General features: G+C 44.9%; 4 protein-coding genes across 19 annotated transcripts; 1 reads left to right on the top strand and 3 right to left on the bottom strand.

Annotated features, from left to right (window-relative positions):
- Positions 1-1,402: 1,402 nt before the first annotated feature.
- LOC126078370 (UDP-glucuronosyltransferase 1A10-like) lies at positions 1,403-2,380 on the bottom strand. Its single transcript, XM_049888855.1, has one exon. It carries the CDS (start codon positions 2,378-2,380, stop codon positions 1,403-1,405), a length of 978 nt encoding a protein of 325 aa, XP_049744812.1.
- A 24,546-nt stretch (positions 2,381-26,926) lies between these two features.
- Positions 26,927-27,850, bottom strand: LOC126078484 (UDP-glucuronosyltransferase 1A10-like). Its single transcript, XM_049889032.1, has one exon. The coding sequence runs from the start codon at positions 27,848-27,850 to the stop codon at positions 26,927-26,929; it is 924 nt and encodes a 307-aa protein (XP_049744989.1).
- A 12,140-nt stretch (positions 27,851-39,990) lies between these two features.
- USP40 (ubiquitin specific peptidase 40) lies at positions 39,991-125,235 on the top strand. 12 transcript variants are annotated; one of them, XM_049888483.1, is made up of 33 exons: positions 39,991-40,091; positions 40,373-40,665; positions 41,194-41,411; positions 44,155-44,222; positions 45,502-45,615; positions 46,717-46,881; positions 48,599-48,745; positions 52,084-52,227; positions 55,035-55,163; positions 60,047-60,142; positions 62,074-62,181; positions 69,036-69,336; positions 72,020-72,101; positions 73,777-73,948; positions 77,653-77,737; positions 78,674-78,744; positions 81,464-81,786; positions 83,449-83,572; positions 84,741-84,798; positions 91,576-91,629; positions 92,427-92,515; positions 93,766-93,852; positions 99,437-99,473; positions 101,770-101,834; positions 103,756-103,830; positions 105,561-105,687; positions 105,974-106,068; positions 107,337-107,455; positions 107,814-107,879; positions 114,871-115,081; positions 115,310-115,405; positions 119,500-119,594; positions 120,768-123,296. In XM_049888483.1, the coding sequence occupies exons 3-33, from the start codon at positions 41,213-41,215 to the stop codon at positions 120,877-120,879; spliced, it is 3,714 nt and encodes a 1,237-aa protein (XP_049744440.1). In that variant the 5' UTR covers positions 39,991-40,091; positions 40,373-40,665; positions 41,194-41,212; the 3' UTR covers positions 120,880-123,296. The 12 variants fall into 12 exon arrangements, with proteins under 12 accessions (XP_049744440.1, XP_049744439.1, XP_049744438.1 ...); XM_049888482.1 differs by lacking the exon at positions 40,373-40,665 and having other exon boundaries at positions 120,768-120,917; positions 121,752-123,295; XM_049888481.1 differs by lacking the exon at positions 40,373-40,665 and having other exon boundaries at positions 120,768-120,917; positions 121,383-123,295.
- A 762-nt stretch (positions 125,236-125,997) lies between these two features.
- On the bottom strand, positions 125,998-256,454 carry DGKD (diacylglycerol kinase delta). Of its 5 annotated transcripts, XM_049888476.1 has the most exons (30): positions 256,292-256,454; positions 210,972-211,082; positions 209,110-209,190; positions 170,161-170,265; positions 169,729-169,861; positions 168,742-168,848; positions 168,295-168,420; positions 167,644-167,746; positions 166,582-166,744; positions 163,791-163,899; positions 153,200-153,339; positions 152,004-152,088; positions 151,414-151,508; positions 151,214-151,313; positions 150,856-151,129; positions 150,420-150,581; positions 149,589-149,717; positions 148,489-148,585; positions 145,982-146,092; positions 143,768-143,864; positions 143,410-143,517; positions 142,288-142,401; positions 140,977-141,111; positions 139,910-140,061; positions 138,264-138,375; positions 138,098-138,190; positions 137,211-137,330; positions 130,516-130,633; positions 129,474-129,604; positions 125,998-128,150 (listed from the first exon to the last, which is right to left on the bottom strand). In XM_049888476.1, the coding sequence occupies exons 1-30, from the start codon at positions 256,445-256,447 to the stop codon at positions 128,067-128,069; spliced, it is 3,651 nt and encodes a 1,216-aa protein (XP_049744433.1). In that variant the 5' UTR covers positions 256,448-256,454; the 3' UTR covers positions 125,998-128,066. The 5 variants fall into 5 exon arrangements, with proteins under 5 accessions (XP_049744433.1, XP_049744434.1, XP_049744432.1 ...); XM_049888477.1 differs by lacking the exon at positions 129,474-129,604; XM_049888475.1 differs by lacking the exon at positions 125,998-128,150 and having other exon boundaries at positions 128,159-129,604.
- Positions 256,455-263,046: the final 6,592 nt, after the last annotated feature.

Below are 263,046 nucleotides of genomic sequence, written 5' to 3'. Positions count from 1 at the left end.
ACCTTTCAAACTGAATCTCTGACTACTCTGGGTAATCCTGCCATGGACAGTAGCAGTCACTTATACTAATTCATCTCTATTCACTGGTGACACAATGCCTTCTCTCAGGGTGAGCAGAGTATTACTGTCTATCTAACATTTTTGTTTTACAAGACCAAATTACGTAGTAGAGCACCTTGGCTCTCGAACTAAGAATGGTTTTTACATTCTTAGAGAACGGTTTTTAAAAAAGTGAAAACAAAACAAAGTGTGAGCGACTCAGACCTCATAAGGCCGGCAAAGCCTAAAATATTTTTATCTGGCCCTTTACAAAAAGAGTTTGCGGATCCCGGATACAGCACGCTGAATTTACGTAAACAAAATAACATGTTCTTTGCTACAAAAACACATAAAAACATTCTTAGCGTCGGTATGAGGGGAAGTATATAATTATTTTTATTCCAAAAAAAATGTCCTCATGAATATGGGGACATTATACAAGTCTAGGAAACCCTGGTGGTGTAGCGGTTAAGTGCTACAGCTGCTAACCAAGAGGTCAGCAGTTCGAATCCACCAGGCGTTCCTTGGAAACTATGGGGCATTCCACTCTGTCCTATAGGGTCGCTATGAGTCGGAATCAACTCGACAGCGTGGGTTTTAGTGGGTTTTATACAAGTCTGTACATTCTACAGGACAACAAATACCGTAATTGTCATTTTGAAGTTTGCACTCACTCATAAGAAATAAATACATGCATTATTAATATTTTATATCTATATAATATTTTATATATAACTCATTGCCGTCAATTCCAACTCATAGCGACCCTATAGGAGAGAGTAGAACTGCCCCACAGGGTTTCCAGGGAGCACCTGGTGGACTTGAACTGCCAACCTTCTGCCTAGCAGCCAAACTCTTAACCACTAAGCCACCAGGATTTCTATTACATATACATATAGTTGTTATTGTTGTTAGTTGTCTATCAATTTTGGCTGGTTGGATAAACTACACGGCACCCAAAGTAAAGACTTTTACGCAGTGATTGAAAAGAACATGCTAGATGTGTATGTTTTGACTTCTAAGATGTTTGCAATTTATTGGCAAATAAAAAATGCCAGGTAAAAAACAATATTCCAGCCTGTTTCCAGATCTTATTTTAATAAAATGAGTATGAAATTACCTTCTATATATGCATGTATATAGGAAATAATTTCATAAAAATAATTTCAGAGCACTTTCCTATGGAGGTGGCATAGGATTAGCAAAAGGCGCATTTCATCTCTTACTGTGTTTTTTAGTAGTTTTCAAAGTAAACTATTAGAAAATGTAGCCTGGAGAGTCATCAATTATATACACACACATAAAAGGGGGCCACTTTATGAAATCTGTTAACCCACAATTAAATGAATTGGCATAAAAGAAGTCATTCAACCAAAAAGAAATTACAAACGTGACAAACAAATGGCAAATTCCGGTGCAGTAAGGAGTCATTCATTTTAAACCCAAAGCCAGGTGATCTTAATGAGCTAAAGAAGAGGTAACTTACCTCTGGCAATGGCTTTCCCCGGTTGCAGTTGATGCCTCCAATGAAGACCATGTTGGGCATCACAGGTTTCGGATAGTCAAAAACAAAGTCAGTTCTTAACAACCAAATGGACGTATGGCTGTAGAGGTCATAAGACGTGACTGGCGTTTGGAGAATCTCAGAGGCAATTTCTAAGCCACTTTTGAACATATAGTGGCAAAATAAACGTTCCTCCAAATGCAAGATTTGGTTCCGTACTCTCTCTCTTAAGGTCATAGTATCTGACAACCCTGATACACCCCTGGGAACATAAGAAATAGGACTGGGACACTGTGTGCCTTCTTCAAGGTAGTGACAAAATGGTCCCCTGGTGAAGGCCACCGATGGGAGTGAAAAATATTTGGCAATAATTAAGCCACACAGATCAAAAGGATCCGTAAGCACCGCATCAAAAGAACTCTCTTTTAGGTACGTCACTAATTTTGTGTCGTTAAATAAACTCCTACAATGTGATAAAAATAATTCAAAGAAAGTGCCCGTTGGACTCATTATTAGAGATAATATAGTCAAGTCCCGAGTTTCCCAACAATAATTGGAAAAAGCCATGAACTCACGATCCTGATCTTCCAGGGTGTAAGAAGTTGAATAAGTCTTTACTGTGAAGTTGAGTGATTTTCCCAGTTGCCAGCTCACCTCCGGCATGACTACGACCACCTCGTGCCCTCTGTGAATGAGTTTCTCCACAACGGCTCGCATGGTGAACCAGTGGCTCCCATCCATGGGCACAACCAGCAGCTTGCCTGCCTCAGCAAAGCCAGGTGTCAACACGAGACACACACACAGAGGAAGGAAGCCAGTCAAACTTGTAGGCGCCATCGGGAAACTGCAGCCCAGAGCAACTCGCAGCTTGGATTCTAAGCTCCTGTGATACAGTCTGTGTGAGAAGTCCAGGCACAAAACCTGGCCCAAGAGAGGGTGTGTATTTGCACGCATGAGGAAACGTGCCCTCACTGCCAATGATTTACTCATGAGGACAATAATGAATAATTATATTTGTTGAGGTAACGTCTGTATGTTTCTCAAACAAGAGTAGCCTTCAATCTTTGGCTTGGGCAGGGATCATGCCTGGTACCATCAATGTGAGTTTAGAAACAAAACTATTAAGCAACCCTTTTAAGCCCTGAAGACTCACAAAAATAAAAAGTAAAGTTGAATAAAGCTCATATTTTGAAATTTGTCCCAAAACAAAATTTGAATTTTAACCTCAGACTACCAAAAGCTCTTTGCTCAGAAGGGAATCAGCTTCCCAGGTTCCAGGTAAAAGTTGGAAGTGCCTTATCACTGACCTGGCATTGTTGTTTACAAGTGCTCCTAGAAGGCATAGGCATTGCTGCTTATCTTCTTCCATTTCCAGCAAGAAATTACAAACCAAAAATGTTGGCAGTTCGAATCCACCAGGTGCTCCATGGAAACCCTATGGGACAGTTCTACTCTGTCTTCTAGGATTGCTATGAGTCAAAATCCACTCAATGGTAGCGGGTTTGGTTTTGGGGTTTTAAGGCCTCTGAAATTCTGAAATAAGTTTGACAACCTCACTTCCATGAGCCATTCCAGGAATTTAGTGAAATGTGACTATCATGTGTTTAAATCATTTTCCCTAGATATGACTTTGTGGTGGGTGGCCACCTGCCCAATCCCTGCCAGAAGCCCACTACTGAGACACCTCTCTTCTCTGTGCTTCCATTCGCCTGTTTAGGCTTCTGCTCTAGGACCTGCCCCAACGGGCCTGGTGCTGTCGTTCAGGAACCCTGTGTCTGTGTCCCGCACTCTACAGAGCACTCCTTGAGCTCAAGGGCTGTCTTCTTCAAGCTTGCACCCTTCTCCCACAGTCCCAGTGCTACCCTCATACAGAGAAACCCACAAGAAATGATGGCTGTGTTGGGCTGAATTACGCCATCGGGTGTTCTGCATGCTTCATGGGTGAGGCCAATGTGTGTATTGCTAAGTGGTGTCTGTCCACTAAGACCCTGAGGAACATTTAGCGAGGAACTCTGGATCCAACCTGGGAACCTAATGCTTATTAAGAGTCTAAGCTTCATCTTGGGCAGTCAAACGGTTACTAGACATTTGACAAACGTGCAATGGCAATATTGATTTGTTAACTATTAGGGGAAACTAAGTGCAGGGATATTGGAATTCTCTGGACTATTTTTCCAACTTTTACTTTGCTGTCATTCTAAAACTATTATGAAATCAGAAGTTTATTAAACAGCAATTCCACTCCTAGGTATATGTCCCAAAGATTGAAAGCAGGGTCTCAAACAGATACTTGTACACCAATGTTCATTGCAATATTGTTCACAATAGCTCAAAGGTGGACTCAACCCAAGTGTTCAACAGATAAAGGGATAAACAAAATGGGGTATATATTGAAAATGAAATATTATTCAGCCCTAAAGAGAAATGAAGTTCTGATACATGCCACATCATGAATGAACCTTGAAAATATAATGCTAAGTGAAATAAGTCAGGCAAAAAAGGACAAACATTGTATGCTCACACTTGTATGAGATGATTCTAGAATGGGCAAAGGCATAGACACGAGAGTCTATTGGTGGTTGCCAGGGACTGGAGATTGGCGGGAGGGGAGGATGGGGAGTTATTGTTTGAGGGATTCTGGATTTCTGTTTGGGGTGATGAAAAAATTTGGAAATGGATGGTGGTGATGGTTGTACATGACGGTGCATATAATTGATGTCACTGAATCGTATACTTAAAAATGGTTAAAATGGCAAATTTTGTTATATATATTTTACTACAATAAAATTTTTTAAGCTCATTAAAAAAAAAAAAAAGACAAGCCACAGACTGGGAGAAAATGTTTGCAAAGTATATATCATATAAAGGATTTGTCTCCAAAAATATATAAAGAACTCTCAAAAACTAAGACGGTGAAAACAAAAGATGCAATATAAAAAAATGGGCAAAGATTTGAACGGTCACTTCACCAAAGAAGATATACAGATGGCAAACAGAGCCATGAAAAGTTGTTCAACATCATTAGTCATTTGGGAAATAAAAATTAAAACCACCATTTAAATTACACACTTATTAGCTCAACTTCAAAGGAGCGACCACCCCACGTGTTGTGAGCATGCAGAAGAGCTGAGCCACTCACACACTGGCACTGGTACTGCACAATGATGAGTTGTGCTTTGGGATGTTGTTTGGCAGGGTTTTGAAAATGTAAGCATACACCTACCATGTAACCCAACCGTTCCACTATTGTTGTTACGTGCCATCAAGTTGATAGTGACCCCATGTGACAGAGTAGAAATGCCCCGTAGGGTTTTTTAGGCTATTATCTTTATGGAAGCAGGTTGCCAGGCCTTTCTCCTGTGTAGCTTCTGGGTGGGTTTGAAAAGCCAACTTTCCTGTTAGCAGCTGAGCACTTAACCACTGCACCACCAGGGTTCCCAACATTTCCACTAGTAGGTATTTATCCAAGAGGAAAGAAACCATACTTCCATACAAAGACCTGTGTGGGAGTATTCATAGCACTTTCATTTGCAACATAAAAAACTGGAAAAAGTCCAAGTGTCTATTAACAAATGGTGGTAAATCTGTGCAATGGAATACTTGTCAGCAATGAAAAGGAATGAACTCTTTAACATGTACACCAGGGATGAATGTCAAAATACTGTTGCTGAAAATAAGCCAGACAAAAAACATGTACATAATGTAAAATTCCCTCACGTGTCAGTTTGTTGTACTGTGGGGACTTGTGTGTTGCTGTGATGCTGGAAGCTATGCCACCGGTATTCGGATACTAGCAGGGTCACCCAAGGAGGACAGGTTTCAGCTGAGCTTCCAGACCAAGACAGACTAGGAAGCAGGACCTGGGAGTCTACTTCTGAGAAGCATTAGCCAGTGAAAACCTTAGGAATAGCAGCGGAACATTGTCTGATATAGTGCTGGAAGATGAGCCCCCCAGGTTGGAAGGCACTCAAAAGATGACTGGGGAAGAGCTGCCTCCTCAAAGTAGAGTCAACCTTAATGACGTGGATGCAGTCAAGCTTTCGGAACCTTCATTTGCTGACGTGGCATGACTCAAAATGAGAAGAAACAGCTGCAAACATCCATTAATAATCGGAACCTGGAATGTACAAAGTATGAATCTAAGAAAATTGGAAATCGTCAAAAATGAAATGGAATGCATAAACATCAATATCCTAGGCATTAGTGAGCTGAAATGGACTGGTATTGGCCATTTTGAATCAGACAATCATATAGTCTACTATGCTGGGAATGACAACTTGAAGAGGAATCGTGTTACATTCGTTGTCAAAAAGAATGTTTCAAGATCTATCCTGAAGTACAATGCTGTCAGTGATAGGATAACATCCATACGCCTATAAGGAAGACCAGTTAATATGACTATTATTCAAATATGCACACCAACCACTAGGGCCAAAGATGAAGAAATAGATTTTAATCAGCTGCTGCAGTCTGAAAATGATCGAACATGCAATCAACAAGCATTGATAATTACTGGTGATTGGAATGCGAAAGTTGGAAACAAAGAAGAAGGAAAATATGGCTTTGGTGATAGAAACAATGCCGAAGATCGAATGATAGAATTTTGCAAGACCAACGACTTCTTCCTTGCAAATACCTTCTTTCACCAACATAAACGGCAACTATACACTTGGACCTCGTCAGATGGAACACACAGAAATCAAATTGACTACATCTGTGGAAAGAGACTATGGAAAAGCTCAATATCATCAGTCAGAACAAGGCCAGAGGCTGGCTGTGGAACAGACCATCAATTGCTCATATGCAAGTTCAAGCTGAAACTGAAGAGAATCAGAGCAAGTCCACAAGAGCCAAAATATGACCTTGAGTATATCCCACCTGAATTTAGAGACCATCTGAAGAATAGATTTGACGCATTGAACACTAGTGACCAAAGACCAAACGAGTAGTGGAATGACATCAAGGACATCATCCATGAAGAAAGCAAGAGGTCACTGAAAAGACAGGAAAGAAAGAAAAGACCAAGATGGATGTCAGAGGAGACTCTGAAACTTGCTCTTGAGCGTCGAGCAGCTAAAGCAAAAGGAAGAATTGATGAAGTAAAAGAACTGAACAGAAGATTTCAAAGGGCAGCTCGAGAAGACAAAGTAAAGTATTATAATGACATGTGCAAAGAGCTGGAGATGGAAAACCAAAAGGGAAGAACACGCTTGGCATTTCTCAAGCTGAAAGAACTGAAGAAAAATTCAAGCCTTGAGTTGCAATAGTGAAGGATTCCATAGGGAAAATATTAAATGACACAGGAAGCATCAAAAGAAGATGGAAGGAATACACAGAGTCATCATACCAAAAAGAATTAGTCAATGTTCAACCATTTCAAGAGGTGGCATATGATCAGGAACCGATGATACTGAAGGAAGAAGTCCAAGCTGCTCTGAAGGCATTGGCGGAAAACAAGGCTCCAGGAATTGATGGAATACCAATTGAGATGTTTCAACAAACAGATGAGGCACTGGAGGTGCTCACTCGTCCTTGCCAAGAAATATGGAAGACAGCTTCCTGGTCAACTGACTGGAAGAGATCCATATTTATGCCTATTCCCCAGAAAGGTGATCCAACCGAATGTGGAAATTATAGAATAATATCATTAATATCACACGCAAGGAAAATTTGGTGAAGATCATTCAAAAACAGCTACAGCAGTACATCGATAGGGAACTGCCAGAAATTCAGGCATGTTTCAAAAGAGAACGTGGAACCAGGGATATCACTGCTGATGTCAGATGGATTCTGGCTGAAAGCAGAGAATAACAGAAGGATGTTTACCTGTGTTTTATTGACTATGCAAAGACATTCGACTGTGTGGATCATAACAAACTATGGATAACACTGTGAAGAATGGGAATTCCAGAACACTTAACTGTGCTTATGAGAAACCTTTACATAGATCAAGAGACAGTTGTTCGGACAGAACAAGGGGATGCTGATTGCTTTAAAGCCAGGAAAGGTGTGCATCAGGGTTGTATTCTTTCACCATACCTATTTAATCTGTATGCTGAACAAATAATCTGAGAAGCTGGACTATATGAAGAAGAACGGGGCATCAGGATTGGAGGAAGACTCATTAACGACCTGCGTTATGCAGATGACACAACCTTGCTTGCTGAAAGTGAAGAGGACTTGAACCACTTACTAATGAAGATCAAAGACCACAGCCTTCAGTATGGATTGCACCTCAACATAAAGAATACAAAAATCCTCATGATAAATGGAGAAAAGATTGGAGTTGTCAAGGATTTCATTTTACGTGGATCCACAATCAACAGCCATGGAAGCAGCAGTCAAGAAATCAAAAGACGCGTTGCATTGGGCAAATCTGCTGCAAAGGACCTCTTCAAAGTGTTGAAGAGCAAAGATGTCACCCTGAGGACTAAGGTGTGCCTGATCCAAATGATGGTATTTTCAATCACATCATATGCATGTGAAAGCTGGACAATGAATAAGGAAGACTGAAGAAGAGTTGATGCCTTTGAATTGTGGTGTTGGTGAAGAATATTGAATATACCATGGACTGCCAAAAGAACAAACAAATCTGTCTTGGAGGAGGTGCGACCAGAATGCTCCTTAGAGGCAAGGATGGCAAGACTGTGTCTTACATACTTTGGACATGTTGCCAGGAGGGATCGGTTCCTGGAGAAGGACATCATGCTTGGCAGAGTACAGAGTCAGTGGAAAAGAGGAAGACCCTCAACAAGGTGGATTGACACAGTGGCTGCAACAATGAGGTGAAGCATAACAACGATTGTAAGGATGGCGCAGGACTGGGCAGTGTTTCGTTCTGTTGTGCATAGGATCGCTATGAGTCAGAACCGACTCGACAGCACCTAATAACAAACAACAACAACAATGTAAAATTGTATTTATGTACAATTGTAGAAAATGCAAACTAATGTATAAGGACAGAAAGCTGCGGAGAGAGGGTAGGGCTTGATGTGGGGAGGGGGACATGGGTGGGAGGGGCTGGGAGACAGGGATTACAAAGGGCATGAGGAAACTTTAGGGGGTTATCTTTATCTTGGTTTTGATGGTGGTTTCCCTGGTGTTTACATATGTCACAACTTATCAGATTGTACACTTCACATATGCTGACTTGATTGTATGCCATTTATATTAGTAGTAGGGATGGTATGACTCAAAATGAGAAGGAGCTACAAACATCCATTAATAATTGGAAAGTGTAATGTATGAAGTATGAATCTAGGAAAAGTAGAAGTTGTCAAAAATGAATTGGAATGCATAAACATTGATATTCTAGGCATTAGTGGGCTGAAATGGACTGATATTGGCCATTTCAAATTGTATAATCATATGCTTTACTATGCCTGGGATGACAATGTGAAGAGGAATAGCATTGCATTCATCATCAAAAAGAACCTTTCAAAATGTATCCTGAAGTATGGTGCTCTTGATGATAAGATAATATTCATACACCTACAAGGAAGACAAGTTAATGCAACTATTATTCAAATTTACACACCAACCATGGAGGCCAAAGATGAAGAAATTGAACATTTTTACTAACTTCTGAAGTCTGAAATTGATCAAACATACAATCAGGATGCATTGATAATTACTGGTGATTGGAAGGCAAGAGTTGGAAACAAAGAAGAAGGGTTGATAGTTGGAAAATATGGCCTTGATGATACAAATGATGCAGACATTGCATGACAGAATTTTGCAAGACCAACTTCTTCATTCCAAATACCTTTTTTCACCAACATAAACAGTGACTATGCACATGGACCTTTGCCAGATGGAATACGCAGGAATCAAATTGACTACATCTGTGGAAAGAGACTATGGAAAAGCTCAATATCATCAGGGCCGACTATTGAACAGACCATCAAAGACTCATATGTAAGTTCAAGCTGAAACTGAAGAATATTAGAACAAGTCAATGAGAGTCAAAGTATGACATTGGGTATATCCTACCTGAATTTAGAGACCTTCTCAAGAAAAGACTGGACAGGACACATTGAGCACTAATGACTGAAGACCAGATGAATTGTGGAATGACATCAAGGATATCATACACGAAGAAAGCAAGAGGTCATTAAAAAGACAGGAAAGAAAGAAAAGACCTAACTGGGTGTCAGAGGAGACTCAGAAAGTTGCTCTTGAACATCAAGTAGCTAAAGCAAAAGGAAGAAATGATGAAGTACAAGAACTGAACAGAAGATTTAAAAGGCGGCTTGAGAAGACAAAGTAAAGTATTGTAATGACGTGTGCAAAGAACTGGAGAGAGAAAATCAAAAGGGAAGAACATTTCTCAAGCTGAAAGAACTGAAGAAAAAAGTTGAGCCTCGAGTTCCAATACTGAAGGGTTCTACAGGGAAAATATTAAATGATGCAGAAAGCATCAAAACAAGATGGAAGGGCTGTACAGAGTCACTGTACCAAAAAGAATAGGTCGATGTTCAACCATTCCAGGAGGTAACATATTATCAGGAATGGATGGTACTGAAGAAAGAAGTCCAAGCTGCACTGAAGGCATTGGTAAAAAAACAAGGCTCCAGGAGTTGATGGAATACCAAATGAGAGGTTTCAACAAACGGATGCAGTGCTGGAAGTACTCTCTTGTCTATGCCAAGAAATTTAGAAGACAGTTACCTGGCCAATCGACAGGAAGAGATTCATATTTATGCCTATTCCAAAGAAAGGTGATCCACCGAATGTGGAAATTATCAAGCAATATCATTAATACCACACACAAGCAAAATTTTGCGGAAGATCATTCAAAAGCAGCTGTAGCAATATATCACCAGGTAATTGCCAAGAATTCAAGCCGGATTTAGATGAGGACCCAGAACCAGGGAGCTGATGTCAAATGGATCCTGGCTAAAAACAGAGAATACCAGAAAGATATTTACGTGTGTTTTATTGACTATGCAAAGGCAATAGACTGTGTGGATCATAACAAACTGTAGGTAGCATTGCAAAGAACAGGAATTCCGGAACACTTAATTGTGCTCGTGAGGAAGCTGTACATAGATCAAGAGGCAGTCATTGGAACACAGCAAGGGGATACTGAGTGGTTTTAAGACAGAAAAGGTGTGCATCACGGTTGTATCCTTCCAACATACCTATTCAATCTGTATGCTGAGCAAATAATCTGCAAAGCTGGACTCTGTGAAAAAGAACGCTACATCAGGATTGCAGGAAGACCCATTAACATCCTGCGATATACAGATGACACAACCTTGCTTGCTGAAAGTGAAGAGGACTTGAAACACTGCTGAAGATCAAAGACCACAGCCTTCAGAATGGATTACACCTCAACAAAAAGAAAACAAAAATCCTCACAACTGGATAAATAAGTAACAGTACGATAAATGAAGAAAAGATTGAAGCTGTCAAAGATTTCATTTTACTTGGACCCACAATCAATACCCATGAAAGCAGCAGTCAAGAAATCAAAAGACACATTGCATTGGGCAAATCTGCTGCAACAGCCTAAAGCCAAAACCAGTTGCCATCAGGTCAATTCCAACTCACAGTGACCCTATAAGACAAAGTAGAACTGCCCCACACCGTTTCCAAGGAGGGCCTGGTGGATTTGAACTGCTGACCTTTTGGTTAGCAGCCATAGCTCTTAACCACTACGTCATCACAGTTTCCTCTGCTGCAAAAGACCTCTTTAAAGTGTTAAAAAGCAAAGATGTCACCTTGAAGACTAAGGTGCACCTGACCCAAGCCATGATATTTTCAGTCACCTCATGTGCATGCAGAAGCTAGAGGATGAATAAGACCAAAGAGAAACTGATGACTTTGAATTGACGTGTTGGCAAAGAATACTGAATATACCATGGGCTGCCAAAAGGAACAAACAAGTCTGTCTTGGAAGAAGTACAAACAGAATGCTCCTTGGAAGCAAGGATGGTGAGGCTTCGTCTCACAAACTTTGGACATGTTATCGTAAGGGATCAGTCCTTTGACAAGGACATGATGCTTGGTAGAGGATCAGCGAAAAAAAGGAACACCCTTAAAAAGATGGATTGACACAGTGGCTGCAACAATGGTCTCCAGCATGACAATGATAATGAGGATGGCACAGGACCAAGCAGTGTTTCATTCTCTTGTACATTGGGTCGCTATGAGTCAGAAATGACATGACAGCACCTAACAACAATAACAAAGAAGAGCTGCCCTAAGTACCACAAACTGGGTCGCTTCTAAGGACAGCAATTTATTGTCCCACAGCTCTGCAGTCAAGAATTCTGAAATCAGGGTGTCAGCCATGTTGATTCCTTCTGAGGCTTTAAAGGAGAATCTGTTCCATCCCTCTCTCCCAGCTTCTGGTGGTGGTCTTTGTACATCCTTGGCTTGAAGATGCATCACTCAGATCTCTGCCTCCATCGTTACATATCATCTTCCCTCTGAGTGCATGTCTATGTCTCTTCTCTTTTATAAGAATACTGCTCATACACGATTAGGACTCACCCCTTTGAATCATGATGTTCACAACGAAAGTTGAATATACAATGGACTGCCAAAAGAATGAACAAATCTGTCTTCAAAGAAGTATAGCCAGAATGCTCCTCAGAAGCAAGGATGGTGAGACTTCATCTTACATACTTCGGACATGTTATTAGGAGGAACCAGGCCCTGAAAAGAACGTAATGCTTGGTAGAATAGAGAGGGTCAGCGAAAAAAAGAAACACCCTTAACAAGATGGATTGGCCCAGTGGCCACAACAACAGGGTCAAGCATAACAACAATCATGAGGGTGGCACATGACCAGTTAGTGTTTCATTCTGTTGTACATAGGGTCACTGTGAGTAAGAACCAACGACGACAACTCCAGTATGTGTTCATATTAACTTGATTACATCTTCAAAGGCCCTATTTCCAAGCAAGGTCACATTCACAGTACTAGAGGTTAAGACTGCAACATATCTTTTGGGGGAATACAATCAATCCATAATACCAATTTACCCATTAAAACTGTTAAACATTAGTTAACTAGTTAATATTAGTACAAGTTCTACAATTTTATTCTAGTCTCTCAAAACACGGTTTTGTCACAGCTGTGTGAAAATTGCATACATGGGTTGCAGAGACTGGCTGAAGGTGAGTAGGTGGTTGAAGACAGCAGCTTTCAATCTACCCGGGCCAAGACCCAGAGTCGCACTTCTCATGCAACATCACAGCTCAGTCCACAAACATGCACCTAAGCATCGGAAACAAATGCTTCACAAAACAACCTTTGTCCTTACTGTAGTCACATTTTCATTCCGATTCAATTTTATTCTCTTTCTTTTTAATTTTCCTCTCTCCTTTTTAATGCTGATTACACCTTTCTTAGAAGCAAGGATGGCAAGACTAAATCTCACATACTTTGGATATGTTATCAGGAGGGACCAGTCCCTGGAGAAGGACATCATGCCTGGTAAAGTAGAGGGTCAGGAAAAAAGAGGAAGACCCTCAATGAGACGGATCAACACAGTGGCTGCAACAATGGGCTCAAACATAGCAAGGATCATGAGGATGGCGCAGAAACGGGCAGTGTTTCGTTCTGTTGTACATAGGGTCGCTATTACTCGGAATGCACTAGACAGCAACCGACAACAACAACAATACACAACCCTGTATACATTTCATAACCTACTAAATAAGACATGATCTTCAGTTTGAAAAAATTCTGGGTTTAAACCGTACAAAGATAACGAAACAAATTAAAAAATGCCAAGCCAAACTGCAATTTTGGCAGGACAGGGTCCTGGTTTTTTAACTGAGGCCTATCATTTAACAGAAATCCCAGAATACTTGCAAAAGTAGCCACATGTCTCAAAAGAGATGAACCTGTGTGAGTTTCCTAGGACTGTCATTGCAAAGAACCACAAACTGGGTATATTAAGTTAACAAAAGTTTATTCTGTCACAGTTGTGGAGAGTAGAACCTGGAATCAAAGTGTTGGCAGGGTCATAGTCTCTCTGAAGACTCTAAGGAAGAAACTTTCCTTGCTCATGGTCTTTGGTGTTCCTTGACTTACAGATGCACCACTCCAAACTCTCCCCCTCCCCCATCTATACATGCCATTCTCCCTGTGTGTCTGTCCCTTCTCCTCTTCTGTCTCCTGTCTCTTCTTATAAAGACACCGATCATGTTGGATTAGGGCCCACCTTATGAGGCCACCTAATTGACAGACTTGAATTATGGTGTGGGAGAAGAATATTGAATATACCATGAACTGCCAGAAGAACAAACAAATCTGTCTTGGAAGAAGTACAGCCAGAATTCTCCTCAGAAACCAGGATGGTGAGACTTCATCTCACATACTTTGGACATGTCGTCAGGAAGGACCAGTCCCTGGAGAAGGACATGATGCTTATTAAAGTAGAGGGTCAGCAAAAAGATGAAGACCCTCAACAAGATGGATTGACACAGTGGCTGTGACAGATATACGGATAGATATATACATATATCTGTCTTTTGCCTTGAATCTTTGGGAAAACAGCTTGAGAGGTTTTTCTCCTGAGCCCTGAGGAGTTAGCTTTGCCTTAGTTTTCTACCCCAGAGATTTTGTTGCTTTCGTGGATGTTGATCCATATATCCTGGTAAGCTGTAAACAACTTGATGGCTTGATGCTTTTGTCAGCAGCTGGGCTGCAGCCTGCCCTGTGATTGCTCAATATACTCTGCAAATGAAGTGACTATAGCCTGCTATGCAAATGAAGTGCATGTTGTCTACTGAGAGGGGATTGGTCAGTTTGTGGCCTTGGTAGGAGGTCCATGCCTTGAAATTGACAAGAGTCTGTTCATATATGCAACCAATGCCGCTGAGGTTTCAGAAGGAAGCAAAAAGCAGGAAAGGTGAAAAGCAAAAGAGAAGAAATAGAGAGAAGAAGCAGAGAGAGAAGAAGCAAAGAATCTCCTAAAAGACTGTAACATGGGTCAAGGTCTATGACACTGAAGACAGCAAGAGGCCCAGAAAGGGCCCTGGGGCAGAGTCAGTGGTGAAGACAGAAACCTCCTGCTAGGAAAGCAGCTAATAGACAGCTGAACAAAGCTGCTACACTGGCTGTGAGCTGGGTCAGTTAGCAGTGGAGAGGCTGGCAGCAGGGAGGTCAAAGGCAGAGAGGCCTGCATGTCTGACACGGGGGATGCAGAACCAAGAGGCCTGTGCTGAGGAGGCTGAGAGGAGCCTGCACATCTGAGAGGGAGTGTACATGGCAGAGAGAAGCACCTGCTTGCTTGCACGGCCAAGAGAAGCTGAGAAAGCTGTCCTGCACTGAAGAAGGGGGGGATGTGCTCTCCTCCTCGGGGAAGCCTTCGGACCTCGCCTACATGCTTCCTGATCCTGGTCCCCAGTTGCAGCCTGTTGATCCTGATTCCGAGCTGTCCCCAGTCCTTCCTTAATAAACCATTTAACTGTAAGTATGGTATGTGAGTTCTGTGTGGACACTGCAACAAATTATTGAACCCAGCAAAGAAGTAGAGTGCTTTGGTAAGGGTGGCTGATGTCAGAATTGGTAAAAATGTTGGAGAGTGGAGATATGTCTGACCTCCACCTCACAGAGATCAGCTTTGGGCTCATTCTGGTTCTTATCCCTAAGATACGGAAAATCACATTGGTCGTATATTTTTATATATCTTTATAGACAGAACCAAACTTGCATAAAACTCTATATGATTCACCATATTTTATAGCTATAAAATGATTATATGTATATCTGAACCACCCTGGGCCTGACCCCAGGATACAGTGAGCAGCACTGAACTCTGAGCCAGTTCAGGAAGTCGCAGGCCCCACCCTTGGGTGGAGGGTGAGCTATCATTCAATAACTGGGAGCTGCTTGGAGGCATAAATGAGAGAGCGATAAAGGGGGTTAGAGCCCTTTGACTGGGCTCAGTCTCACAGAGTCCTGAAACGTCCTTCTCCTTGTCGTCAAAAGACTCACAGCTTGGTCTTGCCAGAAGCAAAACTCCAGGCCTGATTTCGACAGGCCAAAAGCAGCAGTCACCCTGATTTTCAGGAATACTGCTCTTTCACTTTCCTGTCACATGATGGCTAGAAAGTCTCATGTTAAACAACATCTGCGGAGTATCTGTTATGTCCTGAGGACTGGGCTAGACACTGTGGACCAGGAAGGATGGAGACTCATCAGGGAGACAGAGAGGCAGATGACCCAGTGTGGGGGAAGGTAGCAATGAGGTGACCCTCTGCCAGCTGTTCTAGAATTTCCGAGGAGTGACAGGGCAGAAATGCGACCCACCTGCTTCACTGCCGCTACCGAAAACCACGGACAGCAGGTGCCTCTGGGCAACCTCGCGCTGAATCCCCTCTTCCGGCCTGAGTCTGTGGACAGCGACACTCCAAGTTCATGAAAGTTCAATGGGGACATTCTGCAAAGTCTTGGGCTTCCTTTGGATTCCTCTACTCTCCCCAGAGGGAGGCAGGTGGCAAGTGGCTAATGTGCTTGGCTGCTAAACAAAAATTTCGTGGTTCAAACTCACCAGCCTCGCTGCAGAGCGAAGATGTGGCAGTCTGCTTCTGTAGAGATTACAGCTTTGGGAACCCTATGGGCAGTTCTACTCTGTTCTATAGTATCACTAGGAGTCAGAAATGTGTCGACAGCAGTGGGTACTCTCCCCAGCCCTGGCGTCCCTGCACGGCACAGTTAACATGCTTGGCTGCTCACCAAAAGGTTAGAGATCTGAGTCCACCCAGAAGTACTTCAGATGAAATGTCTGGTGATCTACTTCCCAAAGGTCACAACCATTGAAAGCCTCGTGGAGCCCAGTTCTACTCCGACACACATGGGGTCGACTGCACAGCGCTTGGTTACGGCTTTCCTCCCAGGCCCCACGCTCCGTCTGCCGCCACCATGAAAACGTTTAGCTCCCGCTTCTCCCCAGGGGTGCTCTAGGGCCCAACATGGAGATGCATTCCCAGCCCCAGCCCCACCCTCTTATAAGCACCCAGATTACCCTGCCCCCAGTGCACCTGCTTTCACTGATGGGAGGCCGCTTGCAGAGGGAGCATAGGAGCCAAAACGCTAGCAGCAAAACGCAACATTTGTCCTTTGCTTAGAAAGTAAAAGCCAGTTGCTATCGAGTCAACCCCCAGCTTGATAACCGTTTGCACTATCCAGGTACTCCATTAGAAAAGCACTTTGCAACTTATCATTAACTTTATATGGAAAGGGAAGAAGCCCTGAATAAGTAAAGCACCATTGAAGAAAAAAACAAAGTAGGAGGACTCACACTACCTGACTTCAGAACCTTCTGTAAAGCTATGGTAGTCAAAAGAGCCTGGTACCCGTACAACGACAAATGCATTGACCAACAGAACAGAATTGACAACCCAGATGTGAATCCATTCACCTATGCTTACCTGATCTTTAGCAAGGGCTCCAAGTCCATCAAATGGGCAAAAGACAGTATTTTTTAAAAAACGGTGCTGGCAAAACTGGATGTCCATCTGCAAAAACATGAAACAGGACCCATACCTCACACCATATACAAAAACTAATTCAAAATGGATCGAAGACCTAAATGTAAAGCAAAAACAATGAGATTCATACAAGAAAAAATAGGATCAATGCTAGAGCCCCTAATACACAGCATTAACAGTATACAAACTGCAACCCACAACTCTCAAGCTCCAGAGAATAAGCTAGATAACTGGGATCTTCTAAAAATTAAAAACTTATGCTCATCAAAAGACTTCACCAAAAGAGTAAAAAGAGAACCTTCTGACCAGGAAGAAAAATTTGGCTCTTACAAGTAAGACAAAAGTCTAACCTCTAAAATATGCAAGAAAAACCAATGCCTCTACAACAGAAAGACAAATAACCCAATTAAAAAATGAGCAAAGGTAACGAACTTCTCCAAAGAAGACGTTCAAGCGCCCAACAGACACATGAGGAAACGGTCACAATCTCTAGCCATTAGAGAAATGCAAATCAAAACCACAACGAGATACCATCTCACCCTGGCATTACTGGCACGAACCAATAAAACAGGAAATAACAAATGATGTAGAGGCTGCGGGGAGATCGGAACTCTTATGTACTGCTGGTGGGAATGCAAAATGATAGAACCATTTTGGAAAATGATATGGCGCTTCTTAGAAAGCTAGAAATAGAAATACCATATGATCCAGCAATCTCACTCCTGGGAATATATCCTAGAGACTTAAGAGTTATCACACAAATAGACACGTGCACACCGATGTTCATTGCAGCATCGTTCACAATAGCAAAAAGATGGAAACAACCTAGATGCCCACCAACAGATGAATGGATAAACAAACTGTGGTACGTACATACACACAATAGAGTAGTATGCAACGATAAAGAATAACAATGAATCTGTGAAGCAGCTCTTTACATGGATAAGTCTGGAGGACATTGTGCTGACTGAAATAAGTCAATCAGAAAAGGACAAATATTGCATGAGACCACTACTGTAAAAACTCATGAAAAGGTTTACATACAAAAAGAAACGATCTTTGATGTTTAAGAGGGAGAGTGCGGTGGGGATGGAAAAACACTTAATAGGCAATAGATAAGTGAAAACTTTGGTGAAGGGTAAGACAGTACACAATACCGGGGAAGCCAGCACAACCTGTACAAGGCAAGGTCATGGTGGCTCCATAGACACATCCAAACTCCCTGAGGGACCGAATTGCTGAGCTGAGGACTGTGGGGACCATGGTCTCGGGGAATATCTAGCTCAATTGGCATAACATAGTTTATAAAGAATGTGTTCTACATTCTACTTTGCTGAGGAGCAGCTGGGGTCTTAAAACACTGTGAGTGCCCATCTAGGATACTCCACTGGCCTCACCCCTTCAGGAGCAAGGAAGAATGAAGAAAACTAAAGATACAACGGCAAGATTAGTCCAAAGAACTAATGGACCACACCTACCACGTCCTCCACCAGACCGAGTCCAGTACAAGCAGATGGCCCCTGGCTACCACCACTGACTGCTCTGACAGGGATCACAATAGAGGGTCCCATATAGAGCTGGAGAAAAATGTAGAACAAAATTCTAACTCAAAAAGAAAGACCAGACTTGCTGGCATGACAGAGACTGGAGAAACTCTGAGAGTATGGCCCCCAGATACCCTTTCAGCTCAGTAATAAGGTCACTCCTGAGGTTCACCCTTCAGCCAAAGATTGAACAGGCCCATGGAACAAAACATGACCAAAGGGGCACATCAGCCCTGGGGCAGAAGGGAACAGGAAAGCTGGTAATAGGAAACCCAGGGTTGAGAAGGGAGAGTATTGACATGTGGGGTTATTAACCAATGCCGTAGAACAATGTGTGTACTACCTGTTTCATGACAAACTAGTTTGTTCTGTAAACCTTCATCTAAAGTACAATTAAAAAAAAAGAAAAGTACTTTTCTTCAAAATGAATGCAGACATAAACCATGGACACGTGTTGCTGGAAGACGTAGGCATTGCTTTTTGTCTTGTTCCATTTCCAGCAGGAAATTAGAAACCTAAAAGATCAGCAATTCAAATCCACAAAGCACTCCTTGGAAGCCCTTTGGGGCAATTCTACTTTGTCCCCTAAGGTTGCTATAATTCATAATCCACTCAAAGGCAGTGGGTTCGGTTTTGTGGCCTCTGAAATTTTGAAATAATATTGACAACCCCACCTCCATGGGCCATTACAGGAATTTGGTGGAAGGCGACTATCATCTATTTAAATCACTTCCCATAGATATGACCTTGTGGTGGGTGGCCTCCTGTCCAATCAGTGCCAGAAGCCCACTACTGAGACTCCTCTCCTCTCTGTCCTTCTATTGCCTCTTTAGACCTCTGCTTTAGGACTTGCCTTGATGACTTGGTGCCATCCTTCAGGAGTCGCTGTGTCTGCGTCCTGTGCTCTACAGAGTACTCCTTGAGGTCAAGGGCCATCTTCTTCAAGCTTGCGCCCTTCTCCCATAGTTCCTGTGCTGCACTCACACAAAGAAACCCACAGGACAGGCTAGTTGGGTTGGGCTGATTCCATCACTGGGTATTCTGAATGCTTCACGGGTGAGGCCAGTGTGTGTATTGGTAAGTGGTGCATGTCCACTAAGACCCTGAGGAACATTTAGTGAGGAACTCTGGATCCAACCTGGGGACCTAATCCTTAATAACGGTCTAAGACAGCTTCATGGTGGGCAGTCAAACAGTTACTAGATATTTGACAAAGGTCCAATGGCAGTACTGATTCATCAGTAGTGACAAATGTGCCACAGTAATTTGTTAAGTGTTGGGGAAAACTAAGTGCAGGCATACAGAAATTCTCTGGGCTAGTTTTCCAACTTTGGCTTTGCTGTAATTCTAAAACTATTATAAAATAAAAAGTTTCTTAAACAGCAATTCCACTCCTAGGTATATATCCCAAAGACTCGAAAGCGGGGTCTCGAACAAATACTTGTACACCAATGTTCATTGCAATATTGTTCACAGTAGCTCAAAGGTGGAAATAGCCCAAGTATCCATCAACAGATAAACAAAATGATGTATATGTGTAAAATGGAATATTATTCAGCCCTAAAGAGAAATGAAGTTCTGATACATGCTACAATATGAATGAGCCTTGAAAATACTATGCTAAGTGAAATAAGTCAGACACAAAAGGACAAATATTATATGATCCCACTTGTATGAGGTGACTAGAATGGGCAAAGGCATGACACAAGAGTCTTTGGTGGTTGCCAGGGACTGGGGATTGGCAGGAGGGGAGGATGGGGAGCTTGTAGAATTCTGAATTTCTGTTTGGGGTGATGAATAATGTTTGGAAATGGTTGGTGGTGATAGTTGTACAAGATGGTGAATATAATTGATGTCACTGAATTGTATACTCAAAAATGGTTAAAATGGCAAATTTTGTTACATGTATTTTACCGCAATAAAATTTTTTTAAGTTTATTTTTTTAAAAAAGGGACAAGCCACAGACTGGGAGAAAATGTTTGCAACGTATATACCATATAAAGCATTTGTCTCCAAAATACATAAAGAACTCTCAAAAGCCAAGAAGGAGAAAATGAAAGACTAATATAAAGAAATGGGCAAAGATTTGAACAGTCAGTTCACCAAAGAACATATACACATGGCAAACAGACCCATGAAAAGATGCTCAACATCGTTAGTCATTTGGGAAATAAAAATGAAAACCACCTTTTAAATTAAACACTTATTAGCTAAAATTCAAGGAGTGACCACCCCATGTGTTGGAGAGCGTGTAGAAGAGCTGAGCCGCTCACACACTGGCGCTGGGACTGTACGTCAGTTGCACTTTGGGATATTGTTTGGCAGTTTCTTGAAAATGTAAGCGTACACCTACCATATAACCCAACCGTTCCACTATTGTTAGGTGCCGTCGAGTTGAGTTCGACTCCTAGTGACCTCATATGACAGAATAGAACTGCCCATAGGGTTTTCTAGGCTATAATTTTTATGAAAGCAGATCACCAGGCCTTTCTCCCATGTAGCTGCTGGGTGGGTTTGAACCGCCAGCCTTCCCTTTAGCAGCTGAGCACTTAACCACTGCACCGCCAGGGCTCCTAAACATTCTACTAGTAGGTATTTATCCAAGAGGAAGGAAAGCATGCTTCCATACAAAGACCTGTGTATGAGTGTTCATAGCACTTTTATGTGTAATATAAAATACTGGAAAAAGCCCAAGGGTCTATCCATGAAGGTGGTATATCCATACAATGGAATACTTGTCAGCAATAAGAAGGAATGAACTATTTAACATGTATACCAGGAACGAATCTCAAAATACTGTTGCTGAATAAATAAGCCAGATAAAAAAGATGTACATAATGGAAAATTGCATTTCTATACAAGTGTAGAAAATGCTAATTAATGTATAGTGACAGAAAGCTGGGGAGGGCGTGGGGGGTGATGTGGGGAACGGGACACGGCTGGGAGACAGGGATTACATAGAACATGAGGAAACCTTGGGGGGTGATCATTATCTTGATTGTGACGGTGGTTTTACTGGTGTTTGCATCTGTCACAACATATGGAACTGTACACTTCACATATGTGCTCTTTATTGTTTGCCATTTGTTTTAGTGCCCTAGGGCGGCTGTAACTGTATCACACACCGGTTGACTTAGAAGAACGGAAATTTATGGTCCCACAGCTGTGCAGGCTAGAAGTCTGAAATCAGGGTGTCGGCCATGTTGATTCCTTCTGAAGCTCTGAGGGAGAATCTGTTCCAACCCTCTCTTCCAGCTTCTGGTGACGGCAGGGGTCCTTGTACATCCTTGGCTTGTAGATGTATCACTCCAGTCTCCGACTCCATTGTCACATATCGTCTTCCCTCTGTGTGTATGTCTGTGTCTCTTCTCTTTTTATGAGAATACCTCTCATATAGGATTCGGGCTCACCCTTTTGAATTGTGGTGTCGGTGAAGAATATTGAATATAATCAATATTCCAGAAGGATGAACAAATCTGTCTTGGAAGACGTACAGCCAGAATGCTCCTTAGAAGCAAGGTTGGTGAGAATTCATCCCACGTTCTTTGGTCTTGTTGTCAGGAGGGACCAGTCCCTGGAGAAGGACATCATGCTTGGCAGAGTAGAGGGTCAGTGAAAAAGAGGAGGACCCTCAATGAGATGGATTGACACAGTGGCTGCAACAATGGGCTCAAGCATAACCGCAATCATGAGGATGGCGCAAGACTGGGCAGTGTTTCATTCTGTTGTACATAGGATCACTGTGAGTCAGAACTGACCCCACAGCACGTAACAACAACTCCGATAAGGTGTCATATTAGCTTTGCTTGATTATATCTTCAAAGACCCTATTTTCAAGCAAGGTCACATTTACGGGGACTTGAGGTTAACACTACAACATATTTTTCTGGGGGATACAATCAATCTATAATATCAATTTACCCATTAACACTGTTAAACATTAGTTAACTAATTAATATTAGCACAAGTTCTACTATTTTATTCTAGTCTTCCAAAACATGGTTTTGTTGTGGCTGTGTGAAAACTGCATAAATGGGTTGCAGACATTGGCTGAAAGCACATAGGTGGTTAAAGACGGCAGCTTTCAATGCATCTGGGCCAGGACCCACAGTAACACTTCTCATATAAACTCACAACTCAGTACACAAATATGGGTCTATGCACCTAAAACAAATGTTTCACAAAACAACCTTTGTACTAACTACAGTGATATTTTCTATCCAATCCAATTCTATTCTATTTCTTTTTTTTTTTTTTTTCTCATTTTTAATGCTGATTACAGCTCCAGAACAGATTCTGTAACCCACTAAACACCAACCGCCTAAGGAATGACAGGGCAGGAATGGGAACCACCTGCCGCACCGCCACTACCTAGAACTGCAGACAGCAGGTGCCTCTGGGCAGCCTCCTGCTCGATCCCTTCTTCTGTCCTAAGTTGTAAAAAGCGAAGTGCCAAGTTCATGCAAGCCTGATAGCGACATTCTGCAAAGCCTCGGCTTCCTTTGGCTTCCTCTACTCTCCCCAGGGGAAACCCAGGTGGCAAAGTGGTTAAAGTGCTTGGCTGCTAACCGAAAGTTTGGTGGTTTGAACTCACCAGCTGCTCCTCAGGAAAAAGGTGCGGCAGTCTGCTCCTGTAAAGACTACAGTCTTGGGAATCCTAGGGGCAGTTCCACTCTGTCCTTTAGGTCACTAGGAGTCAGAATTGACTCTATAAAAAAAATAAAAGACTCTACAGCAATGGCTAATCTCCCCACCCCAGCATCCCTGAGTGGCACAAACAGTTAACAGCTCACCACAAGGCTGGAGATTTGAGTCCACCTAGAAGGACCTCAGAAGAAAAGCCTGGCAATCTACTTCCAAAGGTCAGAGTCATTTAAAGCCCCGTGAAGCACAATTCTACTCTGACACACATGGAATCACCATGAGTCAGGATAGGCTGCAAGGCAATTGGTTATTGGTTACCTCCCAGCCCCACATACTCCATGCGCAACCACGCTGAAAACATGTAACTCTCACTCCTCCCCACATTTATGCAGGTCCACATATGCCCTAGGGCCCAGCATGGAGCTGGCATTCCCAGCTCCAGCCCCACCATCTTACAAGGCACCCCAGATTACCCTGCCCCCAATGCACCTGCTTTCACTGATGGGAGGCTGCTTGTAGGGGGAGCATAGGAACAAAAACCCTAGCAGCAAAATATGAGATCTGGACTTTGCTTAAAAAGTAAAAACCAGTTGCTATCGAGCCAACCCCAAACACAATAACCATTTACACCATCTGGGGATTCTGTTGAAAAAGTACTCTGCTTCATTCAATAAAGTCCAGCACCCAATCCTGTTAAAAACTCTCAGTAAAACAGGAATAGAAGGGAAATTCCTCAACATAATAAAGGACACCGATGCAAAACCAACAGCCAACATCATTCTCAACCGAGAGAGGCTGAAAACATTCCCCCTGAGAACAGGAATAAAACAAGAATACCCTTTATCACCACTCTTATTTAACATTGTGCTGGAAGTCTTAGCTAGAGTAATAAGGCAAGAAAAACAAATAAAGTTCATCTAAATTGGTAAAGAAGAAGTAAAACTATCCCTATTCGTGAATGCTATGATAGTACACATAGAGAACCCGAAAGACTCCACAAGAAAACTACCGGAACTAACAGAAAGATTCAGCAAAGTAGCAGGATATAAGATAAATGAATAAAAATCAGTTGGATTCTTATACACCAATAAAGAGAACTACTAAAAGGAAATCAGAAAAGCGATACCATTTATAATAGCCCTTAAAAAAATAAGACACTTAGGAATAAATCTAACCAGGGACATAAAAGGCCTATACAAAAAAAAAAAACTCTACTCCAAGAAACCAAAAGAGACCCACATAAATGGAAAACATACTATGCTCATGGATAGGTGTACTCAACATTGTGAAAATGTCAATTCTACCCAAAGCAATCTACAAGTACAAAGCAATCACAATCCAAATACCAAAAGCATTCTTTAACAAGATGGAAAAACTAATCTTTAACTTTACATGGAAAGTAAAGAGGCCCCAGATAAGTAAAGCACTACTGAAAAGAAGAACAAAGTAGGAGGACTCACACTACCCGACCTCAGAACCTGCTATACAGCTACAGTAGACAAAGCAGCCTGGTACTGGTACAACAACAGACCACTGACCAATGGAACAGAATTGAGAACCCAAGTGTAAATCCATCCACCTAAGGTCACCTGATCTTCAACAAGGGCCCAAAGTCCACTAAATGGGAAAAAGACAGTCTTTTTAATAAACGATGCTGGCACAATTGGAAGTCCATCCGCAAAAAAAATGAAACAGGACCCATACCTCACACCACACACAAAAACTAATTCGAAATGGATCAAAGACCTAAATATAAAACCAAAAACTATTAAGATCATAGAAGAAAAAATAAGGCCAATGCTAGCGGCCCTAATACATATCATGAATATTATATAAACCATAACTAACAATGTACAAATACAGAAGATAAGCTAGATAACTGAGATGTTCTAAAAATTAAACATTTATGCTCATCAAAAGACTTCACCAAAAGAATAAAAAGAGAACCCATAGACTGAGAAAAAAAAAAAAATTGGCTATGACAAATCTGACAAAGATCTAATCTCTAAAATCTGCAGGAAAACTCAACACCTCTACAACAAAAAGACAAACAATCCAATTAAGAAATAGGCAAAGGATATGAAAAGACACTTCACTAAAGAAGACATTCAGGTGGCTAACAGGCACATGAGGAAATGCTCGAAATCACTAGCCTTTAATTTTTTTTTTTTTTTAGAGAAATGCAAATCAAAACTACATGGAAATACCATCTCACCCCAACATTACTGGCACAAATCAAAAAAAAAACAGGAAATAACAAATGTGGGAGAGGCTTCAGGGAGATTAGAACTCTTATGCAGTGCTGGTGGGAATGCAAAGTGGTACAACCATTTTGGAAAACGATATGGTGCATTCTTAAAAAGCTAAAAGTAGAATACCATATAAGCCAGCAATTCTACTCCTAGGAACATATCCTAGAGAAATAAGAGCCGTCAGAGGAATAGGCAGATGCACATCCATGTTCATTACAGCATTATTCACAATAGCAAAAAGATGGAAACAACCTAAGTGCCCAACAACAGATGAATGAATTATAGTACATACAATGGAATACTACACAACGATAAAGAACAATGATGAATTTATGAAGCATCTCACAACATGAACGTATCTGGAGAGCATTATGCTGAGTGAAATAAGTCTGTCACAAAGGGACAAGCACTGTATGATACCACTATTCTAAAAACTCATGAAAGGTTTACACGCAGAAAGAAACGATCTTGGATGGTTGTGAGGAAGAGGAGAGGTGGGGAAGAAAAAAACACTAACTAGACAATAGGTAAGTGGTAACTTTGGTGAAGGCTAAGACAGTACACAATACTGGGGATGTCAGCACATCTTGACCAAGGCAAAATCACAGAAGCTTCACAGACACAAACTCCCTGAGGGACCGAGTTACTGGGCTGAGGGCTGGGGGACCACAGTCTCTGAAGGACATCTAACTCAATTGGCATAACATAGCTTATAAAGAAAGTGTTCTACATCCTGCTTTGGTGAGTAGTGTCTGGAGTCTTGAAAGCTTGTGAGCGACCACCTAAGATCTCCACTCATCCCACCCATCTGGAGCAAGACAGAATGAAGAAAACCAAAGACATGAAGAAAAAAAAAAAGAAAGATTAGTCCAAAGGGCTAATGGACCACTACTACAACAGCCTCCACCAGACTGAGTCCAGCACAACTAAAAGGTGGCCAGCTACCACCACTGACAGCTCTGACAGGGATCACAATAAAGGGTCCCCGACAGAGCTGGAGAAAAATGTAGAACAAAGTTCAAAGTCATAAAAAAAAAAAAAAGACCAGACTTACTGATCTGTCAGAGACTGGAGAAACCCCAGGAGTATGGCTCCTCAGACATCTTTTTAACTCAATACTGAAGTCACTCCTGAGGTTTACCCTTTGGACAGGCCCATAAAACAAACAAAATACACGTAACTCAACCACGTATACTAGATGTAACTGCCTTCTGATCCATGGGCAAGGATGAGAAGGCAGGAGAGGGCAAGAAGGCTGGTCAAATGGAAGTGGGGAACCCAAGGTCCAGAAGGGGAGGGTGTTGACACATCACGGGGTTGGCAGCCAATGTCACAAAATGTGTATTAATTTTTCAATGAGAAAATAATTTGTTCTGTAAACTTTCATCTAAAGCACAATCAATCAATAAATAACTCTTTAAAAAAAAAAAGTCATTAAACCAGAAAGAAATTACAAATGTGAAGAATATAAATGACAAATCCTGGTTCAGTCAGGAGTGGTTTTTTCACACCCAAAGCCAGGTGATCTTAATCTGCTAAAGAAGGCGTAACTTACCTCTGGCAATGGCTTTCCCTGGTTGCAGTTGATGCCTCCAATAAAGATCATGTTGGGCATCACAGGTTTGGGATACTCCAAAACAAAGTCAGTTCGTAACAACCAAATTGAAGGATGGCTGTAGAGTTCGTAAGCCATGACGGGGATTTGGAGAATCTTGGAGGCAATTTCTAAACCACTTTTGACCAAAATGCCACAAAATAAACGCTCCTGCAAATGGAAGACTTGATTCCATACTCTCTCTCTGAAGGTCATGGTGTCTGAGAACCCTAAGAGACCTCTGGGAACATAAGAAATGGGACTGGGACACTGTGTGCCTTCTTCGAGATAATGACAAAATGGTCCCCTGGTGAAGACCACAGATGGGAGTGAAAAATATTTGGCGATAATTAAGCCACACAGATCAAAAGGATCTGTAAACACCGCATCAAAAGAACTCTCTCTTATGTACTCCACTAATTTCGTGTCGTTAAACAAACTTCTACAATGTGAAAAAAAGTATTCAAGGAACGTGCTGGTTGGACCCGTTAATAGAGAAAATAAATCTAAGTCCGAAGTTTCCCAGTGACGGCTGGCAAAAACCATGAACTCACGATTCAGATCCTCCAGGGTATAAGAAGTGGAATAAGACTTTACTGTGAGGTTGAGTGATTTTTCCAGTTGCCAGCTCACCTCCGGCATGACTAAGACCAGCTCGTGCCCTCTGTGAATGAGTTTCTCCACAACGGCTCGCATGGTGAACCAGTGGCTCCCATCCATGGGGACAACCAGCAGCTTGCCTGCCTCAGCAAAGCCAGGTGTCAACAGGAGACACACACACAGAGGAAGGAAGCCAGTCAAACTTGTAGGCACCATCGGGAAACTGCAGCCCAGAGCAACTAGCAGCTTGGATTCTAAGCTCCTGTGACAGTCTGTGTGAGAAGTCCAGATACGAAACCTGCCCCAAGAGAGGGTATGTGTTCCTTCACACATCAAGAAACGTGTCCTCATTGCCAGTGATTTACTCATGAGGACAGTAATGAATTATTGTATTTGGTGAGATAACATCTGTATGTTTCTCAAACAGGAATAGCTTTTGATCTTTGCCTTGGGGAGGGATCGTGCTTGTTACTAGCAATGTGAGTTTACAAACAAAATTATTAAGCAAACCTTTTAAACCCTGAAGACTCACAAAATAAAAAGTAAAGTTAATAAAGCTCACATTTTGGGATTTTTCCCAAAGCAAAATTTGGATTTTATCCTCAGACTACCAAAAGGTCTTTGCTCAGAAGGGAATCAGCTTCCCATATTTCAGGGAAAGACCTCAAGTCCCTTACCACTGACCTGGAATTGTTGCTTACAAGTGTTCCTGGAAGGTGTATGTTTTGCTGCTTCTGTTATTCCATTTCCACCAGAAAATTAGAAGCTTCTGAGGCCTATGTACTGCTGAAATGAGATTGACAACCCCACCTCCAGGGGCCATGCCAGGGATTTGGTGGAATATGACTGTCATCTACTTAAATCACTTTCTCTAGATATGACCTCATGGTGGGTGACCACTTGCCCAGTCTGTGCCAGAAGCCCACTACTGAGATGCCTCTCCTCTCTGTGCTTCCATTGACCTGTTTAAACCTCTGCTTTAGGACTTGCCCCATCGTCCTTCAGGAATTGATGTGTCTGCGTCCTGCACTCTACAGAGCACTCCCTGAGGTCAAGGGCTGTCCTCTTCATGCTTGCACGCTTCTCCCAAAATTTCTGGGCTGTATTCGCACAGAGAAACCCACAAAAAATGCTGGTTTCATTAGACTGAATTATGACATCGGGTATTCTGGATGCTTCACGGGTGAGGCCAGTGTGTGTATTGGTAAGTGGTGCATGTCCACTAAGACCCTGAGGAACATTTAATGAGGAACTCTGGAACCCAACCTGGGGACCTGATCCTTAATAAGGGTCTAAGACAGCTTCATGGTGGGCAGTCAAACAGTTACTAGATATTTGACAAAGGTCCAATGGCAATATTGATTCATCAGTAGTGACAAATGTGCCACAGTAATTTGTTAAGTGTTGGGCAAAACTAAGTGCAGGGATACAGAAATTCTCTGGGCTAGTTTTCCAACTTTGGCTTTGCTGTAATTCTAAAACTATTATAAAATAAAAAGTTTCTTAAACAGCAATTCAGCTCCTAGGTATATATCCAAAGATTTGAAAGCAGGGTCTCAAACAAATACTTGTACACCAATGTTCACTGCAATATTGTTCACAGTAGCTCAAAGGTGGAAATAGCCCAAGTATCCATCAACAGATAAACAGATAAATGAAATGGGATATATATGTAAAATGGAATATTACTCAACCATAAAACAACATGAATGAACTTTGAAAATACTATGCTAAGTGAAATAAGTGAGACATTAAAGGACAAATATTATATGTTCCCACTTGTATGAGATGACTAGAATAGGCAAATGCATTGACACAAGGGTATATTGGTGGCTGCCAGGGACTGGGGATTTGTGGGGGGGGAGGATAGGGAGTTATTGCTTGTGGGATTCTGGATTTCTGTTTGGGGTGATGAAAAACTTTTGGAAATGGATGGCAGTGACAATTGTGCAAAACAAATATAATTGAAGTCTCTGAATGAATACTTAAAAATGATTAAAATGGTAACTTTTGTTATATATATTTTATCACAATAAAATTTTAAGTTTATTGAAAAAAAAAAAAGGGAGAGCCACAGACTGGGAGAAAATGTTTACAAAGTATGTATCATATAAAGGGTTTATCTCCAAAATGCATAAAGAACTCTCAAAAACCAGGAAGGTGAAAATAAAAGACTCAATATAAAGAAATAGGCAAAGATTTGAACAGTCACTTCACCAAAGAAGATATACAGATGGCAAGCAGGCCCATAAAAAGATGCTCAACATCATTAGTCATTAGGGAAATGCAAATTAATACCACAATTTAAATTATACACTTAGCCCCGACGTGTCTGTCAGTTTGTCGTAGTGTGGGGGCTTGTGTGTTGCTGTGATGCTGGAAGCTATGTCACCGGTATTCACATACCAGCAGGGTCACCCATGGAGGACATGTTTCAGCTGAGCTTCCAGACTAAGGCAGACTAGGAAGAAGGACCCGGCCGTCTACTTCTGAGAAGAATTAGCCAGTGAAAACCTTAGGAATAGCAGCGGAACATTGTCTGATATAGTGCTGGAAGATGAGCCCCCCAGGTTGGAAGGCACTCAAAAGATGACTGGGGAAGAGCTGCCTCCTCAAAGTAGAGTCAACCTTAATGACGTGGATGCAGTCAAGCTTTCGGAACCTTCATTTGCTGATGTGGCAAGACTCAAAATGAGAAGAAACAGCTGCAAACATCCATTAATGATCGGAACCTGGAATGTACAAAGTATGAATCTAGGAAAATTAGAAATCATCAAAAATGAATGGCATGCATGAACATCGATATCCTAGACATTAGCAAGCTCAAATGGACTGGTATTGGCCATTTTGAATCAGACAATCATATAGTCTACTATGCTGGGAATGACAACTTGAAGAGGAATGGTGTTGCATTCATTGTCAAAAAGAACATTTCAAGATCTATCCTGAAGTACAATGCTGTCAGTGATAGGATAACATCCATACGCCTATAAGGAAGACCAGTTAATACAACTATTATTCAAATATGCGCACCAACCACTAGGGCCAAAGATGAAGAAATAGAAGATTTTAATCAGCTGCTGCAGTCTGAAATTGATCGAACATGCAATCAACATGCATTGATAATTACTGGTGATTTTAATGAAAAAGTTGGAAACAAAGAAGAAGGAAAATATGGCTTTGGTGATAGAAACAATGCTGGAGATCGAATCATAGAATTTTGTAAGACCAGCGACGTCTTCCTTGCAAATACCTTCTTTCACAAACATAAACGGTGACTATACACATGGGCCTCTCCAGATGGAGGGCACAGAAATAAAATTGACTATATCTGTGGAAAGAGATGATGGAAAAGCTCAATATCACCAGTTAGAACGAGGCCAGGGGCTGACTGAGGAACAGACCATCAATTGCTCATGTGCAAGTTCAAGATGAAATTGAAGAAAATCAGAGCAAGTCCATGAGAGCCACAATATGATCTTGAGTATATCCCACCTGAATTTAGAGACCATCTGAAGAATAGATTTGATGCATTGAACACTAGTGACCGAAGACCAGATGAGTTGTGGAATGACATCAAGGACATCATACATGAAGAAAGCAAGAGGTCATTTAAAAGACAGGAAAGAAAGAAAAGACCAAGATGGATGTCAGAGGAGACTCTGAAACTTACTCTTGAGCATCGAGCAGCTAAAGCAAAAGGAAGAAATGATGAAGTAAAAGAACCGAACAGAAGATTTCAAAGGGCAGCTCGAGACGACAAAGTAAAGTATTATATTGAAACGTGCAAAGAGCTGGAAATGGAAAACCAAAAGGGAAGAACATGCTCAGTGTTTCACAAGCTGAAAGAACTGAAGAAAAAATTCAAGCCTTGAGTTGCAATAGTGAAGGATTCTATGGGGAAAATATTAAACGACACAGGGAGCAACAGAAGAAGATGGAAGGAATACACAGAGTCATCATACCAAAAAGAATTAGTTGATGTTCAACCATTTCAAGAAGTAGCATATGATTGGGAACTGATGGTACTGAAGGAAGAAGTCCAAGCTGCTCTGAAGGCATTGGTGAAAAACAAGTCTCCAGGCATTGATGGAATATCAACTGAGGTGTTTCAACAAGCGGATGCAGCGCTGGAGGAGCTTACTCGTCTATGCCAAGAAATATGGAAGACAGCTTCCTGGTCAACTGACTGGAAGAGATCCATATTTATGCCTATTCCCAAGAAAGGTGGTCCAACCGAATGTGGAAATTATAGAATAATATTAATATCACACGCAAGGAAAATTTTGCTGAAGATCATTCAAAAATGGCTGCAGCAGTATATCGACAGGGAACTGCCAGAAATTCAGGCATGTTTCAGAAGAGGACGTGAAACCAGGGATATCATTGCTGATGTCAGATGGATCCTGGCTGAAAGCAAAGAATAACAGAAGGATGTTTACCTGTGTTTTATTGACTATGCAAAGGCATTCAACTGTGTGGATCATAACAAATTATGGATAACGTTGCGAAGAATGGGAATTCCAGAACACTTAATTGTGCTCATGAAGAACCTTTACATGGATCAAGAGGCAGTTGTTCAGACAGAACAAGGGGATACTGATTGGTTTAAAGTCAGGAAAGGTGTGCGTCAGGGTTGTATTCTTTCACCACACCTATTCAATCTGTATCCTGAGCAAACAATTTGAGAAGCTGGACTATATGAAGAAGAACGGGGCATCAGGATTGGAGGAAGACTCATTAACAACCTGCGTTATGCAGATGACTCAACCTTGCTTGCTGAAAGTGAAGAGGACTTGAAGCACTCACTAATGAAGATCAAAGACCACAGCCTTCAGTATGGATTGCACCTCAACATAAAGAAAACAAAAATTCTCACAACTGGACCAACAAGCAACATCATAATAAATGGAGAAAAGATTGAAGTTGGCAAGGATTTCATTTTCCTTGGATCCACAATCAACAGCCATGGAAGCAGCAGTCAAGAAATCAAAAGGCACATTGCATTGGGTAAATCTGCTGCAAAGGACCTCTTTAAAGTGTTGAGGAGCAAAGATATCACCTTGAAGACTAAGGTGCACCTGACCCAAGCCATGGTATTTTCAGTCGCATCGTATGCATGTGAAAGCTGGACAATGAATAAGGAAGACCGAAGAAGAATTGATGCCTTTGAATTGTGGTGTTAGCAAAGAATATTGGATATACCATGGACTGCCAGAGGAACGAATAAATCTGCCCAGAAAGAAGTACAACCAGAATGCTCCCTAGACGCAAGGATGGCAAGACTGTGTCTTACATACTTTGAACATGTTGTCAGGAGGGATCAGTCTCTGGAAAAGAACATCATGCTTGGCAAAGTACAGGGTCAGCAGAAAAGAGGAAGACCCTCAACAAGGTGGATTGACACAGTGGCTGCAACAATGGGCTCAAGCATAACAATGATTGTGAGGATGGCGCAGGACCGGGCAGTGTTTCATTCTGTTGTGCATAGGATCGCTATGAGTCGGAGCCGACTCGATGGCACCTAACAACAACAACAACAAAATTAACAAGACTGACCACACCAAGTGTTGGTTAGCATGGAAAAGAGTTGGGCCTCTCACACACTGGCACTGGGACTCTTCTTAATAAGGTAAGCATGTTGTTGTTGTTGTAGTTGTTGTTGTTGTTAGGTGCCGTTGAGTCGGTTCCTACTCATAACGATTAAACACTGCCTGGTCCTGTGCCATTCTTACAAACACTGTTATGCTTGAACCCATTGTTGCAGCCGCTGTTTCAATCCACCTCATTGAGGGTCTTCCCCTTTTCCGCTGACCCTGTACTCTGCCAAGCATGATGTCCTTCTCCAGGGACTGATCCCTCCTGACAACATGTTCAAAGTATGTAAGACGCAGTCTCACCATCCTTACTTCTAAGGAGCATTCTGATCGTACTTATTCCAAGACAGATTTGTTGCAATGTGTGTTTTGATTTCTTGACTGCTGCTTCCATGGCTGTTGATTGTGGATCCAAGGAAAATGAAATCCTTGCCAACTTCAATCTTCTCTCCATTTATTATGATGTTGCTCATTGGTCCAGTTGTGAGAATTTTTGTTTTCTTTATGTTGAGGTGCAATCCATACTGAAGGCTGTGGTCTTTGATCCTCATTAGTGAGTGCTTCAAGTCCTCTTCACTTTCAGCAAGCAAGGTTGAGTCATCTGCATAACGCAGGTTGTTAATGAGTCTTCCTCCAATCCTGATGCCCTGTTCTTCTTCATATAGTCCAGCTTCTCAAATTGTTTGCTCAGCATACAGATTGAATAGGTATGGTGAAAGAGTACAGTGCTGACTCACACGTTTCCTGACTTTAAACCACTCAGTATCCCCTTGTTCTGCCCGAATGACTGCCTCTTGTTCTATGTACAGGTTCCTCATGAGCATGATTAAATATTCTGGAATATTATCCAGAACGTTATCCATAATTTGTTATGATCCACACAGTTGAATGCCTTTGCATAGTCAATAAAACACAGGTAAACATCCTTCCAGTATTCACTACTTTTAGCAAGAATCCATCTACCATCAGCAATAATATCCCTGGTTCTTCTGAATCTGGCCTGAATTTCTGGCAGTTCCCTGTGGATATATTGCTGCAGCTGCTTTTAAATGATCTTCAGCAAAGTTTTGCTTGCAAGCGATATTGATATCGTTGGATAATTTCCAAATTCAGTTGGATTGCCTTTCTTGGGAATAGGTGTAAATATGGATCTCTTCCAGTCAGTTGGCCAGGAAGCTGTGTTCCATATTTCTTGGCATAGACGAGTGAACACTTCCAGTGCTGCATCTATTTGTTGAAACATCTGAACTGATATTCTGTCAATTCCTGGAGCCTTGTTTTTCACCAGTGCCTTCAGTGCAGCTTGGATTTCTTCCTTCAGTACCATCGGTTCCTGATTATATGCTACCTCTTGAAATGGTTGAAGGTCAACTAATTCTTTTTGTTATGATGGCTCTGTGTATCCCTTCCATCTTCTTTTGAAACTTTCTGCGTCATTTAATGTTTTCCCCATAGAATGCTTCACTGTTGCAACAGCCTTGAATTTTTTCTTCAGTTCTTTCAGCTTGTGAAACACCGAATATGTTCTTCCCTTTTGGTTTTCTATCTCCAGCTCTTTTTACATGTCAATATAATACTTTACTTTGTCTTCTCGAGCTGCCCTTTGAAATCTTCTGTTCAGTTCTTTTACTTCATCATTTCTTCCTTTTGCTTTAGCTGTTTGATGTTTGAGAGCAAGTTTCAGAGTCTCCTCTGACATCCATATTGGTCTTTTCTTTCTTTCCCATCTTTTCAATGACCTTTTGTTTTCTTCATGTATGATGTCCTTGATGTCATTCCACAACTCATCTGGTCTTCGGTCACTAGTGTTCAATGCATCAAATCTATTCTTCAGATGGTCTCTAAATTCAGGTGGGATATACTCAAGGTCATATTGTGGCTCTCGTGGACTTGCTCTGATTTTCTTCAATTTCATCTTGAACTTGCACATGAGCAATTGATGGTCTGTTCCACAGTCAGCCCCTGGCCTTGTTCTAACTGATGATACTGAGCTTTTCCATCATCTCTTTCCATAGATGCGTATAGTTGCCAATTATGTTGGTGAAAAAGGTATTTGCAATGAAGACGTCGTTGGTCTTGCAAAATTCTATCAGTTATCCCCAGCATTGTTTCTATCACCAAAGCTATATTTTCTAAGTACTGATCCTTCTTCGTTTCCACCTTTTGCATTAAAATCACCAGTAATTATCAATGCACCTTGATTGCATGTTCAATGAATTTCAGAATGCAGCAGCTGATTAAAACTTCAGTTTCTTCATCTTTGCCCTTAGCAGTTGGTGCATAAACTTGAATAATAGTCATACTAACTGGTCTTCCTTGTAGGTGTATGGATATTATCCTATCACTGACAGCATTGTACTTCAGGATAGATCTTGAAATGTTCTTTTTGACAATGAATACAACACCATTCCTCTTCAAGTTGTCATTCCCAGCATAGTGGACTATATGATTGTCCAGTTGAAAGTGACCAATACCAGTCCATTTGAGCTCGCTAATGCCTAGGATATCAATGTTCATGCATGCCATTTCATTTTTGATGATTTTTAATTTTCCTAGATTCATACTTTGTACATTCCAGGTTCCAATTATTAATGAATGTTTGCAGCTGTTTCTTCTCATTTTGAGTTGTGCCACATCAGCAAATGAAGGTTCCAAAAGCTTTACTCCATCCACATCATTAAGGTCGACTCTACTTTGAGGAAGCACCTCTTCCCCAGTCGTCTTTTGAGTGCCTCACAATCTGGGGAGCTCATCTTCCAGCACTATATCAGACAATGTTCCACTGCTATTCATAAGGTTTTCACTGGCTAATTCTTTTCAGAAGTAGACTGCCAGGTCCTTCTTCCCAGTGTGTCTTAGTCTGGAAGCTCAGCTGAAACCTGCCCTCCATGGGTGACCCAGCTAGTATCTGAATACCAGTGCATAGCTTCTAGCATCACAGCAACACCCAAGCCCCCACAGTACAGCGAACTGACAGACAAGTGGGGGAAGTATACATCCACTTTATAACCCTACCATTTCACTGTTGTTATTAGATGCCGTTGAGTTGATTTTGACTCATAGTGAGCCTGTGTGATGGAGTATGCCCCAGAGGGTTTTCTAGGCTATAATCTTTACTGGAACAGATTCTCAGGTCTTTTCTCCCTTGGAGCCACTGGGTGGGTTTGAACCACTCACTGACCATTCAGTTAACATTAGAGAACTCAACCATTGCACGACCAGAGCTTCTTACACCATGTATGCATATAATAAAGCATTTGTTACAGGGGTTTGACCTTACACCATCATGGGAGTCATTTGAACACTCAATAGGGGTTTATGTCTCATGCAGAAGCTTAGTCAAAGACCACAGGGAGGGCCTTCAGGAAGGGAACATGGATGTAAAGTGGAGGAGCAGGGGCAAGCTGGAACCCACAAGTATGAGCTGGGCCCCATGAGGACAGTGTTCTCACTGCCTCTACCCTTGACAAGTATGTGACCTGCAGGAGAAGGTGGCACCCTTCCTTGTGGAACTAAACACGCACCTGTGCCAGGTGTGTCAGAGACTGAAGGAGGATCCAGGGGGATGTGGAGGAGTTGCAGACCCAGCAGCTGCTTCATGCCAATGAGTTGAGACAGAAGATAGGCAACAACATGCGTGGGCTAGGAAAGAGCCTAACCTGCACTCATGCGCATAAAAAAACAAGAATAGTTCCACCCTCCTAAGTTCGAGCAAAAAAAAAAAAAAAAAAAAAAAACTCTAGCTACCCACCCTTACCAGGAACATACAGGGAAAGGAATTGTGGGAAATGAAATGTAACCTAGCCCAGGTGACACATCACAAAGCAACCACACAGCCATCATCAGGTCCTGTCCTATCTCCAACACAGGTCAGAAATCTGCCCCTTCTCTGTACTTCCACCAACACCACGCCATCCCTAATCTTTTGCCTTGACTCCAGGAATAGACTCTGTCTTGGTTATCTGGTGCTGCTAAAACAGAAATACCACAAGTGGATGGCTGTAACAAAGACAAATTTATTTCTTCACAGTAAAGTAGGCCAAAAGTCCGAATTCAGGGCATCACCTCCAGGGGAAGGCTTTTTCTCTCTGTTGGCCTTCTTATCAATCTTCCCCGACTAAGAGCTTCTCCTTGTAGGGACCTGGGTCCAAAGGACATGCTCTGCTCCTGGTGCTTCTTTCTTGGTGGCATGAGGTCCCCAACTGTCTGCTTGCTTCCCTTTCTTTTTGTCTCTTGTAAGATAAAAGGTGGTGCAGGCCGAACCCCAGGAAAACTCCCTTTATATTGGATCAGGGATCTGACCTTAGTAAGGGTGTTACAATCCCACCCTAATCCTCTTTAACATAAAATTACAATCACAAAATGGAGGACAACCACACAATACTGGGAATCAAGGCCTAATGAAGTTGACACGTATTTTGGGGGAACATACTTCAATCCATGACAGCCTCCTAACAGGTTTTTCTGCTTTCATTCTTTCCCTGCACACACAAGCCAGAGGGATCTTTTTCCAAACTAAATCTCCATCCTGTCTCTTGCTTAACACCATGGGATGACTTCCCATTGACTTAAGAAGTACAGTATCCTAACTCCTCACTTTGGCCAAAAGGCCCTGCTTGATTCCAGCTCCCACCCAGCTCTTCTACCTTTTTCCCATTCGCTCCCTCCACTCCAGCCACACTGGCCTCCTCCTTTTTCCAATTTCTTTCCACCTTGGAATCTTTGTAGTTGCTGTTCCCTCTGCCAAGAATGTTCTTTCCATGGCTCTCCATGTGCCTTCTCATTCGTTAGTTCTCTAAGTCTATGCTGAGGGCAATGTTACAAACAGTTCCCTCCACATCCTTGACATTTACTCAGTCCCATTCTTCTAGGATTTCCCTTGAATTGCTTTTGACTATTTTCTATCCAGCTTTTTTGTTAGTTTCCCGCACCAGAGGGTAAGCTTCATGTAGGGGCCTTGTCCATCACATTCAATATTATACGTCTCGCACCTAGGCCTATGCCTATCACTTAGTAGATGCTTACTAATATTTGTTTAATCAGTGAATGGATGAATGAATGAAAAAATAAAAAGCAATGTGTCCCTCCTCCCCAGGGGACTGCTAGCACCTCTGCTGGATGATTGTTTGATCTGGCTCTTGTTTCGGTATTGCTCTTCCACAAAGCTGGTTCTGCATCACCCACTGATCTGACCTGCTTCTCGAGATCCTTGTCACGACCACCCCTTGCATGAACCAGGGCCCCTACGCTCACTTCAGAGACATCACTGTCTCCATGACAACTGGCTCGTTTTTAACATAGAGGCTTTACTTCCTTTATTTCTTTTGTCTAGCTCTTTCTTTTCTCGATTATTGGTTGAAATTCTGTGCAAATCTTCAAGAGCAACTATTCTTGACTCTGCAAATACGGCTACTGTAAATGCCCAAAAGGATTCGCTACACTTCCTTCTGTTATAGAGAAGGTGCCACGAGTGGGAGCTGACTAGATGGCAACTAACAAGAAATTCCGACTCATAGCGACCCCATGTGTTTCAGAGTAGAACTTCTCCACAGCACTCTCTTGGCTGTAATCTTAACAGAGGCAGGTCGTTCAGCCTCTCTTCCACAGTACCTTTGGGTGGGTTCAAATGTTACCGCACGTCTTGGGTTTGATCCGCCTACGGCAAAGCCAATACTGAGACAGGAGGAGCAAGAGGGCTTTATTGAATACCGGTATTCAAGAGACAGAGGGGGTTAAATTTCTCCCAAATTCTGTCTACCCTAAAGAGTTGATTGGAGGGTTTTATATGGGGAAGATCAGGGTTATCTAATGTTTTGAGCACATAGTCCACAGATGGCCTTATACGTCACAAAACAACTACAAAAAAACTCTTTATTGAACTACAGATATGCATATCAGGCATCCAGACTCTAATCTGATATTTGTAACAGGCTGAAAAACTCATGTAAGAATTTCTCAGCTAGTGGAACTGTTTTGCCAAGTCCACTGTGGCTGAGATAGGGAGCAAAAAGGAACGTTGCAGATTAAAAATGCCAGAGAGCCTTTCTGTTGGTTTGCAGGCTGAAGGCCATTTCTCAAGAGAAAAAAAAAAAGAAGAAGAAAGACCAAGGCCACGGGAGCTGAGATAGCTCCGCGCCCCCTTGGAAGAGTCCGGTGCAGCTGGTGCAATGAAAAAATGTTTAGAGATTACCTAGAGCATCCTTATGGCGTTAGTCATGTCAAGCTCTCAATCTCTTATTTTGAGTAGGGGAAAACATGTTGTAAGGTATTAGGGTATTTATTCTGGGTTGGGTAAGAGTGGAACGCGCTGCTCAGCTATATTTTGAACAGAGCCTGCACCATTTTCCAAGGACTAGAGATTAATCACACCCTATTCAGCTATACTAAAACAAATGAGAGAATATATTCTCTCTAATATTAAAACACTGATGAAAATGCATTTTCACTACTTCACAAACAGCCAACCTTCAGGTTAGCAGTCGAGTGCAAACCGTTTGTGCCACCCAGGGACCTTAATTTGGGAATCAGCCACGGTAAAGACAAGGATTGCAGTATGGATTGAAGACAGCAATCAATACAAACTTTGTAATGTGAATGAATGAGTGCCCGGCTGGCCAAGGTGGGAACAACCACCCGCCCTCACGCCTAAACTCTGGGGCAAAAGAACTGCATTGCCCATAAGACGCCGCGAGACGGGCAGGCGCACCCGCGGGGCATCCTGGGAGACGTAGTCCGCGCGTTCCAAACGTAGCTATCGCGAGGCCGCGGGGGACCCACCGTCGCCAATATGGTGGCCCCCGGTTGAGGCGTGTCTGTTTGCGTCGAGCTTTGGCTGGGGCGGGGGTCTGGGCTCTAGGCTTGTAAGTGGGGCTGGCGGCCGGGGACCCCGGGAGGGACGTGGGAGGCGTTGGGATCGTGTTGGCGGCACGGCTTGAGGAGGGCGAGGGGAGGAGCGGCTCGGGGCGTGGGTTCCGCGGTCCCGGACCGCGGCGGCCTGGGCCTCTTTTCCTCCCTGCACCCGTGGTGGCCCTGAGGGCTGGAGGACCCCCGGCCTCGGCCCTGGACTGGGGAGACACGATCCCGACCGCGGACTCGAGGCCAGACTTCCGCATTCCATTTTCCTATGCTTTTTTTCTCTGAGGAACGGATTGAAAAGGAAAATCACTGCATTCCTGTCAGTCAGGAGGCAGCCGTGAAAGCACTGTCACTTAGGAGCCGTGCTAGCCGCTTTGCATCCCTTACCTGCGAGTGACCCTCTGCCACATCCGTTGTGAGATCTTGAGCAGGTCATCTCGGCCCCCGGGGCTGATCCTTGGCTCACTGGGTACAGCTCGGAGGGCCTTTAGCGTGATCCTGTTACGGGCAGGGTCTTCCCAGGGACCCTCCTCCCGGCTCTCCAACTTTGAGGCTACATGCTAAACTGCTGTAAAGAAGGTTAATTTGATTTATATAATTCATTGCGGTGTCATATCTGGTACAAGGTCCTGAGGGGTGTTGGAGGCAGAGATTTTAGCGATTGATGGTCCCAAGGCATCTGTCAACTCAGATCTAGGATTGGCTTTGCCACCCCATTAGTGGATTAGGTACAGTGATGGGTTTTCTTTGTCTTTTCATTCACTATGCCCTTTTAAAAATAACTTTAATTTATTGTGGGGCAAACCTTATACAGTATGTGGCTTTCCTTCATCGCGACATTTAACTGCAAAAATAACCCTTCGGGGTAGGTGGTAGCCCATTTTACAAGAAAACAGGTTTTGTAACTTGCCTGAAGCCACACAGGTAGGTAGGAGCTTGGCATGGGTGAAAAAAATCCAGGTCTTGGTACCTCCAAAGCCCAAATGAGTGCATGTACTCTCTAAGGAAGAACTTAAGATAGAGAACTTCTAAGTGTACAGCAGGGAGATTTGGGTTTTTTTTTTTTTTTTTAATAAAACATTTCTGTACATGTCTTATTTTTTTAAGGGTAGTATTTAGTTTCACAATGTTTGGGGACCTATTTGAAGAGGATTCTCCCAGTGTGTCAAATAATCAGTATGAAAAAGGGAAGAAGTTAAAGACTAAAGCTTTGGAGCCACCAGCCCCTAGAGAATTCACCAATTTAAGCGGAATCAGAAATCAGGGTGGCACCTGTTACCTCAATTCTCTTCTTCAGACTCTTCATTTCACACCTGAATTCAGAGGTATGGTTTGTTACATGCATTTGATTAGTAATACCTACGGCTGTCTCTACATGTAATTATGCGAAATCACAAATAGACAAAGTATCTTAAAGGCCTATTCCACAGTATGTGTTCATTACAAAGGTAAGACAAACCTTCAGTAATTCTTTTACACAGAAATACGAAGCTTAAATGATCTTAAATATGTTCTGTGCGATAGCACAAATGTTTAGTAACAAAAGCAAAAAAGGCAATATATTTCTTTTAGAATTCTCAATTCAAAATTCAGCATAAAGACACATTTGCCATGAGTGTCAGCCTTCATTGTTACACAATTTGTGTTTAAATTTTTTTTTAATTTGAGAAGTTTTAAATGTCAAGTCTTAAACGTTCTCCAAAGTAACAAAAGCTTAAGGCAGAGTTACCCAAACACTTGGGGCAAAAGGTGTCACATTAGTATTTATACAAGTCCACAGTTGTGTATCTGCAATTCTGAGATACAGAAACCTCTGACATCCTGATGTGATCTGAACTTGTTTGGCCTCAGAACTTGGCCTGATGTGAGGCTTTGTACATCAGGCTGAATATTCATGCATTTCTTACAGGAATATTAATCTGCTTGATGAATAAATACTGTCTGTCCCAGACCATGGAACAGGGTTAATAGACATAGGCCTTTCCTCATATTACCTTTCTAGGGTCTGGAAATTGTGAATTCGAAAGCCCCTAGGATTATAACATCAGGGCTTGTGTGCAAGGAACAGAAACCTACTCAGATCACCTCAATTAAAAAAGGAGTTTATTGTAAGAATATAGGAGACTCTCCCAGAAACCAACCACAGGAAGCAAGCCTAGCCTCACTGGACCCTTGACTTCTTATCCCTGCTTCCCTCTACATGTTCGTCCCATTCCCATACCTGCAAACTGCAGTCATAGCCTCTGCCCCCAGTTTCTGTATGAGCATTACTTTGCTGTCACATGGGCCTGACTACACGACCTTAGCTCAGCTCTCCATAGGCTCTCTGTATGCAGAGGAGAGACAACCTGTCCTATATCTGATTTGCCACATTCCAATTCCCACCACTAATGCATTTACCAAATCCTCGTGATGTCGTTCATTGCCTCTAAGCTCTGAAAGACCTTCTGCCTCCAGAGATTTAGTACATGTTTTCCATTACCCCCTCCCAGGCCAGTCTAATGGATTGGACTGCATGTGGGATTCAAGAAAAGTGCCCTTGTCCTTGCCTCCGTCTCCACGAAAATATCTCCCTGATGTCAATAATTCCACCGTTAGTCATTTCGGGATTGCTAAGGAGATTCCTAGGAGGGATAAAAGTTTCCCAGGCCTTAATACAGGTGAAATTAAAGGGCAACTTGAAGTAGAAAAGTAGCCTTAAAAAGAGACTGAAGATGGGAGAGAGTTTCCTGTGCCTTGGTAACAACTGGGGAGGAGGGGGCCAGGGCATGGAGAGTTGTCACTAAGCAAGGACCAGACAATGCCCCGTACCATCCTCTCCCGCAAAGGGGCCTGCCAGCCTTAGCATGGAGTTTGGCATCTTAGTGTGGACTGGGGCTTAGCATGAATCCCAGTGTGAGTGGAGATTTCATCTGGAAGGGGTATGGACAGGCCGAGAACAGGAGGGAAATGATTGTGGAGCCTGGAGCAGGGCTGAGTTGAGTTCCTGTATACTCCTTCCCGGCACAAGGCTGCTGAGGGTGGTGGGAGGCGATCGTGAAAGTCCTTGGTGTGCTGTTTGTGGTTTTTATGCTTTAACATCTAGGCTCACTTTCTCCCAGTTGGAGCCCTCAGAGGAACGTGACATATGTTAATAGTGACTCCCAAGAGTAGTGGTTATGGATGGGGGAACAATACGTGTTCCATCCCTTGTCTCCCTGGAATACATCAGAGTTTCCCAGTAGGAGTTCCTATCTAGGTTTGGAACAGACATTCCAAAAGATTCAGACATGTCTCCCGGGGTGGGGTACCTAGACCTTGGCTTAAAAACAAATTCAGCAGACTAACATGGACTGCCGTCTTCTTCGTTTTCCAGGTAAGGTCACCCTCAACATAGGAAAGGTGTTTTAACACCACGAGAGGGAAGGGTACCATCCCCGACAAAAAGGTCAGAAAGAACTATTGGCAGCCTTACACGTGGTGTGTAAATGCCCATGACAGAGGAGGGCAACCCTGCATTTTCCTTACATTCCTCATGTGGGTTTTGGAACCCACTGCCATAAAAAAAAATAGCAGTGAAAAACCAGAGAAATCTCTGAAATGTTGTTAGTGCGCCACTTTATTTTCTTAGAGTCAGTGGTGAAAAATAATGTTACAAGACATAAAATAATACCATCCATGAGTAATGTGCACCCTTGAACAATCAACTATGTGAGACCAAATGGTCAGCATTCACCCAAAAGCAAAGGTGAGACGCCAAGAAGAGGAAGGGAAGCCGTATCAATGGAAACAGAGCAAGCAGTGGAAATAATGAGGATGCCGACACATTGTGGGAATTGGAACCAATGTCATGGAACAACTTATATAAAAATTACTTAATGGAAACCTAATTTGCTTTGTAAACTTTCACCTAAAACAATAAAATATTTTTTAAAAAAGCAAAATATGTAGAGTAAGGATATAAGTATTGCCACAGTCATATTACTGAATCTGCAGCTGATTTCATTTAATGGTAGCCTTGGCTTTCTAAAACAGTTTTCTAAAATGAAATATTGTCATTTCCATCTCTGATTCTACTTTTTTGTTTAGAAGCGTTATTTTCCCTTGGCCCGGAAGAGCTTGGTTCTTTAGAGGATAAAGACAAACCTGATGCAAAGGTATTGAATCTGATTTATGGTGAGGGGAGGGGGTTGGAGTATTGAGAAAATGCTTTTTTTTTAAATAAGGAATTAAGTTCTTATTTATAGAAAACAGCCACTTTATTAACTACCAAATATTGTCTTTATTTTCAGAAAGTGACTTGGCCTATAACCTATTGTCAGTGAAATTTTCCTTCCAAAAAAATTTTTTTTATAAATATACATTATTCTTCACTATGTTTATTCTTCTGGTGGATGAAAATATTTACAGATTGTCCATACTAACCTACTAAAAAAAAACCATTTAGTGCATTTTTATGCAAAAACAAAAAAAAAGACTCATTTTTTCAATATTGATATTCTGGAAATAAAGTGAATTATTGTATGCTAATGCGGTACAACTTTATTAAAAATGCAGATCCTTCATGAAATCATGTTCTTCTCTGCTTAAAAATCATTCAGAAGTTCCATATTGCTTTCAGGGTAGTGCCTGTACTTCTTGGCAGATCCAGCCTCGGCAGGGCTTCTCAAACCACCTGTGTGGCAAAGGTCGTGTGTGTGTGCGTGTGTGTGTGTGTGTGCGTGTGTGTGTGTGTGTGTTTAAATTCCCAATCTGTTGGGGATCAAGCCTTTTGTAAAATGTAATAAAAATGCTGTGGCAATGTCAAATTGCCATAAAAGTTTCTCAGCACGTATTCTCACTTTTGATACTTACAGTTTAGTCCATGAACCAGACTGTGAGTGGTGCTGCTTGGCCTGCCCCTCCACTTCTCCAGCCTGCATTACACCCTTCGTGCTCAGCACACCAAATGAGAGGGGACTGGGCTTGGAGTGGGCAGAGAACAAGCAAGACAGGGCACAGCCAGCCCTACTGTCAGAACTGCAAAGTGAGATACTTATACCTGGAAAATTCCTCCATGAGGAGTATGTCTGTATCTGAGATGTTTTAGAGAAAGAGTGAGCTATTAGAGATTTAATTTACTGTAAGTCTATAATCCATCAGGTGGCCATTAGGGTCTCTTTGAGTTTTAATATTGATCTGAATTATACCAAGGTAGAAATTCCAGATAATTACAACTTTTTGTGTTAAATTGAAATTTTCAAAGAAAACCCGAAGCTTAATTATTTTAATTAGATCACTTTCTGTAATTAAGTATTTATAAGTGTTCTTCCGAGTGAACTGAATGAACTGATAGTACTGATAGTAGGAGATATAAAATGAGGATGCAGCTCTGTTTAAAAGCCGTGACCAACATTTCAAAGACTTCATTTAGAAATGCTTTCCTTTCTCCTTCAGGTTCGAATCATCCCTTTGCAGTTACAGCGGCTTTTTGCTCAGCTTCTGCTCTTAGACCAGGAAGCGGCATCCACAGCAGACCTCACTGACAGTTTTGGGTGGACCAGCAATGAGGTACGAAGGCCAGCTTCTCCTGAAAATGTCTTGCAGGTTTCCTTTGCTGTCAGAGCCAGTGATATTGGACAGACACACATCCTCTAGTGTCTCATGTGAAAGGGGAAAAAAGACCAGGAGCTCCACACCTTGCTCCAATTTTCATCTACTTTATTTGGGTCTGTTCCCACCTCATTTTATAAATTGTCTTCCCTCACTGCCGCTATTTCTACGCTTTCCATTTGTGTCTCTACCTCCTTCCTACTTTCTTGTTGAAGTTACCAATGACATCCATGTTGCCAAGTCCTCGAGATGTTTCTCTGTTCTCAGCTTCATGGACTCTTGGTAGCACTCGCCACTCCCTTCTTACAGCCCAGCGTCATCTTGGCTCAGGTTCTCACACTGTCCTGGGCCTCCTCTCCGCTTGCTGTTCCTCCTTGTGTCCTTTCCTGGTCCCTCCTCCTCCTCTCCACATCTAAATGTTGGCGTGCCCCTGGGCTGTCATTTAGAAATTGTTCTTAAGGAGTATTTCGGTCTGTTCACACACAGCTACATGACTGGTGTAAAAGATTGAAGCAGGTTCCACGAGGAATATTTCTCAGTTGCCCTGTGCTAGTCTTGTTTCAGTTGGTCTATGCGTCAACAAATTCTACTGGTTCGCCGATTGCTCTGATCCAAATGCAATTTTGCTATTCCTACACCTATAGGGCCGCTGTGAGTCAGAATCGACTCGAGGGCACTGGGTTTGGTTTTTTTTGACACTGCCAGCTGTTAGAGGCTGGTCTGTGCTTGCTGTGTTCTTTCTCTTCCCCTTGCAGTGGCATTGCCACAGGCGTATGTTCTCACAAGAATAAATGAACTTTCTTGTTATTAAGTGAGTTGGGTTATACGTACACACTGAACGCTGTCTAGTCATGTATCACGTACTCATTCTGTAGTATAAACAAGATAGGCGGTGATCTCAAGTATTAACCTGCTTGCAGCTGGTTTTGAACTGTTTTCCTTATATCTGATCAAGGCTTACCTTTGGATTGCTTGATAAATCTTGTGGATTTTTTAACTAATATAATTTTTTAAAATCTGAAGCACAAAATTACATTTAAAAGTTATCCTGTTTTATAGGAAATGAGGCAGCATGACGTGCAGGAACTGAATCGAATTCTTTTCAGTGCTTTGGAAGCTTCCTTAGTTGGGACCTCGGGCCATGACCTCATCAAGCGTCTGTATCACGGAACCATCGTCAACCAGATTATTTGTCAAGACTGCGAGAACATCAGTGAGAAGCAGGTGAACCTGCAGGAGTAGCTTAGGTGATAGTGTAAATGACAGTTCATGTCATGAAATCTGTGAACAACAGCACCGTCTGAGGTTTAAAGTGTTTATTGCTAGAAATAATTTGTTTTTCTCTTCTCCTTTAGCTATACCCAACTCATTAGTTTATAATCCAGATTTCCACATGTAAATGGAAGGAAACAAATATCTTAAAATAACTCAATCTTTTATTCAGCACTCTCATGTGTGTGGGATGTTTACAAGTAAAAGACTGGCTTCATGAGAGAGAGAAGCCAGTATCAGAGTTGGCGGTTGGAATATTATAAAGAAAATTAATTAGGGAAGTAATAAAATAGAGAATACTGAGGGCTGTTTCAATTGACCAGCGTCTATAATTAAGTATTGCATTTAGTTTATTAATATCCTTCAGAAATTTCATTTGTATGTGTATGCTTCTGTGAGTTTTATAGTCCTGTTTTTAACTAGTGTAATCTCCAGTTCTTTGTAATCGCCTAGATTGCCCATCTGCTCTAATTAGAATTATAAATTGAAAATTTGCTCACGTAAATATAATAACTTTTGTTTGTACCATAAATCTTCTACAGCAGATGAGTTCTTCACTGAGCAGTCATTCTAAAAATTTCCTTCTGTTTTGTCAAGAGTTACAGAAACTTTCTGAATTTGACTGTATTAGTAAAATATTACTTAAATGCCATTTTCCAAATGTTGCATAAATTGCTTTTGTGGAATATGTATCTTTTTTTTCTTTTTTTTTCAAGAATAACTTGGGATTAAAAAATATTTTTTAGCCCTTATTGTCTGGGCAAATAGAAGCATCTGTCAGCCTAGTTTGGAAATATTTAAGATGTCGTGTACGTCCTTGAATTACTGTGTGGTTAACTTAGCTATGATGTAACAATTCACAAAGTAATTTGAAAACAATGCATATGGAGGCTCATTATAAACCATAGACATTAACTTTTTACATACATATAAACTATATATAAAAGTTACTTTTATTACTCAAGATTTCCGCCATGAATTAATATTTCGTTATTTTACGATTTCCATAATCCCTTAAAAAAATGCTGTTGTACACGTGAATATGATTTAAACATGGGAAATCGTAAGTGGTTATTACTAGAAATATATTGTAATTCAAGTGCAGTTATAGTAGCACTGATAGGCTCCCTTTTTGCAAAATACTCCCCTCTTAATTTTTCCTAGAAGCATCTTTTTATATTGGCTCAAGATAATTTTTTTCTTATAACCCTAAGTGTATCTTAAACCAACCCTAGCAAGAGAAGATGAAACATTGAAGTTTAACTAGAAGATTCAACCCTCCCTTTCTCTTCCCCTCCCTGCTTACACCTTCCAGTCTAGAGACTAAAATGGTACCAGTAAACCTCACCCACTTACACTTCTGAATTCAGAGATGTGTTCAGTGGTTTGTTTTATTTCCTGATAGGCTTAATTGTACAAGCAATAAACTGAGAAACTCGATTCTTTATGAACGTTTTTCTGATATATTTTAAGCCAAATTATAGTTTGATTTAGAACAAACGATAATTTAGTATTATGAGTTTCACAATATCTGATCAAGAGAGCTGTAGCTTCATATGTACAGTGTTTTAGGAAGAAAATACCTGATTATTTCCAATGTATGTATAAGTTAGTGGTGTTTGCGAACCTCTGAAATTGTTTTTTGAATATATATTCATGTGTGTTTCAGGAAGACTTCTTAGATCTGACAGTAACGGTCAAAAATGTGTCTGGTTTGGAAGAGGCACTCTGGAACATGTATGTAGAAGAGGAAGTTTTTGACTGTGACAACTTATACCACTGTGGAGCTTGTGATAGGCTGGTTAAAGCAGTAAAGGTAAAGATAGATACTCTGCCTTTACCCAGAGTGCCCACTTACCACTTCCTGCTCAGAATGGAGTAGCAAGAAGATCTGTCAGGTGAAATCAACTTGTACGCAAGCCTGGAAGAAAACACACGAAACTGTTCATAATTTATTAACACTGGTGGTTGAAAAGATATTTCTGTTATATACATCTATATTTTAATTTTTTACAGTAAAAAAGTTTTTAAAGGTTTCAACCCAACAGTTCTTGCCTCTCAACTTCCTTTCTCCCAGGAAAATTTGATTTGCACCCAAGTGTTTCTTAAGTATGCCTTTTTTAATAAACTCCTTTTACCTGTGCTTTTTGCAAATTACCTGTGTTTTTTGCAGAAGACAGTGTTATCTTTTTATTTCTGCCGGCCAAGAAATTTGTTGAAATTTCCTTTTTTTTTTTTTACTACTATAAAATTGAATGGCTTTTTTCATTTTCTTATTATGCAATAATTTTACGATATTAATATATGTGCTGTCTCACTCTAGCAAATCTAATATACCGTTTCCTCTTCCCCCAGTTGGGAATGCCTTAACTTGCTAATCAAGGGACTTTACAGAAAGCATCTGGTTTTCTTTCAGTGTGGCAAACCAAAACATAGGCTGAAAGGAAGACAAGATTTAAACAGCTGATTTCTGTTGCAATGTAAGAGCTAAGAGAGAAAAGTACAACAGATCCATAGATGTGGAACGCTGATACTTCTCAGACTTATTCATCTCGTTCATGCACATAGCCATTCCTGCACATGTCATTCACAGTTAACATTCAGGATTCCAGCCAAGAGGAGAAGCTTTGGAAAAGCGGGAACAAGAGGCAGCTACAGTTTTCATGCATCATGAATTTTGCACACTCCAGTCCCTTTATGTTGTGGCAGTGATTTATCATATCAGCACCTTGGCAGTTTTTTTAAAACCTGCTGCCAGATTGATGTTTATCCCAGTTGAGCTGAAAGGTCTCAGTGCTTTACTAGGCAAGCCCTTTGGATCCAGGGTATCTTATTTACTTGTTCTTTAAGGGACTCTGGTATCTGAATAACTAACTCTCTTTGGAGAACGTGTTTTAGAAAAGCATTTTTATGGAGATTTTTTTCTTTTACCTTACCTTCTAAGAACTGATCATTTATATTCTTCTCTCACCATTCTTTCACAATTGTATGTGATTTCTCCCTGTGGAATTGTTTTTTAAATGTATTTCTTGCACAATCACTTAATTTTCCACAAAACCATTAAAATATTACCAGTGCTACGAAATTGCTAAGAACTAATAATTCTTTAAAACATTAACATAGTGATTATTATAATCTGTAAATATATAAGTGTGTGTGTGCAAATACGTATTTGTGCATTTATTAATGCCATTTCCCATTCCTCTGGCCCAGGTTTTTTATTTGTAACCTCTGGCCTTGTCAGCTCTTTATATCTATAAAAATACAATACAAAATCAGCCCAACTGCCATTGTTATTATCTGTAGAAGTAACTATTCCTCTGCTGGTAGGGGATATGATAGGCTGTTCATAAACTTTGTAAACTTGAACTCAACTCGATCAGGTTATTGAGCACTGTCTTAAAGAGCTGTCATCACACAGGACATGACTGTGCAGTTTCCATTGTGACAGAGATAGTACTATCCCTAAAGCTGAAAATTACTGAATTTTTACAGCAAATAAAATGAGCATTGATTGAGATAACACATAATATTGCTTTTGCATCCTGGAGATTGTGGGTGAAACGTAATGTAAACAGTAAAGCCTGGGCCTGTAGCTGTCACACCCACCATTGCTGTGGCGTCGATACCAAGTCAAACAGCAACCCTACAGGACGGAGTAGAACTGCCCCATAAGGTTTCCAAGGAACAGCTGATGGATTCAAACTATCAGCCTTTTGGTTAGCAACCTGAACTCTTAACCACTACATCACCAGGGCTTCACAGTTGTCAAAATAGGATCTAAAACCAGGGTGAATATCTTATCCTATCTGATAGGTATTTCCATCTAGCCTTTGCCCCTTTATGAAGCCCAAAAAGAGAGGTTTATTGTTTGCTTTTTTTATGTTGTATTTTACCTTTTATACTATAACCAAAATCTAATAAACTTCAGAGGGTAGAAAGGCCTTAGAAAGAGAACTATGAATTCTTTCCTTGGTTTTGGTGCATGTTTTTGTTGAACAAAAGCAGCTCTTTTGTATGCCCTTTATATCACTGGTTTAATTCTTTTTCAGTTGAAAAATATTTTATCTTGATTACTTTTTTAAAGTTGCACCCTATTCTAGTTGCATTGGGTGTTTTGCATTCTAAGCATAGGGTTTGGTCGTGCTGCTTATTTAAGTAGTTTTTCCTTTCTGGAGCTGTCTTTTCTCAGACACACTGCAGTTGAGTTACACAGTTTTTGTAGGTACAATTTTAGAGCCTGTTTGAAGGGCTACCGTGTTGTTATACTGCTGTTTTTTCTTTTAACTCCACCCCCTCCCCAAATTTATGAAACTTCTTAAAATCTATTTTTAGGGGTATTAGATACATAGATGGATATGATTATGGGTCCTCCCACTCCATGGGCCATTAATCCAAGGGAGTTGGCAAGGCTGATGATTCTCAAGTAAAAAGCAACTTAGTGTTTTGTTTTAAAGCAAGAAATATCTTGTTTGAGCAATGTTAAAAAAAAAAAAAATTATTTTGCCTTAAGCAAAAAAAAATCTTAACTGTTTTTAAATTTAAAATCAGCGACTGTAAGACTCCAGTCAGTAGATTTTAACCTTTGGGGAGCTGGACCCCTTTTATAAGCTCTAATGAAAGCTGTGGGTCATCTCCCCAGGAAAATACACATGTACATAACATTTTCCTATAATTCGGGGGGGCTCAGATCCTTTGAAACAGGTTCCTGGGTCCCAGGTTAGGACTGCCAGTTCTTCAGTAGATACAAAGAGACATGTTTCTGTAGGTAAAGTGGAGACACCAAGCAGGAAGGTAAAAGGCTAAGGGTTGGGCAGGAAATAGGCACAATTAGAGAGAGGAGCACGCAGTTCTAACATGCTCATGACATAGCATCTTAGGATATCAACACTAAAACGTAAAACTGGGTACTGAGTTTTCAGTTGTAAGCATAAATGAGTGATGCCACCTTTGGTCCTTCCATTTTTACAGTCTCTTAAAATAGATGAGTTTGTATCAAGAGCTATATTGGATCTACAGAAATCAATTTATGTATTTTAAGACATTTCTCTTAAATCTGTGTCATAGGTTTCTTTTTCAAATCTTAAGAAACATTATGTGTTCTTTATGTATAACTTGACTTTTAAAATACTTTTTAAAATTTTCTTTTAACAGTTGGCCAAATTGCGTAAACTGCCTCCTTTTCTTACTGTTTCGTTATTAAGATTTAATTTTGATTTCGTGAAGTGTGAACGATACAAGGAAACTAGCTGTTATACGTTCCCTCTCCGGATCAATCTGAAGCCTTTTTGTGAACAGGTTTGAACTGTTTTACTTCGAAATTCTTTCTTTTCTCCTCCTAAGATTGAATCTTTTATTGACCGGATTTTCAGGTGCTTTATCACAAGGTTTCTCAAATGGTTCTATTAACGTTTTGAGTCGGATAAGTCTTTGTCGTGGGGAGCTGTCCTGTCCATCCCTGGCCCCTGCCTACTACACTCCAGTAGCACCCATCAACCCCCACAGTTGTGACAACCAAACGTGTCCCCAGATATTGCAGAGGTCCCCTAGGTGGGCAATGAGGGCAGGGCAGGTAAGTCACCCCCGCCCCCCACCCGCCCCAGTTGAGAACCACTGGTTTGGTACAGTCCTTTTGAGTCTCCAAAATACAGATTTGTTCCCAGTTCTCTTTTTTAATTCTCCTTGAAAAATCTTTGAAGTGAAACATTAAAAAATTAGAAAATGTGTTTGGAAACGTTATCATTAATTGGTACTTTGCTAACCCCTTCTGGCGTAGTGGTTAAGAGCTACGGCTGCTAACCAAAAGGTCGGCAGTTTGAATCTACCAGGTGCTCCTTGGAAACCCTATGGGGCAGTTCTTCTCTGTCCTATAGGGTTGCTATGAGCCAGAATTGACTCGATGGCAATGCGTTTGGTTTTTTGTTTTTAGATGTAATGACAAACTATGCATCTAGGAAGTGAACATACAAATAGAATTTCACTAATCTGGAATTTGTAATCCTTAAGACAAGGGTAAAAAAAGTTTTGAAAACAAATGAATTGCACAGTAACCTAATTTATGAGCCGTTTTCAAATGTACCTACCAAGATCAAGGTGATGAGTCTGGTGTACTTACTGCAATGCACTCTTACATGTTTATAAAAAACTGAATACTTATTAGCTAGTTATTGGATGTCTGAGTATAAAAGTAATCTTTTGTTTATAAACATTTTAAAATTGAAACTCTTCAGAGATGAGCCTTCCTCTACTTCAAACCTGATTACTGAGCTTTTTGTTTTTTGCTTCATCATGCTAATTACCATGCAGAGGTTCTAATGTGTTGGTCCCGAGCCTGTTATTGGCATAAGGAAAATAAAACCATTTTGCTAGAATAAGTTAGTATACTTACTCCATCCCCCATTTTTTGGCTGAAATTTTTTTGTCCTTTTATTAAAGGTAGTTGTCACATGATTTTCACATGCTTTGAAATAACAAAACTGAAATAAAGTAAAAATGAGCCCCTACTCAGGAAGCTCACATTAATTTTACTTTTTGACTTCCGTATTAATGGAAAAAAAAATGTCACTTTGCATCTTTGTGTACATCTCTCTTCTCTCTTGCCTGAACCAGGCATTTGAAAAGTGGTGCCCACTTAAAAGTATACTTTTTTTAAACAAATAATTGCCCCCCCGCCAAGTGGCATCCATGTGTAAGTTTATCATTACAGAAGAGCAGTAATTGACCTTAGATAGAAAAATCAGAATCAAAGCCAAAGCTAGAAGGGAACTTAACATGATAAAGCCCAAAACAAAAAAAACAAACCTGTTGCTGTCAAGAGTCCACTCATAGCGACCCCATAGGACAGGGCAGAACTGCTCCACAGGGTTTTCCGAGGAGCAGCTGGTGAATTTGAACTGCCAACCTTTTGATTAGCAGCTGAACTCTTCTTAACCACTGCACCACCAAGACTCAAACTCTTCAAATGCAAAAACTAAGCCTTCCTTTTTCTCCTCTTTCAGGAATTTAAATAAACATCTTTAAATTATCTCTTACTCTAACTAACCTATTGCCATTGAGTCGATTCCAACTCATAGTGACCCTGTAGGACAGAGTAGAAGTGCTGCATAGGGTTTCCAAGGCTATAAATCTTTACAGAAACAGACGACCATATCTTTCTCCCGTGGAGCGGCTGGTGGGTTTGAACTGCCAACCTTTCAATTAGCAGCCAAGAGCTTAACCACTTGCCCACCAGGGCTTCCTAATCTAACGTTAAAAAAAAATACCATCATGGAGTTTTCATCTGTTGGGTCTCTAAGGATTTTAGAGCACCTTAATTATAGAAAAGATTGATGATGGAATTAATAAAGTAAGAGCCACCTCATTTCGCTGAACTGCCTCTAAACAAAACCAGCCAGCACTAAGAATTGTGAAATTCTTGTTGCTTACGGAGGACCAAGGTGTCAGGAGGGGAGAGAGACGGGCATGACTTTGACTCCGAGGCACACGGTAACCTAGCCGGATGATAAAGAGCCCATTCAGACAGCGGCAAAACAGGTGATAGTACGGAAGCCCTGCTGGCGTAGTGGTCAAGTGCTACGGCTGCTACCCGAAAGGCCGGCAGTTCGAGTCCGCCGGGCACTGCTTGGAAACTCTGGGGGGCAGGTCTGCTCTGTCCTATAGGGTCACTGTGAGTCGGAATCGACTCGACGGCACTGGGTTTGGTTTTGGTATAACCCAGAGACGGTTTGCCTTTTCTAAAAGTCTCTACAGCAGACTCACTGGGAAGGTAGTATGTTCAGTTGTCACGTTGTCTCACCTGGTCTTAGCCAAAATCCATAAAAAGAACAATCTTTTTTCAGATACAAGTGTTCATGTTTAACAGGCAGAATTTGATTGGTGTAGTGTGATTGATATTGGACCAGTGATAGATAATTGTCAACCAAAGAATTTTTAAATTATTAAATTCATTTAAATTTGTCCTTAAATGACAATGATACAACCCAAACAAAAAAATAATAGTAATAAAAATGACAGTGAAGTATCCATTAGTTGAAATTTTTCCCTTTTATATGTATGTTACCATTATATGTAAGCTGTATGAGTGGTTATGTTCTTTCTTCTTTTAGAGTGAACTGGATGACTCAGAATATATCTATGACCTCTTCTCCGTTATCATACACAAAGGGGGCTGCCATGGAGGACATTATCACGTGTATATCAAAGATGTTGATCATTTGGGAAACTGGCGATTCCACGTAAGTGTAGAAATTAGTCAAGAAATAAATGTCTTCACAATTTCTTTGCTTTTTTATACCTATTTTATTCATATGAGATAATCTTGTCATTTATTGTGTATTTACTCTGTAGGAAACTTTGATAGGCTCTGAAAGTTAATTTGGGTATAAGTTTCAACTTTTTATTTCTAAATAATTTCTCACAGAAAAATTACTAGAATAGTACAAATACCTCCTCTATACCCTTCACCTACATTCTCTAGTTGTTAACATCTGCCACATTTGTGTGTGCACTGTGTGTGTGCATGCATATGTATGTACTTGTGTGCCAGACTTCACTGTTTATTGTTGTTATTTAAGGGTAAATTAAAATGAATTTAAATAATTGACTTTAAATTTTACAGTTCTCAGTTCTTAGATGGATTGTTATCTATCGTTGATCTAATATAGTCACACTACATGAGTCAAATTCTTCCTCTTAGTTAAACACAAAAACATGGATCTGAAAAAGTTGTTATTTTTATATATTTTGACTAACACACATTATCAATATTATCATTATTCACACTGAACCATTTGAAATTACATTGAATGACTCCTACATTCTTCATTATGTATCTCCTGGAAACAAAGACATTCTCTTAGGTAAGCACAGATCTAAATCAGGAACTTTAACATTGATATAAACTACTGTTCTCTAATATGTAATTTATAGTCATTTCACCATTTGCCCCAATCATATCCTTTATGGCAGTTTTCCCCCCACTCTAGTATCAAGTCCAGGGTCCTGTCATGAATTATGTTTAGTTAGCATATCTCTTAAAACCAAAAAAACCAAACCGTTGCCATCAAGTCAATTCCGACTCATAGCAACCCTATAGGGCAGAGTAGAACTGCCCCATGGAGTTTCCAAGGAGCGCCTAGTGGATTCGAACTGCCAGCCTCTTGGTGAGGAGCTGTAGCTCTTAACTACTATGCCACCAGGGTTTCCAGTCTCCTTTAATCTAGAACAGTTCCTCAGCTTTTCTTTTGTCTTTCATGGCACTGAACCCCAAGATGATAAAGATTTTTTCTTATATGATCTTCTAAAAGCTTTATAGTTTTGCATTTAAAACTTGAATCTTCCTGGAATGGTTTCTTATGAATGGTATGAGGTTGGATTTTCTTTTCCATTTGAGTTCCCAGTTGTTTATTTTAAAAAAAAAAAAACCATTGCCGTTGAGTTGATCCTGACTCATAGTGACCCTATAGGGCAGAGCAGAACCACCCTATATGGTTTCCAAGGAGCGCCTGTTAGATTCCAACTGCCGACCCTTTGGTTAGCAGCCAAACTCTTGACCACTACACCACCAGGGTTTCCAAAACTTAGTTATTGTTAGGTGCCGTCAAGTCCAAAGTCCGTTCCAACTCATAATGACCCTATTACCATTTGCTCATTACTATTTATTAAGTAATCCATTCTTTCCTCATCAAACTACAATGCCGGTTCTGTCATAGTAATTGTTCATTTATGCTTGAGACTGTTTTTCAGCTCTCTCTTCTGTTCCATTCTTCTGTATTCTATTCCTGGGCAAATACCACATTGTTCATTTCTGTAGCTTTATAACAAGCCATGATATCTGTTAGGGCATGTCCCCCTGTATGTTGCTATTCTTCAGGAGTGTCTTGCCTATCTTGTCTTTTTTTGCTTCTCGATGCATTTTTAGAAGGAGCTTGTCAGTTTACATACACACACAAAAGTAGTGGGATTTTAAGTGTTCATGTGTCAATATGTCTTTTCATTTTTTCAGAGCATCTTTAATCCCTCATAAACAAGTTTTGTAATTTTCTCAAAAAAAAACTTGCAAATGTTCTGAGGAAGAGCTCTAATTGGAAGTCTGTTATTACGTTAAATAGGAAAATGATGACGCATTACCCATCAACCCCAAACCCTCAACAGATTTTCTAAAATATAACCAAAACGCCTAAAATGACTGTATATGAATCACAGACCATCGTGTCAGGATATTATAAAGCTCTTGAAACACAGATTCCTGATCATCAGACAGCTAATGTTGTAGTTAATGAATACATGTAGTAACCAGTCTTCTCGCCCTCCCTTCCTCTCTCTCCCTCCCTTCCTCTCTCTCTCCCTCCCTTCCTCTCTCTCCCTCCCTTCCTTTCTCTCTCCCTCCCTTCCTCTCTCTCCCCCTCCCTTCCTCTCTCCCCCTCCCTTCCTCTCTCCTCCTCCCTTCCTCTCTCCCCCTCCCTTCCTCTCTCTCCCTCCCTTTCTCTCTTTCCCTCCCTCCCTTCCTCTCTCCCCCTCCCTTCCCCTCTCTCCCTCCCTTTCTCTCTTTCCCTCCCTCCCTTCCTCTCTCTCTCCCTCCCTTCCTCTCTCTCCCCCTCCCTTCCTCTCTCCCCCTCCCTTCCTCTCTCCTCCTCCCTTTCTCTCTCCCCTTCCCTTCCTCTCTCTCCCTCCCTTTCTCTCTTTCCCTCCCTCCCTTCCTCTCTCTCTCCCTCCCTTCCTCTCTCCCCCTCCCTTCTTCTCTCTCCCTCCCTTCCTCTCTCTCTCCCTCCCTTCCTCTCTCCCTCCCTCCTTCCTCTCTCCCCCCTTCCTCTCTCTCTCCCTTCTTCTCTCCCCCTCCCTTCCTCTCTCTCTCCCTTCCTCTCTCTCCCTCCCTTCCTCTCTCTCCCTCCCTTCCTCTCTCCCTCCCTCCTTCCTCTCTCCCCCCTTCCTCTCTCTCTCCCTTCTTCTCTCCCCCTCCCTTCCTCTCTCCCCCTCCCTTCCTCTCTCTCTCCCTCCCTTCATCTCTCTCCCTCCCTTCCTCTCTCTCCCTCCCTTCCTCTCTCTCTCCCTCCCTTCCTCTCTCCCCCTCCCTTCCTCTCTCTCTCCCTTCCTCTCTCTCCCTCCCTTCCTCTCTCCCTCCCTCCCTTCCTCTCTCTCTCCCTCCCTTCCACTCTCTCCCTCCCTTCCTCTCTCTCTCCCTCCCTTCCTCTCTCCCCCTCCCTTCCTCTCTCCCCCTCCCTTCCTCTCTCCCCCTCCCTTCCTCTCTCTCTCCCTTCCTCTCTCTCCCTCCCTTCCTCTCTCTCCCTCCCTTCCTCTCTCTCTCTCTGCCTACAGCATCCAAGATGCACATTCCCTTTGTTGACATCAGCTTGCTTTTCAAAAAACTCCATTCTGTGCTTCTGACCTTCTGTCAGCTGTATTTGTGCACGCTCCCAATCTCCCCTTTTTTATCCTCACCTAGACAAAAAAAAAAAAAAACTGAGCTTCAGTGTTTCCATGCTTAGTCTGAGTAGATCCTTTTTGCATACGGGTATTAGCATCAGAACTTGTCTAGATTCCTTAGGGATGAGAACCAGGATTAGCCCACGGCTGATTCCCATGAGATAGAGTTCAGAAATACCTCCTCTCTCCAATCTTTTTATCAATTTTGACACCAGCCATCCTCCCCACAGCACTCTCTACTTCTCTGCTGGTTTTGATAATCCATTGCAATGGCTACACAGAACTCACAAACCATACTAACAGTTATGGGATTTGTTAAGGAAGTAACAGGCTACAACTCAAGGTCAGGAAGCATGTAGACAAAGTCTGGAAGGCTTCCCCCAAAGTGGAGAAGACATCCTTCCCTTCAGTGCAGGATAGCTCTCTCCACTCCTCTCAGCCATGCAAGCAGACAGACCCTTCTGTCTGCCATGCACACCCCCTCAGCCTCCTCAGGACAGCCCTCCTCTCGGCCATGCAGGCCTTTCCGCCTTTTGCCTCCCTGCTGTTGACTTCTCTACTGCCAACTGACCATGCTCATAGCCAGTGTAGCAGTTTTGTTCAGCTTTCTTAGCAGCACTCCTAACAGCGGGTTTCTGCCATCACCACTGACTCTGCCAGCTCTGCCCGCTGGGCCCCTTTCAGGCCTCTTGCCACCAGCTCTGCTGCTGGGCACCTTCTGGGCCTCTTGCTGTCTTCAGTGTTAGAGCCCTTGACCTGTATTACAATTCTTTTAGGAGGCTCCTCTCCTTCTCTCTCTCTGCTTCTCTCTTCTTGCTCTTGTCTTTTCTTCTTTCTGCCTTCCTAAAACCTCTGTGGGGTTGGCTGCACATAGATCAAACTCTGTCAATTTCAAGGTACGGCCCTCTCTGCAGGGCCATGAATTGGCCAATCCACTTAGTGGACCACAGTCATTTCATTTGCATAGCTGATAGTATATTGACCAATCCCTGCAATGTGCAGGAAATAGTCGAATCACAGAGCAGGCTGCAGCCCAGGGCCAGACAAAAAGTATCAAGCCATCAGATTGTTTACAGCTTACCCAGGAAATATCAATCAACCTAGACAAAAGTATAAAACTGTCTGGAGTGGGAAACTAAGGCAAAGGTAACTCCTCAGAGCTTAGGGGAAAAATCTCTCAAGCTGTTTTTCCAAAGAACAAAGGCAAAAGGCCACATAAAGGGACTTACTCACTATACCTAAACAATGTTACCTTCCTTCAAACTGCTTTCTTGCATTTTAAAGGTGGATAAGATTGCATTAGGCCAACACAAGTAAGTAAGACCATACTGGATGAAGACCAGCAATTATTTTGTTAGTGAAAACACAACATATCAAAATTTGTAGGGTATGGCTAAACTAGTGCTTAGTGGGAAAAATGCAAGAACCCCCTGTGTGTATTATGCTAGCAGCTTTACTATCTCATAATTCCCAATTTACAGTTACGGCCCAAAAGATTAAGTAGCTTGTCCAGGATCACTCAGCCAAGCTGGAATCCAAAACCAGGCCTGCCTGATTCCAAAGCACATACAAATTATTAGAATGTCTTTATCACCACTTGTCTGTCTTGAAGCCTTCATGGCATGGCCATTGTTATTTTGTGAATTACCTCTTTAGGGATTAGTAATAGAAACTCTTATATTATTTTCTTTCCTAGAAGGAAGAAAGTAAGCCAGATATGAATTCGAAAGATCTTCCAAATGGAGAAGAGATCGATGACCCACTGATGATTCTACAAGCAATCTTATCAGAGGTACGGTGTGTGTGTGTGTTTGTATACATGTATCTGTGTCTTTGTAGAGAATTATGGTGCTGTTGGAAACCCTGGTGGCGTAGTGGTTAAGTGCTATGGCTGCTAACCAAAGGGTCGGCAGTTCAAATCTGCCAGGCGCTCCTTGGAAACTCTATGGGGCAGTTCTACCCTGTCCTGTAGGGTCGCTATGAGTCGGAATTGACTCGACGGCACTGGGTTTTTTTTGATGGTGCCGTTGGCCATGAGTTCAATCTTGGTGAACCAACAATATATATTAACTAAGATTGTCTTTATGAGGCTTTGGTGATGGAAGTCTCACTTTCCTTGTGGAAGACACAGGTTCAACTCCTGGCCAAGGCACCTCATGCTAAGCCGCCACCCATCCATTAGTGGAGGTTTGCATGTCACTGTGATGCTGAAGGAGCCCTGGTGGCACAACAGTTAACCACCCCGCTGCTAACTGAAAGGTCAGTGGTTCAATTCAAACCCACCAGCCCCTCCTTGGGAGAAAAGACCTGGCAATCTGCTCCCGTAAAGGTTACAGCCTAGGAAACCCTATGGAGCAATGGTGCTCTGTCAAATAGCGTTGCTGTGAGTTGGAATCGACTTGATGGCATGTAACAGCATGATGCTAAAGAGATTTCAGGAGAGCCTCCAAACCAAGATGATCTACTTCTGAAAATCAGCCAGTGAAAACCCTGTGGATCATGACAGCCCGAGCTGCAGCCGGTCATGGGGATGGCACAGGGCCAGACAGCGTTTTGTTCGTTTGTTCACAGGTCTCCCTGAGTCAGTGGGCAACAACAATAACAAGAAGGTGTCCTTAATTACAAGCACACATAAAAACAAGATTGTGTATTTCTCTGTCGATGAAAATGTTGTGACTGGAGTCTGGCGAAAACCTAAGCTCAGCAGTGGTTCAGTATTTGCTAATTCAGTGTTCACGGTGACTTTATAGCATATAACTACCGTGACTAATGAGAACTGACTCTATGTTCTTTGCACTTTGTTGTCTTTGCATTTCTATACATATATTAGGATTGGGTGATGATTATTTTTGGTTATTATTATTGTTATTTTAAACAACTGGTATTTATTGTTCATACTGTTTTGCAATTTAGCATTTTCCTGTATGGGGCCTGAAGTTTTGTCTCCTTATTTATTCCTGATATTGATGCCTTAAGTATATGACTTTTAATTTTTTTTTTATACCCCTGTTTTAAAGATGTTAGATCTCCTTTCACTTATTCATTCATTCTTACTAAATGATCTTTCATACTTCCTGCCAGGGACCTAGGAGTCCCTGGGTGGTGCACTTCGTTAAGTGCTTAACTACTAGCTGAAAGGTTGATGGTTTGAACCTACCCAGAGGCACCTCAGAAGACAGACCTGGTGATCTGCTTCCTAAAGGTCACAGCTTTGAAAACCGTATTCAGCACAGTTCTGCTGTGATACACAGGGACCTCCGTGAGTCAGAATCAACTCAACGGCAACTAACAACAGCCAAGGACTTGAACCGAGTCCTTTAACTATCAATAATCAGTATCTGTTGCCACTTCTTACCCCCCTTTTAAACTTGTTTATACTTCAAAAATTCAGAGTAATTAGTAGTCTTTTTTTTTTTTTTTTAATGCACTTGAATGTTTCTTCTGAAATTCGCACACAGTATCAGGAATATATTAATCAGAATACTCTTTGGGTATTGCTTTTTAAGTGGTTAAGCTTTGGTATGTGGAAAGTGGCTTAATTCAAGCTTTCTAAACTGAAGCTTAATTTGCTTTTAAAAAACTTTGGGAATAATTATGATTAATCCGCTTACATGTTTGCTGTTATCGATACATTTAACTAGATATTATCCTGTTCCATTGAACTTCTAACTGTTTTAATTATTTCTCATCAAATTTTTCTTAAATGACTGTTTTTTTCCTAAGGAGGAGAGTAATCTAATCCCTGTTGATCAGCTAGGCCAGAAGCTCCTGAATAAGATAGGCCTGTCTTGGAACAAGACGTACAGAAGACAGTATGGACCACTGCGGAAGGTAATACGTGGGATCATCACAGGAAGTCTGGTTCCAGAAATCATTTTATTATGATCTCAGTAACACAAGTTCTGCAGAAGGATATTTAAAATAGGTTAAAATAAAATCACTATTTTTGTTTAAGAGCTAGAATTCAGCTATTAAATAGCTTTATATATCATGGAAGCAGCAGTCAAGAAATCAAAAGACGCATTGCACTGGGTAAATCTGCTGCAAAGGACCTCTTTAAAGTGGTGAAGAGCAAAGATGTCACCTTGAAGACTAAGGTGCGCCTGACCCAAGCCATGGTATTTTCAGTTGCATCATATGCATGGGAAAGCTGGACAATGAATAAGGAAGACTGAAGAAGAGTTGACGCCTTTGAATTGTGGTGTTGGCGAAGAATATTGAATATACCATGGACTGCCAAAAGAACGAACAAATGTGTCTTAGAAGAAGCACAGCCAGAATGCTCCTTAGACTCAAGGATGGCGAGACTGTGTCTTACATACTTTGGACATGTTGTCAGGAAGGATGAGTCCCTGGAGAAGGACATCATGCTTGGCAGAGTACAGGGTCAGCGGAAAAGAGGAAGACCCTCAACGAGGTGGATTGACACAGTGGCTGCACCGATGAGCTCAAACATAACAATTGTAAGGATGGCGCAGGACTGGGCAGTGTTTTGTTCTGTTGTGCATAGGCTCGCTATGAGTCGGAACCAACTGGACGGCACCTAACAACAACAACAACATATATCACAGAGCAAAGAAGTAAACAAAGGGACGGACGCTCCTAATCACAACAGCAAAAAAAAAAAAAAAGCCAGTTGTTACAAAGGTTATACCCTAAAGTTTATCATTTAAAATGATTAGATCATAATTTCAGTGTTTCACTTTTAAATATGGTATTAGCTGTGTAGGGTTTTTTGTTGTTTTGTTGTTGTTTTATAAATATCCTTCATAAACAACAACATAGTTCCCTTTTATTCCTAGTTGACTAACAGTTTTTATCTTGAACAGAGTTGAGATTTCATCAAATGCTTTTTGTTTGTTTTTTCTATCTGTTGAGGTAATCACATGACTTTTCTCTTTTTTTCTATTAATCTGGGGAATTATATTGCTGATTTTTGTTCAGTGTTAAGCCAGTCTTAAATTCCTGGGGTAAGTCATACTTGTTCATGATATGTTTTCATATATTGCTTTTCTTAAAGGCCAGATAGTAAATATTTTAGGCTTTGTGGGCCAAGAGGTAAAATTAAGGGCATTATATAGGTACTTAAATAATCTTTAAAAAAGTAACCATTTAAAAATATTAAGATAAGTCTTTGCTTGGGGCTGTATAAAAACAGGCAGCAGGCCATTTTGGCCCACAGACTAGTTTGCCGGCTCCTGCCTTAAGAGAAGGGACCATGCCCCTGGATGAGGAACTAACTCCCTAGGAGTAAAGGCAAAATTACAATAGACTGACCCTAACAGAACTCAAAGTGAAGCTTCCATAGTGTCAAGAGGTTCAAAGGTAATTTAGCAGGCTTGTTAGACACAATGTAAAACTCTTTAGGAAAAAGAAAGTTCTCTAGAGACTTTATAACACATAATTCAAAATGTCCAGCATATGGTATAAGATTACATAACATGCACAGGACAGTATGGACAGTATGGTCCATAATCAGGAGACAAAAGAGTCAACTCATGAGAGAAAAAAGAGTCAATAGAAACAGACCTACAGATAATGGAGATGTTATGATAGCAAGCAAAACCTAAAACCCGTTGCCATAGAGTCAGTTCCAACTCATAGCGACCCTGTAGGACAGTAGAACTGCCCCATAGGGATTCCAAGGAGTGGCTGATAGATTCGAACTGCTGACCTTTTGGTTAACAATGAGGCTCATAACCACTGCACTACCCAGGCTCCATCCAGGGTAGCAGATAGTTATTACTAATATGTTAAAGCATTTTTAAGAATAGGTGAATAAATGGGGGATTTTAGCAGAGAAATAGATACTCTAAATAAAACTAAATAAAAAAAAAATATCTGAAACAAAAAGTTTGTTGTTTGGGCTTAACAGAAGACTAGACAGAGCAGAAGAAAGTATAATGAACTTGAAGACAAATCAGGAGAAATTAAATTAAAGCAGCAGGAAAAAAAATCAAAACTGAAAAACAGAACATCCAGCACCTGTGACAGTACCTAATGGTCTAAAACACATATAATGAAGTCCTAGAAGGAGAAGAGAAAGATGATGGGGCAGGAGAAAAACTGCAGAGAGAATGCCAAAATGTTTCCAGGATTGATGCAAGACCTTAACCCACAGATATAAAAAACTTTAGCAAATACAAAGCAAATAAACACAAAGAATACCATACCTAGAAACATTATACCCACACTGCTTAAAACCAAAGCTAAAGAGAAAAATCTTAAAAGCAACCAGAGAAAAAAGACACATTACATTTAAAGGAAAAATAATAAAAAATGACAGCTGAATTCTCAACCAAATTATTGGAATCTGGAACACGTCTTTAAAGTACTAAAAGAAAAACAACAACAAAAATTATCAATCCAGAATTTTATATCCAGCAAAAATATCATTTAAAAATGAAGGCAAAATAAAGATTTTTCAGACACAAAAGCTGAGAATATTTTTTGCCAGTAGTCTGAACTCTGAGAAATGCTAAAGGAAGTTCTCTGGGTTGAAGGGAAATTATATTAGATTTCAAACCTGGATGTGCAAGAAGGAGCAATGAGCACCAGAATAAATACATACAGAATACTATTTTTCCCTTAATTTCTTTAAAAGTCATTTAAGTGTCTAAAGCAAGAATAATGACATATAATGCAATTTACAACTATGTTATAGTAAAATGTAAGAAAACAATAGCAGAAATGGATGGAAGTGAAGAAATGGGATTATACGTTTGTAACCGTCTTATATTGTAGATGAAGTGATATGATATTAATTTATAATATTTATTTATGCATAGTGTAATCCCTAGAGCAACCATTAAAAATAATAACCAAAGAGAAAATGTTATGGATTAAATTGTATCCCCCCAAAATGAGTGTCAACTTAGCTAGGCTGTGATTCCCAGTATTGCGTGGTTGTCCTCCATTTTGTGATCTGATGTATTTATCCTGTATGTTGTAAATCCTAACCTCTATGATGTTAATGAGGCAATATTAGAGGCAGCTATGTTAATGAGGCAGGGCACAGTCTACAAGATTAGGTTATATCTTGAGCCAATCTCTTACGAGATACAAAAGAGAGAAACGAGCAGAGAGGAGTGGGACCTCATTATGACCAAGCAAGAAGAGCCAGGATCAGAGCGTGACCTCTGGCCTCAGGATCCCTGTGCTGAGAAGCTCCTAGACTAGAGGAAGATTAATGACAAGGACATTCCCCAAGAGGCAACAGAGAAAGAAAGCTTTCCCCTAGAATTGGCACCCTCAATTTCGACTTCTAGCTTCTTAGACTGTGAGAGAATAAATTTCTGTTTATTAAAGCCATCCTCTTGTGGAATTTCCGTTATAGCGGCACTAGGTAACTAAGATAGCCAACAAAGAAGGTAAAAATGGAATGTGAAGATTCCTTGATTTTATCCAGAGTTTATCATTTTTATCAGGAGAGTTAGTCTGATAAAAGCTATCTGCCATTACCAGAACCAGAACTGCATTAAAGTTTGAGGCTTAAGAGAGTTAATCCTCAACTATCAAACAGGAAAGGAAAAAAAAAAAAAAGGCTATACAGAAAATTCATTACTTAAATGTTTCGAATTGTTGATATTTTATTCCTAAAATGAATTAGGTAAAACTGTTTTATCACCTGTTCTCATATACATGTTAACAATATTATCCTTGGGCCGTATGCCCTACGCCCTTCTCTTTAGGTTAAAACAATACTTTTGAGTAGATACTTGACAGTACCACAAGTTATCTTCTTTCCAAGAGAAAGGTGAGAAAACCCCCTTTCCATGTTGATTGACGGGGAAAGCGAATGTTACATATAGCTCCCATGTGATTTTTCTATACAGAGTAAATTTGTGCTGAGAGTGAAAAGGAAGCAATGCTGGGCTGCAGAAATACTGAGGGGAGAGGAGAGAAGAGTCAGGTTGGGGAGGTAGGGATAGGCGATGCGGAGAGAGATTTTATTCTCAATCCTTTAGGAAGAGGAACTTGAGAAAGAGCCTTTGGGATTTCTTGACATGCTTTGATTTCCTGAACTCGTCCCCTCAGCTTCCAGGACAGACAGCATTCAGTTTAGCTAAAAGATACTTGAGGCTGCATAGTTGATTAATTGCTGTCGGTTTACGTAGTATATCTGTAAAAAGTTGAATTGGCAAAAGTTGTGTAATAGATATATTTACAATAATGACAAAAAAAAAAAAAAAAAAGAGTAGCTACCAAGGCTGCTTATGTACAACTAAACACCTTATGGGATTCGGTTCCTTGATTTGGAGGTTTAGCGTCACGGTTTCATGGGACATCCCAGTCATTTGGCCTAATAACGTGTTCAGTGTTTCCATTCTACCTCCTAGTTTGTTGTGTAGTGCCTGGGGTCTTAAAAACTTGCAAACAGCTATCTCAGGCACAGTGTTGTTAGGTGCTCTCGATTCCAACTTATAGCAACCCTATAGGACAGAGTAGAGCTGCCCCATAGGGTTTCTAAGGAGTGGATGGTTCATTTGAACTGCCATCCTTTTGGTTAGCAGCCAAGCTCTTAACCATCACGCCGCCAAGGTGCCTCAAGGCACAATAGTTGGTCTCTATTTGCTTGTAGCAACACAAGAAGGAGAGTCAGGAATAGGAGGAAGAAATGGAATGTGAGGCTAATTCCCTCCATGAACAGTTGCCTCCTTTGCCATGAGACCAGAAGAACTGGATGGTACCCACCTACCATTACTGAACATTTTGATCAAACATTCCATAGAAGAATCCTGATCAAAAGGGGGGTTATGCAGAATGGAATTTCAGATTTTCATGGACTCCAGATTTTCTGAGCCATGGAGGCTGGATGAAGCCCGGAAACTATTTCCCTGAGATAAATCTTTAAATCCTAACCGACAGTATCTCCTGAAGTCTTAAAACCAAACAGTGGTTTAGCTTAACTAGTAAAAAATGTCTGCTTTGAGTATTGTGCTTTTTCAAGATCTATCTGTATGGAATCATCTTGACAACAGCAACTGGAAAGATTAGATAGGAAACTTAGGGGGGGCAGTGAGTTCATGTTAATGGAGGAAGACAACTCAGGAAAGGAAGGTGAGAATGGCTGCACAGCTCAAAGAATGTAATCAGCGTCACTGAATTGTACATGTACAAATTGTTGAATTGGAGTATGTTCTGCTGTGTATATTCTCAACAATAAAAATAAGTTATTAAAAAAGATACTTTAGGCTTACAATTATTACTTCATCTCAACACTGTCTGTCTGGGTCACTAGTTTTCGTATTCTGTAGTGTTGTGCTATGGGTAACATTGCAAAGAATGGGAATTCCAAAATACTTAATTGTGCTCATGAAGAACTGTACATAGATCACGAGGCAGTTGTTCAGACAGAACAAGGGGATAATGCCTGATTTAAAGACAGGAAAGGTGTGTGTCAGGGTTGTATCCATTCATCATACCTATTCAGTCTGTGTGCTGAGCAATAATCCTAGAAGCTGGGCTATGTGAGGAAGAACAGGACATCAGGATTGGAGGAAGACTTATTAACAAGATGCGTTATGCAGATGACACAACCTTGCTTGCTGAAACAGAAGAGGACTTGAACCACTTACTGCTGAAGATCAAAGACCACAGCCTTCAGTATGAATTATACCTCAACATAAAGAAAAAAATTCTCACAACTGGACCAATAAGCAACATCATGATAAACAGGGAAAAGATTGAAGTTGTCAAGGATTTCATTTTACTTGGATCACAATCAACACCCATTGAAGCAACAGTCAGAAAATCAAAAGATGCATTGCATTGGGCAAATCTGCTACAAAGGACCTCTTTAAAGTGTTGAAAAGCAAAGATGTCACCTTGAAGACTAAGATGCACCTGACACAAGTCATGGTGTTTTCAATCGCATCATATGCGTCGCAAAAGCGGAACAATGAATAAGGAAGACCGAAAAAGAATTGACGCCTTTGAATTGTGGTATTGGCAAAGAGTATTGAATATACCATGGACTGTAAAAAAAGAACAAACAAATCTGTCTTGGAAGAAGTAGAACTAGAATGGTCCTTAAAAGCAAGGGTGGCAAGACTTTGTCTCACATACTTTGGACATGTTATCAGGAGGGACTGGTCTCTAGAGGACAACATGCTTGGTAAAGTTGAAGGTCATTGAAAAAGAGGAGGACCCTCAATGAGATGCATTGACACAGTGACTGCAACAATGGGGTCAAGCATAACAACGATTGTGAGGATGGCGCAGGATCGGGCAAGTGTTTCGTTCTGTGGTACACAGGGTCTCTATGAGTCGGAACCGATTCAACAGCACCTAACAACAGTGTTGTGCTATGCAGTTGCTTTTGTTTTGTAGTTAGATTTCTCTTAAACATTTCATAAGTGTTTATTTTACCTAATATTGCCAGCAAAATACTTTTTAAGACAGCGTTATTGAGGTTTAATTAAAATACTTTTTAGATTGTTGCATGACAACTTTCTCCCTTGATAAAACCAGTAGACTCTTCAACAGAGAGCAGTCTGATTTTTATTAAATATCTTGTTATAGCCTAAATGGATTTTTCCCCTAGCTGACCAGGCCAAAAATAAAAATGAAGTTAAAATACCCAATCTCAGAAGGAAGAGAACATTTTTTTAAAAATCATGTCTAATTTTAAAATATGTTTGCTAACCTCGTATTTGTTTTTTTTGTTGTTGGTTTCTGTATAGTTCTTACAGCTCCATTCTCAGGTGTTTCTACTCAGTTCAGATGAAAGTACAGTTAGTCTATTGAAGAATTGTTCTCTCCAGCCCAAGTCGGATTTCCAAAGGAATGATCAACGAGTTTTCAAGACACTGACTTCAGAATCCCCAGGGTTAAATGATAGCACAACCTGCCCCCACTGGTTTGATATAAATGATTCCAAAGTCCAGCCAATCAAGGAAAAGGATATTGAACAGCAGTTTCAGGGTAAAGAAAGTGCCTATATGTTGTTTTATCGGAAATCCCAGTTGCAGAGACCCCCTGAAGGTATGGAAAGATAAATATTCCTATTGGTTTTATTAAGTTCATTAATTAGAATACAAACACTTCTGTCTTTAGAAGATAAACATCTGATGTTATTTGAAATTGTTTACCCTTTTTAAAGAATGTTTACTCTTGAAATACAAGAAATATTTATGCCAAATGAAATCTAACAGTCTGTCGTTCATGAAGATCAGATATTTCTACTTAATTTTTCCCTCGTGATAATATGAGATCAGAAATATATTTTCTGTCTCTACAATGAGTTAGATTTTCAAAATTGGATTTTCTTGGATCAAATAATATTTTCCCATTCTCTTAGGAAACTTGAGTGTGATTTGTGTTTACTCGGGTTTGGCTCTTTCATGTGGCCATGTGTGCCTTTGAGTCATAAGTGGCCTTAGTCTTATTTTCATATCCTTTATTTTTCTTTCTTTTTTCTTTTCCCTCAAGGTAATGCTTGAGGGAAATTCAAATTTTCAGTCTCTGAGCAGTTGAAATATATTTGAAGCATTCTTTGTTGAGCCTTCTAAGAGAACTAACACCATGGAGGTAGGCTGTTGAGATCTACAATAATAAAGAGTATTTTTGAACCAAGCCACTAACATGAGTAAGTCAGTAAGACTTTGATCACTTTTCAGAGTCTACTCAAAAGTAAGAAATCCTAACTAGGAAAATTCTAGATTGAGAAATAACTATGATTAGAAATGAGGATACTATTCTTAGAGAATAGTGATCATTTTTATAAAGAATAAGAATAAAGCAATTGGTAATTTGCATGTGGATCAAAGGAAATGAACTCTCTGGATATGAAATAACTACATAGCTATGCTATTAAATATGGTAATGGTCCAGATAAAAATATTGTGGAAAAGAATTCAAAGAGAAATATGTATTCACAGAAAAAAAAATATCTTCAGATGGAGTATTTATCTGTTTAACTGGATTGAATTTTAGCATGAATATATTTAGAAAATATACGAAACAACAGTTTTCTAATTGCTTAGGCATTTAGTAAAGATCCAGCCAAAATCTTGATGAACTTTTTTTTTGAAGGGCAAAGGGACAGAACTTGACAAAATGATGCTGAAATTCACCCAGAAATATAAATTAATAAAAATTGAATAAAGGACTACAGAGGGAAATTTTGCTCTATCAATAAAAACATATTTTTAAAGCTGTAGCAATTAAGATAGTGTCATGCTGGTGCAAGGAGGTAGTCCAAACCGTTGAAACAGAGCAGGAAGCCCAGAAATTGGCCTAGGTATATTTTAGGTTTTAATCCATGATAAAGTAGCTTTTCAGATATATGAGGGAAAAGTGAATTAATAAATATACCTGGAAGTTGGTTAGCTGCTAGAAATATAGTGTATTTTCTTTTATTATACTAATCACTTAAATGAAATTATAACTCCTTTATATTTTATGTAAAAAAGGTACCTTAACATGAGTAAAATATAAATATTTATCTGATCTTAAGGTAGAGAACACTTTCTAAGCTTAAAGCAAAGAAAAAATTAAGGAAAAGTGATGTAAACCTTCAATAAAATTAAAAGACAAATGGAAAACATTAGTGAAATATATGACAAATGTATTTCCCCTATCTGTAGAGTACTCTTAAGTATATTCCATTGTGTCAATAGTAAACTGGGAAAAGGATATAAATAGGCAATTTACAAAAGAAGAGATAGAAACTACTAGTAAACTTCAAAAGAAATTTTTCCTCAACCTCACCCATAATCGAGGAAAAGTTAGTTGAAGCAGCAGTGAGATGTTGTTTTTTTCCTACCAACTCAAGTATTTCTGCTAATCTGGTGGGGTGGGGTTCTCAACAGCCAATACTTCCTACACAGCTATAAGAATGTGAATAGTACAACCCATTTGGGTGCATATATTTTAAAATCTTTTAAAATCACACCCTTTAAACTAGTAATTCTACTCCTACAAATTTGTCTTGAGGGAATAATCAGAGCTGTGCACAAATATTTATGTTCAAAGATGTCTGTTGCACATTACCTTGAGGGAAAAGGAAAAGATTTTATAATAGTGACTGATTGGAAACCACTAAATGTCTAACAAAAAGAGACTGGTTAGATTAATATGCTACTTACAGAACAGACAACTATGCACTCATTTATTTAAGGCTTTAAGGAGCCCCAGTGATGCAGTGATTAAGCGCTGGGCCACTAAACGAAAGATAAGCAGTTCAAACCCACCAAAATGGCCTGCGGGAGAAAGACCTGGCGATCTGTTCCCATAAAATTTACAGCCTAGGAAACCCTGTGGGGCAGTTTTACTCTGTCACATGGGGTCACTATGAGTCGGCATCAACTCGACAGCACACAACATTGAAGGCTTTAGAAAAATGGTCACAATACATGAAATGAAAAGGCAAGTTACAAATTTGTTGACTATGATCCCAGGTATTTTTAAAAAGTGTGTGTGTGTGTATCTGTATATACAGACCCACAACGTATATATGGAAACAAATATCAGAAGTGTAGATACCAAATTTTAGCAGTGGGTGTTTCTGGGGAGTGGGAGTACAGGTGATATCTATTTCCTTTACACTTCTAAAAATCATTTCCAGAGTTTTTACAGTGACCAGTGATTACATTTGTAATCAGGAAGAAAATCCTGAACAAATTTCATTGGTCAGCACAAGTTAATGAAAAGTTGTCGTCCGCAGCTCGAGCTAATCCAAGATACAGGGTTCCGCGTCATTTGCTGAGTGAAATGGACGCGGCCAACACTGAACTGCAAACAGGAAGGTAACTTTAAATATCCTGGAGAGTTCGAGTGGTTTTCCTGGGGAATGAAGATCTAATTTAGGCCTTAAGCATTCAATAATGAAAATTAAAAAGGAAAAAAGAAAGTCAATGCCAACGTCTGTTTAGCGGCTGACTTTTTCTGATGATGTTGTCTTTTTCTTTAGAATTATCCTTATCCGTGAAAGTGACCTAAATAATGGCACATCAATAGCCATTGCTAAATAGGAATTGAGGCCTAAGACAAGAGCTTGGTGGGCACACAGTTGTGCTAAATGAATTGTCTCCTGGTGAGGCCAGATTATCCCCTTGGGCACAAAGAAAGCCTCTCATTAAAATCGGCCCTTGTGTTTAAGTTGTGGAGAACTGGGATGTAGAAATTCGGATTACACGAATCGTTGGGCTTAATGTCAGTCTTGGGCAAAAACCTATAATGGATTCGTAAAGGGATGGCTTATGGAGACCTGATGATCCCAACATTCTCTTTTGGGGCCTAACCTTGGACTCTGAAGAACTGGTTCTTTATTTGCTCTCTGACGGAGTCACTAGGGTTTGGGGTTAGAGAAATGCAGAATATTTAAAGATGTTCCCTTGGCCTCCTTGTGGACCCACCTGGCTGACTGTGTGGCAGGACTGTGTTCAACATTGTTATCATTGACTTGAAGCAGGGAAAAAAATAGGTATATTGAATAACAAACCTAGATCGAAGAAAATCTCAACAAAAACAAAGAAACTAGAAAGATAAAAACTTAACAGAGAGAAATATCTTAAGTGTGGAAAATAGCCTGCGTGATTAGTATGGATTAGCAGCAGGTATCCGACAAAAATTCAAGAGATTTTAGCCAGCACTAAGCTCTTCAGTGGAGCCCTGCTGACTCAGTGGTTAAATGCTACGGCTGCTAACCAAAAGGTCAGCGGTTCGAATGCACCACCCGCTCCTTGGAAACCCTATGGGGCAGTTCTACTCTGTCCTATAGGGTTGCTGTGAGTTGGAATCGACTGGATGGCAACAGGTTTGGATTTTTTTTTTTTTTAAGCTCTTTAATACAGTTATCAGAAAAGCTAATGCTGCCTCTGACCACATTAATAATATCTCAAGTACTTGAATCATGGCAGTAGCCTCATTCCACCTCTGTTTGTCAGACTCTGTCTAGAGTGAAATGTTTGACACCAGGCTTCAAGGCAGTTCTCTGGATCCAGAGAAGAGCAGCCAACATGCTGCTGCTGCTGAGGACAGCTAACCTGGAGAAAGTAGACACAGAGGACTGCGAGAACAACTTCAGATACTTAATTAGGGGGGTCCAGGGAGTCCAGGGGAAGTAAGGATGAAATAGAAGTTTGTAACTGGCACTTAATTATGTGAGCAGATTTCTAGCGTTTTGTTCATGACTACAGTACAATCTCAGGCCTGGAAGATTCTGGGTGTCAGTATTCGTTCAAGGTAATGTGGTAACATTGCACAGTCTATGTTAAAACAGTTTTTCCTTGAAATTCACAGTGGCAATCAGAGGTAAATTTTTGCTTTTATCGAGAAACTAAAAAATTATTTTTGGAGCATGAGAGAAAAGGGTCTTAATAACTTAGGTGGCGTGGAAAACTTATATTGTGAATAAAATATGTTTGGTTTGAAATGAATCACAGTATCTGTAGTTATGTATTTTTTTATGCTCCTTTAAAGGGCAGAATGTGATTCTGCAAACAATAATTTTGAATTGCATCTCCATCTGGGCCCTCATTATCATTTCTTCAATGGGGCTCTACAACCAGTGGTCTCGCAAAGGGAAAGCGTGTGGGATTTGACCTTCGATAAAAGAAAAACGTTAGGAGATCTTCGACAAGCCATATTTCAGGTAATTTAGCCTTACTTCCTCTTAGTTTAGACAGTAGAGTCCATCTCAGGCTGGCTTCTCCCTTTCATCTTATTTAGGATCCAGCTGTTTATTTTTTCAAAGCAGTTTAGGAAAATCCAGTATCTGCCACTTCCGCAGAGGGCCGACCCAGTGTTCTCCTGTACTTGTGAGTCTGTCACAGTTCCTGCCAGCACTTTTCAGGTAGAGAATCAAGCCTGGTACATTTTATTTGGGGAGGAAGAGTGTAAGGTTATCTCTCTTCTGGAAAGTAAGTCAAAGAGAATTGTTTTTGAAAAGGAGTGAAAAAAAAAAATAAAGAAGTTGCCTAAAACGAAGAACTACTAAGCAAATAAAAGCAACTAATTTTTCTACCTTTTAGTATAAAATAGCATTTATTCATAAGATTCCTACGTGAAGGAAAATAATATTATTTTTTAGTAAAAACAAGGAAACCCTGGTGGCATAGTGGTTAAGTGCTAGGGCTGCTAACCAAAAGGTCAGCAGTTCAAATCCACCAGGTGCTCCTTGGAAATCCTATGGGGCAGTTCTGCTCTGTCCTATAGGGTTGTTATGAGTTGGAATTGACTCGACGGCAACAGGTTTTAGTAAAATCAAACATTGTTGTAATCATTCTCTCCAAATAATTTATCCAATTGTGGTTTAATGATAATTATAATAATAGTACTCTTTGTCTGACTTGCAGTGCTTTTATATATGCTATATTATTTGTTTAACTTCATGAGGACAAACTAACTCCATTTTGAAGGTGAAGGAATTGTGTTTAAAGAGACCCAGTGGCTTGCTATGGTCAGACGTCTAGTTAAGGTAGAACCAGGACTCCAGCACTGGGCTCCCTACTTTTTGTCTGGTGTTCTTTCCTCTTCACTGAACATCTTCACCCCACATACTCCCTGATAAGGACAAGGGAAATAGAAAATACAAGCTTTTTTTTTTTTTTTCCCAGAAATAAATGAATTTTCTGAAAAATTGTGTCCCTCACCAAAATTATTAGCTTTGTTTTGACCTTCCTCCTGTACTGAGAAAAGTAATTAAATCAGTTTCTTTTTTTAACTTTGATTGATTGAAAGATATTTATATTAACCTTGTATCCTGCAATCTTGCTATAATCACTTATTAGTTCCAAGAGTTTTTTGATTAATTCTTGGGAAATTTCTACATAGAAAATCATATCATCTGCAAAAAAAAAAAAGTCTGTATACCTTTAATTTTCTTTCTTTTATACTTCAATTATCTAGGCTTCCAGTACAGTGTTCAATAGGAGTGGTCGGTGTAGACATCCCTGTCTTGTTCTTGATCTCGAGGGGGAAGCATCGAGTTTCTCACCACTCAGTGTGATGTTTTGTTGATGTTCTTCGGGAAATTGAGGCAGTTCTCCCCTGTTCCTGGTTTGCTGGGAGATTTTATCCTGAACGGGTGTTGGACTCTGTCCAGTGCTTTTTCTCTGTTGATATGATCATGATTTTCCTCCTTCAGCCTGTCGATGTGGTTAATTGGCTGGGAAGTGTTGAACCACCCTTGTATACCTGGAATAAATCCCACGTGGTCACAGTATGTAATTTTTTTTTACACATTTTTGCATTTGTTTTGCTAGTATTTTGTTGAGGATTTTTGCCTCTATGTTCATGAGAGATACTGGTCTGGAATTTCCCTTCTGCGTAATGTCTTTGTCTGCTTTGGTATTAGGGTAATGCTGACCCTTGTGGAAGGGTTGAGAAGGATTGGTGTTAACTCTTCTTTAAATGTTTGGTAGAATTCACCAGTGGAGCCATCTGGACCAGTGCTTTCTATTTTAAAAAATTATTCATTATAGATACAATTTCTTTAATAAATATAGAACTATTCAAGTTATCTCTTTCTCCTTGTATGAGTTTTGGTACATTATATCTTTCAAGGAATTGGTCCATTTCATCTGAGTTATCAAATTTATGTTATTCATAGTATTCCTTTAATGTCCAGGGACCAGCTGTAATGGTCCCTTTCTCATTTCTGATATTAGTACAGTGAAACCTGTGAGAACTGAAACTGGACAGCACTGCCTTGTTTTTCTGGGTCTTCTAAGTTTTCCACCTTTGACAGGGTGCAGTCTTAACCATTTTTCTGTCACTCTGTATTAGTGGAAAATATTTTGAGTTTTCGTACTCTGACAGGTTGCCACCTTGCACAGACTCCAGCTTTTACTATAATTTGTGTCTTCTCTTTTTTTCTTGGTTAGCTTGGCTAGAAATTTATCAATTTTATTGATTTATTTTTGAAGAACCAGATTTTGCTTTCATCAATTTTCTCTTACTAATTTCTTGCTTTCAGTTTCATTGATTTCTGCTCTAATTGTTATTATTTTTTTCTTCTGCTTACATTGGAATTAGTTTGTTCTTCCTTTTGAAGTTACCTAAGGTGGAAGCTTGGATTATTGATTTTCGATCTCTCTTCTTTTCCGATATATACATTCACTGCTATGAATCTCACTCTAAGTGCTATTTTTGCTGCATCCCACAAATTTTGACAAGTTGTTTTTTCATTTTCATTTAGTTCAGTATATTTTAAAATAGACACTTCTTTAACCCATGTGTTATTTAGAAGTGTGCTGTTTAATCACCAGATATTTTGAGATTTCCCAGCTATATTTTTATTACGTATTTCTAGTTTAATTTCATCGTGGCCTGAGAGCATACTTTGTATGGTTTCTATTCCTATAAATGTATCAAGATGTGTTTTATGGCCCAGGTGTGGTCTCTCCTGGTGACTGTTCCATATGAGCTGGAGAAGCCTGTGTATTCTGCCATTGTTGGAGAACTGGATATCTAAACACTGGATCAGTGTCAGCATTTCTAACGTTGTCTAATATTGCTGCACTTTTGCAGTGAAGGTTTGTTTCTGAGCTAATTCTGGCAGTTTGATACAGGTGGACTTGGGGATCTGAATCTGTGGCATTTCAAATGGAAAAGACCACTACCTTCAGGATTGACCTTCGTCAGGTCTAGATTCACTCCGGTCTGTGCTGCCTGGGATCTGAAGTGTACGTACCCAGTCACTGTTCTCTCAGAAGTAAGCCGCTGTCAAGAGACTGCAGTGGACACAGTAAATTAATTATTTGGAAATATGAGGTTATCTTTTCAAGAGAAGTATTTTATGGTATTGTGGAGAATGGCTGGATTGGAATGACCTTGAAGCGTCATTATTTTGGTGAGGTTGTCACAGTCCCCAGAAGTGTGTAGAATACATCCCCAGGACCTGCGTATCATATAAACCAGTGATGCCACTTTGCACGGTGACAGTGGGAGAGCTGCCTTTCAAATAATTAGAATGTTTGCGTGTGAGAGAGCACATGCTGCTGTTTCCTGAACAGTGCTGATTAAACAAATGAGTTTTACTCTTTTCCTAGACTGGCACGCTGATCATGTGGCCTTTGGATCAAGCTGTCTTCACATGTATTACTTAGAATTGTCCAGACAGTTGTTGTGCTTTTTCTGTATGTCAGAGTCCTTTAGTCAGTAATGGATGAGAGCACCCGTCTCTGGATTTTACCAGTTTGACGAATGATGTCTTATTTCCAGATTTTGATGTTGGGTGCGGATGGGAGAATTTATTGCTCGTTCCTTATATCAGCTCCACGTGGAAATTCTTTAACCTGTGACACATACATGTTTCTTTTCCTTGCTCTCTTTTCTTTTATTAATACCCTTAAGCTCTTAGAATTTTGGGAAGGAGACATGGTTCTCAGTGTTGCAAAGCTTGTACCAGCAGGACTGCACGTCTACCAGACGCTTGACGGTAAGATAAATGTGGAAACGCGGCAACTCGTTTTACTTATCAGCTCCTGTGGGGCCCACCTGGGACTTTATGCTCTTTGCCAGCCTTTCTTCCTGCCTGGACTTCCGTAACTATGTATGCAGGTTATCCCACTGTCAGGTTTTCAAAAACAATTTATCTACTTTATAATGTATCTAACATATACAATGTGTGAAACTTTTCTAACATGAAAAGATTTTTTAGTTTTCTGAAGTTTAGGCTACCTCTTTACCTAATTTTTTTTAAGGCTTTGGAATTTTTTTTTTTTTAAACCACAAATTTTTAGCAACGTGATTTGAAATCATTTGAAGCCGATTTATATGGCTTGACTTTTTGCTCAACTCTCAGCTTCAGATTTTGTAGCAAGTCAGCGTAAAGTACGTCAAGACTTTAAAAGTATTTACTTCCTTTAAGTTACAAGAAAAGTAATAGCAGCAGCAGGAACATGTATTTCTGGCTTCTCTGTGCCAGATACTGTAATAAGTGTTTTATGTGAATTACCTCGTTTAATTTTCACAAAATTAACTGAAGCCTAGAAACTTTAGCTGATGTAGACTGGGCCGTATACTGGTTAGAGCTAGGACTCAGATCATTTGATGACGAGGCCTTACTCCTGTTCACAATGTCATACACCTCAGGTACAACTGACCTTTATATTAACTCTTTCCTCCTGCTCCCATGTTCACAGAGATTATGTACCAGCATGGGAAAGTGCTTACAGGAAATTAAAAAAAATAATAATATAAAACAGTATCAATATAATAAAAATAGCTATAAAAACAGTTCTCTCTTTTTCTTAAGTTTCCTTAATGAGAATGCTTTTTCAAACAAATATTTGAGTCACTCAGCTCTACCTTTTTATGTGTTTATTCTTTTGGACGGTCACGAGTGGTCTCACTGACGGTCCCGTCTTTCCAGGAGATGAACTGACACTGTGTGAGCTGGAAATTGCTGATGGGGAAGACATTTTTGTATGGAATGGAGTGGAGGTAAAAAAATATTGAAGAAAAAGTCGTGACCATTTTGGGTTTTTATTTAAGTCATTGCAATGAAATTTTATTCAACATATGTGAACACAGAAAGCTGCTGAAATGTTCAGTAACTTTTGGGCACAGTCAGTGTTTGTTGCATGTTAAAGAAATATTTATCAAGCACCTAGATCATGCCAGGCAGTAGTCAGATGCTAGATACAAAGGTGTCCTTCATGGAGTAAATAATGATACCACAACAGAAGTGTCGTAATAACACGGCTAGGGCACAGTCCCTGCAACGGCATTATGAGTGAGTCCTGTACTGCGTGAGGGAAGCCCCAGTAGGTGGCTTGTCAGAAGAGAGTGGTTTTCCAAGTCAGGAAGGGGTGAGGGCCATCTCAGCCATTCTGAGGACTGTCTTTGGGCCATCTCGTATTCCCAAGGATTCATTACCACTCCTGATGAATCACAAACCTCTGTTTTCACTCCAGATTTTTCTCCTAAAACAGTGTATTCTGCTGCTTACTGGATACCTCCACCACGTTATTCCACAGGCATCTCAAATGAGACATATCCAGAAGTGAGTTAATCACCACCCTCCGCCTACTCACCCCACCCACCTCCCAAAAATAAACAAGCAAATAAAAAGCCTGCACACCTCCTCCTTGCCTCCGAACAACTTCACCTCCAGTTATCCGAGGCCCTGTTCCTGGGAGTCACCTCTGACTGTCCCCCCCCACACACCCCGAGTAGTCGTCAAGACCCGTCCGTTCTCTCCCTTCTTGGATCTCAAAGCCATGCACGTCTTTATCTCCACTGTTTATTTTAGTTCACACCGTCACCTTTCCTGAGTAGACTGCCTCAGCTACTTTCTATATAATTGTAATATCTCTTAACGAGCATTCGTTCAAAAAAGGACAAATAAAAGTAAAATGCATAATCTGATCCCTATCACTGTCTTGCCCAAAAAGGCAATAGTTTCTCCTGGTCTTAAGCAGAAACATCGCAGTTCCTTCCCATGGTCCTTCAAGATCTAACCCCTCTACCTCTGCGTACTTCCTTTCCTTCCCTTGCATCCTGCACTCCGGCCATGCCAGTCTCCCCCCGGGCCCTAGGGCATGCTGCTCCTGCTGCTAGGCCTGACCTTCCCTCCCGCTCACTGCCTCTCCCACCCTCTGCTCCTTCTTCCCCTGCTCAGCCTGGCGGAATCAGGTTCTTTTCCAGCATCCGTTGTAAATTACCTTTTCTCTTAGGTCCAGATTGGATGTCCTTTCCTGCACAGCCCTTACCACTCTCTGCAAGTCTCTGTCGGAGTATTTTTCCCTTAACAGCCCACTGAGCTCGTGGGGGTACAGTGTTTTAGTCTGCTTTATATGCCCAACACTTCATGATAGACAATCTGTAAACATTTGAGCTACAAGGAGGGATAAGTACTTAGTAATTGTGGTATATTTTGAAACCAACACACCCGTCAGTGGTGACTAAACCGAAGGGTGGGCAGCATAAAATAGTGGGAGGCAGGCCAAAAGCTGGGCTGTAAAGAACCTGTCGAGTTACCATTCCTGTGGTGCATCCTGTCTTCACACCTCTGCCTGGGCTGCTACTCCCCTGGCCCTTTAAGCTTGTTGACTGCTCTCATCCTTAGAGATCCATTTGGAATGTCACCCCGTCTTTGAGACGCTCCTTAACTTCTCCAGGCAGAGCTGGTAGCTTTCTCCTACCTTTTTTGGAACTCTGATGTTACGTCTGCTCTTGTATCTATCATATTATATTGATTTGATTTTTGTACCTCATCTTATTAGATTCAAAATCTGAGTTTTTTGAAGGCAGAAACTGTCTTATTTAACTTTATAGCCTTAGCACTTAGCACATTGCCTGAAATATAATAGGGATGCCTCAAACATTTCTAGAACTAGTGGGGGTAGTGATCGCAGTGTCTCGGAAATCCTGGTCTGCTAGCCTTCACGAGGACCTATCGTATGAATGTCATTAAACCAGCTACAGTAGGGGAAGATATTGTCTCTGCTGTAAAGGCACTTAAAATTAAGATGGACTGACCACACAGAAATTGATACTATTTGAGTAATAACACATGACAGAAATAACCACAGCTAATTTTTTTTTTTTTTTTTAATACTCCTGGAGTAGTAATCGTTTTAGGTGAAAAACTGTTTCATATACAATGGTGATCTAAGGCATCTGAATAGGTAGAGAGGTTGAATAGAGCCTTCCAAAACAAGGAGTAGCTGTGACCCGTTATGTAGTAATGACTGGCGTATGCACTTGCTGGTATAGTTGATTGACTTGGTATGCACTTAGAAAGTAAGGCTGGTGAAGGACATAGGGAGATTGAGAACTTTTGATTCCAGTCTGAGAAACTAGATTTCACCTTGTGGGCAGTGGGAGTCCCTCCCACTGCTCTGTGCAGGATAATAAGGTGGCGGAGTGCTGTGTTAGGAGGTAACCCTGGTGTAAGTGGAAGAGTCCGTACGTGGAAAGTAACCCAGGGGAGCATGTCAGTAACCCAGGTGTATAAAGAGCCAGGCTAGCTCATGGTTGTGGAAATGGAAACAAAGAAAAGACGGATGAGAGAAGGTTTCAAAACAGACATTTGTGAAAATTTTACTTTACTCGAAATAAAGGATTGTTCTACAAAAGTAGTCTTACTGTGTTATTATGCTAACTTAATTTTAACAAATATAAACCATGCTAATGTTGTCTTCATGTTATGTTGTAGGTTGGCGGAGTCCAGATTCAAACTGGTATTGACTGTGAACCTCTGCTTCTGAATGTTCTTCATCCAGCAACAAGCAGAGAAGGAGAAAAGTGTCAGCAGTTGATAGAATCTCCACACGTCTTTCCATCGAATGCAGAAGTAGGCACCGTCTTCACAGCCTTAGCGGTCCCAGCGGGTGTCATCTTAATAAGCCATGCTGAATCCACGGGCGAAGAGAGCTGGACTGCTATTCCCATGGAAGACCTGAAGAAGACATTCAGAGAGCAAGGTCTCAGCAACGGAAGCTCAGTTTTAATTCAGGATTCTAATGGTGATGATTATAGGTAACTCACAAGAAGGAGAGAGAGAATTTTCTCTGAAAACTCTGATGTTTTATTTTAACAATAATAAGAGTTAAATTTCCCCTTTTATTTCTATACATTGTATTCTAGATGTCATAAATAGGAATGTTCTAGGTTTGGCAACTTGGAGAAAAAATGATACTGTAAAGTGATTTTTTGGTAAATGTGTAACTAAATAATATAGGTATCCCTGGTTTTTTTTTTTTTTTTTTTTCTCAATATAGTGTAGATTCATTGGCTACAAAGCAGAATCCTATCAAATGAATTCTGATTAGCACCCATTATAAAACTGAGGGCACATACTCACAAAGAAAATTCCTGAAATTTTTCATGGAGAAAGTATTAAGATTATAGCTAACTCCTGTGTAGGTATTTTGTTACAAGAGTCCCATAGGGCAATTCTAGTTTTCCTTGTAATTCTTTTTATGACTGTTAAGATCCTCCTAGCTGCCCATACAGGGCTGTGGGGTTATACCCTTGAGTCTCGTAAATCACGTTGGAAGCTCAGAATTTCTGCCTCTCTCTGCCTTTGCTATCCTGCCTGTGACAGTTCATCGCTATAGTCAGTGTGTCATGTACTGCAGACCCCTCCCCAAATTTCCACATATTGAAGGTCTGGAACCAGTGACCTTAGGCAAGTTACTTCATCTCTCTCTGCTCAGTTTCTTCTTCTGTAAAATGGGGGTAGTAATTAGTACCAACTTCATAGAGTTGTAAGGACTGAAAAAGTTAAGTGCTTAGAAAGTGTCTGCAGATAGTGAGTGCTAAATGTTGATGTAGCTAGCAGCGTGATCGCCATCATCCACCTTCTCGCGATTTCAAGGTAGCCTTTAGGCAACATCGTTGTGCTTAAAACTTTGTTATATTTAAGATTGCTAACTTAAGGTGGGGTCCCAGAAGAGGAGTAACTGAAAGAAGGAACAGAAATGTATTTTAGGGCTCTGGTATGTACTCCCAAAGAGGACTTCTGGTAGTCTATTTTGTGCCTGTGTATGAATTAGAGAGAAGTCACCCCTTCTCCAGCACCCTTCACTGCGTCTGTCAGAAAGCTTTAGTAGTAGCGTTACAGTTTTCTTAGAATAAGACACTCTACTGCCACCTGCTATCATAAAGTAAAACTCTGTAATAAAAATACAAATATACAGTGTATATGGTGTGAGTGACACCCCCTGGGCTGCAGCACTTTTGTGCAGTGTCAGCCTGCACAACTGTCCATGGCTGCCCAGTTGCCAGACTAAATCCAAATCACATAGGGTAGAGTCCCAGCATGGGCACTCTTCCAGAGCTGTGCTGGTGGCTCCAGTGCGCAGGTGGGGTTGAGAACCACTAATCCAGAAGTGAATACTGTTCAATTATAATGGTTGTTTTTGGAAAATATGTCAGCAGATTGTCCGTGTAAGTTAAAGAATATTTTGAGTCCTGAATGTAGACTCCATAGGGTACTGCCTACCACCACCCTAAAAAGATAACCAGTGTTCAAAAAGACAACCCAGTAGAACCTAGTCACCTTGAATCAGTTACAGTCAGGGGCCCATGGAGAGTTTTAAAAGTTGTGCCTAAGGAAAAGCCTTAATTTTCTGATCCTGTATGAGCCATAAAACTGTTATGTGGAGATGCATTTTTGAAATGTCTTTTTACCTACAGCGTGTTGACCAGACAAGGGAGATGGAGTGCTGGTCCGAATGAGACCAACTGGCTCCAAGTTAAAAACATATGCCAGTTAGAGTCTGAAGAAAAGCAAGTGAAGATAGCAGCAACTACTAACACAGTGAGTAGATTATAATTAAATGTTTGACATTTTTTAATGTAAAAATTTTTATTTAGAAAGCAATGCCTTAATCAATCAGAAACCAGTTGTCCTAATGGACTTAAGACGGCAACTTTTTTGTTTTGTTTTTTTTCCAGTTAACTATTGCTTGTTTACCTATATATTCGCCTTTAGCATTCAAGAATGTGCCAAAGCCTAAAATTGAAAGGTTGGCATTACCTATCTAATTAGTTTGTAGAATAGAATGTACAATTCTATTTTTAAGAGTCATTTCTCTATTTTTTAAACCAGGTATGCAAATATTTTGGTTTCTTTTGTGTTGTTTTGTTTTTTTAGTTTATCTTAAACTGCTCTACATTATTTACGTAGTCCCAGTTAGGTTTTATTTTTGTTTTTGTTTGTTCCAGTAATGAGTTAAAAGAAACATTGGAATGTCCTTTTCTTTGATAAAATATTGTAATTTCTTAAGGTGCATGCATATTTGTTGGTCCAGTAGAGGGGTAGCTCAGGAGACCTCTTTCCCTGATGCAGGCGGGAGTGTTTGGTGAAGTCCATTATTACGTCCGCCTGTTTCTGCCTCGGCAAATCAGGGCGTTCTGAGGAGGCTGGAGTGGATGATCTCTGACATCAGTTTTACCCCTACGTTTCCAAGATTTTATGCCCTAGAAGAAAGTAGCCTGAACTAAAAAAAAAGTTATTGAAGTAGAAATTTTAAATTTTGACTGTGGATTGGTATTATACATTTTTAGATTATTTATGCTTATTGGTCCAAATTTATCATGCTTAACATAAAAAAAGGTGTTTGCCTGCTTTGTCTCTTGTTTCCTCTCAACATAAAGGTTAGTGTTTTATCAGCTTTTTGTCTTTCCAGCTGGAATTGTTTCACTAGTTTTCTATAGGTGTCGTTTCTGTTCCAATTAACATCAATTTGGTAAAAATGTTACTGTTCTGAGATTTTGGGGGTTTTTTGTTTGTTTTGTTTTTTGACTTTAGAAAGAAAATGAAGTTCAGGGATGGAAAACACTTTTTTTTCAGATAGGCAAAAAATGCTAAATACCGGGTAATTAATACCTCGAATCCGTATGTGCATACACTGATACTCCTCCGTTCCCTCTTCTTGCATTGTTTTCATCTTATACACAGTCACTAGTTTATTTCTCTCTTTTAGGTGCTGTTTGATATTCGAATTGAAGCCATAAAGGAATTAAAATTAATGAAGGAACTAGGTAATCATTTACATTTGCTTTTTGGTTTTCTGGTTTAATTCAGTTTTGTTTTGATTTTAAAATAATAATAAAAAAAATGGAAGAGTACAAAAGTAATTTAGGGAAACTCATGTACCTACCATCCAAAATGGATAATGTTAATATTTTGTTTGTCATGTGTTTGTTCTGTTTAAACCATCGCAGATAAAATGAAAGTCTTTGATGTACTCTCCCGTAGACCTGTGTTCTCCCTTCCCGGGTGCAACCAGTGTCTAATCCATGTGTCCGTCTTGTATTAGATATATATCACGTTTACATATGTATTTATCTGTGTATATTTCTTAACTTATGTAAATTCTGTGGTACAGGATATAACATTCTACAAACTCGCTATTTGCTCAGTATTAGGTTTTCTTTAATACCTCTATTGAGGTATAATTTATATACCATAAAACTCAAGCATTTTAAGTGTATAATTCAGTGATTTTCAGTCAATGGACAGAGTTTTATAACTATTACAACCCAGTTTTAGAACATTTCCATCATCCCCAAAAAGATCCGTCATGCCCATTTGTAGACGATCTCCATTTGAGTGCTTAGCAACTACTCATGTGCTTTCTGACTCTAGAGACTTGCTTCTTCTGGCCACTTAATATAAATGGAACTGTACAGTATATAGTCTTGTGGCTGGCTTCTTTTGCTTAGTATACCATTTTTTGAGGTTCAGCCATGTTTTGGCATGTATCAACACTTTGTTCCTTTTTATTAGTTGTTCCTTTTATACTCTTCTGTGAATAGATCGCATTTCATTTTTCCATGCACCAGTTAATGGACATTGAGGTTGTTTTCATTTTTTGGCTTTTACGAATAATGCTGCTGTGAACATTTGCATGTGAGTCTTCGTGTGGACATCTATTTTCATTTCTTTTGAGTAGACACCCAGGACTGGTATTGCTGAGTCATGTGGTAACTCTATGTTTAACCTTTTGACGAACTGCCACATTTTATATTTTTAAAGAATTATGTTAAAAAAAAAGAAGAAATAAACAGACCATATGTGGCTCATGAGCCTAAAATGTTACAGTGCAACTAAATAATAGAAATAGGTGCTACTTTCAACAAAAGACCCAAGATATTTCACTGGAGAACGTATTTTTTCAACAGGTAGTGCTCGAACAATGGTATCTCGGTACGCACAAAAATGAACCTCTAGCCTCACCTCATACCATGTAAAAAATTAACTCAAAATGGATAGTAGACCTAAATGTTAAAACTGAAAACTCTACAATTTCTGGGAGAAAACATAGGAGAATATCTTTGTTACATTACCAAATGCAAGGAAACCTGTTTTTAGACAGGACATAAAACGTACACAAACCACAGGGTGCAGGGCGGGGGTGGGGGGGGCACGAATTAATTGAACTCCCCCAAAATTAAGAACTTATGCTCTTTGAAAGGCATCATAAAGGAATTGAAGATGAAAAAGCAAGCTACAGATTAGGAGAAAATATTTATAAAGCACATATTTGAAAGTGGATTTGCATCCAGAATATATAAAAAACACTTGGAACCTAATAAGAAGGCAAACAACCCAACCCAAATTGGGAGGACTGAGTGGATACTTTACCAAAGAACACCTTCCTATGAATGATCAATAACCACAGAGAAAGACGGTCAGTATCGTTAACCATCAGGGAAATGCAGACTAAAACCACAAGGACATACCACTATAGCCCAGTAAACCAAAACCAAACCAAACCCAGTGCCATCGAGTCAATTCCAACTCATAGTGATCCTATAGGACAGAGTAGAACTGCCCCATAGAGTTTCCAAGGAGCGCCTGGCAGATTCGAACTGCTGACCCTTTGATTAGCAGCTGTAGCACTTAACCACTATGCCACCAGGGTTTCCAATAGAACAGTTAAAATACTGAGAAAACAAAGTGTTAGCAGAGTGTGAGGCAACTGGAACTCCCGTATATGGCTGATGGGCGTGTGAAATGGTACAGTCACTTTGGAAAAGAGTTTGCTTGTTTCTTATAAAGTTAAACATACACTTATGAATTCTTCTGTAGATATTTCCCCAAGACAAATTAAAACATATATCTGTATAAAGACTTGTGCATACATGTTTATACCCAAAAGTGGAAACAACTCAGATGTCCAGGAGCAGGGGAAGGGATAAACAAATCGTGGTCTGTCCATACAATGGAACACTATTTACTATTTATCAATCAAAAGCAATGAACTACTGCCACATGCAAAACATGGATGAACCTTAGAAACATACCAAGCGAAACAAGCCGGGCACTAAAGAGTACATACTATATGATTCTATTTATATGAAATTCTAGAAAAAGCAAGTCTAAACTATACTGACGAAAAAGAGGAAGACCCTCAAAGAGAGGGATTGACATGGTGGCTACAACAGTGGGCTCAAGCATAACAATGATTGTGAGGATGGCACAGTACCAGGCACTGTTTCATTCTGTGCTACATAGGGTTGCTGTGAGTGGGAACTGACTCGATGGCACCCAACCACCACAACAACAAAGCTACAGTGGCAGAAGGCAGATCAGTGATGGGGTGGGGTGGGGATGGATTGCAAAGTGGCACAAGGGAATTTTGAGGATGATGGAAATGGCCTACATTTCGATGTGCTGGTAATTATTTGGATGTTCATTTTTTGCCAGACTCATTGAACTGTACACATAAAACAGCTGCATTTTAGTGTAAGCAAAGTATACCTCAGTAAGGTTGCTTAAAAGTACATGGTTTATTAAAATGGATCATAGGCCATGAATCATTGTTTTTCCCCTGTAACTCGTCTCTCTTCCTCCACTCTTTGCTCCCTCCAAACCGTTCTTCATATAGCCAGTGATCTTCTGTGTCAGTTAGAGCATAGCACTCCCTGCTCAAAGCCCTTAGTGCTTTTCCACTGAATTTCGGATAATTCCTTCACCTAGCCTACAAAGGACCCTGCATAATCTGGCCCTTCCCTAACTAACCTCGTTGTGGTTCACCTTTCTGCTTATTCCCAGTGCAGTTCCCACACCAACTTTTTGTGGGTCTCTCAGTGCACAAGCCCTCTCCCCCTGGAGACTTCTCAGAGCTCTGCTCTCGCTCTCTCTGACCTTTCTTCCCTTCACTCTGTCTGCTAACACAGCCATTCATTTGGTCTCAGCTGAAATGTTACTTCTCTTTCATCCCTGCCCACACAATCTCAGTGAATCTCCATTCTACTTCTTCCTAGTGCCTTGTACTTTGCCTTCACAGCACTTCCTGCTGTAACAACCCCTGGACTGGTGAGAATGGCATCGGCCTCACCCATTAGGCAAGGCTCTTTGAGGGCAGAGTCCAGCGTGGTTTTGTTTCCTACTATATCCCCAGCTGCTAGCACAGTGTCTGGCACGCAGAATTACACAATAATAAGTCCTCGTTGAATGAAAGTGAAAAATTTTAGGGAGACAGTATTTAAAATGCATTTTTAAAATGAGAAGTTCTTCGTATGTTCTTTCAGTTATCAAGAAAGTTTTGTTAGAATTATATGCTGGGTTCACACTGCGATAATGTAAGGTATTGAACTCAGGAATCTCAGGAAGATTCTGCTGTGGTCTAATAAAGTCAGAATTTCTAAGGCCCATGCTATTTTTAACCACTCAAAAGGCTCCCCTCCTCCCAACATCCTCCTTAAGAAATCTGTTTAGAAAAAAACCTGATGTGCGTCCTGAAAAATAGGGTATGCTGGCCCTAACCTACTGATGAGCATAAAGGTCACCTAGTATTTTAAGTCCAGGTAGTCTTTGCTTTGCACAGTTCTGAAATGCATGGATTTTAGCTACTGTGGTATTAACTATGAACAATTGCTTAAAGTACGAAGTCCACAAATCAGGACATAAACAACAGGTGCACATGGTGACAGTGACCGATCACGTCACTTATTTGAGTATCTGTTATTCATTTCACCGCACAGACGGCAAAGTGTGTAGTCGTATTGCTTCCTTTTCTCCCAGCGATAAACACACGTGACATTTTACAAAAATGGATAACCACAAAACAGAGTTGGCCAACAAAAACAACAGTACAGTGAAGAAACAAGGGTCAGGGGTTACAGAGGACGTGGCTGACAGCAGGAGAGACTCTACATCTGCAGCCAGAGGAACTTAATGAAGGCGAGCTTATTGACATAAATGAGGAAGGTGATGCCCCAGAGGAAGTGACATCAGCAAACAGCTCCACATCAAAGAAACTCTTGGGGCTACTTCATGCCACTGAAAATGCAAAAGATAAAATGTGGGAGGCTCACAAAAACGAGCTCAAAATGGATCAAAGACCTAAATATAAAACCTAAAACGATAAAGATCATGGAAGAAAAAATAGGGACAATGTTAGGAGCCCTAATACATGGCATAAACAGTATAACCTAGAAAACCTAGTGCCGTTGAGTCTATTCCAACTCATAGCGACCCTATACAGTACACAAAACATTATTAAGAATGCAGAAGAAAAACTAGATAATTCGGAGCTCCTGAAAAACAAACACCTATCCTCATCCAAAGACTTCACCCAAAGAGTAAAAAGACTACCTACAGACTGGGAAAAAGTTTTTAGCTATGACATTTCCGGTCAGTGCCTGATCTCTAAAATCTACATGATACTACAAAAACTCAACTACAAAAAGAGAAATAACCCAGTTAAAAAATGGGCAAAAGATATGAATAGACACTTCACTAAAGAAGACATTCAGGTAGCTAACAGATACGTGAGGAAATGTTCATGATCATTAGTCATTAGAGAAATGCAAATCGAAACTACAATGAGATTTCATCTCACTCCAACAAGGCTGGCATTAATCCAAAAAACACAAAATAATAAATGTTGGAGAGGCCGTGGAGAGATCGGAACACTTCTACACTGCTGGTGGGAATGTCAAATGGTACAACCACTTTGGAAATCGATTCGGTGCTTCCTTAAAAAGCTAGAAATAGAACTACCATACAATCCAGCAATCCCACTCCTCGGAATATACCCCAGAGAAATAAGAGCCTTTGCACAAACAGATATATGCACACCCATGTTTGTTGCAGCACTGTTTACAATACCAAAAAGATGGAAGCAACCAAGGTGCCTGTCAACGGATGAATGGATAAATAAATTATGGTATATTCACACAATGGAATACTACATATTGATAAAGAACAGTGAGGAATCAGTGAAACATTTCATAACATGGAGGAACCTGTAGGGCATTGTGCTGAGTGAAATTAGTCAGCTGCAAAAGGACAAATATTGTATAAGACCACTATTATAAGAACTCCAGAAATAGTTTAAGCTGAGAAGAAAACATTCTTTTGTGGTTACGAGGCGGGGAGGGAGGGAGGGTTGGAGAAGGGTATTCACTAATTAGTAGATAAGAATTACTTTAGGTGAAGGGAAAGACAACACACAATACAGGGGAGGTCAGCACAACTAGACTAAACCAAAAGGAAAGAAGTTTCCTGAATAAACTGAATGCTTTGAAGGCCAGTGTAGCAGGGGCAGGGGTTTGGGGACCATAGTTTCAGGGGACATCTAAGTCCATTGGCATAATAAAATCTATTAAGAAAACGTTCTGCATCCCACTTTGAAGAGTGGCGTCTGAGGTATTAATGCTAGCAAGCAGTCATCTAAGATGCATCAATTGGTCTCAACCCACTTGGATCAAAGGAGAATGAAGAACACCAAGGACACAAGGTAATTACGAGCCCAAGAGTCAGAAAGGGCCACATGAACCAGAGACTACCTCATCCTGAGACCAGAAGAACTAGATGGTGCCTGGGTACAACCGATGACTGCCCTGACAGGGAACACAACAGAGAACCCCTGAGGGAGCAGGAGAGCAGTGGGATGCAGACCCCAAATTCTCATAAAAAGACCAGACTTAATGGTCTGACTGAGACTAGAAGGACCCCGGCAGTCATGGCCCCCAGACCTTCTGTTGGCCGAGGACAGGAACCATTCCTGAAGCCAACTCTTCAGACATGGGTTGGACTGGACAATGGGTTGGAGAGGGATGCTGGTGAGGAGTGAGCTTCTTGGATCAGGTGGACCCTTGAGACTGTTGGTATCTCCTGCCTGGAGGGGAGATGAGAGGGTAAAAAAAAAAAAGGGGGTTAAAAGCTGGCAAAATGGACACAAAAAGAGAGAGCGGAGGGAGACAGCGGGCTGTCTCATTAGGGGAGAGAGTAATTGGGAGTATGTAGCAAGGTGTATATAAGTTTTTGTGTGAGAGACTGACATGATTTGTAAACTTTCACTTAAAGCATAATAAAAATTATTTAAAAAAAAAAAAAAATGTCAGAAGCTAGCCCAAACTTAGGAGTAGGACAGTTTGCCAAGGCATGAAAAAGATGCTGGCTTCCATATCATGAATTATGCAAGAAAAAGAAAGAAAGCACTTTTAAACTATTCTTAATAATTTTTTTTTTTACAAAGACTTTAATTCTCAGTGTTTCAACTGTTTTAAATTATAGGGTAAATGTTAATTTTTTTCATTTCCGTATACACGTATAATCAACAGTAAGAGGGTGTTTAATGTTTTGACAAATTTGTAAAGGTCATAGTTTTTCCCGTTGATTAAGATGATGTGTGTGGTTTAAGCTTGCCACGGACATTTTTATGGTTCTGTACTACTGTGCAAAGTGAAGACTGGCTGTACTTGATTTTGTTCAGTTTATTGCAGCTTCCTGCTCATTAACACAGTGGAGCACCTCGTTAGCGTCTTTGTTCATTGCAGTAACCTGCTCCTTTTTCTTTATAGCTGAGAACAGCTGTTTGAGACCTATCGATAGAAATGGGAAGCTTCTTCCTCCCGGTAAGTCTTTCTAGTAGCCTTCAAAAGCAGAGATACACTCATACCATCTATCCTCCTTAACAGTTTAAACAATGATTTCCAATCCCTAATATTCTTAAATTACCTTTTAGAAACTGATTTACAGGCTATATTGTCATCCAGACAGGCATCTTCCAGGTGTAAGACAGAAACACTGTAGCCAAATACACGGATACTTTTGCTTTCTAAAATGAACCCCTGCTTTTCTGATGATGAGACCCTCATTTTAGTCAGGGTTGTGGTCTAGTTATGTGCTCTAGCCTTATTCTCAAAGGTTTTTCATTTGCTCTGCAAATTTTATTGTAATGCCATTATGAACTGGAGCCTTTGGTCCTCCCCTCTGTAATCCATCTTGCTATTAATTTATTCATGGACAAACCTAGCTATTGACAGTAGTCACGATAGCAGCTTTAAACTTGGAAGAAGCTAGGAGATCATTCTGGAAATTTTTCTCAATTTTTCTCAATTCTGGATATCTGGCTCTTAATCTGTTTAAACCACAGCTCTTTGAACAGGTCATTTTTAATAGGTATGAATCTAGAACATTCATATCTGCCTCTTATTTCTTAGCACTGTTGCACAGATAAGAATTATATATTCTACAGTATGGAAATTGAAAAACATAACCATACTGTATTTAACCCTTTTGCATGATGTGCAACTCATTTTTTTTTTTCTTAACATTACTGATTTTCAAAGAAAGACTGACTTCAGTTTATTATTTTGCTCAGAGAGGTAGAAATGAATAGTATTCATCGTGTTATCAAAATTCTTTACAGTGCCAGACAGTTATACTTTGAAGGAAGCAGAATTGAAGATGGGAAGCTCATTAGGACTGTGTGTTGGAAAAGCACCCACTTCCACTCAGGTAAAACAAGTCTGCCTGTCACAACAGACCCAACCCACCCAGAAGCAGAACTTCTTAATTTTACAATTAGTACCCAGCTACTGCAGTAATTGTGTTGTCTCTCAACTTTTTTTTCCTTAAATGATATATTTTATTTTAGGGATAATCCATATAGTTATCTGTGATTAAATAAAAAGATACTATGTCAAAGTATATTCATAGGTCTTTTTTTGGTGAAAATTTTGTGGTTAAGGAGGATCATTACAGTTCAGTGGCCACCACTTTCAGCTACCATGTTTCATAAATACTTAGATGCACCTTTTTTTCACATTTTAACATCTCTGAAATTAGGATGCCTCTTACAGTGAGTGACATCTTGCAGTTATAGCTGACACTGCTTTTCTCAGTGGTACATAAAATGAGTCTAGCAACCTGGCATTGTAGATTTGATGAAATGTATTGATTTTGAGCTTCATTACTCTCTGCAATAATACAGTATCCTCACCGCAGCCTTCCTTGCCCTTTGCCTTTATCACTATTCATTTTCATCAGGCTGGCCTTTGCCAGAAGCCCTACCTATTTAATAAATTTTTATTACAGACTGAAGTCATGATGTTATCCTTACTGTTATTACTCTGTATCAAGGTAATCTGGACTCAGATCAGGTTCCCCATGGTTCCTGGATCCACTTCATAAATTTCTCAACTACTTCTCCTTTAATATGCTTTTTTCTTGACCTCTAGCAAATAGTAGTGCATTACACCCTGATAGGAGAAAAAGCTTCACAAGTGAGTTTGAGTTAGGAAAGCAAGATAAGGTTATATGGGACCCAACTGATAAGAGGTCAGATTTATATTTTTCCTATGGGGTCTTGAGAATTATAGTATATGAAATCCCTAGGCAGAAAATTAAATTATAACCAAAAGACTCCGAAGAAAAACTGCTGATGCTTAGTGTGTACAGTAGTTACAGGTTCCTGCAGAAAGTGATTGAGACAGAGATACAGATCGTAGTAGAAGAAATAATATCTGTGAGAGGTGTTCATTAGGAGTAAAACCATTGGTGATAAAGCATTTGGCGTTTCTGGGAAGTCACGATTGGGGTTTAAATTGTAACATTAAATTACTCAGCCTAGTCTTATTTTTATATAGCATGAGGTTTTTTTATTATTTTCATGGACCCTTGGCTTTATTTTTTAAAAAGTAAATAATACATTTTTAGAGTTTTAAAATTCAAGTTAAATTGTATTCATAGTTCTGTCTTGATCTTAGCTGTTCCTGTTCTTCACTTTGGGGAGTGACATTCAGCCCGGGACAGAGATGGAGGTCATAGTGGAAGAAACAGTATCTGTGAGAGATGTAAGTCATTTTGTTTGGTAGAGGGAGAAGTGATAACCTGTGTCAGGACTTTGAGGTCTTAAAGCTAGGGTTTACATAAAGTTCAAAGAATTTTGTGTACTAAAGGAATAGTTTTAGAAGCTTAAAAATTAGTAAACCAGTTGCAATTTCTAAGATAAGATTACTGTACTTTTTTTTCCTTTTCTGATTATCAGTAGTACTTGTTCACTGTAGAAATTTAGAATATGCAAAATTAAAATCCCTTATTATACCTTATTCCACCATTACTATCACCTTGGCATATTTTCTTCTGGTATTTTTACTCTCTATACACACGCGTCTGTCAGTTTGTCGTACTGTGGGGGCTTGCATGTTGCTGGGATGCTGGAAGCTATGCCACCGGTATTCAGATACCAGCAGGGTTACCCATGGTGGACAGGTTTCAGCTGCGCTTCCAGACTAAGACAGACTGGGAAGAAGGACCTGGCAGTCTAGTTCTGAAAAGAATTAGCCAGTGAAAACCTTCTGAATAGCAATAGAACTTTGATATAGTGCCAGAAGATGAGCCCCCCAGGTTGGAGGCATTCAAAAGGTGACTGGGAAGAGCTGCCTCCTCAAAGTAGAGTTGACCTTAATTACGTAGATGGTATCAAGCTTTTGGGACCTTCATTTGCTGATGTGGCATGACTCAAAATGAGAAGAAACAGCTGTAAACATCCATTAATAATCAGAACCTGGAATGTACAGAGTATAAATCTAGGAAAGTTGGAAATCATCAAAAATGAAATGGAATGCATAAAACATCAGTGTCTTAAGTATTAGTGAGCTGAAATGGACTGGTATTGGCCATTTTGAATCAGACAATCATATGGTCTACTATGCTGAGAATGACAAAATTGAAGAGGAATGGCATCGCATTCATCATTAAAAAGAACATTTTAAGATCTGTTCTGAAGTACAATGCTGTCAGTGACAGGATAATATCCATACGCCTATAAGGAAGACCAATTAATACAACTATGACCCAAATTTACACACCAACCACTAAGACCAAAGATGAAGAAATTGAAGATTTTTGTCAGCTTCTGCAGTCTGAAATCGATCAAACATGCCGTCAGGATACATTGGTAATTACTGGTGATTGGAATGTGAAAGTCGGAAACAAAGAAGAAGGATCGTTAGTTAGAAAATATGGCCTTGGTGCTAGAAACAATGCCAGGAATTGCATGATAGAATTTTGTGAGACCTATGACTTCTTCATTGCAAATACCTTTTTTCACCAACATAAATGGCAACTATACACAAGGACCTCACCAGATGGAATGCACAGGAATCAATCAACAACATCTGTGGAAAGCTCAGTATCATCAGTCAGAACAAGGCCAGGGGCCGACTGGAACAGACCATCAATTGCTCATTTGCAAGCTTAAGTTGAAACTGAAGAAAATTAGAACAAGTCCACGAGAGCCAAAGTACAACCTTGAGTATATCCCACCTGAATTTAGAGACTGTCAGGAATAGATTTGATGCATTGAACACTAATGACTGAAGACCAGAGAAGTTGTGGAATGACATCAAGGATTTCATACATGAAGTAAAAGAGCTGACCAGAAGATTTCAAAGGGCAGCTCCAGAAGACAAAGTATTATAATGACATGCGCAAAGAGCTGGAGATGGAAAACCACAAGGGAAGAACACTCTTGGCACTTCTCAAGCTGAAAGAACTGAAGAATAAATTCAAGCCTTGAGTTGCAACAGTGAAGGATCCTATGGGGAAAATATTAAATGATGCAGGAAGCATGAAAAGAAGATGGAAGAAATATAGAGTCACACTACCAAAAAGAATTGGTAGACGTTCATCCATTTCAGGAGGTAGCATAAGATCGAGAACCAGTGGTTCTGAATGAAGAGGTCCGAGCTGCACTGAAAGCATTGGTGAAAAACAAGACTTTAGGAATTGACAGAATATCAATTAAGATTTTCATCAAATGGACACAGTGCTGGAACTGCTATCTCGTCTATGCCAAGAAATTTGGAAGACAGCTACCTGGCCAACTGGCTGGTAGAGATCCATATTTATGCCTATTCCAAAGACAGGTGATCCAACCGAATTTGGAAATAATCAAACAATATCAGTAATATCACACAAGTAAAATTTTGCTGAAGGTCATTCAGAAGTATTTGCAGCAGTACATCGACAGGGAACTTCCAGAAATTCAAGCCAGAGTCAGAAGAGGACGCGGAAGGAGGGACGTCGTTGCTGATATCAGATGGATCCTGGCTGAAAGCAGAGAATTGCAGAAACAAAAGGTGTTTACCTGTGTTTTATTGACTATGCAAAAGTATTCGACTATGTGGATCATAACAAATTATGGGTAACATTGCAAAGGATGGGAATTCCAGAACACTTAATAGTGCTCATGAGGAACCTGTACATAGACTAAGAGGCAGTTGTTCGAACAGAACAAGGGGATATGGCATGATTTAAAGTCAGAAAATGTGTGAGTCAGCATTGTAGCCTTTCACCATGCTTATTCAATCTGCATGCTGAGCACAGAATCTGAGAAGCTAGACTATATGAAGAAGAAGGGGGCATCAGGACTGAAGGAAGACTCCTTAACAACCTGTGATATGTAGATGACACAACCTTGCTTGCCAAAAGTGAAGAGGACTTGAAGCACTTACTGATGAAGAGCAAAGACTTAACAGCCTTCAGTGTGGATTACGCCTCAACATAAAGAAAACAAAAATCCTCACAATTGGACCAGTAAGCAACATCATGATAAGTGGAGAAAAGATTAACGTTGTAAAGGATTTCCTTTTACTTGGATCTATAGTCAACACCCATGGAAACATCAGTCAAGAAATCAAATGACGCATTGCATTGGGCAAATCTGCTGCAAAAGATCTCTTAAAGTGTTAAAAAACAAAGATGTCAGTTTAAGGACTAAGGTGCACCTGTCCCAATCCACGGTGTTTGCAATAAGCTCATATGTGTGTTAACGCTGGACAATAAATAAAGAAGACCACAGAAGAGTTGATGTCTTTAAATTATGGTGTTGGCGAAGAATATTGACTGTACTGTGGCAGTGTTTGCTCTGTTGTTCATAGAGTTGCTAGGAGCCAACCAGTTCAGCAGCACCTAAACAACCATGTGGACTGCCGGAAGAATGAACAAACCTGTTTGGGAAGCAATACAACCAGAATGCTCATTAGAAGCAAGGATGGCAAGACTTCATCTCACGTACTTTGGACATGTTATCAGGAGGGACCAGTCCCTGGAGAAGGACATCATGCTTGGTAGAGGGTCAGTGAAAAAGAGGGAGACCCTCAACGAGATGGACTGACACAGTGGCTGCAACAGTGGGCTGCAGCATACTAATGGTTGTGAGTGGCACGGGACCGAGCAGTGTTTCATTCTGTTGCACACAGGTTGCTATAATTCGGAACTGACTTGATGGCACCTAACAACAACAGCAACATACATACACTGGCCTCTGCTGTTCCTCAAACAAGGTCTTTACACCAGCGCTTTCCCTTACTAGAACACAATTGAGTCGAATGCTCCATTGTTTGTTTTTCTTAAATTACGAAAGCCTTCGAGACTGCAGTTTTGAGTACAACTTTGGTCCCATCCCTGCTTTAATGCATTGTATTCTCATTGTCATCATTTTCTAAACAGTCCATAATTACATTTTAAAGTCTTTTTTAATTTTTACTTTTAATCATACAAGTAATCATGGATTTGTCCTAATTTTTAACCTTCACAGAAGTTAAAAAATCAGTCCCCTTTGCCGCCACCCTAGTCCAGCCCCTTCCCTGGAAGTCACTGTTGTTCCCAGGTCCTCCAATCTTGTCCACGTTAGCACAGTACGTATCCATCCGGATCTCAGCCACACAGCCGCCCGCACGTGGAGGCACGTGTACGTGCAGAAGGGGAGAGCTGGATTTGTTTACACGGCTTTTCTTCCATCAGAAAGCTGCCCACGCTGCAGGTGTAAACTAGACCGTGACATTTTCACTTCAAGTATTTGAAAGATCTTTTAACATCAGTGCCTGTAAATCTGCTTTATTCTTTTAATTGCTTCAAGACATTTCAGGGTTTATTTAAACATTCCCCGTTAGTGGGTATTTTGGTCGTCCACCATTGTTCTCTGTTACAACAATGCAATAGGGCTCATCCTGATTGTTGCCCCTTTGGCTTGGCTGTGTTTAGGCCCCGTGGAGTCGGCTCTAGTGTGGTATAAATTAAATTTGATTTACTCTTTTCCCAAGGTTTACTAGGAATGTTTTTCCCCGGAAGAGATCGGGCTTTTTTGTGAGCGGCCATCTAAGATACTCCACTGGTCTCACCCCTTTGGGGGCAAGGGAGAGTGAAGAAAATTAAAGACACGAGGGAAAGATTAGTCCAGAGGACTAACAGACAACTACCACGGCCTCCACCAGACTGAGTTCGGTACAACTAGATGGTGTCCGGCTACCACCACTGACTGCTCTGACAGGGATCACAATAGAGGATCTCCGATGGAGCTGGAGAAAAATGTTGAACAAAATTCTAACTCACAAAAAAAGACCACACTTATTGGCCTAACGGAGACTGAAGAAACCTTGAGAGTATGGCCCCCGGTTAGCTCAGTAATGAAGTCACTCCTGAGGTTCACCCTTCAGCCAAAGATTAGGCCCATAAAACAAAACGAGACTAAAGGGGCACACCAGCCCAGGGGGAAGACTAGAAGGCAGGAGGGGACAGGAAAGCTGGTAATAGGGAAGCCAGGGTTGAGAAGGGAGAGTATTGACATGTCATGGGGTTGTTAACCAATGTCATAAAACAACATGGGTACTAACTGCATAATGCAAAGCTAGTTTGTTCTGTAAACCTTCATCTAAATTTAAAAAAAAAAGAGGTCGGGCTTTTTAACTGTTACGTTTGTTTTATTCCGACCTTTGCTACTTTATACCCTGAGATAGCAGCTTGCACGTTGTTTCCCCGTGAGTTTAGGTGTCATCAGTTGTGTTTCATGGGTGCTCCTTGTCTAGGATCCAAAGGTTAATGCGTATGTATAAAATCAGCGTGATTAACCACATCTGGTCAAAACACAGCTAGGCCTCACAACGAGAGAGAGCCGGAAGCAGAGAAACAACACTTCGAACTAAGTCCCGGCTGCCAACTCCAGAAACTGGTTTTGTTCCCCTCCTGAACTGGCCCCACTGTCTCTTAGGAGGAGACTCTGGGTGGTGCAGATGGTTAAGCACTTGGCTACTAGCTGAAAGGTTGGAGGTTCAAATCCACCCAGAGCGCCCTCGGAAGAAAAGCCTGGCAGTCTGCTTCTGGAAGATCACAACTGTCAAAACAGTAGAATTCAGTTCTGCTTTGAAACATGTGGAGTCGCCATGAGTTAGAGTCGACTTGATAGCGACCGGTTTTTATCTCTTCAGAAGAAGCACTGACTTAATTAGTACCTCATGTTCTTAACTGTGTTTACATTTATCTATTCAAGAATTATTAAATGAAATCAGACTTAAATAGGCCCAGGGCCCAAAAGAGTTTCTCACAGTACTGCCACTCGGAAACAGAAAACTAACGTTGAACGTTTTCTTTTTATAGTGTTTACAGATAATGCTGGAGAGAGCTGGCCTGCAAGGTGAGTTACGTACCGCGGCGATATCACGCTCTCCACAGCCTTGACTTAGAATAAACTGTCTAAGCCCAGTGGGAACGTTTCAAACTTTTTTTCTCCAGGGTTGTCAGGTTACGCTTTACATTTCTGTGCGTACGTAGTGTATTCTCCGCGCTCTTGTTCGCAAGCGGAAAGAAAACTAGCGGTGGTTTAGCCCTGAGACGAGAGAGCCTAGCTGAGGACCAGCAGAGGTACAGAAGAGACAGCGAAGCCTTGCGGCCCAGGGACTGCCCGGGTCTTTCGCGGGTTTTTTTTAAATCTAATTGATTCATGATTTCAGTGCACCGTGTGGTGTGTCGTTGTGGTTAGTTGCTGTGGAGTTGGCTCTGACTCACAGTGACCTTATGTACAACAGAAGGAAATACTGACCGGGCCTGTGCCGTCCTCATGATCGTTGGTATGCTTGAGTCCATCGTTGTGGGTGTGTGTCAGCCATTTCACTGAGGGTTTCCCTCGTTTTCACTGACCCTCTGTTTTACCAAACATGATGGCCTTTTCTGGGCGTGGTATAGATTATTGTTGTTGTGTGCCATCGAGTTGATTCCTACTCATAACGACCCCATGTGACAGAGTAGAACTGCCCCGTAGGGTTTTCTAGGCTGCGATCTTTATAGGGGCAGACTACCAAGTCTTTGTACCTTGGAGCGGCTAGTGGGTTTGAACTGCCAGCCTTTCAGTTAGCAGCCAAGTACTTAACCATTGCGCCACTGCTCCTTGGTATAGACTTTAAAAAAAAAACCAAACCTCTTGCCTTCGAGTCAATTACAACTCACAGAGACCCTATAGGCCAGAGTAGAACTGCCCCATAGATTTTCTGAGGAGTGGCTGGTGGATTTGAACCGCTGACCTTTTGGTTAACAGCTGAGATCTTCACCACTGGAATGAAATATGATGAAAGAAAGAAATCCCAGATATCTTAAAGTAGCTGTCTGAGTGGATCATGTCAGTGAGTTTCACATGACATCATAGTACTTTCATTCTGGTGTTTTTCTGTGCTCCAGACCTCATTAAATCAGAAGCCTGTGGCCACCTGATCTGGAAGGGAAGTGAAGGGGTCTGGGTATGAGGCGCTTTGCAGGAGCTTTACATGCAGGGTCTCATTTATCTGGACAGCAGTCCTACCATGCAGGGGTCATCATCCGCCCCCATTCCACAGAGGAGGAGGCAGAGGCTGAGAACAGTGGTAAGAGTCTCTCTCACTCAGAAGCCAAGTTCTTGCTACCATGCTGTGATGTGAAGTAATGGTGCTCACTTTAATTATTGGTGGTTTTTAAGATACTGAGATGAAAACATTGCTAAAAACATCACAGTATTTCAAACTAGAACTAATGGCACACGAGAGTTCTACAGAGAACACAGTGGAGAGCCAAGTCTCTAGAGGATGGATACCAGATCTGTGTTTAGTCCTTTGGTGATAATTTTTCCTTTTTCTGGGGGGTGGGGGTGGGGGTGGGGGTGGGGGTGGGGGGCCTTTATAAGACATTACTAATAAAAACTGTTTTATAATAACCAGAATTTCCAACTTTTGCTCCATTTAACTCCCCTCCAAAAAAAATTCCCATTTCAGTAACGTAGCGAACATACTGAAAAACAGAAATCTGATTGAGAACTATGGCTGCTAACCAAAAGGTCAACAGTTCAAATCCACCAGGCGCTCCTTGGAAACCCTTTGAGGCAGTTCTACTCTGTCCTGTAGGGTGGCTATGAGTTGCAGTCGACCCTAAGGCAACAGGTTTGGTTTGGTTTTGGTTTCACTGAAACGCTATTCAAAATGAACTATATTTTTGTTAGATTAACTGCCTAAGCAGGTAGGACCAGTTTTGTAAACCTTAGCAGTTCTTAATTAAAGGTTCGTGTAATCTTTTAGCTAAGACAATGAAATAAAACTCAACTTTATAATGATTTTAAAAGGGACTCTATATTCATATATGTATGTTCATAAATGTGTACTAACGTGTGATGTGTGTATGTGTAAATAATAAAGTTACAAAATAAATTCGGGATAATAGCAGCCAGCGTTGTTTTTATTCTGAAGTATACAGTTCTTGGTGGAAGAAAGGGCAAAGTAATCAAACTGGGAAAACAACTTTTTTTGTCAATGTCAGTCCTGCCCTGGAAGAGATAATTTATTTAAAAGATTAATCAATGATAATTAGCAGACCAAACCCTATTTGATATTTTTTATCCAGAAAGCTCATTCCTGACAAACACTTAAAATGTATTCTGAATTCTTTTCATGCCGATTTTGATTCCTTCATAGGAGATACGTGGCATTTGCGAAAAATGGATTGGTGTTACGAAGCTGGGGAAGCTTTATTTGAAGGAGTAAGATTATTCTATATGTTTTATTCTTAAAAATCAGTTTAGGCTGTATCTTCATACAGGATACCCTCTCCACTCATGTGAATAAATTCTAGAGAAAGCTTTGATTGCTTTTTTTAAGATAGAAAAATCCACTAGTGGGTCTTTCACCTTTTTGTTACTGTAGTTTTTTTGTAGAGTTAGAGGGGAAGTCTCAGCTGGGCAGTAATGTTTCTAGCAGCTATGAGAAATCCCCTGTCAGTGAGCAAGAGTATATCCCTAGGAGTGGTCCTCTTCAGTAGGAGGCGGGGAACTTCAGGGAACAAAAGACTGGAGTTATGAAAGAATTTAAGGATACACTCTGAATTTTTAAAGCCTGAATATTTTAATCTCAGTTTCCCTCTAAGTTAATGATGGCAGAATTCATCTTAGCAACCAGTCACTTAGGCTCTGGTCCAAGCTACATTTCTCTATCTAGCCAAACTTGGGAGTAGCCTTAAAAAAAGTCTTAGAATCAGTGTTATCACAGGATGATTGGGGTCCAGTCAGCCTTCTCTTTGCTGGTCCAGATAGCATCAAGTGTCCCAGTCCAAACCTGCAGCCTTTCACCCAGAACGAAGCTTGGTGAGAAAGCGTAGATAGCTGCGGTCAACTGCCCTTGTTTCCAGTCTGTCTGCCTTGCTGTTCAGTAATAGGCAGTGGCATTGAACGTCAACAGAAGGTTGATTAAACCTGATGGTGCAGTGGTTAAGAGCTACAGCTGCTAACCAAAAGGTTGGCAGTTTGAGTCTACCAAGCGCTCCTTGGAAACTCTATGGGGCAGTTTTACTCTGTCCTAGAGGGTCACTGTGAGTCAGAATCAACTCAACGGCAGCAGGTTTGGTGTTTTTCTTTTTTTTTATTGGAGTCTTCCACTGAGACATTCTTTGCAGTCAGCAAGTCAGTATGGAGAGGCCCAGGAGTCTGACTTCCTACGGTAAAAAGTGGACTCAAAGATATCTCAGGACGTACAATTTGGATGTCAGAAGAGTATATTTATTCAGATGGTTTTAGCATCATCTCTATTAATTCCCCAGTCTGTATCAAATAGTTTATGTAAAAGCAAACTGAAAACTGGCTTTTCTTCCCAGTGGTGCTGTCTCTCCTCATCCTTTTCCTTTCATACTAAAGTACGGCTGGCCCTACTTCTCTTTCCTCCTTCGTCTGTCACCTCAGCCCTCAGAGGCCTGGCAGCTCTTCCACATCTCCCCTGCTGGACTCCTGTCTCGAGCCACCTTTGCTTCACCTAAATTGCTCCAACAGCTGGCTTCCCTGAGTCCAGGTCTTCCCACGTGATTACATCACACATGTAGCAGCCAGATTCATCTCTGAAAACCATTCCTGGAAATCTTGAGTGGCTCCTTTTTCATAGCAGTCAAAACTCCTTCATTTCTACTTCACGTCCCTTCCATCTGTGGCCCTACCCTTCCAATCCAGGTTTTCTTCCTACTGCTCTCCAGCTGGCACATCCCGCTCTAATCATCTTGTCTCCCAGCTCTTCACCAACACAAGCCATACTTCTCAACCATGGCTTCACCCTTACTCTTTTCTTTATGAGAAATTCCTTCTTTTGTCTCCCGTCTTTCCAAATCCAACCCATCTTTTTAGGCCTAACTAAAATTTCATCTTCTGTAAATCAGTCTCTCATCATTTCTTGTCTCATCCATCTCCATTCCCTCTGATCTTTGATGATACTATAATTTATATGCCACAATTTGATACATAATGATCTACTGGTTTTATAGTCCTAGCTCATTTCCCATCTCTTCAGTATCTCCTTTATTTGCTCAGTTATTTATTTTTGGAAAAGATAATAGAGACACAGGGTAAAAAAAAAAAAAAAAAATCCAGTGGTTTGTCCCTTTTGGAAGTCATAAGTGACAAAAAAGAATTTCTGTATTCCCAGGATGCAACACTGAAAGAGCTTATGCTATGTTCTGGAGATACTTTGGTTTTAATGGAAGGGACGCTTCCTCCTCCGGTAAGATTTTGCTTCTGAGCCGACGTTTTGTAAGTAACAGTTACTGTTTTCTGACTGCAGAAGGGGGGGGGTGTATTCTCATTGTGGGAAAATGGGAAAGTACAATAATAAAAAGATAGAAAACTTACCCAGATCGTACCAGCCGGACCAAACTACCATACTTTACATTCTTATATTTCTTCATATAAATCTTTTTTAAACAAAATTTAATTCAACCATATATAAAGTTTTCTTTTTTACTTTTTATATTTAACATTTTAACCTGATCATAAAATTCAGGAACAACTATATCCAAGGTACGATTTACCACCATTTAATTCACCTGTGCCCTTATTGTTGGAAATTTAGCTTGTTTCTAATTTTTTGTTCTATAAATAGTACTAAATATAAATCCTTCTTAAGATAGATTTCTAAAGATGAAATTACTAAGTCAGAAGGTACAAACTTTTTAAAGACTTGAGGCTATATATTGCCAAATTGTTTTCCCAAAAAGTTGCACGAAATTTATACTCCTGTCTGCAGTCTGTGAGAGTTCATTTCACTGTCCTTTCACAAACATTGCATAGTACTACTTTCTAAAACCAATATTTATTAGATTTTTTAAATGTGGACACCTGTAAAGTTGAATATAGAAATAGCCCCAAATTCCATCATTGAGACAAACATTTGCTCGTGATTAGAAAATTCAGACAGCACCAAAAAAAAAAAAAAAAAAAACCAAGCCCATTGCCTTCGAGTTGATTCTGACTCATAGTGACCCTATAGGACACAGCAGAACTGCCCCACAGGGTTTCCAAGGACCAGCTGGCGGATTCAAACTGCCAGTGTTCTGTTTAAGAGCCAAGCGCTTAACCACTGTGCCACCAGGGCTCCTCAAACAGCACAGGAAGCTATGAAATGAAAAGTTACTCCCACCTTTCTTCCCAGAGGGCGCTACCCACCATTAACTTGTTTTTTTTAATCTTGTTCCTTTCAAGAAAAAAAATTTTGCTTATTTGTATGCTGAATGTAAATATGTGCATGTCCTTTTTTTAGAGTTTACATTGCAGGGCCGTATTCTGTGCATTGCTTTGCACCTCTTTGGGGTTTTGTTTCATTTCATGCACCTTGGGTATCTCCCCCTGTAGGCACATACAGACCTACCTTATTTTTTTTCCCATGACTTAATAGAATTCTATGGCATTTCATACCGTGTTCTTTAAAATTAATTTTTTGAGTAGGTAATACTTATGGTAAGGACCCCTAGTGATACAATGTTTAAGTGCTCAGCTGCTAACCAAAAGGTCAGCAGTTTGAACCCACCAGTTGCTCCACGGAGAAAGATGTGGCATTCTGCTTCCATAAACCACAGGGGCAGTTCAACTCTGTCCTGTAGGATCACTGTGAGTTGAAATCGACTCAATGGCAGTTGGTTGGTTGGTTTGTTTTTTTAATACCCCTGGTACAAATTTCAAAGTGTATAAAAAGTTGTGCCACTAAAAGTACATAAGTTTCCTTCCTTTTCCAGGCAAAGAACATCTCAGTCCCGGTCATCCCCGAGTCCAATTTTTGTGCTTTTAAATTTCAGATTTTAAAAGCATTAAACGAGTATAATATACGAGCAGTTAATAAGTCTAACAGAAAAAAATAATAAAAATATCAAGAGACATTTTGTTGTTAAGACTGTGGAGAGGGGAGTGGAGGTTCACTTCCTTGTACCTCAGAGCAGTTAGAAATACCCCATTCTTCAGGGTTTCCTGAAGGTGCCCATCTGGTGGTACCAGCCTCGGGACCCTTCAGGACACCGTGGGAGTCAGCAGGGCCAGACCAACTCTGCCACCTCTCAAGATGGCGCCTGGAGAGCCGCATCCGCCCAAGGTGAGGAGAGCGGAAGTGCAGTCGCCTGTGTGTCATCAAGACAAGGAAACTGTCTGCTTCTGCCGTTGAGTAACCGAAATGCCTATTTTAAAAAATGTCAGTTTGAAAATGAGAACCTAGTCATTCCATAAGAATAAGCCATTCCATAATTACGGCAGCAGCCTATTTTTATACAGTGCTTTGTAGCCTCTGTAAAGCACTATATATGTCTTTATTTCATTATTATATTGATATATCAAGGGACTCAGATTCAGACTTCCAAGCATCGCACACTGTCTCTTTGAAGGTGTCCCCGACACTGTGCACGCAGAAGGTCCTCTCCGCTACGTGGGCGACGTGGAAATCTCAGAAGATGCTGCCTTGGTAGATCTGAAGTGTCAGGTCAGACTTCTCCCTGCATCTGTGTTAGTGGCAATATGGCTTCTTCCAGTGAGATATTAATGTTTTCTTCTATCTCCTTTTCCCTCAATTGCAGTTTGTTCTGATATGGCATTTGTTATGTGCCATGTTCAGGGCTGAGTACCCGACAGGCAGCCCGCCTACGGCTCAGACAGCTCCGGGTTTGTCCACCAGCCGCCCCGTGGCCTCATTCCCACTAGCAGGCATGCTGTGCTTCATTTGACCAGCTCCGCAGTCACCTGCGGCTTGTCTCCATTTTGATTTTGTAGGGAAACATGGTTTACGGAAGCATTTGTAAAGCCTTCACTTTACTCCTTTCTCTACATTGTTTTTGTATCATTGTGATCCACGTGCTCCGTGTTGTTAGCTCAGAGCTGTGTTTGTGATTTCCCAGGTCAGAGTATCAGCTTTTCTGTTAGGGTGCTAAACTAGATCATGTACTATGTTCTTATATATCAACGTCCTTAGAGAAGGGCTGTGTTGTCTACATGGAGAGGCTGTATTCAGTACAACACAAGGTGTTTAAGAAGCATCCCGCTCCTGTCGGACTGAGGGAACACCCCCTCTCCCTCGGAAGGGCAGTAACGTGAACATCAGCCACTGATACTCGGCCTGCCCTGTGTGCCCTCAGTGTACGAAATGACCTCCCTCCAGAAAAGCAAGTGCTGGAAGGACACTTTTTGTTTTCGCTTGTATTAGGCTGAAAGATACGAAATTCCTGTTTTTTAAGTCAAAAACAAATGAATCATATGGCTTACATCTAATTAGAACACAATGGTTTGGACCCAGCATTTGGATCCAAAGATGCATTTCAAACTCAGAATTATTTCATAAGCAGAGCAAACACTGTTCAAGAGTTGCATTGGCTGACGAAAGTGAAAACGAGGACTTTTCCTTTCATTAAAGTAGCCTCCCTCTGCTCTCATCAGGCGGACTCACACTGAAAGCCATATTAAAGTTTCTTTTTTCAAAACAATGATCAGGAAGGAGCTCTTGGCTCAGATTTAGAAGTAGAAAACACACTCTTTTCTAATCTGATTTCAGTGCAGAGGAATACGGAATGACTCAGGACTCATTCCATTTAAGAGAGAAAATCTGGATTTGTATAGATGCTGTCACTTCTCAAGACACATTTCCCCTCAATGTCATTGTGTAGTGCTGCCTTTTTTTTTTTTTTTTTTTCCCATAAAGCATTATGTTTTTAGAGTGCTTTTTAGAGTCACTGGAGAAATGTCTGTTTCTTCTTCTAGGCCCTTACCTTGCCATCTTTCTCAGAGTTTGCCGTTCCATCCCCAGCCTTCCTCCGAGCCTGGACTGTGGAAAGCAAACGCCCAGGCAGGCTCTTACGGAGCCACCAGCAGCAGCTCAAGTAAGTTTCTCACCGAGCGCACCCTTTCCCTCTCCTGCAGTGCTGCGGACTGATGGGGAAAGGGTTATTTGAGGCAGGTCCTGACAAAGTGGCACCATGATTCCATGTTTGGGAATTGGATAACTTTATCATCAATTAAATGTTGGAGCAACTTCGGTTTCCCATATCAAGTATAAACGTAGCTTAGTGTATCTTTTCCCTGTGTTCTAGAGACTGTGAATGAAATTTTTAATGATCTTATGAGATGTTCAGAAAATAATCTGTAGCTTAAGAAGAAAGCTTAAAATTCACACACAAAAAAAAACTTTTTAAAAATTAAATGATACATCCCTCAATATTTTGTTTCTTGCCTTATCAGGGAATGCAGACTGGGACGGAGAACTGAGATCTGTTTGGAGCCTCTTCAGAAAGAAGAGAACTTGGGGTAAGGCATGGTAATCCACGTGTCTCAGCACGGTGCTCGGTCTCACTAAAAACTTGACAACTGAACCTAGACTAGCCTATGTTTTTCACTACATCTAAGTAGGCTGCCAACTTAAAACAGGTAATTGTTCTAGAAATACATTTATATGTCTGATACCTCAAGCTTGGACTCATTTTCCCACACAAAAAGGTAAGCAGGAATCTTCAAATCTAATCATCACGTGCATATCGAGCCCATAATGATGTTGAAGTATAAGCAACATGCTTCTCCCCGCCGCGTGTAACTCTAGCCAGAGTCCCATGCTGACCGATCTACAGCAGCACCCCGTCGCTCTGTCCTTTCTTCTCTGTGTTTCACCCTCATAACACCTGACATGCTATCTGTCTATTCGTTGATTAGTTTGTGCTTGTCTGTCTCCTGCTACTGAAGTGTAAGCTCTGTGAGAGCATGTACTCTGTGTGTCCACTGCTGCACCCCAGGCCCTACAACAGTGCTTCATTCGTAAGTCCCTGGGTGATGCAGATGGTTTGCACCTGGCTGGTAACCATAAGGCTGGTGGTTTGAACCCACCCAGTGTACCACAGAAGAAACGGACCTGGCGATCTGCTCCTGTAAAGATTACAGTCAGGAGAACCCCATGAAACAGCACTACTCTGTAACACGTGGGATCTCCTAAGTCACAAATTAACAATAAAAACAAAATCAACAAGAGCGTTTTGCTCATAGACGTTCAGTAATTGCTGAATAAAGGAGCTCCCAGAAGTTACCTGCAGTCAAACCGTCCTGTTCTCTTTCAATATAAGAAAATCTTACAGGCCCTTTTTTATAAATATTACCAAGTATTAAGATTTCTTCTCCCTGGTGTGACAGGAATATCATTCTCACTGTCAACCTGTTTTATGAGAATAGCTCTAATAACACTCTTTCAGCCTTGTCTAACCTTCACTTAATCCCCTTGTTTTTATAAAAATGTCATCTTAGTATGAGCTATATTTCCAAGGGTAGTTTTCTAGACAGGGAATTCCTGGATTAAAAGGCATGGGTATTTTAACCCTTTTGTGCTCTGGGTACCTCTAGGGACCAAGTACTTCTTCAGCCTCTGCAGGTTTATTGGGAAGCTCCCGTACCAGTGATGGTGCATGCTGCCGCAAGGCGGGGGCCTTCACGACTGTTTGAATCCGAAGAAATAGCATATGCCACAAATTACTGTTTTTACAGGGTACTGTATGAGATGTCTGGATTTTTGGCAGGAAAACAGAAATTTTTTTAGTTTTTATTTGTTACACATAGGTCCCGATAGACCCTGGTGGGGACTCTGGGATATACTTAGTGGAACTTCATGTGTACCACTAAATATTTAAGATAGGCTTGTGGGAGGGGGCAAGGAAAAAAAATCCATACTACCTACCAAAAATTCAGACACACTCAATGATTTAGCATGCTTCCGTTAATGAAAACACGTGGTGGTGGTGGTGGTGTCAGGTGCTGTCGAGCCGGTTCTGATTCATAGTGACCCTGTGTGCACGACAGAACAAAACACTGCCCAGTCTTGGGCCACTCTTATAATTGTTGTTAATGCTTGAGCTCCTTGTTGCAGCCACTGTGTCAGTCCACCTCACTGAGGGTCTTCCTCTTTTTCACTGACCTACTTTTCCAAGCATGATGTCCTCACCACCTTTGCTTGTAAGGAGCATTCTGACTGTACTTCTTCCAAGACAGATTTGTTCATTCTTTTGGCAGTGCATAGTATATTCAGTATTCTCTGCCAACACCATAATTCAAAGTCATCAGTTCTTTTTCAGTCTTCCTTACTCATTGTCCAGCATTCACATGCATATGAGGAGATTGAAAACACCACGGATTGGGTCAGGCACACCTTAGTCTTCAAGGTGACATCTTTGCTTTTTAATACTTGAAAGAGGTCTTTTTTGTAGCAGATTTGCCTGATACAGTGCATCCTTTGATTTCTTGACTGCTGCTTCCATGGGTGTTGATTGTGGATCCAAGTAAAATAAAATCCTTGACAGCTTCAATCTTTTCTCCGTTTATCATGATGTTTCTTATTGGCCCAGTTGTGAGGATTTTTGTTTTCTTTATGTTGAGGTGTAATCCATACAGATGGCTGGAGTCTTTGATCTGAATTAGTCCTCTTCCCTTTCAGCAAGCAAGGTTGAGTCATCTGCATATCGCAGGTTGTTAATGAGTCTTCTGCAATCCTGATGCCCCGTTCTTATTCATACAGTCCAGCTTCTTGGATTATTTGCTCATTATACAGATTGAATACGTATGGTGAAAGGATACAACCCTGACGCACACCTTTCCTGACTTTAAACCACTCAATATCCCTTTCTTCTGTTCAAATGACCGCCTCTTGATCTATGTACAGGTTCCTCAAGAGCAAAATTAAGTGTTCTGGAATTCCCATTCTTTGAAGTGTTAGCCATAATTTGTTATGATCCACACAGCCGAATGCCTTTGCATAGTCAGTAAAACACAGGTAACCATCTTTCTGCAATTCTCCGCGTCCAGCCAGGGTCCACCTGACACCAGCAGTGGTACCTCTTATCCTATGTCCTCTTCTAAATCCGGCCTGAATTTCTGGCAGTTCCCTGTCGATATACAGTTCCCTGTCGATATACTGCTGCAGCCGCTTTTGAATGATCTTCAGCAAAATTTTACTTGCATGTAATATTGATATTGTTCAGTAATTTCCTCATTTGATAGTATCACCTTTCTTTGGAATAGGCATAAATATGGCTCTCTTCCAGTCAGTTGGCCAGGTAGCTGTCTTCCAAATTTCTTGGCATAGGCGAGTGAGCACTTCTAGCACTGCATCCATTTGTTGAAACATCTCAGTTGATACTCTGTCAATTCCTGGAGCCTTGTTTTTCGCCAGTGCCTTCAGTGCAGCTTGGACCTCTTCCTTCAGCACCATTGTTTCCTGATCGTATGCTGCTCTTAGTCATCTAGCACTGCTGTAGCAGAAATACCACAAGTGGATGGCTTTAACAAAGAGAAGTTTATTCTCTCACAGTCTAGTAGGCTAGAAGTCCGAATTCAGGAAACCAGCTCCAGGGGAAGGCTCTCTCTCTCTCTCTGTCGGCTCTGGGGGAAGGTCCTTGTCATCAGTCTTCCTCTGGTCAAGGAGCTTCTCAGTCTCAGGGACCCCAGATCCAAAGGACGTGCTCTGCTCCTGCCACTACTTTTTTGGTGGTATGAGGTCCCCCTTTCTCTCTGTTTCTTCTCTCTTTTATGTCTCAAAAGAGATTGGCACAAGACACAATCCAGTCTTGTAGATTACATCCTGCCTTATTAACATAACCATCAGTAATCCCATCTCATCAACATCATAGATGTAGGACTTACAGCACAGGAAAATCACATCAGATGACAAAATCACATCAGGTGGACAGTCACACAATACTGGGAATCACGACCTAGCCTAGTTGACAGGTATTCTGGGGGGACACAGTTCAGTCCATGACAGCTACCTCCTGAAATGGATGAATATCGTCCAATTACTTTTGGGGCAGTAACTCTGTGTATTCCTTCCATCTTCTCCTGATGCTTCCTTCGTTGTTTAATATTTTCCCCATAGAATCCTTCAATATTGCAACTCAAGGCTTGAATTTTTTTCTTCAGTTCTTTCATCTTGAGAAATGCAGAGCATATTTTTCTCTTTTGGTTTTCTATCTCCAGGTCTTTGCACATGTCATTATGATACTTTGGCCTCTCAAGAAGCCCTTTGAAATCTTCTGTTCAGCTTTTACTTCATCATTTCTTCCATTTGCTTTAGGTACTCAACGTTCAAGAGCAAGCTTCAGAGTCTCTTCTGCCATTCATTTTGGCCTTTTCTTTCTTTCCTATCTTTTTGACCTCTTGCTTTCTTCATGGATGATGTCCTTGATGTCATTCCACAACTCGTCTGGTCTTTGGTCATTAGTGTTCAGTGCATCAAATCTATTCTTGAGATAGTCTCTAAATTCAGGTGGGATATACTCAAGGTCCTACTTTGGCTCTCGTGGACTTGTTCTAATTTTCTTCACCTTCAGCTCAAACTTGCATATGAGCAATTGATGGTCTCTTCCACAGTCAGCCCCGGCCTTGTTCCGGCTGATGATATTGAGCTTTTCCATTGTCTCTTTACGCAGATGTAGTTGATCTGATTCCTGTGTATTCCATCTGGCGAGGCCCATATGTACAGTTGCTGTTTATGTTGAAAAAGGTATTTGCAATGAAAAAGTTGTTGGTCTGGCAAAACTCTATCATGCAATCTCCAGCATTATTTCTATCACCAAGGCCATATTTTCCATCTGCTGATCCTTTTGTTTCCAACTTTCGAATTCCAATCACCAGTAATTATCAATGCACCTTGATTGCATGTTCGATCAATTTCAGACTACAGAAGCAGATAAAATTCTTCAGTTTCTTCATCTTTGGCCTCAGTGGTTGGTATGTAAATTTGAATAATAGTCATATTGGCTGGTCTTCCTTCTAGGTGTATGGATAGTATCCTGTCACTGACAGCATTGTACTTCAGGATAAATCTTGAAATATTCTTTTTGATGATGAATGCAACACCATTCCTCTTTAAGTCGTCAGTCCTGGCATAGTAGACCATATGATTGTCTGATTCAAAATGGCCAATACCAGTCCCTTTCAGCTGACTAATGCCTAGGATATCGATGTTTATTTATTCCATTTCATTTTTGATGATTTCTAATTTTCCTAGATTCATACTTCATACATTCCACGTTCTTATTATTAATGGACATTTGCAGCTGTTTGTTCTTATTTTGAGTCATGCCATCTCAGCAAATGAAGGTCCAGAAAGCTTGACTCAGTCCACTTCATTAAGGTCAACTCTACTTTGAGGAGGCAGCTTTTCCCCAGCCGTCTGTTGAGCGCCTTCCAATCTGAGAGCCTCATCTTTCAGTGGTATATCAGACAGTGTTCCGCTGCTATACATAAGGTTTTCACTGGCTAATTCCTTTCAGAAGTAGACCGACAGGTCCTTCTTCCTAGTCTTAGTCTGGAAGCTCAGCTGAAACCTCTCCACCATGGGTGACCCTACTGGTATTTGAATACTGGTAGCATAGCTTCCAGGATCACAGTAACACACAAGACCCCACAGTACGACAAACTGACGGACATGTGGGAGAAAACGCATGGTAGCAACAAAAAATTCAAAGCAGAAAATAATTGAATCTCGAAAGCGTTAAGTCTCTTAAAATTCCTTTCCAGGTAAGTTGTATGCATTGATGTTCCTACAAGCAGTACTTACGAGTATTTACTTCGTCTCATCCTCAAACCAACATTGACTGTTTGCACCTTTTAAGTGTTTGCACAGTTGATAAAAGGAACATGGTTATCCTGTCCTCATTTGCTTCAATGCCTTGACTGCTAGTAAGTGTGGGCGTTTTTCAGGGGCATATGAGCCATTCATACTTTGTGTGTGTGAATTGTCTCATATATTTGCCTGTTTTTCTAATGAGGTCTTAGAAAAAAATCTAATGTCATTTGTGTGAGCTCTTTATGTAATAACGATATTGACCTCGTATTTGTTGTTTGCAGAGTCCTTCTGAGAATATACGGGCACTTAGCCCCTTCCCCATGCTTTTCTGTCCTTGGCCAACTTCCAAGACTCACTTGTGTCTTGATGAGGACACCAAGCCTACCTTCTTCCTCTTCACCCCAGCCTCTCTCCCCTCCTTGATAATGTTAGATCTGTGCTGATGACCTCTTTAGCCTCAGTTTTCTCAGCTCCAGGGACCTCAGCGTCATTCACTGACCCAGCACACCTTCACCCCAGCTGGCATCCTCACCCCTAGTCAGCATGTTCACAACTGTCAAGGACATGGAACTGCCAGGATTTCAGTTCCTCAAAAATCCTTTCTTTAACCACAGCCTCCCCTCCTTCCCTCTGTCCTCCCCCTTAGTCAGGCCCACTTTCCCCCGTGTTCTTTCTCCCTCCAGCTAGTCCTTTTCTTTCACTGCATCACCCTGTCTTGTGGGAAAACACCAGTGTAAAAATATAAAATATTAAAACCACTCCTTGTCTCACCATCCTAAAATATCAGTAGTTTTCATTGTCTTCTTTTCTACCTTCTAGTTCTTATCCATACATCGTTTTTTCTTAATGTCTTGTAATAATCGTTAAACGTCTAACTTGTCCTTCCACCCTCCTGAATGTTCTTCCTTCTCCTCCTCAAGGGCCTCTCATCCGTGCTCCTCTCCCGCACAGGTATCGTTTGCTCTGGCAGATGCAGCCAGCACCTCTGTTCCCCGTGTACCTCTAGTCCCGTCTCTCTTTCCATCCCAAAGCTCTCAGTTTCTCCTCCCTGCTACCCACAGCAACTCAGATTTAAAGCACCAGAAATCAAGTACATAATCATCTTCCCAAAACCAGCTCTTTCCTGCTGGCTTCCCAGGGAGTCACTGTGGCCAGAAACCCAGCCAGGTTTGACTCCCTTGTTCTCTCAATCACCACAGCACAGCTCTGCCCAGACCTGTTATCTCTGCCGTGCCCCCCTTTCCTCCCATGCCCCCACTCCCTCCTTTGAGGCCCTTGTTACTTTCCAGGGAACTGCTCCTGTGAACTCCCAACGGAGCCTTCACTTCCATTCTTCCTCAGTATTGAAGGAAATAGAAGTAGAGAATAAGAGTTTCCTATCCGGAAACCCTGGTGGTATAGTGGTTAAGCACTATGGCTGCTAACCAAAGGGTTGGCAGTTCGAATCCACCAGGCACTCCTTGGAAACCCTATGGGGCAGTTCTACTCTGTCCTATAGGGTCGCTATGAGTCGGAATTGACTCGATGGCACTGGGTTTCTGGGTTTACCAACATTCAGTATTTAGGAAAAATCTTCGGAAAATAGGAAAGTCCGAGTAGAACCTCAGCCTTTCACCCCCGCCCCCCGCAACCACCCCTGCAGTCATTGTGAGTTTTTCCTTTGGCTAGTTTAAGTCTGACGGGTTCTTCCTGTTACAGCCCCCAGGACTTGGTGCTCAGGACCCAGATGCGCCTCCCTGGCGAGAGGGCCTACTCTGTGCCTGAGGACATGGTGTGGGACACCACCAGAAGCTGCACCGCGGCCTCCCTGAGGCAGAGAGTGGCTGACTTCTACTCCCTTCCTGTGGAGAAAATCGAGATTGCCAAATACTTTCCTGAAAAATTTGAGTGGATTCCCATCTCGAGCTGGGTAAAGTTTGGGGCTTTCTCAGAGAACTTGGGCCTTCCTGGCACAGCAGACACAGGGAGGCGGTGGCACTCTCCTGGAGACACACTGGGACTTTGCTCCTGTCAGTGACAGGCTATTCAAACGAAAATCGTAGAAAAGTAAGATGTGGTGAAGTACAGTTTGTCACCGTAGTAGGGTAAGAATTTGAGGTTGAGCTTTGCTTATTGAAGACGTTTCATTTTTCAATAGAACCAGCAAATTGCCAGGAGAAAAAAGAAGAAAAAGCAAGATAATTTGCAGGCAGCACCTTATTACTTGAAAGACGGAGATACTATTGGTGTCAAGGTAAATTGTTTAACAGCAAACCTACCACTTTGACAAAACACCAGGCTCAGATGATTTTATAGAGGGTTTTTTTCCAGTTTCCAAGATATGGATAATCCCTGTTTTATACAAATTGTCTCAGATAATGGAAAAAAAGAGGGGAAGCCAGACAACTCATTTTACGAGGTTACTATAACCTCGATACTAGAACTATTAAGTAAAAGAAAAGAAAATTTTAGATCAATTTCACATATGATTATAAATGTAAAATTATACTAGCAAATCAAATCCAACATTGTGTTTTAAACAATATTACTATGTGATGACCAAGTAGACTTATCCAAGGAATGCAGAATGTCAAAAATATATTCATGTAACACACTGCACTAGATAAAGAACATCCTATAACTAACTCAACAGATCCAGAAAAAGCATAGAAAAACTTTAATACTAAAAATCCCGTGTTTATTTGTGATTTAAAAAAAGAACTTAGAGCAGTGTAGGAATGGAACGGAACATTCATACCCTAATAAGGGGGCTCCCCAAAACCCACAGCAACACAATGATAAGACGTCCAGAGCATTTCCATTAACATCAGACCCCACAGTAAGAATTCCCTTTATTACCACTTCTGCTCAGCATGTATCAGATGACGTAACCAATGTAATAGGATCCTGTCTCCCCAAAAATAAAGTAAAAATTGAAAGAAAGGTTAAAATAAATTTAAAAAGGGAAATATAAAACTTCTTATATGCAGTTTTTCTGTGAAGGAGATTCAAGGGACTCTACAGACAAACCATTAGATCTGATTGGGGAGCGCAACAAGGTTACAGGTTCAACATACAAACCACCACCAGGTACCTAGAGCTGTATGTGCATCCAACCGAAAGAGGACTGACAAGACCTTTCTGGAGAATATTACAGAAACATCCCTGAGCAGTATGACAGAACGCTCCAACAGACACAGGGCCAGACCCTGCTCTTGCCAAGTATATAAATGCAGTAGAATTCCAGTAGAAAGTCAAATAGATGAGGCTAAACAGAATAAATTCATATGGAAGAGCAAAGGGTCAGATAGGCAAAGGGCCAGATAGGCAACAGGCCAGATAGGCAAAGGGCCAGAGGGTTTGAGGTTGAGACCCCAGAAACAGCATCACACATGTACAGAAACTGGACATGTGTGACTGAGGAGACATTAAAATGGATTATTCAGTAAATGGCGCTGAGAGAATTGATTACCCATACAGAAAAAAATATGTAATCTTTACTTCATTTTTAAAAAAGGGTCCCCAAATTTATATAAGCTTCATGCCCCCAAGACCGGAATCCCCCTTGGCTCACACACGGTCAGTTGCGGCTGAAGACTTAAATGTGAAAAGCATATTTTCCAACCATTAGAAGAAATTAAATAGGAAAATATTTATGATTTTAGGCTATGAGGATTTTTCCTTAAAAAGCACAAAACATAAAAAAAGATAGATAACTTTGACTACATTAAAAGTAAAAAGTTTTGTTCATCAGAGGAAACCATAAAAAAAGTGAAGACGAGTCACAAAGAGGAAGAAGATACATGCAAAACTATAAAACCAAAAAACCAAACCCGTTGCCATCCAGTTGATGCTGATTCATAGCGACCCTAAAGCTAACAGGATTATTACCCAGAATATATAAAGCACATCTACGAATCAGCAACGCAGTAGAGAAGTGAGCAGAGGCTCTAACCCAGCAGTTCAGGAAGAGGAAAGCTGAGCGGCCTGGGGGTACTGGAAGGATGATCGGCTTCCCTCATAACCCAACCACCAAACCAAACCCATTGCCGTTGAGTCGATTCGGACTCATAGCAACCCTATAGGACAGAGTAGAATGGCCCCGTACTTTGCAAGGAGCACCTGGTGGATTCAAACTGCAGACCTTTTGGTTAGCAGCCACAGCTTTTAACCACTACGCCACCAGGGTTTCCCCCCTCGTGACCAGGGAGCTGCAGCTAAAACAATGTGCTCCCATTTTCTGGGGCAACACCAGAACTCCCCCGCGCTGCCAGTAGGAGTGTAAGTCAGCATGGCCACTCTGGAGGGCAGCTCTGCAGTGCGTACTAACACCAAAGTTGCCCGTACAGTACCCAGTACCCAGTGTACAGTAAAAAAATAAATAAATAATAATTCCACTCCTACACGGGTACCTTAGAAACACTCGCCCGTGTCACCTGAGACATGCAGAGCTGCCCACTGAGGAGGCACTGTTTATGATAGCATCAGCCGGAAGGGACTCTGGTGACCCTCAGAAAGGCAGTAGACAAGACAGGGGAAGGGGGGTGCTGATACAGCGGGGTAAACCAGAGCTGCGTGTGTCAGCGTGACTTCCCGTCAGACCCTTAACGTTGGGGAAAAGCCAAGTCACTGCCTGATACACAGAAACAGGTGGGATCCACAGAGCACGTGCACTCGTATCAAGTGTAAGACTTTAAAATGCTAAGCCTTACGGAGGGTGACGTTCCTGTGTTATTAAAATAGAATAAAAACGACGGTGAGAACAGTGACACTGAAGTCCGCGCAGTGGTTACCTCCACGGAGGGGCGGGGCATCAACAGAATCTACAGAATTTTTCCTTTGAGAATAAAAGCAAAGCAAATGTGATAAAAGATCAGTGCTATCAGTACTGCCATTTACTGAGCATTTTACCGTTTGCCAAGCACTACGTGCTGAGCACTGTGTCTGCGCGTCATCCCGTGAAGCAGGGGCCACTTTTAGACGAGGCATAGGGAGGTTAAGTAACCTGTTCGGGGCGCGCAGCCGCTGTGCCTTCGGGCTCATGCCCACACACACTCTTAACCACCGGGCCAGACGGCCTGGAGGTGGGTCATACTATCCTCCGTATTGTCTGTATTTTTTACTGCTTCACCATTTTTAAAAAGTATATCATGTATGACTTATTGGAATTATGTTTATCATGTACGACTTATTGGAATAGAGAATATAATATTTGTTACAACATTTTTGTTAACCTAGAGTGGAGAATCATTTTTTCAGTCAGAATTGACTCAATGGCAGTGGGTTTGGTTTTTGGTTTAGAGTGGAAATGGAACCATCCTGCAGTTCTTCAGTCGGTATCTGTGTCACTGAAAGGTTACAATACGTGTAACCAGAGCTCACTCTCCCAGTTCTGTAAGGAAGTGGCCAGGGCCGGAGGACTCCGTGGTGTGGAATCTGGCTAGCCGTCAGAGTTGTCTTTGTTTAACATACACTTGCCTTCCTAGTCTGTTTTCTTAGGGTGAACATTCAGATGAGTTGACACTCCCTGGGAGGTGCCTATGGGGAGGTGAGGGGAGAGACTAAGGCTTAGGAAGGAAGGAATAGACTTGGTCACTCAGTAATACTTGTTCTGCACTCTGAACTTGCAAAGCACCGTGCGAAAAGCCCGAGGGAAATCCCATGTAAGCAAAAGACACAAGGCCTGGGCCTCTCAGAAGCTGGCAGTTAGCTGGAGCAGTGCACTCTTGGGACAGGCAGTTGAGCTCCATCCATCGCAGTGGTTAGAGACCCACATGATGTGGGAGGGTGTCTGTGCTTACTCTCTGGAGTCTTGTCTGAGCCCTTTTGGTTGGTTCACTCTCGGTGTGAGCACTTCTAGCTGAAGGCAGAAGTCAGCTGGCTGAAGAGTCTTTCCCTGACAAGCCCTTCCTGCCCTGGGCTGGGCTGCGTTTGTTTTCATCCGCACTATAATGGCTTTTGATTGCTTGCTTGCTTTAGTCAGTTGTTAATCTGGTTTATGTAAATTTGAAAACCCCTTTGTCAATTTAGATAATTTTTTAAACACATCTCTTAGATGCAGGCTAAACAGAGGAGCCCTGGTGGCTCACTCTGGCTAAACACTCCGCTGTTGACCAGAAGGTTGGTGTTTGGAACCCACCAGCCGCCGCACGGGAGAAAGACGTGGCAGTCGGTCTACTGCTGCAGGAAATACAGCCTTGGAAACCCCGTGGGGCAGTTCCACTCTGTCCTGTAGGGTTGCTGTGAGTTAGAATCAACTCTTAATGGCAGTGGGTTTGGTGGGTTTTGGTGGGGTAGACTAAAAAAAGATGTCTGAAAACATTGTTCATTAATTCGTTTGGAACATAGAACCTGCTGGTTGAAGATGATGATGACTTCAGTACAATCAGAGATGACGTTGGAAAAGAAAAACAGAGACAGCTCGCTCTGGGAAAAAAGAAAAGGTAACACACAGGATTCTCACGCACAGGCAACTGACAGGTTGCATTTGGAACCTCTAGGGGGCGCGCTGCCCTCCTCTTGCTCTTGCTGGAATCCGGCTGAGAAGGCGAGGAGCTCTTGTCCTGTGGAGCTGCTGGCTGCTGGAAGCGCAGTGCTGCGGGGACCTCTGCTGAGGCCTTCAGAGTGCCTTCCGGTAGGGCTTTCGGTGGGACATGCAGGGGAAAGGTGGACAACCACACTAATTAAGAGGACTGTGGACACCCTGGTGGTACAGTGGTTAAGACTTGGGCTGCAGTTCGAATCCACCAGCAGCTCCTTGGAAACCCTATGGGGCAGTTCTACTCTGTCCCACAGGGTCGCTCTGAGTCAGAATCGACTCGACAGCAGCGGGTTTGGGTTCGGGTTTTCCATACCTGTGCTCTGCTCTGGCTCTCTTCCACTTCCTCAGGAACCTCGACCCCTCAGGCAGCCGCACCTGCTCCCTCTACTCAGCCTCTCCCCGTTTTCTGGAAATAATAGAAATGTTGACCCACATTAGAATATACGTAAATTGTGGAGTCTTCCCGTAATAGAATACACTGTGCACAAGGATGAAAAAGAGGGAGCTGCCCCTATACATAGCACAGGGGCATCACACCACAGTGCGTGCGGCATGGTGACTCCATTCATGGGGATGGCAGTGGCAGGGAGACGAGCCCACCTTGAGGGAAGTCAGGGCAACGGGCTGCTGCTGCGGGTGGGTCACGCTCACACCTTGGTCCAGGTGGGAGTACACAGGGTGAACACTTGTGAAAGGTCGCGGGATCATACTTTTAAGATTTGTACACTCTGTGAATGTTATACTTCAATTTAACAAGAGAAGGAAAAAATCTGTTCTGTGACATGTACCTGGCACTTGGGGAAAGATCTGGAGTGTGGATGCACTGTGTGGCGGGGCAGGGGGACCCAGCGTCCTCGTACTGGGTTGGGGGAGGGTAAATGGGGATCTCTGTTGGGGCTTTTCAGAAATAATGGTCAGATTCGCAAACACACGCCCCCGTGACCTATTCCGACTTGACCCCTAAAAATTGGAATGGCTTTTGGAGTCACTCTAAACCCCCAAACCCAATGACCCCCACGCAGTGCCCACTGCCCCCGTCTGTGCGTCAGTGATGACAGCCCTGTGTCTCCTGCAGCCGAGAAGCCCTTCGTGTGCAGAGCAGCGATGTTTTCTCCAGTGTGGAGACACCAGCCCGGCGCCGGGGACCAGAAACATCTCTCTCCATCCACGTTGGGAGTTTCAGATAGCACCGGCTGCAGCCACCATCCCCCGAGGACATGACCAGGTGACTGCCGAAGTGTCTGTGCCTTGTCTCAGCAGCGGGCGGGCCCCGGGGTGGGCTCTGCCAGCTGTGGGTCTGCACTTCTGAGAGGATGAACCAGCCGACTCCACGCAAGCAGGTGTTGTGGACTGACTGGTTGCCTCGTTTAGACACAGATTCCAAACCCTCAGCTTTCCCACAAGTCTAGTGACGTTTGTCTCAGCCTAGGCAAATGCCCTTACTTTATCAAGGAAAGATGCAGTATGCACACCCAGGCGACCCTGTCCGTCCCTTGCCATGTCCTACATGTGCCCATCAGCCGTCCCCCTGGCGTCACAACGTTTCCGCAGCTGCCCTCTTTATGAGGAAAGGCCCTACTTTTGCATTCACTGACCACAGGTGTGGGAAAAATGGCATGTTGCTAAAATCTGACGAATCTCTTGTTTAAAACAATGTTCAGTCACTTCCTTCTTCTCTTACACTGTGTAGATGGCTCTTTGGTCACCTGTACTAACTAATAAAGGCTCTGCCATCTCCTCTCGAGCCAGTGGGTGGGCCAGGCTTCTACTGTAACGTGAGGGTGGTCTGCTTCCTGGCCCTCATCTCCGCTCCTGCTCCTCACGCGTGACTCCCTCCTCCCCCTGGACTCAGTTAGAGCTGTGGTTCTCACGAGCTAGCTCTCTCTCTGGAATGAAGAGACAGGCGGGGATCCTCTGAAGGGAAACACACCCTGCTAACGCGAAGGCAGCTGGCACAAGGTGTCGGGGATCCAAACCTGATCGCGGGGCGGTCTGCTCCTGCCTGAGAGCCTGCGGGGAGGCAGAGCCACTCGGCAGCTGTCACCTTCTGTCATTTCAGGTTGTCCTAGGTGGGCTGAGTTGAGATTCTTGAGTATAGCTATCTTACTGTCTCATCTACAGAAGCAACTGAGGAAGAGAATGTAAACAGATTTCCTTTCTTCCTGATTAAAGATGGCTAATCATTGAATTTGGAAAGCCTGGTGGCGTAGTGGTTAAGAGCCTATGGCTGCTAACCAAAAGGGTGGCAGTTCGAATCCACCAGGTGAGCCTTAAAAACCCTACGGGGCAGTTCTGTTCTGACCTACGGGGTTGCTGTGAGGCGGAATCGACTTAGTGGCAGCTGGCTTGGTTTTTAGCTGTTGAGTTGAAGCAGCTGAATTGGCCTTTATGACAAAGACGGCACCTGTGATACCGAAATGACTGATGGAGGCTCCAGGATGCTCGGCCTTCTCAGGCTTGGCCGCAGTCTGAAGCAGGACTCCTAACACATTCTCAGTCGTCCTTTGTAGTGGCTTTTGCCGACAACACTTACCACCTTGACGTCACACAGTTTATCGTTATCACTTTTATCGAGATAGAATGTAAATGTTGAGGGACGGAAAGAAACTGACAAATGCAAGTAAGGGGTCTCAGCCCGTCCCACAGCCTGGCCGGTGAAGTTCCTGCTGTTGGGTGTGTCCCGCTCTGTCAGAACTGGCCGCCGAGCGGGCCGCCCCGGCTGTCCCTTCTGCTGCCCTCCCCACCGTCCCGCGCTGTCAGCACCGCCGCCGCTGCCGTGCGTCTGAGAGGGCGTTGTGTCGCATGTGTTCGTGTGCACCAAGGCAGTTGCTTTGTAAGAAGCTGGACTTCGATCAGCAAGCTGCTCTCAGGTCCTCAAACACTGAATCAGCCTCAAAAGACGCCTCGCCCGTGGGCGTGGACAGTGTCCCCGCTGCACGGAGGTCCCTGACCATCCCGGGACTGAAGCAGCGGTTCCCGCGCCGGCTGCTGTCTTGTTTCTTCTGCTCTGACAGACCTCCTGCAGCGGCCCCTCAGTTCACCTCAGGGTGAGGAAGGGTTACTGTAAGAAGCAGCTTCGCTCTGCCGAGCTCACTGAGCAGCAGTTCCAGGGCCCCGAGTCAAGCACGGACCCATGTGCCTTAAAGGGCCGGCCAGCTGTCTGCGGCTGCCCACAGCGGGGAGCCTCGGGGGGCTCTGCCTGCTTCCTGGCTTTTCTGTATGCTTATTTCTTAATTTGGGAATGGAGTGGGGCTACAGGCAAAGAACTGAGATTTTGTTAAAGAAAAAATAAACCATTTTTAAAGTTGTGGTCTTCAGTTTCTACTTTATGCTGTGTCAGGAGCTTGCTTGCTTTAGAGAAAAAACCTCTGTGGTCTTTTTCTCCCCCAACCGGAATTCAAATGCTAAACAAACATGGTATATATTCAGAAACACTGTATCAGTACTACTTTAGAAATAACAGAAGTATGTTTTGGTTTATAAGTTCAGCCACTTGGGGAAATACTGTTGGAAGAAATTGTAAATGGTCGGGTTCTCACTCTCCTCCTAGGGAAACGGGACTGCCGGTGTTGGTTGAGTTACGGAAAATATACTTATTAAACTGTGATGTATTTTTTGGCCAAAAAAAAAAAAAAAAATGGGAGCGAGGGGCAAGAAGTCCCTAATAATCCAAAATTGTGACTTCACAGACGGTTTCCCTTCAGAATCCACACCTGTGATGGGGAAAGGACAACTCATCCCTTCTTCCTTCTGTTCTTGACTCTGCGTCTACGCAAAGCATGGCCATGATACAGGCTCAACGAAATACAATGAGTCGGCTGTGGGTGTTTTACCTTCTGCCGGTCCCCTGCACCTCAGAGAAACGCGAAGCCATGGCATCCATCCACCACGGGTGCTAGCCAGGACTCTTCATTCGCAAGTGATGGAAACCCAACTCGGGCTGGCTCGGGCAGGAGTGGGAATTTCCTGGCTCGTGAGACCAAGGAGTGGTGCTCATGTCAGGCATGGACCGAGACATCCGAGGACAGGGACACCTGCCCCATGCCCCTGCAGGCTCCTCCCCACACCCCCAGTGTAGCAAGCAAGATGCCACCAGCAGCTCCAGAATGACATCCTGCCAGACTCAGAGTGCCTCTTTGCAAGGACCTGGGGAAGTGCTGACCCGATGCCCATGCACCCAGAGTGGACGGCTTGCCCATCCCTGCCCCCGACTCCATCCAGTTGCTGTGGAGGGGAGGGCAGAGAGGGTGTGATTTCCCACAGAGAAGCCAAATGCTGCAACTGGAAGAGGAAGTGGGTGGTGGTTTCACACACTTCTTCACAGGCATAGGTGTCAAAAGTGACAGCTCCCCCCACCTTAATGCAACTATTCTGTGTACAGCCTGGCCACACAGACCCCCCCTTCCCAAAGGGAGGCAGCTCAGAGTTCCAGCCCCTTCTGCTCCCAGGCCAAGTCTCAGATCTCCGGTGAGGCCAGAATTCCTGGTGGCTCAGCACAGGGTCAGCTGCCCACGGCTAAATGGCAAGTACAAGCCCTGCTTCAGGCCTAGGTTCAAGGCCAGGGTGAAGAGGTAGTGGGGTCACAGCCTGGCACAAGAGCACGCAACCTCACCCTGCCCAGGAAGCAAGTCCCTGGTGAGCGCTGGCACCCGGTCGTGTTCTCTGGGAGAAGGCTGCATGTCTCGTCCCTCCGGGTACATCTGAGACGAGCACTGGAAAGGGTTCCCCTCTGGAGTCAGCACTGTGACGGTTGCTTCCTCAGTGTGCTGTTCTGGAGACCTGGCACCAGTTACTTGGGGACCGAGTCATCAGGCTGTTCACCAGCTTGCGCTTTTGCCGGCAACACAATTTCCTTGAAGCTCGGGAGGCTTGTCGATGTGCCTTCTTCAGCAGTGTGAGCGAGACGGCCTTGGCAACCAGAGCCAACTGGTTTTCTTCCAAGTGTTTTGCAACCCTCTTAAGCATTCACACTCTGTATAAGAGCTGTGCCCAAGCTCCTGCCCTGGAAGTTCAATGCCGGCCCCTCCAACCTGGCTCAGTGTGCTCGGAGCTGTCGTTCAGGGGTGAGCAGCTAGCTCCCTGCCGGGCCAAGGAGGGCCTTAGCACTCAGACACCCTCCACATGGATGCGCACAGGTCGGCCAGGGAGTTTTCTCTGCACCAATTCCCCAGTTCTTATAAGGGCTCCCTGGCCCCCGTTTTGGGGTCACACATCTGTGTCATAGGTATATAGCTTCATAAAATGTTCACCCAAGTCTACCATCAGGAGAGATTAATATTTGTTAGGGAAGGCCTGCTACCAGGGATCATAAGACAGAAAACAAGACCCATAAAAGATGTCCCGTAGAGGCAATATAGCAAAGTGATCCAGTACAATATCTGGTGATGGCCTATCATCACCTTGAAGGGCTTTTAAGAGGACTCGATGAGCTACTCTGTGTAAAGTACTTAGGCCGGCACCTGGTATAAAATATTCTAACAGTGTGACCATCATCATTGTGGTCCATCGTGATGGCCCGTTCCCACTGGTTGGTTCAGTCATGATGATGCAGTTCCGGCCACTAAGACTTTAGAAGGTAGCTGAATAGATTTCCTTTGTTTAGGAAGAGATGGCCTTTCCACCCCCTTATGTTGGACATGGTCGCTTTGGGATGTGATGCCCGGATCCATGGCAGCTATCTTGTAACCATGAGGCCTGTGATCCTGAAATACATGGCCGCATGAAGGAGAGTGCACACCAGGACAAGACCGGGGCTGTGAAACAAGAAGAGAGGAAGAGCCTCTGGGAAGCAACCAGCACTTCCAAAGCCCATGCAGCCCTTTTGTGTCCTGCCAGTCTGATGTTCTCTTCCGTAATCTTTGTGCCTGTCCCTTGCTCCAGGAAACTGGGGGATGGCAAAGTGACAATGATCTTAGAGAGGTGGCCTCCTTGAATGAAATAGGACACTAAAACTACAGTGAGAGGTCAGAGAGCTCCAGGAGTGCAGTTTTATATGAAAGCTTTAAGAGCTGAAATACGAGATAAAGTGATTCACCCTCAGTAGACCTGAGCTAGGGCCGCAGGTGGCTCTGCAGCCTTTAAGTCTAAGAAGCAAAGCTTCACCCTGCACCCTGCCTCCTTGCTGAATTAATCCAACAGCTCAGAACCATGCCCTAAAAAATACAATGGCTTTTCAGCCAGCAACAATTCAACTTATTTTTAGAGCAGCTGAAAACATTTCCGAATCCAGTTTTGGAAAGATTTTGGCAGCCACAGTTTTATGTCAGAGCACAAGGAATGATGAAAAGGAATCTGACAATGGAAGGTCAAAAACAGGCTTGTTTTATTCACAGGAACGACTTATTTACAACGATCAGACATGGACTATGTACAGAACAATACAAGAGGCATCTCTTCCACGAGGATCACTGTATAAATTAAGATTATAAATACAAGGGGGAGGTCCCACCCGAGGGCATAAAACCTTTCCTCCAGGACGCAGGGACCCTCAGGGACCCTTCCTCCCGGCCCTTTGGCAACACGGCAGGGACATCCATGGGAAGAGGGCCCCGCAGGCAGGGTCACACAAAACCCATGTTTATTCCTTCTTCTAACTTACTGGAATTAGAAAAACAGTTTTTACACAGTGTTGTTTTTAATCACTGACAACAAACTAATTTTAATACTTGCCACCGAAACCAAAGGCTTTCCAAGGAGTGGACGTTAGGGACTCGGGGTGCCCCCAACGTTGCCCCTCACCACCAGGTCTGCCATGGCTCTCGGCCCTGTGCACCCTCCTAAGTCCCAGCTGGCCCCGGAGCCTGCTCTGAGGACTCAGAATCCCGGGGGCACCCCTACCCTGTGATCCAGCAGAGCACCCCGCAAAGCCGGTACCATTACCTCTTCTGTTAGCTTGAAGAGCAAATGATTTCTAGTGGACACTTCGATTCTTTCTCAAACTCCCTCCACCTAAAACGACCATCCTCCACCCCACCTTACTTCCAAAGAGGCAACCAAGGCCCCCTGCGGAGCTGAGATTCCTTCACTCACAAGTCCCCACACCTCCCACCACACCCAGGAAGGAGGCCCAGTATGGGGACCTGGCCTAATAGCAGGGCCTGGAGTGCCCGTGAGGCACCACCCCTGGGCGGGGGATGGGGCATCTCACCCAGGGCCCACTCTCCCCTGGGACTTGGCCCAGCCCCTGAGGAGGACCATCACAGGAGCACCTGTATCACAGAGGCAGGGCCCAGCCGAGGGGCACCGAGAAGCGAGTCCATCAGGAGTCTTTAAAGAAACACTGTCCACTTGTCAGCTCCTCCAGGGGCCCCAGTCCACCCCTGGCTCTGCAGGGCCCGTGGACCACGCCCTGCCCCCTCGCCGGTGAAATGGGTGACTCGGGTGGGGGTGGAGGAGAGGGCCTGGCCAGTGCCGCTTGCCCTACTCCATGGTTTTGTTGAGGTAAACCCCTTTCCAGGATGGAACCCGAGCCCCTGGGAGGGGGGCATGAGCATCTTTGGAAGGGGCAAGAAGGGCACAGTCAACAGCAGTGACCCCAAGGCCCTGTGGCCAAGGCCTGTTCCCCAGCCTTCAGCTCCTGCCCCTCGCCCAGCCCAGACCCGAAAAGGGCCCCCCAGGCTGCCGCTGCCTTTCCTTGCTGTCCCCGGCCTGACCTGAGGCTAGAGCTCAACACCACCTCTGTGGTTGGGGACAGAGGAGTGCCAGGGACAGGAGGCCTTGGAATTCAAGTCCCCAAGGGGGCACTGGGCATCGATACAACAGCCCCTGCAGGGTGACTCTCAGGACAGCCCCCAGCCCACAGTGGACAAGAAGCAGGGCCCCAGAGACACTGCCCACCGTGGCCGCACTCTGAGGACCCTAGTTGTCCTCCCACAGAAAGGAGACAGAAAGTCCCCCAGAGCCGGGAAGCTGTACAGGGAACACTGCGGGGGGAGGGCTGACAAGCTCACACCCCTCCAGTGACCAGGGGACCAGGGAGGAGCAGGAGCGGGGTACCCCAGAGGAGCTCGAGGATGAGGTGGTGCAGAGGGGACTGGGGACCTGAGGATGGGCTGCCAGCTCGAGAACACAGCCACCCGTGACTTCAGCAGGAGGGGCTTTTTCTTTCTCTTCATCTCAAATTAAATTAACAGCACAGGGAATGGCTCCATGCCACATGCCACCGCAAAGCGGGAACTGCAGGCCTTCGTTAAAACCTTCGTGCAGGGGGCACAGCGGGCCCCTCGTGGCCACCGGCTCGGGTGGAAGGCGCTGGCTGGAAGGTAGCTGCGTTGGTGTCAGGCCTCGCGGGCGGCGGGCGGCAGCCAGGGGTGGTAGCACCATGGGCGGCAGCGTCAGTCCCGGGCGCACAGCACGCAGGCCGCCAGCACCGATGCTAGGCCTCGGCGGCCGCCCGGCTCAACTCCTTGATCCCGCACAGGATCCGCTTCATGTGGCCCACCTTGGTCACGCCCAGGTCCTGCAGAGAGAGGACAGCAGTGGGTGTGGGGAGCGAGGAGGGCCCATGCACAAAGCAGAGGTGAGGACCACCAAACGGTGATGCAAGGTGGAAACGGCAGGCCTGTCACACCCTGCCCAACAGTCTCTCCTGTGCTGTCACAGACTTGTTGGGGAGAAACCACACAGGACAAAGACAGGGCCGAAAGTGGGCAGCAGGTGGCACAGAGAGCCGCTGTCCAGGACACAGATGACCTGTCACCTCGGGACAAAGCCGACGACTTGAAACCCAGACTCAGACATGCGGGCGGGCAGACGGGCCCTGGGCATCCTGGGCTGTTCCGGCCGAGAACTAGCTAGGCTCACGATGGCGGAGGCCTTGGCCACTCCTGTGTGCATGGAGCCTGGAGGCCACCCTGTGAACAACGTGCTGTGGAAACCGCAGCCACCTCCTACCTGTCTTAGCTAGTGGACTAAACATAGCCCATCCTCATTTGCGGATTCCTTATTTGTGAATTTGCCAAGTCACTAAAATTCGTTACCCTAAAATCAATACTTGAGGCTTTCGCATCACTCATGCAGAGCCAAGAAATAACTGGGTGGCAGATGCACACGGCTGCCTGGGAGTTTGCTGGACTTTACAGAACCCGGAATCACTGCACAGTGAACATGGAGGCAGCCGCTGTGTGAGGGCTTCTCTCTCCCTGGACGGTGGTTAGGCACCACAGTTCTTCAGCTCTCCTACACAGGGCCTTTGATGGTAAAATACTCCACTGATGAGGCTAAAATACCCGCTGTCGATTCCAACTCATAGCGACCCCGTAAGACAGAGCAGAGCTCGCCCACAGGGTTTCCAAGGAGCGCCTGGTGGACTCAAACTGCAACCTTTTAGTTAGCAGCCATAGCTCTTAACCACTACGCCATCAGGACTTTCAATTAAGCTAAGGAAATCGGTATTTTCCCCCCAGTATGTGCACTTCTAGGAGCTCTGATGATACAATGGTTAAATCACTCGGCTGCTAACCAAAAGGTCATCGGCTCCACAGGAGAAAGAGGTGGTGATCTGCTTCCGTACAGACTGACAGCCTAGGAAACCCTGCGGGCCAGGTCTGCTCTGTCCTGTAGGATGGCTATGAGTCAGAGCGGACTTGACAGCCATGCGTTTGGTGTGGTGTTGTGTGTACTCCTGGCTTTCTCTGGCTGGGACAGGCGGGGTGACATGCACCCCGCAGCCTGAGGAAGGTGACAAGAACCAGGACCGTGGGACACAGCAGGTGGGGGAGGGACAGAGGGACAGGGGCCATGTAAAGGCCCAGGAGGCCCTCAGGAGATGACTGGCAAGTACCTTGAGGTCCCTCCGCTCCAGGTGCAGGAGCTCAGAGCCCCGGATGTCATGCCGCGTGAAGATGTCCTTATACTCACAGAGACTGAGGTGCTCCAGCCAGGCAGCCACCTCCTCTGTCCCCCAGAGGTGCACTGTCAGAGATGGAAAGCAGGAGCGCAGTGAGTGCCAGCCACCCCCAGCAGAGCCCGCCACCCGGCCAGACCCAGCGAGGGCAGGGGGAAGAGGGCAGGGGCGGCAGCTCTGGGGTGCAGGGAGCAGCAGAAGCGGGGTCCTTCCTGCCAGGCCAGTCACCAACTTTTATGGGGACATTTTCCAACATGCCCAGGAGGGGCAAACACCCCAAATACAAGGTCCTCAGGACCTCACTCTGGGGCCAGGGCAGGAAGGAGACATGCAGGCTTGAGATTTCCTGTTGTTGTCACAGCCACAATCACGAGCAGAAACCCAATTTCTTGTCACACATGCTAAGAAAATCAGAAAGGGCCTGCCCTTGGTGGCAGCCAACGCCGCCCAAATCCGGGCTGGGGACAGCTTGACACTCAGGGCTGACTCTCAGAGGGAGATTGAAGCACCAATTTATTGACACAAAGTGCTCTTTCCGACTGATTTCACCGCCCTGGATCACTGGTGGCCCGGGCCTCCGGGCTCGGGAACCTGATTAATGCATTGATTAGACACCAGTCAGCAGCCCAGCAGCAGGCCCAGGAACAGGTCCTGGCTGGTGGCCTGAGTCCGAGTGTTTGTCTCCAAGAATGTCACTGTCACCTCTGCCCCCCCTCACACACATCGCACCCTCGGTCTGGAGTGGAAGGTCTCAGGGGCCCTCACCCTGGAGCCCTCCTGGAGAGCAAGGCCAGGGCAGGGCAGGGCCGTGGAGAGGGGTCAGGAAGGGTGTGGTTCGGGGCTACAGACAGACTACTGGTGCAGGCCGGGTGACTAGAGGGCGCAGGGCAGGGGACGAAGGAGCAGAGCCGGCAAGGCCTCGGAGGAAAGCAGACATGGGGCCGATGGGCCAGGGCAGCTGGCAGGACGGGGCAGGTACCCGGGGCTCCCAGGCTACTGCGCGCCGCTTTGTTCTTGTTGTTTTTCTCCTTTTTGAACTTGGTCACGAGGCGGAATTTACCGCTGCGGCTGCGTTTGGAGAGATCCAGCATCACACTCTGTGGGGAAAGCGAGAAACACTGAGAAGGCATCCTCTCCCCAACCCTCCGCGGACGCTCGGCCTCGGGCCCCGGGGTGGGGGCGGCAGAGGAGGGGCTTTCCCTATAAAAGCTTTCCCACCGAGGTTTTCATTCTCATATTTATTCCTGATTTTTAATGCTTTTTAAAAGTAGCTGTGATCATACAGTGTCCACTTATGTATATAGATAGTTTTTTATTTTTCAAAATGTGCATTTCTTATGGGATTAAAACACTTTGTAAATATGATTTAAATGTTAGCATCGAACACCAAATCGGTGGTTTGAATCCACCAGCCACTCCGAGGGAGAAAGATGGGGCCATCTGTTCCCATGAAGATTATAGCCTGGGAAACCCTATGGGGCAGTTCTACTCTGTCCTACAGGGTCGCTATGAGTCAGTATCGACTCGATGGCAACAGTCTGGCTGGGTTTGCTTTGAGTATGAGACTCCAATACATGAAGATTATAAAATAAGCTATTTGCCAGTCTTCTGGAGCCCCAGGCCACGATTCCTGACCCCATGAGGGTCTTTCTGAAGGCAGCTCCCCCCTAGCCTGTTAGGATATAATGAAAGATTCACAGGCCAGCGGGGAAGTCTAGTTTGTACAATGTCACCTCCTCGCGTCCTCTCCAACACAGCACTGTCAGGGAATTTCCATGCCACACAAACACAGCCGCCTGCATTTCTACACGGACCACCCAGTTGTGTTCACAACTAAAGTATAATTTCTATCTTCTTCAGGCGGCCCCGGGTTGGCCTGGATTCTGACCCAGGGCTCCACCTCTGACCTCACACTGACCCACCTTAGACTCTGCGGTTTTGGGACAGGCTTTCTTACCTGACACGGGTGTCTTGTCATGCAGAGAAAAATTCCATAGACATTTTTATTGGGATTGCACCAAACCTACAGTTTGGAAACAATGGGTGCCTTCCCATCGGGAAAGACCTCTCTCTTGCCACCTGTATCTTCCTTGAGGGCCCTTAGTTTTTTTCATGTTTCTTATTTAAGACATTTTATTTTCTAAGGTTTCTACTACGAAAGAGAACTTTTACAATATTTTCTAATTAATGACGGTCAGCATTCAAGAGGTACTTGTTTTTACAGGTTTCTTATATTTATTTGGTAAAATCTATTGACAATTCTAATAATTATTTAAATACCTTTAGTTCCTAAGCAACTACTTCAACTACAGTCTTTTATTTTCCAAAGAGCCACCCTCCCTACGTGGTGGCCTCCTGAGCTTGAGGCCCCACCTGGAAGCTCAGCGGTCCTGGCAGGAGGACAGGGTAGATGTTCTCTCAGGTAATTCGAACTCTGTTCCTGACTTTGGGACCTTGGTGGCGTAGTGGTTAAGAGTTTGGCTGCTAACCAAAAGGCTGGCAGTTCGGATCCACCAGCTGCTCCTGGGAAACCCCATGGGGCAGTTCTACTCTGTCCTATAGGGTCCCTATGAGTCAGAATTGACTCGATGGCATTGGGTTTGGTTTTTGGGTTCTTATTCCTCATTTTAATAATTTCTCTTATTTTTATTTCATGAATGATTATTAAATTCATTTATTTCTAACTTTTAATATGGAAATTTTTATCCCCTCATAAAGGAAGGGAGACTAGGATAGTGAGGCTGGTTATCAACACTTTCTCAATCTTATATCCTCTACTGCCCCCTCACCCCCACTTTTTTTTGTGGTAAAATATATATAACAAGACGTTTGCCACTTCAGCCAGCTTTACGTGTACAACTCAACGACATTAGCTACCTTCCTCGTATTCTGCACTGTTACCACCGTTTCCTAGGTTTTCATCACCTTTAACAGAAACTCAGTGCCCCTTAAAAAGCACCTTCCAGTCTCCCCGTCCCTCCTGCCCCTCATAAATTAACCGCTCATAAATTTTCGTCTCTATACATCTGCCTGTTGTAGGTATTTCATATAAGCGGGATTATACACTTTTCGCTCAGAATACTGTTTTCAAGTGTCATCCATGTTGTAGCATGTATCACAACTTCATTTCTCTTTAGGTGAATAATATCCCATTGTATGGATGTAAAGGAGCCCTGGTGGCGCAGTGCTTAAGTGCTCAGTTGCTGACTGAAAGGTCAGCAGTTCAAACCCACCAGCCACTCCTCGGGAGAAAGATGTTGCAGTCTGCTTCAGTGAAGATCACAGCCTTGGAAATCCCATGGGGAATCTACTCTGTCTTACGGGGTCATCCTGGGTTGGCATCAACTGGACAGCAATGGGTTGGGTTGGGTTTGGGCATGTATACACCATATTCTATTTATCCGTTCATCTCCTAATGGACACCTGGGTGTTTTTTAGCTTTTGGCTGCTATGAATAATGCTGCAGTGAGCATGATGCACAAGTATCCGTTTGAGTCCTTGCTTTCGATTCTTTTGGGTAGGTAGGTACCCAGGAGTGGAATTGCTGGCCTATGTGGTTTAACTTTCTGAAGAACCACCACACTGTTTTCCACAGCAATTGTACTGTCTTACGGTCCCACCAGCAATGGATGAGGGCTACAACTTCACGCCCTCACCAACACTTGTTATTTTCCATTTCTCTGATAACAGCCATCTCAGTGGTACCCTGGAGCCACGATGGCATAGTGGTTAAGATCTTGGCTGCTAACCAAAAGGATGGCAGTTTGAATCCACCAGCTGCTCCTTGGAAACCCTATGGGACAGTCCTACTCTGTCCTATAGGTCGCTATGAGTCAGAATCGACTCAACGGCAAAAGGTTTCAGTGTGCTTTAATGGGACCTCACCCCCTTTTAGAAACAAATCTCAGACATCGAAATTACTCCATCCAAAATTTCCCATATGCAACTCTAAGGACAAAATTCTCTTTGAAAGCCACAGCACCACGATCACATTAAACAAAACTAACAAAAAGGCATTCATATCTAACGCCCACGCTTCCCAGCTGGCTCCAGGTGTCTTTTCATAGTAGGTGTGTTTGAACGGAATCCAGACAAGGTCCACATGCACCACTTAGCTACTGGCTCCAAGTCTCTCCTTCCCTTTCGCTTGTCATTTGTAGAGACACCAGGTTGTCTGTCCTGTAGAATGCCTCGTATCCTGGCTCCAGTGACTGCATCCCTGCAAGGAGTTTAACTTGGTCCTCGCTCCCGTGTATCCTGTGAACTCATCCTCTAGGTGAGCAGATCTAGAGGCTCAAGCAGATCCAGGTTCAAAATGTCAGGTGTGAACCCATCACAGGCGTGGCTGTGTTCTTCCCACTGCTTCCCATCAGCAGACAGGCCATGCCTGGTGGCCACTTTTAGTGACATTAAAACCAATCTGTGCATTCAGCCCCATCCTCCCATGACAAGCACCTGTTGTTGTTGTTGTTGCTGTTAGGTGCCGTCGAGTCGGTTCCAACTCGTAACAACCCTGTGCACAACAGATGGAAACACTGCCCGGTCCCGCACTGTCTTCACAATCGTTGTTATGCTCGAGCTCATTGTTGCAGCTACTGTGTCAGTCTCCTTCGTTGAGGGTCTCCCTCTTTTCCGCTGCCCTGTACTTTGCCAAGCGTGATGTCCTTCTCTAGGGACTGATCCCTCCTGACAACATGTCCAAAGTATGTAAGACGCAGTCTCGCCATCCTTGCTTCTAAGGAGCATTCTGGTCGTATTTCCAAGACAGTTTTGTTCATTCTCTCGGCAGTCCACAGTGTATTCAATATTCTTGCCAACACCATAATTTAGTGGCATCAATTCTTCTTCGGTCAAGCACCTATCACCCCGTAATCTGATGGTGCTCCCATCCACAGATGACCCCCGCCTAAATCCGTTTCATTAAAAAACCAAACCAGTTGCTGTAAAGTCGATTCCAACTCGTGGGAGCTTCCATGTGTGTCAGAGGAGAACTGTACTTCACAGAGTTTTCAGTGGCTAGGTTTTCCAAAGCAGACTCCCAGGCCTTTCTTCCATGGTGCCTCTGGGTGGACTCAAGCCTCCAACCATTCAGTTAGCAGCCAATTGCATTAAGGGTTTGCACCACCCAGGGACTCCAACTGTTTCATTAGGAGTTCCAAAACGCTCTTTTAGTCCTTCTGCATTTTCTAGCTGGAATTCTTTTGTACTGAATTTCCCTCATCAACTATGTGATTACTCTGAAGGGTAGTGAATTTTTAAAAAATGGTTTTTATCTATCTACTGATAAAAGTTTTTTTCTCATTTTAATTACAGAAATGGTGTGGCTACCATCCTTTCCCTCCTGGCATAAAGGTTACTTCAGCAAGGCAAAATATTTTGTCAAAGATCCTAGTGAATTCAATTTGAGCATTTATTTAAGATCCGTATGTTTATATTCCCAAGTACCGGTAACGTTCTTTTATGCTCTAGTAGTGAATTTTGGTATCAGATGTGCTAGCTTTAAGAAATGAAGTGATAAGGTGCCCATCTTTTTCTAGCTTGGATACCATTTCTTATATGTGGAAATTATTTATTCCCTGAAATTTTCCCTTCAGAGGCAGTTTCTTAGATCATTTTTGCAAGTTCTTCTGTGGCTACTTATTCTTTTAAAAAAGTCTTCAAGATTCAAGTTCTGTAATTAAAATTTTTTCTGAAAAATCAACAGTTTCTGAAATCCATCAGCATTTGTGTGCACATAGTAACAGTACGATTTTTCTTTTATTTTGTTGTATTCCCTTTATCACTGCATTTTGTTCATTTTTTTCCTTCATTATATTTGTCAGAGGGTAGTTTAATTTATTTTATTTTACTTTCACAGAGCCAGCTTAGATGTCCATGTTTGGATGCTAGCAGAAACCCACTCCCAGCCCGACAAGGCCCTTTTTGCCCTTTGTACTTCACCCCCTCCCCGTCCCTTGCATGGGTGGGCTGAGAGCCCCAGAGGCCGGGGGGCCCCGCTGAAAGAGCTGGCTCCAGAGGGCTGCAGGTAAATCTGCCCTAAGGCCCCACCTGTACCACGGCTACCAGTTAGTTACTGCCGGGGAGGCCTGGAGGAGTCATACTGCCCACAGAGCTTCACATAACTGTGTGTGTGTGCACGCGTGTGCGTGTGTGTTTACGTGTGAGAAAGAATGTGTGTGAGACTGTGTGTGTAAGCTAGAGTGTATGAGAGTGTGCGAAAGAGTGTGAGTGTGGGTATGTGTATGAAAGTATGTGACAGAGTGTGAGTGACGGAGTGTGTGGGTGGATGTGTGAGGGTGTGTGTGTGGGAGAGAAAATGGGTGTGTGGAAGTGTGTGAAAGTGTGTGAGAGTGTGGGGGTGTGGGGGTGTGTGGGCGTGTGAGAGAGCAAGTGTGTCGGTGTGCACGTGTGTGTGGGTGAGAGCGTTTGTGTGGATGTGTGGGCGTGGGGGTGTGTGTGTAGGTGTGTGTATGTGGGTGTGAGAACGAGTGTGTGTGCATGTGAGTGTGTGGTTGTATGTCAGTGTGTATGTATGAGAGAGTGAGTACGGCTGTCTGGTGGCCGCACAGCACTTGGTAATAATTCGCTTTGAAAACATTTTTAGGTGAAAATGTTGCAGCCACGATTCGTGTGACACTCGGGGCCTCTGTGGCCTGCTGGCCTATGGTCCCTCCTACTCCATGAGCCCTGGCGCTGTGACCTATGCTCTCGCCAGCAGACCAGGCAACCGCGGGCTCCGCCATCGGGCAATCCTTTCAGGGCGCTGCTTTTCCAGTGAACCAACCTCAGCCCTGGCTTCACTGCATTTCAACCAGTTTTTTTCCTTTAGCCAGTTTCTTAGCATATGTGCTCTCGTCCTCAAACCCCTCGGCGAGCAGGATGGTGGGTAACGGCTCCCTACTTCCACCTGTGCCCAGCCTCCTCTTCACACCTTTCTGGGCTGCCTTCTTCTGAGCTTTGTCTGACTTCTTGAGTTGAACACTTATTTCCTTCTGTTATAATAATTAAAACATTTAAGGCTATAAATTTAATTGACTTCAATGCAGAGCACTAGTGATACCTTAAAAACTGAGGAAGAATGTCCATTTTTTAAGCAGCCTGTAATTACATGCTGGATTTACCCTTTGACATAGTTCTTTCTTGTACGTTTCTAAATGGTCTGAGTTCTATCTAAGTATCTGGTATTAATTCTCGACTTGACTGCAGCTGAAGCAGGGAGCAGGGTTGGTCGTAACTAGAAGTGGAATAGAGGCTTTGTGCTCAGTGCGGCCGGAAAGGGGAAAGTCGTACCCTCTTCCAGGAGAGTCTAAGTGTTGCCAAGGGTGGTACTGGGCAGGAGGAGAATGGCTGGGGAGCAGACCTCCCTCTGGGTCCCAGTGGGCCCCGACTCCACCAGCCACACGGCAAACTCAGCAGCACCACAGTCACCTCGTTTCCCCAGGACTGATGGGTTTCCCAGGACATGGCACTTTCAGCGCTGAGCCCGGGCCGGTGGGTCACCCCACAACCAGGCAGGAACTGGGCTGCAAGCCTCCCACCGTGGCAGCTGCTACAACCCCGGAACAGACAAAACCACCAACCCTTCCTGTCTTCACTGAGAGGCTTGCATGGAGGCACAGAAGGTCAGAGTGCCGTGTCCAGGGGTGCCTGAGCGGCAGCTCTGTGTCCACCTACCTCTTCATCCCCGGGCTCCGGGGGCTGGCAGAGCCAAGGGGTGTCCGCCAGCTTCCTGAGCTGTAGGTCCATCTCCGCGAGAGCCGCCGCCAGCCGCTCCTTCTGGGGGGGATCCAACTGCTGCTCGAGAGTGGAGGCAAGAGAGACGCCACTGTTTACTGGGTGTGAGTGAGGTCTCCCCAGGGGCAGAGCTTTCAGGGAAACTGAGACAGAACAGTGCATACAGGGCCTACCTCAGACCTCCCCTCTGTAAACAGTGAAGAGCACCCTGTCTGCTGGAACTCACATCCAGCAGGGCTTCATTTACCTCAGGCACCCCGATGTCCTAAGGGGGCAGGGAGAGGTTCACTCCCACCCAGTGTGCAGGAAACGCCGTGAGGCACACCTCAGGAGGCAGCGGGATATTTTGGAACGAGGAGTGAAGAGACTATGGAGACTGGGTTTGGGGGGGGTCTCCAGGCCATGACCTTGAGTACACTGCTTCACCTCCTCAAGCCCCCAGCCTCGTTTTCTAAAGCAGGTGGTTCTCTTGCCCAGGCCTCTCCCTGCTCTGACTCTGCCATCCCAGGCCTCACTGAGGCTGACTCATCACTAAGTCTTGGAGGTAGGTGAAGAGCAGCTGGACGCTGTGTGACTGAGAACGAGGTTGGCCTATGGCCACCTGGAGACTGCTAGTCTTCTGTCTACTGTGACGAGGAAGTGCCTGCCAGCAAAGGCTTCCAGCACATACGAGACAGTGTGGGTGACATGCAGCCAGGAGGGCTCACGCTCCACCACGCAGTCAGACCAGATGGCCTCTGAGGCCCCTCCCAGATGGCACTCTAGAACCCCAGAGCAAGGACTGGAACCACACGTGACCCCAGCAGAGCCCGCAGCGGCCGTCTCACCAGGGCCACCTTCCCAGCCAGCAGCAGCTCCGTCTCGCTGCGGAGGGCTTTGATGTTGTTCACCATCTCAAGGACGAAGCTGCAGTTCACCCCCTACGAGGACAAAACACACATGTGGAGCAGCCCGGGGTGCAAACACCAAAGAGCAGGGCTGGAGACCAGCTACCTCTGCAGTGCCGGGTTTGCCGTAGACGCGGTCCATGGCCTTGGAGCTGGCGTTGACAGCGTGAGCAAGCTCCTGCTCCATGTCCTGGTAGGACTGTGCGATCTCCCGGATGCTGGGGAGAAAGGGAGACAGGCGCTCATCAGACAACATGACCTCATGGGCCCAGAACCGCCCAGAAAGCTGGGCGGAGACTGCAGCCAGGTGCCCATGCAGGAGGGCCTTTGGATCACTTCCTGACTTGCGGCCAAGAGAGAAGATCTTCAACAGGAAGCCCAACAGTAAAACCAATGTTTTCCAGAAAGTCTACCAGACTACAAATGAGATAGGCAAAATGAAACAGTCTGTGGAGTGGCAAGTGGTCAAAAGCTCCGCCCCAGGTAACTGCAGAGACCCTGCAGTACGTGCACCAAAGGGGCCAAAGGTCTCCCAATGCACTGACGAGGGCCCTGGACAAGCCTGACCCTCCTGGAGCACCTGCCCCTGCCCCGCTCCCAGCTGGGGAGGAGGGCCCTCCTGTGACCGAGCAATCCTGGTTGAACAAGGATCTATAAACCTTAATGTAAACCACTTGGCACAGTGGTTAGGAGCTCAGCTGCTAACCGAAAGGTCAGTGGTTCAAACCCACCAGCCGCTCTGCAGGAGACAAGACCTGGCAATCTGCTCCCACAAAGATTACAGCCCTGGAAACCCTATGGGGCAGTTCTACTCTGTCCTACAGGGTCACTATGAGTCAGAATCAACTCGATAGCAACAGGTTTGTTTTTTTGGTTTTTACAAATGTGAAGTACTGCTAACAGGAAAAAAGTCATCGGTGTATCTGAACTATTTGATAACTGCAGTCACTGGCTTTCTTTATTATTATAGAATTTGGCTGCTAACCAAAAGGTTGGAGGTTCAAGTCCACCCGTAGGCACCTCAAAAGAAAGACCTGGTGATCTACTTCCAAAAAACTAGCCAATGCAAACCCTACGGAACACAGTTTAGCTCTGACACACACGGGGCTGCCACGAGTCGGAACCCACTCTAAGGCAGCTGCTTCTTTAAATAAACACATGAGTGGACTCCAAGCCTGCCCTCTGGGGTAGCGGACTCCAAGCCTGCCCTCTGGGGTAGCGGACTCCAAGCCTGCCCTCTGGGGTAGCGGACTCCAAGCCTGCCCTCTGGGGTAGCGGACTCCAAGCCTGCCCTCTGGGGTAGCGGACTCCAAGCCTGCCCTCTGGGGTAGCGGACTCCAAGCCTGCCCTCTGGGGTAGCGGACTCCAAGCCTGCCCTCTGGGGTAGCGGACTCCAAGCCTGCCCTCTGGGGTAGCGGACTCCAAGCCTGCCCTCTGGGGTAGCGGACTCCAAGCCTGCCCTCTGGGGTAGCGGACTCCAAGCCTGCTCTCTGGGGTAGTGGAATGCAAGCCTGCTCTCTGGGGTAGAGAGAAAATGAAGCTCCGAGTGGGACGCTCCTCCTGGGAATTAGGACAGGTTTCTAAATGCCCGGGGGCTTTCTCCTCCACCTGTGGGACTCTGACAATGTCTGGACAACGGTGGTTCATGAGAGCAGAACAAAGTCCCAGCAGGAAGGATGCCGGAAGCAGCCCTCATGACACATCAGGCGAGCTGCCCTCCAGCCTGGGCCCCTGGGCGGGGTGCAGGCCCACCTGTGGATCAGGGCTCCGGCCGCCTGACCAAACTGGCTCATCTGGGTGGACTCCTCCTCAGACAGGACCTCAGGGTGCAGCGAGAAAGAGGGGGGCCGCGGCAGCTCACACTTCTGCTTGTCCTCCCAGGACTTCAGGGTGCTCTCAAAGGCCTGGGATGGGCAGAGCTCAGGGTTACACTCCCATCCACCTGTCTCCGGAGACGAAAGGCACACACCTAACTCCAGCAAACAGACCAGAGCACTAGCGACAGCTAGAAAGGGGAGGTACCTCTCTTTTTTTTTTTTTACAGTGTGTATCTTGGCAGGGGGGGATGGTCTTAATATCTGTGTACGAAAGAAAATTCTAGAACAAAACGTTAAAGTTAATTCTAGCTCTTCTTTTAAAAAGAACACATTGTAATAAGAGCCTCACTTTTCCCTGATGAGATCCGGCAATGGTGGCAGGACCAGGCCCTGCTTTGTGACATCAGGGGACACGCCCAGGCCGACCAGGTGTCTGAATCCCCCCCAGCTGAAGGAAGGTGCGTGCACCCCCCTCGGGAAACCAGCAGCAATGGGAAGGCCTAGCGCCAGGCAGCCTGGGCTGGATCCCACTCGTCCCTCACTCGAGTGTGGCCTGGAGTAGCTGGCTCAGCCCCACTGATCCTTGGAGTCCTGCCTTAAAATGTGGAGCCTGTAATCCCTACAGCGCAGGGCTGCTGAGCATCACATGAGCTTAAACGCCCAGCACAGCACCCACTGCAGATGACGCCTCCTTCCCCATGTTTAGCACAGTGGCCCCGACTGCTGAACGGCTGCTCTGAGCAGCGGTTAACAGCTGCTTTTCCACCCAGCAGAGTCACCGCAGGGCAGTTCCATTCCAAAAAGCGCTCTGCGGGGTTATGAGAAATAACCCCCATGGAACCCTGTTCCAGGTAAGGTAACCAACAAGTCATCTACTATCCTACACCCGAATGCACCCTTTTTAATACAAGGACTGTACGTTTTCTGTGGAAACTGCACAGCAGAGGCAGAAGTGGCGCCAGGAGGGCAGAAGCCCTGGCCGGCAGGTGCTCAGCCCCTTACCCTGTCCCGGGTGAGTGTCTGCGCCCGGTTCTTGTGGACGATGCGGATGTAGCCCGGGGGCTGGATCCAGGCCTCCCCGTCCACCTGCACAGGGACACCCTCGTCGCCCAGCACGGAGATCTTCACGGTGCGGCACTGTGGAAGCACCCAGCCTGTTACCCAGGCAACACGCCAGAAAGTACGCAGACACGCTTGCTCAGCGCTCACGGTCCGGCCTCCTAGCCCCGCACTCCTGCCTCTTCCTGAGGACCCACAATGCCCCTGTGCACACCAGGACCCCGCGGGACGGCATGCTGTGCACTCAGGGCGTTACTGCAGATGCCCAACTGCACGGCCCCGAGCAGCCGGTTCTAGCCCTGTGCCCCATGTTCCCCCAGCACTGGAAAGCACACATCAGGTCCCTGGCAGCAAACCTGGTCTTTAGATCTGAGTGACGTAGACCAGGCCTGGGAACTGTGACTACTAGGCCCTGCTGCCACAGTACATCCAGAGCAGAGACCGTCCCACCCATGGAGCATGCTGCCACCACTCCTCTGCCCAGCCAGACACACTACCAACGAGCTAAGACTGTGAGAGTCATGCGGCCTGCATCTGGGGACAGACAAACTATAGACAGACAGGTGTGTCCGAGCCTGGGGCAGGTCAGTGAAGCTCTGTACACAAGAGAGAAAGGGTCAGAGAAGAGCCATGATCCACACAAGGGGTCAGGACGGGACAGGGCCGGGATCCGCACAGTGGGTCAGGGCAGGACAGAGCCGCGATCCACATGGGGAGTCAGGGAAGCACAAAGCCGCGATCCACACGGCGGGTCGGGGCGGGACAGGGCCGGGATCCACATGGGGGGTCGGGGCGGGACAGAGCTGGGGTCGACACAGGGGGTCAGGATGGGGCAGGGCCGGAATCCACATAGGGGGTCAGGGCAGGACAGGGCCGGGATCCACATGGGGGGTGTTGGGGCAGGACAGGGCCGGGATCCACACGGGGCATCAGGACGGGACAGGGCCGGGACCCACACAGAGGCTGGGGTGGGACAGGGCTGAGATCCACATGGAGAGTCAGGACAGGGAGGGCACCACGGGGAGAGAAGTTTGTACCAATGTGGAAAGGGATTCTAACTGTCAGAGGGGGTCTGTTCACTACGTCACCCTTGGCACGTGAGGGAAGGGCTGTGGGGACGGCATCGCGTTTAAGGAGACAGAACAGATGCAGGAAGCACGTCAGCAAAGCCAAAGCTGTTCCCCAATCGCATGGGAGGCTGCAGCGTGTCTGCCCTGGCAAGGCCCCTGCCGACTCCCAACACCATGCCGTTACCTGGGCGATTCGGTGATGCTGCAGCTTAATCACCCGTGACACTGCCATCTGCATACTGCCAAACACGGCCACCACCTCCAGGATCTTGTCATCGAACGACGGGGCGGCGAAGGTCTACAAGGCAGGCACCAGGGCTGACCACTGCCCAGCACAGCCCAGGGCACTGTGCCCCGCTCCCTCCCTTCCAGCCTGGCTCCCAGCTTTTGTCTTTAGAAGAGACAGGCCCGCTACCAGACGGCAGTGCCTACTGACTTACGCAGAGCCACAGGGCAAACAGCCCACTGAAGTGGCTCACACTGACACACCAGCTGCCTGGGTCAGCCCTGCTCTGCCACTTACTAGCCATGTGACCTTAGACAAGTTGATTTCTCTCTTCCAGGGTTTCTTCGTCTGTGAAATGGGGCCATATGGGTCCGTCCCCCGAGGGGCTGTGAGGGGGGATGGATGTGGGGGGCCTGGAGCAGCGGCAGGCACACACCCCGAGTGTGGTCAGTGCTCTCAGCTGCTACGGACACACTTCCCAGCGCGCATCCCAAACGTCTAGCCCAGCTGGCAAAGCCCTACGTGATCCGGGCCCCTTGATGACTCCACTCCTGCCGTCAGGGGAGCTTCCCTCCTCCACGCACCCCACCCTAACTCACCTCTAGGCCCTCGCCTATGCTCTTCCCTCTGCCTGTTCCCTCACCCCTGTCCTACTCAGTGTCAGGTGCCAGCATGGACACCCCTCCTTCAGAAGGCTTCCTGGGTCCTTGGTCTGGGCGGGGCCTGCTCTCACAGGGCCTGAAGCTCAAACCTCACTGATTACATCCGTTCTTGGCCCCCCATCTTTTAGACAAGGGGCCCTTTGAGGAGAGGGTTCCTTATGCCCATCCTGTCCTCCACTGCACCACGACTGCCTGCATGCAGAAGTATCTGGGCAGCACGTGGGCCTGGCCAACTGTGCCGAGAGCCACAGGCCACGCTGAGAGCCGCACGTGGGTCAGCAGGCCATGCCGAGAGCCAGGATGCTCTCCAGTGGTTGGGGCCAGGGGGCTACAGCCCCAGGAAGGGAGCACCTTGCTCCTCTAGTTACTCCCCATCCCCGCACCTGCGCCCAGCCCACCCATTTACCCCTGTACGTACGTCATCTTCCTTGGTGCCACCCCAGAAGTTGGTCCCTCCGGCATAGCTGGGAATGTTGAGGACGGCAATTCCCTGAAGACTAGGGAGTGGGATTGGCCGCCCGTCACACTGAGGGAGGAATGTAGGGGGAGGAGAGATAAATCACCTCATCATTAGGTCCTCCTCCTGCAGCGGATAGGGGAACGTGCTTGGGGGGAGAGGGGACCACCGCCCAGCCAAGCACCCAACCACTGGGGGAGCCACAGAGCCCAAGAGTCCACAGTCGGACAGGGAGATGGCTGCTGGGAGATCAGCCCCGAAGGGAGGTCAGCGGTGGGTGGGCGGCCGCCCGCAGTGCGGAGGCACTCTGCCTGCTCACCTCCAGCAAGACCTTCTGCTCCAGGTTCTTGTAGGTTCTGTGCAGCAGTTCTTTGGTCCCCAGAACTCCGTACCACATCATGTTTTTGGTTCGACTCCTAGAGACAAAAAGCGAAGAATGGACATGGTTCCCGGCCATCTTTGTACAATAGCTGTACTTGTTACTGCAGCCTGCAATGGCATCTGATCACAAGTCAGAGCAATTCTCACAGCAACACCACCTTAAAATGAGGAAGGATAGACTCTTGCTTACACAGAGGAGCACCAAAAAAAAAAACCCAAACCCACTGCCGTCGATTCGATTCCAACTCACAGCAACCCTATAGGACAGAGTACAGCTGCCGTATAGGGTTTCCAAGACTATAATCTTTACAGAAGCAGACTGCCACATCTTTCTCCGATGGAACAGCTGGTGGGTTCAAACTGCTGACCTTTCGGTTAACAGCTGAGCACTTCACCACTGCACCACCAAGGCTCCTCATACAGACAAGTACATTTGCCAAGAGGAACTTTTGCTAAAAACTAACATTTTAATAAGAAAGTAATTACAACCTGAAAGGCAAATAAAGACATTACAGAACCCCATAAAGAATTTTAGCAACAGTGAATGTGTCTGTGGCTATAAAACCATGCTTACCACAGAAAATCTGAAAAATGAGAGGAGCACCAAAGAGAAATAGTTTCCACGCTCCCAGACCTACTTCCTCCACCAGGTATCTGAGTTACCCCTGGAACATCTGTTCAGCTTCCCAACCCACTCTGTCCACACGGCGCTACTCCCTGTGTCTCTGCACGTTCCTCACAGATCTGGTTTTCCTCAGCCAGCGTTTCATGCCCTCATCTATCTAATTAACCCCGTGATGGGCCTCCTACAAGCTCTGCGTCGGTGAGGCCTCTGTACACCTCTTTACCCACCTTCCAATCACTTTAGGGCAGATTCCAGAAAAGGAACTCATAAGCAGAGCTTCCCTAAGCGCTCCACACAAACTGAAGAAGGTTCCGTTCCAGCAGGCTGCCGAGGTTCTGGAAATGCACTAGGCCTGGCCCTCTTCCTCCTCTACTTATTTAACTCCGTAAATCACAGGCATTTTAACACCTCTCCCAATTATTCCTGCGCTAGCAGGGGTGCTGTCAAATGATTCATGCTTACCCGCCTGTGCCATGTAACAGATAGGTCCCCAGGACCTCGGAGCCATTTCCCCCACTGAAGAGCCCCAGAGTTCAAAGGTTTTTTGAATTCTCATGCCCTGGTTTCAGTTTTTCTAGAAATTTCCCACTACACAGGAGTTCAGCAATCTCCTGAGATCACTCCTGAGGTGCCAGGTGGCTCCCGCCCATGCTGCTCCTCAGGGCTTCCCTCTAGGTGGCTGTGGGGGGTAGGGGGCACACAGGGCGGAGGCCATAGACACCCCAGTGGAGATGTAGACAGGCAGGCAGGAGCACGCCCTCGCCAGCAGGGGGGCGCCTCCAACCCTACTCCGAGTGCTTGGCAAGCCTCCCTGACTCCTCTCTAGTCCTAAGAATGCAGAAGCTGAACAGGCTCCTTCCCCATGTCGTCCTGTAGGTGGAGTCGGGAGACCAGGAGTCCCACTCCTCGCATTTCCACAGAGGGAAGGGAATTTCTACATCAGCTCAGAAGGGAGGAACGCTTTCCATTTCTCTCCATCCTCATCCCAGGCCAAGAGGAGCCAGTGGGCAGTAATTCAGGGGAGGAACTGGCCATCCTCAGCAAAACCCCCTCGGGGCTGGTTTCCCCACAGAAGGTGGGCTGCAGTCTGCCAGAGGCACCAGCTGCCCAGCTTTGCCTGTGACCAGGGAGGGTGGGTCTGTGTGGGTGACCAGTGCAGAGACTTCCTGGAAGCCCTGAGGGCTGGTACAGTAACATTCTAGCAACTACAGTACCATCGTAGATGAGGGACCCTCAGTAAGAGACCCCGCTCACTCCCATGACACCAGTGCCGGCTGTCTGATGTTGACATTGACACGACCTGGCCCACCACACAGTGGGAACCCCTTCCAAGGTGGCTTCTTGGACCACGGCCTGCTCCCCCATCCCTGAGAAAGACCCCCTCTTCCTGACCACGGGCAGCCCCGGCTTGGCCTGTCCTTGGCCTCAGCATTCTGCAGTCTCTAACCCGCCAACTCCAGAGATGACCTTCCTATCTGAAGTGGGAAGCAAGGTGACAGGCCCACGTCTCCATGGTCAGTGCCTCACCTGCATTTCTCTGGGTGCTCATCACGCTTGTTGTTGAAATCCAGGGAGATCTTCGCATCCAAGCCAATGCCGAAATAGTTGTTCATCACACACTTCTCTGTGTAACACTCTCTGCAAAGGTGAATGTCAAGCCCGTTACCACCCTGCCAAGCGACCCCACTCCAGCCTCCAACCTCTAAGCACTTCTTCTTTAGGGCAAACTTGTTTTTTTCGTTTTTTCTGGTGGGGGTGGAACAACAGTTTATTGAGATATCATTCACATACCATACAGTTCACCGATTAAAAGTGTACAAGTCAATGGTTTTTAGTATATTCACAGTCATGCAACCATCACCACGATCAATTTTAGAATATTTTCATCACCCCAGAAAGAAATCCCATACTCTCAGCTATCACCACCCACGTCCCGCTTTCCCGAGCCCCTGGCAACCACTAATCCTGTCTCTATGGATTTGCCTATTCTGGACCTTTCATATAAATGGAATCACACATGTGGCCTCTTGTGTCTGGCTTCTTTCACTCAGCATAATGGCTTTAAGGTTCAGCCACATTGCACCACGTATCAGTACTTCAGTCTTTTTCTTTAACAGCTGAACTGTGTGACTGGAACTGTAATTCCACTGCGTGGATCCACCACATCTTGTTTGTTCATTCGCCAGGCGATGAACATTTGGGTTGTTTCCATTTTTGAGCTACTATAACATCGCTATGAACCTTTGTACCTAAGTTTTGGTGCGGACACGTTTCCAATTCTCCTGGGTATATACCCAGGAGCGAACTGCTGGGTCATATGGTAACTCTCTGTCTAACCTTTTGAGGAACTGCCAGCCTGTTTTCCAGTTTTACATCCCCACCAGCAGGGTCACACTGCTATCTTTACGGCACGTAAACTCACGCATGCTTGAGCTCTGCACCTCAAAACCCTTCTCAAGCATCCCAACACCCAATCAAAACAGCCTCCAAATTAAAAAGGAAAGTGACTTGAAGACATCTGTCCCAGCCCCCATGCAGCACAACCTCCCTTTCCCCATGCCCACTGGCCAGAAGACTCATCTCAGCCCTTTGGTCACAGTTTTCTCACCGTTCCCCCAGCAGACAAGCCCCTGCTGCTTCTCATCCAGCCCTCCTCGGCTCACCCTACAGGATCCAGACCTCCCCTCTGCCATGGCCGAGCCTTGTCCAGAGCTACAGGAGTCACACCTGGGCTCCGTGATCCTAGTTCTCCCTCCAGGACAGGCAGTGAAGGGAGAATCCCTGTCTTTCCAACCAGGGGGATGCAGGAAGGGCTACAGCAAGGCAGGTGGGCCTGGCAGGGAGGAATAGCCAGGCAGGGCGGCGGAGTCAGGCCCAGGATCAAGGGTTCTACAAGGGCCAGGAGGCCATCACCTGATAGCAGGTGTCTACACCAAGGGGACCCTCTGGCTCACAGTACAGCAGGGGCTGCCCTCCTTTGCACACTCAGCTCCACACTCCCAAAACCCCCAGTTTCCACAAACCACACACTTCTCCCTGCATGGCCCGACTGCGCCGGACACACATGCTTGGTGACGTTCGGCCAATTACCACAAGCCTGCTGGTCCTCTAAAACTTGGAGTCAGCCAAGGGAAAGAAAAATCTGAATTAGCTTTTCAAAACACCAGCTGTCTCTGCGAGGGTCTCTCTCTACATACAAAGGGGCGGACTCCATTAAACTGCTGTGTCCATGTCCTCTTGCCCTAGAAACTGGGCAGGGGAAGACTGGTCATGTCCCCAAAGGGCTGTGCCAGACAGCATGACGGGCAGCAGCAGCATCTGCACTCTCTCCTTGACCGTCAAACACAGGGAAGTCCTCTCCCTGGGGAAGGCCATGTGGACGACCTCTCCACCCAGGAACCCATGGCCCTCGCCACCGACAAGGAGCAGCAGCCAATGAGGGTGCTGTCTGAGAGAAGGCTGTCTAAAAGAGGCAGCAACCTGGGCTGCTGGACAGTGACAATTTGGAGGTGACGATGAAGGAAAAGGACAGAGTTCTGTCAACAGGAGTTTTTGAGCCTGCAGAAAACCCGATTGTTAGGCATCTTTAGAGGAAACGTGGGAACGAGCCACGAGAGGCTATGGCCCCTTTACCTTCCTCTAGCAACCTTGGTAACTGACAGGTTGGCGGTTCAAATCCACCCAGAGGAGCCTTGGAAGAAAGAAAGGCCTGGTGGTCTGCTTCCAAAAGGTCACATCCTTGAAAGCCACACGGAGCAGTTCTATTCTGACACACATGCAGTCACTGTGAGTTGGAGTCGACCCAAAGGTAACTGGTTTTGGTTTGGTTAGCAAACTCGGGGGAGGTAGTTCTCAACCATATTCCTAAAGCTGAGGCGTCACAATTTCAAGATTCCCTCAGCAGCCAGCAACAAGTGGGAAGGGATCACCTACTGACTGACTCTGCACTAACTTCTCCAGCTGGTTCTCAAATCTGTTTTCCGTGCTCCACATTCTTTTCACTGTAGGCCCCGTGGGTTTAGCCTCATACTCACAGGTTCTCTGGCTCAGAGTTAAAGGGGTCAGCGTTAATTAGTAGGCGACTGATGACGGAACCTCCAGGCAAGGACCCGGACATCCCAGCCCGAACATCTGGAAGGGAGACAAAAGGGCAGACACGCCAGTCAGACCGACAGAATTAAGAGAAACGGGTGTCTTCTAGGTTGATGGACATGCATTCTTTAAGACATTACTATAATTAAATGCTTTTAAAATAATGTATGAACACGTCCAAATGCTGAATATCAGGAATCTGAGGGCAAACACCACCATCATCGACCCACCTTCACTGAACCAAGTTAATCGCACTGGGCAGCAGAAGCTGACCCCTATGAGACCCATAAGCATGGGTCACGCACACGGATGGTTCCTGTGTAATTTAAGACTCGGGTGGTATACTCCACAGGACTAACTTCATGAGGTAATTCAACAGTAAGACGCTCCAGGTGGCCGGAATCTCAGGCTACCTGCACCCCTTTAGAAATGTTTAACTCTTAAAGCAGAGACAGAGCCCTGCTTTGGACGTTCTGCCGATCCACTCCTTCCTACAGTATCGGTCACTCAGCAGATTCACCAAATCCTCCTCACTGGCCTCACGTCCCAAGGGCTCCGGGAACTTCCTCCCTAGACAGCTGAGGGTCCATCTAGAAATGGCCAGACCGCACCCAGGAGAAAGTCATGCTGCCCAGCCTAGGCCCCAGGCACCTACATGAGGCTGTGGGCTTCCCGAGCCAGAGGCCTGTGCTTAGGGAAGCTTCACAGCTCCGTGAGCCCCAAGTATCACACCTCCCTTCAAGGGACACACTATTGTTGATCACATCTTCCTGGGCTCCCCCAGGCAGTCACATGGGTTCTACCTGCTCTCTGTAAGTATGGGCATTTACACAGTGACATGAAATTGTAGTGTCTCTCTTCCCCATGGACCTTTAACTCTTTGGGCAGCGGCCCTGCCTTGACCTTTCTGCCTGGAGGTGCCGGGTGAGCAGCAGGGCCTCACAGAGCCCATGGTGCTCGCTACACTGGCTCACACCTCTGTGGCTGTGGAGACGGTGCTGTCACCTCTGGCCCACATGGCCGGGAAGGAGCGGGCACTCACGTGGGTACAGGATCTTCATGTTCAGTGCGGGCAGGGTGTCCCGGCTTCCCGGCTGGGGAGGGAGAGACGCTGAGCTGCCCAGGGACAAGCTTCCTTTGCTTATCAGCTTCTCGCATGGGGACTTGGACACTAGGAAAACAGAAAAGCGTAAGACGACCCAAAATAGAATATCGCTGAAGCCCTGGGAGGCAGGGGTGCTGGGGAAATGAGCTGAAGGACCAAGGGAGTGGCTCCAAACCACTTGTCGGCTGTGGCTAAGGGCACAAGAGCAGGGACAGGCCCGGTGTGAGGTAGGGGAGTGAGGGTGGACTGACAGGTGAGGGGTGTTTGGGTTTGAGCTCGAGGCTGGCATGGAGCCCCGAGGGTGTCGGGTCAAGGCAGGTCAGACTACGTGAGGTGGGTGCTACCATCAGCACAGAGGATGGGGACATTAACTCCCATTAGTGTGGACGGGAGACCTGGGTCCCCACGGTGGTGGCAGAGTTGGGGCAGGTCAGTGGGGCAGAAACTGTGGCTGAGCTGTTCCAGGAGGGGTGGGGTCTGTCCCCACCAGGCCCTCTGAGCAGCCCTGGGGAAAGCATGCAGGGAATGGGGACAGGCATACTCCTCGGCCAGGTCTCCCACTGACACACTTCACGACTGCAGTACCCGCCATGACGTGGGCACATGCCCACATGGGAAGGCCCGGAAGACAGGTCATGACTGAATTTCTACACTGCAAAGGGCCCAACTCTGAGAATACAGCCTGCAGCTTCCAGGAAGGCCTTCTAGGTCTCACAAAGCTGAAATGCCAAGCTGCGTCACCAGGGCCGGACAGGGACCAGTGGGTACCTTTGCGGTGGCTCCTGCCTTTGGAGACCCCACAGTTCTCGCTGGGAGGTGGCGGCAGGCCCACCCTGTCATCTCTCCTCAGGTCCTTCTTTTCCTCTGACTCAGAGAGACCCGAGATGAAGCCTTCCTGCTCCTGGGTCTGGGCATTCTGCTCATCAACGGCTGTGCAAGGAGAGAAGACGTGTGGCTGAGTGCATGGATGCCAGGACCGCGGGGACCAAGCTGGACCTCACAGCCTAGTTTCCTTCTAACGTCCTCTCTGCTCTGGGTTGAGCTCCCGCCCCCCACCTCCACCGCCCGTCACAGATGACTACACGCAGGGGCCTGGCTGTGGCCTGCATGCGTGACACCGCTCAGTCCACCACCACGGCCAGGGAAAGCAAGGCGTGCCCAGTGCTTTCCTGAGGCAGCCACCTGGTCACTAAGAGGCGGTCACCTTTCTCCGTGTGCTCTATGATCTGGCGGATGGCTTTCTTCAGGCTGTTGGCCCTGAGCATGAGCTGCTCCCGAGGCCGGAAGATCTGCGGCCGGGCAGGGCAGGCTGAGCCCACCGCACGCTCCCCCGTGGAGCCACACACGCTGCCGGGCCCATCCCCGTCTTCTGCCTCCTCAGCAATTGTGGGCGGCGGGTTTGGTAGAGAGGATGAGGCCTGGGACTCATCATCCAAGGTCTTGAGGAGGGAGTCCAGCTTCTCCTTCAGGACAGAGCACTGGGCGGGGGGGATAAACTGGAATGGAGGGCGTGTCCTCACACCCAACACCCCGACCCCCACAAGAAGCTCCCTGGAGCGGACCTTTTTGGCCATGACCTCTGACTCCTCCGAGCTCTCGGTGGTTTTCTCGTAGGCCTTCCCCACACGAGCCACGAAGTCCTTCACAGTCTCACAGAGCACTCTGAAAAGACACACACAGAAAGACACTTCTAGAATGTTCTAGCCAGGAGCTAGGGCAGAGTTCCCAGCTGAGCCCCCTCCCCGTGCCCACGGTGCCTCACTTAGCTGAGGAGATCACCACCGAGTGCTGGTCAGACGTCAGGATTTTAGAGAGATGGGCTGCCACTGAGTCTTCATACACGAGGATTTGCTGCACCTGAAACCCCCCAAAACAGGACAGTGGGTTGTAGTGGATCTCAGTGACTGAACGCCTGGGAACGCCAAGCCAAGGGGATTTTGTACCCACTTCCCTCACTGGGTGGGCTCAGAAGGCAACTTTTCTAACACGTGCCGTCTCACACGGCCAAGGTCTCTCCTCCCGTCAAACGCTAACCTAGACTGGCCAGGGCTTCCTGGAAGACTTCAAAAGCACCATCCATCTACTGGCCATGGATAAAATGTGAGAAGGAGGGGTCTCACCACAAAAGAGCTTGTTAATGAAAACTCACAAACAGCGTTTGCTTCTGTAGGCTGAGACTTGACAAATGCTTCCTCGTGGGCAATTCTGTGCTAAGGGAGATCTAGGAACTACACCACTTCATCTCACTGAGTCATCCAGTCCCCCAGCTGGCAGGCAGGGCTCCTGACTCCCGTTCTGCTTCCCTGCGGCCTGCACAGAAGCAGAGCCTCCCCAGGCAGAAGCAGGGCCTACCTCAGAGTCCTCGCTGAAGTCCTCGGTGACGGTGGATGAGGAGGCCTGCCGCGGGAGCTTGGTCTCGTATGCCATGATGCTCCACCTGTGCATGCAGGGTCCACTTGTGCCGGGTCCCCGAGCCTCGGGCGGGGCGGCCAAGGATGTGCAGGCCTTCAAGAGCCGCCCGCACCTGCTCCCTCCCAGGGCCTGGGGACTCGCGCTTAGAAGGACTTCTAACTTCACCTTTAAGCCCCTACGAGGGCTCCATGTGCCACAGGAATGGCCACCTCAGCTCCTCACTTAGTTGAGAAGGGAAGTGTCTACTTCTCAACCAAGGGAGCAGACGGCTCTGGAATGAGCTAAAATCTGTCCCAGTAACAGCTGCCCGGGAGGTCAGCTGCTGCTCCTGGAGAAACGGATTTACCCTTCTCCCCAGGGCTACATGGTGCTCCACGAGCAACCGTGTGAGCATCCCACAGGAAGCTAAGTGCACATGTGCCTTCCTTAAATAGGAAGCCTGGATGCTGGGGGCAGCCAGGTGCTTCCAAGCCACCCCTGCTGATCAGAACCACAGAGGCCTTAAGAGAGGACATGGCAGCTCATCGACACCCATTTACCCCAGGCACGCCTCAGATGAAAGGCCTGGCGATCTACTTCCAAAAACTCGGCCACTGAAAACCCTGTGGAGCACAGTTCTACTCTGACACACATGGGGTCGTCATGTGTCAGAACTGACTTGATGGCAACAGGTTTTATGCTCATGGTCAGGAGGATTTCAGACACCTAACTCAGAGCTAAAGGCACTTCGCTCAGAAACAATGCCAAAGAATTTTTAAGCACACAAAGGACAATTACCCAAAATGTGAACTCTCCCGGCAACAGGATATGGGGACACGGAACTCTGGGCTCTGTGGGAAGGGCTGGGTCCAGGGCCAAGAAGGCGAAGGCTCCAGAGTCGCCTTCTCTAATGGTCCTGGTGGGTTTAGGGCTGGCCTCCCGTGAAGAATTGGCCACCCTAGGACATGGCTCTCAGCCCATCTTGAAGGATGGATTCTTTTCATAATCTGATTAAAAACTAAAGACTGTCATAAAGAAAGGAGACGTGCTCAGGCCCAATTCTTAGCAGTCGTTTCAGAGGGCTCGTGGTTTTCACAGACCCTCAGTTAAGGACACCTGGTCAAGGTGACCATTTCTCAGAATGCGTGCTCACTCACCTGTCCAGCATCTTGGTGCTGGCCCGCTCCAGCTTCTCCAGGATCTGGGGGAGCTGTGTGTCATCATCACAGGCCGAGCCCCAGCCGAGCACACGTGCCAGATCATTCCCAGTCCCCAGAGGCAGCACACCCAGCTGACACTAACAGAAACAGCAGGGAAGACGTGAGCATTCAACACCCGGAGATAACAGACCCGACCCACCCCACCGCCCTCTCACCTACCCAAACCCACTGCCGTCGAGTCTATTCCGGCTCATAGCCACCCTACAGGACAGGAGAGGACTGCGCCATACAGTTTCCAAGGCTGTAATCTATACAAAAACAGACTGCGACATCTTTCTCCTGAAGAGCAGCTGATGCGTTCAAACTGCCAGCCTACTGGTCAGCAGCTAAGCACTTAACCACCGCACCACCAGTGCTCTGTCCTCTCACCTACGGCAGTGGCTAAATGACGAATATGAGATGGAACCTGAAACCGTGGGGCTCTTACCTTCCAGCGGAGCCCTGGGAAATAAACAGGGCCGATGCTCATCCAAGTGCCCCCCCTCCCTCTCCATAGGCCTGGGTCTTGTCTGTTGCCACATCCTGAACTGATTCCTCAGGAGCTCTCTGATCTACATTCCCAAGTCTCTCTCCTTGCCGCTGTCACTGCCACGACACAATCCTGTCCCTTATTCTCGGATATCTGAGTTTCTGAGGAACCCTCCTACGCCTCCCCACAGCTGCCTCTCATCACTGTGATCCCTCACTCGCCAGAGCCACAGTCATCTTCCCAAGGCATCACTGGTATAATTTCACTCCTCTAGAAACATCTTCAATGGCTTCTAAGACCCGCCAACAAGAGGTGTCAGGGCCACCCACAGCCTGGACGCCAAACTTGAGCACGCCCTGGGCTCTGGGCCACACCCACCCACCTGCCATCCTAAGACCTGGCACACCACCCAGTCCCCCCTCCACCTGGACCCCTCGCCCAAAGCCATTGCACCCACCCGGCCAGCTCACGACCGACCCCTTTCCTACACAGCATGACACCCACCAGGGCAGGGCCTGGCCTGACAGGTGCACAGGGGCTTCCTGGAGCCTTATAGGAAGCGGGGAGGCAGCATGAGGGCCAGTGCTCTGGGTGAGGCAGCACACAGGTGCCGTAGGGGTGGGCATGAAGTGTGAAGTGTGACATGGGAGGCAGAGGGTGAGAGGAGGGTGGTGAGGGAAAAGGACACTAGACAGCAGAGGCGCCAGCAGGGACCAAGCATGGGACTCTGATGGAGTGTGCTGTGATGTCTGGACTTCATCCTAAGTGCCAAGGAAGCACCAGAGAGTCAGGGACACACAAGCTGCTATCCTTCCAGACAGTGTCGGGCTGAAGTATGGGGACGGATGGAGCCAGGCAGTGAGGACATGGGCTCAGTGGCACAGGGGGGAACCTGGACCAGGGCATGGCAGCAGCCAGAGACACAGAGAAGCAGAGCAGAGTGCCAGTGACTGGCCAGAAAAGGGGAAGGAAGAGCAAGAATAACACCCGATTTCTGGTTTGCTAGGCTGGATGTATATTTCCAGATCCAAGGGAAGGACCGCGGGGTGGTGAGGGGCCAGGGGAGGCTCAGGCTTGGGAGTGCTGAGTTAGAGGCACTAGGGGGCATCAAGAGAGGGGTATTTGACTTGAGACTCAGCTATAAATTGGGAAACCTCAGGACAGGGATGGCAGCCAAAGCCTGGAGTCACCGAGATGATCTTGCAGGAAGAGTGACACACGAGGAGAGGCCCAGCAAGTCTCTGAGGATGGCAGCATTTAGAGGGTGGCTGAGGAGGAGACAGGGAAGCTGAGAAACACCATGAGGATATGGGGCCCAGGGGAGAGACAGAGCGAGTGGCCAGAGCACCTACTGCCACAGAAAAGCCAAAGACAGATGTTTCCTGAGATGGGTGGCACTGGCTTCAATGTCTTCCTAACCAGCAGGAGTGAACGTGTACACAGCACGTGTCCTCCTAAAACCTGACGTTGATCCACATGTACCCCTGGACCTCACCACCGGGGGCAGCCTTTCTCTTTCCTGAGAGCGGGCCTGATGCAGCCGGGCCACGCAACCTGACATGGGCTCAGTGAAGACCATCCCGTGTCCAGAATCCGTACCACCCAGGAGGTAAATACTGACAAGAGAAAAGTCCACCCCACCTACAAAGACCACGGACATGGGAGGGGCAGGTAGGGAAAGACAAAACGCTAAAAAACAAGTTCAAGTCAGAGCAAAGATTTGTGTAAAACAAGGCCACAAACGTATCAGAAAATATGAGTATTTTCATAATCCTAGAGTATGGCAGATCTCCCAAAGCATGACAAAAAAGACAAGGAAGAAACAAAAAAAAACAAGGATGCTGAAAGACAAACAATAAACTAAGAAACAAGTATCTGCAACGCGACAGGATTTAACAACCCTAATGCAAAAAATGGAGAAATGGAGCCCTGCTGCAGCAGTAGTTAAGAGCTCAGCTGTTCAATTCCAACATCTGCTCCTTAGGAGCCCTATGGAGCAGTTCTACTCTGTCCGATAGGGTCACTATGAGTCGGAATCCACTCGAAGGCAAAGTGTTTAATATAAAAATAATCCTCAGACATCAATGTAAAAAAAAAAAACATGACTACCCCAGTCAAAAACTAGGCAAAAAGGGAGGTGGAGCCAAGATGGTGGAACAGACGGACGCTTCTGGCGAGCCCTCTTTACAACCAAGACCCAAAAAACAAGTGAAACCAGTAAATTTATGACAGGCTAGGTGCCCTGAGCATCAAAGGCAAGCTTAGAAAACGAACCGAGTGGCAGGGGGAGGAAGAGACGGTTCAGAAGCGGAGAGGAGTTACTGGACCTGAATCACTGGTAGCCCTCAGGGACCATTCCCGGAGCGGTGGCAGCAGGCTGGTACTAGCATTCGACCACAGTTTCCTCAGGGAGAAGCAGCCAGACACACAGCCTACTCACACCTCCGGAACCACAGAAGAACAGCGCTCTCAGCAAAAGCTAAGTACTTCCACATATTTTACCACGCTGACCCCCAACCCTCAGGCCAATTTCAGCGGCTGAATTCCCTGGGCCTGAGATAGGCACTGTTGAGTGCCTAGAGTCATCCTCCCTGCCTTGAAGAAGGAAAAAATTTGCAACTGGAGGAAAAGATAATTTGCCCACTCCAACTGGGGGGGGCTCAGGACAAAAGTGGCTCCTGTCCAGGCATAAACGGTCCATGGACTTTCAGTGCCCTTTCCCTCTGCATGGACCTGTGTGGGCCTATTTCAGGAGAATAGACCACTGTTGGCAGACTCCAGCCATTTCAGCTGTGCGGTGGAGAGGTGGGTGTTTGATGTTTGACATTGCTTTGCCTCTTAAACAGGGTCCTCACCCACCCACATCAGGTGCCTAAGGACTGGTACCTCCACTCAGGTCACCCAGCCACCCGCGACAGGGGTCCAAGCATAACTGGTACCACCAAGTCCTCAGAACCAAAAACACTGCGTGCCCATGGTCCATCTGCAGAACCCACCCACCTGTATGCTCTAGGGAACAGGGACATGCTTTCCTCAGAGACACATGGAGGATGATTCTCAGCCCCCTGCCTTGTTCAGAGTGTGACCCCCAGCTGCAACCAGATACCAGCACCTACACCAATCACCCCTGCACCTCTAAGACTGTAGGACACAGCCTATACCACACACTTGATGATCAGCTACCTTGACACCTGAGCTGAATTCATACAAGAAAAGTGAATGGACCCCTAGACTGATATACATGATAACAGCTCTAGCCATCTGGGGACAAGACATCAGAGCTCCAAAGGTGAAAATAATCGAGCTAGCTCACTCAAGCAACCCATTTGGGCATATCAAAACAAAACAAAGCAAGAAGCTACAACACAGTAAGCAAACATGAAATAAACTAATACACTAACTTAAACATGGCTCAGAGACAATAGTCAATATCAAGTCACATAAAGAAACAGACCATGATCGCCTCAACAAGCTCTCAAAACAAAGAATCCAGGGATCTTCTAGATGGAAGTGCATTCCTGGAATTACCAGAGGCAGAATACAAAAGATTAATATATAGAACCCTTCAAGACCTCAGGAAGGAAATGAGGCAATATGCAGAACAAGCCAAGGAACACACAGATAAAGCAATTAAAGAAATTAAAAAGATTATTCAGGAACATAATGAAAAGCTTAATAAGCTGGAAAAATCCATAGACAGACAGCAATCACAAATTCAGAAGATTAACAATAAAATTACAGAATGAGACAATTCAATAGAAAGTCAGAGAAGATTTGAGTAAGTAGAAGGCAGAATTTCTGAACTTGAAGATAAAGCACTCGGCACTAATATATTTGAAGGAAAATCAAATAAAAAAATTTAAAACAATGAAGAAAACTTAAGAATCATGTGGGACTCTATCAAGAGAAATAACCTACGAGTGACTGAAGTACCAGAACAGGGAGGGATAACAGCAAATACAGAGAGAACTGTTGAAGATTTGTTGGCAGAAAACTTCCGTGATGTCATGGAAGATGAGAAGATATCTATCCAAGATGCTCATCGAACTCCACATAAGGTATATGTTAAAAGAAAGTCAGCAAGACATATTATAATCAAACTTGCCAAAACCAAAGATAAAGAGAGAATTTTAAGAGCAGCTGGGGATAAACGAAAAGTCACCTACAAACGAGAGCCAATAAGAATAAGCTCAGACTACTCGGCAGAAACCATGTAGGCAAGACAGCAATGGGATGACTTATATAAAAAATTGAAGGAAAAAAATTACCAGCCAAGAATCATATATCCAGCAAAACTGTCTCTCAAACATGAAGGTGAATTTACAGACAAACAGAAGTTTAGGGAATTCGTAAAAACCAAACCAAAACTACAAGAAATACTAAAGGGAGTTCTTTGGATAGAAAATCAATAATATCAGGTATCAACCCAAGACTAGAACACTGGGCACGGCAATCAGAAATTCACCCAGACAGGGAAATCAAAAATAAATCAAGATTAAAAAAAAAAAAAACACTCAAAACACAGTAACAGCAATGTTATTATAGAAAAGAAGACAACATTAAAACAATAAAGAGGGACTAAGAAATGTAGGCACAGATCTTCCGTATGAAGAGGAAGATAAGGTGACACAAAGAAATAAACCTTAGGTTTAAATTTAAGAAAATAGGGGTAAATAAAAACCTATCCACAAAGGAGAGAAGCTATCCTGCACATCAATATAAGATGCAAGAAAAAAACAGACACTCAGCAGAAACAAAATCAACAACAACGAATATGAGGAAAAGACAATATATAATCTACTAAGCACATAAAATTAAGTGGGAAAAAGAAACTGTCAACAACATACAAAAAAAGACATCAAAATGATAGCACTAAATTCATACCTATCCATAATTGCCCTGAATGTAAATGGACTAAATGCACCAATAAAGAGACACAGAGTGGCAGAATGGATGAAAAAACACGATCCGTCTATATGCTGCCTACAGGAGACACACCTTAGACATAGAGACACAAAGGAACAAAAACTCAAAGGATGGAAAAATATATATCAAGCAAACAACAATCAAAAAAGAGCAGGAGTGGCAATATTAATTTCTGAAAAAATGGATTTTGAAGTTAAATCCATCATAAAGGATAAGGAAGGACACTATATAATGATTAAAGGGACAATATACCAAGAAGATATAACCATATTAAATATTTATGCACCCAATGACAGGGCTGCAAGATACATAAAACAAACTCTATCAGCACTGAAAAGTGACATAGACAGCTCCAAATAATAGTAGGAGACTTCAACACACCACTTTCAGTGAAGGGCAGGACATCCAGAACGAAGCTCAATGAAGACACGGAAGATCTAAATGCCCCAATCAACCAACTTGACCTCCCAGACATATACAGAACACTCCACCCAACAGCAACCAACTATACTTTCTTTTCTAGTGCACATGGAACATTCTCTAGAATAGACCACATATTAGGTCATAGAGCAAGCCTTAGCAGAATCCAAAACATTGAAGTATTACAAAGCATCTTCTGTGACCATAAGGCCATAAGTGGAAATCAATAACAGGAAAAGCAGGGCAAAGAAATCAAACACTTGGATACTGAACAATACCCTGCTCAAAAAAGACTGGATTACAGAAGACATTAAGGATAGAATAAAGAAATTTATAGAATCCAATGAGAGTGAAAACACTTCCTGTCAGAACCTTTGGGACAAAGTGAAAGCAGGGCTCAGAGGTTAATTTATATCAATAAATGCACACACACACAAAAGAAGAAAAGGCCAAAATAAAAGAACTATCCCTACAACTGGAACAAATAGAGAGCAACAAAAGAAACCCTCAGACACCAGAAGAAAACAAACAATAAAAATTAGAGCAGAACTAAATGAAATAGAAAACAGAAAAACAACTGATAGACTTAACATGACCAAAAGCTAGTTCTATGAAAAAATCAACGAAATTGATAAACCACTGGCCAAACTGACAAAAGAAAAAACAGGGGAGGAAGCAAAAAAAACCTGAATGAGAAATGAGATGGGCAATATTACAACAGACCCAACTGAAATTAAAAGAATCGTATCAGATTATTATAAAAAACTGTACTCTAACAAATCTGAAAACCAAGAAGAAATGGACGAATTCTTAGAAACACACTACCTACCCTAAACTAACACAAACAGAGGTGGAACAACTAAATAGACCCATAACAAAAGAAGAGACTGAAAAGGTAATCAAAAAACTCTCAACAAAAAAAAGCCCTGGCCTGGACGGCTTCACTGCAGTTTTACCAAACTTTCAGAGAAGAGTTAACACCACTACTACTAAAGGTATTTCAGAGCATAGAAGAGGACAGGATACTCCCAAACTCATTCTATGAAGCCAGCACATCCCTGATACCAAAACCAGGTAAAGACACCACAAAAAAAGAAAATTATAGACCTATATCCCTCATGAACACAGATGCAAAAATCCTCAACAAAGTTCTAGCCAACAGAACTCAACAACATATCAAAAAAATAGTTCACCATGACCAAGTACAATTCATACCAGGTATGCAGGGATGGTTCAACATTAGAAAAACAATTAATGTAATCCATCATATTAATAACACAAAAGACAAGAACCACATGATCTTATCAATTGATGCAGAAAAGGCATTTAACAAAGTTCAACACCCATTCATGATAAAAACTCTCAGCAAAATAGGAATAGAAGGAAAATTCCTCAACATAATAAAGCGCATTTATACAAAGCCAATAGCCAACATCATCCTAAATGGAGAGAGCCTGAAAGCAGTCTCCTTGAGATCGGGAACCAGACAAGGATGCACTTTATCACCACTCTTATTCAACATTGTGCTGGAGGTCCTAGCCAGGGCAATTAGGCTAGATAAAGAAATAAAGGGCATCCAGATTGGCAAGGAAGAAGTTAAAGTATCTCTATTTGCAGATGACATGATCTTATACACAGAAAACCCTAAGGAATTCTCCAGAAAACTACTGAAACTAATAGAAGAGTTCTGCAGAGTATCGGGATACAAGATAAATATACGAAAATCAGTTTGATTCCTCTACACCAACAAAAAGAACATTGAAGAGGAAATCACCAAATCGACACCATTTACAGTAGCCCCCAGGAAGATAAAATACTGAGGAATCAATCTTACCAGAGATACAAAAGACTTATACAAAGAAAGCTACAAAACGCTTCTCCAAGAAACCAAAAGAGGCCTACATACATGGAAAAACATACCTTGTTTGTGGATAGGAAGACTTAACATTATAAAAATCTCTACTCTACCAAAAGTGATCTACAGATTTAACACAATTCCGATCCATATTCCAACGACATTTTTTAATGAGATGGAGAAATAAATCACCAACTTCATACGGAAGGAAAAGAGGCCCAGGATAAATAAAGCATTACTGAAAAAGAACAAAGTGGGAGGCCTTACTCTACCTGATTTTAGAACCTATTATACTAACACATTAGTCAAAACAGCCTGGTACTGGTACAACAACAGACACACAAACCAATGGAACAGAATTGAGAATCCAGGCATAAATCCCTCCACATATGAGCAGCTGATATTTGACAAAGGCCCCAAAACATTTAAATGGGGGAAAAGACAGTCTTTTTAACAAATGGTGCTGGCATAACTGGATATCCATCTGTAAAAAAATGAAACAAGACCCATACCTCATTCCATGTACAAAAATGAGCTGGAAATGGATCAAAGACCTAAATGTGAAATCTAAAACGATAAAGATCATGAAAGAAAAAACAGGGACAATGTTAGAGCCCTAATACATGACATAAACAGTATACAAAACATTACTAACAATGCAGAAGAAAAACTAGATAACTGGGAGCTCCTAAAAATCAAACACCTATGCTCATCCAAAGACTTCACCAAAAGAGTAAAAAGATTACCTACAGACTGGAAAAAAGTGTTTAGCTATGACATTTCCGATCAGCACCTGATCTCTAAAATCTACATGATACTACAAAAACTCAACTACAAAAGATAAATAACCCAACTAAAAAAAACAGGCAAAAGATATGAACAGACACTTCACTAAAGAAGACATTCAAGTAGCTAACAGATACGTAAGAAATGTTCACGATCATTAGCCATCAGAGAAATGCAGATCAAAACTACAAGGAGATTTCATCCCACTCCAACAAGGCTGGCATTAATCACAAAACAATAAATGTTGGAGAGGCTGTGGAGGGATTGGAACACTTATACACTGCTGGTGGGAATGTAAAATGGTACAACCACTTTGGAAATTGATTTGGCGCTTCCTTAAAGCTAGAAATAGAACTACCATACGATTCAGCAATCCCACTCCTTGGACTATATCCTAGAGAAATAAGACCCTTTATGCAAACAGATACACACACACCCGTGTTTACTGCAGCACTGTTTACAACAGTAAAAAGATGGAAGCAACCAAGGTGCCCATCATCAGATGAATGGATAAATAAATTATGGTATATTCACACAATGGAATACTACACATCAATAAAGAACAGTGATGAATCTGTGAAACATTTCATAACATAGAGGAACCTGGAAGGCATTATGCTGAGTGAAATTAGTCAGCTGCAAAAGAACAAATATTGTATAAGGCCACAATTATAAGAACTCGAGGAATAGTTTCAACAGAGAAGAAAATATTCTTTAATAGTTATGAGAGGGGGCAGGGAGGGAGGGAGAGGGGTATTCACTAGTTAGATAGTAGATAAGAACTACTTTAAGTGATGGGAAAGACAATACACAATGTAGGCGAGGTCAGCACAATCGGACTAAACCAAAAGCAAGGAAGTTTCCTGAATAAACTGAATGCTTCGAAGGCCAGCGTAGCAGAGGCAGGGGTCTGGGGACCATGGTTTCAGGGGACATCTAAGTCAATTGGCATATCTATTAAGAAAACATTCTGCATTCCACTTTGGAGAGTGGCGTCTGGGGTCTTAAACGCTAGCAAGCAGCCATCTAAGATGCATCAATTGGTCTCAACCCACCTGGATCAAAGTAGAATGAAGAACACCAAGGACACAAGGTAATTACGAGCCCAAGAGACAGAAAGGGCCACGTAAACCAGAGACTACATCAGCCTGAGACCAGAAGAACTAGATGGTGCCTGGCTCCAGCCGATGACTGCCCTGACAGGGAACACAACAGAGAACCCCTGAGGGACCAGGAGAACAGTGGGATGCAGACACCAAATTCTCGTAAAAAGAACAGACTTAATGGTCTGACTGAGACTAGAAGGACCCCGGTGGTCATGGCCCCCAGACCTTCTGTTGGCCCAGGACAGGAACCATTCCCAAAGCCAACTCTTCAGACATGGATTGGACTGGACAATGGGTTGGAGAGGGATGCTGGTGAGGAGTGAGCTTCTTGGATCAGGTGGACACCGGAGACTATGTTGGCATCTCCTGCTTGGAGGGGAGATGAGAGGGTGGAGGGGGCTAGAAGCTGGCGAAATGGACATGAAAATAGAGAGTGGAGGGAGATAGCAGGCTGTCTCATTAGGGGGAAAGCAATTTTCAGTATGTAGCAAGGTGTATATAAGTTTTTGTGTGACAAACTGACCAGATTTGTAAACTTTAACTTAAAGCACAATAAAAATTTTAAAAAAAAGGGGGCAAGAAACGTGAACATCTGATTCATTCAATAATTCAGCCAATTTTTACTTAAGGAGATGCTCAACTTCAGTAATCAAAGAAATAAAAACAAAAATAAGACACGCTATTTTTTACCGACTTAGCTGAGAAAAGCAAAAAAAGATAAACAAGACAGATGGGCATGGAAAAGGACAGTTTCGGTGGCTCAGCGGTAGAACTCTCGCCTTCTGTGTGGGAGAACCGGTTCAGGTCCCAGCCAGTGTACCTCATGCACTGCCACCCTCAGGGCCAGACCAGCTGCTCCAAACACCACGATGACAAGGAGCATCACCCTGAAACCAGGCCACTGCTCTTTTACTTTGACGCCCACCTCCCCGAGCTTGGGCCCCGCCCACCTGCCTCGTCAGGTACCTGTTTATGAAGGTTGAGGCTGTCGATTTCAGACAGAACCCAGCCAACGCTGCCATCCCCTCCACAGACCAGAATCCGGAACGTGTCGAATTTCTGGAATAACCGTAAGCTGCAGAGAAAAGAGAAAGTCAAGGAAACAATGCACACTCAGAGGATACATGACCGGCTTGGCCTCACGCCTGGCCCTCCACTCTCCTCACCTGTGACTAGGCCTTCCAAGGGCCAAAGCCCAGGGCTGCACCTGCTCTCCCATGGGATACCTGGCTGTCCACACCGCCCCTCCGCTCAGGGACCGCTTTATGAAGGTGGGAGAATGTGTGGGTGACAGCTGGACTGGGGCCCGGCTGCCCCTTCTGACCAAGGCCATGACCGCCCAAGCACTGGACGACTAGGACTGAAGGATGGACTTCAGCAGAGGCCACAACTGGGCAGCGCCCACCAACACTGTCTTGCCTTGCTCAGACCCCAGCTCTTGGTGGGTACCATGGACACAGCTTCCCACCAGCCCGGGTCCAAATCTCAGAGCTGGTCGTCCCCGCCCCCACCCACACAGGCCACCCCACACCAGGCTTCTCTACACGCTCTCTGCCCCCGCTCAGCTCAGCTCAGCTCCCACCCTCTCCAGGGGCCTCTGTGGCTGCTGAGCACCTGGAAGTAAACCACCTGCACCCACGGTCCCAGGCTTCTGCCCAGCACCAACCTTGTACCACTTGGGCCACAAAGGAGCCCAGGGCTCATTCCAGCCCTCACTGGGCCTGTCCTCTGCAGTGTGTACCGGTGGTCACTGGCTCTGGGAGGTCATCCCATTCTCCCAGGCGATGCGACCCACCCCCTCTCACCTGTAGCTCCGTTTCCTAAGTATCCGCCCTCAGAATCACAGCAGCAACCCAGCCTCCTCTGGGCTCGTCTCCACTCCCAGGGGCCACACAGCAGCCAGGGCTGCCCCCGCTGCACTACCTCCACTCACACAGCCCCTGCAAGGCCCCAGCTACCTCCCGTCCCGAGTGGCCTGGGCTCTCTCCCGTTCCCTCTGGGTGACCTGGGCTACCGGCAACATCTTCCTAAAACAAGCTCTCCCAAGGTCCTGGCTTTAGGGACTTCCCAGTAGTTCTCAAGGAGGTGCAACTTCTCGGCCCAAGGGCCTCCCAGCCTCCAGCCAGCAGCCAGCCTCTCCTCCTCCCTGCCCCCACTCCTGCCCCAGGGCCTGGCCCAGTCTCCCCAGGTCCTCTCTCACTCCCAAGTCTTTGCACATGCCGCAGCCTCTGCCTGGGTAGCTCCCCATCTCCTTCTGGCCATTACAACACAAGCTCTCCTCAAACGCTAGCTCAGCCGAGACCTGAGACCCCAGTTTGATAGATACCCCCTCCCCTGCATCTACCTAGTGACAGGTGACACCTGTCTCCTAAACAATCCCTGAGGGGTCCATTTGTTCAGTGCCCTCCTCGCAGGGGGACCCCGACGTGACTTAGTCCCAGCACCTCTAAAGCACAGAGCTTAGCCCCGGGTGGGCACTCAGAATGAACAGCTTAGCGCTAAACTCAGGGCCCAAGTGGAGGTGAGGTTCTATAGCAACAAGGCTGTACCTGGCTCTCCGCTAGGAGAGAAATGTCCATGCATTCCTACAACAACCTGGAAATCCACAAGGCCTCCTGCTCTGCACCGAGGCCAGGAACTGGGAAAATGAAGCACTATTTCCAAGGCTTGTATGGACAGTGTGAGGTCAGGCTGCTGCCCAGAAATGAGGATTTACAAATAAATGGGAGCTCGCCTCTGTGAGGCTTCCTAAGCCATCTCGCTGACATTTAATGCCCACTACCACTGTGGAGCCTGCAATGCCAGCCAACGTCAATAGTTTATTATTCTCAATTCTACTGTGCAGTTTACACCTGCCTGGTGCCACTGCAAAGCACTCATCCACCACGCCTGGTGCTGGATTTAATAACAACCCTATAACCTGCACCCAGAGTCCTGCTGACACAGCGGTTAAGGGCTCCACTGCTAACCAAAAAGGTTGGCACTTCGAAGCCACCAGCTGCTCCCTGGAAACCCTATGGGGCAGTTCTACTCTGTCCTATAGGGTCGCTGTGAGTCAGAACTGACTCGATGGCCAAGGATCTGGTTCAGTTTTTAACCTGCACCCCTGCGTCACTACTCACACTAGGCAGTGTCTCGCACCCTCCCATAATGAAAACCCTCCCTTTGGGACTCGCTGGATAAAAGCTTCCTATTCTATACTACGAAGTGCCGGTGGTGCAATGGTTAAGCTGACTGGAAGGTCAGTGGTTCAAACCCACCATGGGAGAAAGATGTGGCAGCGTGCGTCCATAAAAACTACCCTGTGGGGAAGCAGTACTCTGCCCTACGGGGTTGCTAAGACTCAGAACCGATCCAACGGCACCCAACAACAACAACTAAACGCTAAGCAGCTGTTAAAAAGAATGAGGCAGAGATGTAAATGTTGGCAGGAAAATACGCCCACCGTGCTGTGTGCCAACCCAGGTAAACGGCATTGTGCAGAGCAGCACCTAAAAGCAGAAACCCATCTGATTATAAGCTGTGTGCGCACACGGCTGAAATAAGCTTTAAAAAGTCAGAAGGCCATGCTCCTCGGTTAACTTTAGAGTGAGTACCTCTGTGGACTGGATTTTGGGCTGGGGGGGTGATTCAAGATTTAGTGCCTATTAAAAATTTTCTGGGATCTTTGAACTTCGTGTGTTTCTTTGTTATTAAGCATGCATTGCCTTCAGCTTTTTAAAAACTCCAAGGAGGATATATTTTTAAAACATCCTACCCAAGGTGTGGCCCTCCATTCATGAGGTCGAAGACCTGGGCGGGGTTCAGCAGCTGCTTGAATCTTCTAAGGAACTTCACGCCCTGGTTGTCACCGCTTTTTGAGTTGACGAAGACCAACAAGGGGCTTGTGCAAGAAGGAGGGCACGTGGCCTTCCAGAACCCTGGTAGTGAGAACGGAAGGAGACAAAACATGAGAGCCACGGAAGACGCCAAGGGCACTGTTGTTCGTATACAAAAAGTGGACACCTCTAGGGCATACATGGCTTACACACACACGCCCAGTACATCGGTAAGAGACTGGTAAACCCATTTCCACAGCACCAGTCCCCACACGAGGAAGCAAGTTCCTATTCAGTTTGACTTCACATTTACGATCCTAACTTCCAGAAGGAGGCCCTGGCTGGCACAAAGGTTAACACACTTGGCTGCCAAACCAAAGGTAGGAGGTTTAAATCCCCACCCAGAGGCGCCTTGGAAGAAAAATCCGGGCCATCTGCTTCCGAAAAATCAGCCACTGGAAAGCCTAGAGTGCACAGTTCTACCCTGACACACATCGGGGTGCTGCTGAGTGGGACCTGAGTCGATGGCAGCTGGTTTCTAACCTCCTGAAAGGCTCCCTCACTGCTGCTCTTCCCTGTCGTCCTCAGTCTGGTGGAGCCGGTCTCCTCTGAGCAGCATCCCACGATCTCCCACCTTCCTGCCAATTCTTGTCAGTACTGGCCACCACGTATCAATCACAGGGCCACGTTAGAGCGGTGTTAAAAAGCATGCTCACATCTACTAGATGGAGACCCGAACTGCTCACGTCAAAAAGAGGGAAGCATCTCAGAGCTCACTTCTACTCAAAAGCCACTTTGATCACCTGCCAGTAAAACACCGGCCTCAAGTCTCAGGTGTACGTAGGGGCGAACACGGGGCCCCACTCAACATCTCTGTGACGTGTCACCCCCAGTGGCTGTGCCTGACTTCTTGCTGACTGGCCCTCCGAGCCCCAACCTAACCCATCCTATGGCTGCGCAGGAGAAGATGCTGGAGAAAAGGCATGAGAAGAGGATCCTACCATCCGAGTCGATGCTGTTGAGCGCGGTGGGGGGGATGACTGACACTTTGCACAGGCCCAGTGGGCACTTGGTCAGCAGCGCCTCCTTGCACGCCGTGTGCACCTGAAACAAGGGTCTGCTCATCACAGGGGCCGCAGCAACCTCCCAGGCAACTTCCACTCCTGGACCCGCCAGCCGTGAGCCAGCACGAGCCATGCTCACCACCTGCCCCAATCCAGGTACCTGGGGCCCAGGCAACACAGGTGAGGAAGCGGCGTAGCAAGTGAGGTAGGAAGAAGAAAGCCCAGGCGGGAGGCATTCCTGGCCCCTAATCCCTGTGCCTTTAACCAAAAACAACTGTGATTTTCACCCAGGGAAAGGGAAAATGCTGCCTAAATCCAAAACTTCCAGTTACTTCCTCAGACACTAGCCTCCCGGATTCTGCATTCCTCCATTATCAGAATCCCTTCCTTCACTAACAAGCAGCCTTCCGGTCACAGCATCCTTCTCTCTGTGCAGCCTCCTCACTGGTAACACAGGAGCCGCGGTGGGACCTACCCAGCAGTGCTCCTGAGGACTAGTGACAAGCCCCAGTCCTGCAGGACCCTGAGCGGCCCACCCCCAGGCAAGGCAGTGGGGCCCCGCCGTGCCAGCCACACATGCACGCTCACCATGGCCTTGCACCAGAGGCAGCGCCAGTCCTGCAGGCGCAGCACACTGCCACATGTCTTGTCGCACACTGTGCACTTGGCGCTCACGGGCAGGTTCCCTTCCAGCCACTGGTGCGGCATGGCAATCTGCAGGCCAAGAGCAGGGGACACATGGAGGTGCTCCCGGGGCTCCAGACCCAAAAGGCCCTGGCAGCACTCAGCACACGGGGACAGGGTGTCCTCGGGCAGAGGTCAGGCAGGGTCTGCAGAGCACTGCCCAGGCCACGACCCCACCTGCAGGCACAGCACTGCTCACAGGGCCCCCACCCCGTGCTGCCTGCTGAGGCCTTCACAAATGAGCATGGGCCAGGAAGGTGCCAGCTCACACGGCAGGGGAGCACGTGGGGACTGCGAGCGGGGAACGGGGACGTGTAAACCCGCCGAGCCCCACGGGCTCCCTCACCATACCCCATCTTCGTCTTCGATGATGTCCTTCCCGATGGAGGCCAGCGTGGTCCACTTGCAGTTGTTGGTCGCGCGCACAGCACAGCGTTTGTGGGCCTTGAACTTGCACACTGGGAGAGAAGGCGCCTATCAGTCTGCAGGCTCCATCCTAGGCAGGTGTGCTGGAGGATGCAGTGTTACGGGAGTCGTCCTGGTCGCCCAGGACAGGTGGGAAGTAAGCACACTGTGTCCCCATGTGCTTAGAGACAGCGACAGCAGCACTGGACGTGTCTGCAGGGAGACTGAACACCGGGCACCAGCCGGGGGTGGGCAGGCTTTCCGCACAGGGCCAGACGGGAAGGAGTTCGGGCTTTGCGGGTCAGGCAGTCACTGTCACACTACGTGACTGTGCCGCTGGAGCACAAAAGCAACAACACTTCACTGACAGTAAAATTTGAACTGCGTGTCGTTTTCACACATCATGAAATATGACTCTTCTTTTGACTTTTTCAACCATTTAAAAATTTAATGGCCCTGCTTAAGCTCAGGGGCTATTCAAAAACAGGAGGCAGGCGGGATTTGGCCCATGGCCACAGTTTGCCAGTTCCAGTTCTAGTTCACTGCTCCAGCCACCAGGCCCCTTGCCCAAGGACCATAACCTTAACCTCTAGGTCAATCCATACGGCCACAAGCCAGTCTGCCCAGACACAACAGGAGGCAGAGTGTAATCACACTGGGACTGACGGTATTTAGAAAATCTCTTTTCCCTCTACATTCTCTGTGTTTCCTCTTTGTTTCCCTTACTACCACTCCCCTTCCTTTTACTCTGTTCAATTACTATAAAAAGCAATCTATCAGGGACTCCTGGCTAGCAAAATAAACAAGAACAGAGTCACCGAAGGCGTGGGTGACAATGGGCTTCTCTACGGAGCCCTGCGTTTGGATTTCCTGGACTTCATCAAGTAAAACCTCGGGCCACCTTCCCCGGCGGCGTGACGACCCTCTCCTCACCCTCGCAGGACAGCCCGTGGGAGGTGACCCCGGACAGCGCCTCGCGGCACACGTTGCAGTAGGTTGGCCTCGCGTGGGAGCAGGCGTACCAGTTGTGCATCCCTGAGAAGTGGTCCATGCTGTACTGGGTGGGCTGCAGGGCAGACAGATGAGGGTAAGCTGAGCCTCTGAAACCCTTCAATGTGGTGACTTGGACAGCATTAGATAGAGCCCCCAAGAGGGGAGAGGAGGAGGCTCACAAAGGACAGCGCCATACTCTTGACAGGTCAGCCGACAGGATAAACGACAAACCTTGATCTACAAGGAACATGCTGCGATAGTGAGGCCCAGAACCGCAGCCCCAGCGGGAGACCCTCAGACAGCAGGCTACGCGGGGGAGGCCAACAGAGGCAACAGCACGCGTTTGTAGAAGGGAGGTCTTTCTTTTCTAACCTCAAAATGCTCCCTGTTCTGCACAGTCTTCAGTGCCGCGATCCAATCTTCCATTTCTTTTCTGTTATCAGCACACAAGATGAGCTTCCGACATGGAGTGATGACCTAGAGAAACACAGGACAGACGCGAACAACTGTCATCATTAGAGAAACCACCTCCAAGACAGAGTTTATGAAAAAGGACTATATATTTCAGTCAGATATATACATTCGAAGAAAAAAACCTAAAAATGGCCATCTCAACAATCTGGTTTGAACAATCTCAAACAAGAAAGACGAGCTCATTTAGTTTATACATTCATCAACAAAGGAGATATTTACCAAATTAAAAAAAACCAAACCATTGTTGTGGAGTCGCTTCCAACTCATAGCGACCCTACAGGACAGAGAACTGCCCCATAGGATTTCCAAGGAGTGGCTGGTAAACTTGAACTGCTGACCTTTTGGTTAGCAGCTGAGCTCGTAACCGCTATGCCACCAGGGTTCCATTTACCAACTATTTACTATGTATTAGACACTGTAGAAAGGCCTGTGTGCTTGTTTTGTGTGTCATCAAGTCGATTCCTACTCATAGCGACCCTACAGGAAGAGCAGAACTGCCCCATAGGGTTTCTGAGGCTGTAATCTTTTTTGTTTGTTTATTGTGCTTTAAGTGAAAGTTTATAGTTCAAGTTAGTTTCTCATACAAAAATTTATACACACATTGTTATGTGACCCTAGTTGCTCTCCCTACAATATGACAGTGCACTCCTCCTTGCCGCCCTGTATTTCCTGTGTCCATTCAGCCAGCCAAGGCTGTAATCTTTACAGAAGTAGACTGCCACATCTTTCTCCCTTGGAGTAGCTGGTGGATTTGAACCACTGATTTTCCGGTTAGCAGCTGAGTACTTAACTACTGCACCACTGACTCAATTTAGGAAGACCCTGTTTAAGTTATTGCGCAATCATGTTTCTAGCTCAGAACGTTTATAAACAATGTTTTAGAAGTTCTCTCTACAGTGATCTCCCTAAAACTACCTATAAAGTTTAGCCCAGGGGGCGGTGAGTAGAACTGGGCCGTGGCTCACAAACACAGGGCTGGGCTGGGTGTAGAAAGAGGTAAGGCAAGGAGGGGGTGAGGGGAGACACTGAGAGAAGTCAGAGGCAGGGGGCTAAGCACCCCCACCCCCAGTCAGGCGCGGGGGATCAAGCGCCACCCCGAGTCAGAGGCCAGGGACCGAGAGCCCCGCCTCCAGTCAGAGACCAGAAGCCTAGAACCACCCTGAGTCAGGGGCCAGGGGCCGAGGGCCTCCCCAAGTTGGAGAGCAGGAGGCAGACGCTCTCTCCTTGCTTGGCACACCACGCGCACACCTACATCACTGCGTTCAAGATACCCGCCCGCTCAGCAAACATCTGTCAAGTGTCTGCCCTAGATCTGAGGCCTCACAGAACAAGGCGGGAAAGGCACCTGCTCGCACAGGACTTACATTGGGGAGAGACAGACGAACACGGGCCACGAAGACCAGAGAGCAGGGTCACGGGAATGGGGTGAGTGGAAGGCCCGTGCTCCCTGGGAACCTACCGATGGCCCTGAGGTTGGCACAAGCCAGGTGTGTTTGAGGAGCAGAAAGGTTGAGCGTCAAATGGTACCATGACCACTGTCCTATCTGTGGCCGTCGGAGTGTGGGCCTCTGGAACACGGGGGGCCAAGAGCTTCCGCTCCATGTCGTCAGCACCAGGCACACTTAAGATTCTCACATTCAGGAAAACAAAACACGACTTTAAGAGATCATGTAATCCAACTCCTTATTATAAAACTCAAGTCATATAACTTCAGTCCCCTGAGCCCAGTCACTGAGTTGTCCAATCACTACACCACTGTTGGTGTGTGTGTCGTCAAGTCGATTCTGGCTCACAGCCACCTTAAGAGACACAGCAGAGCTGCCGTATCGGGATTCCTAAGCTGTAATCTTTATAGGAGCAAATCATCAAGTCTTTTCTCCCACACAACCACTGGTATGTTCAAATTGTCGACTTTTCAGTTAGCCAAGCGCTTAACGCCTGTGTCACCAGTCACTACACTGGCTCCCTCAGGTACGCTCTATGAAGAGATGACCTCTTTCATTAAACAGGCTATCACACGTAAGAACCCTGGTGACGTGGTGGTTACGTGCTTGGCTGCTAACTAAAAAAAGACAGCTATTCAAACGCAGCAGCTGCTCCACGGGAGAAAGACGTGGCAGTCTGCTCCTGTAAAGATTACAGCCTAGGAAATCCTACGGGGCAGCTCTACTCTGTCCTGTAGGGTCACTATGAGTCAGGATCTATTCGGCAGCAGCGGGTCTGGTTTTTTTTTGTTGCTGTTAGTCACCCACATTTCTGCCAAGCCATGGTGAAATGAACAAGCGTGCACTAAAAATATTTTCGTTAAATACAGATTTTATAAGCTTTGCAATAAGAAAATTTTTCACAAAATATTGATTTAAAAAAAACAAGCAAATTATTTTATCTAGCCTCAGTCACAGTCTGGCTTTCAAAACCCACACAGAACACTGTATTTTTATAAAATCTTTTGTTTTTTTTTTTAATATTTTCCGATGATAGGTATAATGTGAAATATTAAAACAAAGAACTGGACCCTTGGGCCAGGTCAGGACCTCAAAACACTGGTCTCTGCAGCTACCTTATTCTTCAGCTTCCTTTTCCTGTTTATTCAACAACGGGAGGAGGAGGAACACAAAAGTTGCTGCTTTTAGAAATTCTCATGGATTCTAATTTAAGGTGAATCAGAGAGGAGGGAAACATTTCTCCTAACCAACAGACGTTACTGTGATTTAACATTTGTGTGTAGTATGTTTTATTTAGGTAAAATGCAAAGAACATAAAATGCGCCGTTTTAACCATTTTAAAGTACACAACTCAGTGACACTGGTACCTTCACAAAGTTGTGCAACCATCACTACCTAATTCCAGAACACTTTCATCACCCCGAAAAGAAATCCCATACCCATTTGGCAGTCTCCCCTCACCCCCAGGTCCCCCCGCTCCTGGCAGCCATCTACTGCCTGTCTCTATGGATTTCCCTATTCTGGACATTTCATATAAATGGACTCACAGCATAGGCGGCCTTTTTTATCAGGCTTCTTAGCAAAGCGTTTTCAAGGTTCACCCATGTGATGGCATGTATCAGTACTTCATTCCTGTCATTGCACAAATAGAGTACATTTTGTTTATCCATTCATCCGTTCTGGGAAACCCTGGTGGCGCAGCAGTTAAAACCAGTTCGAATCCACCAGGTGCTCCTTGGAAACTCTATGGGGCAGTTCTACTCCGTCCTATAGGGTCACTATGGGTCAAAATCAACTCGACAGCAATGGGTTTTTTTAATTTTTATTTTTTTCCATCAGTTTTGACGCATAGAAGATTTTAATTTTGATGAGGTCCCATTTATGTTTTTTCCTTTGTTGTTGGTGTCTTTCACGTGACATTAAAGAAACTGTTGCCGAATCATGGAGATTTACCCGTTTCGTGTGTGTGGTAAAGATTCAAATTCATTTTTGCCCATCTGAGCACGCGGTCATCCCAGCATAGCTGGTTGAAAACTATTCTTTCCCACATTGAATGGTCTTCGCACCTTTGTGAAAATCAACTGGCCGCAGGTGTATGGGCTTCTGTCCGGGCTCTCACTTCCATTCCACTGGTCTCTATGTTTATCGTTAGGCCAGCACCATACCCTTTTGATTCAATAAGTTCTGAAATCAGGAGGGTGAGTCCTCCAACTTTCTTCTTCTTTTTCAAGATTGTTTTGGCTCTTTGTGGGTCCCTTGCAATTCCATGTGAATTTTAGGATCGACTTATTCATTTCTGCAAAAACAGGCCATTGGAATTTTGATAGGGATCACAGTAAACCTATTGCTTTGGGTAACACTGCCATCTTTACCATACTGTCTTTCCATTTATATATAGGTCTTCTTTAATTTTTTTTGTAGCTTGCAGTGTACAAGCCTTACTTCCTTGGTTAAGTTTATTCCTAAGTATTTTATCCTTTTTGACGCTATTATGAGTGGAATTGTTTTCTTACTTTCCTTCAGGGATTGTTCATTGCTAACATAAGAGAAACACAACTCATTTCTGTATACTGATCTTGCATCCTGCAACTCTGCTGAACTCTACTGGCTCTAATAATTATTTGTGGAATTTTCAGAATTTTCTATATATGTGATCAAGGAGGCCCAGTGGCACAGTGGTTAAGTGCCCAGTTGCTAACCGCAAGGTCAGTAGTTCAAGCCCACCACTGTTCCAGCAGGAGAAAGATGTGGCAGTCTGCTTCCGTAAAGATTTATAGCCTTGGAAAGCTTATGAGGCAGCTCTACCCTGTCCTATAGGGTGGCTGTGAGTCGGAATCGACTCAACGGTAAGGTTTTTTTTGTTTTTTTATGTATGCACATAACATCACGTCATTTCCAATCTGAATGCCTTTCATTTCTTTTTCTTGCCTAACTGCCCTAGCTAGAACTTCCAGTACAATGCTATATACGAAAGGCAAGAGATGACATCCTTGTCTTCTTCCTGATCTTAGGGGGAAAGTATTCAGCCTTTCACCATTAAGTATGATGTTAGCTGTGGGCTCGTCATAAACGTCCTTTATCAGACTGAAGAAGTTCCTTTCTATTCCTGGTCTGTTGAATGCTTTTTTTTCTTTTTTAATAAGGAAAGGGTGTTGGGGTTTGTCAAATGCTTTCTGCGTCTATCGAGATGATCACGCGGTTCTGTCCTCCCTTCAATTCTGTTAATGTGCTCTATTACATAGATCCGTTTTCATCTTTCGAGCCACTTTTGCATTCCTGGGATAAATCCCATTTGGTCATGGTGTATAATCCTTTTAATATGCTGCAGGGTTTGGTTTGCTAGTATTTTGTTGAGGGTTTTCCCATCTACACTTACACGGGATACTTTTCTTGTGATGTTTTTGTCTGGCTTTGGTATGAGGGCAATACTGGCCTCAAGGACAAAGTAAGGAAGTATTCCCTCCTTTTCTAACTTTTGGGAGAGTTTGAAAAGGACTGGTGTTAATTCTTTTCCAAACATTTCGTAGAATTCCTCAGTGAAGCCATCTGGTCCCGGGCTTTTCTTTGCTATAAGTTTTATTATGATGATAATTAATACTACTGATTCAATCTCTGTAATTTTTACAGGTATTCGACCTCTTTGTTACAGGTCTATACAGGTTTTCTATTTTTCTGGAGTCCATCTTGGTAGTCTGTGTGTTTTTAGGAATTTTCCCATTTCACCTAAAAAAAAAAAAAAAACTCTCTTCTAATCCTTTTTTTTTTTTTTCCCCTGCAAGGTCAGTAGTTAACACCCCCACCTTCCATCCCCGATTCTACTAATTTGAGTCTTCTCTCTTTCTCTTAATTTTGTGAAGCTAAAGGTTTGTCAATTCCACTGATCTTTTCAAAGAATCAATTTTTGGTTTCGTTGACTTTATTGCTTTTCTATTCTGTGATTTAAATTTTCGTGGGTTTTTACTTCAATCACCCATCTACTGATTCCACGTGTTTAAGTAATTCTCATCAGTTACTGTCTTGTCTATAAACCAAAAACCGTCGAGTTGATTCCAACTCATAGCGACCCTATAGGACAGAGTAGAACTGCACCACAGAGTTTCCAAGGAGCGCCTGGCGGATTTGAACTGCCGACCCTTTGGTTAGCAGCCGTAGCACTTAACCACTACGCCATCAAGGTTCCCTCTGTCTATAAAATTTGGGCAAATGTTTCTTTAATTATTAAATCTGGGGTGTGTTTTAATAGTTGAAAGTTTTTTATTAGTAAAACAAACACAGTAAGAGAAAGATAATATACTTTGCTTTGGATAACTTCGGGATTTTATTAGGAGTTATGCAATAGGATATTTACAGAAGATAGCAATGAGATTTTTTATGTCCTGTTCTGTTTCAGATCTTGGTTCCACTGGCCCTGTGACAACCTTTACAAGCTGGAGTGCCCATATTGTTTCTCGTTTGAGAAGCATGTGTCGAAGCAGGAGGGTGGGGGTGAGAGGGGTATTGGGCACCACTAGGCAGGCAAGTTATTGCCAAAACCATTCACGATATAACCAAAAACTGGCTTTTCCAGGTGGGTGTTTCCTTCCAAGACCATTCTAGTGGTCAATAGCTAACCTCTCACATTGTGAGAACCATCACAGAAGATCTCCAACAAAGAAAACTCACCCCACATCTCTTCAGTCACTGCCAAATCCGCACCCTTAGCTGCCCACAGGCCAGCTATGACTGGGCCTGCCTCTCTGTGCAGCCCCTCGCTTCTCAGACCCCATCTGCACCTGCTGCCCCAGCACAGGCCACTTGGGATTCCTGATACCTGCCCAGCTGTTGGAACCACAGGCCCACATATGACTCTACCTCTTTGGAATGCATAATCTCTGCAAGCTCCCAACAGCCCTCAGGGCCCCTAGAAGCTTCCCCGGGCACAGCAAGCAGTGGTGGTGCCTGGAGGGCCGGCGGACTCCTGCCTCTTCCTCTCTGCTCCTCACACCGGAGCAGGGCTCTTCAGGAGGCAAGGAGAATGGGAAGCTGGTTCTGAGAGAGATTTGGGGGCTTGGGTCTCCTATCCAAACCCTTGATCTCAGAGAGCCAGTGAGGGCATGGCAGGACCAAGCGGCAAAGTGAATGAACAATACGAGGGTGGCTGGGCAGAAGTTACAACGGCCTCTGCACTCCCCGGGGCTCACCCAGGCTCACTGAGGACAGCAGTGTCTGATGCAGCTCATTTCCGTTCTGGCAGGAGCCAGAGGACCAGCTGCCAGAGGATGACAGCGACGTCACCTCGGGTCATCTGGCTGGCTGCCCCACCCACTCGGACCAGGTTTCCCAAGAGTTCAAATGAGAAGACGGAGGAATCAGGTCCAGAGGCTAGTGACAAGGACAGCTCACTGATTCACCACCGGGCTGAGTCACCGAATCAAAGCTGCCACGTTCTGTCCAACGATTGCTCATCATGGATCTGGACGGGCATCTGATCTGTAAACAATACCTCAAATGACAAAAATAGCAATGCTGTGTTCTACTGGAGCCACAGGCCAAACCAAACACCTTTGCAGCAACACAGGCCAGGCCCCAAACCTGCACCCATCCAAAGGCCGCAGGCAGTGAGGCACAGGATGGGCGTGGCCAGGCCATATGAGAGAGAAGGGTCTGGGGACACACGGCTCAAGTGAGGGCCTAACATGGTGTAGAGGCTCCAAGAAGGTACAATGTGCTCCACTACATGACATCACAGGGAAGGAGCTTAGTTCTTATGTCCAGGGGAAAACATGTGGAGAACTGTCCATGATAGCATGGGGTCACGTGAGAAGGCTGATTGCAGGTGTGAGTTGTGGCTGCCACGGGGCACACCACCACCCAGATCCCCCATTAGGAGAGACCCTGTGTTAGGACCCACCTCACCTTTCAAGCTGTAGCCACACTCAGGCTCCTAATGACTGAGGACTGAGCCAGCTCTGGGGGCTGGCTGTCTCCGCCCACCTTGAGACTCCTCAGACAGACAGTCTTGGCTCTGAAGCACCCCAGTGGGCGGGCTGAGACCTTGTCGGGTCTGCACGGTAATCGGAGGCCTCCCCACCCCCACCCCATCCTGCTTCCTCTGATCCTCTCCTTTCACAGGTGTCAGACCGGCATCCCTGCCTGAAGTCTCTCCTGCCCATCCTATCCCCTCTCCCATAAACCTCGTGCTCTCCAACTCCATCTCAGCCTCTGCTTCCCAGGCCCAGGGAGGACTACCTGTCAAGCCCACTACAGAGGAAAGCACAGCAACAGACCAGTGGTTTAATTAGAAATGGTTTCATTAAGGTTCTCACCAGCTCAGGGTGCACAGATTCAAAAACGAATAAAAGTAACCAGCAGGCTCCCCCTTCTGGGAAGACGGAATAGACTAGACGTACCTTTCAGTACTCCTTCTGCTAAGTACAACTAGATACCCTGGACATTCTGTATAAAACAAACGTAGGACTGAATGGTGGAGAAGGGGAGGCAGACTGGCTAGGGACCTCGGGACCCAAGGAATGACACCGTGGTGTGTCCCCTGGGTTTTCTTTTTTGTCTCATGTATTCCAGACCAGGAGCTGAAGAAGCCAGCGACCTAGAAACGCCAATTGGCACAGGGGAAAAGGCTCCAAAGAAGCCTGCTCTCTAGCCAGAGGCTCAGGAAGGGGACAGCCTAGCAAGGCAGAAAACATTTAGACGCTAACTGCTGTACTCCAGCCAGACACTGCAGAAAACCGGTGGTCCCACCCTACCACCACCAGTGAAGGCAGGGTGGGGAGCCTAGACGTCCACCCTCATAGGCTGGAATGAGGGGTCCCAACACCCCCGCCAGGTGGTATCAGAGAAGGCCAAGAAGGGAGCCAGAAATTCCACCCCTGCCAGCCAGTCACAAGCCCCACCTCCCTCAGTGTCAGAGGACACACAGATGCCAACATGCACACAAAAGATGCTAGTGTGCCATCATTAGCCATCGTTGTAGTGGTTGTTTCTAATTCTGTGAAGTCTGTTCTATGAGCAGAACAGCCTCATAGTTTTCTTCGCTGTAATCTTTATGGGAGCAGATTGCCAGGTTTTTCTTCCACAGAGCCGCTGGTGGGTTCGAACTGCTGCCAAGTGCTTAACGATTTAAAAAAAAATTCGCATTTACAAAAAAAAAAAAAGCACTGCTGTCAAGTCAATTCTGACCTTATAGGACAGAGCAGAACTGTCCCACAGGGTTTCCAAGAAGCACCTGGTAGATTTGAACTGCCAACCTTTTGGTCAGCAGCCATAGCTCTTAACCACTACACCACCAGGGTTTCTACAATTAGCATTAGGAGGAGCAAATTAAACCACTGCATACCTATCAGAATGACTAAAATAAAAAACACAGCACCCATGCTGGTGAGGATGTGGACAAAGTGGACGGCTCACACATCACTGGTGGGAACGTAAAATGGCACAGCCACTCTGGAAAACGGTTTGGCAGTTTCTTAAAAAACTAAACATGCAACTACATACAGCCCAGCAGTGCACTCCTGGGCACTGAGCCCAGAGAAATGAAGACTTTTGTTCACATAGAAACCTGTACACAAATGTTTACAGCAATCTGATTCATAACTGCCAAAAAATGGAAACAACCCAGATGTCCTTCAGTGGGTGAACGGTTAAATTGTGATACATCCACACTGTGGAACACAACTCAGCAACCAAGCTACCGATCCACACAATGACCTCAATGAATCACCAGGGAACCAGCATGGCTAAAAAAAGCCAATCCCAAAGGAGACACACTGTATGACTCCATTCTTGAAGTGACAAATTACAGAAATGGAGAACAGATGAGGGGTCACCAGGGGTTAAGAAGCGGGTGGGGGATGGAAGAAAGTGGATTTGGCCATAAAAGGGCAGTATGAAGGATCCTGTGGTGATAGAATGTTCCAGATCTTGACTGTATCAATGTCAATATCCTGGCTGTGACTGTATACTACAGTTTTGTAAACTGTTACCACTGGGAGAAAACTGGGTAAAGGGTTTATAGGATCTCTCTGTATTTTTCCTACGACTGCATGTGAATTTATAATTACCTCAAAATTAAACTAAAAAAAAAATACAGTTGACAACATTCTGTAGTAACTAAAATGTTAGAATTAGGAAAACCAAGGAGTACCTCCAGAACAATTCTGTACTCTTCAAGGACACAAACAGAAACCCTGGTGGTGCAGTGGTTAAGAGCTACTGCTGCTAACCAAAAGGTCAGCAGTTCAAATCCACCGGGCACTCCCTGGAACCTCTATGGGGCAGTTCTACTCTGACCTACAGGGTCGCTATGAGTTGGAATCAACTACAGGGCGACAGGTTTTTTTTTTTTTTAAAGGATAAGGGCAGGTGTGTTCTCCTCAGCACAAAGTACAAATGTAATCTTATCTCACTGAAGTCCTTTATCCACAGTGAGTGCAAACTGCAGGAAGGCCTGACTTGCCAAGACAGGCATTATGCCAATACACCTTCAGTATACAGCCTCGAGCTGCTCTGCCTTGGTCAACAATTGCCCAAGACAAGGGGCAAACACGAGTGCTGAGTCCCAGTGCCGTGTCCTCAGGCTGGGGCAGCAGGGACCTCGCCTGGGTGCTCAAGCCTAGCTGAGACAGAGTGCGCAGGAAATGGCAGAACTCGAGCAATCAGTGGAGCTGTGTCTGCCAGAATACCAGTATTGAGCAGAGGACGTGGGGACCGCAGAATGCTCTCAAGCAGCAGGCACGTCCTGTGGGGCCACCACACTACTCTCCCCCCTCCCCCCATAAAGAACAGTGTACACAACACCAGAGAAACTGCCAGAACAAGTGTTCCAAAAATAGCTGCCTCTAAGCTCCAGACCCACAGACCCACTGCCCCAAGGAGGGCCACAGGCACATACCTGCCCCTCCTGAATGCTGCTGACCAGGCCACCCTGACCACTGCCACCCAATGCCCAGTCAGAGACTTCTCTCAACTTCAACCCCTCTCCACACCCATCCTCAGCTCAGGCCTCAAGTCTTCCCTTTCTCCCTGAGAAATAAAGCCAGAAGCCCAGTCCCTCACTGGAACAAACAAACGCATGGTGCTCACATTCAACGGGGCAGGCAGACAATAAACCATATAATAACTAAATTACATAGTATGTGGAGTACTAGCTGGTGACAGCACTTTAAAAATAGATCAAAAAAGGCAGTCAGGTGGAGGGCAAGGCCAGGCACTCAGGGTTGGCCCCCAGAGAGGCAGCTTCAAAACAGAGACTGGAATGAAGAGGGAAGGGAAGAGCTAAGTGAATGAAGGCCTCAGGTGGGAGCCTGGCTGGTGGGCAGAGCTAGAAAGGGGGAAGGAGCAGGAGAGAGCAGGCAGAACAGGCAACTTTTCCTCCTGGTGGAATGAGGGCCCGGCAGCGTCTACGTGGAAGGCAGGCACATCTGCCTTAGGTGTAAGGAAGGCATATTCTGGTTGCCTCCTTCAGCGGTGACAGCAAGCGGGTGGGGCAGAAGTCAGGGTACTTTTCTGGGGGCCACTCGATAAACCCGTCAGATGATGGTGAAGTCAGTGGAGGTGGGAGGTGGGGGAGACTGGACTCTGGAGATACTCTGGAGGCACAGCCAACAGGGTTTCCTGACATGTTGGGTGGGGTGAGAGACAAAGGAAAAGCCAACAATCACTCCCTGGTTGCCATCTTGAGATGGGAAAGGAGCATATTAGGCAGCATTACAGGTGAGGGGGTTTGCGGTTCAATTCTGGATGTGCTGAGATGGGAGAGTCTGTTAAAATCATGGCACAGAACACTGCCTCAATCCCAGGTTCCTCATCCCTCACCCACGAGATCTTCACTGAGAGCCTGCCTCCATTAAAGAAGTGTTAAAGACAAGGTGGAGAAATGAGGTCACTCACACATTACCACCACAGTGAAAGTTTAACAAAACACAATTTGGGATAGAAACTTGTCATCTCTCATCATGTTGAAGGTGAACTCGCTTGGCAAATATACCCTTAGAAACAGAGACTCCTGACCCCATGCCCAAGGAGACGGGTATGAGAATCTCTACAGTAGCAGTGTATGGGAGTGTCTGTGGCAGTGCCGTGTGGGAGTGTACGTGGCAGCGAATGTGGGAGCGTACATGCCAGTGCTCTATGGGAGTGTCCGTGGCAGCGCCGCGCGGGAGTGTACGTGACAGCGCCGCGCGGGAGTGTACGTGGCAGCGCCGCGCGGGAGTGTACGTGGCAGCGCCGCGCGGGAGTGTACGTGGCAGCGCCGCGCGGGAGTGTACGTGGCAGCGCCGCGCGGGAGTGTACGTGGCAGCGCCGCGCGGGAGTGTACGTGGCAGCGCCGCGCGGGAGTGTACGTGGCAGCGCCGCGCGGGAGTGTACGTGGCAGCGCCGCGCGGGAGTGTACGTGGCAGCGCCGCGCGGGAGTGTACGTGGCAGCGCCGCGCGGGAGTGTACGTGGCAGCGCCGCGCGGGAGTGTACGTGGCAGCGCCGCGCGGGAGTGTACGTGGCAGCGCCGTGCGGGAGTGTACGTGGCAGCGCCGTGTGGGAGTGTACGTGGCAGCGCCGTGTGGGAGTGTACGTGGCAGCGCCGTGTGGGAGTGTATGTGGCAGTGCTGTGTGGGAGTGTATGTGACAGTATTGTGTGGCAAGTATGTGGCAGCGCTGTGTGGAGTGTACGTGGCAGCGCTGTGTGGGAGTGTACGTGGCAGCGCTGTGTGGGAGTGTACGTGGCAGCGCTGTGTGGGAGTGTACGTGGCAGTGCTGTGTGGAGTGTATGTGGCAGCGCTGTGTGGGAGTGTATGTGGCAGTGCTGTGTGGAGTGTCCAGGACAGTGCTGTAGGGCAGTGCTGTGTGGCAGCGCTGTGTGGGAGTGTATGTGGCAGTGCTGTGTGGGAGTGTATGTGGCAGCTCTGTGTGGAGTGTATGTGGCAGCGCTGTGTGGGAGTGTATGTGGCAGTGCTGTGTGGGAGTGTATGTGGCAGTGATGTACGGCAGTGTTGTGTGGCAGTGCTGTGTGGCAGTGTATGTGGCAGCGCCGTGTGGGAGTGTATGTGGCAGCGCTGTGTGGAGTGTATGTGGCAGCGCTGTGTGGAGTGTATGTGGTAATGCTGTGTGGAGTGTATGTGGCAGTGCTGTGTGGGAGTGTCTGGAGCAGTGCTGTGTGGGAGTATATGTGGTCGCCCTGTGTGGGAGCGTCCGGGGCAGTGCTGTGTGGCAGTGTCCGTGGCAGTACTGTTCCTAACGGCAAAAATCTGGAAAAACCCAACTCGATGGTGAGATATTCCATACACAGGCCATGAAAACTAACTACAGAGAGCCGTGGTCCTCAACCCTGGCTGCCCCTGTAAAAAGTTCTCAAGCTCATGCCCCACCCCAAAGAAACTCTGATTTAATTCCAGGAATCAGTGGCTTTAAACCTTCAGCCACTTAACATATCCATATCAAGAATTCTCAGAAACAACTCTGTGTGAAAAAAGGAGGTGTAAGCAATGATACTATTTATGTGACATCTTACCATAGCCCAAACAATACTATTTGTCGAACACCAAACTCAGAAAAGTGGGGATGTTGGGGTGGGAGGACGGGAGAGACAGGATAGGAAAGGGCATGCTAAGGGCCTCAATTATATCCACAGTGTGTGTCTCAGGCTAGGAAGTGTACACAGTTGTTCATTCTGTTACTTTATTAATGCCTGAAATATTTCATTATTTTTAAACTCGGTAAATGTTTTGGAACCAAGTGCTAACATACCCAAGCCAGAGCTAGAAACCTGGAGAGTCCCGCCTGGTATTTGCAACTCAGTCTTAGAGAAGGGCGTGGGTCAGTCTGAAAGCCTGTTTGCAGATGATCCTATTGGTAAAACTCAGGGAGTCTCCTGAGCCCTGAGCTTAGTATCCACTCATTCTAAAACCACGGGCACATTGCTCACCACATGTACCACCTCTACGAACTGTTCCCGTGGCTTCTCCCACCGCCCTCCAGGCCTCACCCCCACGCATGACTGTTCTTTCACAGCAGACGCAACCCCTCTTCATTTGTCTCTCACGCCTCCCATCCTAGAGTAGCCTCTTCAATCCTAAATAGCTGGTTGAGTGTATGAAAATAAGGTGCTGCTTTATGAAGCACCGCCCCCTGCTCTGGCAGGGGTTAGGGCCCTTAGATGGAAGCTTTCAGAGACCACCAAACACCTTTACCAGCGTAGCCTTCCGTGAATCTGAGTGGCGTCCACTGGAAACTAACATGGAACCCCAGAAACGTCCTTGTTGAGAATTCTTGAAGCATACAGGGAAACATGTCCTGCTGCTCAAATGATAACTTGTGTACAAAGCTTCAACAATGGGACCGGCCACGTGACAGAGATGGGCCACACAGCCTAGTGGCTAGGAACACAATCAAGTCAGAGTTCTCGGTACAAATCACTTACTCTCTCTGAACCTCAACTTCTTAACCTGAAAACTCCAGGGGCACTGGAGGACTAAGTGTGACCATCCAAGAATGGCATTTGGCCAGGATCAGTACCAGTGGTAGCCATCACCCATTATGGTCCAGAAGACGGTCACTGGTCCGCAGGGAGCCTGTGGGTTTCCCATCCCCTGGGGTGGCATGCAGAACAGCTAGCACAGTCCAGGGCATAGGAGATGACATATGGAAGCAGGTGGTTGGTTCAGCGGTTATTCCTACAGCGAGTGTGGACAACACCAGCAGATGCCAGGCACTGGGCACCGAGCAGTCCCATGGGCTCTGTTATGGAATGAATGGTGTCCCCCAAAAAACTTACGCTGGGGATTTAATCCCCATACCTGGAAACATGACCTAGTCTGGAAATGGGGTCTTTGAAGATTTTATCAGTTAACAGGAGGTCATAACAGATAGGGTGGGTCCTGATCCCATCTGAGTGGTGTCCTCATGCAAGAGGAGAGGAGACAAGGGACGTGTGGAGGGAAGATGGCCATATGACAATGGGGCTATCCTGAAGCTGTAAGCCAAGGAGCGCCGGGGGCTGCCAGGAGTGAGACAGGCAAGAAAGGATCTTTTCCCCTTCGGAGGGAGCATGGCCTGCTGACACCCTGAATTCAGACTCCCAGCCTCCAGACTGAAAGACGACAAATCTCTGCTGTTTAAAGCCACCCACTTGGTGGCACTTTGTTACAGAGCCCTAGGCAACTAGCACAGCACCTAAGAGGGCCTGCCTGCGAGGGCGTGGAGAGGCTCCATGGGCAAAACAGTGAGGGTTGAGCGCTGTGTAGAACTGTCCCATCTCCTCAGGGCTTGTTTAGGAATCTGGGGGAACTGCCTCCAGTGATAAAACTCAGGTAACAGAATTCACTGCAGAGAGCCTTACTCCACATGCAGGCTTTCAGTCTGGCCAGGTGAGGAACAAAGACTGCTTAAAACATGTGGATGAAGACACATCAACGCACACATACAAAAAGAAGAAAGGGCCAAAATTAAAGAATTATCCCTACAACTTGAACAAATAGAAAGAGAGCAACAAAAGAAACCCACAGGCACCAGAAGACAGTAAATAATAAAAATTAGAGCAGAACTTAATAAAATAGAGTGTTCTCTATTTTTAAAAAAATTGAAGGGTTAAGACCAAAAGCTAGTTCTTTTAAAAAATTAATAAAATCGATAAACCATTGGCCAAACTGACAAGAGAAAAACAGGAGAGGAAGCAAATAACCTGAATAAGATTGAGCTGGGCGATATTACAGCAAACCCAACCGAAATTAAAAGAATCATATCAGATTACTATGAAAACTTACACTCTAACAAATCTGAAAACCTAGAAGAAATGGATGAATTCCTAGAAACACACTACCTACCTAAACTAACACAAACAAAGGTAGAACAATTAAATAGACCCATAACAAAAGAAGAGATTGAAAAGGTAATCAAAAAAACTCTCAACAAAAAAAAAGCCCTGGTCTGGATGGCTTCACTGCAGAGTTCTACCCAAACTTTCAGAGAAGAGTTACCACTACTACTAAAGGTATTTCAGAGCACAGAAAAGAATGGAATACTCCCAAACTCATTCTAGGAAGCCAGCATATCCACGAAACCAAAACCAGGTAAAGACACCACAAAAAAAGAAAATTACAAAGCTATATCCCTTATGAACTAAAAAATGAACTAGGATGCAAAAATCCTCAACACAATTCAATCGAATAGAATTCAGAAACTTATCAAAAAAAATAATTCACCCTGACCAAGTGGGATTCATACCAGGTATGCAGGGATGGTTCAACATTAGAAAAACAATCAATGTAATCCATCACATAAATAAAAGACAAGAACCACATGATCTTATCAATTGATGCAGAAAAGGCATTTGACAAAGTCCAATACCCATTCATGATAAAAACTCTCAGCAAAGTAGAAACAGAAGGAGAACTCCTCAACATAATAAAGGGCATTTATACAAAGCCAACAGCCACCATCATCCTAAATGGAGACGGTCTGAAAGATGGGGAACCACACAAGGATGCCCTTTATCACCACTCTTATTCAACATTGTGCTGAGGTCCTAGCCAAAGCGATTAGGCTAGATAAAGAAATAAAGGGTATCCAGATTGGTAAGAAAGAAGTATCTCTATTTGCAAATGACATGATCTTATACACAGAAAACCCTAAAGAATCCTCAAGAAAGCTACTGAAACTAACAGAAGAGTTCAGCAGACTATCAGGATACAAGATAAACATACAAAAATCAGTTGCATTCCTCTACACCAAAAAAGAGAACATTGAAGAAGAAATGACCAAATGAATACCATTTACTGTAGCCCCCAAGAAGATAAAATACTTAGGAATACATCTAACCAGAGATGTAAAAGACCTATACAAAGAAAACCACAAGACACTACTGCAAGAAACCAAAAGAAATCTACATAAATGGAAAAATATACCCTGCTCATGGATAGGAAGACTTAACATTATAAAAATTTCTATTCTATCAAAAGCGATCTATAGAGACAATGCAATTCCAATCCAAACTCCAATGACATTTTTTAATGAGTTGGAGAAACAAATCCCTAACTTCATATGGAAGGGAAAGTGGCCCTGGATAAGTAAAGCATTACTGAAAAAGAACAAAGTGGGAGGCCTCACACTACCTGATTTTAAAACATATTATAGTGCCACAGCAGTCAAACAGCCTGATGCTGGTACAACAACAGATACGTAGACCAATGGTACAGAACTGGGAATCCAGACATAAATCCATCCACATACGAGCAGCTGATATTTGACAAAGGCTCAAAGTCAGTTAAATGGGGAAAAGTCTCCTTAACAGACGGTGCTGATGTAAGTGGATAAAAAAAAAAAAAAAAGTGGATATCCATCTGTAAAAAAAAGAAACCAGACCCATACCTCACACCATGCACAAAAACTAACTCAAAATGATTCAAAGACCTAAATACAAAAGCTAAAATGATAAACATCATGGGAGAAAAAATAGGGACAGTGCTAGGAGCCCTAATACATGGCATAAACAGTACACAAAACATTACTAACAATGCACAAACAGCAGAAGAGAAGCTAGATAACCGGGAGCTCCTAAAAATCAAACACCTATGCTCATCCAAACACTTCACTGAAAGAGTAAAAAGATTACGTACAGACCGGGAAAAAGTTTTTTGGTATGACATTTCCAATAGGTGTCTGAACTCTAAAATCTACATGACACTACAAAAGCTCAAGGACAAAAAGACAAATAACCCAATTAAAAAATGGGCAAAGGATATGAACAGGCACTTCACCAAAGAAGACATTCAGGTAGCTAACAGATACATGAGGAAATGCTCACAATCATCAGCCACTAGAAAAATGCAAACCAAAACTACAATGAGATTCCATCTCACTCCAACAAGGCTGGCATTAATCCAAAAAACACAAAATAATAAATGTTGGAGAGGCTGCGGAGAGATTGGAACTCTTATACACTGCTGGTGGGAATGTAAAATGGTATAACCACTTTGGAAATTTATTTGGCGTTATCTTAAACAGTTAGAAATAGAGCTACCATACAACCCAGAAATCCCGCTCCTCGGAATATACCCTAGAGAAATAAGAGCCTTCACACAAACAGATATATACACACCCGTGTTTATTGCAGCTCTGTTTACAATAGCAAAAAGCTGGAAGCAACCAAGGTGTCCATCAACGGATGAATGGGTAAATAAATTGTGGTATATTCACACAATGGAATACTACGCATCGATAAAGAACAGTGATGAATCTGTGAAACATTTCATAATATGGAGGAACCTGGAAGGCATTATGCTGAGCAAAATTAGTCAGAGGCAAAAGGACAAATATTGTATAAGACCGCTATTATAAGATCTTGAGAAATAGTAAAAACTGAGAAGAACACATACTTTTGTGGTTACGAGGTGGGGAGGGAGGGAAGGTGGGAGAGGGTTTTTTACTAATTAATTAGTAGATAAGAACTGCTTTAGGTGAAGGGAAGGACAATACTCAATACATGGAAGGTCAGCTCAACTGGACTGGACTGGACCAAAAGCAAAGAAGTTTCCGGGATAAACTGAATACTTCAAAGGTCAGCAGAGCAAGGGCCGGGGTTTGGGGACTACGGCTTAAGGGGACTTCTAAGTCAATTGGCAAAATAATTCTATTATGAAAACATTCTGCATCCCACTTTGAAATGTGGCGTCTGGGGTCTTAAATGCTAACAAGCGGCCATCTAAGATGCATCAATTGGTCTCAACCCACCTGGATCAAAGCAGAATGAAGAACACCAAGGTCACACGATAACTAAAAGCCCAAGAGATAGAAAGGGCTACATGAACTAGAGACTTACATCATCCTGAGACCAGAAGAACTAGATGGTGCCCGGCTACAACCGATGACTGCCCTGGCAGGGAGCACAACAGAGAACCCCTGAGGGAGCAGGAAATCAGTGGGATGCAGACCCCAAATTCTCACAAAAAGACCATACTTAATGGTCTGACTGAGACTAGAGGAATCCTGGCGGTCATGGTCCCCAAACCTTCTGTCGGCCCAGGACAGGAACCATTCCCGAAGACGACTCAGGAGACATGAAAGAGACTGGACAGTGGGTGGGAGAGAGATGCTGATGAAGAGTGAGCTAATGATATCAGGTGGACACTTGAGACTGTGTTGGCATCTCCTGTCTGGAGGGGGGATGGGAGGATAGACAGAGTTGGAAGCTGGCAAAATTGTCATGAAAGGAGAGACTGGAAGGGCTGACTCATTAGGGGGAGAGCAAGTGGGAGAACGGAGTAAGGTGTATATAAACTTATATGTGACAGTCTGACTTGACTTGTAAATGTTCACTTGAAGCTCAATAAAAGTTAATAAAAAAAAAAAAAAAAACTACAATGAGATGCCATCTCACTCCAACAAGGCTGATATTAATCCAAAAAACACAAAATGATATATGTTGGAGAGACTGGAACACTTCTACACTGCTGGTGGGAATGTAAAATGGTACGACCACTTTGGAAATCGATTTGGCGCTTCCTTAAAAAGCTAGAAATAGAACTACCATACGATCCAGCAATCCCACTCCTTGGAATATATCCTATAGAAATAAGAACCTTTACACAAACAGATATATGCACACCCATGTTCACTGCAGCACTGTTTGCAACAGGGAAAAGATGGAAGCAACCAACGCGCCCATCAACGGATAAGTAAATCATGGTATATTCACACAATGGAATACTACGCATTGCTAAAGAACAATGATGAATCTGTGAAACATTTCATAACATGGAGAAATCTGGAAGGCATCATGCTGAGCGAAATTAGTCACTCACAAAATGACAAATATTGTATGAGACCACTATTATAAGAACTCAGGAAACAGTTTAAAATAGAGAAGAAAATATTCTTTGATGGTTAAAAGAGTGGGGAGGGAGGGAGAGGGGTATTCACTAGGTAGTAGAACTATGTTAGGTGAAGGCAAAAACAACACACAATACAGGAGAGGTCAGCATAACTGGACTAAACCAAAAGCAGTTTCCTGAATAAACCAAATACTTTGAAGGCCACAGTAGCAGGGGCAGGGGCTTGGGGACCATGGTTTAGGGGACATCTAAGTCAACTGGCATGATAAAATCTATTAAGAAAACATTCTGCATCCCACATTGGTGAGTGGCATCTGGGGTCTTAAACGCTAGCAAGTGGCCATCTAAGACGCATCAATTTGTCTCAACCCACCTGGGGCAAAGGAGAATGAAGAACACCAAAGACACAAGGTAATTATGAGCCCAAGAGACAGTAAGGGCCACATAAACCAGAGACTACATCACCCTGAGACCAGAAGAACTAGATGGTGCCCAGCTACAACCGATGACTGCCCTGACAGGGAACACAACAGAGAACCCCTGAGAGAGCAGGAGAGCGCTGAGATGCAGACCTCAAATTTTCATAAAAAGACCAGACTTAATGATCTGACTGAGGCTAGAAGGACCCCAGAGGTCATGGTCACCAAACCTTCTGTTAGCCCAAGACAGGTACCATTCCCAAAGCCAACTCTTCAGGCAGGGATTGGAATGGACTATAAGATAGAAAATGATACTGGTGAGGAGTAAGCTTCTTGGCTCAAGTAGACACATGAGACTACGTAGGCAGCTCCTGTCTGGAGGGGAGATGAGAAGGCACGGTGGGACAGGAGCTAGCTGAATAGACACGGAAATAGTGGAGAGAAGGAGTGTGCTGTCTCATCAGGGGGAGAGCAACTAGAAGTATATAGCAAGGTGTATATAAATTTTTGTATGAGAGACCGACTTGATTTGTTTTAATTTTTTTTTAAATCAGCCCTCTCCAGGGTCTTACAACAATCTGCAATGGCTCGCATTACTTCATGCTACAACCTTCCACGTTCACTGTTCCCCAACAGCCCCCCACGTCTGACCATCACTAGCACCTAGGGCTCTTACCTGCTGCTCTTGCCTCTCTCAGAACGTTTTCCAGCTGCTCACAGGGCATCGGAATTGAAGTCGCTCAACAAGAACAAACTCAGAGCTTTAAAGCTGCTGGGTGGCCACCTGTGCAGCACCCAAAACAGGCCAGAGAAGTCCGAGAACAAATCGGCCCGTACAATGCAGCCACCAACAGAAAGTGGACAGGAGACAGAGGAGGGCAGGGCCAGGAACTTGGGAATATTCGGTTAAATATAGCCCCTGGCCTGCAGAGCTGTGAAGGTGGCCAGGAACGAGCATCTGGCCTCGGCAATCTCTGTCACTTCCTCTTACTCACATCCTGCTGCTCGATGCCGCCCGGACACTAGGCTCACTCCATACCATTTCCCCACCTCATGCCCCCTGAGACACAGACTATTCAGACACCTGGATGTGCGTAGCAGTGGACTTCCTCACAGGGCGCCATGAGACCCAAAAATAGACCCACCACACAAACAACCTCCTGAGGGCCCCTGGGTCAGAGCCACCAACAGCGTAAATCCAGGCCCCACGCTGTGCCATTTCTCCAACATCCCTCCACCTAACTCTTTATGCTGCCCGCCCCCCAAAAGTGAGCCCAGACATGACAGTCACCCCTGTAAGCTTCACCTCACTCCTGTCCCAGGGCATCTCTTGGGCAAGGAGGGGGACCCACCCCCCCAGATGATCAACCTCGAGGGTCCACACTAGAAAGCAGACCCAGGCATCCCAGGACAGCAAACAAGACCCCACAAAGCATAGAAGTTAAAATCACGTGTCATTTATAATGATATATAGCTAAAAAAAAAAAAAAAAGTTATTTGAGTTCAAGTGAAACATGACAAAAATATTCAGTGTTATTTATCTAGTCACTATTTCGACATTGCTTCATTAACCTTTGAAGTGTGTTCACGAGTGGGGCAATGTTAGATACAACCCCAGCAGGGAACCTGAAGGAGAAAGGGAATATTATCACTCAAGAAACGGCATCTCAGATTCAGAGGTGGTGCCCACAGTGGGCAGGAAATCACACAAACAAATCCTAGCACGTCTCTAGCGGCAGAACACCAGAAATCACCTAACCCTAACATCGGTGACTGGTGACATAAATCATGGCATGTCCATACAACAGAATACCCTTATTTTTAAATGAGAATGCATATATACGAACACAGAAAGACATTCACAATATAATAAACTTTAAAAAGTAGGTTACAAACTAGTACTTATCACTGATTCCACTTTTTGTAAAACTGAGGCACTCTGACGGCGCAGTGGTTAAGCACTCGCATGCTGACCGAAAGGTGAACAGTTCAAACTGGCCAGCTGCTCCATAGGAGAAGGAAGTGGCAGTCTGCTTCCATAAAGATTACGGCCTCAGAAACCCTATGGGGCAATTCTACTCTGTCCTATAGGGTCGCTAGCAGTCAGAATGAACTAGACAGCAATAGGTCTGGTTTTTGGATTGTAAAACTAAAGTATATTTGTCGATAGCCATAGAAATAAGGTTTAAAAAAACATTTTTCTCTGTCAGGCTTTCTCAGCCTTGGCACTATGACATTTTGGACTAAATGACTCTTCGTTCCGGGGCTGTCCTGGCATTGCAGGGAGTTTAGCAGCATCCCTGGCCTCCATCCACACAAACACACACTGCCAGCCATGTCAACAAAAATGTCTCAACACTGCTGAATGCCCCAAATCTCCCATCCCTGCCCCCTACCCTCCACCCCCACTCATGTCTACAGAACAGTGTTTATCTCCACGGTCTCGGTGATTAGCCTTCTGAGTGTTCTTTTGTTTGTTTTGGCCATCTGTACTTTATTATTTATAAAGAACATGTTATTTCTCTAAAAAAAAGAATAAAAAAGAATTTTAGCATTGGTAAAACATTACAGGTGTTCTTCCTATAAAGTGGTATTTGAGTTCCTGCAAAAAGCTACACTCTGCGAACACGCAAGATAAAAATAATAATGTCGTGGGAAAAAATGAGCTGGGCCAGACCACGCCAAACCTATGCAACTCTGTAACCAAGCAGGAACAAAAACAACAGTGATGCTAATAAAAATACCAGCACCATTAGAATACGTAAGGAAATAAGTAAATATAGAACTTAAAAAAAAAAAACTTTACTTTTTACAAAAGTAGAGAAGCTTCGTGGACAGGGAGGTGCTACTGCTGAGAGAGTCAGGCACTGGGTGAAGGCAGAGATGTGAGCAGCAACAAGCAATTCCAGCCGCAGCCCAGAGCCCGGAACACGGGTGACCACACTAAGAGGAAGGGGGGGACAGTGGCCTGGGTGCTTGCAGGGCTGCGCTTGACCTGCTGGCCCGCAGCGGGGTCGCGTACTTTTTGTCAGAGAAACACGCCCAGCAGAAAAGACACTACATATTGCACCTCTCTCTTGGCTGCTGCAGAGGGGAACGATCAGCTAGAAGTTAAGAGCCTAAATACCTAGGAGTCCCCAGGCATAACAGCATCTAAGGACATGCGAATGACAGGGAGCAGAATGGGAGCGCTTTCTCAGCTTTCGTTCCGGCGGCCACCAAGCTATCATAATTTACCCATTTCTCTCTGGAAATATCTGATGCACATAGACCCAAGTGAGGAGCCCCGGTGGCACAGTGGTTAAGCGCTCAGCTGCCAACCAAAAGGTCCGTGGTTCAAACCCACCAGCCGCTCCACAGGAGAAAGATGTGGCAGTCTGCTTCTATAAACATTACAGCCTTGGAAACCCTCTGGGGCAGTTCTACTCTGTCCTATAGGGTCACTAGGAGTCGGAATCGGCTGGACAGCAACGGGTAGGCTCAAGCTATCTATGATGACATTACAATTAATGTTATCTGGAAAAGACAAAACAAAACAGAGAAGGAAAAGCTCACAAGCGACCTCTGTGCAGCCAGGAGGAAGGTCTAATTCTCTAATCGCTAAAGGTCAACCTGATTAAGCAGTAACACTTCCCAGAGCAGCGTGGCCAGAGGTGCACACGGCTGTGTCTGCTGGCTTGGCCAGGGTCCACCCTCAACAAAGCCATGTCCATACGTCAGTCATGGCACAGGGACGCAGGCAGAAAACAGACAGACAGTTACGGATTGAACGACGTCCTCCAAAAATATGCGTTGTAAATCCTAACCTCTATGCCTGTGGTTATAATCCCATTTGGGAATGGGCTGTCTTTGTTGTGTTAATGAGGCAGGATTAGTGGAGGATGTATCAAGAGTTGATCTCTTTTGAAATATAAAAAGATCTAAGATGCAACTAGTGGTCTCTTCCCATCCCCAGTAAAGGACAGTGAAGAAAACCAGACTCAAGGGAGCAATTAGTCCAAAGGACTAACGAACCACATGCACCGCAACCTACACAACCCCAAGACCAGAAGAATTAGATGGTGCCCAGCTACCACGACCAGTGGCTCTGACCAGGATCACGATAAAGGGTCCCGGACAGAACAGGAGAAAAATGTAGAACAAAAAATCAAAATCATAAAAAAAGAGACTGGAGGAACCCCCAAGACTATGGCCTTAAGATACTGCTCTGACTTAGAACTGCAGCCACTCTTGGAAACCACTCCAGCCAAACAACAGGCAGGCCTATAAACAATAACACCCAAAAAGAATGTGCTCCATAGAACAAGTAATTACACGAGACCAAAAGGGCAACATTTGCCCAAAAGTAAAGATGAGAAGGCAGGAAGGGATAGGAAAACCCGACGAAAGGCAACAGGGAACCCAGGGAGGAAATGGGGAGAGTGTTGACACAGTGTAGAGATTGCAATCAATGTCATGGAACACTCTGTGTACAATTTGCTCTGTAAACTTTCACCTAGAACACAATAAAACATTTTTTAAAAAAAGGAGAGAGAGATTAAACAAGGGAGCAGAAAGAGAGACGGGGTAAGATAGATGCCAAGACACAAGGAGATCTCCAAGGAACCAAGGAACAGAAACTGAAGAGACAAGGACCTTCCTCCAGAGCCAACAGACAGGAAAAGCCTTCCCCTAGAGCCAGCACTCTGAATTCAGACTTCTAGCCTCCTAACTGTAAGAAAACAAACTTCTGTTTGTGAAAGCCACCCCCCTGTGGTATTTGTTACAGCAGCGCTAGATGACTAAGACACAAACAAAAAGACTGAAAAGGCAGGACAGACACGAGCCTGGAAATTGGAAGTCAACATGTCGAGTGGTGAGGTTGAGGGATTTTTTTTCTTCCTGGTTTCCTGTATTTTCTGAATTTTCTATAGTAAAAGGTGTTTTTAAATATGCTTATAGCTTTTTCTTTTTTTCCGGAGCCCTCGTGGCGCAGTGGTTAAGAGGTTGGCTGCTAATCAAAAGGTCGGCTGTTCGAATCCACTAGCTGCTCCTGGGAAACCCAATGGGGCAGTTCTACTCTGTCCTATGGGGTTGCTATGAGTTGGAACTGACTCAGTAGCAACTGGTTGGGTTTTCTTTGGTGTTTTTCTGGGTGGCCAGGCCTGGCTAAAACATGACATTTCTGCCATCCCTACAGCTAGAGACCACAAAGGAGACACCTGAGCTGACATCTCTGGGGGCAGCTCCCTGACCCAGCTGCTCCAGCTGCATCCACCGGGTGACCTTGAACATGAACCCACGTGCTAGAATAGCAGAGCTGAAGCGGGGCAGGAGCCTGGGCCACACCCCCAGAGATGGCTAGCTCTGGTCTTTCTACAAGAGAGGAAAATAAGCCTCTACCTTATCTAAGCCACTGCTGCTTGGGTTTTCTGGTAAACAGCCCAGATCTAATTTTAACTGAGACACATCCTCACCATGACACAGAGAACAACACCCCGGCCGCAGAAACAGAGCCCTCTTTATCCTCCAGGAGTTGAGTATAAATAACTTGGTTTAATTAACTAGAGGAAGGACACATAAGGCACTGAAAACTCTAAACTTGAACAGGCGGCGACATCAAGGGAGCCTGGCTTAATAGAACAGCTGTAAGGTTGGAAACTGCCCAACACTGTCAAATCAGCACTGAGGGGAGAAGCCGGGGTGGGCCAACTACAGCCAGCCACCTGTGTGTGTAAATAAAGTTTTATTGCAACACAGCCACGCCCACTCATTTCCGTACTGTCTATGGCTACTACTTATGTACACAACAACAGCAGGGCTGAGTGGCTGTTACTAAGATCTGTGGCCCGCAGAGCCTGAAATATGTGACCCTTTACAGGAAAGTTTCCTGCTAACCTCTGGTGTATGTCATCGGTCATATATATCATACCAAAACAAAAAACCAAACGCACTGCCATCGAGTCACGGAAAGGGTTTAAACAATTTGATTTAGAGATGTTAAATACAATTCGCTGCATCAAAGAAGGAATTCACACACCCCGGCCCCTTTTTTCCCCCTCTGCTCCATCCTGTTCCCAGATGGGCCCTGGCGTGCCTGGCACATAATCAATGCTGGAGTTGAACATTCTCTATAACGCAGGGGTTACATCTCAAAACTTTGTGTGCATATTCACATTTACAAAGCAATTTAGAATGAAAACCCTCACCAATTTAAGTGCACTAGAGTGCTATACACACCAGCGTAACTTCCCTAACCGCCCTGCCCCTGCTTCCCATGGAAAACGTAAATGCAGTTTATTCCTGTGTCCTCTGACTTTGCTGTGTTTTAGTCTGGGAGCCAAACTGTCTGGGAAAATGACCGTGTCTCACGCCGAGGTCAAACCACGAGGAGGATAAGGACACTGTGAGGTGCTCTCCTGGCGGGGAGCAAGGGCAGAAGGGGCAGACCCCAAGGGGTGGTCCATCAGCCCCTCACTGACTCCTCCCCCGGTGGCCTGTCAGGGCCAGGTTAGGTGCAGAATCAGTCGTGAGCTGCTCGCACGCAATGGGCTGGCCTCGTCCTTCCCAGCCAGTCCACCATGCACGGTGAAGTGGGAAATGATCTTCAAACCTATCACTACTGCAGTAAAAATAACAGTAAACGTGAAGCAGAGCTCTAGATGGGCCCACAGGGACAAGCAATGGCCCCCCGATGTCTCAGAGTCGTCAAGGTCAGATTACGGTGCAGTCTGAGGATGAGGTCAGGCTCACAGCATGTGACCGCAGCTGGAAGGTCATCTGTTCTTACAGGTTGGGAGGCGGACGTCCAGAGAAGGCGGGGGACTCCCCAAGGACGCACGGCTGTGCAAGGCTGGGGCCAGAAGACAGCGGGCCAGGCCGTCACGTGAGCCTGAGGCACGCCACCCTGTTCATGGTGTGTGGAGCCCCACCTCGGGGACTGCCTGCCTGACAACCCTCATGGTTTGGGGTCTATGTGGGCTGCCAAGTGAACTCAGAACTGTAAAGTGAGGGGCCCAGGAAGGGGATGCGGCCATGAGTGGCACAGCTGTTACTCTAAGTACCAGCCCTGCTGGAAGCCCCTGGCTCCCACCCCCAACCTTGGCAGCAGCTGTAGATGCACAGAGACCCACCCCTCCTGAGGATGCAAGGGTAAGCGGGCACCAGGCCCACTCCAGGTGCCAGGGGTCTGAAGGGGGTATGTGGCTACCACAGTCACAGCCTCGCCGGGAGAGACGCCCGGTCACAACCACCCTGTTCTCTCTGATCCACTGACTGATTAAAATATCCGACCCAGGGTGTCACTTGTAAGCTAGCCAGGAAAGGGCTTCTCAGACCACGTCCTCTCAGGCAGGCAGATGCACAGAACATGGGGCCGACGGCATAGGCCCCATCCGCTGTACTCCGCTTCCCGATCCCGTCTGGATGCTCAGAATGGTTCAGTCCTCTCCTCTGTCCCAGGTTACAATGGCTTCCTTTATCCCTCTGGTACGGCACGTATATTTCAAAATTTAAAAAACTCATTCCAACTACAGGATTTAACATTTCAAAAGACCATAACAGAAAACGGTTAAAAATATTTTTTCCCATTGGCAAGCCCTGACTCAGAGGATCTGCCCACCAAGGTGCTGGACACGCCACAAAAGTATCTGACCAGCCAGGGTGGCTGGTGCCGCGTAGGGGGGGTCGGGGGGGGGGGGGGCGCCGCGTGGGGTGGGGCACGGCAGCACCTACGACGCAGCCCCATCCAGATGGAGGGGACAAAAAATTTCCCAGAGACGCCAAGTGACAGAGACACAGCACCAGCCCATCAGCTGGGCCCCGACAGGGCAACTGTTCCTTCATTCACCCAATAAACACAGAAAGCCTACTCTGTGCCAGGCCTGGTGCTGGTCACTGGGGTTGACAGAGGGGGAACAAGTCAGAGAACATCCTTCTCTCATGAAGTGTACATTCCTCCCTCCAACAAACAGAAGTCAGAGGGAAAAGGAAGACAGTGCTTAGGGTATTGATGCTGAAGGAAAAAACGGAAAATATAAACAGCCTCATATCCACTGAAGAAATGGAATTTATTATCAGTAAATAACTATATATTTTTTTTAAATAACTATAAAAAATATTTTTAAAAAATATTATCAAAAATCTCCCCAAAAAAGACACTCCTAGGCCCAGAAAGTTTCACTGGTGAATTCTAGCAAACATTCAAGAAAGAATACCACACTGACACAGAGTTTATCAGAAAATAGAGAAGGAGGGGAAACTGACCTATTCGTTTTATGAGGCCAGGATAACCCACCAGAGTGCCGAAGCTTGACAAAGATAAAAAAAAAAAAAAGGAAGAAAAGAAGGTGGGGAAGGGAAGGAGGAAGAATGAAAGACAAAGAAGAAGAAAATATCCCTCATGGATATAGAGGCAAAAACCCATAACAAAATAATAGCAAACTGAGCCCAACAATATTTAAAAGGATAACGCATCACAACCCGACAGACTTAATCCTAGGAAGGTAAGGTTGGTTTAACATCTGAAAATCAACCAATGTTACCTGCCATTTTAGCAAAATAAAGGAGAAAATCCATAGGATCATTTCAACAGATGTAGAATTTTCATGACAAAAATTCTCTGTAAACAAGTAGGAAACATCTTCAAACTGACAAAAGGTATCTACAAAAAACCTACAGCTAATGTCACATTTCATGTGAAAACTGAATTGTTTCCTGTTAAGATTAAGAACAACGAAAGGATTTCTGCTTTCACTCCTTCTATCCAAGGCTACACCGGCTGTCCTGGGTTTGCAATGAGGCAAGAAAAAGAAATAAAAGGCATAAAGTTCAGAAAGAAAGAAGCAAAACGGTCCCTATTTGCAGATAATATGACTATTTACATAGAAAATTCCAGAGACTCTACAAAACAACTACTAGAATAACTATATTTTCCAAGGTCACAAAACCCATTATATTCTTATATATTAGCATCAAAAAATCAGAAAACAAAATTTGTTTTTTAATTCCATTCACTTCATAAGACTGAAAAACATAAAATACTTAGGGATGATTCTAACAAAAGAGGTTAAAGGCCTCTACACTGGAAACTACAAAACCATGCTAAGAGAAACTGAAGAAGGCCAAAAAAACGTAGAGAGATGTATCATGTTCACGGATTTGAAAACTTGATTGTTATTAAGATTCCCCCCCACCCCCCCACCCCAAACTAACCTATAGATTCAATGCAATTTCAATCAAGAGCCCAGTAGGCATTTTTCTGCAGAAATTGACAATTTAATTTTTAGGTTTACACAAAAATGCAAATGATTTAAGAGAAACCAACAATGTTCAGAAAGAAGAACAGAGTTAGAGGATTTGCCCTATCTGATCCCAACCCTTCTATAAAGAAAATGGGAGCCCTGGTGGCACAGTAGGCAAGAGCTTGGCTGCTAACCAAAAGGCTGGTGGTTTGAATCCACCAACTGCTCCCTGGAAACCCTATGCGGCAGCTCTACTCTGCCCTGCCGGGTCACTGTGAGTCAGAATAGACTCGACAACAAAGGGTATAAAGTGTGGTGCTGCCCTAAGCAGACACACAGATCCACAGAACAGGTGGAAAATCTAGAAATAGGCTCAAACATACATGATCAAGTGACTAGACAAAGGTGTCAGGGTAATACGGGGGGGAAGGCAAAGTCTCTCCAACAAATGTCGCTGGGGCAACTGAACAGCCATATGGAAAACCATGAACAGCAATTTCTTACCTCACATCATACAGACTAGCTGCATCAACCATAATCCTAACTGTAAAACTCCAAACTATAAAACTGGTAGGAGAAAATCTTTACAATCAAGAGGTAGGCAATGGTTTCTCAGAACAACAGCTACAGAGGTGAAAAGTGATACACTTAATGCCATTAAAATGAAAAACTGATGTCCACACAAAAGTCTGCACACAAATGTTGAAGATGTTGTCGGTTAACCAGGGGTCACACCGGAGAAGGGTGGGCTGTTATCCTACATGACTGGTATCCTTATAGAAGCAGAAAAGAAGCATAGAGACCAGGAGGCAGGAAGAATGTCAAGCTTCCACTGCAAGCCAAGGAATGCCTGGAGCTCCCAGAAGATGGCAGAGACAAGAAAAGATCTTTCCCTAGAGACTTCAGAGAGAACACGTGGTGGTGGCGGTGGTGGCCATGGTGGTCATGGCGGTGATGGTGGTGGTCGTGGCAGTGGGAGTGATGGTGGTGGCGGTGATGGTGGTGGTGGTGGTGTCTGGTCAAGAGTTGATTCCAACTCATAGCGACCCTGTACAACAGAGTGGAACTGTCCTATAGGGTTTCCTAGGCTCGTGGTGCAGTGGTTAAGTGTTTGGCTGCTAACCAAAAGGTCGGCAGTTTGAAATCACCCAGCCACTCCACAGGAGAAAGGTGTGGCAGTCTGCTTCCATGAAGATTTACAGCCTTGGAAACACTATGGGGCAGTTCTACTCTTTTCAATAGGGTCACTATAAGTTGAAATCACCTCGACAGCAATGGGTTTCTGGAATCTTTATGGGAGCAGATTACCAGGTCTTTTCTCCCGTGGAGCCACTGGTGGGTTCAAACAGTAGACCTTTTGGTTAGCTGCTGAGCGCTTAACCATTGTGCCACCTGGGCTCCCTAAAGAGAACATGGCCCTACCGATACCCTAAATTTGGACTCCTGGCCTGCGGAACCATGAGATGATACATTCCTGGGGAAGCTAATAGACACATGTCTACACAAAGACTTGAGTAGGAATGTTGACAGAGGTTGTACCTGTAATAGCTCCAAACTGGGGAACTACCCCAGGGTCCACCAGCATGTGAATGGATAAACGAATTGCAGAACATTCATACAACGTACTACCATTCAGTAACAAAAAGGGACAAATTACTGACACAGCCAACATGAAAACTTCCAAAATCACTATGCTGAGTGAAAAAAGCCAGACATTTAAAAAACAGTATGCATTGTATTATTCCATTGATATAAAATCTAAAAAAATGAAAACGAATCTAAAATGACAGAAAGCAAATCTACATATGCCTGAGGAGGGTGAAGAAGGAAGGATGGATTTACAAGGAAACTTTTAGGGTGATGAAAATGTTTGTTGTCTTGGCTGTGGAGATAGTTTCAGTTCACACACACACACACACATCAAAACTCACCAAATTATGGCCTTTAAATTACACCTCAGTTAAGCAGTAAAAGTATTTTTAATGTCAACGTATTTTAGTGAACTGGAATGTTCTTTAAAGGACAGTGTGAACCTTTCTGTGAATGACTAGGGTGACCACAGAGTTTATCATCCAAGCCAGGACACTTTTGCAAGTGAAGGTGGGTGCTAAAAATAATTAACGGGTGTTAACTCATCTACAACAGGCTGTGTGGACGGCAGTACCCTGGGCGAACCAGCACTTACAGCTTCAGCGACAGCAAACACCCAATCTCCTCTCCAGTGTGTGCGGTTAGATACTTCTCGCATAAAGCAAACCATAAAGCTTGTTCTTCAGAAGACAGAGGAAGCCAGAGCTGGCCACAGCCTTGACCATCAGCCACGCCTGTGCCCGAGTGTCACCAGTGAGGAGACAGTTCCTGGCTCCCGGTCAACGTCAGGGATGGGACAAAACTGGACTCCTGTCTCCAAACTCAGCGTTCCTCAGTTGCCCTTTCTTTTTGAAGAAGAAATCAAAGGATGGGGTGGGGGCTACCTCACTCCTAACTATTTTCCCAACGTCGAACTACTCTGAGCCACCCTCTTCAGACAGTGAATAACTAGACAAGAGCAAAGATGGCACCCTAACACAGCAGAATTTTCGAATACAAAGTCCAGCAGGGATCTGAGGTGAACCTGGGTGAATCTCTGGGGCGGTTCTGCACAGGGCCACTCCCACCTTTATCTGGCACATTCTACACCAGGCTGAAGTTTTGAAGTCTCCGCCTCATATCCGGACAGAACTAGTTAACAACGGGCTCCTCCTGTTTAAAAAAAGGGAGGTGGGGAGAGGTATCGCACTGTTCACTTTGAGTTTACATTTCAAACCAGGTTCTCCTTGTGGAGGGGAGGAACTGCTGAATGAACAAGCAGGACAGACTCCCCACCACACAGCCAGGAATTATCTTCATCTGACAACAAGCTGTTTCAAGGAAACAGAGATCCTGCCACTCTACGCACTCAGAAATACCAGGCTATTCTAGGGCAGAAAAGCAGGATTTTTTTTTTTTTTTTAACATAATTTCCCAGAGAATGATGCCATTTTCCTAACTTACAAGAAAAAAATGACAGGAGTGAACTCACTTATGTCCCTGGCACATTTACCAGAGCATACTGGGTGAAGAATGAATGATTAAAACCCCTCATTTCCTAGGCCCCCTAAGAGCTAACTCAATCAAACCCATGCACCTTCCGTTCTGAGGAACGAGCTTTACAGTTTGCTTTACGCAAGAAGTATCCAACCCTTACAAGACAACTATAGTCAAACTACAGTCTCTCAACCGCCTATTTTTGTTTCCTGACATTTGGAAAGACCATTAACAAGTAGACACACACACGCATGTGCACACATACACATACACACACATTCTCACTCATACACACGTAAAAGAGTTAACGCTGTGAAAATGGCTTGGGTTTCCCTGAGAGCCTAAGCACACGGCCAGACAAGGAAGACTATCCTCTCCCCGACCCGTGCTGCGTGCAGGCACCATGTCCATGCCATCACTCACTGGCTGGGCTTCTGGAACGAGAGAGTGTCTTCTGGTTCCGTCTGCTTGCAGTTACTCTGGGAGCCAGCTCCTGAGCCCTCACCTGGATCACCTGCTCCCGGGACACCTGTGCCATAGGAGCAGGTGCTGCCTTCGGCCAAACTCCACACACAATAAACAGCCACCCGCTGGCTCAGAGCCTGCTTCTTCCTGCTCCTTGAAACTGAGAGCACAGGGCAGATTATAAAGCACGGTGCTTGGGGGGTTAGCTTCCTTCTGCAGTTGCTCTCCAGTTCCACTCAGCGCCCAAGGCAGCCTGGAGAGTCACAGCATTTAACTTACGGAGCACCAACTACATGCCAGGTGCTTCATATCAGTGTATACTAATCCCACGCTCTTTTAAGTATTCCTGCCCCTGAGGTGACAGGTGGTAAAAGTCGCCTGAGGTTCCTCAGCCAATGACCGGCCAGGACAGGCTGTGAACTCAGGTCATGGGACCCTGGGCCTGGGAAGGGCCGGAGCAGGCTCCCTCACAGGCCATGGACCCTGGAGGCAGGAGCAGCTGTCATCTCGTGTGGCCTCCCTCAAACCCTCCTCCCAGATGTTCCACTCAACTTTCTGCTCCAGGTTCTTCTTCCACCAGCCCCGTCACTTAAGCCAGCATCCCTTGATCAGTCCACTTCCCATCAGCAAACCTAGCCCCTCTTAAAGGGTATGTGGCTTGGGGGCCTGGGAGTAGTTAAAGGTCCAATCACTGCTGAATTACAGAAGTACAGCAAACCAGCTCCAAGCCAGAGCCACACAACACAGCAGGAGGTTTCATCCTGTCAACCTGAAGGGCAGGTGACAGCCCAAAACGGACCCAAGACCAGCAAAGGCCACTTCTCTAAGGGGGCTCTGCATCGCAGTTGCCCTGAGGCGGAGACTAGTCAGTCACCTTCTAATACTTCCCTCCCAGGACTTAAGATGCTTATTTTAGCAATATCTATAATAAGAAAAACAGAAAACATCCTAAGCTCCTAATGCTACAGGACAATGTTCCGTTATTATCCAAAAGGTTTTCCAGAATGCTCCTTAGAAGCGGGGAAGGAGAAGACTTTGACTCACTTACTTTAGATATACTATCAGACCAACTGCTAGAAAAGAACGTTACATTTGGTAGTGTCAGTGAAAACGAGGGAAACCCACAGTGAGATGGACTGACAAAACAGCCTCAACAACGGGCTGAAACAGCAACCAACGAGTATGAAGATGATGAGGACCGGGCAACGTTTCATTTTGTTACATATGTAAGGTTGCCATGAATCTCAACAGCAACTAGCAACAATAAGTACTACCCATTAACCCACTGCTGTAAATTCCAACTCACAGCCACCCTGTAGTGTAGGGCAGAACTGCCCCATAGGGTTTCCAAGGCTATAAATCTTGACGGAGGCAGACTGTCACATCTTTTTCCTGCGGATCCAGTGGTGGGTTAGAACCACCAACCTTTACAGTTTACAGCCAAGCACTTAACCACTATGCCACCAGGGCTCCGACAAATATTAGAGGAGTGACTAAACGAAGTCTACCTGATCAACATCTACACAATGAAATATCTGCAACTAAAAAAATGATCATCGTGGAGACTTATGATATGGGAAAGTTTATGGCAAAATCATGAATTAAGCAAAAATACAAAATTTGTCACACAGTGGTGTGTAGACCATGTGTGAAATGTAATGTCTGCCCATGAAAATCTCTGAAGGGAATCTGAGAAAAGAAAACAGCTGCTGAGCTCCGTTTCTTCCTATTTTAAATTCCCTTGAAATCACTACTACGATGTAAACGCTCTGAAAAATAACCGGGCTTGGGGTGTGCAGCCTGGGAGGCGCTCACTTTGCTGCAGTACAGAAGGTTCCAGCATCCTATGTGCTGGCTCTTCCTACCTGTTCTCTCTGCAGAAGGAAATGGGCCCAAGCCAGCTCCAACGCCCCTTCTCCTAACGGCTTCCACACGCTCTGGTGTTCTGCACCTTCCCCTTCTTCACTGCTTACTACCAGGCAATGTAATTATTTCTTGACACGTCTAGACAGGCTGCGAGAGTTGCCCGAGAGCAAAGGACACACTATACTCACCTGTGTGCACACTCAGGCAGCTAGTCCAGGGCCTGCCACAGCATATGATTGTTGAAAGAAGGAAAAACAAGGTTTTCTAAAGCCTGCCTCTATTCCAACTGATTCCCATTATGATTTCAGAAATTAGGTTACCAAGGTAAACCCTCACTTGTCAGATTATTCCTAGATTCTCCAGAAGAAGACGAGACAGTCTTGAAGCTGTCGAACTTGCAGAAAACACACGGAGAGAGCACAGGTGCTGACCCCCTCCCAAAGCTGCTCCCAGCACCCAGTAACATGCCGTCTAAAACGCTCAGAAGCTCTCTGGTCCTGACTAGCTCCTAGTGCTCAGGCTTCTGCAAAGTGGGTGGGGCAGCATGAAAACGAGCCCCCCCCCCCAACCCCCAGGCCACAGGAACTCCTAACAGTGCACGGTGGTCTAGTCGAGCTTTACAAACAAGAAACATCCGATGCCCTCTGCTGTGCAGACTGAAAAGGAGCAACGCGGCCTGGTTCCCCTAGATCGCACTCATTCACACAGGCAGCTGATGTTACCAGGGACAGGCAGGATGCGAAAGAGAACCCTGGCCCCGAGTTACGACACGGTCGGAGGTAGGGCCAAGTACACAGATACTACGGGGCCACTGCAGTGTCCCAGAGGCCTTCCCACGGTTTCGCCATGTAGGGGGCAGGCTCTGCGTTGGAAGTCAGTGATCTGAACACATTTTCCCATAGAGACGACATTATCAAATCAGGGCTAGTTCTCAGACAGGGCTGGCAGGCCCATATGGTAAGTCAATAGTACACAAGCATAGCACCATACGGGGTTTGTTTTTTTTTTTCCATAATATACTGAGATAACGCAATGCAATTTACCCGTTTAAAGTATACTGAAAATTCGGTGGTTTTAGTAAGCTCACAAGTTGCAGAACCACAGTCGTTGTTGTTGTACGCCACCAGGTCAATTCCGACTCACAGTGACCCTACAGGACAGAGCAGAACTGCCCCATACAGTTTCCAAGTCTATAATCTTTATGGAGGCAGACTGCCACATCTTTCTCCTGCAGAGCGGCTGGTGGGTTGGAACCAATGATCTTTCTATTTCAGTTAGCAGCCAAGTGCTTAAACACTGCGCCGCCAGGGCTCCTAATTAAGATAATAAGACCCCTTACTGGAGACAGCAGAGGGAAAAGGCACCTCCTTGACTGCTGGTAGAAGGTAAACAAGCACGGATTTTTCTAGAAGGCATCTAAATGCAGGAAAATACTCAAACCCTTTAAAAACTGCAAATTCACTTTAATAAATTACCCTCAGCAGAGGGCAGTGATGTACAAAAATACTTACATTCAAGGAAGCACGGTGTTTGATAAATTATAAAACTGAAGTACAGGAGATCTCAATATGCCCAACAATAGAAATTCACTTTAATATGCTACATCCATATGATGAAAAACTATCCAGTCATTAAAATACATTTTCCAACAAATATTTAATTGCACTGGAAAATGTTAATGACATATTATTAAGCTTAAAAAGTGAATTTCAAAACAGTATTTACAGTTTGGACTTTCTGTTGCTGCTGTTAGTTGCTGTCGAGTCGATTCTGACTTACAGTGACCCTACAGGACAGAGAACTGCCCCATAGGGTTTCTAAGGCTGCGACCTTCATGGGAGCAGATCACCAGGTCTCTTCTCACACAAAGCAGCTGGTGGATTTGAATCCCTAACCTTTCCATTAGCAGCTGAGAGCTGAACAGCTATGCCACCAGGACTCTTTTGTGGAACCATTACCACTATCTAATTCCAGAACATTTTTATCATCCCAAAAAGAAACCTACCCCTACCCATTATTAGTCACTTCCCCCAAACCCGTGACGACCACTAACCCACCTTCTGTCTCTGTGGATCTGGCTAGTGCAGGCACTGCATACAGATGGCATCAGACAGTATGTGACCGTTTATGTCTGGCTTCTTTCGCCTGGCATAACGCTGTCAGGGCTCATTCGTGCTACAGAATGAATTGGTACTTCGCTTCTTTTTCAAAAATCTTCTAAAAGTTCACACTTCTTACCTCAAATGAAATTCCATTTCTAAGAATTTGTACCATGGGAATAATCAGAAATACACAGCCAAGTGTACATCACAATATTATTTATGACAGGAAAAAATGGAATGTCCAGTAACAGGAACTGGTTAACTAAACTCACACGCTTGTGTGACAGAATACTATGCAACCACTAATGAACAAAATTTTGAAGGCTGTTATAAAATATAAGGAAAAGCTCGTTGTTAAGTGAAGAAATAAGATTAAACACTGTATTTTGCAAAATGTATTTGGTGGGAATGATATAACCCAAAATGTAACACTGGGTAGCTTTGGTGATAAGAATATGGATGGTTTTTAACTTCCTATTTACATTTAAAATGTGTAAATTTACATTTGTAAATTTACTTTTACACACTTTTTTTTTTTTATATATATATTCAAGCACAAGGATTGTAAGGATGGCACAGGACCGGGCAGTTTTTCTTTCTTTTGTGCACAAGGTTGCTGTGAGTCTGAACCGACTCAATGGCGCCTAACAACAACAACGGCGTATTTTCTTTAATAACTTGAATGATCAGAAAAAGCACTTGTCTTTAACAACATTTCTCACTGGGAGAACAAACAAGTCCTGGAATGTGAACAGCACAGCACTCAGGATTAAATTCAGGATTCTTCAGGTTTTCATTATTTAAGATAAAGAATGAAAACAAAAATAAGGCAATCAACAAGTTGTAAAAAAAGAAAGAAAAATTACGAAAAGCCAAAAAAAGACAATAAAGATAAATGCAGGTAGTGAGTGAGGAAACAGAAAAATGGAATCGATCAATAATCCAAAAGCTTTTCTCTTAAAGAACAAAGAAACAAACCGGAAATAACAGAGCAAGCTTTGAAGCAAATCTGACAAGAAAAAACAAAAGCTAACCAAATAAAATTAGAAATGCTGAAGTCCAAGACTCAGATATTTAAGGTACATGACAGCACAGGCTACTAAATTTAAAGGTGTGGGCTAGGCGCAAAAATAAGTTACAGAAATAGACACAGGAAGTTTAAAAAAAAAAAAAAAACCTCCAATGATCAAAAACCAAGAAATAAATCTTACAGAAAAGTCATCAATCACAGCATTACCTCCCTGGAAACTCTTCAGGACAGACAGTTTAAAGTAAGTTCTCTCAACTTTGAAGAAAAAACTGATTCCAAGGCTCTACGAAGCGCTCCAGAACCCACAAAATCGTGGAAAGTTATTAAAAGAACTGTGTGAGGCTATTTAACACGGAAAACAAAACACAACAAAGGCTGCTCCCTGCCCCTGAGAAAGCACACACACAGATGGGAAAACTCTAAATGTAAAACTAAGGAGCGAAATTCAACACTGCCAAAAACAATTTTATTACTGGGAAATGTATTAATGTATCACAAATAAACTAAACCAAGGTGAACATCCAAATGAATGCTTAAAAAACTCCAATGAAATTCAGTGCCTGTTCCTATTAAAAACTCTCAAACCCACAAATCAAAGAATAATACATTTATTGACTCAGTTAAAAATGTCTATCCTCAACCAATAAGTAAACAACAAAATTAATAGGGAAAAAGTACAAGCATTCCAAGTTAAACGAAGAAGAAAGTAAGAGAGACCATCAGAAAGTCTGACAAGTTCAGCAGGCCTCGCAGCAAAACCAAGAACAGTTGTATCAATACAAACTGAGAGTTTAAATGGAGGACGGAAAATCCTGTTTGTATCAACAACGGCATCAATCACAAAATAAAACAAAAATATGAATAAATAAAATAAAAAATATGAATAAGAATAAACATGAATATAAAGAAATAAACACTCTGGAGTGAGCAGCTGGTTACCTCTGGGTGGTAAAGTCACGTGTTTTTTTTCCTCCCCGCGTTTTTCTTTACAGATTTTATGCATTTAGAATTTTTGCAGAAAGCATTGTAACTTTTATAAATTGGGGGGGGGGGGGGGGTGAAAAAGAAAAGAAATACGCCAAAATATGAAGGTTTTTTGTTTCAAGGTGACTGAATTATGGTTGTCTTCTAATTGCTTCAGCATACTTTTCTGCATTTTCCAAATTTTCTACAATAATCGTGAAAAACAAATATTGGTAAATTTCTGTGCCCAAGTGATAAGAAATATAAAATTCTCAGCTTTTTTCCAGCATTAAAGTATTAATATTATGTTCAGCATTAAAGTCAAAATTTACCAGGAATGGTTCCAATCAGAAAAGAGGATAAAAAAGTCTGAGTTGCTCTCACATATTCATTCAAAGGCAAAATGACTGTCCAATATGGAAAAGAGCCAAGACAGGCGTGCACCCGGAACCTCACCGTGAAGCTGTTGTTCACATTTTTGGTGCTGGACTCGGCCACACTCGCGTCTGTCAGATCCACTTCATCAAAAATGATGGACTGGAGAGAGGCAAACACAGGGAGGGAAGTCAGGCCAGGCGGAGGCTCCCCAGGACAGGCACGTCCCCGAGCCCTGCCCAGGCAGGAGCCCTGGCCCAGGCCCCGTACCACCCACCACTCTCCACCAAGCCCCACAGACACCCAGGTGCCTTCATCAATAAATGGCTGCTGGCTCAGACCACCCTATCATCTAACAAAACACACACCATAGCTCCTGGGCACAATTTCATGAGCTTTTTTAATTCAGGGAGTTCACTGGTGATCACCTTTCCGGAGCAAGAGCACCAGCGCTGGCACTTCTGCATTTGTGTGCTGTAACACAAAACGGTGTTTCCCACGGTGCTCCACCTGGGAAAGCGAGGCTGGGCCTGAGGAAGCCTGTCCTTCAGCCTTAGGCTTTCCAGCTGGCAGGCTTGGGGGAAAGGTGCTGGCTAAAATAAATCCTTCTAGGGGAAGAGATCAAAAAACCAAACCAAGCCTGTTGCCATCAAGTTGATTCCAACTCACAGTGACCTTATAGGACAGAGTAGAACTGCCCCACAGGGTTTCTAAGGATTGGCTGGTGGATTCAAACTGCCGACCTTCTGGTTAGCAGCGGAACGCTTAACCACTGCACCACCAGGGCTCCAGAGGAAGAGAGGCAGGCCCAAACAGAAGGGAAGCGAGGGACAGAGCAGAGGAAATCTAATCCTGGAGAAAGGGAAACATGAGGCTCCGGAAGGCTGAGAATGATGCCTGGGGCCCTCCTCCCCCATGCCTCCTCTCAGCTCCCCAAGTCCCCTACCTGGCCTCCACCTCCCCTTTGCCTGGCCCTGCTATGTTAAGAGGGTTCCACTGGCAGGCCCTGGAGGAAATATTAACTAATAACTAAGAGAAGGTACTCAGTATTTTAAGTAAACTCTAAAACGCAGCCACCGCACACACACGGAACTAAAAAATAACTGTTAAGGGTTTTTAAAAAGTAAGAGATGTGGTCAGAACACTTTCTAAACAAGATGCTTTGTTCAACTTTAAATTCTAATGCACTATCTCACTCTCGAGGGATAACATCTCAAAATGTAAGTGATTCAGATTCAACTTTTTAATGCCAAAATATCCGTCTTATTCCAATAGCATGGTTTCAGACATCAAAATTCAGAGCTGTGCTTTGTGTTACAAGACACAGATGCACAAATACCAGGACTTGCTTTTTTGCTCCACCGAGGAGCAAAAATGCTGGTATTCAGAATTTAAAAACTAGCTTTGCAAACGCACTAGTGTTAGAAATGTTTAACACCACACTGATTAAACATGGCAGTAATTTAGTGACTTTCACAAAAGTTAGCATCTGCCTGGTAACTGCAGCTTTAAATCTTACATACGACACAGCACGTAGCATGAAGGCTAAGAGCTAGAAAGCGCAGAAATACAGAATTTCACATTTCTGCTCATACACCAAGAAGCCTGATACACTTCAAAGATGTTTTTCACCCATAATAAGAGATTCGTAGCCTGTGATCCCCAATCTTTCTGAAAAGAAACATATCCACCTGTAATGTGTTATTTCTGTGATATTTTTTCCTTTCCTTGTGGGTGGCATGACATTAAAAAATAAATTGAGCAAAAATTAATTTGTCTATAAGAGCCAAAGCATGCTTTGAGACAAACACAACATCATAAAGCTAGCTGGAGATCAGCAATCCAATAATGGAAGCTTTTTGCCCGGCGTGAAGACGCACACCCAAACTCCTGCCCTTCAGCCCCAGGATGGCTCTGGGTGAGGTTTCCCTCCGCCCCCTCACCTTTGCAGTTTTGGCGTAGTACAGTGTCCGTCCTCGAAGCTTGAAGTATCTCCTTTTTGATCGCTGGAATGAATTGTTCTGTTTGGTCAGCATTCCTTCTTTGATGACGGTCTGGAAGTACAGAGACGTGTTCAGAGCCACAGGTCTTTAGGGCCCTGCCACCCATCCAACGTGCCCAAGGCACACTTCTGCCCCTGATGACCGGCAGGCCTCCATGCAGACCAAGTGTGGCTGGGGATGGAACACATGTGTGGACATGCTCAGGGTTAGTGAGCAGAAGAGGGACACGGAGGCTCTCAGGACCCTGGTTAAGTGGCCACAGTGAGGACGACAGTGACAGAGGCCAGTGCATTCCCATCCTCAGTGTTTGGTATTTTTCAGCTATTCTTAGCCCTGCCTCCTTCTCTGGCCTCCTGCCATTTCTCAGAATCCTGTTGCCAAAACCATCTGCACAAAGGGCTCTGAGGCTGGCCATTAAGGCCCGCACCTCTAGTCACTCACCATACATATATCTGTGCACACGGCTCTGGGGCTAGCCGCGCAGGCCCTCACTGTTACTCCAGTCACACACTATACACGTGTCTGGGTACACAACTTTGGGTTGGCCGCTCAGTCCCACCCCTCCAGTCACACACTGTAGGTGTATCCGTGTACACAGCTCCGGGCCTGGCTGCTCAGGCCCTCACTGTTACTGCAGTCACACACTATACACATGAATGCATACACAACTTTGGGCTGGCCACTCAGGCCCTCACTGTTACCCCAGTCACACACCATATGTGTATCTGTGTACGCGGTTCTGGGGCTGGCCAGCACAGGCTCACACCTTTACTTGGCCCTCACCTCCAGTCACACACATTACGTTTATCTGCGCATACTGAAAGAAGCACCATAGATAAGGTCACTAAAACTCACTTCATCCTAAAAATCTGATCCAGAATCCACCATGACATGGAAGAAGTTGTCGGAGGAGAATCCGGAAGCAGGCAGAAGCCTCTCTGGCTCCATTAAAGCCAAAAACGGGGCAGGCCCAACATCTCCGCACTGCCTCCCCTCATCCAAGTCCCGTGTGCTGGACACCTAACAGGACGCGTGAACCCTCAGCCCACTCAGAAGTTACACGCCTGAGGAACTGCTTGATCACTACATGTTTTGAACCATTCGGAGCCACTAACACAATCAGAGTGAACAAACCACGTCTGTGAAAACAACAACTTGCTTTTGGCCCGTGCACACTGTTGTTTCCCCACCTAACAGACATGTTCATTCTACCAAGAGTCTCGTTGTGGAAATATAAGTAGAATTTATAAAACAATTCTGCTCAAGGACAAGAACATTGGTTCAGAGACGCTTCTGTTTATTTACCCAATCCCATAGAGCTTTATAAGTTAAGCAACTTATTAAAGAAGTATCTGTACGAATACTTAGGCATCTGTGGCCACTTAAAACTACATAAGATAAAACTAACACGAAGCTGACCCAGAAACCACATTTCAACCAAAGGCTCCAGAATTCAAGTGTGGACACCGGGGCCGTCTGGTCCCTCAATCATCCTGTTCATAACAGAGGAGGAACTGGCTGAGGATACGCGGTAACTATGCCTCAGAAGAATGTGGGAAAAAGCCCCCCACAACACACAGGTACCCCGATAACACATACATACAACCCATAAACACGCAGACGTGCCCCACCAACACACACACACACCATCAACATATAGCCCGTTAACACATACACACACACTATCAACACAGAGCATACCCCATCAACACATACACACATTGTCAACACAGACGTACCCCATCAACACACACACATACACCATCAACACACACACACACTGTCAACAGACATACTCCATCAACACACACACACAACACAAACACACACCCCATCAACACATACCGACACTGTCAACATACATACCCCATCGACACACACACACACCGACACATACCCCTTCAATACATAATACATCAAGACACACACACTGACAACACACAAACCCCATCAACACATACACACACCCCGCCAACATAAAGACGTACCCTATGACACACATACACCAACACAGTCAACACACACACACCAATAACACACACAGACCAACACCACACTAATAACACACACACCAACACACTGACAACACACGCACCCATCCACACACTCATTACACATGAACACACAGTCAACACACACAAAAGCACCAATACATGCATACACACCATTAACACACACACATTCTGACAACACACACATCAACACACTGACAACACACACTCCGACACACACACACACGTTCCAACAACACACATACCCAACAACACACATACACTGACAACATACTCTGTTGACACACAAACACACACACCCTGTTAACACACCCACACTGACAACACACACACCCTGTCAACACACACACACAACACACACTCTGTCAACACGCACACCAACAACACACATATACCGACAATACACACACACATCCTGTCAACATGCACATACACTCTGACAACACATGCACCCTGTAAACACACACAAACACACACTCACTGACAACACACACCGCCCGTCCACCATGAGCAGTACTCTGTGCACAGAGGCCTGGGCGTCCCTGAACCCAGCTAAGCTTCTGTCTCCTCAACCCCACCGTAGGATGTCCTCCCTGGGAGCTTCCTGGGCAGGGTGGGCTTCATGTGTCAGCACCCACAGACCACTGCAAGATGTTCGAATGCCCACCCATGTGCCAATTATGATGGAACTTGTAGCTTTTGGTGTTGGCCTAGTGGTGCTAACAGCCCCCTATAAGGGTCAAGACAAGGAAAAAAACACGTGAACAATGTACTCACGCACTCTGTGGTGGCCGCCTTAACCGGTTCTGAGGTGGTCACCCATCCCCCCTTCCAGGTAAAGGAAAGAGCACCAGGAAGAGAGAAGAGAGGAACAACGCTCCCAAAGGATCAAGGACAGAAACAGCCAACACAGGTGGAGCCTCATGCTACCTGGCCAAGGCTCTGACTTTCCGAAGCACAGAACATGCGCCAGAACAGAACACAGGTGACCCAAGGTGGTCAGGAAGCCCCAACTTCGATCCTAGTGGCTGCAGATACAGACCAGCCCACAACCTAACATTCTTCTCAGATCCAAGGCCACATGGATGACACTGATTTCAACAGGCTCTTCAAAGACACAGAGTGCTAACAACCCCTGGGAGCCAGAGACAGAGGTCGCAAGATCCCCTCTTTCTTGGTTCAGATGCTTCTCCTCGCCCGACACATCTCCCTCACCTCTGCAGGGACCACTCACCTCCGCAGGGGAAGTCATCCCTTCCATCTCTTTCCTAAATGCAAATTACTAAAAAAAAAAAAAAAAACCACCAAGACACAGAACAAAAAAGTTACAAGTTATTTTTAGAGGATAAAAGTTGGAATATTTTCTCCTGCATCTCCCGCCACAAACTCACACATAAAAGAAAAGCAAAGTGAAAACACAAACCACCCTGCCACGCGTGTGCGCACACAAACGCACACACACAAATCTCGCAGAAAGCGGATGAGAGCCTGCAATGGGCCTACGCGAGGAGAGCTGGGTTCTATTTATAGAACAAGTGTGCTCAGAAAAAGGCTCTGGTGGGTTTCAGCGGAAGAGGCCGGGAGAGATAAAGACCAGCAGTCCTCTGAAGCTTTCTCAGAAACGGCATTTCTTCCTCGGGTTTGCTGTGCGTAGATACCACAGACACACTCACAGTATTTTTAACCACGCCATCAGGAGCAATGAGCTGAAAGTGGTCAGAGGAATAACATCCCTAAACACTCAACTGTTTCGCGCTTGGCAGGCGTGAAATGGGCCCACAGGAAGCCCTGCCCGGCTGGCACGGCCCCTCGCTGCCCCACACAGAGCAAAGAACTAACAGCCTAAACCCCAGGCCCCAATCACGCTCGCCCGCGGCTGCCAGGCTCTGAGGATAGTGTTGGCAGGTCTTTACACAAACAAAAGGCCAGCTCTTTGTCGTTCTGCCAGAGACTCCATCTAAGGCACCTTTAGTGCCATCGGGGCAAGAAGGGCCAAGACAGCCACTCACAGGCACCGAGAACATGCTCAACCAGCCGTCAGATACGGAGCGGCCATGGCAAAGTGGACACTCCTCTCCTCCGAGGCAGAAGGAAGCAAATTCCTGAAGTGGGCTGACCGTGAGCAAGGGCGGATGCAGAGAGGCCAGGGATCCAGAACAGCCAAGGCAATGAAGCGGAGTCCCACCCAGGATGTGGGTGCCGCTCGAGTCACTGCACAAGATGGCTCTAGAAGTGCCCCGGACAGAGGGCTTCCAGCCCGCAGGTGGAAAACCTGACCGGCTGAAGTGGCTGGTCAGATGCCCGCTGCTGAGGTGTTTGGCTGGGACGGGACGGTGTGGGGGGTAAAGAGTTTGCCCACGAGGCGGGGTGCTGGAAAGGCTTAGGAGATGAGCAGGTGTCTAAGCAGCAGGAGAAGGGCTGGGCACAGATGGAGGCCCAGAACCACCTGGCCCTCAGAGGCCCAGAACTACCCGGCCATCAGAGGCCCACCAGCCACTCCGGGGCTGGAGACAGAGCCCAGAACGTGGGGCCCAGATCAGAGACAGCAGGTGCCTGCCTGAGGGGTCTGGGCAGTCTCCTGTAGACACTGGGGCCCTGAAGCAGTGAGTGGCAGCTCAGAACTACAGTATGGAGGATGGGTGGGAAGAGGGTGAAACTAGGAGGCAGGCAGAAGACTCTGGAAACTCCTGTCAGAGGGCAAGGTGGGGATAATGAGTCTGGAAAGAAGCTGATAGGGACACGGACATCGGGGGTGCTCGAGGATGGGACACACCAGCAGACAGGGCCAACGAGGGGTAGACAGGACAGGAATCCAGGATGACTCCCAGGCATCTACCTCAAGGGAGCTGTAGGTTTTGCTCAGACATGCTGGATCTGAGCGCCCAGAGGACACCCCTGGAGTCAGGTGCAGCGCCGCGGCCAGATATGTGGGTGTGGAGGGTAAGAAGGAGTTTAACGCCGGAGACTCCAGAAAAGGTCCCTGTGGAGAGGGAGACAGAAGCCAGGGACACCAACATTCGGATGTGGAAAGGAGGAAGGAGTCCAAAAAGGACAGTGAGATGCCCGGTAGCAAAGTGGGCAGAAAACCAGCCCAGGAGATGAGGGTGGCACCAGGAAGACCACGCCTGGTGTCGAAGGCAGCAGCAAGGGCTCAAGTATGGACTGGGAGGCAACCAGAGCGGTGGCCATGGGGAGGTCACTGGTGACCCCTCCAGAGGAGGCGCAATGAGTGACAGAGAAGCCAGGTCGAAGCTACCGGATGTGAGCAGGCCAGGAAGTAACAGTGATGGCACACTTTTTAGCCTTTTATAAAGATGGAATCATATCGTACACACTGTCCTCTAACTTACTATGCTTTGTCATAACATACTGTCAACATAATTCTGAGTAAACATGTTTTAGGAGTCCCTGGGTGGTAGAAGGAGCCCTGGTAGCGTAGTGGTTAACAGCTTGGCTGCTAACCAAAAGGTCGACAGTTCAAATCCACCAGCTGCTCCTTGGAAACAGTATGGGGCAGTTCTACTCTGTCCTATGGGGTTGCTATGAGTTGAAATCGACTCGACAGCAACAGGTTTTTTTGTTCTTTTTTTTTTTTTTTTTTGCGGGGGAGGGGGTTGTAGTGGATTGATTACTTTTGCATGAGGCCTTTATAGCCACGGTCTTCTAACTTCCACCCAGGTGATTGTGTGATAGGGTAACTGTGGCCTACCAAGGGCATCGATCAGTTTTGCCTTAAAAGAGAGCCAATTCCAGAGGAAAGAGGAGAGCCCACCACTGCCAAAGAAGGAGAGACCCACAGGAGACAGCATAGTGGGCTTCCTGGCCCACAGAGCGAGAAAGCTGAGTGCCTTTGGGCAGAGACTGAGGGCCACGGAGAAGTCTACACCTGACCCAGAATTTGAGACTTGCCATCCTCCACAACCATGTGAGCCATTTCATTTCCTTTATATGGCCCATGAGTTGTGAGACTTTGCGAGAAATTAGGGAACCCACAGACAGGAGGGAGAGAACTGAGGCGAAAGGGAGTAGCTGATGTTAGGGATGAGGGAGCAGCTTGGAAAAGTTAGACATTTGGGACATCTTTAGGCTCTGCCTCATAGAAACCAGCTGTCCTGATTCTTCTTAAAGAAATTATTCATTAAGGAGTGGTACAAACAGTGAACACACTCAGCTGCTAACCAAGAAGTTCAAAGTTCCAGTCTACCCAGGGGAGCCTCCGAAGAAAAGCCAGGTGGTCTACTTCCAAAAACTCAGTCAATGAAAACCCTGTGGAGCACAGTTCTATTCTGACACACATGGGGTCACCATGAGCCAGAAATGACTTGACGGCAAGTGGTTCAAAGTATCTTGTACCACCACCATTGTCAGCCGCAGAGCATTTCACCATATCCATATGCCAAAATCATCAGCTGATCCCCAACTGACTGAAGACTATCAGTGCTGCCTCTATGCATATCCCTGTGACTAAGTATCAGCACAGATCCTGTCCTATCCCTTAGAGTAAATCACCAAAAGTGGAATTTTGGGTCAAATAGAGCCACACAGAACACTTGGTGTGTGACAGGGATGGCAGAGTAGGCTGGGAAGGAGGAGAGGCACAGCTCAAAAACCAGCGTGGAGACAAGACGTTATCCAGGTAGGAAAAATAAAATCAGTTCCCTACCTCACCATACAGAAAGCTCAGTTCCAGGCAGATGGCAGATTTAATGCAAAAGGCAAAACTTTAAAACTTTCAGCAGACTACACAGAATTTCTTTATGACTTTGGGATTGGGAAGGATTCCTTAAATAAGATAACAGATACGAAACATGAAATGTAAGATCGCTAAACGCAACTACATTAAAACTGAGAAGTCTGTTCAGCACATTTTGATCAAGGACCCAACGGATGGATCCTGATCAAAGGCAGAAAATCATGGAACACAACTTCAAATTCAAGTGGAAACCAGACTTACTGGATCCACTGAGAATGGGGAACCCTCAAATCTATTGCCTGGAAATAATCTTTAGACCTTGAACCAAAACTACTCCATGAAACCATCATTAAACAACAGTTTCGCTCAATTAATAATGTTTGCCTTCACTAATTAGATAGTAGACAAGAACTACTTTAGGTGAAGGGTAAGACGACACACAATACAGGAGAGGACAGCATAACTGGACTAAACCAAAAGCAAAGAAGTTTCCTGAATAAACTGAATGCTTCGAAGGCCAGAGTAGCAGGGACGGGGGTCTGGGGACCATGGTTTCAGGTGACATCTAAGTCAATTGGCATAATAAAATGTATTAAAAAAATGTTCTGCATTCCACTTTGGTGAGTGGCTTCTGGGGTCTTAAACATTACCAATCAGCAATTTAAGATGTATCAACTGGTCTCAACTCACCTGGAGCAAAGGAGAATGAAGAACACCAAAGACACAAGGTAATTATGAGCCCAAGAGACAAAAAGGGCCACATAAATCAGAGACTATATCAGCCTGAGGCCGGAAGAACTAGATGGTGCCCAGCTACCACTGATGACTGCCCTGACAGGGAACACAACAGAGAACCCCTGATGGAGCAGGGGAACAGTGGGATGCAGGCCTCAAATTCTCATAAAAAGACCAGACTTATACTAGAGGGACCCTGAAGGTCATGATCCCTGGACCCTCTGTTAGCCCAAGATTGAACAATTCCTGAAGCCAACTCTTCAGACAAGGATTGGACTGTACTATAAGAGAAAATTATACTTAGGAGGAGCGAGCTTCTTGGCTCAGGTAGACACATGAGACTATGTGGGCAGCTCCTGCCTGGAGGTGAGATGAGAAGGCAGAGGGGGACAGGAACTGGTTGAATGGACACAGGGAATACAGGGTGGAGAGAAGGAGTGTGCTGTCTCGGGGGGTGGGGGGGAGCAGGTAGGAGTACATAGCAAGGTGTGTTAAGTTTTTGTATGCGAGACTGACCAGATTTGTAAATTTTCACTTAAAGCACAATTTAAAAAAATGTTTGCCTTGAGCACTGAGCTCTATAAAGAATTATCTACATGAGTTCAAATAGACAAGTTAATTTAAAGCACAGATGAGAACTTTAAAGGGCAGAGAGCCTAAATGAAGGTCGATGAAACAATGCTCACAGACAGTGAGAATGATGACACAATGTGATGTGCCAAGGACACTGAAGTGTTCACGCAGAAATCGTGAATGGATATATGCTCGGTTGTGCATAAAAGAAAGTGCGAGGACACGTCTTAACTAGGGAGGTAATACCAACAATATTTCTCACAGCCGTAATTAGCATCCAGAATATAGGTAGAACTCCTACAAAACAATTAAAAAAAGAAAAAGAGATAGCAAAAGAAAAACCAGTGGAAGGCATGAATAGGCATTTACCGGGAGAATCAATGGGATGGTGACTGTGCAGGGCTTCCGCACCTGTTCATTCCAGGACTCGACCCCCCTTGCTGAGAAGTTGCCTTTCCACCCCAGACATACTGAATCAGACTCTCAGTTTAACAAGATCTCCAGGTGATTCCTATGTATAATACATTTTGAGAACCACTGCTCTACTAGTGGTTCTCAGAATTGGTCCCTAAACAGCAGCACAAGCTTCGCCTGGGAACTTGTTGGAAACCCTGGTGGCATAGTGGTTAAGAGCTATGGCTGCTAACCAAAAGGCTGCCAGTTTGAATTCACCAGGGGCTCCTTGGAAGCCCTATGGGGTAGTTCTACTCTGCCCTAGTTCTACTCTGTCCTTTAAGGTTGCTATGAGTCGGAATCGACATGAGTTTTTCGGGTTTTGGGAACTTGTTAGAAATGCAAATTCTTAGCAGAAGTTCGAACCCACCGAACTGGTTCAAAGCCCTGTGACTAAGAAAAGGTACGTAACCCCAGGAAGAGAACACATGCGTAATACAAGCAAACTGGTAACTTCCAGTTATGTTTTTTATTATTATGCTTCATGACTTATATAATGGATGTGTTACAGTTTATGTGGAGCCCTGGTGGCGAACTGGTTAAGAGCTCAGACTACTAACCACAAGGATGGCAGTTCAAATACACCAGCCGCTCCTTGGAAACCCTATAGGGCAGTTCTACTCTGTCCTATAGGGTCACTATGAGTTGGAATCGACTTGACAGCACACAACAACACTGTTTATGAAAGAGATAAGGGAAAAAATCAAGTCAATCAATAAAAGGACAGACAAAAATCTCAGGCACAGTTTTACTGATGCCATTAGTGTCCTGTGCATGTGAGATCAACCACATTTACTTGGTAAAAAACAAACAAACAACAGCTGCAAAGTAGCCACCTAGTAAAGAGAGGGTGCTGTTGAATGAAAGCACCTCCAGTAGGGCCAAGGCTGCGGGCACAGGGACGCACGTCCTCCCCACAGGCACCAGCCCGCCCAAGGGCGCCCAGGGCCTGGGGGATATGACCATGGGAAGGATGGGCAGGAAAGTCCAGGATATAAGCAAAAAAGTGAAAGTAGAAAGGGGCAAAAACTGTGCCAAATGTCAACTTCAGGCATCTCCTTGTTCTTAAACCTCATTTGTCCTTCAACAAAAAAGCTATATAATCCTGACTGTGTTGAGCAACGCCACCCAAGTTCACTGAGTCCAAAAGAAGTGGAGATACTGGCATAAAAATTTAACACAAAAGAACTATGAAAATGCCTGAGTGGAGAGGAGCTAGTAAAAACACTGCTCTAAATTTGCACATCACTATAAATTCTCTCGAGTATTTTTATGTCTATTTGCCTTCTTGCTAAAACAAACATGTGGTCTAGGAGACAGTCACTAATACGCCAATTGACAGATAACCAAGGCTGAGTCCTCTGTCCAAGCTTGAACAGCTCACAACAGACCAAAGAAGAAACCTTGAAGTCCTCTTTGCTCCTATCCCAAAGCTTCTCTATGGACCACCATAATACAAAAAAAAAAAAAAAGCACGAAACAATTAGAATATAAGTTGTTCACAAAACACAAGGCATGTGCAACATATCCAAACACTTACGGAGAATCTACCATTCTCCACTATTTTCACATTTTAATCCTCACACTAATTTTGGAAGTCGGGAGAAATATTCCTATTTTATAGATTAGGAAACTGAAGGTCAGAAGAAATATGTAACTCACTCAAGGCCACACAGCTGGCTGATGGCAGACCTGGGATTCAAACCCAGGACTTTGAGAACCAAAACGAAACCTGTTGCCGTCAAGTAGATTCGGACTCATAGCAACCCTATAGGACAGTAGAACTGCCTCCACAAGGTTTCCAAGGAGCAGCTGGTGGGTTTGAACTGCCAATCTTTTGGTTAATGGCCAAGTTCTTAGCCATTGTGCCACCAGGCCTCCAAGGACCTAGAGAGCGGCCAAAAATATGTTTGCAAAATGAAAAGTTTCACATGAAAGTCTACTGATAACTCTGATTTAAATCCCTTCGGCAAAGGTAAATTCCCTCATCTATTCATTCTCCTATGAGTCGGAATCTACTCGACGGCACTGGGTTTGGTTCTTTTTGGCTTTATTCGTTCTCTGGCCAGACTGCATCTCAAATACTTCGGACATGTTGTCAGGAACAATCAGTCCCTGGAGAAGGACATCATGCTTACTTACTAAAGTACAGGGTGAGCGGAAAAGAGGAAGACCTTCAACGAGATGGACTGACACAGTGGCTGCAACAATGGACTCAAGCATAACAACGGAACGATTGTGAGCATGGCAGAGGACCTGGCAGCATTTCATTCTGTGGTACACAGGGTCACTCAGAGTCAGAACCAACTGAACGGCACCTACCACAACAACATTCAAAACATTACCCACACATTCATCTTGATTCAGAAGTATCTACAACTACGGGGTCATTGTGAGTTGGAACCGCCTTGACGTCACACAACGGCAAATGCCTACCTACAACCTGGTCTTATCACATGAGCAGGGGAGGGAGTTTACATATCTCAAACCACAACTGAATGTTCTATGCATTCATGTCTCCATGGCAAAAAAGATGAGCAGGAAAGGGTGAACTGAGGCACAGCAGAGGGTGAGTAGCGGCTAGACAACTCTCAACTCTGCAGAGCCAGGACTCACACCAAGTGCTGCCGACCTAACACGATGACACCCACATTAGGTTTCCACCAAAAAAACCCAAACGCGCTGCCGCTGAGCCGACTCCAACTCGTGGCAAGCCCACGTGTACCAAGCCAACGTGTACCAGAGTAGAACCGTGCTCCACAGGGTCTCCAGTGGCTGAGCACATCACCAGGCCTTTCTTCCAAAGGCCCCAAAACACCAGCTCGTGGCAAAAGGGCAGCCATTCTTTCCTTACCAATCAAGAGAACCCAAGTTCCCCTCTGCCATTACCCTACTTCTCTCCTTCAATGTGCTGCCACCAAGATTAAAAGTGGCTATGTCTCAAAGCCTTGATGTCATTAAAGGCACCCTGATGTCTGCCGAGAGAAAGGAAAACGCCTCACGCTGGTCCACGGTAACGTGAGGATGGACCAAACCTGAAAAGGCAAAAAGTAACCCCAAAATGTTATGCCTAATCCTCCAAAGAGCCGCTCATAGGCCTACCCTTCGATCTGAGCTCATACCCACTTTCCCTAAATCCAGGGACACTTCTGCTGCAGTATGGAGCTCTGGTCGAACAGTGGTAAAGCGCTCAGCTGTTAACCAAAAGCTTGGCCATTTGAACACACCAGCTACACAGCAGGAGAAAGGTGTGGCAGTCTGCTCCCATAAAGATTACAACCTTGGAAACTATGGGGCAATTCTACTCTGTCCTATAGGGTTGCTATGAGGTGGAATCAACTCAACCACAATGGGTTTTCTGCTACAGTGGCACAGCAGACGCTGTTAACAGCCCACCACACACTGGTTCCCTCCCCTCCTTGCTAACAATGGGATGGCACTGTACCTAGTCTGGCCAGTTATCACAGGCCTGATCCCCAGTCCTCAACAAAGAGACCTAAGCAGAAATCGTTTTGGGGAGTGAGGAGGTAGGGAAGTTGCTTTACTGATATATGGGAACCCATATGGCTTCAATTACCTTTTTCTTCTTGTCTTGAATGTAGACACAAAGCCCAGTGCTGTGGCAGCCATATTGAGGCCATGAGGTGGCAAGTCAACAATCTAAAGATGGTGGAGCAAAAAGACAGAAACATCCGGGGCCCTGATGGCATCAATGAGCAGCCAAATGCACCTCTCTCTGCTAAAGGTGGACTGGCTGAATTGACTCCTTCTTAGTCACCACCATTGGCTATATTAATCTAGTATTAACTTGGTCTGGCTGAGTTGGCTACTTCTTGGTCATCATTACTGGCTATACTAATCTAGTGCTAAATGCTGGTGTCCCCAGTGTCCAAGGCCCCACACTCTTTATCTCAAACCAGTCTCTTCATCAACCCCTTACTCTATAACCTGCTCCCTGTTGTTGTTGTTGCCGTGTGCCACTGAATCAACTCCAATTCACAGCAACCCCAAGCGATAGAGAAGAACTGCCCCACAGGGTTTTCTTGGCTATAATCTTTACAGAAGCAGATCAGTGGGTCCTTCTCTCTCAGAGTTGCTGGGTGGGTTTGAACCACCAACCTTCCGGTTAGCAGCCAAGCACTTAACCATTGTGCCACCAGGGCTCCTCAACCTGCTCCTACCACCCTGTATTTCTTCTTCAATTAACAGCACCGTGGAAGTTGACCAAGCATTCAAGCCTACTCAGCTCTTTCCTCCTTCAATCCCATTTCCAACTGTTTACCCAGCATTACTGGTTCTAACTGTTAAAATACCTCAAGCCCTGTCCCTCTTCCGGAGCCTCTGCCATCAGCTGAATTCAGATCCTCATCTGGGGCTTCAATAATTGCTACTGTTGAATACTGGAGAAGCCAGCACAACTTGACCAAGGCAAGGTCATAGAAGCTCCACAGACACATCCAAACTCCCTGAGGAACGGAATTTGCTGGGATGAGGGCTGTGGGGACCATGGTCTCAGGGAACGTCTAGCTCAACTGGCATAACATAGTTTATAAAGGAAATGTTCTACATTCTACTTTGGTGAGTAGCATCGGGGGTCTCAAAAGCCTGTGAGAGGCCATCTAAGATACTCCACTGGTCTCACCCCTTCAGGAGCAAGGAAGAATGAAGAAAACTAAAGATACATGGGAAATATTAGTCCAAAGGACTAATGGACCACAACTACCACGGCCTCCACCAGACTGAGCCCAGTACAACTAGATGGTGCCCGGCTACCACCACTGACTACTCTGACAGAGATCATAATAGAGGGTCCCAACAGGGCTAGAAAAAAATGTAGAACAAAATTCTAACTCACAAAAAAAGATCACACTTATTGGCCTGACAGAGACTGCAGAAACCCCAAGAGTATGGCCCCTGGACCCATTTTTAGCTCTGTGCTGAAGTCACCCCTGAGGTTCACCCTTCAGCCATAGATTAGGCAGGCAATAACACAAAACAAGAATAAAAGGGCACACCAGCCCAGGGGCAAGGACTAGAAGGCAGGAGGGGACAGGAAAGCTGGTAATAGGGAACCCAAGGTTGAGAAGGGAGAGTGTTGACATGTCGTGGGGTTGTTAACCAAGGTCATAAAACAATACATGTACTAACTGTTTAACAAGAAGCTAGTTCGTTCTGTAAGCCTTCATCTAAAGTATAATAATAAAAAAATAATAATAATAATTGCTACTGTTGGTAGCTGTCACAGCCAGCAGCTGATCAGGCATTACCAAGCAAGACCTGCTCTTCCTGTGCATTACCATGAAGACCTAGAGTGACAGAGAGCACCTCTGGGGCTCAATTAACATCTGCTCAGCCATTATAATGGCATCTGCCCCTCCTGTCACTGTCCTCACAGACACTGAGTGCTGCCTGTGGCTGTTTCTGACTTAAACCTGTCAATCCGAGTTTTCTATCCTCAAGTGTCCCAGAGTAACCTAAGCCTCATTAAGACCTAATAGAGGTGGAGGCAGAGCCAAGATGGCGGAATAGGCAAGACACTTCTGGCAAGCCCTCTTTACAATAAAAGACCTGAAAAAAACAAGTGAAATGAGTAAATTTATAACAAGCTAGGAGCCCTGAACATCAAGGGCAAGCTCAGAAAACAAACTGAGGGGCAGGGGGAGGAAGAGACGATTCAGAAGCAGAGAGGCGCGTTACGGGACCTGAATCACGGGGAGCCCTCAGGCACCATTCCCCGAGCGGCAGTGGTACGCTGATACTAGCGTTCGGCCACCGTTTCCTCAGGCAGAAGCAGCCAGACACACAGCCTACTCACACCTCCAGAACCAGAGAAGAACGGAGCTATTGGCAAAAGCTGAGTACTTGCGTGTATTTTACCGTGTCCCCCACCCCCAAGCCGGCTTCAGCGGCTGAATTCCCTGGGCCTGAGATAGGCCCTGCTGAGCTCCTAGAGCCATCCACCCGGCCATGGCGAAGAAATAAATATGAAATTCGGCAAAAAGATAATTTGCCAGCTCCACTGACCAGGGAAACTCGGGACAAAAGCAGCTCCTGTCCAGGCATAAACAGTCCGTGAACTTTGAATACCCTTCCCCTCTGCATGGACCTGTGTTGTGTGGGCCTATTCAGGAGAACAGGCCCTTGTTGGCAGACTCTAACCATTTCAGCTGTGTGGCGGAGAGGTGAGTGTTTGATGTTTGACATTGCTTTGCCTATTAAACAGGGTCCTCATCTATGCATATCAGGGGCCTAAGGATTAGTGGCTCCACTCAGGTCACCCAGCCACCCACAACAGGGGTCCAAGGATAACTGGTACCTCCCAGACCTTAAAGCCAAAAACACTGGGTGCCCATGGTCCGTCTGCATAACCCACCTAACTGTACAGTCTAGAGAACTGGGACACGCTGTCCTCAGAGACACGTGGGGGATGATTCTCAGCCCCCTGCCTTGTTCAGAGTGTGACCCCCAGCTGCAACCAGATACCAGCACCTACACCAATCACCCCTGCACCTCTAAGACTGTAGGACACAGCCTATACCACACACTTGATGATCAGCTACCTTGACACCTGAGCTGAATTCATACAAGAAAAGTGAATGGACCCCTAGACTGATATACATGATAACAGCTCTAGCCATCTGGGGACAAGACATCAGAGCTCCAAAGGTGAAAATAATCGAGCTAGCTCACTCAAGCAACCCATCTGGGCATATCAAAACAAAACAAACCAAGAAGCTACAACACAGTAAGCAAACATGAAATAAACTAATACACTAACTTAAACATGGCTCAGAGACAATAGTCAATATCAAGTCACATAAAGAAACAGACCATGATCGCCTCAACAAGCTCTCAAAACAAAGAATCCAGGGATCTTCTAGATGGAAGTGCATTCCTGGAATTACCAGAGGCAGAATACAAAAGATTAATATATAGAACCCTTCAAGACCTCAGGAAGGAAATGAGGCAATACGCAGAACAAGCCAAGGAACACACAGATAAAGCAACTGAAGAAATTAAAAAGATTATTCAAGAACATAATGAAAAGCTTAATAAGCCGGAAAAATCCATAGACAGACAGCAATCACATATTCAGAAGATTAACAATAAAATTACAGAATGAGACAACTCAATAGAAAGTCAGAGAAGCAGATTTGTGCAAGCGGAAGGCAGAATTTCTGAACTTGAAGATAAAGCACTCGGAACTAATATTATTTGAAGAAAAACCAGATAAAAGGATCTAAAAAAACAAAAAAACCTTAAGAATCATGTGGGACTCTATCAAGAGAAATAACCTACAAGTGATTGGAGTACCAGAACAGGGAGGGATAACAGAAAATACAGAGAGAACTGTTGAAGGTTTGCTGGCAGAAAACTTTCCCAATATCATAAAAGATGAGAAGATATTTACCCAAGATGCTCACTGAACTCCACATAAGGTAGATGTTAAAACAAAGTCACCAAGACATACTATAATCAAACTTGGCAAAACCAAAGATAAAGAGAGAATTTTAAGAGCACCAAGGGATAAACTAAGAGTCACCTACAAAGGAGAGTCAATGAGAATAAAATCGGACTAATCAGCAGGAACCATGCAGGCAAGAAGGCAATGGGATGACTTATTTAAAAAATTGAAGGAAAAAAATTGCCTGCCAAGAATCATATATCCAGCAAAACTGTCTCTTAAACATGAAGGTGAAATTAGGACTTTTCCAGATAAACAGAAGTTTAGGGAATTCGAAAAAACCCAAACTGCAAGAACTACTAAAGGGAATTCTTTGGTTACAAAATCAATAATATATCAACCCAAGACTAGAACACTGGGCAGAGCAATGAGAAGTCAACCCAGACACAGAAATCAAAAAAGTAAATCAAGATTAAAAAAACACTCAAAACAGGGTAACGGCAATGTTATTACGTAAAAAAAGACAACATTAAAACAATAAAGAGGCACTAAGAAATGTAATCATAAATCTTCCATTTGGAGAGGAAGATACAGCGATACAAAGAAAAGTTAGGTTTAAACTTAGAAAAATAGGGGTAAATAATAAGGTAACCACAAAAGAGACAAACTATCCCACATATGAAATAACATACAAGAAAAAAATAGACTCAGCAGAAACAAAATCAACGACAAAGAATACGAGAAAGAACAATATATAAAGATAATCTGCTCAGCACATAAAATTAAGTGGGAAAAAGAAACTGTCAACAACACACAAAAAAAGACATCAAAATGATAGCACTAAATTCATACCTATCCGTAATTGCCCTGAATGTAAATGGACTAAATGCACCAATAAAGAGACACAGAGTGGCAGAATGGATGAAAAAACACGATTCGTCTATATGAGGCCTGCAAGACACACACCTCAGACTTAACGACACAAACAAACTAAAACTCAAAGGATGGAAGAAAACTATATCAAGCAAAAAACAATTAAAAGAGCAGGAGTGGCAATATTAATTTCTGACACAATAGACTTTAAAGTTAAATCCATCAGAAAGGATAAGGAAGGACACTATATAATGATTAAAGAGACAATATACCAAGAAGATATAACCATATTAAATATTTATGCACCCAAGGACAGGGCTGCAAGATACATAAAACAAACTATTAGCACTGAAAAGTGACATAGACAGTTCCACAAAAATAGTAGGAGACTTCAACACACCACTTTCGGTGAGGGGCAGGACATCCAGAAAGAAGCTCAATAAAGACACGGAAGATCTAAATGCCAGTCAACCAACTTGACCTCGCAGACATATACAGAACACTCCACCCAACAGCAACCAACTATACTTTCTTTTCTAGTGCACATGGAACATTCTCTAGAATATACCACATATTAGGTCATAAAGCAAGCGTTAGTAAAATCCGAAACATTGAAGTATTACAAAGCATCTTCTCTGACTGTAAGGCCATAAGTGGAAATCAATAACAGAAAAAGCAGGGCAAAGAAATCAAACACTTGGAAACTGAACAATACCCTGTCCAAAAAAGACTGGATTACAGAAGACATTAAGGATAGAATAAAGAAATTTATAGAATCCAATGAGGACGAAAACACTTCCTATCAGAACCTTTGGGTCACAGCAAAAGCAGTGCTCAGAGATAAATTTATATCAATAAATGCACACATACAAAAAGAAGAAAGGGCCAAAATAAAAGAATTATCCCTACAACTGGAACAAATAGAGAGCAACAAAAGAAACCCTCAGACACCAGAAGAAAACAAATAATAAAAATTAGAGCTGAACTAAATGAAATAGAAAACAGAAAAACAATTGAAAGAATTAACAAAACCAAAAGTTGGTTCTTTGAAAAATACCAACAAAATTGATAAACCACTGGCCAAACTGACAAATGAAAAACAGGAGAGGAAGCAAATAACCTGAATAAGAAATGAGATGGGCGATATTACAACAGACCCAGCTGAAATTAAAAGAATCATATCAGATTACTATGAAAAACTGTACTCTAACAAATTTGAAAACCTAGAAGAAATGGATGAATTCTTAGAAACACACTACCTACCTAAACTACCACAAACAGAGGTAGAACAACTAAATAGACCCACAACAAAAGAAGAGATTGAAAAGGTAATCAAACTCCCAACAAAAAAAAGCCCTGGCCTGGACGGCTTCACTGCAGAGCTCTACCAAACTTTCAAAGAAGAGTTAACATCACTACTACTAAAGGTATTTCAGAGCACAGAAATGGACAGAATACTCCCAAACTCATTCTATGAAGCCAGCACATCCCTGATACCAAAACCAGGTAAAGACACCACAAAAAAAGAAAATTACAGACCTATACCCCTCATGAACACAGATGAGAAATCCTCAACAAAATTCTAGCCAATAGAATCAACAAAATATCAAAAAGATAATTCACCACGACCAAGTGGGATTCATACCAGATATGCAGGGATGGTTCAACATTAGAAAAACAATTACTGTAATCCATTATATTAATAAAACAAAAGACAAGAATCACATGATCTAATCAATTGATGCAGAAAAGGCATTTAACAAAGTTCAACACCCATTCATGATAAAAACTCTCAGCAAAATAGGAATAGAAGGAAAATTCCTCAGCATAATAAACAGCATTTATACAAAGCCAATAGCCAAGGTAATCCTAAATGCAGACGGCCTGAAAGCACTCCCCTTGAGATCTGAGATCGAGAACCAGACAAGGATGCCCTTTATCACCACTCTTATTCAACACTGTGCTGGAGGTCCTAGCCAGAGCAATTAGGCTAGATAAAGAAATAAAGCACATCCAGATTGGCAAGGAAGAAGTAAAAGTATCTCTATTTGCAGACGGCATGATCTTATACACAGAAAACCCTAAGGAATCCTCAAGAAAACTACTGAAACTAATAGAAGAGTTCAGCAGAGTATCGGGATACAAGATAAACACAGAAAAATCAGTTGGATTCCTCTACTCCAAAAAAAAGAACATCGAAGAGGAAATCACCAAATCAATACCATTTACACTAGCCCCCAAGAAGATAAAATACTTAGGAATAAATCTTACCAGAGATGTAAAAGACTTATATAAAGAAAACTACAAAGCGCTTCTGCAAGAAACCAAAAGAGACCTACATAAGTGGAAAAACATACCTTGCTCATGGATATAAAGACTTAACATTATAAAAACGTCTATTCTACCAAAAGCGATCTATACATTTAATGCAATTCCGATCCAAATTCCAAGGGCATTTTTTTAACGAGGTGGAGAAATCAATCACCAACTTCATATGGAAGGGAAAGAGGCCCCAGATAATTAAAGCATTACTGAAAAAGAAGAACAAAGTGGGAGGCCTTACTTTACCTGATTTTAGAACCTATTATACTAACACAGTAGTCAAAACAGCCTGGTACTGGTACAACAACAGATACATAGACCAATGGAACAGAATTGAGAATCAAGACATAAATCCATCCACATACGAGCAGTTGATACTTAACAAAGGCCCCAAAACCGTGAAATGGGGAAAAGACAGTCTTTTTAACAAACGGTGCTGGCATAACTGGATATCCATCTGCAAAAAAATGAAACAAGACCCATACCTCACTCCATGCACAAAGACAAGCTCAAAATGCATCCAATACCTAAATATAAAATCTAAAATGATAAAGATCATGGAAGAAAAAATAGGAACACTTAGGAGCCCTAATACATGGCATAAACAGTATACAAAACATTACTAACAATGCAGAAGAAAAATCAGGTAACTGGGAGCTCTTAAAAATCAAACAGCTATGCTCATCCAAAGACTTCACCAAAAGAGTAAAAAGATTACCTACAGACTGGAAAAAAGTTTTTAGCTATGACATTTCCGATTAGCGCCTGATCTCTAAAATCTACGAAAAGATAAATAACCCAATTAAAAAATGGGCAAAAGATATGAACAGACGCTTCACTAAAGAAGACATTCAAGTAGCTAACAGATACATAAGAAATGTTCACGATCATTAGCCATCAGAGAAATGCAAATCAAAACTACAATGAGATTTCATCTCACTCCAAAAAGGCTGGCATTAATCCCAAAACCACAAAACAATAAATGTTGGAGAGACTGAAACACTTATACACTGCTGGTGGGAATGTAAAATGGTACAACCACTTTGGAAATTGATTTGGCGTTTCTTTAAAAAGCTAGAAATAGAACTACCATGCGATCCAGCAATCCCACTCCTTGGACTATATCCTAGAGAAATAAGACCCTTTATGCAAACAGATATATGCACACCCATGTTTATTGCAGCACTGTTTACAACAGCAAAAAGATGGAAGCAAGCAAGGTGCCCATCACCAGATGAATGGATAAATAAATTATGGCATATTCACACAATGGAATACTACACATCGATAAAGAACAGTGATGAATCTGTGAAACATTTCATAACATGGAGGAACCTGGAAGGCATTATGCTGAGTGAAATCAGTCAGCTGCAAAAGGACAAATATTGTATAAGACCACTATTATAAGAATTTGAGAAATAGTTTAAACCGAGAAGAAAACACTCTTTTGTGGTTGCGAGAGTAGGGAGGGAGGGTGGGAGAGGGGTATTCACTAATTACATAGTAGATAAGAACTACTTTAGGTGAAGGGAAAGGCAGCACACAATACAGGGGAGGTCAGCACAACTGGACTAAATCAAAAGCAAAGAAGTTTCCTTAATAAACTGAATGCTTTGAAGGCCAGCACAGCAGGGGCAGGGGTTTGGGGACCATGGTTTCAGGCGACATCTAAGTCAACTGGCATAATAAAATCTATTAAGAAAACATTCTGCATCCCACTTTGAAGAGTGCCGTCTGGGGTCTTAAACACTAGCAAGCGGCCATCTAAGATGTATCAATGAGTCTCAACCCACACGGATCAAAGGAGAATGAAGAACACCAAGGACACAAGGTAATTACGATCCCAAGAGACAGAAAGGGCCTCATAAACCAGAGGCTACATCATCCTGAGACCAGAAGAACTAGATGGTGCCCAGCTACAATCAATGACTGCCCTGACAGGGAACACAACAGAGAACCCCTGAGGGACCAGGAGAGCAATGGGACGCAGACCCCAAATTCTCATAAAAAGACTAGACTTAATGGTCTGACTGAGACTAGAAGGACCCCAGTGGTCATGGCCCCCAGACCTTCTGTTGGCCCAGGACAGGAACCATTCCCAAAGCCAACTCTTCAGACATGGATTGGAGTGGACAATGGGTTGGAGAGGGATGCTGGTGAGGAGTGAGCTTCTTGGATCAGGTGGACACTCGAGACTATGTTAGCATCTCCTGTCTAGAGGGGAGATGAGAGGGTAGAGGGGGTTAGAAGCTGGCAAAATGGACAAGAAAAGAGAGAGTGGAAGGAAGGAAGGAGCAGGCTGTCTCACTGGGGGAAAGTAACTGCGAGTATGTAGCAAGGTGTATATAAGTTTTTGTGTGAGAGACTGACTTGATTTGTAAACTTTCACTTAATTAAAAAAAAAAAGACATAATTGAATATTAAGATCTCCACCCAGGGCGGGACTTGCCGGCCATTTTCTGTACATGTTACGGGAAAAAAATGCAATTTGTCTTACTGCACCTGCACGTCATGACAACCTATGTTGTGAAGGACGGTATAAAAGGTTCTGCCTCCCTTTGTTCAGGGAGCTTGATTTGAGGTATACACCTCCTTGCTCCTTGCCTGCAATAAACGCTCTTCCTCCCTCCTCACCTGGGTACATCTTCACTGACAAGGAGCCACACCGGACAGGACCTCCTTCAAATAACAGGGTCTCCTGTCTCTGCGCCTCAGCACCTCTCAGTGTGACTCCGGGCCCTATCTCAGAAGCCCTGGGGCACTGTTAACGTTCCCATTTCACAGAGGCAAGGAGAACCAACGCTTTGGAGGTCTCCTACGCGTCAGGAGCTTCCATCTCATCTAATCCTCACCACCCTGGGAACAGATATTATCCCCTTTTCCGTAGGAAGAGACTGAGGCCCAAGAGGACATATACAGCCACAGGGAAGGGACAGATACGGGATGACAACCCAAGCCTGTCTGTTTTCAACTCTCTGCACACTTCCATAGCAAATGGGGAAAATGTTTCATGTTTGGGCAAGATTTACTTTCCATTATCTTCTTCCGTTCTTACAAGCTAGGACTATAGTTCTAATTAGTGTCATTCTTTCTTGATGCTGCTGTAACAGAAGTACCAAAAGGGGGTGGCTTTAAAGAACAGAAATTTATTTTCTCACAGTTTCAAGAGGCTAGAAGTCCAAATTCGGGATGCCGGCTCCAGGGAAAGGCTCTCTGACCACTCTGGAGAAAGGTCCTTGTCTCAGTTTCTGGGTATTCCTGGGAGACCTCCACGTGGCATCGGTCTTCCTCCATCTGTCCTTCCTTGCTTCTGTGCCTAATCTGCTCCTTTAATATCTCAGATATGATTGGCTTAAAACACACCCTACACTGATATGGTCGGCTTCTATGGGACCTACAGAATAAAGTCCATCTCCCGGCTGACCTGTGGAATGAAATTCACTCTTTGTTTCTACAAATATTTACCCAACACTTTCGTGGCAAGCATTGCCGAGAGTATGGTTATGAAAGAGAGGGACCCTTGACGTTTCAGGAAATTGGACTCTAGTAGAGGGATACTTTTAAAAAGAACCATAAGAATTTGTTTTAAGATTATTCAGAAAAAAAAAAGTCAAGGGAGGAGATGGGACAGATGAAATAAGGACACAGGCTGATAACTGTTTAAATGGGGTGACTGATTCAACTCCTCTCCACTTGGTAGAACTGCTCCATAGGGTTTTCAACAGCTGTGACCTCTCATAAGCAAATCACCAGGCCTTTCTTTAGAAGTGCTCTGGGTAGGTCCAAATGGCCGACCTTTCAGCTAGTAGTCAAGTGCTTAGCCGTTTGCTCCACTCAGGGACTCCTAAAGCATTACTATAAAACCCAAACCCACTGCTGTTGAGTCGATTCCAACTCATAGCTACCTTACAGGACAGAGTAGGACTGCCCCATAGGGTTTCCAAGGAGCGGCTGGTGGGTTTCAACTGCCAACCTTTTGGTTAGCAGCTGAGTTCTTAACCACGACGCCACTAGGGCTCCAAAGCACTATTATAGCCATCATTATTCAAATCCCTCTTCCTGAGTCCCTGGGTGGCACATTCAGAGGTGTCTCGGAACACAGGCCTGGCGATCTGCTTCTGAAAGGTCACGGCCTTGGAAATCCTATGGCGCACAGATCTCCTCCGTACACATGGGGTCACCGTGAGTCAGAACCAATTCCACGGCAACTGCCGACACCCAGGGTCGATGCTCAGCCAGCTGTTTTTATTCATTTTCAGATACGAGGTAGAAACGAAGTCCTACGGTAAACAGGCCAACTCAAGGCAGACTCGTGGGAAGGTTTCTTTTTATTTATTCACGAACAGGCAGAATCCAGCCACTGCTCACACCTACTATCAACATTTTGAGATAATATCCTTCCAATCTGTTTTCAAATGTGTAAGTAAAACAAAAAAGTAGGGTCATATATACAGACCACCTAGTAACCTTCTCCAAACTACCATATATTGCGAGTTGGTCTGCTTTTAATTTGTGTTTTATTTCTCTATACCCTATTTCTATTTTACTTATTCAAATGCTTAAGGACGGTGGCATTATTATGGACATATCTAAGAAACTGACAATTCCATATATCAAATGTCGGGCAAAATACATCTTATTTGTACCTACATCAAGACCTTGAACCTTCTCCTTAGATAAGTTTAGATTTATCTTCAACACAAGAGTTAAAAGTGACTTAAACAAAGGGGAACAGAACTAAGATGTTCGTGTAACGTATACATTTATTAGGAGACAATGAATCTGAGATCCTAGGTTTTCACGAGTCATGCCCTTCTGTTTATCTGGCTCCTTATATCTGATCTATTCTGATCTCGCATGGCACAGGACTGGCACTCAGTACCTGTCAGCCATTATCACTCATCAAGGGGTTTAAACTTGAGATCTGGGGAGTTAAACCTGGACTTGACACTGAGATGTTTCCAACTTCTTATAATTAAAGGTGTAATAAACATATGGTCCGTTAAGCTTCCCCCCTCCCCCCCCCCATATTTAAGATTCTTTCCCTAGGACAGGGTCCCACTGGTGAAATTACTGGGTCGGAGTGTACATTTTCTTAGAGTTTTTTCACACACATCACCAAACGCCTTTCCAAATGGTTATCCCCACTTGTGGTGCCAGAGAGTGGAGAACCTCAGTACACACCAAAGGGTGTCTGTATACGGCAAGATTCAAGTTCACGCGAAATGACATCCACCAAAAAGATAACACAAAATTATGCTCAGATCTCAGTCCTGACAAACCTGGGTTCTCCCTGCCCTCTTACAGCCACCACACAGAAAGGAGACAGCAGGCCATTTCCCAGACTTCCCTTCTGCCCAGCTTCTGAGCGTTGGTCCATCTTTACCAAAGAGTTCCAACAGAGAGACCCTCAGATGGGACTGAGTTTAGTGAGATCATTATTATTCCAAACTTTCCCCACCTATGAGAAGAATGGAACCAAGTGCATTCTCTCAACTGTAAAACATCAAGGAATTCAATGACAGTAAAAGTTCTGAAATGCAGCTATTGCCTTTTTACATGTAAATACCGCCTGTTGTTGTTGTTAGGTGCCACTGAGTCGATTCTGACCCATTTGACAGGGCAGAACTGCCCAAAAGGGTTTTCCAGGAGCCCTGATGACGTAGTGGTTAAAGAGCTTGGCTGCTAACCAAAAGGTCGGTGGCTCAAAACCACCACCGTTCCATGGCAGAAAGATGTGGCAGGCTGCTTCCGTTAAGATTACAGCCTTCGAAACCCTATGGTGGCACTTCTGCTCTGTCCCACAGTAGAGTCAGAATCGACTCAACAGCAATGGGTTTGTTTTGGTTTTTTAATCTTTACAGAAGCTGATCACCAGGTCTTTCTCCTGCGGAGCTGCTGCGTGGGTTTGAACCGCTGATCTTTCAGTTAGCAACTGACTACTTAACCACTGTGCCCTCCTTGACCACCCATAAAGAACGCTCTACTAAAATCACTCTGTGAGCTCTGCTGACACCAATCCCAAATGGTCGCCATCACCAAGCAACCCCGACAAACCCATGAGCATGTTTTTAATATTGGGGGGCAGAGAGCTTGAGAGGCCGGCTCTAGGCGGAAGCCTGGCCCTCTTCCGTCTTCCCACACGACACAGCACCGTTCTGTTGGGATGACAGTGGACCCCGTGCCAAAGGCCAAGAGAGCTGGCCAAAGCACAATCACCACGACCCAGACACGACCCAGACGCAGACTGCCAGCCAGAAGTAGGCGGCACATGATCCCGACACACCCCGCTACTTAGGGACACACGGGCTACAGAGAAGGACACCAGGAGACGAGGCCACTGCCCGCCCGCCTGCCCACCCAGCACAGGAATCAGAGAGGGTGGGAGACACAGCCCTGGACCTGCCTGGTGGCCCTTCCAGCTCCCAGTGCCCATACCCACAGCTACAGGCAGTGTAAAACCCGCTGATGGGCAAACACCATTTGAGGGTCAATAAATCAAAACAAAAAGAGGGGTGGGGGTGAGTGGCAGGCCACGAAGTCGATAAGTCCAAAGTGAATTATTACAGCAAACTGAAGACCGTTTTAGAAAATATGTGCTCCTTGTTCTCTTAAGATACAGGAAGACACTGTCTCTATCAAAAAAATTAAATTAATACTTTTTTTTTAAAGGACAGGGAGTACCAAAATGAAAACAGAATGAAATTAAAAGACAACAAGCTCAGACCCCGGCCAAGATTAGAAAAGGAAGCAAAAAAAAAGACAGAAAGCACACTGGAGCAGAATTAAAATCCACTCTGGAAGGGGCAAAAGGGATCACATACAGTCCAGAAAAGGTCCCTGTGGAGGAGAAGACGGAACTGAGAGGCTCACAGGAAGTGGTAGATAAAGCGGAGAAGAAAACGCTTACAAGAGCGAGGGGCCGAGTGCGAGAGGACAGTCTCTCTAACCTGCACAGTAGAACTGCCCAAAGGGAAAACAAAATCCATGCAGAGAAGACAAAAGCTTTCCCAGTGGGACACTACCAACCCATTCTAAGAGGCTCCTATGACCCTCAACCTGGCCAAGCCTGAAAAAGCAAAGCAAATATCTGATGCGCTGAAATCATCGGGCACAGCCTGGCCCAGGCACAGGGTACGAAGGGCGACATGCCCACACCACGTCGGCCACCTCAGTCACACTCATGGTCCTCTCTGACCCAGGCCCAGCCCTGGGCTCCATCCTCAAGACTTCAAGACAGGTGTCAGCACAGCAAAGAAGCCCTTCAGTCCAGGAGCCAGCTTAATGTGGCTCTCCTGGCAAAATGGGGACAACACTGAATGAACACAGCCATGGATCCATAGTAATTTGAGAGAGAAAACATTTCCCACCATGAGATAACTACTGCACCAAATCCTTACTTTAAAATTTGGTAATTAAGCTCAAGGAATCCAGCAATTACCTGGCCTTTCTAGAAGGAATCGTAGTTCTTCCCCACCTGAAGCCAGAAAACATCTTTACAGAAGAAGACCAAGAAATCAATGTGGAAGGAATGAGGAGAAAAATCACCATTCTGTAAAGCCCAATATAAAAAGGATTCAGGCAAGCATCACCTTTGAATGCTGAAAGCCATTTGGTAAAAGGCTGCTGAGGAAAAGGGCATTTGCAGTGTACCCGAGAATTACCTCACAGATGACTTCCTCATTGCAAAGGGGCATCCACATTTCTGAGGGGAAGAAGAGAAGCTCTCCACGTTAGCCAGGCAATGACACAGCAGGGGACAGGCTGGCATGACACGCCTCGTGATGAGATCCAGCACCAAGCGCAGAGCACTCTGCATCTAGGACATCTGCCCAAAACGTTCAACGTGAATACAATCAAGCCTTTCAGACCTCACTTCCAGTCTGCAGGACACAGAACAATGTAAGAGAAGCCAGGAGGAAACAATCAGACAAAACCAGAGAGAGGTTTTACGAGACAAGTGCCTAATGTCTTCAAAAAGTCAGTGTCACTTGTACACCAATGTTCACTCCAGCACTATGCACAAGAGTCAAAAGGTGGAAACAACCCAAGTGTCCACCGACAGGTGAATGGATAAACAAAACGTGCTCTACCCATACAATGGAGTATTATTCAGCCGTAAGAGAAAGGAAGCTTTGCTTCAGGCTACGACATGAACCATAAAAACATCGTGTTGAGTGCATTAAGTCACACACAAAAAGGGACAAATACTGTATGATCCCACTTATAGGAAATATCTAGAATGAGCAAATACACAGCAACAGGAAGTAGATTTAGTGGTTTCCACAGGCTGGAGTTAACGCTCAATGATTGAGAGTTTCTGTTTGGGGTGATGAAAAATTTTCCATCAAACAGTGGATTTTTCATCAAACAAACAGGGGTGACAGTTGTACAACATTGTGAATATAATTAACATACACTTAGATGGCAATTTTTGTTATATATAGACATTTGTTGCTGTTGTGTGCCGCTGAGTGGATTCCAGCTCATAGCAACCCTATATGACACAGCAGAACTGTCCCCTAGGGTTTCCCAGGCTATAATTTTTATGGGAGCCAATTGGCAGGTCTTTTCTCCCATCAGGCAGCTGGTGGGTTTGAACCACTGCCCACTGAGCTAGCAGCTGAGCATTTGTTTAACCATTGCGCCACCAGGTGCATGTGTCTGCAATAAGAAAAGATGAATGAAAAAACAAAACATAAGGAAAAAAAGACTGGTGGAGGCAGCTGCTCTAAATTTGGAAACTAAAGACATACAACAACCAAATACAATGGTGGCGTTTACAGGTGCTCCCCGACTTATGACACATTCAAGTTATGGTGGACCGCAGTTACAACCACCCTTTTTTAACAAAGACACATCTTATCTTTAGTAATAAATACTACATACAACACTGCAGCATGTAATTTGCTGATGTTATTATTCTCATGCCAACCCCCAAAGGCAAAGATCAGATTTATAAAGACACCGATAATTAAAGGTAATAACAATGAAAAAAAATTGAGGTATTCGAATTACATCAGAACCAACTTATGACAGAGTCTTCGGAAAGGAACTCTGTCACCAAGTCAGGGACTACCTGTACAATTAACTTTAGCAAAGAATTTGGTCTTTGGAGTTGGTTCCTGGGAGGTAATCTCTAAACCTAAACCCACTGCCATTGAGTCGATTTCGACTCATAGCAACCCTATATAAGGTTTCCAAGGCTATAATCTTTACGGAAGCAGACTTCTCTCTCACAGAGTGGCTGGTGGGCTCAAAACTGCTAACCTTTCAGTGAGCAGCCAAGCACTTAACCACTGCACCACCAGGGCACCTTCGGTAATCTTTAAAAAAAGCAAAGCAAACCCATTGCCATCAAGTTGATTCTGACTCATAGCAACCATTTAGGACACAGTAGAACTGTCCCACAGAATTTCCATGGAGCAGCTAATAGATTCGAACTATCGACCTTTTAGTTAGCAGCCTGAGGCTTAATCACTGTGCCAGGTAATCTCTAAAAAAACAAACTAAACCCGTTGGCATCAAGTTTATTTCCAATACCTAGTGAACCTATAGGACAGAGGAGAACTGCCCCACAGGGTTTCCAAGGAGAACCTGGTGGTTGCAAACTGCCTAGTAGCCATAGCTACACCACAATCTCTAGACCCTTGGAATTTCCCCAGTGATAGGAGTCTTTGTTATTCATGGAGAGGCTCCAGATCACATATATCTGACAGATTATGCTAATGAGGTGACTCCTGGTGGGGGCTGGCGAAACGAGAGCCATCACAGTGTACCGAGGGACCTCAAGAGAGGGGGGCTGGAGATTGAATCCAACCACATGAGCAATGACTCAATCAATCACGCCTGTGTAATGAGATCCCAGTATAAAAGCTCTGGGCACTGAATCTTCATGAGCTTCCTAGTTGGTGGAAGACATTAGTGCTTGGGAGGACGATACATTCCTTTTTTGTGACATGGAAGCCACCCATTAAAGGTCCTCCCAGACCTTGCCCTACATGCATGTCTTCAGTTGTATCCTTTTTGCTATAATAAAACTGTAATCATAAGTATAACACTTTCCTGAGTTCTGTGGGTCATTCTGTCTTATTATCCAACCCAAGGGAGTAGCAAGAGCCAGCAGATCGGAAGTGAGGATGGAATTCTGAGGGGGTAGTGGGAAATCCCCAAACCTGTAGCCAAGCTCGCGGGTAGCATCTGGAGTGTTGGACAGACTTGATAGTCTGGAGGACTGTGTCCTTCATCTTGTGACATGCATGTTAAGGCATTTAGGGGTAAGCTGTCACAATGTCTACAAATTATTTTCAAAAGGTTTAGCAACATTATTTATGTATAATGGAATACCTATAGATAAAACACATATGGCAACATGTTAACATTGTTGAATCTCGGTAGTAATATACAGGTGTACACTTGTAATACGATTTCTTTTTGAAATTTTTCATAATAAAAAATCTGGCTATGGGAAGATAGAGAGAGAGGGAAGATGGCAAAATTGGCACGAAACGAGAGACTGAAAGGGCTGACTCAATAGGGGGAGAGCAAGTGGGAGAAGGGAGTAAGATGTATGTAAACTTACATGTGACAGACTGATTGGAATGGTAAATGTTCACCTGAAGCTTAATAAAAATTAATTAAAAAAAAATCTGGCTAAGTGCTTTGTTTGCAACGATGTTCTTCACAGAAAATATGGTGCAACCATGAAAAAGAGTAAGAACAAAGTAATTTTAATAACCTAGGGAAATGCCTATAACATTAAAGTAAAAACTTAACATATAGGTTCAACTAAACTAAACATATACATAAAAATAGTTGGGAAGGAAATACGAAAGACACAGTTAACAGTAGCCTTGGTCTACCTCGGCTTCTCTGCAGCCCCCATCCCTCCCTCTCCACCCTCACCCTGGGGGAAGGCCCTCTTCCTGCTCTCTTACTTCCTCCTCTGCCCACTGCCTAAAAGCCACGGGCCCCAGATTCAGACAAGCCCCTTCTACTGTCAGCTGCTCTTATTCTCGGGCTCAGATTGACCACTCCCATGATGCTCACCTCTGTGCCTGGCTGTTTGGGGGCCACAAAGAAGACAGTGGGAAGAGAAAGCAGTAGGAGACGTGGGTGTAGCCAGTGAGACTGGCTGGCTAGTGACTCCTGGGCAGCCCTCTAACTGCTTGAAGTCCATTTGCTTGCTGAGGTAGTTAGGGGTACTTCCCCCCATCAGTACAGCCAGTGGGTGAAGAGTAACAGGATCCAGGAGGGCACACAGCAGAGGTAAGGGAGGGCATCATCTGAGCCTCAGACCTCCCTCCCCAGCCAGCCTTCTCCCACAGCTCCCATCTCATGGAAGCCCTCCATCACCCAGCTACTCATACAGACCACAGTTCCTATCTCACAGAAGAGCTCCATCACCCGGCCAGTCATGCAGACCACAGCTTCCATCTCACACAAGCCCTCCATCCCTCAGCTAGTCATACAGACCACAGTTCCATCTCACAGAAGACCTCCATCACCCAGCTAATCATACAGGCCACAGTTCCATCTCACAGAAGACCTCCATCACCCGGCTACTCATACAGACCACAGCTCCCATCTCACAGAAGCCCTCCATCACCCAGCTAGTCATACAGACCAAAGCCTCCCTCTTCCCCAATACCTATGCCAAACCACCACCAAGTTCGAACGATGTCACCTTCTGAGTACCTGTCAAAGCCAACTAAATCTCTGCAACACCACCACCACAATCCCAGCCCTAGCCACCAGTATCCCTTGAGGCACTACTGGTCGCCTAACTGGTCTGCCAGCATCCACTCAGGCAACCACAACACAAGCAGAGTGATTTTTTTCAAAATCTAGATCTGATTATGTCACACTCCTTCCTAAAATCTTAAAGCAGTAATATTGCTCTATTCTGGGGGTCTAAAAATACAGAGTTCCCGAAGGCAACCTCCTGCCCAACTCTCCAGCCTCATCTCACAATCAAGTTCTCCTCGACTCTTGCTCACTTTAACCACATCCCCCTTCTTTCAGTCCCTTGATTTCCCCACACTCCCTCCTGCCACAGGGCTTTTGCATACCTCTTTGATCAGCTACTTCCTCCTCATTCCTTTTTTCATCCTTTAAAAAAATACATTTTCGTTTTTGTTGTGACATACCACACATGCAAAAATATGCACAAAACAGAAATACACAATTAAAAAAAAAAAAAAAAGACAGACAACCCAATTAACCACTGCCTAGGTCAAGAAACAGAACACTACTAGCACTCACTCCGAAAGCCCCTCTCGTGGCCCATCCAATCACTACCCCTCTCTTCCCACCATCTGAGCTACTCCAGTCATTGCTTCCTTACATGCAAGCTTAAACACCAAGTAGGCAAGCCTAAACACCTCAGCATGGTCCTGTCTATTCTGAACATCATATAAATGGAACCATACAGAACTCATCCTTTCATGTCTGGCTTCTTCGGCTCTGCATTAGTGCTGGGATTAACCCCTGTTCTGCAGGCAGTAGTAGTACATTTTCACTGACATGTAGTATTCTCTTGTAAGGCCATACCATAATTTATCCATTCTACTACTGATGGGCATTTGGCTTGCTTTCATTTTTTTAAAAAAAAATAGATAATACACTAGTAATATTCCTGCTCTAGATATGTATTTAGAGGTAGAATTGCTGACTCACAGGGTATACATGTCTTCAACTTTAATAAACACTGCCAAATTGTTTTCCAAAAGTGGTATTACCAATTTAACATTCCTATAAACAGTGAATTAGCATTTCCTGCCCCACATCTTCAGTGCCACTTGGTATCATCAGTCTTTTTAATTCAGCCATTCTGGTGGATAAGGATTGGAAGCTCTCTGCACTTTTAATCTGCAATTCTCTGTTAATGAGGTTGAATGCCTTTTCACACTTATGGGCCATTTGGATATCTTCTTTTGTGGGGTACCCGGCTGAACCTCTTGTCCATTCTTCTACAGAGCTCTCTTCTTATTGATTTATATGAGTTCTTTTTATATTCGAGATGTTGTTGTCGTTAGGCACTGTCGAATCAGTTCTAACTCACAGCAACCCCAGGTACAGCCGAACGAACCCCTGCCCAGCCCTGCACCACCCTCACAACCGTTGCTGTGTTTCAGCCCATCGTTGCAGCCACTGTGTCAATCCAACTTGTTGAGGGTCTTCCTCTCTTTCCCTGACCCTCTACTTTACCAAGCATGATGTCCTTCTCCAGGAACTGGTCCCTCCTGATAACATGTCCGAAGTATGAAGAGACGAAGTCTCACCATCCTAGCTTCTAAGGAGCATCAAGGCTGTACTTCTTCCAAGACAGATCTGTTCATTCTTCTTGCCAAAACCAAAACCAAGCCCGTTGCCTTCAAATCGATTCCTTGGTATATCCTTCCATTCACTTGGGTTGTCCTCACCCTCAGTAATGTTTTATAATTTCCTGCATATATTAAAAACAAAAAAAAACCATTGCCGTCAAGTCTATTCCCACTCATAGCAACCCTATAGGACAGAGTAGAACTGCCCCATAGAGTTTCCAAGGAGTGCTGGTGGATTTGAACTGCCGACCCTTTGGTTAGTAGCCACAGCACTTAACCACTATGCCAGCAGGGTTTCCAAAATTTGGAGTTAAGATACCGAGCTGTTGTATAAATCTTTTATTAGATTTAGTCCTAGGTATTTTATATTTTTGATGGGTTATTCACAAATAGATTTCCAAATTTCCAAATACATGGGGATTTTCTAGCTATCCCTTTATTGATTTCCAGCTTAATTCTACTGCCATCAGAGAACGTACTTGGTAGAATTTCAGTCCTTCAAGTCTCTTTGTTGAGACTTTCTTGTAACCAGCATATGGTCAATTGTGACAATATTCCTAGTACATTTGAAAAGAATTTAGATACTGCAGTTACAGGGTAAAATGCTGTATATATACCCATTAGGCCAAGCTTATGACTTGTGTTGTTCAATTCATCTACATTTTTACAATTTTGTCTGCTTGTCGTAAGGGAGCAGTGTGTTAAAATATCCCAGTATGATTGTGGATGTGTTTATTTCCATTACAGTTGTGTTTATTTTTGTTTTATATATTGAAGTTATAGCATTAGATGCACGGAAACCCTGATGGCGCAGTGGTTAAGAGCCACGGCTGCTAACCAAAAGTCAGCAGTTTGAATCCACCAGGCGCTCCTTGGAAACTCTAGGGGGCAGTTCTACTCTGTCCTATAGGGTCGCTATGAGTCAGAATCGACTTGACAGCAATGGGTTTCGGTTTTGGGTATTAGGTGCAAATGAGTCCTGGTGGCCTAATGGTTAAGTACTTAGGTGCTAACCGAAAGATTTGCAGTTCAAGGCCACCCAGCCGCTCCACGGGAGAAGGACCTGGTGATCTGCTTCCATTAAGATTACAGCCTAGAAAACCGTATGGAGCAGTTCTACTCTGTCACATGGGTTGCTATGAGTCAAAAATCGACTTAACGGCACCCAACAACATTAAGCGCATATAAATTTTAAATTATTATATCTTCCTAGTGAAATGAAATGAACCTTTTATCATTTGTCAGTATCGCATCTTTCTCTCTCTAACAATAATTTTGCCTCAATGCCTACTCTGACGTTAAAACAGCTACACCAACTTTCCTTTGGTTAGTGTCTGCACAGTATTTTTTCTTCTACCTTCAATCTTTTTATATCTGCATATTTTAAATGTGTCTCTTTTAAATAGCATAGTTGGGTTTTGTCTTCTTAACCTGTCTGATAATCTCTGTTTTTAATTGGGGCATTAAAGTCCACCTACATTTACCGCAAGTGCCGATATACCCAAACCAAAACCAACCCTGTTGCCGAGTCAATTCTGACTCATAGCGACCCTACAGGAGAGTAGAACTGTCCCATACAGTTTCCAAGGAGTGCCTGGTGGATTTCAACTGCCAACCTTTTAGTTATTAGCAGCCGTAGCTCTTAACCACTACACCACCGGGGTTTCCAATTACTGGTATACTGGGATTTAAGTCTACTATTTGCTTTCAATTTACTCTCTTGTTCAGTGTTTTCTTTCCTCTCCTTGACTGTCTTCTTTCAGATTGAGCATTTCTTGTTATGCAATTTTTCTCCTCTCTTAGCTTAGATATCATGTACACTATCACAATCATTTTAGTGGCTACCATAAAAAAAAAAAAAAAAAAAAAAACTTTGTCGAGTGGATTCCAACTCATGGGGGCTACCACAGAGATTACAAAATGCACCCCTGACTTAATACGAGCTGGTTCTTTTTTCTTCTGCCTGGAAATGCAAGGACGTTGCAACAGTTTTATTCCATTTACCTCCCTTCTGACTCACATGCCTTTGTGGTCATATATTTCAATTCTATATATATTTTAAAGCCAAAAGACATAATTAATCTTTACAGCCTATAACCATTTAGTCTTGTCCACACAGATAGAGCATTGCCATCGAAGTCGATTCCGACTCAGCAACCCTACAGCACCGAGCAGAAAAGCCTCATGGGGTTTCCAAGCCTGGAACCTACACAGAAGCAGACTGCCACATCTTTCCCTGCGGAGTGGCCGGTCTCTGGGCCGACCTCTGGGTTAGCGGCCGAGCGCATAACCACTGCGCCACCAGGGCTCCTTTATCCACGTAGAGACCATCTTGTTTATTACTCTTTTCTTTCCTACAGCTCTAGCCTTTCACCTGTGGTAATTTTCCTCCAGACAAAAACAAACTACAAAGCATCTACTGGTGTCTCCCTCAGTGGATCTGCTGGCAAATAATTCTATTTGTGTTTATTTAAAGCTGTCTTTACTTAAACTTTATTTCTGAGGGATCTTGTTGCCAGGTAAAGAATACTGCGGAAGCAGGCAGTTTCTTGCCGCACTTAAATTTCAAATGACTTCTGGTCTCCACTGTTTCTGTCAAGAACACAGCTATCAATTTAACTGCTGCTCTTTGGAGGGTAATATGTCTCCGGTTTTATGGGTCGGAACGGACTTGATGGCAATGGGTTTGGTTTTGGGTATAGTTTTCAACAGTTTTACTATAGAGTGACTAGGTGTGGTTTTCTTTGTCTTCATAGGACCATCAAGTCTGTGGATGGTGTCTTTTACTTGTGGAAAATTCTCATGTATTGCCTTTTCAAATATTGTTTCTTAACCATTCTCTCTCTGCTCCTTCTGAGGTACCAATTAAACACAAGTTAGTTAGACCTTGCTATTTCCTACCCTGTCTTTGAGTATTTCCATTTTTTAAGTCTCCAGGCCTCCTTGTGGGTATGTTCTTTTGAGCTAACTTCTGGGTCACTATTATTTTTTTTTTCTTCAGCTGTGTCTAATCTGTCATTTCTTTCAGTACTTAATTTTGATTACGGCAGTTTTCTGTTTTAAATTTTTCTTTTTTATAGTTTCTAGTTCTCTGCCAAGGAGCCCTGGTGGCACAGCGGTTAAAGCTCTTGGCTGATAATCAAAAGGCTGATGGCTCGAACATACCAGCTGCTCAGTGGGAGAAAGATGTGGCAGTCTGCTTCTGGAAAGATTTACAGCCTTGGAAACCCTGTGGGGCAGCTCTACCCTGTCCTATAGGATTGCTATGAGTCGGAGCCGACTTGACGGCAGCGGGTTTGGTTTAGGTCTTTGCCAAAACTCTCAATTTGGTTTTTTATCTCCTCGAACAGAGCAAGCAGTATGTACGGCAACCATGAACTTTTTCAGCCACTGGGGTTTATTGGGAAGTTCCTATACCACTGACAGCATGTGCCACTGCAAGGTAGGGGCCTTTATGACTGTTTGAAACACACAAAATGGGTGTGTATCACAAACCACTGTTTTTACAGGGTATTGTATGAGATGTCTGAATTTTTGGTAGGAAATAAAGAAATTTTGAAAATTTTTGTTACACATATGTACCAATAAACCCTGGTAGGGACTCTGGGATATAATTAATGGTACTTCATCGAAGCCCAAAAAACCCCAGTGCCACTGAGTAGATTCTGACTCATAGCGACCCTACAGGACAGAGTAGAACCGCCCCATAGAGTTTCCAAGGAGCACCTGGCAGATTTGAACTGCCAACCCTTGGGTTAGCAGCCATAGCACTTAACCACTACGCCCCCAGGGCTTCCATATGTACCACTCAACACTTAAGTAGGCTTGCGGGAGGGGGGCAAGAAAAAAAAAATCCATACTACCTACCAAAAATTCAGACACACTCAAGGAGTCAACATGTTTCCATTAATGAAAACACACACTAACACAAAAACTTCAAAGCAGCAAATAACTGCCTCACCAAAGGGTTAAAGCCTGTGTCCACAATCGGAAGCCCTTGCTGATCCGTTTTTATAGCTGGTTGTTTCTATTGGTTTTAATTCCTGTGGCCTTGCCTCCCTGTGTGTCTCTTTTTTTATTGCATGCAGAGCACTGAGTTTACAAAATAGCTTGCGACAGTAACTGGGGGCCTCTAGAAAGGGTTGATGTTCGCTTCTGTTAGGGACCTGGGGACACTAGTACTCTGGGGTTACTGTAATCTCAGAGACTGAGATGACTTCCTCTGGAAGGCCTACTTCTGGTTCATCTTTAGTCCTTAGAAGCGGCTTTTCAGGATCCCAAACCAAATGAAGGGGGTTCACATAGGCTTTCTGCCCTTTGGGAGAACCTGAGCTCTTAGCCCTACCAAGGTATGTCTGATGGCCTCACAGAGCTCCGTCTCTCAGCTTCCCCCTTCAGAATCACTATATGGCTCAAGAGAAGAGACAGCCCCAAATGCCATCCTCACTTCCGCAGACCTCGATATCCCAGATCCCAGTCTCCTAATTCGTCATGGCCTTATTAGCTCTCTGGTGCCTCCAAGCAGATGGTGCTTAGCAGAAGGGCTAGTCAGAGCTACTCAGTCCACCATTACCAGAAGCAGAAGTCTCTCTTCCCTGCCATTTTTCACACCTTGGTCATTTTCTCAAGAAGCCCTTACTAAACCTCCCTGTTCACCTACTGTGGGCTCTCACAGAATCTGGCCCTCTCCTGCCTAACACTCATCACAGTTACGACGTTACATCTGTGATTTGATGAATGTCTGTCTAGACTATCCGCTCTACGGGTTCTTTGTTATTACTGTTCACTGGAACACGGGAAGCGCTTACCCGTCTACATCAAGAAATTCGGAAGACAATCGACTGGAAGAGACCCATATTCGTGCCCATTCCAGGGAAAGGCAATCAAACAGAATGCATAAATGACGAAACAACATTGTTAGCGTCACATGATACCAAAATTCTGCTGAAGATAATTCAAAACCGGTTGCAGCCGTATATCAACAGGGAACTGCCAGATGTTCAAGCCAGATTCAGAAGAGAATGTGGAATGAGAGATATCACTGCTGATGTCAGATGGATCTTGGCCAAAAGCAGAGAATACCAGAAAGATGTTTACCTGTGTTTTATCCACCACACAAAGGCATTCGACTTTGCAGATCATAACAAATTACGGATAACATTGCAAAGAATCGGAATTCCAGAACACTTGACTGCACTCATCCAAATCTGTACATGGATCAAGAGGCAGTCGTTCATACGGAACAAGGGGGTGCTGCATGGTTTAAAATCAGAAAAGGTGTGACAGGGTTGTATCCTTTCACCGTACTTAATCTATATGCTGAACAAATAATCCATGAAGCTGGGCCATATGAAGAAAAATGCAGCATCAAGATTAGAGGAAGATGCGTTAACAACCTGAAATAATGCAGACTTGAAGCACTTACCGAAGAAGGTAAAAGACCACAGCCTTCAGCCTCACAGCTGGACTAATAACGTCATGATAAATGGAGAAAATACTGAAGTTGTCAAGGACTTCATATTACTTGGATCCACAGTCAACACTCACGGAAGCAGCAGTCAAGAAATCAAACACACTGGGCAAATATGCTGCAAAAGACTTATTTAAATTGTTAAAAAGGAAAGATGTCACTTTGAGGACTAAGGTGCTCCTGACCCGAGCCATGGTGTTCTCAATCGCCTCATATGCATGCAAAAGCTGAACAATGAATAAGGAAGACCGAAGAAGAACTGACATATTCCATCTGTGGTGTTGGCAACAATACCGAATACACTATGGACTGCCAGAAGGGCAAACAGATCTGTCTTAGAAGAGGTACAGCCAGAATGTTCCTTAGAAGCAAGGATGGCAAGACTTCATATCACTTACTTTGGAAATGTCATCAGCAGGTACCAGTCCCTGGAGAAGGACATCATGCTTGGTAAAGTAGAGGGTCATTGAAAAAGAGGAAGACCCTCAATGAGATGGACTGACACAGTGGCTGCTACAGCGGGTTCAACATAGTAACGAGTGTAAGGATGGTGCAGGACCAGGCAACATTTCATTCTCTTATAAATACGGTCACCATGAGTAGGTGCCAACTCAATGGCACCTAACTACAACTGTTCAACAAAGCATCCCCAGGGTCTAGCACACTTAGCAATATTAAAGTCTCAAATATCTGCTGAGCTAAACTAAATTTATGAAATAAGGAAAATAATACCTAGCCCATACTGTTTCCACAAACATTCAATTAAATTTCTTTAAAACTTTTGTTTTTAAAGATGTTCATTATGAAGTTTCTGCCATATTTGTTTTTATTTGTTCTTCTGGCTACTAGAGATAGAGACACTCAGATCAGCCTGGGCCAGGGGAGGAGACGTGTGGAGATGGTTACTATTTGGCATACAAAAAGTGAACGAGACCCAGATAATAGCAAAAACCATCATTCGTTGAATGCTCACTATATACCAAGCACTTGGAAACCCTGGTGGCATAGTAGTTAAGAGCTACAGCTGCTAAGCAAGAGGTCAGCACTTCAAACCCGCCAGGCACTCCTTGGAAGCTCTATGGGGCAGTTCTACTCTGTCCTATAGGGTCGCTGTGAGTCAGAATCAACTCAACGGTGGTGGGTTTGGTTTTCTTGGTTAAGCTAACTATTTTATATAGATCACCTCATTTAATTCTATGAGTTATCATTATTTGTATTTTATGGATATAAAAGCTATTATCTTCATTTCTATTTTGCAAGTATGAAAACTACGACACCCGACCCAGGAATGAATATTTTCCTTGTTTACGATGAGGAAATCAAGTCTTAAGAGATGTTTAGGGCCTTCCAGCCGTGGCGACCTCCCCACACAAACGTGCCCCTCGCAAAGGATCTCCTTCATCCCTCTCCAGAAGAGAAAACACAAGAAGAAGCACCTGGTACAGAGCTGTAACTCCTACTGCACGAGTGTGAAATGCCTAGGATGCTGTAAGATGCCATGGCGTCTAACTACGCACAGACAGTAGTTTTGTGCATTGGCTGCTCCACTCTCCTCTACCAGCCCAAACAAAGAAAAGCAGAGGTTCTGGGAAGATGCCCTTCAGATGGAGCAGCACTGGAAGCACCCTGAATCAAGATGAGTGGGAAACCATCCCAATACACACACTCTGGATTAAAAAAAAGAGAGAGAGGTTTAGAAACTTATCCATGATCACGTGTCTCCTAAGTAGCAGGGCAGCGTCCAAGCCAACTTCCTCCGACACGAGGACACCGTAATACTACAACAGCATTAAAAAGCCTTTACGGCCCTTCACACCCACCAGCACAGCTATGATAAAAAAGACGGATAATAACAAGTGTTGGCGAGGATGCAGACAAACTGGAACCCTATACATTCCTGGTGGGAATGCAAAATGGTGCAACTACTTTGGAAAACAGTCTGGCAGTTCCTCAAAAGGTTAAACACAGAGTTACCATATGACCCAGCAATTCCACTCCTAGGTACGTATCCTAGAGAAATGGAAGTGTATGTCCACACAAAGATATGTGAACAAATGTTCATAGCGGCATTATTCATAACAGCCAAAAAGTGGAAGATGAATGGATAAATAAAATGTAGTATTACCCACACACAGCCCTGGGGGCACAGTGATTAAGAGCTCGCCTGCTAACCAAAAGGTCAGCAGTTCGAATCCACCAGCTGCTCCCTGGAAGCCCTGTGGAGCTGTTCTACTCTGTCCTGTAGGGTCGCTATGAGTCGGAATCAACTCAACTGCAACAGGTTTGGTTTGGTTTATTATCCACACAATGGAATACCATTCAGCAGTAAAAAAAAAAAAAAATGAAGTACTGATACGTTTTACAACATGGATAAACCCTGAAAACATGACGTTTACGTGAAAGAAGCTAGTCACAAAACAGCACATACCCTGTGAGTCCATTCATATAGAACGGCCAGGACAGACAAATCCAGATTGACAGAGAGTAGATCAGTGGTTGCCTAGGGCTGGTGGGGTTCGGGGGGAAGTAAGGGGCAATGGCTAATGGGTACAAAGTTTCTTTTTCAGCTGATGAAAATGTTCTAAAATTGATATGCGGTGGTTGCAAAAATCTGTGAATATAATAAAAGGCACTGAGTTGTACACTTTAAAAGTGAATCATATAGTATGCAAATTATTAACTCAATAAAGTTTTTTTTTTAAGACTTTCGCAATGCAACTTGAACCTTTTGCCTAATTTCTACTAGTCTTCAAGTCACAATGGAGAAATGCTTTGTTTAAATCTGTAAATCAACTACACAATCACTTTCATGCTCATACCCAAAAAACTGGCTTTTTAAAAACATTTATGTACGTAAATAAAACTCTTAACTGTGAATTAATGTACAGGTGTAATGCACAGGTCACTGTATAGGTGCCACTTTCTTTTTTCCGTCCTTGCTATGTGGATTTAGAGTCATTTGTTGTGTAAAACGGTCAGGAAAACAAATGAAACAATATGTTTGCTGGGAGAAGTTCCCACTCTGAACAATTCAAATGTATGCAGGAAGTGCTGAACTAAGATGGCCATTGCAAATCTATACACACCAAATTTCCAGTATGCTAATTAATGACTAGAGGAAAAGTTTTAAAAGAATCTTACAAGCCAAAGACATACCTGGAGTTGGGTGAGGCTTCTCTTTACATATAATGTCTTGGTTTCTCAAGGTGTGGTTCTCAGACCAGCAGCTGTGGAGGTGGCATCCCCTGGGAGCTTATCAGAAATGTGGACTCCCAGGCCCCACCCCAGACCGACTGGACCAGAACCTGTACTTTATCAGGCTCCCCAGGGAACGTGCATGTGTATGCACACACTGTCACAAGATACTCTCTTCCCCCTCCCACCCCCATCAGTAGAGCTCTAGCCTGTGTGAACTGGTATTTCAAAAACTTGACATACAGCTGTGGTTCTGGGCCTGTTGGCCCCTCAATTCCATTCCTTCCTCTTCTCTGTTCCAACTTGCGGAGGGGCTGATTCCTGCAGATGGGGTTTCCCAGGCTAGTGGGGGCGGCAACAACCCGTCTCTAGCAGCAGCTGTGCCCTCCCATGGCCCCAGCCCCCTCACCCCCACCGGCTGCTCCTGGAGTCTGAGCCACCACCTCCCTCCTTCATCTCCCAACCTAGGGGTGGCCGTGGTTGCCTGCTTGTTGCTTCAGCTCAGGGCTGCTCATGGGCCCATTCGCTTCCCTAGGCTCTTCGATCATCGGAGCGACGATTACATTAAATGCCTTCTGCTTTACATACTTACGGTGGGCTGTTTGTGGGCTCAGCAGGACACCCCATACCACGGTGGATATTTCTTTTACGCACCACATATGCCAGAAGGATTTTCTGAATGGTGTGTCTGTTACTGCACACGCAGTAAACCTCCCATTTCCCACATTCTGACACTCTGACAAACCCCAAAGCTGAGGCGGCCCGCGATCTGCACGGCAGATGTGACTGCCTGCAGAGACGCCAGTCCTTGGGGTGTATTTTTTACACTCTACCGACCGCTCCTCTTCAACCAGGACGGCTGGGAGAGCGACTATTGTTTAGGGGAAAAAATGTCCTGCAGAACAGAATTCTGGACTAACACAGGAATCTCTCTGTGATCAAATCTCTCTCAACAAGATCCTGCTCTTAATCGGACTTGTAAACACATGACCCAGACCACCCTGGGGCGTCCCATTGCTAGAGGGACCTAGCCACAGGAGAGGCACCTCCTTTCAGTAACATTTACTGCTGCTTTTTTGGGGGGGGGATGTTCCCGACAGCACAGCTGATCTCATCACGCCTGTGCTCCAAATAAACCTCTCTGGCTCCCTCTTGCCCAAGGCCAAAAGGCCAACTCCTGGCCCCATACCCTCTTGTAGGACAGAGTAGAACTGCCCTGTAGGGTTTCCAAGGCTGTAAATCTTTACTGGAGCTGACAGCCACATCTTTCACCCGCAGGGTAGCAGGTGGGTTCAAACCGCCGACCTTTGGGTTACCAGCCTAGCGCTTACCCACTGCAGGGCTAACTCATGGTCCAGCCCTTCAAAATCCAGACCCGTCTACCTCTTCAGTATCTTCCTACCCCATCCAACCTGACATACTCACCTGACCACTTCCAGGTGTTCCTACGCCTTGAGACTTGGAATGTTCAACTACATCACAGGCCCTTCCTCCCCACCTGGTCTGGAGAACCCGTTTTATCTCAGGGCCCCCTTATACCGCCCTCCTTGTCCCTGCAGGTAGCTTCTCTATGCTCCCAGCTTCCAGCACTTACTATGCTGTACTGTCACTTTCACATGTCCATCTCCCTACTAGACTTGGAACTCTTTGGAGAAATCACCTTCCACCCTGGGAGCCTGACCTTGGTTCTGATCCACAATTACTACCTGTAACACCCTGGACAAGTCACTTAACTGCTCTGCCTCAATTTCCAACTCCATAAGATGGGGATGTTAGGTAACATCTACTCCTCTGCATTATCAGCAGGACTAAAAGAGTTAATCCATGTAATGTGCTTAGAAAAGTGCCTGGCACATAGTAAATGGCCGCATGCTAGCTTTTAAGACCCCAGACGCCACTCACCAAAGTGGGATGCAGAAAGTCCCACTTTGGTGAGTGGCGTCTGGGGTCTTAAAAGCTAGCATGCGGCCATCTAAGATGCACCAATTGGTCTCAACCCACCTGGAGCAAAGGATAATGAAGAAGACCAAAGACACAAGGAAAATTCGAGCCCAAGAGAAAGAAAGGGCCCCATAAACCAGAGACTCCATCAGTTTCAGACCGGAAGAACTAGATGGTGCCCAGCTACCACCAATGACTGCCCTAACAGGGAAAACAACAGAGAATCCCTGATGGATCAGGAGAAAAGTCGGTGGCGGACCTCAAATGCTATAGTAAAAAGACCCGACTTAATGATCTGACTGAGACTAGAGGGATCCCCGAGGTCATGGCCCCCAGACTCTCTATTGGCCCAAAACTAAAACCATTCCCTAAGCCAACTATTCAGACAAAGATCAGCCTGGACTATAAGACATAAGATGATACTGGTAAGGAGTGTGCTTCTTAGCTCAAGTAGACACATGAGACTATGTGGGCAGCTCCTGTCTGGAGGCGAAATGAGAAGGCAGAGGGGGACTGGAGCTGGCTGAATGGACGCAGGAAATGCAGGGTGGAGAGAAGGAGTGTGCTTCCACATTGCAGGGAGAATAACTAGGGTCACATAACAATGTGTGTATAAGTTTTTGCATGAGAAACTGACTTGAACTGTAAATTTTCACTTAAAGCACAATTTTTAAAAAATTGTTTTCAGCTATTACTATCATTAGGAGCCCTGATGGCACAGTGATTAAGCACTCGGCTGCTAACCAAAAGGTTGGCAGTTCAAACCCACCAGTCACTCTATGGGAGAAAGACGCAACAGTCTGTTCCCATAAAGATTTACAGCCTTGGAAACCCTATGGGTCAGTTCTACTCTGTCCTGTAGTATTGCTATGAGTCAGAATCAACTTGACGGCAATGGGTTTTGTTTTGTTTTTTAATATCATTAAGGAGCCCTGGTGGCACGACAGCTACTAACCAAAACGTTGGCAGTTCTCACCCGGTGAGCCGGTTCAGTGAAGATTACAACCAGATGCGAAGCCACCACTGCCTGTCCATGGAAGTTTGCCTGTTGCTGTGATCCCAAAGAGGTTTCAGCAGAACTTCTGGACTAAGACTAGGAAGAAAGGCCTGGCAATCTACATCCGAAAAATCAACCAGTAAAAACCCTGGGGATCCCGATGGTCTAATCCCATCGTGCGTGGGGTCACGTGACAAGTCAGGGGTGAACTTAATGGCAGCTAACAACAATTACTACCATTATTAACACTACTACTACTATTACACCTCGAGCAAAGCAGGTGTTAACACCCATTAGCTGAATAACTGGAGCGCTTAACCATAAACCTGTTTGCAACATGTTAGCAACAAAGGTGTTTCCCCATCACAGGTATCAAAGGCTGACAGAAAGCACATCAAGAAATGGCTCCCACGGGAAAGGCAAGGCTGAAGCTAACGGCCGGAGAAACAGCGCACTGCAGCAGCGGAGCGATTCCGTGCCAGGCGGATCTGCCCAGGCTGCCCCGCGATTCCTGCCACTGCCCGGCCACCTGCCGGAGGAAGCCCTGCTCTAAGAGGGAGGGCTCACCTGTAGCAAAACCTTCAGCAGTGTGCAACAGGAAACACAACGGGAAAATTAACTTTCCTCCTGCAGAAAGGAAATGCGTCTTTCTGCACCCACCGTTGAGCGTCTGGAGTTCTCCGTGGAGAGTTGGGTGCCCAGGGGGTGCGCAGGCAGGGAAGGCGGGGAGGAGGGGGGGACAGTCCCATAAGGCGCAGCCCTCCCTTTCGGGCACCAGAGCACACCGGACTGGGCTGAAGAGCCCCGCACAGGCTCCCAGGACCTCTCGGGACCAGCGAGGGGTCTGCCGAGCGCCCCGCAGCAAAGACCTGGCCAGCCGCAGACAAGGGCGGACCGGGGCTCCGGCGGCGCGCCCGGAGCGCAGCGCGGACCCCACCTCCGGCCACCGGAGGACGAGCCGCGCGCGGCCCCCGCCTCCAGGCCGCTTTCCTCCCGAGCTCGCCGCGCGGGGCCGGCTCCCACGGGCCGCCGTAGCGGGCGCCCCCGGCCCGGCCCCGCCGCTCGGCCCCGCGCGGCGCCACCTGCGCCCCGCCCGCCCCGACCCCGGCGGCCGCGCGCTCCGCCCGGGGCGCCGGCCCGCCCGCCACCGCCGCCGGCGCTCCGCCGGGGCGGCCGCAGGGCTCGGGCCGGGCCTGGGCGGCTGCTCGGCCGGGCCGCCGGGGCTGCGGCGGCGGAGAGGCGCGCGCCGGGCCGCCGCCGGCTCACCTTCTGGCGGATCTGGCCCGACGTGGACACCTTGCGGATGAGCTTCTGCGGGGAGCCGGGCTCCGCCTCGGGCTCGCTGTCCGACGACTCCTCGGGCGGCGGCGGCGGAGGGGGCTGCGGCGGGCCCGGCGGAGGGGCTCCCGCCGCCGCCGCCATGCTGCCCGGCCAGCGCGCGCAGGGGCGGGGCGGGGGCGGGCCGGGAGGGCGGGGCCTCGCGGGGGCGGGGCCGGGCCGGGGTGGCCGTCCCGCGCCCCCTGCCGGCCGCCTGCGCAGCCGCAGACGCGCCGGCGCCCGGGCCCCGCCCCCTCCGCCCCGCCCCGCCGCGCTCCGCCCCGCCCCGCCGCGCTCCGCTCCGCCCCGCCGCGCTCCGCTCCGCCCCGCCGCGCTCCGCCCCGCCCCCATCTAAATGCCCGGGGACCTGTCTTAGCATCTGTTTTCTTCCTAGCGCTCGATTTGGGTTCCTGTTGACTATTTAAAGAATGTTTATATCTTGATTCTTAGCCTTCCCTATCAGAATGTAAATGACCTCCGGAAGGGCCGGGACCTTTTCGTCTTGCCCAGCATTTTTGTAGAGCAGTGCCTGTGGTACAGTGGTTGCATCATAGACGGTTTGGGGACTGAATAAATGCGTGCAGGAGTGCAGGAAAGGAAGAAAGGGTGCACAATTCCACCTGGGAAGGCTGCCTGTTAAAAAAAAAAAAAAAAGATGTTGAAGGAGAGCTGAGAAAACTCGCAGGAGTTACTCCTGAAGAGGGTTCTAGGCCCAGCAACTAGGTTGTGAAAGTCCTGGAGCCCAGAAAGCGAGACCACAGAAAAAGGGAAGCTGGAGCTTAGAGGAGGGAAGTGACCTTAAGATCCCGGGGGCAGGCAGGTCAAACAGGGCTTTGTAGACCTGGTTAAGGAGCTTGGTCTTTTCTCCACGTCCTGAAGGCACCAGGAAACCCTTCAGGGATTTTAAATCAGTGCGGGACTGAGTCACAAAGCTGGGGCCATGATCCACCCTTTGAAGTAATGTGGACAGGTGGCCCCCTGGATTACTGGCAGGGGCGGTGGAGATAAAGGTGGACAGAGACTCAGGAGGGGAGCAGACAGCTGCAGGAGGAGGCAGGAGTCTGGGGTGGTGGGTGGGCGAAGCCCTTCATGGGTGGGAAGGGGGAATGTAGATGGGAGATGAGATCAGTTGAGTTTTTGATGCCTTTGGGGCATCCATGTGGAGAAGAGCTTGGTGCCACCGAGGAGGAACTGCTGTCCATCCATCTGCCTGCTATGAAGGGCAAATTAACAGTGGGCTTACCCGAGTGCCCCTCACCCCTTCAAAGGCTATGGGAAAGCCTGGGAGCACCTGGCCACCTGCAGTCAGCATGCATGTGGCAGTGCTTTCCTGGGGCAAGACAGGCCAAAGACCCCTAGGACCACAAAGCAGAGTCTGGCATGGGGAAATGATGGCCAGGGGAATGGCCTCATGACAACAGAGGGCAGAGGAGAATGGAGGAGCACTCTGAGACAGGACAAAGGCCCCGGCTACACTGGGCTGCACTGCTTGACTTGTCACATGTGCCAACTTAAATTTACATTTCAGTTCACTAAAAATAAATATTCAGTCCCTCAGCTGCACTAGCCACACTTCAAGCGTTCAATAGCCACCTGTGGCTTAGTGTCTACCATCCTGGAGAATGCAAATATCGAACATTTCCATCACTGTAGAACATTCTACCGTGCACAGGGTAATAATGGCTCCCAGATACCGAGTGCCAGACCCGTGACCTGTGAGTCTAGTCCTCACCCAAGCCCCATGAAGCTAATCTGATGGTCTGACTCCGGAGATGAAGACCCTGATATCTGAGGCTAAAACACCTCTCCCAAGATATGAGAGGCTGAACTTGAGCCTGTATCGAGTAATTCCAAAGTCCATGCTGCTTCAGAGTTAGCTCTCCCAGGAAGTCGAGGCCGGCAGGAACTTCCAGGAAGGAGAGGCAAGAAGACACAGAGGGTGTCTGGCCTCCCTGCAGTGGTCATTATTTTGTATCAATTAATCACGGTCTAAAAACCCATTGCCATCGAGTCAATTCTGACTCGTAGCAACCCTATAGGACAGAGTAGAACTGCCCTACAGGGTTTCCAAGGTGTGGCTGGTAGATTCAAACTGCTGACCTTTTGGTTAGGAGCCGAACCCTTAACCACTGCGCCACCAGGGCGCCATCTAGTATGATACATGTGTGCAAAAAGCCTAGGGGCGCACGAGGGTGAGGGGGTACAGGGGGAGAAAGAGTCAATTCTGTTAGGGAGGTTTTCCAGGGGAGGGGTGGCCTGAGAATTTAGGGGTTTGAATTAAAAGGTAAAGGGATGAAGGGAATCTCCAGGAAAACACAAAAAAGACGACCAGGCCTATTCAGAGAATGACCAGGGATTTGGGATCGCTGTGGAGTCAATGGCAAAATGATTGGGGGGGGGGGCAGTGAGCAGCATGGGACCCAGAGGATTCTCTGCGCCCACCCTGGAGCAGGACTTTAGCTGTGGGCACCAGAACCACCGAAGACCTTTTGAAGAGCAGAGGAGCTACGTGCGTCGGGGCAGAGAATGAGCCAGGGAAGAAGAGACTAGAGTCAGAGGATACATTAAAAATGTGTTTGTGCCAGTCCAGACCATGCTGACTTGGGCCAGAACCAAGGTGGTGGTCCTGGAGATGGAAGAGGAGGTGTGAGACACAGCAGAAGAGGGAAGAAAAGGAACCAAGTGCTCTGAGCCAACAGCCAGGGATTGAGAGGAAGGGGCTGCTCCTGGACATCAGGCTTTCTGGGGCACGAGGGCGACCCTAAGCAAGAACAGGACTAGAGGAGACGAAGGAGAAGATACGCTCCATTCTGAACAAGTTTGGGGTGCTTGCGGCACACCCTGGTGGCACAGTGGTTATGCGCTCAGTTGTTAACCAAAAGGTGGGTGGTTTGAACGTAACAGCTACTCTCAGGAGAAAGATGCGGCCGTCTGCTTCCATAAAGATTATTGTTGTTGTTAGGTGCCGTCCAGTCGGTTCTGACTCATAGAGACCCTATATACTACAGAAGGAAACACTGCCCGGTCCTGTGCCATCCTTAGAATCGTTGTTATGTTTGAGTCCACTGTTGTAGCCACTGTGTCAATACATCTCATGGAGGGTCTTCCTCTTTTCTGCTGACCCAGTATTTTACCAAACGTGATGTCCTTAGCCTGGACTGATCCCTCCTGATAATATGTCCAAAGTATATAAAACACAGGCTCAGCACCCTTGCTTCTACAGCCTTGCAAACCCTATGGGGCAGTTCTACTCTGTCCTACGGGGTTGCTATGAGTCGAAATCAACTCAATGGCAATGGGTTTGTTTCTTTCTTTCTTTCTTTCTTTTGGTGGCACACTGTTGCATACACCCGTTAGCAGCTTAGGAGACCCCTGGGCTACAGAATCTGCCTTGTGCTCTATCATCTTAGAGGCAAAAGATCATGGGCATGAACGAGTGAGAGCACATGAGAGTTGGGAGGTAGAAGCTGTTGGCCAATAAGGGTATATCTGCAATTATGAAAAAGTAAAAGAACAGTCACAGCCAAGAGGATCCTTAAAGAGACATGACAACCAAACGTAACATGAGATCCTGGATAGGATCCTGGAACTGACGCTGGGTAAAAACAAAGGAAATTTGAAGAGAGTATGGACTTTAGTGACATAAAGTATCATTAATAATAACCAGTTGCTGTCCAACAGACCCCGAAGCATGGTGACCTCATGTGTGTCAGAGGAGAGCTGCGCTCCATCAGGGCTTTTCATAGCGATTTTCAGAAGTAGATCGCCAGGCCTGTCTTCCAAGGTGCCTCTGGGTGGACTCGAACTTCTACCCTTTCGGTTACCAGCAGAGAACATTAACTATTTGCACTACCCAGGAATGAATGTGGAGCCCTGGTGGCACTGCGTCAGAATCGACTGGACAGCCCCGGGTTTGTTGGTTTGTTTGTTTGTGTTTAGGAGCTGATGTATCAATACTGCTTCAGTAATTGTTACCAATGTTCTATACTAGTGTACAGTGTTAATAATATGAGAAATTGGGCATGGGGAAGGAGCCCTGGTGGCACAGTGGTTAAAAGTTCAGCTGCTCATCGAAAGATCAGTGGTTCAAATCCACCAGCCGCAACTCGGGAGGAAGATGTGGCAGTCTGCTTTGGTAATGATTACAGCCTTGGAAAACCCGTAGGGCAGTTCTACTCTGCCCTATAGCATTGCTATGGGTTGGCATCAACTCCACCAAACCAACCAAACCAAACCCAGTGCCATGGAGTCGATTCCGACTCACAGCGACCCTATAGGACAGAGTAGAACTGCCCCATAGAGTTTCCAAGGAGCGCCTGGCGGATTTGAACTGCCGACCCTTTGGTTAGCAGCTGTAGCACTTAACCACTACGCCACCAGGGTTTCCATCGATGGCGATTTTGGGGGGGCACAGGGGGGGAAACATGGTGTATATGGGAACTCTGTATTACCTTCGCAACTTTTCTGTAAATCTAAAATTATTCTAAAACAAAAAGGCTTTTTTTTTTTTTAAAAAAAAAGTATCAGGCTTGTGTGTGAATTCTGTTCTTCAATCAGAGACACACAACTCTGGCATGAATTTTCTCTGAAGAAGGAAGAAGCCTTTTTGTTGCCCCGGTGAATGCGTGGTGTGTTTCCCCAGAGATCTCATAAAGGGCAGAGGGATCGACTCCCCCACAGCTTCGCCCCTACCGGTGAGAGCACACTCCGTCAGAGCACACCCCCGCCCTCCGGAGCCTCTTTACAGAGTGAGTCACCTACTGAATCATCTCTAATGACACACAGCTCCCTGAGGTTACCCCACCTTGAGGGCAGATCAAGATGGCAGTAATAACACACTTCACGTCTAACCTAATCCTTTTCACAGCACATGCAAACAAGACGTCCGCCTCTTGTCAAAAAGAACATTAGAATGTGAACAGTGAACTCGAAGGCATTAAAAAAAAAAACCCAAACCCATTGCCGTCCAGTAGGACTCATAGTGACCCTGTAGGACAGAGTAGAGCTGCCCCATAGGGTTTCCTAGGCTATAACCTTTATGGGAGCAAATCGCCAGGTGTTTTCTCCCATGGAGCCACTAGTGAATTCAAACCGCCAACCTTTCAGTTAGCAGCTGGGCACTCAACCACTGTACCACCAGGACTCCCCTAACTTGAAGGCGTGGGAGTAGTCTGATTTGGCTTCTAACCAAGGTTATGACTGACATTTGGAGCTAGATATTTCTTCGCTGTGTGTAACATGTAACTTCCCCGGCCCCAGGATTTGTGACCACCAGAAACACCTCCTGACATTTTTGCATGTTCCCAACTCCAACCCCACCCACCCCATCCAAGGGTGAATAAACTAGGTGATGGAATTTGACCTGGAGAAAAGCAATAAAAAATGCCAAAGGAGTAGGAAAGCAGACACTTAAAGAGAAGTGAATTACTGTACACCTTATGCAGAACTAAATTTACACACACAGGATCACAGGGGAAACGAGAAACCTGAATGAGATGGGTGGACTGTGTCCATGTCAATATCCTGGTTGTGAGGCTGCACTAGAGTGCTGAAGGATGTTACCATTGGGAAAACTGGGTGAAGGGTTTATAGGATCTCTCTGTACTATTTCCTACAGCCACGAGGGAATCTACAATTTTCTCAATAAGAACTTTAGAAAGAAAGGCAGCCATAGTTGAGCCATAAATGCTCATTTCCTCCTCCAGCCACAGCTCCTGACTCGACAAACTCTCGGACTCTCTTATTTAGCACCCTAGGGTGGCTACAGTTCTGGTGTTAGAGAAACCAGAGCTCAAGTTTTGGCTCCGACTCTCCCTAGCTGTGTGACCTTAGATAAGGTACACATTGTTGTTCTTAGCTCCTGTTGAGTCAGCCCCAGATTCACCGCGACCCCATGCACAAGAAAATAAAACACTGCCCGGTTCTGTGCCATCCCCTGCTCCATCCCCATGATTGATTGTGGATCACACCACTGTGATCCACAGGGTTTTCACTGGCTGATTTTCAGAAGTAGGTTGCCAGGCCTTTCTTCCTAGTCCACCTTAGTCTGGAAGCTTTGCTGAAACCTGTGCAGCATCAAAGCTACCTGCAAGCCTCCACTGACAGGTGGGTCGTGGCTGCACATGAGATGCATTGGCCGGGAACCAAACCCAGGTCTCCCTATGGAAGGTGAGAATTCTACCACTACCTTTGGTCAAGTATATACAAAAACAAAAAACCTTGCTGCTGTCCAGTCAATTCCAACTCATAGCGACCCTATAGGACAGAGTAGAATTGCCCCATAGGATTTCCAAGGAGCAGCTGGTGGATTCAAACTGCCAACCTTTTGGTTAGCAGCCGAGCTCTGAACTCCAGCTTCTTCATCTAACAAATGGGAATGACAGTACCAACTCACAAGCATCGTTGGAACCATTCGTGGTAACACCTGCAAGGTACCTGGCAGGCCCTCCTATTTGGCACATATCACTGCTTCACTGGACCTTTGCTTGCTGGTTGCAGAGCTTTCTCCCAAGTTTTCAGCCACCACTCTCTCTGATAACTGAAAAGTTGTTGATTTGAACCCAGCCAGCTAAGGGAGAAAATCCTGGCGATCTCTTCCTGTAGAGATTACAGCCTAGAAAACCCTATGGGGGCAGTTGTGTTCTGTTACTTGGGGTCCCTATGAGTCAAAATAGACTCGACAGCCCCCAACAACAACAACATCT

This window comes from Elephas maximus, chromosome 6 (genome assembly GCF_024166365.1).
Source record: "Elephas maximus indicus isolate mEleMax1 chromosome 6, mEleMax1 primary haplotype, whole genome shotgun sequence".
Lineage (NCBI taxonomy): Eukaryota > Metazoa > Chordata > Mammalia > Proboscidea > Elephantidae > Elephas > Elephas maximus.
The sequence above is the reverse complement of the archived record's forward strand: the minus strand, read 5'-3'. Positions and strand labels throughout refer to the sequence as shown.

Coding starts and splice junctions, on each gene's coding strand:
- USP40 (XM_049888480.1), top strand. CDS start 41,213: ATGTTTGGGGACCTATTTGAAGAGGATTCTCCCAGTGTGTCAAATAAT. Junction 73,949..77,652: donor TTCGACAAGCCATATTTCAG/GTAATTTAGCCT, acceptor AATACCCTTAAG/CTCTTAGAATTTTGGGAAGG. Junction 119,595..120,767: donor GCTCTGGGAAAAAAGAAAAG/GTAACACACAGG, acceptor TGTCTCCTGCAG/CCGAGAAGCCCTTCGTGTGC.
- DGKD (XM_049888475.1), bottom strand. CDS start 256,447: ATGGCGGCGGCGGCGGGAGCCCCTCCGCCGGGCCCGCCGCAGCCCCCT. Junction 170,266..209,109: donor ATGTGAACAACAGCTTCACG/GTGAGGTTCCGG, acceptor GTGTTTCTCTAG/GTCATCACTCCATGTCGGAA. Junction 137,331..138,097: donor TGGCTGGGAAGGTGGCCCTG/GTGAGACGGCCG, acceptor ACTCTCGAGCAG/CAGTTGGATCCCCCCCAGAA.
- LOC126078484 (XM_049889032.1), bottom strand. CDS start 27,850: ATGGTGCCTACAAGTTTGACTGGCTTCCTTCCTCTGTGTGTGTGTCTC.
- LOC126078370 (XM_049888855.1), bottom strand. CDS start 2,380: ATGGCGCCTACAAGTTTGACTGGCTTCCTTCCTCTGTGTGTGTGTCTC.